Source organism: Cervus elaphus, chromosome 28, assembly GCF_910594005.1.
Source record: "Cervus elaphus chromosome 28, mCerEla1.1, whole genome shotgun sequence".
Taxonomy (NCBI): Eukaryota; Metazoa; Chordata; class Mammalia; order Artiodactyla; family Cervidae; genus Cervus; species Cervus elaphus.
This window is the reverse complement of record NC_057842.1, coordinates 35,472,059-35,760,416: the sequence shown is the minus strand read 5'-3', so window position 1 is coordinate 35,760,416 and position 288,358 is coordinate 35,472,059. Positions and strand designations below refer to the sequence as shown.

Genomic DNA, 288,358 nt, shown 5'->3' with positions numbered 1-288,358 from the left:
TAACCATGTTGAGAAAGGATTACAGTTCTGCCAGAAAGTTTAGGTATATAGAAAGCTAAGCAAATGGGGGGAAAGAGGCATTTATTAAACTACTCAAGAGAAAAATCACAATCATAGTATTTGAGTATCAAATAATAATTAAATAGGCATAGCAAAGTAAACCTGCAAAGGTGATTTATCTGCAAATCGGGGTGACTGTCAAAGAATGGGGAAAATGAAGTTTTTCTGGGTGTAGAGCTGATGGGGCTGGGCTGGTACATGACTAAGGGGTTAAATCTTTGCCTCTCATGGTAGACAGTCAATAGATTTCCCCCAAGGCTGAAAACTCACTGTGTACCATATACACAGAGCACTTAGGAACGCAGAGGTAAACACCAGAAGGAATGAGCAGACACCTATTTTTCACCATAAACCTTGTCATATAGTTCAGTTTTTTATGCATATAATGGGTACTTTGATGGGTTTCCCTAGTGGCTCAGACGGTAAAGAATCTGCCTACAATGCAGGAGACCTGGGTTCAATCCCTGGGTTGAGAAGATCCCCTGGAGAAGGGAATGGCTACCCACTCCAGTATTCTTGCCTGGAGAATCCCATGGACAGAGGAGCCTGGCAGGCTACAGTCCATAGAGTGCCAAGAGTTGGATACAACTGAAGCAACTTAGCACACATGCACGCACATGTACTTTGATAGAAATAAAAAACAGAAATTTTAAAACTACAGATTTAAATTTTAGTTACTTGTTTTGTCTCAAGTGTTTCTCATCTGAGACCTAAAGCAAATTCCATAGAAGCTGAGACATCGACCCCGCCCATGAGCCTGATTCAACACACACAGGCCACTGGATTTCCAACGACCACCTGTGCAGGCCGAGACCACCTGCTCTCGGCCCCAGGGAGATGGGGAGGATGGACTGGGGCTGCATGTTGTAAGAGGAACCCCAGAGCAGACAGGACCTATTAGCATGATGGTAGGAAAAGAGAAAGTAAGGAACTGGATGGGGGGCATGAAGGAGGATGCATGACATCAAGAGATCTGTTTTTGAGATGCCTGTGAAAATCCATACAGAAAATGTCAGCTGGGGAGGGACGTATAACCTAGTACTTGGTAAAGACATGAGGGCTGGAAATGACAATTTGTGACATAAAGGCAGATAAATTAAGTACAGAGAAACTCCACATACTCTCTGTTCTTGAGAGAACACGATTCTGGCAGCGTGGTGGTGGTGGGGAACCTATTTTTCCATTAGATACTAAAAACAGGCTCAATCAGCCAGAAAAGGCCAGACATCAGCCCAGGGTTCTAGTTTGAGTAATCCAATATGAAGGAAATACAAGAATTTTTCTGATGGAAGTCTTCTAAATTTCTACCATCAGGCAAAACTGCAGTCTGTTGAATTTAAAAGAAGTTTAAGAGGAACCTAAAGGTCATCTGTGTTACCAAACCAATAGTGTGGACCCCATTTCCTACCGGCGTCATCCGGGCTTTACGCAAATAGGTAAGAAGGTCTCCTCCTTCCATCAGTTCCAGGATAATGTACTGGGGTTCGTTCAGCAGACAAACTCCAAGCTGCTTCAGAATGTTGGGATGATTAAACTTGCTAAAAGGTGGAAACAGACAGGCAGGATGACATGTCAGCGACAGAAGTCTCCTGAAGGCCTTTGTGAAACAGAGGAAATCTTTATCTCTGGTTTCCTTTCAACCCCTGATTTTTTCCCCCTCCAATAAATGAAAGCCTCCTTTTCATGCCTGCCTTACAGAGGGAATATTGCAACCCCTAGTGGCCAAGGCATGTGGATAGAATAGGGGTAGTTTCAGAAGAAGTGGCATTTATATCAAGTATTTTATGTTTTGGGAAAAGAAAGTAACTTTAACTAATACCTTTCTTCAAAAGACATTTTAAAACACTACATTTTTGGTCATGACAAGTATGAAATAATTCTCTCCCTTTTAGAGAAACAATTCAGACACGCAATTTTTGGCTACAATTGTTTTCTCAAGAGGTCAAAGCAAATAAGCCCCAGTCTAATGGTCAGAACCCGCAACCTGGGACCCTGTCGACCATCGCCTCAGCATTATTAAAATGTACCTGAGTCGTTTTCATTACTGTCAACTAACTCTAACTTGAAGACAAGTTTACCAAGACCAAGAATATTTTCACTGATGTCACTGTGCTTAAGAGAACTCTCCCTTACTTGGTCTACTTGACTTATGATTACACATTTAGAAGAACATAAGCATGTATAAAGCTTATCAGCCTCAGAAATCCCTTGCAAAACATGATTCTTATTGGAGGTAAAAGAAAAGAAGACCTACTGTCAAAGGACTGCCTGTGCCCAGTCTCAGAGAATCTATCATAAAAATCTTTTCTACAGAATACTTGTCACTCCAGGCATACTTCCTTTTAAATTTCAGCCATGGGAAAAAAAAAAATTTTCAGCCACGCTTATTTTGAACATAATCTGCAATGTCAGCTGATTTTGAAAGTTAAAAATCCACTAATCATATGTAAAAGCTTCCTACCCATACCAAGGGAAAATTATTTCAGAACTGCCTAATACCTCATCAGATGTGCCTCCTTCAGGAATTCAATCTTCTCCTGGTCTGTGGAGCCCTTCTTCAAAGTCTGCACAACATAAAACAAGCCAGGAATCAGTCTAGCAGGCATTTCTGTGAGCTAAGTAGTTAATGGAGACAACGTTTGTTTTGTAATAGCCACCTTTATCTTACAAAACTGTTCTCCAGCTCCCCAGCCTTTCTTGCAAGCAAGCGTGGTCATATGACTCAGTCCTGATCAATGAAATGTTAGGGGTAAGTCGTTGAGGAGGTGTGTGGAAATTTTTTACTTTCCTGAACATATACACCTAACACTATCCTTCCCTCTTTCCATATCCTGAATGAAGATGTGACGCTTGATTCTTTGGCAGCCATCTTAGAACCATGAGGCACCACACACGTGCAAAGTCGAGAGAATTTCAGATATACTAGCTCTGGCTTGACACAGTACTACAACAAAGCCAGAAGTCATCTTGTTATGTAAGAAAAAGAAACTCTTGTTTAAACCACTTGAGATTAAAGTATGTTAAAATACTATCAACTGGAAATGGAGAGAATTTTGTAACTTCTCTGACAACTTCTCAAAGCAATAAATTCTTAACAAGCAATAATCAGGATATTACTCAATTACATAAAAGATACGTCATCTGTTGATCAAAAGAAAGTTTTATAAAAATACAAGAGTATATCCAGTGCTTCTTTTTAACTGCATTGGATGCACTATGATGAATAACTTTGTAGTACAGGGGTCAGCAAACTACAATCTGTGGACCAATTCTAACCTATCATCTATTTTTGTACAGTTATAATCTGAAAATAGGTGTTATGTTTTTATTTTTCCAGTTTTACTGAGGTATAATTAACTTGTTACATTTTGAAATGGTTGAAAAAAGTTATAAAAAAATAAGAGAACTGCATAACACATGAAAATTATGTGAAATGAAAATTTCCATTTTCATAAATAAAGTATTACTGGAACACAACCACAGCCATTCATTCACATATTGACTGTGGCTGATTTCACAGTGCAGTGACAGAGCTGCATAGCTAGAACTGACACCGTCTGGCTAGCAAGTCTAAAATATTTACTATCTGCTCCAGCACCAAGCACCGCAGTTCTCTTAGAGCATATTCGAAAGGAAAAACTCTCTGCTGGTCTTAGTGAATTAGTAACCTCAGAGGTAACTATTAATAACAGAACTTACGCAGGAAATGGAAAAAAGGACTGTTGATTTCCGTAGCCATGGATAGGTTTCTACCTTCTCCCAGTCATCTTTTCAGTCAAGATCACTCCTCTTTTCTCAGTGTTATATTTAAATAAGTCCCTGTCAATAACACAGACGTAACAAGCCGAGGAGTTAAAAGATCCACATTACCTTCACAGCTACTTTGGTTTCTCCACTTCCAACTCCTAAGATGTCTACCGCTGTCCCTTCATACACTTCTCCAAAGGCCCCGCTTCCCAGCAAGAGACGCAGAGTCAGTTTTTCCCGAGGGAAGGCAGGAAGACTTTCAATCTCCTCTTGGGTCGGAAGAGTACTGGAAAATAACGCTGTTTTTGATCTCCCAAAATGGTTTATAAGTGGATATGGGTATTAGTGTTTGAGAGTAAAAAAGGAGGAGAAAGGGAAGAGAAATCTCATGGCTTGGCAACGCATTGAAGGTAGTACCTTCAATGTGACATGGTATTGTGTCTGCATCCCTATTCCAGTCCTGTTCCACCTTCTAGAATATTCCTTCTGTCTTCTGAAACCCAGACAGAGTAGGTTACTTCACTTCTAGGCAGCTTCCTTTTGATAACATGCCTGTGAGTGCATTGCCTCAAAATTTTTCACTGTAGTTTGTTTTGTTAAAATTATCAGTTCGTATTTTCTTCAGGTCACCTATTTGTATAAAAAGCTATTGCAAATTAGTAATAAATACAGCTGGGCTTATGAGCTTAAAGCTTTTACTTTACTTCATACACCTAATCTCTCATGTAATACAAAATTTACTATGACTATAACATCATTTCTTGTCCATCAGATTAACTTTTAGAAAGTCAAGTTTCTTACTTGGAATATTATGAGGAGGAGAAAATTCATCAGCATTAAAAATGCTTTGAGTTTTTAAAAGAGAATCTTGAAAATCAGATACACTACATATTTTCTCAAGGAAAAGTCATCTCTGAAAAGCATATTTAGGTCACCTCTGTGTCTACTTCAAGTCCTGTGTTCTTATGTCTTTAAATAAATTTCTAGAAACAAGGCCTATGACTATATATAATCCTTTTTGCATGGAGCATAATATAGTGTCTTTTAAATGAGACATTTAAATATCTTCTTAAATTAAGATGACAATGGAAGTTAAAACCTCATATATTTTAGAGAAGTTTTGTAGACAATCACCATACAATTTCTGAAAACAGAAAAAAATTGACTTAATATCACACACAAGAGAATCTGTCTTTTCTTGTTGAATCAACCATACTACCATCTACTCCCTTCCACGTAGCATTTATCTCTTTGTTTTACTTATTTTTAAATTATGTGCTAAAACACTAGAAAACATTTGATTTTTGTTCATGTTTCTTAGGATAGGATAACAACATAATTTGCCGTCCATCCCAGGTCACATCTGAGAATGAAAGGGGATGTCATTTTTGAATATGCCAGAATAATGGGCATAAACCAGGACAGTCCTGGGCAATGAGTGGCACTCATGGACAGTCTTTTTAGAGTTGCCCACAGTAGGATCACAGAGTCCAACACGCCTGAAGCGACTTAGCACGCCCACACTTTTCATCTAGGTGTCCCGTAATGCCAGCCCAGGTTACATACTGAATCGCATAGCAGGCGTTAGCCAGCCCTACTCCAGTGGCCAGACCTCGAAGTTCAGCCAATTCTTTGTCTTCGTTTATGAGAACCGTCAGCCCTTCCTTGGGAGTGTTTTGATTCTTTAATCTATGCCAGACTATAAAGAAAAAAAAAGCATAATTTACCAAATAAAATATTGCTTTCTCTTTCTTTAGAAAATGCTGCTAACAATACATTTTTAAAGTTTATACTGAACAACACTATTGATAGAACAACCAAAGTTGATTGAAAAAAATAGGCCCGTAATAGAAAAACTAACTAAATCCAGGTAAAAAGCCATATGAAAATGTATAACTTATACCACATCACATTTTACCTCACTTCTCAGGGTAAATCTTAATATGTTTCCAATTGCTGTTATAAATACTTGGAAGTATCTACTATCAGAACTTATTTCACAAAATCACTCATAGACTAGAATCAAAATAAACCAAAACAAATTTGCATTATAATTGTTAGTGAACAAATTCATTTTTGAATCCAGATACATCCAGGTTATTCTCCTCAGCAGACCTGAAGGATGCTTTCTATATAATGGCATGTTTTATTTTAAAATGCAGAGTACAGAGTGTATATTCATTGTTCTTCATAATACACATACTCACATACATGGAAAGATTATTAGAATGAAATCTACAAGTGTCAGCAGTGATCCTCCCTAGTTGTGGAATCATGGGCGATTTGTATTGTTTTCTTCATACAATGGGCAAATATTATTTTTATAACCATAAAACATGTTATATTTTTCAAAGATTAAAATACATTTATGTCATTAAGATTGCCCATCTATACTAGAATATTGGCACAGAAGTTGAAAACAGTAAGGATGCTTTGTGAGATGATGATTAAAATTTGAACTTTATTCCACAGTAGCTTCTGTACCCAACAGATGAGAGTTTTACGCAAGTGAAATTCCATCTGAGGGACCACACAGGAAAAGATCTTAAGTACTTATGCTAATGCAATTTTTCTAAACCTGAAATGCTCTTACCACCCATCTTTCATTTTTAAAGACCCAGCTCAAGACTCCATATCCTCAGGGATGCTATCCAAGACCTCTGCAACCTCTGTTGATATCTCATCTCTGAACTTATAAGACCAATTGCGGCTCTCAGTCAGCATGGCTGTGTCACTGTCTTCTACATTCCATTTACTACTTCTTTTTATTACTGTTTAACACATCTCTCATTATACTTTTTGCACAGGATATGTCTTGAAAGTGAAAGTGAAAGTCACTCTGTCGCGTACGACTCTTTATGACTCCTCTATACAGTCCACACAATTCTCTAGGCCAGAATACTGGAGTGGGTAGCCTTTCTCTTCTCCAGGGGATCTTCCCAACCCAGGGATCGAACCCAGGTCTCCCACATTGCGGGCAGATTCTTTACCAGCTGAGTCACAAGGGAAACCAATATGTCTTACCTCCCCCATTAAACGACAAGCTCCTGAGGTCAGCAATTATATTTTTTAATTTACTTTTAATTGGAGGATACTTGCTTTATAATGTTGTGTTGGTTTCTGCCATACAACAACATGAATCAGCCATAAATATACATATATCCCCTCCCTCTTGAGCTTTCCTCCCACTCCCCATCACACTCCTCTAGGTTGTCACAGAGCGCCATTACAGCCTATTTTCCTTTGCTCCCAGTGTAAGGCTCACATTACACAGTAGATATAACCACTCACCAAAGAGTAGGCTGTTGATGCTTATTCTAAAATCTTTGTTTCAATTTTGTGTTTATAAGTATGACTGATGAAAGCCCTCAGCACAATTCAAATTTTTAAACAATTGGTATTTTCATTATTTGAATAACTCAATCTTTCCTCATGCACTCACACAATCCTACCAGTAAAACCACATGCACTACTACTAAAAGCCAAAGAACCAAATTAGCTTAGCTCCACTCAAAAATGCATGAGTTCCAAGTAGAATAAAGACCTTTAAGTCCTGAGAAAGTCAGATATCCACGAAGTGTCTTGAAAGCACAATAGGTTGTCTGAAATTATCTCATGTTCATCCACTAGAGTCATGAGTTTAGACAACGGTGATGTACAAGTAAGCAGGCAAAGGTCAGATGCAGGATCCTTCACGTAATACTCCTTCCCAGCAGGAAAGCAGACAGTCAAGCGTATATGCCAACTGCCAAATATTTTACAGTCATATGCGTGATTCTGGAGGGGCTGGCTTAGGGGCACAAACATCCGCTGTGCAGTACTTAGACTCCCTGGAACCACAGGTTAAAATCCTAGCAGGCTCAGCTGAAATTTTTAGCTTTCCAAGTTAGCTGAAGGAATCACATATTCCACATACTGTTTGGTGTGGAATGTTTGAAAAAAAATCTCAATTCAAGTTTCAACATGCTAATGGCTATGACTCTAATCAGTTTGGGGAAAGAATACAGATTTAGGACATGGAGTGAAATATTTACTTTCTTTATCCTGAGGGTTCAACTTTATGTTTGTTGAATAAGGAAAAGGTTAACTTTTCCTTAAATTCTTCCCTATTTATTTAAAAAGAAGAAGCTGCAATTTCCTGAATATATGCTTAAGTGTTGGTTTCTGGTAAATATCACGTCTTTTTTGTAATGCTTCAGCATGTCAGAGACTCATATGTTAATGACAGAGTGACTGTGTATCTTATAATCCAAATCAGGCCATTTTAGGAGACTGAAAGCAGTAGGAATGACTATAATGGAATGACGGGAATAAAGCAGGATGTATGATCCACTATGATAACCTGAGAGTGAAAGTCTCTCAGTCATGTCTGACTCTTTGTGATCCCATGGACTATATAGTCCAGAATACTGGATAGCCTTTTCCTTCCACAGGGGATCTTCCCAACCCAGGGATCAAACCCAGGTCTCCTGCATTGCAGGCAGATTCTTTACTGACTGAGCTACCAGGGAAGCCCTGATGTATGATAACCTGAAAGGTCTAATGTTTAATCACCTTTTGGGGGCTTGTCCCTGTATTTTCTCATTATTAAATGTTTAAAGAAAGACTTTTAAGACTAACACATTAGTATAAAATTAGTGATGAGAAATAACTAGCTTTCTATCAATCTAGCCAAATTGCTCTACTTTCCTAGTTATTTACAAATGAGCAGAGATTTGAAACAAATAAATCAGACATCCAAAAGTGAGAGTGAATGCTACAAGCCAGAAATGGATCTTCTGCAAGAGGCCCTGTTCATTTTAAACTAGGCTGTCTGCCTGGAAACCCAGACTATCCCGAACAAGGGTTTCACTGGTCTCCCTTTAATCCTACACTTTTTTTATACCCAGAGTTATTTTTCTTTTACTTTTTTCAAACTATAAGTTACAAACACTTGTTAAATAGCCAGTCTGTAATATGGTTTTAAAAAAGGCTAGAAGTTGGTGCCTTAGCAAGTGGTTTTATCTAAAGAATACTGTGAAGTATAAATATGAATATATTTTTCATGAAATGGTTACCCCAGATTAGAAAAAAAATTCACAGGGTTTAATGGTGATTGAAACATAGCCAAAGGTAACATTGTGAATTTCATGAATCTATTTCATGTAGAAAATTAATCAGATATAAATTAAACTCAGATGAATCAATTAATACTATCAAGTGAGCAGTTTATTACCTATTGATGTATTTTAAAATCTATTATACTTACCAAAGACTAATGGGATTGTAATAACCAGAAATATTCCAATTATAATAGTAAGTATAAAGCTTGTTTCTGGTATCCAAAAACCATCTAATAAAATAAATGAGAAAAAGAACATAATTCAAAGAGTGAAACTCGATTGTCTCAGTATTATGCCAGAATATGCCAAGTTAACTCCTACTGAATTTTTGCAAGCCAATAGTTAAACCATCAGTAGCTTGAAATCATCCATGGAGAGAGTATATTTACACTGTGAGTAATCAAAGTCAAGGGGTTTTTTTCTCTTTTTTCATTTACAGTGATCTGGTTTCCAATATATCTTTGGAATATACCCACACTATCTTCTACTTTAAAATGGTTGATAAAACATGAATAATCTTTTTAATGAATTTGGGACAAAGACGTCTCAACTTTCATTTATCATATAGTTGAGAGCATTATTTCCTCTATAACGTCTTCATATACATTTAATTCCGTGAGTATTTAACTGAGGAATATAAACATGAAAACATGATGTGTGTGTGTGCTTGCTAAGTCACTTTAGTCTCATGTCTGACTCTGCGGGACCCTATGTACTGCAGCCTGCCAGGCTCCTCTGTCCATGGGATTCTTGAGGCAAGAATGCTGGAGTGGGTTGACATGTCCTCCTTCAAGGATCTTCCCGATCTTCCCAAGCCAGGGATCAAACCCACATCTCTGACATCTCCTGCATTGGCAGGCGGGTTCTTTGCCACTAGCGCCACTTGGTGAAAACACAGTACCTGCTCTTAGTTTCACTGAGAAGATGAACTTGTGGACCAGAGCTTGGCAACTATGGCATGCAGGCCACATCTGGCCACAGTAGCCTCATTTTGTACTATTCGTGAACCAAGAATAATTTTTACATTTTAAAAATATTATCAGAAAAAAAAGAAGATGCTACAGAGACTGAATGTAGCCTGAAAAGCCTAAAATATTTACTATTTGGTTCTTTCAGAAAAGGTTTGTGGAGCTCTTCTCCAGGTAACTAACTATAATACAAATAAGAATGACGTCAGTTTTGCACAGAACAATGTGCTGTGTGTGTCTAAGGAGCAGCAGTTACGCATCACAATGGATACTGAGGGATGAGAAGAATTTCAGTTGACAAAGTGAGAGAAAGAAAAGCCCAGTCAAGGGCAAGTGGCAGGTGGTGCAAGCCTGCATCTGAGGCTGAGGGAACATGGTGTCATGGAAGTTTGTTTGTTTGTTTGTTTACCAGTTTGGTATGGCTATAGCCGTAAGGATACATATTGGGAAAGAGGAACCACAGTTGGAGGGCAAATCATGGAAGGCCTTAAATGCCACAGAAAAGTTTGTACTTGATTCTGAAGGCAGTGAATGGAGAACCATTTCAAGATTTTCAGAGAGCGGTGCAGTGATCCAGCTTGTGCTTCAGATGAATTAGCTGTCAGCCGTGGGGTTAAGCCAAGAGCATGGGCTTGTGTGGTAGCTTAAGTTAGGAAAGCCAAAATCGAAACAGGAAGAAGGGAACTTAGTGGACAGAAGTCAAGATAATAAAGTCAACAGAGCTTGGTGACTGAATAAAGGGAAAAATCAAACATGGTACTGAGATTTCTAGCCTATGTGATTAGAAAGACAAAGTATTATAAACAAAAATAGGCTCCCCAGTGGAAGAGGTAGATATTGGGGAAGAGACAAAGGCAAGTTTCAGGTGTGTTGTGTAGCAGATGAGAGATCCAGGAACAGAAAAATGAGGCTGGATAAAAACCAGACCGTGAATAACCTTGGAAGTCCATCTAGGAGCATGGACTTGATGCAGTAGGCATTAAAGATCAGCTGATGGCTACTGAGGAGAAAAAGGACATGTTGATATTGATGTTTCAGGAAGCTCACATAGTATAAAATAAATAGTTCAATAGTTTCTATGGTAGTTTGGTGAAGTTATATGGTCACTCAATTACTGCTAACGCTAAGAACACGCTTAGCTTTATTTCTGAATCCTTGTGTAATAAGTTAGTATGTAGACAGACATGGTAACATACCTCCAACTAATATAATACCATCACTGATTCCACTGTATTCACCAAACCCCAGATTATTTACAGCTACTACTCTGAACTGAAATGTTCCTTTCAGGTTTTTAGACTTCCATGTGCAAATGCTATTGCATGAGCCATTAAATGCCATCTTCCATGTTAAATTCTGGTTCCATGAATCATTTGAAGTGCTCTTTCTGCAAAAAAAAAAAAAAGCAGAATCATAAATATAGGAAATATATAAGACAATATATGTGTTATTTCTAGATGCTCATATATCATTTTAATGACAGAACTCCGGAGCGTCTTCTGTTGCACACTTTGCCCTTGATCTCATTCCTCTCACATGGTTTGGCTACAGAACATAGCAGAGTCTTATAAAGTCATCCCAGCAATGCCTGGAGCCAACCAACTCAGCCCATCTGGAAAATGACGAATAATCAATGGCTGAGAGACAGCTGAAGAGCCTCTTCTTACTATTGGAGTGTGCAAACTTTCTTCAGAATTCCAAACACATAAGTCAGTGATTTCATACTTTTTAACTGGGAATTTTTAAATTTTTCTTAATTTTCAGTCTCTTATGCTATCTGTCCTTTACTGATACCATATCTGGATAAAACACAGAACATAAAATTGAAAAAGAAAATAAAATAGTTCAGCCACCAAAATTATCATTGTATCTGAGATTCCGAGCCTTGTTGCTTCCAATTAGCCTACACTCTACCTCAGTATCAGTCCTCATTACTCTTCCTAATGAAATACGGAAAGAGAACAAGAGCTGGGTTCAAAAGACATACTAAAATGACTTTTAACAGAACCATAGAACGAAGGTAAGCTCAAGGCCTTCCCATTATGTCTTTTCTGACAATGACCTTTTCAAGTCTGCAAAGGTCTGAAACTTTTCAGACCGCAGCAGTTTTAGGGCCTGGTACCAACCCACAGTCAGCTTGAAGATAAATAATGGAAGCCAGTTCTGCTCCCACTGAATGACTGTCCTGAAAGAGCACCAAGGACAGCAAAAGCTGAGCCTCCAAGGGACAGAGGATGAGCTAGGACATCATGAGGAGCAGGACAGCAGCGACGGTCACAACTGTGACCAGCAGCTAAGTGTTCTTGGGACCATCCTAAGTAAAGCTGTGGGACAGTGTTTCTCCTGCATTGTGTGAAGCCTCATGTTGGGAACTGGCAATTTCAATTTTCAACCCAAACAACTCTGATCCAAAAGAAAGAGACCTTTAAACATGTATAAAATGGTAAAACAATTATCCTTCAGTTAAAAATAAATAAATTTTTTAAATGTATAAATTGGTTCTTCACAGACATTGGCCACTAAGGAAGAGAAGGAAGACTTTTTATATTGGTTGAGCACCTTCTATTTACAATACATCATACTGGGGCTTTTCATATGCGGTTTCATCTCACTGAATCTTGACAACAACCTGAAGAGGTAGATATCATCATCTCATTTTACAGACGAGAAAGCTTAAGTTCAAAAAAGAAATAGAGCGAGGATTTTAAGTAGTCTATGTACTGGGTTGGCTAATCCCCCTCAAACTTCATGCCACCCAGACCTTGTGAATGTGACCTTGCTTGGAAACAGAGTCTTTTCAGATGTAATTAAGCCCAGATGGGATGGTCCTAGTTTAGGGTGGGCTCTAAATCCAATAACCAGTGCCCTCTTAAGAAGAGACACACCCAAGGAGAACATCATGGGATAACAGAGCCAGAGACTGAAGAGATGCCTGTACACACCAAGGAAAGCCAAGGATTGTGGTCCATCACCAAAAGCTGAGAAGAGGCAAGGGAGGATGCTTCCCTAAAATCCATCCTGCCAAGACCTTGACTTAAGACTCCCAGTCTCCAGAACTGTGAGAGAATACATATCTGTGGTTTTAAGCCAACCAGTTGGTGGTACTTTGTTCTGACTGCCCTGGGAAACTCATGCAATCTACTCAGCTCCCAAGTGCATGCACTTTGCACTAACACCACCAATACTACACGAGCAAGTACACACAAATGTCCTGACCGAAGAAGTTACTCTGAGATACTATGAGATCCTTTGAGATAGATGACACTTTATATTATCCTACAGTCCCTCTCCTGAGAGTAGAGACTTGGGAGCAAGGAAATGCAGAGTATTTATGGAGCTATGCACTTCACATGTTACTGAGGGGAATACACTACAGTGCTCCTAGCAAGGCCATAGTAAGACTATGGTGTGGCCTGGCTGGTGAACATAACTGCAGTCATAGACCACCAAGACAGTTCTACAGGTCAGAGTGTACTTCAGTCTGCATTTAAAAAAAAAAAAAAGTACCAGAAATTTCAAGAAGTTTTCAGTTAGAAATAAGCAAACATAATTCTCTAGTGTGAGCAGGAAATTTTTTTAAGGTTATGGGAATGCCAGAGCAAGATGAAGCAAAAATAGATCTAAAGCTCAAGTTGCCAGGACTATAATTATGGAAGTGACTTTTGTCCTTGGAGCTTCTTAAAAGATGGCTTCATAGTCCCGTGAGGGGAGTGTCTGTGGAATTTGGAATTCTCTCCTCAAGCTGGCACAAAGTCAGCTCATCTGAGCCAGTTATGATTCACAGAGCTCCCCATACTGGCCGGATCTGAGGTTGCGTATGTTCATCAGATTTTCATCGAAGGCGCAATTTTAGTCCCTGGGAATACACTACAAACTGTAACCTTGAAAATGGCGAGAGAATCCTGGGTTGCCTATACACTACAGACCATTTCAGATCTTGACTTGACTTCACCTTCTGAAATCAATATACCAGGTCATGGTCAGTTCTCACTAGATCTTATTCATCTTTCTAAAACAAATCAGTGTCAGAAATTTACATACATACCATTATCTAACATCAAACATCAATTTAGCTTCTTAAACAGAATCAAGTAAATATTAGGTGCATGCTCAAAAGACCGAGTTGTTTCCACTGACAAGGTGTCGCAGATTTCTGAGAAGAATGACTATCTGCCTTGTAACTGAATGCCAAGGCTGACCACTAGGAATTGTGTAAAGAATGTAATGAGGCATGCAAGACCCTTACACTAAAGATCCCTTATGTTTACTTATAAATACACGTTCATAAATATTGTTAATTTTGATCCAATAATACCTTAAAATCAACTGCTTAGGTCTTTGTAGTTTACAAAGCACTCTTGTAAACAGACATACCTGATCTCAAGGATATAGTACATAAGTCTGCTTCCATTATCATCAGCTTTTTCCCACTGTATTGAATTTTTACTCCCTTCTAATAATTTTGGAATGCCTGGTTTACTTGGGACTCCAGCTTTGGAAACAAAAGAAAATTTGATTGATATGATAGAAATATAAAATATTCTGCGTAACATCCTTCTATAGACAACATTTACTAAGAGAAAAGCCAAATACATTAAAGAAATGTTCAGAAATACATTCATATGAGTGCATATGTTTAAGTGAGTATCTGAAGATTTTTATTAGTGATGGATTAGATAGATTTATGATAGGAGTAACAATAGATCTTAGCCCAACACAAAATAAGTGATGCAAGTAAAAAAGATGATTGTAAGATTTGGAGCATTTTTCACTGATTCTTACAGGGATCAACTTGGAGTTATGGAATAGCTGTTAAAACACTGGTTAATTTAATATACTTGTTAGATTTTTTATTTTTTTTTTTTAATTTTTTTATTAGTTGGAGGCTAATTACTTCACAAGATTTTTTATTTTTAACATCTGGTTGTAGTAGCCTATAAGTAAATATTTGAACACCCAGCGACACTGTTTTCATTTACTTCTTACTATAAAATATCATAGCTAGACAGAAAATCAGAATAATGAAAGGTGAAACAATTTTTTCCAGTTTACGATCCTGCAAAACCAGACAAGTATTATCTCATTACTGCCTGTAAGAAACCCCTACCTCTTTTCAATTTCTTCAGTCAGGCTCTAAAGAGTAAATTACTCTTTTAAGAAAAATCTCAACCTCTAGGATTAGTGAAGCGAGCGATGAGAAAAGAATTGAGAGATGTCTAGAGTTTCCTAAGTGTTGAATATGATAGTACTCACCTTTAGTCTTAAAACTTCCCGGAAGCGACGTGCTGTTTGCGCCTGTCCTATACACCACCACTACTCGGACATTATAGAAAGCACAAGGCTGGAGGTCTGTGATGTTACAGACATAAGCAGGACCTTGGCTGCACGAAGCTTTAACATGGTAAAACTCATTGTGCTTCCACTAGGAAAAGAAGTCTCAATTAACGTTTGTTTCTTTAAGTGAGTTCTTAAACATAGAAATTCAAAAGCCTGTAGCAAGCATTAAAGCTTGAAGTTTATACTAAAACAAGAGCTTCTTTATGAGTGTCAGATCCCAGATAGTATCCCCTTCCACCAACAGCAATTTTATTTTTTATGACAAGCTGTAAGTTACTTGAACGATGGTCCCGAGGATAAGTCCAAGGTGCGACGTGCACCTCTGACTGTTTATCATCGGGAGGATTGTTTGGCTTCTTGGTATCCCTAATCATAGGCCTCTTTATCAAATCAGGATGGCTGAGGATGCAAATTCACAGCTGAGGGGAAATGATCAATTAAAACTGTGATATTTTCAATTCCACACATTTGCCAATTTCAAAGTAGTAATATTTTCACAATATTTCACATATTGAAGAAGTCCACTGTGACTTATAAATGAAAACATTTAGTTTTTCCTCCCCAAACCCTCTTCAGGCATCTAAGCAACATTCCTTATTTTTCTACATAGGAAGCCTAGTTCCCTAAAAGAAGGAAATCTTTGCCTATTGTCACTCAATCACTAAGTAGCAAGGTTAGAAGTTAAATATAGGAAATGTTACTTTCATTTCACTGGGTCTGTAATTATAGCTATATTAAAATTCTTTCTCTGAAACACTGCTTTTTAAAAATCTGTGTATTTTTAAATATCTGTGTATTTTAAATAAGATACAAGACCCTTAATATCTTATATGAAAATGATGACTTTTTTCAATATACAAATAGGAGAAGACAGAGGATACGGCCTTCTGTCAAGGGTTCTTCGTGTATTTTCCCCAGTAAAGTTTCCTAAGAAGATCAGTTTCCATAAATAAACCTTACTTTACATCTCCTTTTTCATTTAGCATTCACAAGGTCATGCCATTTCATTGGATGGGCACTTTATATTAGTTTTCTATTCAGTTAGAAATAATTCACTATAGCACCTTCAGGAAGTAGATCACCTTATTACAGAAAGAAAGAGGAACAGAAGGAACGAAAAGAAAAACCAGAAATGCTGATGTCAGAGACATTGCCTGTTAAACTCATAAATGTCTCAGTCCCACTGATTCATATAGCCTAATGAAATAGATGCAGATGCAAAATAATATTTATTCTGAACCTTCTGAAGTGGGTGAGGGGCAAGGAGGAAGGGAGATGTTGAGTCCTGGCTGAAAATTTTTAGCCCTTTTTGGTCCTGCCTCCTTAATGCCTCTTCAGTGAGTAGTCTAGATGGCCTGACATTCCACACCACCCAGAAATCATAAGAACCCCTTGGAATGTCAGGGAGATATTTGGCCAAGGGTTTTGCTGGAAAACTGTAGAGTATTGACCTCACCACAGCAATGAATGTCCTGGGCAGACCACTAACTTGGAGAGATGCCATGGGTTACCCCAGTAAATCACAAGGGAGTTGGGATCTTCATTCATCAGAGGCCAACAAGTGTAGCTGGGGAAGGCTGCCAGGGAGGATTTCCAAATTTTTGAGCAAGGGTGTGGGGGAAATGGTGCAGACTATGATGTCTCAGAGACAGAAACTTCAGAAATGTCTGGTTCTGGTAGGGATTCCCCTGGATAGCTGAGAAAAAGACCATTTTAGTGAATTCTCATGAAAAAAATTTACCAAAGCAAAATTATTTGTTTCTCCTCAATCTTAAATTGAATGTGTTCTTTTTCTACGCATTATTATAATAAAGAATCTATGGAATCTAAAGACCAAGATAAAAATTTAGCCCTTGTGCTCTAAGACTCTCATTTTTCCATATAAGGAGAAGATGAAGACTGGAAGCTTATCTTTTTCTCCCTTTCCAGAAAGGAGAAGGGTGGAGGTGGAAAGGAACAAAAAAGATTAATTAAAATATGCATATTCACCTTTGTCACTCACCCCTCAGGGTTTCGGTGTGGCGTTACAAGACTGTTCCTAACTTCCTATCACGATGAGGTAGGTTCAACTTGCTCAAAAGAAATAGACCTTTCCGACTAGATGTCATCACCAACCCTCTCAGAACACAGCCTTCTACATTAGTACTTGTAGGTGATCATGCATGTAGAAATTACCATCTTACATTTTCAGCTTCATGATTTCTCAAGTGATCTATCTAAAAATCTGTTCTGAGCAAGGGTAGAGGAGGTCTTGAAACAAAAGCATCATAAGAAAGTCATGGGGACAGAACCAGGTGGCCCCGTCTGCTGCCCCTCTCCTAAACTTTAACAAGTGGGGTGGGTGATGATGACTCATGTTCCTTCTGCAGATGGGCTAAGGGAAAGCCTCTGTAGAGATGAGTCAGCTCTGAGGGTCCTCCCCGTCCAGCCGTGATTCTGACTCATCGGGCCACCTGCCTGAGTCTCCAACCTCTCATCAGTAACAGGAGAAGCTGGAATCACCTCTAAGGTCCTTCCTCAGTTCACATCTTTGATATGGGAAATGAACTTTACATCCCTCCCCTTGACTTCAAGCTGAACCACATTAAGCTTACTTAATAGATGTCCCCCCAAAAAGATGACCCTTCAGTTTCTCCAATTTAAAACTGAATTTTTATGAAATGACTATTTTCTAAATAGGCAACAAATCATCATTAACATGCTCAATGGAAAAAATCCAATTAAACTATGGTCTTTGGTCTTATCAACTTAATACTTAGAGCAACTTATCACTGCTGTTGCTTATTTTTCATAGTTTTTATCTAAAAGTACAAGATTCTAAAAAATATTTTATATAGTAAAATTTTAAAACCTCTGGGGAGCAACTTCATTTTTAAAGAAAAGTGAGGTCATGACCATACTGATTTGTTTTTACAAAACACTCCTAACAAGGCTTTACAAATATGGACACATAAATATATAGTAGTGAAAAATGAAATGTCACAATTATAAAAACTTAATAATCTATTAAGTGTATCAGTATAAAAATCAATGTAGATTTTCCTTAGAAGTGAGTTAATTAGATTAATTGATGCTTAAATTCAGTGGATAGCTTTACATTGGTTAAAGCATGAAGATTTTTGAATGAGGAGCTATTTAAAGTTTACAAGCTAAGATCCAACTACTTTAGAATAAACTAGTTTATCATTTACTTCTTTCCTGTTGCTACACAGTCCTTAAATGGTTGAAAGAACATTTATAAACAGGTTTTAAGTTTATGTTTGTTCATTTCTTTTTTTTCCCCATAGAATAAAACAAATTGCTATGGACTTCAAACCAGAGAACCATGCCGATAACATCTAAAGTAAAACATTATGAAACCAGTTAACCGTAATTTATACCCTTTTATGTGGAGCCTTTTAAGAGCAAATTAATCTCTCTGGGAATTTTTTCCATCAGAAATCAGTCTAGGTAGCTTACCACATCTATCTGGAAAATCTGAATCAATGAATGTTGTCAAATATATCACTCATTTAATACAAGTGAATGCCCTCAAGATATTTTTTGAAAAGGCCTTTTGATTTATTCTATAGCATAAAACAAAGATTTGCATTAAAAGTGTATGCTGAGATGTACCTTTTGGAGTTCACACCAAAATCTGATGAGGTGAACATTTGAAGGAGCATTCCAATGTAACTGCAAACTAGTGTTCCCTGGAAGAAAGCCATAAGGTTTCTCTGGCGAGTCAAATGTTTCCACAGTGACAGGGTGACTCTCTGCACACCACATTTCCTCGGCATGGCAGGCCAGAACCTTTTAGTAAAAAAGAACGATTGCTTAACCTTTCTCGAACCTTGCTCTCGAGCGTGGTAATTAAAGTACCCAATCCACTGGCCGTACCTTTAACACATAGAGTTTTCCACCAGACAGTCTAGTAACGAGGAGAGAGAGACTCCCATCTGGATATTCACTTTGCCTTAGTGGAATCTCTGGAATGGGAGCCAGATGAGAGATTGCCACCTGATAGCGGACGGACTCTCTTGGTCCATTTGGCCTGTGAGATTCCGTCCAGGATATAACGAGGCTGGTGTCTGACTGCACGGTTGCGTTAATGAGCCAAACCGCCTCTGGTACTGAAATAAATAGCAGCGCACAATAAGGGATGTTGCAACAGCACTGAAAGATGGAAAGAAGTCATAGGGTCTTGGTTGAGGAATAAGCATATCATGTGAGCAGAATGAATGACAGATGTTCCAAGGGAAAGCCAGCCTCTTATATAATGGTAAGTTACCAGGCTGCCTGAAAGGCTCTGGCTTATTTTTGACTAATGACTAAATCATTCTCTGACTCCAGTTCGAGGATCTGGCCAATTCTGGTTTTGTGAAAGCCATCGGAGACATGTGAAAGAAATGGCATTTCCTCATAATAATCACCACCTCTTAAAACACATTTTTCAGACTCTAAATCCATTTTCTTTAAGGCAGTGAGGTTACGTGACTTTACATCTCAGTAGCCCTCAGTAAAATTCACGTAGACCTATGGTTGATTCATGTTGAAGTCTGACAGAAAACAACAAAATTCTGTAAAGCAACTAAATTAAAACTTCAATTAAAAAATAAATAATTTTTAAAAAATTCACATAGAGAAAACGTTTGACTTTCCTGGGTCTCACCACGTGTGCAGAGACCTAGAAATATATAGGAAGAGAGTGACACTGTGTGGTGAGACCAAAGAATGTGTTTCCAATAACAGAATTTGTTACAATGTTTTGCTATATAGTTGCTTTTCATTTTGATGGAATATTATCCATCATCTTCTGGTGTTAGAGTAAGGATGTCATCAGAATATTCTTCTACAAACACATTTTTCTATTAAGCTTAAAAAACGCACATAAGAAAGATTTCTTAACATCCAGATAAAAACCGAATACAGGCTCACACATCACATAAATTGCAAAATCCCACTCTAGAAACCCACACCATGCCCATAACTCACCTCCACTTTTAGTTTTTCCCCATATCTCTTTTCCCAGAGGTATTTGTTCCAAAGGATCTGAATAATAATTCTTTACAGCTATCTGTATCATATATGTTGAAAATGGCTGTAAACCTTCAATAAGGGCGATACTCCCCTGAAATTCCTGTAATTAATTTTAAAAAATCAATAACTTATTCTTATTTTTGTACAAATGGGGAGAAATTATTTAATCAAAGAGAGAAAAAGGAAAAGACTCAAAATTTTTAATTTATTTTTAAATCTTGGATCATGACTGACGGTCTTCATTGTCCTAGTCTGCCCAGACCTGAGTTGTTTAATGTTTCCAGGAATGCCAAATGATTGGCAGCCCTCAGTCACTTGTTACTTAACTATTTTATGTAGGATGATAAATTCCCAGAGGACAAAATTGTCTTATTAGCTGTGCATTAGAAATTCAGCAGGAAGGTATTGTGAGGATGTGACACATAAGTGAATACACTAAAAGATTAAGCTATGTTACCTAATCATTCTTAGAAATAAAGCTTAAGAAACTGAAAAGGCTTTCCTTAGACCAATGGTTCTCAATTTTGGTTATACTTTGGAATCATCTGGGGAATTTTAAGAAAACACTGATGCCTGGGTCCCACGCCTGGAGATATGATTGCATTAGTCTTAGGTGAAGCATGTGCTCAGAGACTTTAAAAACTCCAGTGCACTATCAAGGTTGAGAACCACTCACTGCCTTTGATCCATGTTAATCACTGTGAAGCCAAAACGATAGATTAGCTCTAATAAGAGAAATGCCAATGCCAGAAGCCCAATCTTAGTCAGCCAAATGATCTAATCTGTCTCTGAAACAACTTCTTTTAGAAATGTGTAAAGGAAGATTAAAATAGACAAAATTCAAAAATAAATAATATATATATTTTAAATAGACAAATGAAGTAACAAGAATCAGATGTACTTTCTGTCAAAGTGTACAGCACTTGTTACCTCCAATAGATGATGGTCAATTTCACCTTTTCACTTGATCAAAATATAAGTACAAAGAAAAATACGAGAAACACATGATTCCATCACATGGAATTAGAACATCAGTGCCAGTGATGGAATGAATTGTGTCCATTCATTCATTCAAGAAATACCTAGTAAATGCCTATACAATGCCAAGTAGTATGCTAAGTGCTAGGAATACAATGATGGATGAAAAGGTAGTCCCTGCCTAATTGCACATTTATAGAAAATAAAAATATAAAGTACAATTTGTATATTAGCTATATACGATGGAAAAGAGGTACACAATAATGTTCTTTCTGCCCAATTTACTTGTTACCCCTCAATCTGTTGGGATGGCCACAAAAACAGAACTCCATCACTTTCTGGGTATAATTAGATAAAATAACTAGAGAGGCAACAAACCCAGCTGTTTTAGGACACTCAGGGAACAGTTACTATAAGGCAATCTACCATTAGTTAGAGTTAATGTACTTCCTTAAAGCTTAACTTACTCCCAGGCAAGAGACTAGAATCCAGAATGGTTTGATGATTCAGCTGTAAAAAATCAAAGTAATAGCATATTTCAGAACACTATACAGAAAATACTTTGGCTGAGGATTTTATATCAAAATAGGGCATCTTGGGAAAAGACAAGACAACTGGCTTCAGCCTTACCAGCATTTTATCTCTCAGTTCAGAGCTGTTCTTCATGTCAATTACTTCTTTGTAATAAACCAGGTATGTGGGAGTGGGACTGGTGATGCCGTCCCATGTGAGTTTTGTCCGAGTGGGTGGTAATCTGATTGTGAGGCTGGTGTTAGTGGTGTTAAGTATAGTTGGCTCTGCAATATCGGAAGCTAGAGACAGAAATGCTCTATCTAAAATTATAATAAAAATGATTAAATATATACACACATATGGATAAGAGAGAAACAGCAGATTTATCTAACATCAAGGATAATGTCACATTTCATTTTTATTTAACAGATAAGGTATGATATATTGGAGTGTTGGAAATGTTATTCTGGACAGGGAGACACCTTTTTTCATGTATTTTGAAGATGCTAAATGCCTCGGGAAAAGAGAGCAAAGTAACTGGTAATTGCTTACAATCTCCAGCAGATGGAGCGAAAGTACGCTTAATTATGTACCTGCTGCTGCGTTAGTCCCCTCAGTTGTGTCTGACTGTGCGACACTATGGCTTGTAGCTGGCCATACTCCTCTGTCCACGGGATCCTCCAGGCAAGAACACTGGAGTGGGTTGCCATTTCCTTCTCCAATGCATGAAAGTGAAAAGGGAAAGTAAAGTCGCTCAGTCGTGTCCTACTCTTAGCGACCCCATGGACTGCAGCCCACAGGCTCCTCCGTCCATGGGATTCTCCAGGCAAGAGTACTGGAGTGGGGTGCCACCTAGAGAGTAGCAAAATGGACCCTTTTTTATTTCGAAGAAAGTAATGAGATCATTCTATCAGTCCCATTTTTCAATGAACTCCTATGATGAAAACTGATGTCACCTTTAGGACTTTCATTCTACAGATATGCCTGTGTGCTCAATCTCAACTAGATATTGCATGTGCCTTTTGAATCTCTTAACGAATTATTTACCAAAATATACATTCAGCTTATTCATGAATTCTCCCATTTTTCATACTGTATAACTTACATATTTTATAACTGAATACATTCAAGCAAAGAGAGTTTCTTTTCTTCATTTCTGTCCATCTCTAAGAGGGAATTATACTGAATTTAGAATGACTTTGTGACTTTAATGGAAGAGAGAACTTAAGAAAACCACTTTAGGTTTGACTATCAGCCATAAGGCTATGTGATGCTGCTTTTGTTTTTGGTTGGTTGGTTTTTATATTTCAAACATTTTTTATTATGACTCTCAGCAAAAAATATAGTCAGTTCCACCATAATATGATACACACATTCCTTTGAGCCACTTTTTTTTTTGAGGAGGGGTTGGTGGTGGGGGATGGGGGTGGGCAAGACTACCATTCCCTTCTCCAGGAGATGTTCCTGAGCCAGGGATTGAACCCAGATCTCCCGCACTGTAGGTGGAAAGCTTTACCGCCTGAGCTACCAGGGAAGTCTTGATACATACATTCCTAAAAGTCATTGCATTAAACAAAATCCAGAAGGTTTGTGGGGAAAATAGATTTAGGAGCACAACACTAGAAAACTTCATGGATGACACATGAAATAAACAAAATGGAAACAATAAAAATAGTAGTACACGTGCACACACGTTAAATAGTTGACATGTATAATGCTATAATGCATAAGTCACTTCACCTTGAAAAAGATCTGAAATTAAATGCAAAGCTTTTTGACACCACTGGGAAGTCTAAAATACCATCAGGGGAAACACAAGACAAAAAGAAGGGAAGCTATGTGACTGAGAAGAGAGAGAGAACAGACAGATTGACAGGACAAGGATTTCCCACGTCTAAAGTGGCCTGCCACAGCCCAAGCCACGAGTACACATGGAGATAAATTGTGACCCAGGGCAAATAGCAATTGCAGCGTGCACCAAACCCTGAGCATCTGGAGCAATGCTGAGAGCGCAGTGAAGAGTTGGAAGGACCGCCCTGGAGGAGGAGACACTATGAGATTTTCCTGATCCTAAACTGGGAGAACAAGCTTATAAAAAATGTGACTTTCCTACCTGGAAAAGGCTGTAGAACTGAACTGTAAACCAAAATATGCTTACTCCTTGGGGCTTCCACCTGGGAGAGGATGGCCCCATTGCTTTTCTTTGCTTGATAAATCTGTGTGCTGTCCTCTGTTTTGGAGATCCAATAAAGAAATTCTCCATCCACAGTCAAGCTAACAAGCATTTTTCCTGCTGATAAAAATCATAAATGAAAGAAAGAACATAATGAACAAAATACATAGCTGACATTTTCTGCTCTAGGCAATATGTGAAATCTTTTTTTCTGATCAATTTTGAATCTATTATTTCAGTACAGAAGAATAATTTTATTTTGAATTTTTAGCCTAAGTATTTTATAGATATTTTCTCATTTCAGTGCCATATCAAGCCAACTTGCCATATCAAGCCATATCAAAGCAAATACTATTATTATTCATCTAATTTTGTAATTAGGGAACTGAGGCTTAGAGGGGTGAAATAATCCCCTTAAGGCCACAAAGTTGTCCAAGGGCAGAACCAGGATTCAAAACTTAGCTGTGTGATTTCACATGAAACAACACTGAATGAAGGGAGTTAAGAGATGAGGCTCAGGGCTCAGTGCCTCACTCAGTATTTTTATCCATGATTTAGAATGAATGCAGAGCAAACATATTTATCAAATTTGCAGATAATACATATGAATCCTAATGTCACTAGTGCAGTCAGTCTTTGGCTTACCATTCAAAAATATCACAGCAGAATCATGAAATGGATGGAAATTCAATAACATTTAATTTAATAACAAATATAACATCCTAAACTCAAGGTTAAAAGTAAGTCTGTAAATTAGGAAAGAAATCTGGCTTTATAATCATTAACATAAAGAAGACCATGGGTTCTTCAAATGGCAGGCAGCTCAAAGGCCTGATGTCACTTTCAGCTGCAGTAAAAGAAGACCTGAGTAGTCAGAGGTCCTCTGCACTGACCAGAACATATTCAAAGTACAGTGAGTTATTATGGGGCACCATTTAAGAGGATTAAGCAGCTAGAGTTAAATCTCAGGAGAGTGGACAGGGCAAAGAAAGATCTAGAAGCCACATCACCTAAGGAGTACTTATAGATACTTAAATTTTTTCCTCTAAAGGAAGTGCAGCTGTTTCTACAATTAAGTGGCTATCATGTGGAAAGTGACTGATTTATACTTTGTAAATTTAAAGATCAGAATTCAAGCCAATGAATAGAGAAATGGGAGAAAACTTTAAACATAAGAAAAATATATAATATCTAGAATTGTACAAAAATTAAACAGACTTCTTTGTAAGGTAGTAAATGTTTCACAAACAAGAGCTCAAGCAGGGCTGTTTTTGTAAAGAAGATTTCTTCCAATATTACATCAGCTAAATGATCTCTAAAGTTATTCTAATTTTCTACTTTTGGGATTACAGATTTCAATTGTGGCTTCCTGAAAGACTAACTAGTTCTATAAGATAAGGGCCCATTAGATAATCCTTGTGTATCAGATGTTAAGGAAAGTTATTCTGACACTTGTTTAAATGGTCGGGAAGACTTTAATCAAGGCTGTTGGAATATTGCAATGGGGGAGGGAGACGTGGACAACTCAAATACAAGGACAGCAGGGGCTGTAGCCAAGGAGGAGAGGAGACACCAAGGGGCAGGGGGTTCCTGCTAAGCTGGTCCAATCGGATTTTTGCTAATGGCGAGCCAAGAACATCAAGAAAGGGGGATAAAGAACTTGGTCAGATACTGAGCGGCAGGGATTCTCTCTAAACTGATCTGGCAAGATTCTTGATAAAACTGGACTCAGCAAGGATGGACATGCAAAGTCAAATATGAGGCCTAGTTCAGTTACATTCCTCACAGGAGTGTAACTAAAGGTTAATTAGGGACTTCCCTGGCAGTCCAGTGGTTAAGACTCTGGACTCCATGCTTCTACGGCGTGAGGCACTGGTTGGATACAGGAAGTAAGATCCAGCAGGTCACGAGGCACAGACCAAAAATAAGGAATTAAAGTTTGACCAAAGAGTCTTTGTGAGTCTTTGTGAGTGTATTTGTGAGTCTTTTGTCACAGATTCAATAGAGGCAAGTTATTCTCCTAGTAAGAGAAGTTCAAAACATTATCTCTAATCTGAAGCCCACTGAAAGTACATTGGAATTATTTCTAGAATGCTCTGGGTGACATGTCAATAAAACCATACATTCAGTTATACCACACACACACACACACACACATTTGCAGTTTCAAAATGCCCAATAGCACTTTTGATGATGGAAATATTTTATATCTATACTGCCCAGTACAGTAAACTTAGCCACTTAATGGGTTTTGAGCATTTAAAATGTGACTAGTGTGGCTGAGGAATTAAATTAGAATTTAATTTAATTTTAATTAATTTAAACTTAAATCACCACATGTGATGAGTGATTACTATACTGGATGGTGAGGACTAGAGCTTTAAGAATATATGGGGATGTTTAGGGTGTTTTTTAGACTTTACAGGTACTTCTAATTAGGAGACTTCCAAATGATTTTAAAATATTTCCTCTACAAGCTTGTGAATTTCAACAAATAGACCTGTCAAATATTGACCAAGTCACACTAAATGTGGAGGCAATGAGATCAGCATGGGAGTGAAGTACTGGTAGGAAGATCAGGGATGCTGTAATTAGGCCCAATTTCAAAACACCAGCTCCTGTATTAATTGTGGCCTTACAGACATGTGACCTTACCTTTCTCGGCCTCAGTTTCCTTATCTGTAAAACGCATATATTAATATCTACTTCACTGAGGTATTTTGAAGATCAAATACAATGATGCATTTAGTAACCTGTCTAAAATATGTAATTAAGCTCAATAAGTTGTATTAATACTTCTGTTAACTGTAAAATGACAAGAAAAAAGCTCCCTAATAGATCCAGAAAATTATGTGAATGCCTATGTACAATTTGCCTGAATACAGCTTGAATTCTACAAAAATATTTGGCATGGTCTGGAGCAAATACCATATATGTATATTATATGTAGGTATGTATATATATGTATGTACATATATATTCATTTGAGTATATGTTGACTGTAACCCCTTTTTAATGGGACAGGAAGGTCTCCAATCGCCAGTGAAGATCTACATACACACATGTGTCTTACCAAGAAGAGCAGGCAGGATGATAATTTGCCAACACTGACATGCTTCTAGATCTGTTGCCCAGATCTCTTGACCTTTGACAAAGTATATCTGTGGTTTCTTTAGGTCAGAGGTGTCAATAGTCATTGCTCCACTCAACTCAGATTCAGTCACATTGCAAGAACATTGGCTTCCATTTGGATGGTTTATGACTGGGGGTTGCAGAATTCGGTGCACAGTCTTTTTGATAATACTGTAGTAGAACATCTGAGATCCAGAATCAAAAACTTCTGTCCAATATAGGCGACTATTGGGGAAAAAAAAAGATCCTCCAGTTTAATCAGTTAAACCTACCATCACACATATCACTTTCTAATGAAGAGAAATCTTTTCTGATGACTGTGGGAACAAATGCCACCTTTAGAGAGAACATGTCTCAGTGCTCAAAAACCTTCTGATGGAAAAGGTCACATGAAGTCTAGTATGTAGCATTGTACAACAATTTCTCAATAAATGTGTTTACAACAAAAGCCTTGGATTATAATGACCTTGTAAGCGTGTTTAGTCACTCATTTGTGTCCGACTCTTTGTGGCTCCATGGACTGTAGCCGATCAGGCTCCTCTATCCATGGAATTCTCCAGGCAACAATACTGCAGTGAATTCCCTTGTCCAGGGGATCTTTCCAACCCAGGGATCGAACTCGTGTCTCCTGAATTTCAGGCGAATTCTTTACCATCTGAGCACCAGGGAAACCTTAATGATCTTAGGTATTGTATTAAATGGTTCATTAAAGGCTCTAAATATGAAATACATTTGCATACTTTCCATCAACACCATCTCCATTCCTCTCTCCTTAATTTTGTTTCTACTTCTTAATACTAGTTACCAATCTAGTTTCAAGATAGATTATAACCATACTAATGGCACAAACATAAGCAACCTGAAAAACTGCCCTTCAGTTGCTGAATGGAGGTCTTAAAATTCATCTAATGAAGACATTAATTAAGGATGAATGAGCCCAGAATATCATTTACTGTGCAAAACAAACTGCCTATCTCCTGCTCACTCCCTGCCACTGTCTCAATCCCCTTCCTGTCCTTACCAACTGGGGGTGTTTATTAAATTCACTGGATTAAAAATACACTTCAGTTTCCTGCTGGTAATTAACCTAACTTTAGGTTAAAGGAGTTCTCAGTATGGATTAATTTTATATATTGGTGGTTATGGGCTCATTATTCATACATAGAACTACTTACTATAAGTTAACATCAAGAACATTAAGCATCTTAGTGTCCCATCATTGACTCTGATATTAAACCAAAGATGTCACATTAAATACGTTTATGTCTATTTCATCACAATAGAAACAGATACACTTCACATACCTTAAAAAAGGATACACAGAAAAAGAAGTTATTGTTGAATTTCTGTTGCAAGCTTTCAGCTTCCTGGGATATTTCACCTTGTTTTCAAGATCCATATCAAATATTTGCATTCTGTTTTGTGATTCTTTCAGCACAAAGTAGAGATGCCTCGAAATCCAGTCAATTGTAATAATTGTGATATCAAAAACCAGTGCATCTCTGAAAATCTTAACAACAGGTAGAAAGCACAATCAAGAAGATAGTGGTCATTTTCCTCAAATCTGATGACTTTTTTTAAACACTCATATTACTTATTAACTGCACTTCTCTTTTGTAACATCAAACCTTGGTAACTCTGGATTGTGTAACACTGTAACATTGTAACACTGGACCTCTTTTCACACGTGGTTAATTTCAATCACCATGACTTCAACTGTTATCCATAGACCAGTGCTACAAATCTACATCTTCAGGCAAGGTGGCTCATTGAGTTACTGATTCAAATATCAAACTACCTACTGAAAATCTCCAAATGAACGATCCCAGAAAACAGAATGCATCACTCCACCCCCAATTCTCCTTTTGTCCTGCATTTTATATTATTATGGATTTCCAACACTCACCTGAGGAACAATCTTGACAATTGTCATTCACCCTTGACTTCTTCCTCCCATTACTACCCATAGTGAATTATAGGTAGTATCTCCCGAGTTTATCCTCTCTTCTCTCACTCACTGTCTCTCATTTCCTGCTTAAAATTTCCTGTCTGGATTTCTGTGATAGCCTCCTCACTGCCTCCGACTTAACCTTCTCTAAGGGTATTCAGACAGGTAACAGAGAGGTCTTCCTGAAACACTGGTTGATTGCGTTAATGATCCACTAAATGTCTTGAATGGCTTAATGCTGGCTTTAAAATTGACACTCAACTCCTTAGCACAGTAAAGAAGGCCCATTATATTCAGGTCCCTGCCCACCTCTTTGGCTTTAACCCCTGCCTTTCACTGTGCCCTCACCTCCATCTCCATTCCAAATTCCTTCTACTTGTGTAGTCACCAAATCATGTTCAATTCTTCTGCCACCCCATGGACTGTAGACCGGCAGGCTCCTCTGTCTGTGGGATTTCTCAGGCAAGAACACAGGAGTGGGTTGCCATTTCCTTCTCCAGGGGATCTTCCCAACCCAGGGATCAAACCCATGTTTCCTGCATTGCAGGCAGATTCTTTACTGCTGAGCCACCAGGGAAGACCTCCTTCTAGTTACAGCTCCCCAGACAGGCTGTGACTCTCTGGTTTCCCAGACTTTGCTGATCGCTCAGCCATGCCCCACTTTCACCTGGTTCGTCATCTTTGTACGCAAGATGTCTTTCCACTCTACCCCTGCCACCACCATTCCACCCTGGGTTAAGTATCCATTCTCTGCGGTCCCATTGCATCCTGCCCTCAGCACAGCACTTACAGTCTTCTGCCTATCCCCTCCACTAGCTAAATTCAGTGAATGCCTACCACATGCCAGGCATTGTGCTAAGTGCCTGCCAAGGCTTAGCTCATTAATCTTCTAAGATGAGGGACTATGCAACCACAGTGGTTAAAGAAATTGCTGACGATCACAGATCTAGCATGTAACAGAGTCAGAATTAAACTCTAGCTTGTCAGATTTCAAAGCTCACCCTCTTAACCACTAAGCAACACTGTCTTCGTCATCTTAGACTATGTCATCCAGGCTTCATCATCCAGACTAGACTGGATTTGTTCAAAGACAGTGGCTTTTTTTTTTTTCACCTCTATCTCAGGTAACACAGTGCCTTAAAGCCATTGTTTGCTAAATTAAGCCTGAATCACATTTGCCCCAAATCTAACCTGAATTCATTTGTAACTAAATAATTATACAACACCTGTCTTTTTCAGCCATTCTAATCTTAATGTCTCAACCACTGGCCAGTCATTTTAATCACGGGCTTGTGTGATAGGCAAATACTCCACTTTCGTTCAAAGGAATTACATAGCAAAATACCTTAGTGCTGGACCGGCTGTCCATTTTGAGGAGGAAGAGGGAATCTCCCTGAGCGTAGTACCCCACTGCATCATCAGCTGTGTAGCCCACGGCACCAACATCGCCTTCTGCTGGAAATGTCCACGCCACCTGACTTCGATCCATATCTAATAAAGTTATCTTGTTGTCAACAAGAGTTATGAGGTATGGAAATGGGTTAATTTCTAAAAACAAAACAAGTAGATGATATGTATGAGAAAAAGAACTTTAGCAAAATCCCTTGATTCAATATCAGACCATTTTGAAATCAATGAGTCTCTGGGCTCATGAACTACACCTACACCCATCTCAATGGAGACTGCCCAGGCACTCTAAGTCTAGGTTTATATAAGCAGGTTTGGTGATGATAAAAGCTGATTACTTTATTTGACTTTAGTTTCAGCTCAGAGATAGTATTTGGGTATCCCTGAGAATACTAACGGTCAAAATGTTTTTAAATCACTAGAGAGAGAGTGAAGTTAAAGTCGCTCAGCCGTGCCCAACTCTTTGCGACCCCATGGACTGTCCATGGAATTCTCCAGGCCAGAATACTGGAGTGGGTAGCCTTTCCCTTCTCCAGGGGATCTTCCCAACCCAGGGATCGAACCCAGGTCTTCCACATTGCAGGCAGATTTTTACCAGTTGAACCACAAGGGAAGCCCAAGAACACTAGAGTGGGTAGCCTGTCCCTTCTCCAGGGGATCTTCCCGACCTAGGTATTGAACCAGGGTCTCCTGCATTGCATGTGGATTCTTTACCAACTGAGCTATCAGGGAAGCTCCTGATAATGAAATCACTAATTGTTACTAATATTTGATAATTATATCAAATTTATAGTCTATAAAATTAATATATTAATATTATATAGATATATAATTAAATTTAATTATAATTAAATCACTAATTCTTATTAATACTTGCACAGGTTTCAGATAATAAATACCTGATGTTTTGGACTTTACTATGTCAGAAAATGGTCCAGGTCCTTTGGATGTGAAGACTCGAACCTGAAGAAAGAAAAGGATATAAAGAAATGCCTTCAGAAGTGTCCTGAGTGACAATAATTAAGTTCTAAGACTGATAAATTATTGAATGGTTCATTTCAGAGTTATGAGATACATTATGAATAGTTTAGTTAGTCACATCTAAGTATATAGCAATAAATTATGAGGGAAAATATTGTCCTAAACTACTGTTGGTAAGGTTTTTATTGTCCAGAAAAGTACAAAGTAATGGCACAAATCCCTATTGAAAAAGGTCTAAAGTTCTTAAAAAAGGTCTTTAGCTAGTTCCAAAATTAACTTACATGGAATATTTAACAGAAACAAAACTATACAGATTATGGTAAAGTACTTATTGTGAAATCAACATGAAGTTTCAAATAACTAAATTTACTGTACTTTTTAAAAAGGAGATTTCTAAAAAGAAAATAGTAATTAACCCTTATATTTGAAAATTAATTGTGTGTTTCAAACCACTTTTACATATATTATTTCTTTTGATCCTCACAACTACTGAGAGTAGAAACTGGACGAAGATCATCATTAGGGTAGGTAACCCAGCCACAATGACACATGTAGGAACTGGCATAAGAACTAAGTCTTCTGAGGTCTGTATGCTTTTCTTCCCACTGTGCCACGTTGCATTCCAACAGCAACATTTTTTAACAATTTTTATTAAATGTCTTTTATTATATAATAATTATTTCCACTTCAAAACCTTGCCTGTGTACTATAGCCTACAAGAAAATTGTCGTCCATAATGACGACCTTGAAAGATAGATCCTCAAGTGTTCGCTCAATCAACAAAACATTGGTTCATTTTTATTATACTTCTATTAAATCTATTCTACTGTATTCTATTTATTACTATCTGTCTATGGTGTGTGTGTGTATGTGTGTGTGTAACATGGTACATATATATATATATGTATATTTTATGTATATCAAGCAGTCTTTACTTCTGCACTGGACTATTCAAGTAAAACTCATGCCTATGTATGTATGTCACTTTGCAAAGTTCTGTCCTGCCTGAGATTTGAACCACTATAACCATACAGGCTCAGCGGTAAAGAATATGCCTGCCACTGCAGGAGACATGGGAAGAGCCCCTGGAGGAGAAATTGGCAACCTACTCAAATATTCTTGCCTGGGATATCCCATGGACAGAGAAGACTAGTGGGCTACAGTCTTCTGGGTTGCAACAGGGTTGCAAGAGTCAGACACAACTGTGAGACTAAACAACATCAACAAACCATAGAGGCAAACACACTAAACCAGAGTATTTGTTTAACTGGAACACACATAATTCTTAACAAATAGGAATGTGTATTATCTTTCACTTTTATGTATAATTTTTATTAGTATATGTTAACAATACTTTGGCCACCTCATGCGAAGAGTTGACTCATTGGAAAAGACCCTGATGCTGGGAGGGATCGGGGGCAGGAGGAGAAGGGGACGACATGTTAACAATACTTTGGCCACCTCATGCGAAGAGCTGACTCACTGGAAAAGACCCTGATGCTGGGAGGGACCGGGGGCAGGAGGAGAAGGGGACGACAGAGGATGAGATGGCTGGATGGCATCACCGACTCGATGGACATGAGTTTGAGTAAACTCTGGGAGTTGGTGATGGATAGGGAGGCCTGGCGTGCTGTGATTCTTGGGGTTGCAAAGAGTCAGACACGACTGAGCGACCAAACTGAGCTGAACTTAATATATTATAAAAATAATCGTTGAATTACAATTTTGCAAAAATAAAACAGATCTTCTGGAAACCACAAATCTCTAAAACTCTCCCCAAAACCTTACATTTCCCAAAAAGGATGGAAAACAACTCTAGATATGCACAACCTCGTCACTAACCTGATATATAATGAGGATGTAGAAATCATCAAGCCATCTGCCATAAGGGGAAAGCTTTGTCATATTAAATTAAAAATGCCAAAACAGGTGGCAGTAGCTTTTTCCTTTAGATTCATACTGTCTTTCAATTTCTTCTCTCTCAGCAGCCAGGCGAAAAATGTGAGATGTCAACTACCCAGACCCTCAGCGTCTATTTCCTTCCGTAACTGGAAGTAAGGGCATCCCCACTTGTTGGATGCCTCCCAGCAACTGATGCGATATGATGGAAAGGATTCTAGAAGCCAGACCAAACAGCACACTACTTCCCAACCACATAGCTTTGGTACCTCCCTGATGCACCCAGGGACATGGCTTTTTCTTCACAGACAATGCGAAGATCAAATGAGATAGTCAATATAAAAGCACCTACCGTGATACATGGCCTTTGGTGATGGAGCCAAAAATAATGATTTGTTCTGAATCTGGAAGCAGTAAAGTGTCAAGATGTCCTTAATCCTAGCTGTCCCCTCTCCCTGCTATGTATTTGCTGCCCACTCGACCTCTGTGATTACAGCATACATCAAATGATTAACAGAGCAGACTTCTTAACCTAGTCCTTTAATCCACTCTCTGTTTACACTGAGACCCCCGTATCCCCATTTTCACTCCCGTACCTGGAAGGCAACGCTGTACCCGGGATTCATGCCCTCCAGCTGAAAAGACATCACTGAGGGAGTGACATTGACAGCAATCCAGTCTTCAAATGTTTCGTTTGTGTCGTTTTGGTTGGATATTTGGTAGAAAATTTCGAATCTTGTTAACACACCGTTTTCATGCTGAGGCTTATTCCACCTAAATTCCACCACAACTTCATTCTTGTTACGGTGTTTTTCACTTGGTAATATAAATATTCTGGGATTCTCTGGTGCTGATGGAACTGAAAAGCAGAGACACAGGGCAGGAAAGAATATAAGGTCAACTTCTATCACTCACGATGAGGGTACAGAGCAACATAGTAATAAATATTTCTCATTCCAGACAGTTAAGGTGTATCTATCTTGTCCTTAAAGATCTTCTGGAGAGAATACGCCATATATTTCTTCAGGAACCTATCCTGATATTTCTGCTAGTCTTCCTTTTCTCCAACCCAAATCCTGCTTCCTACCACTGAGGCTCATCTTTCTAGTCTGTGTCCGTATACATGGAAGCTGGCTAGTTCTCCTTATAAAATACAGTATTTACTCCCATTCTGGAGATGGAAATGGCAGTCACCAATGGAAGGAAGACACTATCTCTATCTAGATTTTAGTCAGTTCAGGGTGTAAAATAAAGCATATCCAGGGTCCAGGTCATCTCATCTTGAACCCTCTCTGAGAGTATGGCTTGACTGTTGCCATCTATTCTAGAGCCAAACCAAGCAATTCAGCCTCTCACAGTCCTTTAATTAATTTCTCTCTCTGTGTGTACGTCAATCAAGAGGAATTCTTCGGCCTGTTTTCCAAGTTGTGCCATCCAAGACATTCCTCTTCTTTCTCAGGATTCCCCCACAAGGTCTTCTCCCAGTCTCTCATTCCAATCCCATTGCTCCTTAATGTTCAACACTCACATCATTATCCAATCCCCAGGCCTTTTTACATTGTACCTACATGGGATAAACCTCTTCTTGCTTCATCCCTTAGAGCCCAGCTAAAGTTTCCACTACCCGAAGGAAGGCCTTCCCTGGTCACACCAGTCCACAAGCATGGCCCTCTCCTGAGAATGCTTCACTTGATAGAGGTGAAGATTTCATGGCTTGTTTATTCACTCTACGCTATTGCTAGTCAACTGTCACTGTCTCATTTCTATTATTATTAGCAATATCTGTGTTTATCTCTCTGCATTTTTTTAAAATTTTCCCCCAAGCTTTATTAAGATATAATTGATATATGGGCTTCCCTAGTGGCTCAGACGGTAAAGAATCGCCTGCAATGCAGGAGACCCAGATACAGAGATCCTGAGTCAGGAATATTCCCTGGAGAAGGGAATGGCAACCCGCTGCAGTATTCTTGCCTGGAGAACTGCATGGACAGAAGAGCCTGGCAGGCTACAGTCCACGGGGTTGCAAAGAGTTGTATACAACTGAGTGACTAATACTTTCAATAGACATACAACGTTGTTTAGGTTTAAGGTGTACAGTGTGATGGTGTGATACACACATATATATTGCAACATGATTAAGGTCAATTAACACATCAACTTACATAGTTATAATTGTTTGATGTCGTGATAACATTTACTATCTACTCTCTTAGCAACTTTCAGATATATAATACAGTATTGTTGACTACAGTTACCATGATATACATTGATCCCCAGAACTCATAACTGTTTTATGAGTTTAATCAGAGAAAGAGAGAAAGCACCCTTTCTTAATCCTTATTAAATCCCCCCAAATCTAGCAGAGGACTGGCACACAGTAAGTGCTTAGTAAATATTTGTCAATTTGAATAATTTCCAACTATATTATAAATTTCCCAGAGGCAAGTGCCAAATCGTATCATTCTTCCTTATTGCCGAGTACTGATGATCCCTTGTTCCCAGTGCATCCCATGGTGAATGCAGTCAAGTCCATTCCACAGAAGAATTCTACCAAAGCGAACATCCCCAAGGCAATCTCAAAGAGTGCACACCTGAATCCAAATGCTAACTGCTCCGGAACCTGCCCAGGTTCCACTATGTTCCTGTTAAGAGACTCATGAATAAATACTGCTGATAAAATCTTAACAGTTTTAAAAAAAATGCAATGGCAAATGGATTTCTATGTTTATTGTGCTCTTACTACCTGCCAGGTCCCATGCTGGGAAGTTTATATAAATTAAATTAACGTGATATGATCATTTGCCAATGTTTACAAAACTGACTGAATGGAGATTTGAAGAAACCAGAGTGAAAAGTCCAGAGTAAGCCCCAGCCCCGCCACTTAACTATCTTACATGTGGCAACTCCTAGGCTTAACATAACGTAATAACCTGCTAAATGATTGTTATCTCTTAGCATAACGGAGATAATAACACCTGTTCTACCTACTGCAGAGCTGTGTAAGGATCAAATAAAATGATACAATGATGTTTCTGACACATGATAGGGATGTAATAAATGTTTAATAAAGAAATGATACATATAAATGTACTCTGTACACTTTTAAAGTGATATTCACATGTAAAGATGTGGTTAATTTCCTCTTTAAAAATATATTCCAAAGAAAAACACTTTTAAAAAGTTTAGACATCAGTTATTCACCTACAGAAGATTCTGAGTTACCATCTATAAGAACACCAGGGTAAACCTGCCTTCCAGGAAATTTTTATGTTCTTAAATCCCCTTTGTCCTTAGGAAGCATTTCACAAATAACCTGAAACATATTTCTGCATTTGATACATATATCATCACAGTCAAGTGAAACAGTCTTTAAGAAATCTGAAATATTATTTTGAAGTTAATTATGCAGATTTATTTTGCTATTCTAATACCCAAAAAGTCACTGAAAGAGTATTGAATCTAAATACATCTACACAAAACTAAAAATGATTGTCAGAAATGATTAATGATTCATTCTAGATCATGGAAAGCAAGATTTTGCCTTTTTAAAAAAGAGATTTTAACTCTTGTACCTGATTCGGGTGTTCGGAGTGATAGAGATGTTTTGGGACCCTTTCCCCAGTAAGTATAAGGAGTGACAGAAAGATTAAATAAGGCATAGGGCTCCAGCCCTTCCACAATAAATACAGGTTTAGACTGTTGTTCACTAGCCAGGAACTAAAATATAAGCACAAAACATTATTTTCTTAGGGAGAGAATCATAACATTTTTTTCCAAATTACAATCTTTAAACTTTAGTCCACATGAAAGTTAGCCTTGAGATTTTGGAAATGCTAATGTTGCTAAGTTCCATGTTGTTTCACAACACTAGTGTATGTAACACACGAATGGTTAACACTAACCATAAAGCAATCAGAGACTAGCTGTAAAACAGAATTCTCAGGAATAATCTTTATAACCAAATGCTACAGGAACAGTGAGGGAGATGGATTCGGTTAAGTAAAGATTAAGTGCAAATCAGTACAGGCAGGCCTGATGCAGATGGCACAGTCCTCTCAAAAACTAGAAGTTACTAGAACCAATGCCATACCTTAGAATGAGCACTAAATTCCACACTGTAGAAAATGATGCCCCAATCCACTGCTGGGGGAGCATTCCAGAGGATGTGAAATCTCGAAGCACTTCCTTCAATCATAAACGAAGACTCTGGAATGGCATCTGGGATAACCTTAGGGGTAAAGGAGAAGTTCCCTATGGGAGGAAAGAAAGAATAGAGACAGAAAAAAATGGGGATTATCAATTATCATGGACACATGGAATATTAATAGAAACCACTGATAATTAGAACCAAAATAAAATTTTTCTTTCCTTTAATATATCCTGAAAATCATCTTTTTCTGCCTGTTTCAGGCTGTAAATTTGAGTTAAGAGTTAAAAGGATTGCAAGCACAGAAACTACTAAAGCCTTTTTTCCCTCTTAAAACATAATTTTAAAGGAAAAAAAAAAACCCAACCTTAAAATTTATTTAACAGAAAGTATGGAGAAGAGAGGGTAAGCAGGAATATAATATCCTACCTGGCAGAGGCTTGAGGGATGTCTGAACAATCGTGAACTGATTAAATTTGGCTGGTTCCAAAACGGAGACGCTGGTCCTCTGACCGATTTCCTGAGCTGTGATAATCCGGAAGCCGTTGATCCAGAAAAGCCGACCACTGTAGAACATCAGTGCATTCTGAGAAATGTCAGAGGTGCTCCAGGCTGCGAATTCGGTGATGGTGGTGTCCCCGGCACTGCTGAAACAGGACGCCAATTAGCGTGTGCGTGGAGTCGGGTAAGGGTTGGTGTGTTCAAGTAGAGAATTCAAGAGGTGAGAATGTGTGTTTGTTTTGTGTGTGTGTTTGAAAACAAAGAGAACAAACTTTGTGACAATAATTCTCTTTATTCTTAAGTCTCTGTAAAGTTGACTTTTTGCATTTTTTTCAGGAAGTATTCCTCAAGTAGATTTTCCAGGGCTTTTCTTACGAACGTGATATTGCAATAGCAAGTGTTACACAGATGTTAATAAATCCTCGTGATTTTTCATAATAAACTCACATTGTAGGCACAACCCACTGATTGGTTTCTCCTCACTGCCTTCCTCTGCTTCTTGGTTAGTTGTACTATTTACTCACCAATCTTTATTCTAAGCTGTTTGATCCTTCGCTTTATACTATTCCCAACAGTCGGTTGCTTCGTTGATACTTACCAATTTCCACAGTTTAGTCCAAATGCTGTTTCAGACCAGGAAATTCAAGTAAACAGAATGTCATTTAAAATTGCTTTTAAAGTTTTTTCTCAACGACGAGGAATTTTATCATGATTTTTACTTTAAAAATCTGCTTGGTTGTTTCTAAAATTACTTGGATTTTCTAGTGCTTAATAATAACTATCTCAATGATTCTCAGCCTTTTGGAGTAGTCATTTCACTTAAAAAAAATGATCTTTCTATATCTTTTAAAGTGTTGACATTCCCCTTTTTAGAAAAATATGGCACTTAAAATCAAAATAAATAAAAGTTTTGTTTTGAGAGTTTCATTAATACCTCCTTGAGAAAACCGAAATTACCTCAGAGGACCTGGGAGTTGTGAGCCTTATAAAGAAAAACAGCATTCATTTGTACTATTCCCATAGTCCTTTTTCTTGTAAAAGATTCTTTATTCATACCTACTAAGATGTGAAGATAGCCCCTGGCTTGCCTTTTGGATTTTCACCTTTTCTAATTTTACACTTTCTTGTTTCCACTTCTCAGGAGACCTTTCCAGTATATCTCTTGGTGAGATATATAAAACCAAATTCCATATGGAAAGAAGCTCACCAAGCAGGATGCACTTGACCTGAGACGGCCGGCCCTTCTGGACCATGCCCAGGGATGCTGCAGCCTAGATCCCACAGATATATTCCTGTTAGCCTTGTTCACAGGTGGTTTGTTCAGCATTCCCAAAACAGTCTCCAGGACAGAGACTTCCCTGCAGACTGAGACTGGAAATCCCTTAATTGTCATTGGCTGGAACTGCCCCTCTTTCCCAGCTGAAGACTTCTCTTCTGTAAGTATCTCCTGGGCCAATCCAAAAATTCTTGACATCCGGTGTTCATCACAATTTCAGCACAACTTCCTCACTTGCAGCAAGTCAGTACCTCAAACCCTTCAGTCCCCAGCAACCGGTATAGCTGGATTTAAATCACAGCTCAACAACAACAAAAAATCACTAAAAGGTAATCCTTCCATGAAGCATGTGATACCTATAGAGGTCAGCTGAGGTTACTCTACTAGAGGTTTACTCATTTATTAAGTGAATGTTGGTGCCTAGTTCTGTGGTGGCCACTAGGAATACAGTGGTAAATAAGACAAACACAATCCCTGCCCTCCTAGAATATACAGCCTAGTAAAGTAGGCAGGTAGGAAGCAAATGACTACATTATTGAATGACACTGTCAATAGAAAGGTAGAGTGGGCTCCTTAACAAGGAGACCTAATAGGATCTGGTCAGAGAAAGCTTCTCTCAGAGAAAACCATGTTTAAGCTGAGCCTTGCAGTCTGAACACAAAGTAACCAAGAGAACCAGGTTCGGGGACCATTTTATTCAGAGAGAACAGCAGGGTGTGGGTAACTTTAGAGCAATATACTCAGTTCTGACATGACTAAATATGCCTGAACTTTTACGACAAATGCACCCTTTTCAACCTCCAAGACAGATACGGTGTTATAATAGATTCATTATTTAATAAACCAAAGGGAATGGCTGTACATACCAGAGGGAAGGACAGTTTGAAAAGCCACTTACAGTTCTTGTCAAGTTCAGAGTATGCTGAAAGACAGCAAACAGCTAATCTCATCTCTATTGTTGTTTAGTCACTGTGTCCGACTCTTTGCAACTCCATGGACTGCAGCCTACCAGGCTTCTCTGTCCATGGGATTTCTCCAGGCAAGAATACTGGAGTGGGTTGCCATTTCCTTCTAGAGGCAATCTTTCTGGCCCAGAGATCGATCTTGCTTCTCCTGCACTGGTAGGTGGATTCTTTACCACTGAGACACTAGGGAAACCCAGTCTCATCTCTACTGTATGCTAGAACTACGCTGTCCAATAAGGTAGGCTACAGGTGACTGTTGAGCCCTTAGCTACTAAAATTAAGAAACCGAATCTTTATGTTATTTAATCTTAGTTCATTTAGGTTAGAATTTTAAGCTAATATTTTATTTATACATTATAAATCATATATATGATTTACTAGAAAACTTTTCAAGTATTTTAGAAAAACTTGGGTACATAAGTCAACTTTTCAACTGTAAATTTTATAAAATCTAACTGCAGATCAAATATTTCCTATGAAAATTTAGTGTGCAAATTGAGATGTGCTATGTCTGTAAAATACACCCAGGCTATTAATTAGAATTAATATGAAAAAAGAGTGCAAATAGCTCATTAATAATTTACCTATGTTTTTACTTTTTAAAATGAAGCAACGAGGAAATTTACAATTATGTATGTAGCTCACATTATTTGCATTGGGCAGTGATGATTTAGACTAGAGGTAAGGAGCTTGAAATGCCGTAGAAGGAATTTTGGTTTATATATTAGGGAAAATTTTCTGCTTATAAAATGGTTCTGGAGTTCCTATCTTTATCTACCACTCTTTTCTCTGGTATGATAAAAAGGCAAACTTACTTGGAGGGCAAAATGCCTGTCATTTGTATAACCCTGTCAAGATCTGCCGCACTCCATTGGGCATGCATACAAGGAAAATTAACCTTTAAATAAAGAAATGCATTTTTAAAGGAGAAACTTCCTTCTCTTATTTGCTGAATCCAACAGTATTGATTTTCTGGACACTTGAGAGCAGGACTCTCAAACAATTCCAGTTAGACTGTCCTCTGAAATAGGCAGACACGTTCATAGAATCATGATCCTTCAGCACACTGTCACTTTGAGCACTGTCTGTATCACACAGACAGATTCTTTTGACAATCAGATTGCCAGTACTTCACACTTCTAGAAAAAGGAACAGCCAGTTTTCTATGGTTCACAATTGGGAAACTAGCTAGAGCTATATGTTATAGCTGATATAAAATAAATGATTAATCACATTGCTGTGTATATGATTGTATGAATTATAGGTATGCATTATAGGTCTATATATATTATATATATATATACACATATATATATATATATATATATAGGCTTCCCTGGTGGCTCAGACGGCAAAAATCTGCCTGCAATGCAGGAGACTTGGGTTCAATTCCTGGCTTGGGAACATCCCCTGGAGAAGGGAATGGCTACCCACTCCAGTATTCTTGCCTGGAATATTCCAGGACAGAGGAGCCTGGTGGGCTATAGTCCATGGGGTCACAAAGAATTGTACACAACTGAGTGACTGAGGATGCATGCACATACACCTTTATATATACATACATATATACTCCATTATATGTTTATATATGTATGCATATTCCTTTTTCATAGTCTCTATGACTAAGAATTTTTCCATAAACCAAACAAAAGTATTTTTTAATCTAAAAGTAATCTTGAAATTGTATTCATAGAACAGGAATTTTTGGCCTTTGTAAGATTAGACTCTTTTGAAAATTTGATGAAATGATGGATGCTCAGCTTCCAAGCACTCACACACATCCTGAAGCCGGCCATGAACTCCCTAGGGGGTCCAAGAACCCAGCATTAGAAATCTCTGCCCTAGAGCAGGACCTTTTGCTTTACTTTAATGGTTTCCTGACTATCTCTCCAATTTAGTGTGTGACAGTCAGCAAACTTATATACATCTCAATGTGTATAATGTTTCACTGTCCTCATCTGTGAAATAATATGACCTCTAAATTCTCCCTCTGACTGCTGTTCTCTAGTGACTTTTTGTCCTTATTTTAATTTGAGATATGTAACTGTTTCCTTGAAGTTAAAAACTATTGGCTGTTTAAACTAAAAATAGTAATAAACATGGATTTTATAGTATAGGTAAAATAAAATATATGACAATGAGAGGACAAAGAGTGGAGGGCAGTAACTGGAAATATATCATCATAAAGTTTTAAAATCATTTATGAAATAAGAACATTTTGAATATGACGATGGTAACTTGAAGATGTTTACTGTTAAAAGTGCTTAGTTTACTCTCTAAAGCAATCTAAAGAAAATTATAAATACACATAATTTAAATGTCATGAGGGGAGATAAAATGGGATACTAAAATAGTATTTTATTCACTGTCAAAAAGGCATAGAAGTAGAATAGAGGAATAAATGGCTGATGAGACAAATGGAAGTCAAACACCAAGATGGTAGACTTACATCCAAACATATTAATAAATGATTATATTAGATGTAAATGAACCAAACACCCGAATTAAAAGGCAGAAACTGTCAGACTGCATAAAAAAGCAAAAACTTATATGCTGTTTACAAGGAACACACTTTAAAGATAAAGACAAAAATTGAAAGTAAAGAGATAAAGAGCTGTGCCCTACAAACTAAGCATAAGAATGCTGCTATAATATCCTAATATCAAAATAGTCTTTAAGATTAAGAGTATTATCATAGATGAATGAGAATATTTTATAGTGATAAAAGGAAATATAATCAAGTATATAGATAAGAATACTAACACAAAGCATTCAGATACATCAACTAAACAGGACTATAGGCCTATCTATAATCATAGTTGGAGACTGTGTTAAGAAGCATAGAAACCTATCCACTCATTTCCTAGGCTCTTGAGGGGCATTCTCCTCGGTGCCTCTACTGGACTCCCTTCATACCCCATTGCCATATTCACCATGGTGGTGGTTTAGTCAGCTAAGACATGTCCAACTCTTGCAACCCCATAGACTGTAGCCTGCTAGGTTCTTCTGTCCATAGGCTTCTCCAGGCAAGAATACTGGAGTGGGGTGCCATTTCCTTCTCCAGGAGATCTTCCTGACCCAGGAATCGAACCCAGGTCTCCGTCATTGCAGGTAGATTATTTACCAACTGAGCTAAGAGGAAAGCCATAGAATATTCACCATATTCTACAGTAATTAGTTGTTTACAAACATCTTTCCTTGCAAGCACAATGCCTGAAAACACAGTGGATAATTAGTAAATGTTTATTGAAAGAATAAATGAATTTTTAAGCACTATCATTTATAACTAAGGGGCAAGTTACTTTCTTTTTCTCAACCAATTGCCTTCAGTATTACTCACCTCTGACCCCGAAGAACAGCTGTATACAGGTGAATACACTGACTGTCTTGAACCAACCAATATAGGAACCCATCACTAAGGTCTAAAGTTAGAGCAATTACCTAAATAGAAAATAAGGAAAGAAAACAAATCAAATATATGTTTAATCTTTGTGATTATGTCACACTTAAGCTACAGATTTCTCTTAGCATCCTCTTTGGAATAATAAACTTACTGATTTTTACCTTTCACTGAATATAAATATCATGTGAGTATGCTTATTACTATGTAGTTTGGATATAAGCACTGGTTTCCTAAAAATCCTCAAATGGCAGGAATTATCTATTATTCACTTCTATATACTTATCTCTAGTGGTTCTCAAAGTTTGATTTTTGGACTACCAGCATCAGCATCACCTGGGAACTGGTTACAAATACAAAGTTTCAACCACACTCCAGGTCCTTCTGAATGAGAAACTTTGAACCACTGTGCCAAGCCTTGTCTAAAGCTAGCACAACTTTGGACTCTTCAGCCACATAAGTCAATGAATCTGATTGTTGTTTAAATCAGTTATTCTCAAACACTGCTGCAGATTAGAATGACCTGTGATTCTTTAAATATCTCAATTTCCAGTCTGGCATCCTGTTAAATTTTGATCTCTGGAGATGGTACTGTCTCCAGTATGTCTTCAAATTCCCCAGATAATTCCAATGTGTCACCAAGTTTGAGAACCAACCATTCAAGCCATTTTAAATTATATTAATATCTGTTAATTACAAGCAAAAACATTCTGATAATTTTCTAAAATACAATACAGACATGGTTTTCATGTGATATAATTGGATAGAGTCGTGTACATATGGAACTTTAGTCCCATTTCCAGCTGACATCTTACAACCACTTTTTATTACTCTTTCTTTGTCTTCTCGTTACAATTTGTGTCTTAATTTTAAGTCCAGTTGATTAGGTGAGACCTGTGGAAAAGACTGAGTCTTCCTATAAAATAGAGTGCAAGAGACAGAATTTACAATCCAAGAGATCTTTTTTGCTTTCTTTGGCTTTATAGGTATTGAGATTACTAGGAGTCTGACCTCAGAGTAGTAGAGTCTTTCTAGAGCAGACCTGGAGGCTAAGAGGTATCAGATAAAATAAAGTTGATGACTATGTCTTTAGCAAGATATAACAGCATATAAACAAAAGCATCAACCAGTGAAAAATATAAAAAGAATACAATGAAGTATCCAAGAACTAAAAGTACTTGGTTACCTAAGACTTTCTATAAAGAAATAATCTCAAGTTTCGTGGCTGCCAAAACCTTCAGTCATCATATGAATCACAGCCTTCTGTCTTTAAGAAAACTCAACCTGTTCTTTTTCCAAAAGGTAGAAAACTATTGTAGCAATTTCCAGCCTTTGGGGAATTGAATTATGTCCTTGCTTCAGGCTAAAAGAGATTTATTGATAATTTTTCCAGTTAAAGTGAAACCAGGTTAATATTGCTTTTTATCTATAATGAGATGCCCTAGAGTTTTCTAAATTACAGATTAACTCTACTCTGTCTCTTAAAAAAGAAGATTCTACAACTCCCTTTGCTGAAATACGACAAACTATGCCAGCTATAAGTCAAATTCAGGGGATGGGTCATTACCCCATTCCTTTACACCAGCCATTGGAGCCCATGGTTAAACAGTGTCAGAGGGTGTTCCATAAACCTTTGGTAACCATCATTATGTCTAATAAAGCCCATCCCTTGGAAATAATCCCTTTGATCTAAATTAAAACCTTGAAGTTTAATCCTGTGGTAAAATGTACTGTATACTATGAGTCCAACATCTTTTCACTTTAAAGGAATATCTCATTTCATTTTCCCTTTCATCATACAAATGAGTCTTTCCTATAAATGACTATTTTATTATACCTATTGATTGCGAAGTATCTTATGCCTCCATGATAAATTTGTGAGTAACATGTGAAGGAATGACAGTGAGAGGGAAAGCTTTACTCAGTGCAAAACATTACCTTCAAAACACTCACTAGCATTAACAGAGATGGATGAATAAAACATCAAACAGTGGAACCAGAACACATATTGGCACAAGCAGCAGCACCATTAGCCAGCCTGTGAGAGAATTTGGAGTGGATTTTAAATAAAAATGTATTTCCTCAAACATGCTGAGACATCTAAAAATTCACTCATTTATAGAAAAATCCCAAAGTGCCACCCCAGGGCTATCTTGAGTAGATGTATCCCGAAGGACGAGATCAGGACAGCAGGGTGATTACAGACGAAGTCAAGGGGATGAATAGGAAATTACTCTTGAGATACTATTATCTTTAATATGCTTTTACAAAAAAGAGTTTTTCCCCTAACATTTTTTTATTGAAACATAAAAAATATACTTTGTGTTCAATCTCAAGTGGCCCCAAAATACAATTAAGGGATCTTCTCATTATTTGACAGAAATGAATAATCTCTGGATATGGTGTGTAACTTCTATTTCTTTTAAATACCTGTGTTATAATCTGTATATGAAAATCTTAGGAATTATAACCAGCACATCTTTCGGAATTGAGGATCGAATAAGTCAACAATTTGTTTGTTTATAAATGATCTGGTATACCTGTATTATGTATGTTTTATCTCTATTGACAATAAAAAGGGATAAAAAATTTTAAGAAATATTAAATAGAAATAGTATGAATGATTTATTTCTTCCTCACACCTTTCAGTAATTTCTAAAATTTCTACAGTAGAGATATTCTTAAGAGCATCAGAAAAAATAAATTTTCAAAATATAGATGGATAGCTAGAGGGAAGCTAAATAGGGTCATGAAAAACATATTGCTTCTAGAAGTTGAGGAAGTAAAAAAAAATTTGTCTTAGAATCATTTCTCTTAATATATTAGTGCATTTTTAGATTGAGTTATAAAATATAACTTAACTATTGAGTGGTTGTTCTCACTACTTCCCATGAATTATCTCATTTAATCATCACAACAACCCTAAGAGGGAGGACAGTTGTTAATATTCCCATTTTCCAGTTAATGAAACAGTTACAGAAAAGTCAAATAGGAGCTGCATTATTAGAGCAGTCAGTAGCAGAAATTGACTAAAAATAATAAAACACCTAATAATCACCCAAGAAGTTTCAAAATATCCAATAGAAATCCTAAAGGCTATAACAATGCTCTTAAAGTGTGAGATTTCAGATTGATTATATTCTTTGCAGCCAAAGATGGAGAAGCTCTATACAGTCAGCAAAAACAAGACCGGGAGCTGACTGTGGCTCAGATCATGAACTCCTTATTGCCAAATTCAGACTTAAATTGAAGGAAGTAGGGAAAATAACTAGACCATTCAAGTGTGACCTAAATCAAATCCCTTATGACTATATAGTGGAAGTGAGAAGTAGATTTAAGGGACTAGATCTGAGAGAGTGTCTGAAGAACGATGGACGAAGTTTCGTGACATGCAAAAAGGCAAAATGACTGTCTGAGGAGGCCTTACAAACAGCTGTGAAAAGAAGAGAAGCAAAAACCAAAGGAGAAAAATAAAGATATGCCCACTTGAATGCAGAGTTCCAAAGAACAGCAAGGAGAGATAAGAAAGCCTTCCTCAGTGATCAATGCAAAGAAATAGAGGAAAACAATAGAATGGGAAAGACTAGAGATCTCTTCAAGAAAATTAGAGATACCAAGGGAACACTTCGTGCAAAGATGGGATCAATAAAGGACGGAAATGGTATGGACCTAACAGAAGCAGAAGATATTAAGAAGAGGTGGCAAGAATACACAGAAGAACTGTACAAAAAAGATCTTCACAACCCAGATAATCACGATGGTGTGATCACTCACCTAGAGCCAGACATCCTGGAATGTGAAGTCAAGTAGGCCTTAGGAAGCATCACTACGAACAAAGCTAGTGGAGGTGATGGAATTCCAGTTGAGCTATTTCAAATCCTAAAAGACGATGTGGTGAAAGTGCTGCATTCAACATGCCAGCAAGTTTGGAAAACTCAGCAGTGGCCACAGGACTGGAAAAGGTCAGTTTTCATTCCAATCCCAAAGAAAGGCAATCCCAAAGAATTCTCAAACTACTGCACAATTGCACTCATCTCACACGCTAGTAAAGTAATGCTCAAAATTCTCCAAGCCAGGCTTCAGCAATACGTGAACCATGAACTTCCAGATATTCAAGCTGGTTTTAGAAAAGGCAGAGGAACCACACATCAAATTGCCAACATCTGCTGGATCATCGAAAAAGCAGGAGAGTTCCAGAAAAACATCTATTTCTGCTTTATTGACTATGCCAAAGCCTTTGACTACGTGGATCACAATAAACTGTGGAAAATTCTGAAAGAGATGGGCATACCAGACCACCTGACCTGCCTCTTGAGAAACCTGTGTGCAGGTTGGGAAGCAGCAGTTAGAACTGGACATGGAACAACAGACTGGTTCCAAATAGGAAAAGGAGTACGTCAAGGCTGTATATTGTCACCCTGCTTATTTAACTTATATGCAGAGTACATCATGAGAAACGTTGGGCTGGAAGAAGCACAAGCTGGAATCAAGATTGCCAGGAGAAATATCAATAATCTCAAATATGCAGATGACACCACCCTTATGGCAGAAAGTAAAGAACTAAACAGCCTCTCGATGAAAGTGAAAGAGGAGAGTGAAAAAGTTGGCTTAATGCTCAACATTCAGAAAACGAAGATCATGGCATCTGGTCCCATCACTTCATGGCAAATAGATGGGGAAACAGTGGCTGACTTTATTTTTGGGGGGTCGAAAATCACTGCAGATGGTGACTGCAGCCATGAAATTAAAAGACGCTTACTCCTTGGAAGGAAAGTTATGACCAACCTAGACAGCATATTAAAAAGCAGAGACATTACTTTGCCAACAAAGGTCCGTCTAATCAGGGCTATGGTTTTTCCAGTGGTCATGTATGGATGTGAGAGTTGGACTGTGAAGAAAGCTGAGCACCGAAAAATTGATGCTTTTGAACTGTGGTGTTGGAGAAAACTCTTGAGAGTCCCTTGGACTGCAAGGAGATCCAAACAGTCCATCCTAAGGGAAATTGGTCCTGGGTGTTCATTGGAAGGATTGATGCTGAAGCTGAAACTCCAGTACTTTGGCCACCTCGTGTGAAGAGTTGACTCATTGGAAAAGACCCTGCTGCTGGGAGGGATTGGGGGCAGGAGGAGAAGGGGATGACAGAGGATGAGATGGCTGGATGGCATCACCAACTCGACGGACATGGGTTTGAGTAAACTCCGAGAGTTGGTGATGGACAGGGAGGCCTGGCATGCTGCGTTTCATGGGGTCGCAAAGAGTCAGACATGACTGAGTGACTGAACTGAACTGAAAGTGTGAGTTCATTCAAGATAAAGCAAAATATAAAAATCTCCATATTATATTTTATTTAATCAATTATGACAAGCAAATAAGACTTAAAGAAATTTGGTTATACCAAGATCTTATCATAGTAGTATTTCCTTTTGAATTCTACCTGAAGTATTCACAGCAAGTGGAAATAGTATTATTATAATTATACACAGCATTATTTAGTATAATTAAATATCAGATCTTATTTTTTTAACTTTCACCTTTTTCCCAGAAAACCAAGGCTGTGCCTGTAGTACAAGTGGACTTTCTCCATTTAGCCTGGTACTTTCAACTGAATATAATGTGGTCCAATAGAGATATCCACCAACTGAGTCCACCACCATATCATTTACCAGCAACTTCACGTGAGTCACAATGTCTGTGTGTCCTGTCAACACAGACTGCCTTTGAATCTATAAAACAATCATAACTCAGTTAGTGATTTTCAAATGGCATCATTATTTCTGAATAGTTTATTGCAATTGTTAGTAAGTTACTGCATTCATCCACTCATTTCTCCAGCCATAAATATTTACTGGCATTCTATGCTGTGTCCTGTGCCTAGCTTCAGGAATGTAATTACAAGGAAGCTTACTCCTTTCCATGTCTCTGAAGAGAAAGGAGATACACTTATTTTGAGTTAATACTTGTTCTCCCTAATCATATACCTAGACAATCAACACATAATCAAAACATAAGAATGTATTTGATTAGACTCCCAAAGATGTATACTCCAAATAGTGATGTCTCTCCTTGCTCCTCTCTGTCTGTTTAATCTCCCTAATATTAATTACTGTCATTATTGAGTACCTATTATATGCCAGGCACTGTACTTCTTTTTTATCTTTAAAATGTTAGTTATCATAACCCTCACATTAAGCCTGTAAAGAATTTCCATTTCCTACTTTTTCACAAGTAAACCGGGTTCAAAGAGGTGAAGTGATTTTTCGAGAAGTTAAATCATTTTATAAGAAACAGAGCAAATACTTGAAACCAGTTTTTGTACTACTGTTCCACTTCTTCCTCCAAAACTATTTTCAAACTAATCCATTTTCAGAAGCATTCTCTGATTAACCCCACTCAGCTCCATTCTGCCTACAAGTCATTGGCACTTATGGATTCAGACTATACCATATTACTTTGCTTCTAAATACAATGCTCTGTCCTTGGGGAAGGAAATGGCAACCCACTCTAGTATGCTTGCATGGAAAATCCCATGGCCAGAGGAGCCTGGTGGGTTGCAGTCTATGGAGTCACAAAGAGTCAACAAAGTTGTTGCTGTATGCTTCTTCTAATGATTCCTGATGTTTTCTTTCCTTGGCACCGGTCTTGGTTGTGGCATGTGGGATCTAGTTTCCTGACCAGGAATCAAACCCAGGCCCCCCCCCCCCCCCAGGAATTGGGAATGTGGAGTCTTAGCCACTGGACCACCAAGGAAGTCCCATGAATTTATTTTTATGTCATGAAAAGAACAGGGGCAAGTGGTGATGGTTGCATAGCACAAAACATGCTAAAAACCACTGCATTTTATGTAATCAAAGGGTGAGTTCTATGGTACATAAATTATATCTCAACAAAGCTGGTGTTTTTTTTTCAAGGTCAGAGACATGACTACTATTTTCCTCATATTCTCTACTATGCCTATTTTCAAGGCTCTAAACATACTGGTAACAGATAATGAATAAATAAACAAATGGACATGTGCCCTCCTGATTAGAAAATGAGTTTTGTGCCATGAAACCAAAATGACTTTTTCGTGTCATAAAACTGAAACAGTTTTTTTCTGGATCTATTAGACCGTTGATCTCATCATCAACCGTTCTTTTCTTCAGCGTGCACAACGCACAGGATGCCTTCATCTTGCCCCCGAATCTCACGCTGTCCGACCTCCTCAGTGGCCCTGAGCCTGACACGGATGGACTGCATCGACCTAGCTCCCTGCTCCCTGGCTTCCAGGGAGGTTCAGCCAATGGACGCAGTGGCAGAAGATCAGAGGGCAGAAGAAAAGAGGGCTGGAGGTACATGTGTACTATCGTATCACTCCTTGCTGGACTATACCTTTTGACAATGGCTGGTTTTCATGTCGGCAACTCTGCTAAAGCTATAGCCCTCACCATTCCTTCCTGGCTTTCCCTTGTCTTTTATGCCTAGAGGCACTAATACCCTCCCACACTTGCTAGCCCAGAGCATGCTTCATCGTCCTATGCTCATTTTCCTTAGCCCCGACTATACTGTTGAAAATAGTCCCCTCACTTAGTTTCTTTTCATTATGCCTTTGGGGTGTGCCATCTTCCCCAGGACACTACTCCACCGGTGAACATTTTAATATATTTATTTCAAGATATTACTGAAAATATATGACTAATCAAATACTGATATAGAATTTCCTTTCTACATAAATATTTTAATTAAAAGGTGAGTAAGCTTAGAGACAAATATTAAGTAAATAATAACATGGGTGAAACACAAGTATGAAAAAAATCATGAAAATGACATTCCAGTCACTGAAGTGGGTAGGCATTGTTTGAGAGCATGTAGGGTGTCAGGCTTTAACTTACCACATAGGTCTTTCCAGCCCAGTAGAGAAAGTGACCCAGCCACTCAAAAGCTAAAGCCCCTGCTCCTGCAATGTTGGGTATGTGATAATTCTCTGAGATGTCTGTCCCATTCAGCAGCCATACATAAACATCACCTTTCATGTCGCTGTAGTAGAGGCTGTTGTTATACCAATCCATGTCTCAAAACAAAGTGAATTGGTAGCAGTTATTTTTTCATGTATGCCAGTGTAAACATAGCACGTCAGCAAATCACACATGCACCTCAACAATAACAGAGATATTCACTAGAGCTTCAGAGATGTGTCAAGAATGTTTCAATAATATTATTCTAAAATCTTAAGCCCTGGAACTAGACACAGGAACTATTATTCATTGAGCATCTCCTCTTTGCCAACATTGTCCTGGGCACTTTTATATATCTCACTCAACACTTAAAGCTCTAAAGTAGATATCATTTCCATTTTTTGACATGGAAAACCCAAGACTAAGTGAAATTATCTATTTTGCCCGAGGTCTCACAGATGAAAAGAGGAGGAACCCAGACTTGAGCCAACTTCAAAGTATCATTTTTTCCATTAGTACCATACCACCTCCTAAGTCCAACTCATTTTGGTCAGAAGTGCTATGGTAATTTTTAATGACCAAATAAAGAAATCAAATAATTAGGTAATTATGGAAGATGCCATTAAGTAACAAATGGGTAGTTTTGCCTTAGGCATTTATTACATAATCTTCTTTGCCATGAAATTCTTTCTTATGCTTTATTTAGAACTTCACATAGCTGTTCTGTGCTCCCATCTTATAGCAAACTCATAACAAATTACTTAACTATAGCTATCTTCATGGAACAAGATAGTCTGTTACTTTGAGATGACATTGAGAGATTAAAATACACGAGAAGTATATCAAAGCCTTCCTGAAATGGGCATACATCATTAAATAACCTCACATTTGGTGGAGTAATAAATGGCCCTCATCCTTGAGAACAGACATTTTCTTCATCATGTCACTGGCAGTATAATTCAGTCAATATTTTTTCCTTTCATTATTGACCTAATATTAAAACACTCAATTCTTCTGATTGGTCGAATATCTCAGCAAGTCTAACAAGTAGAAACCTGCCATCCAAGTGTACAGGGAACTTGGTGTTTACCTGACACATTTCCTATATCAGAGGATAGGAATTCTCCTGGGCCAAAGCTATTTAATGGCTTACTCCAAAGTCCATCTTCTTTCACAGCCATGATAAATGGTGGTTCTGCAGCTGTTTGGTTTAAAAAAATTGAAAGAAATATCACAGAAAACACGCATTTTTAGGTACACATCTTGTTTGTTAGATTTCTTTTATAAAGTAAATCGGCATTTTGAAAAATACACTGGAAGTATATGAATAATTGTATCTGCTTAAAAGAATATGCTATCATATTAAACACACTTTGATTTTTATGTAAATATTTGTAATTGAATGTGAAGAGAAAAGTGTATTGATGCTGCCAGTATAGCAATGTCACATCATGGCAAATTTTTTTGTTGTTTTGCTTTAGCTATTGGTGATATTCAGAAGCAACAGTAGTATAAATGGGTCAGTTCTTTCCATTTTCTTTCAACCAACAGGACAGAATTAAACATAATTCACAGCCCCTCAACTTCTCTCGTCGAGACTTTCAGCATCCAAGCAGTGCTACAGCTTAATAAGCCATGAGAAAGGAGAAAACCACGAAGAAGAAGAAAATTATATTGTTTGTTCAAAAACATCTTGGACAGTATAAAATAGAACGTTAGAAACATTAATATCACACTATGCTTTACTTGCTTTCCTAATGTCAGAAAATAAACATGCTCAAGGGGTCAATGCATCCTCATTCTCATTTCTTTACCACATCTAAGGTGAGAAATTTTAAAGAAGACAGGGAGAAGCCTTTTTTGTCAGAATCACTCCCTAAATCAAGAGCATTCTCTCACCTGGTACCAGAGTAGTTCCCACTGAGGGCTCTGACCAAGGGCCTGGCCCCTTGGGAGAACTTGCTCTCACAGAAACCTCATATTTTGTAGCACTCTGAAGGTCATGTACGTTAAGGATGGTCCCACTTATATTAGAGAACACGTGAGTGGTTTCAGGAAGGTCTTGAGTTGATACTTTCACCTCATAAGTCCAGTCCTGCCAGGCAGAAGGACCTATGCGGAAGAGTTAAACAATATTACTGACTAGGATGACATCAGCAAGGGCAAACAAAGGATTGTCCGTAAACTTATCTACAGCTTCACCTTGAGTGGAAGGATAATTGGGCCTGTTGCCCCTTAATCACCAGGGTTAACGATGACATGATTAGGACAGTGGCCATTCTGCTCACTTATTTTGTCTCATCAAAGGAGACATCTTGCCAACAAACGGGAGGCCACTGTTCCCCTCTCTGTGTGCTGTGACTGGCTGCAAAGAACTATCAGAGGGGTATACTATACAAGCTCCTAATAAACAAACACTTAATGATGAATCTCTAATATTATTCCAGTGTCAGCAGACTATCACTCTCCGAGAAGTCCAAAAAATAAAAATTAAAAACTTTTGCTAATTCATTTTCAGCCATCTTTGAGATATACAACAAACAGGCATAATTAACTTGGTCTTAAAGTAAAAGTAGCCAATGTTTCCTAGGAGACCAGAGGTTGGCAAAATGCAGCCCATAGGCCAAATCTGGCCCACTGCCTGTTTTTATAAATAAAGTTGTAATGGAACACAGTCACAGTGACTTATTTACATATTATCTATGGCTGCTTACATACCACAAAGACAGAGTTGAGTATCTATCCCAGAAACTGTATGACCCACAAAACTGAAAATATTTATTATCTGGTCCTTCTTTTGTTAAAAGAAAAAGAAATTGCCAACTGCTATGCTAAATACTGTTCTGGGTTCTACCTATGCATCTTAATTCCGTCTATATGACAATCCCTTAGAAGGATATAATTAATATTTTTATTTCCAGTAGTGGAAACATGCATGAAGTGGTTAAGTAACTTGCCCAGGTCATTCTGCTAATAATTGATGAGACTAGCCTTTGAATCCGTGCAGGCTGGCTCTAGAGCCCACCTGCATACCCACCGCACATGCTGCCTCTCCAGAGATAAAAATTCCAGTCCGGAGAGTTTTAGGCTCAAATTCATGCAAGGTCTCCCTGGATACAAAATCTCAACCCAAGTGTTCCATCCTCCTGGCTAATGCATTCCCTCCAATTAGAATGTCAGTGCCTGGCTCCAAGGAGACACTCAATACATGTTCCAACCCTTCTGTTGGGATGTAGATGATGAAATATAGAAATTTTCTTAATTTATCAAAATTGATAAATATAGAACAAATGTTACAACACTGTGTGTATGTGTGTTGGGGGGAGAGAGAGACAGAGAGAGAGCTAAGGAGGGCTTTGGGTTAATGGCTAAATAATCACAGAAGGGCTCTCAAAGTTGAGTTGCCATGCCAAGCCTATTAAGTCTTCCTCTCCTTCTGACAAGGCCAGCCTCCAGGCGGGAGAGGGAACTCACTGGCTCCGATGGCGAGCGTGGGGGGCTTCCACTGAACCAGGGCCTGGTGGGAGCCAAACAGCACGGAGACCTGCTGCGGGCGGCCCGGCAGCGGGTGTGGCTGGGTGTATGAGCCAAAGATGACCAAGTTGCCAAAGCCAAATTCTTCTATGTGACTCAGGTCACATCCCACGATGAATTCATTAAAAGACAGCGAATCCTGTTGGAAAACGGCCTTGCCATCTGTGACCAGGAAGTCGTTGTTTTCACAAGCGAAGCTCTTCACATTAGTAAAGGGGACATGAGGTAGGACGATGTGGGATGCGGAGCCGTCCAGAAAGGTTGACATGAAGACTTGGGCGGTGTCGTTGAAGTAAATGATTCGCTTGGACTGGGGCTTGATTGCAAAGTCCTTTAACGTGCCACTCCGCACAATATGCATTGCTTCTGAGCCCCCACCGGAGGGCACAGGAAGGTCGACTCTATAAATGCCGTCTCTCAGGAGATAAAAGACATACCTGACAGAGGGGCAAAAGAAGCCTGGTGTGAGCCGATGCAAGGGTGACGGCGGAACACCACCATTGTCTCATCCTGTTGGGCAATCAGAACCAAGTACCTCCAGAGTGGATAAGTACTGGGTTTCCCAAGATGCAAACTGATAAAGGCATTTATTAAAAGCATGCTCTATTCATTTAAGTTAGAAGCTGGAATCCTGGAAAATGTCAGCCCCTCTTATAAGGCTTAATCTCCTAATTATTACATGTGACTTTTTAAGGAATCAGAATTTAAGAACAACAGGGGTCTTTAAAGGTTTTCTAATGAAGTCTACTCTTAAAGGAAAGCATACTATATAAAACTTACATGACTGAACCTGTCATTTATTATGAAACATTTTTCTCCAATAGACAGAAATTCTTAGTCAAAATCTGTCAATAAATATTCTATGCATTGTGAATGACAAAATGGGAGAAAACAGAAACATTTAAGCCATTTTTAAAAACTTCATGGTATTATTTTGCAGTTGCTACCCAGCAATACCAATCCTACGTTTGTATTAGACTAAGCTTTTTGCTGACAAAGGTCCGTATGGTCATAGCTATGGTTTATCCAGTAGTATGGATGTGAGAGCTGGACCATAAAGAAGGCTGAGTGCTGAAGAATTGATGCCTTTAAATTGTGGTGTTGGAGAAGACTCTTGAGAGTCCCTTGGACTGTAAGGAGATTAAACAGGCCAATCCTATAGGACATCAACACTAAATATTCATTGGAAGAACTGGTGCTGAAGCTGCAGCTCCAATACTTTGGACACTTGATGCGAAAAGCCAACTCATTGGAAAAGACCCTGCTGCTGGGGAAGATTAAGGGCAGGAGGAGAAGGGGGCAACTGAGGATGAGATGGTTGGATGGCATCACTGATTCAGTGGACTTGAGTTTGAGCAAAGTCCTGGAGACAGTGAGGGACAGGGAAGCCTGGAATGCTGCAGTTCACGGGGTCACAAAGAGTCAGATACGACTTAGTAGCCGAACAACAGTAACAAGTTTTTAAAAATATTCACAATTGAGTGAGGCAATAGTGTTAGCATTTTACAAAATCATGATGAAATACCCCACAATTGAGTAAAAACAGCTGGGAAGGACCACCCAAAATCAGCAAAAAGAAGTCAGTGGAAGAATGCTAAACCCGTCTCCTAACAGACATGATAGCCAGACCAGAAAAACAAACAGGCACTGAACTGCTCAGCAAGAGAAAATGGTGTAATGAAAAGAGGAAAGATAGGCAGGAAGGGCTTCCCATGGGGAGAGCTGAGGGGGAATAAAACTCTGAGTCATGCATAAAATCATGACAAACCCAAGATGAGAAGCCAGGTCCCTGAGTCCCAGAGAAGAGATTTTTCCCATATGCCCATAATCTACTGCAAAGGAGAAAGGAAAACCTGCTTACCTAGAAAAGTTGTGGATGAAGTTTGAAAGAAATTTCCTCTGAGCTCTATAAGAATGAAAACTTTGCCTGGATTTAATTAAATATGAAATCAGATTGGCTCATCTGGCACTAGGATATTATTAGCAAGCAAGCTTCCCCAAGATTCTTGCCAAAGGAAGAGAATTCACATTTACAAGGCTAACACTTACCCATTGTATGAATCAGCCACAATTTTTTGAGGTGCAATGTTTGAGGGAGGTGTAATTGTCTCAATGTTTGAGCAGTTCTCTAAATCACAGACACATACCTAGAGAAAATACATCAGTAGCATTAGTGTCTATAGTCAATTTGGCCAACAAATATTCCTTGAGCAACTGTTCTGTGCTTAGAATTTCACCAGTCACAGAGCACTTTTTGAAAACATAAAAAAGTCCTTAAAAGACAGTTTTATATCCTATATCCTAATGATAACCATATCCTCTTGATATCCATGAAATACAAGTACATATTTTTCATATTTGTGGACACACTCAACTACTTTTATTAATATCTTAGCTATATCTAAGCTTATGGGCCTATCTAAGCACTGAAGAATTGATGCTTTTGAACTGTGGTGTTGGAGAAGACTCTTGAGAGTCCCTTAGACTGCAAGGAGATCCAAACAGTCTATCCTAAAGGAAATCAGTCCTGAATATTCATTGGAAGGACTGATGTTGAACCTGAAACTCCAATACTTGGGCCACCTGAGGCGAACAGCCTCATTTGAAAAGACCTTATTTGAAAAGCCTTATTTGAAAAGACCCCAATGCTGGGAAAGATTGAAGGTGGGAGGAGAAGGGGACAACAGAGGATGAGATGGTTGGATGGCATCACCAACTCAATGGAGATGAGTTTGAGTAAACTCTGGGAGTTGGTGATGGACAAGGAAGCCTGGCGCTCTGCAGTCTATGGGGTGGCAAAGAGTCGGACACAACTGAGCAACTGAACTGAACTGAAGCTTATGGGCTTCCAGCCACAGTGACTGAGACCAGTCTCTCTTTCAAAAAAGGAAACTTGAAACACAGCATACTGTGTCCTCTCAAAGATTTGATAATACCAATATTTCAGAGTCCTACTAAAGTTATCCATGATTATTACATAATTACAAAATGCTCACAGCTGATTTTAATCAAGATTGACAGTTGTTACCCAGTGATAATTCAGGTACCACTGTCTCATGGAAGTCAAATTATCATTAGTGAAAAGTCACAGCTCTGAAAAATCACAAGAAAGGTGATTTAATGGTATATCAGAACTAAGTAAAGTACTTAGTACTAGGTAAAGTCTAGACCCTCCTGTAAGACTCTATGTATGATTCATTGCTAACCCAGTATCTAAAACATAGTAAATACTCAATGATTAATTATTGAATGAAATAATTATATTTCCTTATAAATATTAATATGTCAAGATATGCATTAGATTTTTAACATCTAGTTGTCACTTTAAATTCTCAGACTAACCAGTTCATCCATGATGAAATACATTTTCTGATAAAGCCAGTCTATGGAGATGGAAGAAATTAATCCTGAACCTCGGTAAAAAATTCTCAGGCCAGACACATCAGACACATTGGCAGCGTCCTTCACCCAGATGAGAGTTCCTTCAGAGAAATAAACAACTTGCCGGTGGACATGAACTGATATTCCTGGAAAAGTGATGCACATACATGTGTTACTATGTAGCAACCAGACAAAACACTGACGCTAAAGAGAACTCGTTTATTTAATCTTTAATGAAGGTATTAAAGTTGAAGTCAACCTGGATCTTTCCTTACACATTAAGGAAACATTTTTCTCTATTACACTGACCTGTAATATTATGGTGTGTGGCATCTGACTGAAGGCAATGTGCTTCATCTACCAAATGTTTTAAAGATCTCTTTCTTAGAGAAGTTTTCCTGGATAAAAAGAGCCACTGTTCTTCTTCTTGAACTAAAACAACAACACGACTTTATAGACAGACAGACCAATCATATACATATTGACACAAAAAAGATCAATACCACCCTTAAAAACAAGGGGACTGGCACATGGAAGAGCTTCGCCAGATACTCTCTGAAGATACTGGGGTATTTCAACTGTGGTATAAATCGCATTCTATGATTGGGGTGGGAAGTACTGTGTCAACTAAGTAGGATTTCTGGGTATGTGCCCCTGAATGCCCTCAAAATAACATCACATGCAGTATCACTGTTCTCAACAGCCTTGCCCAAATAGGAGCTCAGCTCATTATCCTCCACCCTGGGAATCTGACTGCTTAGTGGAGGTGGTCCAGCTCAGGCTGGAGGGGCTGGTTGCATAATATACACATATAGACAGACTTTGGTTGCCTCTGTTTTGTCTTCAATTATCTCTCCCTTTGAGGCAGGAGAAAAGCCTGTAGTACTACGTGAAATTCGAGGACTGCAGAACTATGCGTGATGTCCTATTCAACTGGAGACTGATGCATTGTGCCTTGATCAACACTTTGAGGGTAATTAATAAATGTTATGCAGTAATCACAGTAATAATGACCTTAAACCTGCTCTATATTTAACTTGTCCTTTGGATGCTTCTTGCATAACAAAAATACCTCTCCTTTCCTAGAGTCTAGTAACAGCCAAAGAAACTAAAGGTTAGTAATGGATGGCATTCAATAAATACCCACCGGCATATCTGGGGGCAGATTCAGGGAATGGGAGGTCAGGTCAGCAAACAGGGTTGCCATGAAGACAGAAAACACACTCCTAGTAGTTTGAGTTTTCGTGGGTTATTCCAAACTCTTTGAACTAACTTTCCCCCAAACATTTCTGTTGCTTCTTAGAGAGCATTTTCTTATGTTAAAATTTTGCTTACGTGGGAATCATGCAGTAAATATTTAGTCTCCCAAGGCAAACGTTAAAATGCTGAAGCTGAAAAAAAAGTACTTGCCAAATAATAACAAAAGTTAATTTGGTAGTTTGAATATTCAGAATAGTAAAATGTAACTTATTAAGTCCAGATAGATTTGAAAACCTAAAGGAAACTGGAAGAAAAAGATATCTGCTCTTTATTAAATGATGACCCATAAAGCAGAGGTTAGAGTAGGATACATGTATTCCCTAAGTATGTAAATGAAAGTCACAATCACTAGTGACTTTAACTGAAACCAAGAGTTTGCTTGGGACCATTTTTTTAATTCCTTTTTTTTCTTTTTTAATATCAAATTTCAGTGTGAAAACTTTGGTCTAACAACTTACTCCTGTTTGTCAGATGGGACTGATTTCTCATTTAAAATTGAAACTTATCAAGCATTCACAAGACAGTGTTATTTGGGCAGACGAGTAGGGGCTTAAGGAACACTGGATGACTCGGGACCTGTGAGACCTGAATCCACCCTTCCACCCCTCAACTTCCCAGTAACAGGAGGCACACCCCCAGTCTATACCTGCTGGAGATGAAGTGGTAATACTAGATTCTGCTTCCGGCCCCTCACCAACTTCATTTACTGCTGCAATAGAAAACCTATTCCAAAAACAATTTGGAGAGATGTGTTTTACATGGCATGGTGTGAACATAGGATAAAAATAGAAGGAGCAATAACGTTTCTATTTAAAGGACAAGGTGGCAATGCGCGTATCTAGTTACTTGGTGCCCTGCTCAGCTCTAAAATGACCATCAATCAGGTCCTTGTTTACATTCCCCACAGAATAGTTCAGGGTCGCAGAGGTCAAAAACTGAACTCTGCTATCTGCATGACCCTCATTCATGCTCTAATTTATGGAGGGCTTAGTAAATGCTAGAAAAGCTAACAATAATAAAATAATTCCCTTAACAGTTAATGTAAAAATACCATTAACAGAATCCTCTTTACTTTTTTCATGTTGGATTAAATGAAGAAATGATATTGATGGTGCTTATGTTGTCTTTTTTAGCTCATATTTATTAGCCCACATTTGTATTTTTTCTCTGAATATAATAGAAATGCTTGAAAATGCTTTTGCTTAGGATGGTGTAATCTAATAAGCATACAAACTTGAGGGAAACCACAACTTCAAACCAGCAGCACAAAGTCAATGAGACTTCTCAAAATAACATTTTAAATTATTTTGTAGCTATATTTCTTAGGTACTTATCATGAATGCACCTATGCTGGTCACATTCTTCACGCACCACTAAATTCTTACCTGTAGGTGGTATTTGGTAGAGTGGAGTAAAACTGGAAACTGGTTCCCTGTGTCCCTGAATCTAATTTCTGATTTTTGCTGATCAGCCTTAAGTTGTAGCCCAAAATAGGTCCACCTGGGAATCGAGGTGGAGCCCAGCTGACTTCCACCGTGTCGGGGCTTGAGGTTTCAATATTCCTAATGAAAGGAGCAGTTTCAGGAACTAGAAGAGATAATGGTAACACCATGAGCAGAAAATATACAGAGAAAAATGTAATAGGGTAGGGTAATAAAAGTCTTGTTTTTTGGAAACTTGCATAAATGAAATATTTTCTTTAATAGTCACAATAAGTGGTAGGAGGTGGTAATCTATGAACCACAATTCTTGATCCCTAAACAATATCAGTTAGCTACTCTTCTAAGGGACTCTTTAAAGAAAGTGTTACTTCCTCACTTCTAATTTATGCAATAAAATTAAATGTGGAAGTATACAAATAGGATAATGCTGTAGGGGGAACAAAAAAAACTGTTAAAAATCTCCAGATACCTGACTGAGTTGAAACACAGTATGGAAACAGGTTAGGAAGGAGAAGAGGCTCAGTAACCAAACTGAAGTCAATGATTAACATGAGTTGAAAGAAGTAAGGCCTGGGGCCTTTTCCCTCACTAGAGTCCTGTGTCCTGTCCAGTTCTAGCTAAAGATAGGGATTTAGATAAGCCTGAATTAGAACAGTCTGCTTCCCTTTTGCTGGCATCGGCTCTGCTGACCCAGACGGTACTCTCCCCCTACCCCTCCGGCTTTCAAGGTCCCCCAAATCCAGGGGGGGGATTTTCTGTGCCTTAGCAGCATCCCTTCCCTCACGAAGGATGAAAAGGAGCATGCATTTGCTAACCAAGCATTCACCCACAGACTGTAGCATCTACCCCGGTACCAAAGAACAGAAAGGAAAACAAATGATCTAACAGCCTAGCTTCTAGCCCAGTCCCCACCTGCTTTCCATACCTCCTATGCCCTGCAACCACACCCATTTGTTTCCTCTTTTCATAGAAAGACAGACTGGTATCACTTCGCTCTTCAGCAGGCTCTCTCCTTCTAACAACTTTTGGCAGGTGCGCTGCATCACCCCTGTCCGCTTAGAGCGGGGAGAGAGAAGACAGTGCAGCCCTCCCACTGGCTGTGTTTTAAAAAGGCCCTTCAACTGATCTCTGATGCGGTTCCTCCCCAACTCTCAGACTGAGCTTGAGCAAACACAAATATCATTGCCTCACTCCTTGGCTCCACGCACTAAGTGACTCAGATGAACAGGGAAGTAGGAATCATCTCCTAGCGAATTGGAATCAGGATGTCAGAAAACCTAACTCTTTAGCCCACACCCAGACAGGCATGATCTACCCCACTGCAAGTACATTCCATGCCACCTCCGTGGCAAGTTGTGAGTAGTCCAAATCTCCTGACAAAAGTCGTCTCTGAAAAGGCTGGTCAGGTTAGGCAAGGTAATTATTCCACCTGATTAAGAAATTATCTTCATAAGGGCCCCAATTAAAAGGCGATAATAACCGTCTAAAGTCATATGTTTCCCATAGCTGAAAGAGAAAAGGGCCACAAGGTGATGGAACACAAAATGGATAACTCTATAAGTTTTGATGTGGCTAAAAAAGTGAGACAGAATTGAAGCATGAGATGTTATCCATGGAAAGGATACCCAGTATAAGAACTGAAACATGTGGAGGGTATGGGGGCTTGCATATCCAGAGAAAGACTCAGTAATGGAAACCAAAATTTGCCTTCTTCACTACTTTGACTTAACTAACCATCTGCCCTGGACCACAGTATGTCTCCAGTACTGGAAAATATTCCCATACTGTTGGAGTCCATGAGGCACTTCTCTGAACAAAAAGGATCTTTGTATTCTACTCTGATCTGAAATATTTCAAATATTGCCCCAGACCCGTGTCTAATCTGAGGTCCTGAGGATGGTCAGGGAATAATCAGCAGAGGGACCCCATGTACCCTAAAATCTGATAAGCACTAATCAGGGGAGAGGGAAAATGCCCCAACCAGCCTCATCAGCTGTCCTCCTGAGGTTTGGTCCAAGGCCTAGTTCAGTGTGAGGGTCTCTGCACGCAGCTGATTCTCCAGAACTGAGAGGTAAGGACATCCAATATCTGGCTTGGAATAAGCCCTCCCAAGTCCCCTCGGCTAACTCAGTTGTTGAGAACAGCAGCAACTCTCCCTTAAGGTCTTTCCCTGGCGTTTATCTCTCTGAAAGGCTCTAGGCTTGAATCCTTTTCCCAGTATAAAAATCAAATCTTTGAAAGAAGAAATCAGAAAATGTTCCAACATATCGACTATTTTTTAAAATCATCTCTAACCAAAAGTTGAAGTACAATAATAACCTCCCAGCTGGTCTTGCTTCCTCTGTACTTCCCAGTCTCTATCACTCAATATCATTCAATGCATTCTATGTGTATTTGCCAATTATCTTTTTAAGGAGCATTCGAAGCAATTACTGCTTTAAAACCTTCCATAACTCCTAATCACATAACGAGGCTTATTCTGACCAACTTCTTTAATGTACTCCCCATTTTTCACGGACAGACCCTGCTCAAAGCATTTTTCTTACCATAGCAACCCACTGTCTTCCTACTCACAGTATACTTTCCTTATTTATTAGATTTACTGTTGAGGGAATTTCCTTTCCACCAAAATAAGAACTTCACTAGGGCAGAGATTTTTGTTTTGATCAGAGCACCTGGGCTTCCCTAGTGGCTCAGAGGGTAAAGAATCTGCCTGCAATGTGGGAGACCTGGGTTCAATCCCCAGGTCAAGAAGATCCCTTGGAGAAGGAAATGGCAGCCCACTCCCGTGTTCTTGCCTGGGAAATCCCAGGGAGAGAGGAGCCTGGTAGGCTACAGTCCACGGGGTCACAAGAAGCCGGACAGGACTGAGCAACTAGCACTTTCACTTTTCATGGTGAGCGCCTAGAGGACGACTTGACACCCAGGTACGTACCCCATTGTTAGATGGATTGATTAACAAAGGAATAAATCTATTTCACTATTTAAAATAAAAGTGAACTAAACCAAAGCTTTGGAATGACTCCTGATTTCTCGAGCAAGGTACGCATGCCATACCTCCATAAGGATGAGTCCTGTAACTGGGACTTGGAGGGGAATACAGGTGCAGCTGGGCTGTGAAGATCCAAACCACTCGAAAAACATATTCAGTGAAGGGATGCAGGGGCTCTACCACGTAGGAGAGCTTGGACACGGCCTAATCAATGAGAGATCAAACATCAGTATTTATGGAATCACTTCTGTATATTGTAACTAAGAGCATAGATTCACTTGTAAATGATGCATGGACTTCCGGATATGAAGTGATCCAGGACTTCCCTGGGCTCCAACAGTAAAGAATCCACCTGCAATGCAAGAGACCTGGGTTCAATCCCTAGGTTGGGAAGATCCCCTGGAGAAGGGAATGGCTACCCACTCCAGTATTCTTGCCTGGAGAATTCCATGGACAGAGGAGCCTGGAGGGCTACAGTCCACGGGGTCACAAAGAGTGGGACACGACTGAGTGACTTAGCCCACACAGCACAGGGCCTGCCAGACCAGCTGAAAAGGAGGCCTGGAGCTCAGAGCTGAGACATCCCGATTTCAGTCCACACAGTTCACACCGAAACTCCTTCCTTCTTCAAACCCGCAAAATTATGGATTCAATTATTTGGCATTTACCTCAAGGCTTTCCTTTCATTTTCTGTGTTAAAATACTTGGTGTCTTGGGACTGTTCTCTGAACCTGCTTTTGCTGTCTTAATAGGGACCTGCCAGGGTGACCTCCCTGACCTCCACCCTAGTTGGCCTCATTTTCAATGGGATGGACAGATAATGGCCAATGATATGAGTAGTTGGTTATGTGATGCTGAGCTGAAGGAATAATATCTATATCCAATAATATATTTTCCTCAAAAATAAAAGGTTTAGCATGAAGAGAAGCAAAGATTGAAGTTCAGCGGTAGTAAAGCATCCACCTGTCAATGCAGGAGACACAAGAGGCACAGGTTAGATCCATGGATTGGGATCCCCTGGAGTAGGAAGTGGCAACCCACTCCAGTGTTCTTGCCTGGAGAATCCCATGGGCAGAGGAGCCAGGTGGGCTACAATCCATGGCGTCGCAAAGAGCTGGACATGACTGAATGGGCACGCAGGTACATAGGCAGTGGTTCTTACCTCAGTGTAAGTCCAGCTTCCAGGAAGTTGTGTGTATTTCCACTGAATGATGTATTTTACTCCAGAGATGTTGGCCGATTTCCATCGTAATGTCATACCATGGCTTCCAATGGAAGAAGCAAAGGGTGCAGTAGGGAGGTCTGCATTTTCTGGGGAGAAAACAAGATTTCATTCACCACATCCCATGTCTGCCGACACAGGACAGCGTGTCCCTGCTTCATCTCAGCACACTCCTGCTACATCTTGCCACAATTACTCATCTGAACAGTAACTGATGCCTATAATTCAGTTGGTTTATTTCTTTAAATCAGCCAGTTGGTCTGGCAGCTTTTTTCCCCTCATCCTGCCTGCATGCTTAGTCGTATTCAACTCTTTGTGACCCTTTGGATGTAGCCCACCAGGCTCCTATGTCCGTGGGGTTTTCCAAGCAAAAATGTTGGAGTGGGTTGCCATTTCCTTCTCCAGGGGGTCTTTCTGATCCAGGGATTGAACCTGCATATCCTGTGTCTCCAGCATTGCAGGCAGATTCTTTACCCACTGAGCCATCTAATCTTTGAAGATAGTTTTTCTTACAGGCAAGCAAAATGGAGTGTTCTGAGACCATCTGGTTTTCTCTTGTCATACTACTTCTATATAGGTTAGAGGGGTGGGTGCCAAGGGTATGTGTAGGGCAATAGAACCATCCACTGACCCAGAGCACATATCTCAAGATATTTAAAAATTTTACACTATATATCTATAGCCCATTGTGTCAAACACATTATTTTTATATGTGCAAGTAACTGTCTGAACTCCAAAGGATCCTATATTCTGCTCTTTTTTATTGTGACTTTTTTTTCATGACTTTTAAGCATTAGCAACATTACAATTGGTACATGCAGTTATTGGTACTACTTCCCAGACACTGTATAAGTGTTAGAATTCTGAATGCCAGAACCATACTCTTTTGATTATTATAGGTTTGCAATAAATTTGAAATTAGAGAGTATGAATCCTCCAACTTTGTTCTTTTCAGAATTTGTGGTCACTTGAGATTCCATATAAATTGCAGAACCTGTCTTTCTATCCCATGTAAAACATCTGTAAAAAATGTATTTGGAATTTTGATAGGAATTGCATTAAATCTGTAGATTGCTCTGATAATATTGACATCTTGACAATATACCAAGTGTTTTAATTCATGAATGTGGGATGTCTTTCCATTTACTTGCCTTCTTTAATTTGTTTCAGAAATGTTTTGTGAGCATTCCACTTTACAAATCATTCACCTCCTTGGTTAATTTCTAAGTATTTTATTGATGCTATTTTAAATGAAATTTTCACCATAATTTCCTTTTCAGATTTGTGCATAGTAATGCAATTGATTTTCTAGTTTTAACTTTGTTTCCTGCTACTTTGCCAAATTTGTTTATTAGTTCTAACAGGGTATTTTGTGGTATCTTTGGGGTTTTCCGCATATAAGATCATATCATCTGCAAACGAAGATAATTTTACTTCCACCTTTCAAATTTGGATGCCTTTTTCTTGCCTAGTTGCTTTGGCTAGGACATCCACTATTATAGAAATGGCAAAAGCAGGCATCTTTTCCTGAACTTAGAGGATAAGGTTTCTTCACCACTCTAATTCAGAAGCAAATCAGGATAGCAAGGCGAGATCCACCTGCCAATTTTCATCAACCATTGAAACAAGGACTGTAGCTTATGGAAAAGCCAATCATCTCTTGTTCCAGAAGGAACTGTTTATCTTCCAGTGGGAGGGAAAACTGGGGAATTCTGGAAAAGCTAGCTGCTAACATAGGCTATAGTTTATCAAAGTGTTGATCCTTCAGAAACGACTAGAGAATTAAAACTCTCAGGCAAAGTCTCTTAAAGACACCCAACCTGCTCTGAAATAAGTCAGAGGGAACTGGAGACATATATAGTCAAGCTCCTTACTTACTCCAAATCTAACACTGAGAAGCATAACTTCTACACATTCTGCAAATTTCCCAACATGTTGTAGGGAGCCATAACTATAGAAGGTACTCAATTGAATAACTGTGAGCTGAGTAATGAAATTCACATTAAATAAAATATTTCTACACTTTCAGTTCATTAAAACAGTGGCATTTCCTGATATCAAGTTGCTCAGGATTCACATTTGTTCCTCTCATTAAGAGAGAAGTGATTGCATCCACTGAACCGAGGGCAAAATCTCAAATTCTAAACATGTCATGTGCTGTTTCCCCTAATTTTCTCTGAAAGAAGACTTTTGCTGAGTCTCTAAATATGGATTCCACATTTGAAGTTAATAAAAAATATATATTCAATTATATATAGATATATATAGATAGATATAGATCATACTGAGACATAGAAGTCTAGATATTTTAAGAGATGGCTCATTACCCCTACATTAGGACGGGCACCTGGAGTGGTGTAGATTGTTTGCAATAACAGTTGTGTGAATCTGCTTACCTAGCACTTCCTCTTCATACGCGCCTTCCCCACTGCTGCAGCCGACTTCACAGGACTCTCTCTATGGAAGACAGGTAGCAAGCCCGTCGGTGCAGCCCTTGTACTGCTTTTGCTCATAAGCTTCAACCAAATTTTGAAATATGAATGCCTGATATATAAGTATACCTCTATATCAAGAATTTGAGCTGTAATACTCAAGTTCCCACTTGCTAGTGGGATTAGAATACCTTTCAGGTTTTTTTGACCATGTCCCAAATTCCAAAATACATTTAACAAAACAACTTTTTACACACATACAAGTTGGTGAAAAAGATTGCTGAAACGGTAGTTTTTTCCCTTTTTTAAACAGTTTCATTGAAATATATTTTACATACCATAAAATCTACCCCTTTAAAGCGCATAATTCAGAGGTTTTTAGAACATTCAAAGAATTGTAAAATCATCATTACAATCTGAATTTAGAACATTTTCGTCTCCAAAAGGAATCCTGAGCTGTGATGCAATCTTATATGTTCTATTCTATGTCATTTTATTTATCCTGACTCTTTATTCAGTAAGTTAATTTCATGACCTTCTAATGGGTGACACCCCACAGGTGACAAAATACTGAGTTCAACAATGCAATTATATGTTTGCTATCTTAGTCAAACGTTTAGTGAGTTACTTAAAACTCTAGCCTAAAATGAGGCCTATTTATTTTATGTATCCACGCCTTCCTTGAAAAAGTAAAAGTGAACTGTAAACTTTAGAGCAACTGAACATTTCAATGAATGTCTTAGGGCCAAAGTTAAATTTTAAGGTCTACAAAAACCTAATGGTGATTAACATCTCATCTCATTAACTGAAAACAGAGTAAACATTTTGGTGGCTGAGACACAAATTTCCTGCAACTTTTAACGTTAACAATTGTTAGGAGGAGGAAAAAAAAGGAGAAAATGCACACATCATAAAACTACAACACAATCATAATCAATCTTCCCACTCTCATTCAGTTTATAATTATAACACCTAGGACAACATTCTATTGTTTCTCGTGATAATAGGGGAAACCATGACTCAATGCACTTACTCTGAATGTCCAGGTAGAGAAGGGCTGTTTAATTTGCAAATACTCAACTGTCCCATATTTGATCTGTGCTCTCTGAGGAAGTGAAGACTGATAAGCCCAGGTTTGCTTAGTTAAGGATTAACTAAGGATTAAATACCTCAGTCTGGGCTCAGGATTATTTAACTGAAGGGTCTAGTATACTTTTCACATCTTCTTTGAGGTTTCAGTAAAATACACTCAACACATTCATTAACTGCAGAGAATAAATGTATCAAGTGGCAGCAAAATTATCACTAACATGGTTCACTAACATGGGATTTTCTTTTCAAGAAAGACAACTGAGGAAAAAGAAAGGAAATGGAATAATGAGTATTTGGTAATACAGCTAGTTCTGACCTATCCAGGAGCTTAAATGTTCTGTTTACTTAGATGAAGCTTGCCTTTTTTTCCCAGCTTTATTAAGATAAATGATTACCACCATAGCATTAGTTAGCACCTTCATTCCATCATATAATTACCATTTCTGCTTCATGATGAGAATATTTAAGATCAACTCTTTAGCAGCATTCAAGAACATAATACAGTGTTATAAAGCTATAATCACCATGTTGTACGTTAGATTCCCAGAACTTGTTAATCTCATAACTAGAAGTTTGTACTCCAGAGAGTTTAAATGTTATCTCAAGTGGAGGCAAAGCTATTGAATAGGATTTCCTTCTTTTGTCTCTCCCTCTCTCTCTTTCTGTGCCTTCTGCCCTCTATCTTGCTTTCTCTCTCTCTCTCTAATCTAACATTAGACTTCAAATGAAGTTATCCAGTGTTTCTCAAATTCAAGTTGCCCTGGAGAGAACTTAAAGGAATTTGGATTTAAGAAGTTCACAGAATCCGAGCTGAAAGCCCTGGATGGGGCATTTATACAACATATTCCAGGCTACTGAGCTGCCATTCCCACTGCGAAAGCCAAAGTTCATCCTTCCCAGGGGCTATACCCATCTGCTCTCTCTGTTCTCGCAGCAGTGAGATCACTTTTGCCATCATCCCTCTGGCTCCACTCCTGTGTTTCCCTGACTGTCACACCTGCTGTCGGTGACTTTTGTTATTCCTGCAGCTCAAGGAGGACAGGCCCCACCACCCTCCCTGGATGCCTCCATTGCAGAGTCTCAAAATGAATTGTGGCTTCATCTCCTAAAAAGTCATTCATTCAAAAAATATTTACTGATAACTTTTACATGTCAAACACTGTTTTAGATTTTAAGGCTATGGCAATGTATAAAACCAGTAAGTTCCCTGACTTCATAATTTATATCCTCTTAGAAGAAAATACACAATAACAAAGTAACTAACTTAAAAAATAATACACTTGGATAATGTATTCTTGCCTGGGGAATCCCATGGACAGAGGAGCCTGGTAGGCTATGGTCCAAAAGGTCACAAAGAGTTGGACATGAATGAGGAGACTTAGCACGCACCCATGAGGAAGATAAAAGTCAGACATAAGGCATGACTAGACAGGAAGGGGACTAACTTTAGTTAGGGTGGTCAGGAAGAACCGTGCAGAGGTGACCATCAAGACAAGACCTGAGTGATTAGAAGGAGCTGGCCTTGCAAAAATCTGGACAAGGGCAAATGCTTTGAGGTAGGAATATGGTGCATAGACTTGGAGACGAGAGAAAGGCCAGTATGGCTGGTTCAGAGAACAAGGAATAGGAGGCAAGAGGAGGTGGATGAGCCAGCAAACACTGGTAGTTTGTACTTTTTCTCAAATGGCAATGAGAAGTCATAGAAATGATTTTAGAACCTTCTAGATTAGGATAATCTAATTTGTGTTCTAAATTATCAGGGATAAGCCATCTCACTTACTCACATCATTTTCTGAGTTACACCTTGCAAGCTACCACTTCTAAAACTATTCCCTCCAAGAAACACGTGGGCAAATCCCAAGCTTTCTAGGTGGAAGCACTGATGGTCAAGGAGTTCAAATTTCCTAAAGGTATGAGCAGCTGAGTTAAAAATATCTATCTCTATATCTCTCTCTTTACCTCCACCTCTATCGAGCATGTATGACTGTTCAGGTCTACATTATTTAACGTATAAAATAGAAAAATATAATAGAAAAGAATGGAATAATTACATGTTACAATAGAGAGCAAAGGTACATGTTACATAAGCGCAAGTGGGCAGCATACTGATGAACAGTGAACTATCGCACTAGAAACCCAGTCCTCGAGGAACAGAGATGCCGATGCAGAGAATGGATATGTGGACACAGGGCGGGAAGGGGGTGGGACGAATTGAGAAAAGAGCATTGATCAGTATACACTGCCATGTGTAAAACAGATAGCTAGTGGGAAGCTGCTGCATAACGCAGGGAGCTCAGCTCTGTGTCCTGTGATGATGTAGACGGGCGGTCGGGATGCAGGGAGTGGGAGGAGGCTTGAGAGGGAGGGGAGATATGTATACATACAGCAGATTCACGTTGTTGTAAAGCAGAAATTAACACAACATTGTAAGGCAATTATCCTCCAATTTAAAAAAAAAAAATGCTTTAAATTAACAAAGTTTGAAAAAAGAGAAAGAAACCCAGCCCTGAACTGCTTGGCTTCTAATCGCAGTCCTCAAAGGGACTGTTATTTTGGCTGCTGCTTTTGTTTTGGTCACATAAAAGAGTTCTCAGGCAGTTGTTGTTGTTTTTTTTTTAATCTCATCCAGGAACAAGCTTTAATTGTCTATTTATATAAGGAGCAATTTTTCCTCTTTGTTTTATTTCTTCTTAGCTAACTCAATCACCATTCACTCCCAAGGAAAAATCACTCAGATACAAGGTCACCACAGACTATTGAGAGAATATTCCCATTTAATTTTTTGCTTTTATATTCTATTCGAAGGAATTTTTTCTATTTTACTAATGAATGATCATCTGTATCTCTTCCTCAGGTAAGATAGGATAGTTCTGTTCTCTGGTTTCAAGGATGTTTTAAATAGAATACAGCATAGATGTGAAACAGAAATAATTCAGTTTCATCATAAGTACCTATTGTCAAATAAACTAAAATAAATTCTGCAGGGTACAGAATCTTGGCCAGGAAATTTTAATTGAAGAAGACTGAAGGAGAAGAAGGTCAGGTGCAGGGGAGAGACCTCCCTCGGGGCTAGAGGAGAGGGTAATTGGAAGACACCTGGGCAGCCAGAGTCGGTATGAGGTCCCTCAATATCACAGCAAGAAGTAAATTAATTAACTGAAATTTAAATTTTAAAAAGCTGTGTTGTCAAAGGAGTTTGCTGAATAAAGAAGAAGATTACAACCTAAGAGTGCTCTTCTGCGAATTTCTTGGTAGTTCAGTGTTTAAGATCCTGCATTTCCTATGCAAGGAGCTTGGGTTCAATCCCTGCTGTGGAGTGTGGCCAAAAGAGAAAATAAATAAGCAAATAAATGAAGGGTTCTCTTCGAATGCCCTGTATTTAATGATAACCCACAGGCTTTAGGGGGAGGAGGTGAAATCAGCAGAGATGAGGGTATCCCCGCTATGCCTTTCCCTCTCTTCCCACCACCCAGGCTTCAGGAATCAGAAGAACCTTTCCAACCAGATTAGAGTAAAACATATGTACACGTGTGAATGCGTATGAGTGCATACATACATCTATGTACGTTCATAAATTCATTTTATATATGCACATAGGTACGTAGAGCACAGCAAATACCTGAGTCAAAGATGGAAATACAGTCATCTTTACACCCGGAGTTAGAGCACTCCTAGGAAGAACATTTCTGTGCACCAAGAATGACTCGGCTTTCTTTATCCTTATTTTAACAGCATTTTAAGGATAAGAGAGAAAGACGTGGGGTTTAATGACACCTTTTTTGCAAGTGACTGGCACTCACCTCACAAACTGCAGCGTAGGTTTCATTCTGCATAGAGGAAAAAGGAAAGAAAAATTACTTAGAATCTTTAAAGTTGTAAATAATTTTATTGACACTTAGCTAGGCATTTCTACCAAATTAATTCATGCCCCACCATCAACAAAATGCCTCCCCAGTGGTTCATCCACCTTCAGTACAGGAGACACAGGAGACTCAGCTTCAATCCCTGAGTCAGGAAGACCCCCTGGAGGAGGATATGGCAACCCCCTCCAGTACTCTTGCCTGAAAAATCCCATGGACAGAGGAGCCTGGGGGGCTATGGTCCAAAGGGTCACAAAGAGTTGGATAAAACCGAGCAATGGAACATGAGCACACGACAAAATAATCAATAAAGAATAATCAAAAGCAAAAGATTCCAGAGCTGGGCCTTCCGTCCAGGAAGGCCACTCACTGTGCAAGCTGCTGTAAAAATTATGTTCTTTGCATCCCTGGAAAAACAAGGACACATGATGTCTACTAGAAAGTCTCAACTAAGCAGTAATCCGTGACGGACCGACCAGGTTAGAGAATGAAGGGATGTTGGTAGGTGCCCAGGGAGACAGAATCGAAAATGAAAAGCCACCAATAGGTCTGATTAGGAAAGGCCAGGAGATTCTTCTGCCCAAACTGGCCACTCCAGCATCCACTCTGCTTCCTGGACTGATTCCCCCAACAAATGGTACTTCTCATTCCTTCACTTGCTCAGTGCAGTCTGAGCACTAGCTCCATGCCCCTCACTGTGTTTGGTGCAGAGGACAGTGTGATCAAGACAGAAAACATCCTCCCCTGATGGCCCTACATGTCAGCAAAGGGTATTAAACACATGACTAGGCAAATAATGATTCAAACTACCATCTGGACAATGTGCTACCAAGGAGTAGGAAAAGTGTTTTTATTTTTTGGCTTATTTATTTACTTGACTGCCTTGGGTCTTAGTTGCAGCATGTGGGATCTAGATTCCCAACCAGGGGTCAAACTACAGCCCTCTGCCTTGGGAGTGTGGAGTCTTAGCCACCAGGCCACCCAGGAAGTCCCTGGAAAAGTGTATTTAGAGTGTGTGATTGTTCACAAGTCCAAACAGCATCTGCTCCATCTTTTGGTAACTTCCAGTCTATGAAGCACAGTGTCACAAGCAGGAGAGTGGGTGTAAGTGACTCCTGTGGCTGAGATCTGTGAGGACACAGTACAAGAACAGCTGTGAGGACTGACTATACAGAAGAAGACGTTAATACCCTTATTTAAATCTCAATGCTGTAATTTGAGGCATTCATAGAAAATGATATTCTGTGTGCTTAGCTGCTCAGTCGTGTCCAGCTCTTTGAGACCCCATGGACTCTACCCCGCCAAGCTCCACTGTCCATGGGGATTCTCCAGCAAGAATACTGGAGTGGGCTGCCATGCCACCCCTCCGGGGGATCTTCCCAAGTCAAGGACTGAACCCAGGTCTCCCACATTGCAAGCGGATTCTTTACCATCTCAGCCACCAAGGAAGTTCAAGAAAATGATATTACCTAAAGTTATCACGATCCTAACTAATTTAATCTCTGAACTGAACAAAGTAATCCATTTTTAAATTACAAAACTGTTATCCATGAGATTGAAGTAATTAATTATAGTGTAACAAGCACTATCCTTGGCAGGGATTCGCTTACTATCTTAATTCACCTATTAGGAAAGTAAAGTACCAAGTACCTTAACGAAGTCACACACTAATAGGCAAAGCCAGGATAAATGAAAAATGAAAAAGTATTAGGGAATGTATTTCCTACACGAAGTGAAGTAAACCTAGGTGTGTGTGTCCTCTGGATTAGACTGCTTCCACATTCCCCACAGAGAAACCTTGAACGTGATCTAGGTCCCTTCAAAGTGTGGTCTGGCAACACTCAGCATTGCATCACCTGGGAGCATGTTACAAGCACAGAATTTCTAGTTCCCCCCACAAAACCCAGTGAATCAGAATCTGTATTTCAGCAAGATCCCAGATATTTGTATATTAAAATTTGAGAAGTACAGGACTAGGAAATTTAACAAATACTTAACATTCTACTAAAAGGTCACTATAGTTTGGAGCAATTGGTCATTTCTGGCTTCCATGGTTTGCATTAACTTCTCTTGGTTGCCAGTTCACCAGTTGCGTTAATAATGTTGATTTGGGGACTTCCCCGGTGGCCCAGGGGTTAAGAATCCACTTTGCAATGCAGAGGATGCATGTTCAATCCCTGGTTGAGGAATTAAGATCTCACATGCCACAGGGCAACTAAGCCCTCACACTGGAACTCCTGAGTTCACTCCACAACCAAAGAGTCTATTCACCACAGTGAAAAATCTCCCGTGATGCAAACCAAGATTCCGTGTGCCACAAATAAGACCCCACAAAGCCAAATTAATTAATTAAAAAAAAAAAACTGATCTCATTTTCTGCATTACTCCATTTCCATTGTGTACTACTCATACTTTTGCTTTCGAGTCAAGCAAGCTAATTAAAAGCCAATGGAAACTCAAATGGGAATCCTCATGGAGAATGATTCTCTTGAGGGAAACATTCATATCAAAACAGAAACATAATTAATACTTACACACTTTAAGGCACAGTTTTCCTGATCTGCTGAATTCCAGAAATGACATCCTTGGATGCACTATAAGAGAGAGTAAGAGATAATGATGACTGAAGAAGTGTGATTTTTCTAGTCACCTGAAGTGCAAATAGCAACAAAGTGTCCCTGGAGTAAAAATCTGTCTACCAAGGAATCTGTGGCCTTGTAGCGATCAGGACTTCCGAGACTCTAAGCAGAGCTGTCGTATTCACAGACAGAGGAGGGTTTGGTGTGGCTCGGGGTTGCTGAGTGGAGTCTAGCCTGGGACGGGCAGGCCTAGATCCCAGGGAGCGATGGACTGTCTGGGAACACACTGACCCCTGGGTGCTTGGGGCAGGGGAAGTCCAGGACCACATGGCGTCAAGCACATCATTTAAGTCCTTGGGGTGTGTCACGCAACAAGCAAAACCTAAAGCTGGAGACTCAAGCAGAGGCAGCACATCAAAACCGAGGTAGGTGGATAGTTTGGGAAGTCGGCCGCCCTGACCTCCCACTGGACAGATTCAGCTGGGGCCTCCTTACCTGGTTTGTCTATGCCTGTGATTGTGTAGACCATTCAGTCCAAGGCCACAATAACACCTAAATCGCCTTCCTCTTTTCCTCAGTTCCTTCTGCTCTGCCGTCTCTTTTTTTCTCTCCTTTTTCCTTTTGTGTCTATGTTCTATCCTCAACTTTTTCTCTTTTTATTCTTCAGATTCTCCAAGACTGAGCTCATCTCCCTTCTCAGCATCAACCATCCGAACTTGAACTTCAGCGGAGACCCCTTCCTGAGCTCCAGACCCAGATTTCAATTATTTGTTAAATAGCTCCATTTGAGTCCGGACAAGCACCTCAAATACCAGAGTGAGTTGCTATTTCCTCCTCCAGGGGATCTTCTCTACCCAGGGATTGAACTCATGTCTCTTACATCTCCTGCATTGGCAAGCAGGTTCTTTCCCACTAGGGCCACCTGGGAAGCCCCCCATTCAGCATATGAAACATCAAATTCCTCCCTTTGTACCCTCGAATTTGCTCTCTCTCCTGTGTTTTCCGTTAATATGCTTCCATCTTCTGAGCTGTCTGAGCCAGGAATCAGGCAGCTTCTCCTTCTTTCACTGCCTTCCCACCCCATCCTCATGGACAATCCATCACCAAGTTCTACGGATTCACTCCTTTGTTTCCTGGACTCTGTCTCCATTCCTTGCTTGCTCACTGTTCTTGCTTTTCTGGGCCCACCACCGCTTACTAACAGCTTCATGGGGGACAACAAAACCTAATCATATCCTTATCCTGTCTAAAACCCTGTGTGTCATTGAAACCAAATATTCCCAACATGGTATGCCGAGCTCTCCGCCATCTGGCCCCACCTAGCTTGTCAGCCCAGTCTTCTCCATCCTGTCTCTGCACATGCACACTCCCCCAAGCAAGCTGAAGTACCCCTCCTTTTCTGCACAACTCAGCTGTCTCAAACTTTTGGGTTTGGACACAAAGGGCTCCCTCTGACTAGTGTACTTTTCCCCTCTAGTCCTTCTAGAAAACTCTTCATTTTTCTAGTTTTAGCCATGCAAGACCTGCAGGCAAGCAAACTGCTTTTCCTCCTGCATATTATTCTTTCTCCTCCCACCCACCGCTGTTCTGACTCTCGCAATGCTGTCTGGCTATGATTTTATGTACATGTCTGTCTCTCCTACAAGACTGTGAGTCCTTTGAAACAGAGCCTCTATTTTACTCATTCTTACGTCTCTACTACCCAGCACAGTGCCTAGTTCATACCTATACTTGGAGTCACCAAACACGTATTGTGTAAATGGATACAGGCGCAGGAAAGAAATTAAGACCATAAATGTAATTGATAGAGGAAAGAGCAGACACTGTCTAATCCAACCCTCTCAGAATACCCATATTTTAGTAGTTTTAACTACATCTCAGAAATTTTAAGTAATTTGGCCAAAGCCACATTCATTGGAAGGACTGATACTAACTAAAGCTGAAGCGCCAATATTTTGGCCACTTCATGCAAAGAACTGACTCATTAGAAAAGACCCTGATGCTGGGAAAGATTGAAGGCAAGAGGAGAAGGGGACAACAGAGGATGAGATGATTGGATGACATCACTGACTCGAAGGACATGAATTTGAGCAAGTTCTGGGAGTTGGTGATAGACAGGGAAGCCTGGCGTTCTGCAGTCCATGGGGTTGCAAAGAGTCGGACACGACTGAGCAACTGAACTGAACTGAACACAGCTAGGTATAATCAAAATCATGGTCTTGTCTTAGTCCTATGTTCTTTTCACTTCAACGCACTGTCCCTGAACTCATGTTTGAATAATCTGTGATGCAGACTTCTTGCTATTTTCCATCCAGCTTCCTCCATCGGGCACAATTAAATGAGCTTTTACTTAGGATTTATTATTACGGTAATCAAACCTGACTTTTGTCCCTTTTTTTATCAATGCAAACACTGTAAAGTCCCAGGCAGTGGAAGCAATTACTTACCGGTTCACTCAGATTGTGAGGTGTGCCGACGTCAAGCTGTCTGCCCTGAAATGAAGGAGGAGGGAATGAATACCTTATCAATCTTGTGTTCGGTATAACTACCACAACATTAAAAAAAGAGCTTCCTTTTTTTGCCTCTCCAGTGTTTTCTAACTGTAAATTAAGGAGCCAAATGTTTTAAAGTCATTAAATCAGTCATAAAACCAGACAAGATGCCTCTGCAAATTTACAGGAATACCTTGGAGATTCCACAAGTTTGGTTCCAGACTACAGAAACAAAGGAAATCAACAAATCTGGGGGATTCCCAGTGCATGTAGAAGTATGTTCACACTACACTATAATCTATTAAGTGTACAATAGCACTGTTTCTAAAAAAGTACATGCTTTAATTTAAAATGTTTTATTGCTAACAAATGCTAACCATCGTGAAACAACACAAGGTTATCACAAATCTTCAATTTGTAAAAAACCACAATATATGCAGAGTGCAATAAAACAAAGTGTGCCTGGATAAGATGAAATGCCTAAAGATTCTGTAGAAATGATAAAAGTGGGAGTCAGGATGTAGCTGAAAGAAGTGGTTAAGAACAATGGGAGATATAATATTAAATAAGCCTGTGACATTAGTCAATCAAGGTCTCCTGGATTAGAGATGAATTACGTTTGCATTTCTCTTTTTTTTAAAGAGACTAAAATAATTGACTGCATTTAATTAACATTATATAACAAACCATACCAAAAAATGCATTCATGTTCTAACCTAAATCTGTATACATTTGTGTTAATGACACATAAGATAAAAGTGTGAATAACAGCTGCCCTAGGCAAGATTTTTTCAAGCTGTATCTCTTCCTCGTGTTTCTATGCCTATTATCTTGGATTTGTTTTTATAATGTGAAAAGCTATTTTCCTCCATCCAAGAAAGTACTTCTTGTATAAATATCATTAGTGCCCTTGGATCCAGAATTAAGAAATGGAAAAATAAACTCATAAGCTAAACAGACTATTTGACCATGAGGTTAATAACCTGAAGCCCAGAAACAACTTGATTTTGTTCCTTATAAAGTCTCATGTACTAATATGAACAGTGTTTCTTAATTCTCATGGCTAGGCAATGTGTGTGTGTGTGCATGCATGCTCAGCCATGTCTGACTCTTTGTGACCCCATGGACTGTGGCCTGCTGGGCTACTCTGTCCATGGGATTCTCCAAGCAAGAATACTGGAGTGGGTTGCCACTTCCTTCTCCAGGGCATCTTCTGAACCCAGGGATCAGATCTCCTGCGTTAGCAGGCAGGTGCTTTACAGCTGAGCCATTGGGCTATGAAATATTTGAGGTTTATATGACCAGTCACTCTCCAACTCTTTAGCAAAGAGATTTTCAGAAGTTCTGCAAACAGAGGAGTTAATGGAATGGCATTACCACTAAAAGATTTATGCTAACCAGGTGTTTGGGTTGCTTGAAAAGTACACCATTTAACATACAACATTTCTGTTGTAAATACTATACACCAGAAGACAGATGAAACAGTTTTGTAGAAAGTTATGGTATAAAAAATTAGTGTTTGTGTGCAAAGTCAACTCAGCCATGCGGGGCTGTTTGCGACCCTATGGACCATATCCTATCAAGCTCCTCTGTCCATGGGATTTTCCAGGCAAAAATACTGGAGGGGCCATTTCCTTCTCCAGGGTATCTTCCTGACCCAGGGATCGAACCCACATCTCTTAAGTCTCCTGTATTGCCAGGTGGGTTCTCTATCGCCAGGGCCACCTGCGAAGCCCTGGAAGCCCCCCAAAACAGGAATAATGAAAAAACATTGTACTCAACTTTACTTGAGTAAATTTCCAAGCACATGATTTGGAGAATGCCACAATGCCCTTATTACAAAGGTCACTTAAATTGTCTCATACAGAGATGAAGGTGATATCGGGAGCTTGAAAACATAAACGTAGAATATGCATACCAGAAATGGATTAATGACTATGCTAATCAGACATACAATTATATGTGTCATGCAAAAACTCAAAGTACCCCAAGGTTATGGTGGCCTATACCATCATCACCTTGGGGTCCTTTGAATGATTTTTTCCACATGACACATATAATCATAGTTCTAAATTGGGAAAGGAGTACATCAAGGCTGTATATTGTCACCCGGTTTATTTAACTTATATGCAGAGTATATCATGCAAAATGCCAGGCTGGATGAAGCACAAACTGGAATCAAGATTGCTGGGAGAAATATCAATAACCTCAGCTATGCAGATGACACCACCCTTAAGGCAGAAAATGAAGAGGACCTAAAGAGCCTCTTGAAGAAGGTGAAAGAGGAGAGTGAAAAAGCTGGCTTAAAACTCAACATTCAAAAAATGAAGATCATGGCATCCAGTCCCACCACTTCATGGCAAATAGATGGGGAAACAATGGAAACAGTGACAAACTTTATTTTCTTGGGCTCCAAAATCAGTGCAGATGGTAACTGCAGCCATGAAATTAAAACACACTTGCTCCTTGGAAGAAAAGCTATGACCAACCTAGATAACTTATTAAAAAGCAGAGACATTATTTTGCCAAAAAAAGTCCATATAGTCAAAGTTATGGTTTTTCTAGTAGTCATGTATGGATGTGAGAGTTCGACCCTAAAGAAAGCTGAATTAAACTGTGGTGTTGGAGAAGACTTTTGAGAGTCCCTTGGACTGCAAAGAGATCAATTCAGTCCATCCTAAAGGAAATCAGTCCTGAATATTCATTGGAAGGACTGATGCTGAAGCTGAAACTCCAATACTTTGGCCACCTGAGGCGAAGAGCTGACTCATTTGAAAAGACCCTGATGCTGGGAAAGATTGAAGGCAGGAGGAGAAAGGGATGACAGAGGATGAGATGGTTGGATGGCATCACCAACTCAAGGGACTTGAGTTTGAGCAGGCTCCTGGAGTTGGCAAAGGACAGGGAAGCCTGGAGTGCTACAGTCCATGGGGTCACAAAGAATCAGACATGACTGAGCAACTGACAACAACAACATATAATCACATGCGTGATTAGCATAGTGATTAGCATAGTCGTTAATCTGTGGCTTATACCATCATGGGGCTTCCCAGGTGGCTCAGTGGTAAAGATTCTGCCTGCCAATGCAGGAGACGCAAGAGACGTGGATTCGATCCCTGGGTCAGGAAGATCCTCTGTAGTAGGAACTGGCAACTTACTCCGGTATACTTGCCTGGAAAATTCCATGGACAGAGGAGCCTGGCCAGCTACAGTGCATGGGGCCTCAAAGAGTCAGACAAGACTAAGGGACTAAGCAGGCATGCACACACATACAATCATACTCAGAGACTTTTACTTTGTCTGAATAATGAGCTTAACCTGTTAATTGCCAAAAATCCTGCCTGTTTGGGAAAATTATGGTTTTTCAGATTTATAGTCTTGAGCATTTTTTTATACAAACTAACCACTAAAAATGGGGGCTGGGGGAAGTTTTTCATGAAATAAGCATTATAGGAACTAACCTCTGGGTCAAAAACTACAATGATTCACAGGAGCGATTTCCTGGGGTTTCATAACTTTTCCATGAAGGGATTTACATATGTCCAAAAGAAGTCACTGCTAAAACTTTTCTTCCCCTCCTTGGGGCAGAAGGGCAGGGAGTAGTGGTTAAGGGGTTAGGGTGTGCTGTTTTCAATAAGCAGTGAAGTAACTGTATCTGTTCATGGTTACAGAGCCATCGTTCTTTTTGTTTACTGGGTCAATATGTTGTTGTCATGTTAACTTGCATCTCAGCCGATCACGAAAGTTGCCTCACAGAAGGTTTTAATCAAAGCAGCCAAACCAACAAAATAGGACATCCTGTTTCAAATTACACCCTCAACCTCATTTTGAACTGCTGCTTTTTCAAGAGATTTGGAAAATTTCATAAGCCACTTTGCAAAGTGTTCACATTTGATGAAGCAATTTTTATATAAAAATAATTTTCTGCCACCCAGTCTTCTAAAATGTCAACTATCCATAGTTAAATGAAGAGTAGCGCTACATTTTCAATCAGTCTGCAATGAAGACTTAAGGCACAGAGTCTAAAATTGCGCTCCTATTTAAAAGATGTCCTGACTCATATCTCTATAACTTGGACGCAAATCTTCAAAAAAATTAAACATTTTTTCCATTTTTTTTCAGCTTCTCATAAACATAAGGGCCATCAACCTTGTTTAGTATTTAAGTTTTTGAGTATCTATATCCATCTTCCTTTCACATTGCTTGAATCTCACAGACAAAACAACTTGTACGTGACTATTAGAGCCTGTTACTGTAAAAATGAAACAGTCAAGAGTTACTAGATCCCCACCAGACTCCCCTGGGACTCCACCCTTCTGCTGTAGGGGGCACGGGTTCAATCCCTGGTGTGGGAAATAAGATCCCGCATGCCGAGCAAAAAGAACTATTAGATTCCCATCTGGATTTCCCATGAATTACCAAGTTAGCATACAATCACAACCCAGAAATTTCTAGATTGTTCACAAATAGTACAATAGGTCAAGCTTGGTGCAGGTTTAACAGCATTTTCATTGAAGACCATCCTATTTTCATTCATATAGTCATGGCCTCAACATTTTTTACTGATGGGTCATTGAAGCCCAGGGTTTTTTTCTTAAAACAAACAAATACTAAAGTCTCATTTTTCTCATAGATATATATGAGATTGATATTAATTCTTAAAAGCCCAGTGTGCAAACATTTGAGACTTTACACAGAGGCAGTGTGTCTGCATACATGTGTGCAAGCAAGTGCAACTGCTGCCATATGACAAATTAGGGATCGGGTCTTCTAACCCTACCTCATGGAGCATGGCATTTTTCTTTTTTTAAAAGCAGTCTTATTAAGAGCAAAGGGAAATATACAAATTCAGAATTTTGCATATAGTGAAACAACAGATTCCTCTTTTTATTTCTCACATTTTCACAAATTTTAAGAACTTTTTTATGCTGCAGGAAAGCAAATGGAAACTAAGAAGGAAGAGTCTATAAATTGTTCATCCTCTATCCAGTCATTTTTGAGTGGAGTCCTTCATGAGCAGAAAGGCTTACAAAAGATGGCAATGCTGAGTCTATGATAACCTGGTATGCACCCAAATAACGTTACCTGGCTATAATATAGTTATCAACCTGCCCTACTCATTGACTTAGAATTATAGGCAGAGGAAAACTAAGTGAATATTTTTAGTAACTCTAACCGGTACTAACCAGCATCTGCCTGAGCGCAGTCGTGTTCGACTCTTTCGGACTCTGTGGATGGTAGCCCGCCAGACTCCTCTGTTCGTGGGCTTTTCCAGGCAAGGATTCTGGAGTGGATTGCCATTTCCTCCTTCAGGGGATCTTTCTGACCCAGGGATGGAACCGGTGCCTCCTGTGACTCCTGCCTTGGCAGGCAAATTCTTTTCCCATGGAGTCACTTAGAAAGTCCAGTACTGACCAGAACCTCTCCTTAAAACTTGCTAAATTTGAGCCATTGAATTAGAGAGGTGATTAATTTAGCAAGGAGGCACACCATCTGTCCTGGGCTGACCCAGCGATGCGAGCAAGATACGTTTCAAGAGACAATAAAAAATCTAAAAGGGCTCGGAAGGTGGCTTAAACATCTGTTGTGGCCTTCTGAACAGCCGGTGCTTTTCAGAAGGAAGCAAAAAAATGACCATCACTGAGTTCATGGAGCCCTCTCTTTCCATTCTGTGTAAGCACCATCCACTTTGCTGTTCACTCTCTCCAGCCTCTAGAACAATGCCAAAAGGATAATGGTGTTCCATAACTATACGCTGAAGGAATAAATCCAAGAATTCAAGATGGCCTACTATTCAGGAAGGGGTCCAGAAGTGCCTTGGAAGCATCACCCAGTGGCCTAGGATCATGAAGGATTACTCTCAGTACTTGAGAAGTAATCAGACACAGGAATCAAAGGACAATTTTTGACTTCTTTTCCTCTCATTTGGTGTGTGAAGAAAGAGTCCTCTGATCGCCCTAATCATTTATATTTGTAGAGAAAGGAGAAGAAAGCTTAATATTTTTTTGTTTTTAGATAATTAAGTACATAGAGAGTAAGAACTGTATCTTTTAGGTGAATTGTGCAACCACATGCTTCATAGTTCTTTGTCTTCATAATTTTGTTCAAAATGAAGCTTTTGATTCCCCCTTATGTGATTGAAATACAACCAAATACAATGACAGGTAAGACAGTGAATTTGCAATTGAATTTTTTCCTATCCCTTCAAAAATCAGTGTTAGATCATGAAAGCAAAAGGGTGGATGCCTGGGTAGTTTTTAAACAATGAGACAACAGAGATGTTTCTTGGTGACCTTTAAGTCACACTGTAATAGTATTGAGTCTTTCTGTTGGCAGCTCTCAAAATTAAGTTTAACAAACTGAATGGCATGCCCATCAAATGGTCTTGGGCAAGGTAGCCTCATGAGTCAGGTCTAGGGGTTTCAGATGAAGATGATTTTGTCAACACTCTTCCCTAATTTCCAACTCCCTCTCTATCCCCCTCCTCCCCATAATCATAGCTAACATTAGTGAGTGAGTCTCGAGTTCCAAGCACTCTTCTTGGTGTTCTACACTGAATCTCAGTCAACATCCCAACAACCCTATTTGGGAGATACTTTTATTAACTTCATTTTGCGGCTGAGAGACAGAGAGGTCTAGTAAGTTGTCCAAGAGTCAGGATTTGAATGGGGTGCTAATTGCCTCCAGAGCCCATGTCCTTAACCAAAGCACGGATGCCTCCTATAAACCGTACCAAAATTCCTCACTTTGGAGTGAGAGTTCTCATCGTTTACCTGAGCTCACCTCTTCCAATTACCTGCCTGAAAGATACTATCCCAGTCCCAGATCTTAAATCCTTAACCCAACTCCTACTTCTTGGCACAAGCGTCCCTATATTGCCCACCTCAGCCAAAACTAACTTCCCTCTTTACTTCCTGCCTTAGTAATGAAACAGAGCAGAATGATCTGCATTTTAATCCCACATATATTTGCTCCTGATGTGATCATTTTAAAAGTTAGCTGTGTTGTTTAAACTTAGTATTCTCATCTGAAACATAAGTAGGATAATAAATAGTGCTTAAAGTTTTGTGACGGTTAAATTAAATTATATATTCATTATTATAGTACAGTGCCAGGCGCTTAGAAATCTATTATTAATATTATGCACAAATTTGCTGTAAACAGCCTTTTGCAGACATATCATTATTGACGCAATAATCTCTTCAGATAAATTTCTTGATGTTCAGGGTTAGAGGTATGCTTTCTCTTTTATCTCTTTTGATATTTATTTACCCACTATTTTCTAGAATGCTATCAACTTACATCCTAATGAAAAGCACATGGAAGTTCCAGCTTATCCAAACTTGGCCAATTATAAGATGTCTTTATCTCTGCCAATCTGATAGAATAAAAATTGATCATTCATTTTTCCTATGCAATTCTATGTTGCTGTGAGGTTGAACATCTATCACATTTTTTAGTCATTAATGTTTCTTAGCCATTAATGTTTCTTTTTTAAAAAAAAGCAGGCCTTCTTGTTCTGAACAATATTTAAATACTCTCCTTTATAAGAGCTGGTAAAATTGTGTTTATCATGTGTAAAACTTTTTTCCATTCTTTGGATTTGTTTTTATTGTCTTCTGTTTATTGTCATATAGTTAATTTCTAAGCAGTTGAATTTATTAATAATTTCTTTTAGTGAGTCTAGGGTTTGAAACGGACTTCTTTCCCACTCCAAGATTATACAAATAGTCTTTCCTAACTTATCAAAATATTTTATAGGATGAAGTCTTGTTCTGTTTTTTTGTCTGTTTGTATTTAAATTATATCTTTTTAAAATACCTCGTGGAATTTATTTGAATCTGGTAGTAATATGTTAATAGGAGTTGAAATTCTTTGAATTTTTTTTCACCTTTGTTTTCAAAGAAAGGAGTACTTCATTTTTTACTTTATTTGGTTTAGATTAGCTCAAGGTGTACAACAGAATTGAGTTTAAGGTACAGAGATTTCCCATCAACTCTCTGCTCCCACATATGCATAGCTTCTCCCATTATCAACACCACTCATCAGAATAGCACATTTTTTAGTAAGCATGAGCCTACAGTGGAATAATCACAATCATCCAAAGTCCACAGTTTACCTTAGGGTTCAGTCTTGGTATTTGGACAAAAGTATAATGATTACCATACAGAGTACTTTCACTGCTCTGACAATCCTCTGTGCTCTGCCCATTTATCTCCCCAGAGCCCAGTGCCATCGCTCTCAACCATCAGTGTTTCCAGTATCTCCGTAGCTTTGCCCTCTCCAGACCATCATACAGTTGGAGCCACACAGCTTTTTCAGATTGGCTTCTTTCACTTAGTAATAGGCATTTTGGTGTCCTCCATGTCTTTCATGACTTGATAGCTCATTTCTTTTTATAGTAGCTTTGAATAATATCTCCTTACCTGAATTGTCAGTTTACTTATTCTTTCACCTACTGAAGGAAGGAGTTATTTTTCATTCTAAATGGATAGCCTCACTTTGGCTTGAATTATCATCTTTATCATATTCCACACTCCCTTATGTACATAGTATAATTTCTGGAGCATATTCTGTTTTACTGGCTTGCCTATTCCTGTATCAGTGCATGGTGTACTAATTTCTGGATACGTTATGGAATTTTGGAGTTATGGTTTGGTGGCGCTAGTGGTAAAGAACCCAATTGTCAATACAGGAGACATAAGAGACGCAGGTTGGATCCCTGGGTTGGGAAGATCCCCTGGAGGAGGACATGGCAAACCACTCCAGTATTCTTGCCTGGAGAATCCCATGGACAGAGGAGCCTGGAGGGTTACAGTCCATAGGGTTGCAAAGAGTTAGACACAACTGAAGCAACTTAGCACGCATGTTATAAAGTTGTATATTGATATACAAGAGAAGTATTGTACACACACACACACACACACACATGTATATATATACTTTTTTAAACAGGACAACCTTCTGAATCTTATTATTTCTGACAATCTTATTGAATTGACTTGAGGCTTCTAAAAGAGCACTTCTGAGCACTAGGTCCTCATGGTTGGGATTTGTTACTCAAAAAAAAAAAAAAAAAGAGAGTTTTATTGCCAAAGAAGATCACAAAATTGTTATAAACAAAGTCACCAATATGAGATTGTATCCTGTTGAATCTACAAAAAGAGGGTATGGCAAAAAGCATTTCCATAAATTATTTGGCCATGAATCTCTTTTGTTTCTTTTTCATAAAGGATCTCACAATGCTAGTGTTCTGAAAAACAATAATTATTTTTTTGTTCTCTGCAGCACATGGCATATGCAATCTTAAAATATCAGGTCAGTTAATACACTCAACTAATACATACAGATTCCTCCATTAGTGTAAAACCCATGCTCAAACATAGAACTATGATTTATGCATTTTGGGACAGCAGTTTTAACATTCCTTTCTATAAGACACTTTCATTTCTTTTTAAAAGGCAAAGATGCCTCAATATCAAGAATAACCCAGTGGGAATGATAATATAATATACATCTAATTTGAGTCTCAGGGTTTCCCAGGTGGTTCAGTGGTGAAGAATCTGCCTGCCAGTGTAAGAGATGCAGGGGACGCAGTTTTGATCCCTGGGTAGGAAAGATCGCTGGAGGAGGAAATGGCAACCCACTCCAGTATCCTTGCCTGGGAAATTCCAGAGGAGCCTGGCAGGTTACAATCCATGGGCGCAAAGAGACAGATATGACTGAGTGACTGAACATGCACAGAGTATCAGTAGGCAAGAAAAGGATATAGTAGAGGCAACCTTTTGAGAAATAATGACTAATAATTTTCTAAAAATGTTGAGATACATGAATTGGCAGTTATAGGGGGTATGCTGTATGTTATTTACCAAGCATGATAATAAAAAAATTAATTAACAGAAAGAACCACCCAATGAAATCAAGGATGACCTTCATAGCAAAGTCCAAGCTAAAAACGATAGCACAGAAAAAAAAAAAAATCAAACAGTGCAATAAAATCCAGCACTTTTCATATCGTTCCTCTGATCCGTGGCGCTATTCACTGGTCTTTCACCTAGCTTTTGTCTCCCCTGCCCTGATGTGGGAGGAACAGATGGAGAACATGATTACAATCACTAGTCAAATTGGCAGACCGTGTCTTCTGCAGTTCCACCATATCAGCTGTGCCTTTCTCTGTAGGAGGTGAACGGAAGGCAACTCAGCAAAGGAACAGACTGTCTACTCCTTCTGCCAAACCCTGAAATCAAGGAGCCCACACACAGAAATAAGATAAAACTAAGTTTAGCTAAAAAATAAAGTGGAGACTCCAATAATAGAAACAGCCAACATCAGTTTTGGTAGTCGGGAAATTAATAAACAAATTATAGTGGCACATTCATATGATGGAATATTTAAAATATATTAAGGACCTTATTTCCATAAAAACATCAAGGTATACAGGAAAATCCACAAAGTAATGTTCAATGAAAGAGCTGGGTGCACAGTGTGTGAAAAATTATATACATACTTGAGGAAAAATCATTGAAAGAAAATATAATTATAGGTCGATAGTTGTGGAATTACAGGATTTTTTTCTTTTGTTCTTCTCTATCTTATAAACATTTTAAAATGAATATGTATTGTTTTTATAATCAGAGAAAAACATTTAATAAAAAAAGAAAACATTTAATAGTCCCAGTTTTCCATTTTTAAGTTTGGATATTTAGGTTTATAAAAACTCTAAAGCACATATTTCTACATCCGCGGTAGTGAAGTCTTCAGCAAAGAATTCTATAAAATACCAACCATATTTTTAAAAAGTGCCGAAACAATAGTAAGCTTAAGTAGTATTTAAAATGATGGTTTAAATTAAACCAAGAGTATAACACACAAATACCTTTCCTTTTTTACTCTACCACAGACTTCTATCTTTAATACTTTAGCCTAATAATGAATACTGTATTTGGTATTTTTTTGTTTTAAAACTATAAGTATTGTCACATTGTCTTTAGATAAGAAGAGTACATCTTTCCCTGACTAGAATGTATTTGGCTTTTAAATTTGATTCAGTGACTGTTTTAAGCACAAATAAGTCACAATATAACTGTAAAGATATGAAACACTATTTAGGAGGAATAATACCCAAAATGAGAAGAAAATCATAGATTTTCAGAAAAACTCACCAAAAAAATTATAAATGCACAGATAGACAGGAATTTACAAACAATTCTGTCATTTAATAATGATAATCATATATAAGTATATAACACATAAAATAACATGTAAATATATAGTGATCAATAATAAGATAAAGTGTTCTACATGGCATCCACATCTGCTTCCCTCATCATCCCCCTCCCGATACAATCGTCTATCCACAATATAAATAGTACTTTTGCTTGCAATGACAAGGCATTGCCCTGTGGCTGAACCTATTTCATGCTTTAAGATGAATATAAATGATTTTGTAATAAATGAGTTTAACTGGTATTTTTTAAGGTGTGCAAATTGATTTCATTTATGCCTCCTTTGCCAGAACCCCATGCCCCCAGTTGCAAAAATAATAATAATAACAATCTATGAAGAGACAACTTGAAAGAAATAAAGCAGATCTGCCCTCCTTACTATAATCACTAACGCTCCTAATTTATTTTGGAAAAAAGACTCTTGCCTTGCCATCATTTCTCATGAGAAAACTTCTCATAAAGAGAAAGTAATTCAACCACTATAACAAGCTAAATTCTATCTGTTCTACTTCCTACAAAGACAAATATTAGACCAGGAAAACTTACCAGGTTAGTTACACATGACTTTAAACAGCTGTTTAAAACTGTACACTGGACCACAGAAATCCATAGGCAGCCAAGAGTTGCAAACTTGACAAGTTTCAGACTAAGCCAGTAAACGTTCTTCATCACTTCACTAATGGCGGATTTTCAGATGAACTTTCTTCTCATTTTCTCCATTTCACTATCTGAATTCTTTGGGTTTCATCACTTCAGTTGAAAGAGTGGCTGGTGGACTTTTTGGTCTTGTTTTGATGTGTTGGGGTATCTTTGCCTTTTAAATAATGTTTAGAACTTTGAATACTAGATAGCTTGTATCATTCCCATAACAGCGATTTCATAAGGAGGCTTCCTTTTACTCCCATAAAGAAAGTCACCCACCGAGTAAAGGTTAGGTCTTAGGAGAGCGCTTCACAGGGAAAGTAAACAAAGCAGAGAAGGCAAATTGCATTTCAGCCAGCACGTGACACGTGCAGTCTGAGACGGGATCAGGCTCAGCGGACCCTCCACCACTTCACTTCTTTGAGGTTTGTTCAGCTATGCAGGAAACTGGGTTTTAACCATGTTTAGCAAACAGTAACACTATTCTAATAAAGAATTATCCAAAAAAAAAAAAATTCAAAGCGCCCAAATCAAATGATGCAGCAAAGAGGAAAAACATAACCCTTTGAAACCAAACACACATACTTTAAAATGAAAAAGCAAACTAACCTGAAATTAATAGACAAATGCTCTGAGGGTCAGATAAAGACAAGGAAGTCTGTTAGGCACTTTCAGAACTTCACTACATATTAACTATAACACTGCCTTATCAAGTCTATTGAGATAGAGAACTGAAACTAGCCACCAAAGAGACCTAAGGTATGTGTGAGGGTAACTGTCTTGAAAAGGATACATTGTACAAATTTCAATCACTCAGCATGGAGATAAAGTTCAAGCCAGAAACAAAGAATTTGAAAAGTTTGCAACTTACAGAAGTGAGTCATTCTGGATAGCTACTTTTTAGATTGCGGAGGGTTAACTCTTTAAGACCAAATATTGTCATGTTGGTATTTTTTCTTATGACGATCTATAGTATCAAATCAACTTCCTTGTCTTCTTAGATAAATTATACTGATGTAACTTACCCTTGTGTTAATGATGTGAAGTTCTCATTGTGAGGAACACCCACATCAGGGTTTGTTTCCAGCTGAGCATCCTTTAGTAAATGCTAACCAAACTGATGAACAACATAAAGAAGGATGGTACTGACTCTAGATTGATCCCTAAAACCTGTTCTCTTGAAAAAATTCCCCACCCTCTGTCTGTTTTTTGTTCATTGTCTGCATTTGAAAGAACATAGATCAAAGAATAAGCAACTCTCCAATTTCTTGGTCAGAGGATATGGCCATTTTTCTACAAAAGCATGTTTAAGTCAGAGAATAAACTTTCTTGCCTATGGAATTTTCTCTTCCCAAAGAAATGTGTCTTTTCCTGGTGCCACTAGCAGCTTCTGTCTTATTAGCACAAGTAATATTTGTAACTGTTACTTCACCAAGTGGACCACTAAATACTTCCTTGAAAACCTAAATATAATCTTTACTCTCACTTAATCTAATTCTTTGGTGTATCCTTTCAATATCAAGATTTGTGCTTATTCTGATTTGAGGAATCTAACTGGCACATAGATTCGCACTTGTGAAAAATGAAGTATGTTCCAAGATGTTTGTTATAAAATTAATTATATTAGCAAAAGACTGAACCTAAAATTTCGATAATCTAATAGTGGATCAAGCAATTCACACAACTTGTCCAGGTGATTTCTCCAAATAGACTTCTTTGGACTTCTTCACAGCCCAGTAGTCACCCAGCAGTTGGTGGGTGACTTAGAGCTTTGATAAAAGTGTGCCAGTGTTACGTGTATTGACTTTCGTGATTCATCTTTAGAAATCGTTCAGCTATTTTTTTTTTTTAATGAGGCTATTTCCCCCTGTTTTATTGGTTACCAGAAAGGCACAAAACTGCCCTGACTCAAGAAAAGGGGAATTAGACCCTACCTTTTGAGATGGAAACGGCAAAGTCCTAGAAAAACGTGTAGGATGGGAGAGACTATTGCACCATCTTTGGAATAAAATCTGCCACTGGGTAGGCAGTCATGACTGGAATGTAGACGTTTCAGTTACCGCAGTTTAGTTAACTAATAACACAATTCAAACTTCAGTTAGCACAATATATTACCTGTGAGTATTATGCATTAAATACAAACTTCTCTTCTATCTCTGCAGTCCACAAATCAGATGTATATAACAGATGCCCATGAAGATCAGATGTCAATCATGTCACTTCTTTCAGAGTTTATCAGTGGTTGACCACTCACTGCATATCTGTTATTCGGTTCTTACACAGACAGCAAAGCAAGGGATCGTGTTGCCTCCTTGTCTCCCAGTGATAAATCCACATGACATTTTGCAAAATGATGTTTAGGAAAATGGATAATTAAAAAAAGGAATTGACTGACAAAAATAAAATTGCAGCAGAGAAATAAAAACTGAAAAAACTGGAAGTGGTATTTGAATCAAATGTAAATGGAGGATTTGATACCAAAAACAAAGGCAACATAAGCAAAAATAAACAAAGAGAACTATAGAAAACTAAGAAGTTTCTGCATAGCTAAGGGACTCATCAACAAAATGAAAACACAACCTACAGAATGAGATAAAATATTTGCAAATCACATATCTGACAAGAGGTTAATATTTATTTGTAATGTCTGAGTTTTGTACCTTGTGTACATACTACAGCTTCAAAAAATTGATGTTTAAATAATAACTTTTTAATATATTCTGAATGAGAATTTGAAAGCATAGGACTTACTTGCAAGCCTCCAAATTCATCTCAAGTTAGAATAGGATACTTGAAACATGTGACTAGAGTTCACACCAAACAAGTTCCTCCAAGATGGCTTTGAACAAAATTTTTGTACATGCATTAACAATGTTATCCTAACAAGTAAGACTTAAACTCCTGCAAATCCCTTAGAATAAATTGACTTTCCCATGGGATCAATTCTGTAATGAACAGATCACATTCTGAAACAATGGCCTGATTCATAGTTGAATCAGTGAGGTGTCACTATGAAAGGAGAAATTGTTAAAATGTTCCTTTATTCTAATCCTATTTTGTTAGAATAAGCTTTACAGATGGTTAACAACAGATTTGATGTGATCAAATACATCTGAGTTTTGGAATTATATATATTGAAAATATACAATGTACATTCTCAAACTCAGTTGCAGTCTATCAGTACCACATGGGGAATGAAATTTAATAGGGAAATAAAATTTTATAATCATCAAAAGGAGCCCCAGAGAAGGACCTTGGCTGGAAAGGGCCACGTCAACATTCATGGCCTAAGAATTTGCCATGCAAGCAAATTCTTACTCCAGCACATGGCCTTGCCATCCTGCGTTTCTACTTTATCAGACCCACTAGAAGCCTGATCATGGTGTGCCACAGCACATATGCTGAACCTTGAAACTGGCTAAAAAGACAGATACACTAGCCATCACCAAGGCAATAATTATTCCTATGGTGGGTATCAATCGAGGGGGTATGGTCCCCCACTGACATTCATCAGAGCCAGAGCATCTCCTCTCTATGCCTCAAGGAAGGGGTGATGCTACAGCATGCCAAGGAGGAAAATATTAAATTATTAACTTTTAAGGTTCAACAGCCAATGTCCTCGCCAGGAGGAACAGAGGCCAGAAACACACATTTCAGTTTCTGGTCTGCAATTTGGCTTTGCTACATTATTATCAAATTTAAGCTCTCTTTTAGCCTGGGACCTCAGTGGCTGAAATGCACAAGTGAGGAGTTAGACACGCGTGTCCTCCATTCTCCTTCCCTGAGACTTGAAGGTGGAAATAATATCAATCACAACACACTTTTTGCACAGAACAACAAAAGATAAAAATCACAATATAAAGGCATCATTTGGTTTGTTTTTTTTTTCCGGCTCTTCTCGTATATTTATTTATCTCTGAGTGCTCAGGGGATTTTATTATTGTTGTTGTTCAGAGCCTGTTTTCCTGCTGCTTCCAAGTTTGGAGCTTTCTCAGAATCATAAAGTTCTAGGAAGCTGGTTTTTAAGTGGTTGCTCTTTGTATGAGGTACTTAACAGTTCTTAAAAATCTGCCTCAGGGGGAGTTTTTTAATGGCTTGAGGAAATTAATGCTGTAATATTAGGTAGAAAGGAGTGTATAAAATTATATATGTGTTCTGAGACTGGTCTCAAGTATGTAAAGTAACACCAGCTCCCTCTCTCCCTCCCTCTCCCATCTTCCCTTTCCTCCCTCCCTCCTTTCTCCTTTCTTTCTTTCTTCACCCCTCAGAGAAAAAAATATTCTGATATATTTCTACCAATTTTTTTTTGGTTTTATTTTGAAAGTATTTGCACTTTTCGAGCCTTTTCAATCTAATTGAGACTAGGAGGCCTTGTGTGTCATGGAAAATACTTTCAGAGATTGAATCCAGACACCGGATGACCACTTGACATTTTACCTACAGCCAGCCCTGAAGTGAAAACTGCCTTTGTAATAAAGTTGAGAGGTTTTCAAACGTCAAATCAGGCCCTCTTCTCCCAGCCTCCCGATCAGAGGAGTCAGAATCTACAGCAGGGTTCTCATGGTTCCTCTCCGACAAGAGTGCTCCCCACTTTTGGTTTCTTTTTTTCTGCTTTTTGACCACACCCCACAGCATGCAGGATCCCAGTTCCCCTACCAGGGATAGAACCTGTGCTTTCTGCAGCGGAGGTGCAGCGTCTTAACCACTGGACGCCAGGGAAGTCCCAGCCTTTGTTCTTAAAAGGCTTCTCCAACCAGTGTGGCTCTGGGCCCAGGCACCCCGCACTGTCACCCACCACCTTGCAGACCGCCATGCACCCCACCAGCACCCCGCAAGGACAGAACTGCTGCCATTTCAAACCCTGATCCAGGCATGAAATACATGAGCGGAGCAAAGAGAGCAGCTGCCAGAGGACAGAAGGTGGGCCGAGGGCCAGAAAGCGCGGGTGCAGCTCACCGAGCCAGGGCACCTCGATGGGACACGGGAGCAGGCAAGGGAGGCAGCGACCCTGACGCGTGAGAACCAAGTCCCAGGACTTTTATCTGGTAGTGAAGTCGCGCACTCTAAGAAATGTGGGATTATAATTGCAATTATTAAGCTGTGAGTGATGTGGGGAAAACGCCAACATTGCCCTTACTACAGATATTGAGAAACAAACAAAAGAGGGGGTGAAAACAGGAAAACTTACCCAATAACTAATCAAGTTGCAGGAAAATGGGGATCAAGAGGATGGTCCTGTCCCAGGTCTTGGGCGAATTCCTGGGATGGGCCACCAGGTGAGGGCTCCTGGCTTCACACAGGAAAGAATTCAAGAGCAATCCATAGTAAAGTGAAAGCAAGTTTATTTAGAGAGATACACATTCCTGGATCAGAATAAGGTCCATCTCAGAAGGTGACAGCAGCCCCAGGGTCCAGGAGTGGCTGTTAGTAGTTTTTAAGGGCTGGGTAATTTCATAGGCTACCGAGCTGGAGGAATATTCTATCTCTGAGAATGGGTAGAGATTTCCAGGAACAGGGGCACTGCCCATTTTTTGGCCTCTGCTGATCAGCCTGAGAACCGTCATGGTGCCTGTGGGCATGTCATTTAGCATGCTAATTCATTACAATGACTGTATAATGAGGCTCAAGGTCTACGGCAAGTCCAATCTTCCACCATCTTGCGCCTGGTAGATTCTAACCAGTTTTCCTTATGTCCTCAACAGCTGTGTCATTCTTTTAATGGTTGTGCCCTGGCCCCTTCCTTCTTATTTCTATTACATCATTTATTGTTGTTTACCATTTATGACTTAGTCTGAGCACAAAAACAATTGGCTTTAAATACCAATGTCTTTCCAAGAATACACTAAAATTCACCTAGAAAAGAGAAGAAAAGGAGTCTTCCAGGTTTTTCTTTGCTTCAGAAATTACTGCAGTGGTAAAGAAAGGCTCTTGGTATGTCAGAAAACAGTTCTTCGCCCTTAGTGTGTATGGAAAGATCAGTTACTACCATCATGGTAGACATGGTATTAGATTTCAAAGCACTTTATTTCTCTTATGTCCCCCACCTTCAACATGTCTCTGACGTCAGAGCCCTCACCTTTCCTGTCTTCTGGAAATAATACAGTAGTTAGAACACGGACTCCTATATTAGCCTGTGTCCAATCCTGGCTCCACCAATGAGCTTTGGAGTTACTTCAGTTCTGTCTGACTTGATTTCCTCATCTGTAGGTGGGGATTATAACAGATTCAATCACTGTGTATTAGTACTTGCTACGTAGTATGTTCTTGGTCAATTTCTTCACGTTTAAGAATTTTGTCACTCTAGGTACCCAGGTTGCTCCAGTTGAGGTTAAATTAGCTCTAATGACTGGTTCATTGATTCTTTGACAGTTATTGAATTGACTGTTTGAACAGTTATTTGGCACTGTGTGCCAAGGACCATGCAAAGAACTATGAAGACACCAGTGGACCAAACAGATCAAAATCCCTGTCGTCACTTGGGCAGCGACCAGAAGACGCACTAGACATAAACAGGTAAAACTCATACTAAGTTATTATATGCTAATAAGTTCTGAAGAGGAAAAAGGACAGATTTGGGGGGATAGAAGGCTGAGTTTGCAGGTTGCTATATGCAATATTATAGCACTCAGTAAACTCTTTATAATTTTGTTTATTATTTAAATATATATAAGATTGTGATTTTAACTGGAACAGCAAACTAGTTCCATTATATGAACTAATTCCATATAACAAGGTTATCTGTTCACAAATTAAAAACATTTGCACAAACATTATTTTATTTAGCTCTTTGTGTTTAGTAAAAAGATGTCTCCATCTCTCTCACATATTTTCAACAAGAATTCTTCGACCACTTACAAGCAAAGATTAGAGCCGAGAGCAAAGTGCTTTCTTTCAAAACCTTATTGCTATTGTGGATGATAGACACACTATTTAAACTCAGAGATGATGAACTAGGAAACCATGACTTCGGACTTAGCAAGGTTGTTTGTTTATCAAATCATCAGATCTGCATTTGAAAATATTGCAACATATACCTCAGACAAACATTCCAATTAAATCTTTTGCTAGAAATTTTACAACACAAAATGATTGCAAAGCCCCTCTAAAATAGTTTATAATAATATAATTTTGTATTTGAAATAATTAATATTTATTTTTATTAATTATTTAAGTCTTATTAACAGATTTATACCATTAAATATTTTAAATTTTAAAATTTAATCAAATATTTTAAATATAAGTAATAATATGATATACTATTAGCTATAATAGAATATGATTAAATATCATTAAACAATGTAGTTTAATATTACTAAAAATATATTTAACAATGTAACTTAAAATACTATAATATTTACTTTTTTATTTCAAAGACTGGGCTTGGAGAAGGAGGTTAGTTCAAACCACAGGTATCTAGACATTAATAGCCAACAGCCTAAGGCGGCAATCAGTGCCGAGCTTTCATATCATCAAGGAGGCATGAGTGTCCATTTTCTGCCTGGCAAGAGCATAGTAAATTGCTTTGCAGGCCTCAATCAGGGTTCCCCTTTAAAAGGCAATCACTGAGGAAAAAAGTCTGCAATTGGAGTTTGGAAAATATGCTATTCGAATGTTTTTGTTTACGTGTCAGAGTTTAATTTCCCTGTTTGGATATACACACATAATTCAGGATGGTTCTTGTGGTTTTCTTCTATCATGAGTTTTGTATCAACACACAATATAGCTGTTGTGATTAATTCACACAGAATGAGCAACGTCTGTGCACTACACCGAGTAATGGTTTATGTGGGCTATCTTGTTATACTCTAAGACTCAAAAAAACAACTATTAGCATATCCACTTTGCAGTTAAGAAAACTGAGGTCTGAAAGTTTAAAAAAGTTTCTTAGGTTCAGACAGATGAAAGGTAGCAGAATTTGGGAATGAAACCCATATTTATCTAACGCTAAAGTCCGTAACCTTAATCTTAACATTAACCTCGACATTAAACTGTCTTTAGCCAGGTGATGTTTTCAGTGGCTCATCAGCAATCTTTTCATCTTTCTGAAGTGGACTATCTAATTTATTGAATGGTCCTTTTAAGGTAGAAATGCATTTTATTTAGCACTATCAATTTAAAGTTTAGAGTAGTTCCCACTTCCCACCTTCACCCCCAAATTTAAAACAATGATAATAATAATAACAGGAGAAAAGCAATCCCTGAATTATAATATATTACATTCTGATTGTTGCTATAACTAATCATTTCTCAAGTTTTAGATTTGAATAAAGCTCTTGGAGGAATGGCAACATTTTAAGTATATTATTATCATTTGTAATAGTAACATTCTTTATATAAGACTTACATTATGCTAGATATTTCTCAGAATATATGAAATATACCACCTATTTCTCAAAGGAGTTACCAAGACAAAGATCTAAGACTAAACAGGGTTTGGACAAGAGACTAAATTTTGGCTTAAGTAAGTAAGTATTAGTCGCTCAGTCGTGTCTGCCTCTTTGTGACCCCATGAACTGTAACAGTTTACCAGGCTCCTCTGTCTGTGGAATTCTCCAGGCAAGAATACTGGAGAGGGTAGCCATACCCTTCTCAAAGGGATCTGCCTGACCCAGGGATCAAACCCAGGTCTCCCGCATTGCAGGCAAACTCTTTACTGCCTAAACCACCACAGAAGCCAAAATTCTGGCTTACTGGGAACTAAGACTGTCCTTATGAATATGTCATTAGGTCAATCAGATTGTTCCCTGATCTCTAGAACTGTGAAAAGTTGATCCAACTAAATCCCTCTGACATGTGTGAGGTAACTAAACTTCATTGGCCTGTTCTAACCACCAACACCACTATGTTCACAAGATCACAATGTTCTGTGCTTTTGAGTCCCCTCCCTGGGACAACTCTGACAGCAAAGGAGAATTTATGAGTTAAGTGGGGATGATGGCCATCTCCGGACTTGGGTTTGCGTTTTGGTCTTTGAGCCATTCACGAGCTCAAATTTTCTTTCTATCTCTAGTTTTGACTTTAAAATTTGCACAAATTTAGCAGTTTATTGAATTAACACTGGGCCCACCTACTTTCAGACTTCTTTAAATGAGATCACGTTTGTGTTGTTTAAGACATTTTCAATTTGTTACTGTGATTCTTAGTCAAGAGCTTCTAAAGTGATACACTATAATAAAAACAAAAGTATATGAAACGATAACAGATAAAAATGAAGCCTAACATCTTGCAGGTCATACAAAAGTGTTTGTGGGTGATAATATTGGTACCAAACATGAAAATATTTACTGTCAAAAATTCACAATAACTATTTTTCTTTTTCTGGTAGCTTATCCTAATTACATGGAAAGGATGGATCCTAATTAAGCTTTAGGAGCACAGAGCTGTTATTTACTAGTAAGGTATGTTTCAGGTATTAAACAGTCTTACAGCCACCAAATTAAAAGATGCTTGCTCCTTGGAAGAAAAGCTATAACAAACTCAGACATCATATTAAAAAGCAGAGACATTACTTTGCTGACAAAAGTCCCTATAGTCAGAGCTATGTTTTTCCAGCATATAGTTTTTCTGACATTTCATGTACAGATGTGAGAGTTGGACCATAAAGACGACTGAGCGTCAAAGAATTGATCCTTCTTAATTGTGCCAGAGAAGACTCGAGAGTCCCTTGGACTGTAAGGAGATTAAACTAGTCTATCTTAAAGGAAATCAATCCTGAATATTCATTGGACGGACTGATGCTGAAGTTATAGCTCCAATACTTTGGCCACCGGATGTGACAAGTCAAACACCCTGATACTGGGAAAGATTGAAGGCAGGAGGAGAAGAGGGTGACAGAGGATGAGATGATTGGATGGCATCATTGATTCAATGGACATGAGTTTGAGCAAACTCTGGAAGACAGTGAAGGACAAGGAAGCCTGGCATGCTGCAGTCCGTGGGGTTACAAAGAGCCGGACGTGACTTAGTGACGGAACAACAACCAAACTTGGTGCCCTATCTACAGTCAACATGGCTGTGTGTTTCAATATTATGTGTAGTGTGATTATATAAAGCAGATCAACTACTGTAATCAATATTGTACTCTTTCAGTTGCTTTTATACCTACCTTGAATTCTCACTGAAATAGTCACTTTAAAACCCTGGCTCAGTTGTTTCGAAGGGACTTCTCAGCAGCGAATCCACCCCAAGCCATTTATTTCAAGTGTAAAAGAGAAGTATGATGTCTTCCATATGCCACCTCCTTTCTGAATCTCAGCTTCCATCTGTTCCACTGGAAACTGAATAGTCACAGTTTCTCAGAGGAACAAGAGAGCCTGTGAATGAATCTCAGGGGACCCAGCTGTGAGGGCTGTGGTGTGATCACTGCCTCCCTGCCCGCCAGGACGAGCACTGCCCTCATCACGAATGGACACTCCTTCTAGAGGCACAGGCGCACAGCCCTCACTGCTAAGACTGGACACCAATTCAGACTTCGGATGCTTCATTCTGTTCAGACTTGGAAATGCCAACTAGACGGTCTCAGAGACTAATTCTATACCAATACACAATGTATTAATAAAAATCAGCTGCTCCCCTACCTAAAACACTTTGTGGCTTCCCCTTTCCCTTTAGACTGTTTAATTAATTAAACAGGGAGGCCATTAGTCTGAGTTGGCTCTAATGCTCTGGTGGTCGAGGTAAGCAAACCAAAACTTAAGTCTGTAAATGCCTCGAGGTTGAGAAATTGAAACCTGAAAACAATCCATCATGAACAGCCAACTGGGCTTTTCCCAAATGAGGCAACTGCTTAATCAAATACTTTCCTTGGGACTTCCCTGGAGGTCCAGTGGTTGAGACTCCACGCTGCCAATGCACGGGGCCCAGGTCGGGGTTCGATCCCTGGTCGGGGAAATAAGATCACACAGGTCAAGCGGCATGGCCAAATAAAATAGATAAATAATTTCCTTGCTTTGCCTCTTCACTTAGCTGTGTGTCTCTCCCCTAGCTCCTGTCCGCAGAGCACTTCTACCCACTTCCCTCCTAACGAGTTCCGATGTGGCGTTGCCGCATTAGAATCTGTATTTGCTCACATAAACTCTTAAAATTATTAATGTACTGCAGTTTACCCTTTAGCTGCTCAACATCTATCCTAAAATGAATACGGTTTACAAGGGCCTGCTCAGCCTCCCTGCTCAGCTCCTCTTCCTCTGATCACCTCCTGACATCAGCCTCCAGCTGGCCAGAGCTCTTTCTGGTTCTCTTCTCCAGCGGCCTTCCCTCTCAGTCTGCACCACCTAGGAGACCCACCCCTTTCTCCATCTGACTCCTCTTGCCCATCCCTCCCATCACGTCCCCAGTGACCCTCCCAAGACTAGGTTGGTGCCCTCATTCCATGGTCCCCTGGGTCCCTCTTTCGGCTCACAGTTGGCACACCTGTAATTATTTGCTGATTAATTACTCTGCCAGTATTTGTATGAAGGCTGTATTCCTTACTACATTATCAATCACTTGAGAGTAGAAGAGTTCTCACTGCTGACTCCTTGAACTAAAATTTAGCCAATAGGTTCAAGCATGTGAAATGGGCTGATATCTGAACATCACTTTCACATGAGTCAACCTAACACCTGTTCAACAAATACTTATTAAGCAAACACATTAAAAAACATTCACTGTGGTTTTAGGATTTCTGGGGGTGTGTGTGTTCAGCAATTGTTAACTGTTATTAAACGAATCTCAAATCACGCTAATTTTAACTGTTATTAGAAGTGTTAAATGTTATTTTAAAAATCTCAAGTTATGCTAATTTTAAAAATGTACTTGGGTTTCACACACATCTTTTTCAAAGTTAAATACAATAATGAATTCTGAAGAACGGGTCCTACTTGAAATACATCAGTAGTTTCCCTCTACTGCTTTGATCTTAGGCCAGTTTTCTGTTCATGAGAGTTTTCTTCATTCTTCTGTAGATTTAGCCAAAACAGTCATACCTGGAGCTCCTGGGAGCCCCTACAGGTGAATTCCACAGGATCACCCTCCTACCTGTGGAAGGAGGAACCGGGACCCAATCTAGATTTTGCACTGCCACACACCTGCTTCAGACACCCTTCTTCACTTTCCCTTCCTGAATTGAAATGTTTAAAACCGCAACTTGTCCTCTCAGTTAGGAGCGCCTCTCCAGGGATGCCTTGCCAAAACTCCCCTAACTTTTATACTGAATATACTGAACAGTTTACCCAGAGTGACAGTTCACCCAGTCCAGCACTTGGTCAGTATCTGGGGTCACAACAACAGGAAAATAGGATGTGCATGAACAACAGTCACGACAGTTGTGTCTCAGGAGGCCAACGAGATGGCTCAAGACCCACCTGCCTTCAGTCCTTACAGTGACTCAACTCAGTGAACATGTTACCAAGCCCATTCTACAGGTGAGGAAACCGAGACTTGAGCAGTGAGGTGCTGGAGTCAGGAGTCAAACCCAGATGGATATATCTCTGACTCTCTCAGGCAAAGTTGCATCTGAAATTGAGGGCTTCCTTACTCTCTCAAGTCATTTGCAAGTTAATTGATTCCATAGCTTATAGACCTGAAAGGGGTTAATCATGGAAACTTTTACACATACGTTAATTTTTCACGTTTTTCCATATTATTCATCATTCTGCTTCCTGACAGTCTGCTACAGTGGAAGCATGACACTGAGGATCTATTCTCTTTTGTAAACAACTTTATTGAAATATAATTCACATACCGGACAATTCACCCATTTAAAGTGTGATATTCCATGGCTTTTAGTCTATTTACAGAGTTGTGAAATCATTACCACTATCTAATCTAAGAACATTTCATCATTCAAAAAAGAAACCCATACCTATTAACATTCCTCATCCCCCCTCCCTTCAGCCCGTGGCAACCACTAATCTACTTTCTGTCTCTATGGATTTGCCTACTCTGGACATTTCGTATAAATGGAATCACAACTATGGCCTTTTAGGTCCACTTCTTTTACTTAGCGTGGTGTCTTCAAGAGTTATCCAGGGTTGTAGCCTGTATCAGTATTTAATTCATTTTTATTGCTCAATAATATTCCATTGTATGAATATACCACATTTTATTTGTCCATTCAACAGATGACAAACTTTTGGACTGCTTCCACTTTGGGATGATTATGAATAATGCTGTTCATAACACTAGCTCCATTTGCTTCAAGCTCACCATACTCTCCTTTTATTCTCTAGTGATTACAATGAGCTTCCCTATGTCTGTGACAGATTACTAGAAAGAAAGAAGGCTAAAATCCCTGGGCAAGAGAGCAATATGTGGGTCACACTTTGGGTGATCAAGTCTTCCTGGTTTATCGTGAAAGTGTTAGTCACTCAGTCGTGTCCAACTCTTTGCAACTCCATGGTCTACCCTTGGAATTCTCCAGGCAAGAATACTAAAGTGGGTTGCCATTCCCTTCTCCAGGGGATCTTCCCGACCCAGGGATCGAACCCAGGTCTCCTGCATTGCAGGCAGATTCTTTACTGTCTGCATTACCAGGGAATTCTGGTTTGCCCAGAACTTCTCCAGTTTTAACATGGAAATTCCTACATCCTAGGAAAACTTTTCGTTCCGACAAACCAGGATGGTTGGCCAATCTCAACTGGGACTTAGCTAAAAAAAGAAACTCACTTTCCCGAAATGAGTTTTGTGGTTTCTGGTGGTGGTATAGTTAATTTTTTTAAACTGGCTTTTGTGATACCTACTATCATTTTACATATTTCTGGTGATGGTATAGTTATATTTTTTAAACTTGCTTATGGAGTAACTATTGTTTTACATAGTTTCATTCGAGTAGAAAACCATTATTCTTTTAATTCCTGCATGGTGAACAATGCCTAAAATTTTACAATTTCACATATACTATTTTAAAGTTATATATATTTATCTACTAGATGGTGAGTAGATAGATACTATTTGCCCTGCATTTTTATTTTCCTTGTTTGATATTTTTTAAGACTTTATCTTTGGGAGCAGGTTCACAGTAAAATAAAGTGGAAGGTACAGAGATTTCCCATATACCCCCGGCTCCTACACATACATTGCCTCCTCCATAATCAAAGTCTCCCAGTAAAGTGGTATGTTTGTTACAATTGCTTGCCCTGAATATTTTTAGGTGGAGTACTAGTTAGTAATTAAAGACCTCCCTAAAAGCTGAAGCAGGCTTCCCAGGAGACACAGTGGTAAAGAATCCACCACCTGCCAATGCATGAGATGCAAGAGATATGAGTTCAATCCCTAAGTGGGGAAGATCCCCTGGAGTAGGAAATGGCAACCCGTTCCAGTACTATTGCCTGGAAAATGCCCAGAGACAGGAGCCTGGCCAGTTACAGTCCACAGGGTCACTGAGAGTCAGACATGACTGAGCCCCACTACCCCAAAAGCTGAAAAGCCTCATGTCCACAGGGTGGCAGTGTAACACTCCATGAAACCAAACGGAATTTAAGTAACACCTGTGTTAATAAAACCTGATCTTTATCTTTATAGGGAAATGGCAAAGGCCAATCAACTCCTCCTGAGATCAGTGGCTTTGTTTTGTGGGTGGTAAATGGACCCAGATGGTTAAGGATTGATATTTCCAAACCACCCTGGAGCCTTAACAAAAATACAAACTTTAAAAAATTTTTATTTTAATTGGAGGCTAATTACTTTATAATATTGTGGTGGTTTTTGCCATACATTGACATGAATCAGCCATGGGTGTACATGTGTTCCCCATCCTGACCCTCCCTCTCACCTCCCTCCCCATCCCATCCCTCAGGGTCATCCCAGTGCACCAGCCCTGAGCGCCCTGTCTCATGCATCAAACCTAGACTGGAGATCTGTTTCACATATGGTAATATACATGTTTCAATGCTATTTTCTCAAATCATCCCACCCTCACCTTCTGCCACAGAGTCCAAAATTCTGTTCATTACATCTGTGTCTCTTTTGCTGTCTTGCAGATAGGGTCATCGTTACCATCTTTCTAAATTCAATATATATGAGTTAATATACTGTATTGGTGTTTTTCTTTGATTTATTTCACTCTGTATAGTAGGCCCCAGTTTCATTCACCTCATTAGAACTAATTCAAATGCATTCTTTTTAATAGCTGAGTGATATTCCATTGTATATATGTACCACAGCTTTCTTATCCATTTGTCTGCCAATGGGCATCGAGCTTGCTTCCGTGTCCTGGCTATTGTAAACAGTGCTGTGATGAACACTGGGGTACATGTGTCTCTTTTAATTCTGGTTTCCTCGGTGTGTATGCCCAGCAGTGGGATTGCTGGGTTGTATGGCAGAAGAAATACAAACTTAATCAAACAGTTCAAAGGCTAACATTGCATGCCCTTGTTAAAGCTTTCTTAAACATTTCTTTTGACAAAATCTTAGAATCTTAGGGCCTTAAAAATCACAAAATTCAGTGTTTTCTGCCTTTTTTCCACAAAAAAACACAAAACACATTTTCAGACACTACACATGCCCCTGACATTTCATGAATTATAACTTCACTCCTTTCCCTCAATTTAAGGAAGAATTTGGAAATTCAGGTGAATGACAGGGATATAAGGATAATCTTGAATCTTGTCTAGTTTTTAATTTATTCATTCACTAGCTTCAGTACTTGCTTCATAGAAATAAATTACTTTTACATGCTTAACACCAAATCTCGACACATGGGTGTGTTAAAATTCTTAAACTGAGAAAACATAATTCTAGTCCAACCTTTCTTGAACATTCTTGAACCCCTTCCTTGAACATTCTCAAAGTTATCTGGAAAATGAGCACAAAAACAATTACCTTTAGTTTGAATTGGCTCTATTAGCATAAATCCAATGCTGCAGACATGATATTCACAAATTTTTATATTTACTTTTGAAAAAGGAGTCTAGACGGAAATTATACATTTTACTGCAAATGACAGCAGACTTGGAGTTTGGAAACTTTGTTCACATCATTAAAGGTAGGGGTAAAGGGAGGTCTTTGCAAGACAAAAAGACAACACTGAAATTACTGAGAGAAACCATTTCCCTGTCGTAGTTTCTAAGTCACGCACCAGGCCAGCGTTCGCCTCTTGTTAATAAAGCAGCACTACAGATTCAACAAATGAGTAAAATTAAAGGAGAAAAAAAGAAACACAGACTAAACATGAATCTAGAGACATATTCTGTCTCACTTTTTAATGTCAGGTCCCAACGTTCATGGCATAGAAAGCAATCTGATCTCTAAGGGTGCCTTGTGCTGCGATCTGTTTTCTTCTAGGAGTCTTTAGTCCTAATTTTACTTGTCTCTTGTTTGCCCATGTTTGACTCAGGTATTTATCATGACATTGCTGAAATCTGAACAGGTAGACAGTGACTATCTAATTTTTTCTAACTCTATCAAATTCTCTAAGAGAGAAGGTAGCATATGTTTAAATTCTTGTCCTACTCTGTCTATGAACTTCTGTTTGGAAATTCTAAATGCCTACCTTTCTAACTCTTGTAAAAATGGACACTGAATAGCTATAATTAGATTGAATAGTGTCATTTTTTTGTTTTCAATATTGTTTTTATTATTGTATTAACAAGTGCCCTCCAGGACGGCAATTCACGGTGGCAGAGGATCTTTGAGGCCTAAAGTACATATCTAGGCCGTGAAAGCTACTTTCCTCAAAAATGGAATATATTGCTTGAGTTAGTCCTTTCTCTAAATTGCATTGCCTGATACATGTAGCGGGGCTCAGTCACTAATTAGTTAATTCCATCACTCTCTTCCACAGGAAGCCAGGCCCTTCCCACTTACAGTTTCTCAATGATCCCGAAGTTTACATAACAACTTCCTGTTTGATAAAATAGGCAGTATAAGCACTGTTTTGCTATGAATGATGCTTTTGAGAGCTGTGTCTTTGATGTTTCTTTTAGGGATGGTTGCTCACCTTTATAACAGATTTCAAGACCTATTCAGATAACTTGCCTATTGTTGGTTGCTCTGGAAAGCAATGCCCCCCTTCTGAGCTCATTAAGGTTTGTCCCCAAGAACTTCCCCTGGAATTGCCTGCTTGGATCACTGAGAATCTGAGTTGCTAACAGAGGGGCCCTGAAAATCAAACTAGAACAGCCTGGGGGTGGCAATCAAAATAGCTACAATGCTTTGCTAACAAGTTGTTGCTGTTCAGTCACTAAGTCCTGTTCAACTCTTGAGAGCCCACAGGCTGCAGCCCACCAGGCTTCTCTGTCCATGGGATTTCCCAGACAAGAATAGTGGCGTGGGTTGCCATTTCTTCCTCCAGGGGTATCTTCTAGACCCAGGGATAGAACCCTCATCTCCTGCATTGGCAGGCAGGCTCTTTTCCACTGAGCCAGTTGGGAAGGCTCAAGGTCTAATCCTCACAACAGAGCATAGTAGCTTTATCCACAGGTACAGACAAGGAAACTGAGGCTGAGAGACGCAGAGATGTACCCAGTGCAGAGTGCTCTGGAGCTGGGGCTGATTCTCCAGCAGCACTCTGCGGTCCGGGGGCTCCTTCCCCAAGGACGACGGGGCTTCCCTGGGAAACATCTGTGTCTCTAGCCTAAGGGACAGCAGAGCAGAGGGTCACACGTCCCAACTCACAAGTTAGAAAGCTGGAGAGCTCCAGCTCCAGCCCCAGAACTGCTGAGACAGAACATTTGCCCTCCATCAAAATATAATCACTGGGGTTTGTTTGTTTGAAGAACATGTGGGTTCTATTTTTTTATTGTGCTTAAAAAAAAAAAACAAACATAAAATTTACCATCTTAACCATTTCTTAGTGCTAACTATATGCACACTGCTGTGCAACAGAGCTCACAATTTTTTCATCTTACAAAAAACACCATAAAACAACTCTCCTTTTTCACTTCCCCGCAGCCCCTTCTACAAGCCTTGAACTTTGTGCGTCTCAGAGTCTGACTATTTTAGATCCCTCATTTAAGTGAAATCATGCAGTATTTGTCTTTTTGTGACTGGCTTCCTCTCCTAAGAACAATGTACACAAGCTTCATCCATTTTGTAGCATATGACAGAATCTCCTTCTTTTTAAGGGCTAAATAATGTTTTGTTATACGTATAGACCACATTTCCCCTTTTTTAAAAGAGATATAATTGACACATACCATTGTGTAAGTTTAAGGTATACAATGTGTTGGCTTGATTGATACATTTAGATGTTGCAGTATGGTTTTCACTGTAGCCTTAACACCTGTATCATGTCACAGTTTATTTATCTGTGGATGGACACAGGTTGCTTTCATCTCTTGGCTAGTGTGAATAATGCCTTAATGAACATGGATGTGCAAATATCTCTTCAAGATCCTATTTTCAGCACTTTTGGATATATACCCAGAAGTGGGATTGCCAGAACATATGGTAATTCTGGGTTTTCTTTTATTTTTTTTTTTAAGAAACTCTATACTGCTTTTCATAGCAGCTGCACCATTTTGCATTCCTACTAACAATGCAAAAGGGTTCTAATTTTTCCACATCCTCACCAAAACTTGTTATTTGCTGTTTTTTTTTCCCCAATAGTGGCAACATTATTTTTTATTATGTATGTCTCTGACTCTTATCATTCCCTAACCTTGCCCCATTTCAAGGTTCTTTCCACTTCATTTATCTGTTTGTCTGAATTTTTTTATACATCTGTTACTTCTATAATCTTTAAGGCAGTGAAGATACATTTTTTAAAAATCTGTTGCAGAAAGGTTGGCCAAAACCAACATTATTTAGGCATTTGATAACTTTGAGTATAGCATATGTGTTACTGAGTACTGAGAGAAGTGATAAAATTGAATTGTAGATTTTTCGGAACAGTGTGGAACTGAGACTAGGAGATCATACTATGATCCAAATATCTCTCTATCATCACCTGTCTTCTCTATACCCACTCAAGTAAGGTTAGCGTTGTTAGAAAAACTATCATCAGCTAAGGCATGTCCTAGACTGTCAAGTGAAAATCCATTTCCTTTGTTATGCAGACAAATATATTTATTAATTTAAGGTAAATAAAAATAAACATTGTGCTCTTCTGCCAACTTACACTTCTACATAAATCTATAACCAAGTTGCTTAGAAAGGTAGAATTCAAATCTACTAGAACCTTATCTCATAAAATTAAAGACCATTTGCTGAGACAAAGTGATAAAATGATAAAATTCCATAAAGAAAATGGTCTGCACTGAGGACCTATTATTTATGACAGACTATTTCCCATACATTTTTCTCCTTCAGTACTCACTATAGCCCTCTATATAAATATTACTACTTTTATTATGTAAAATTTTTTCTAGTAAGGAAACCAATACTGAGAAAGGCCAGTTATTTGCCAAAATTCATCCAGCTAGTAAGAGGCAGAGTTGAAATGTACATATTTGGGGTGCTTTCCACTTACTTAGTGACATTTCCATAAATGGAGAACTTAAAGCAAGTAAATACATATAGCTTTGGATTCAATATCAATATTTTGGTTTTTTGCATCACCAACAAAAAAGCACACATTTAAATATAAAAAATAAAAAATATTGTAATTTCACAAGTGAAATCATAGAAGGTAAGACGTAACCCGATGGAGAGATAAGAGCGTTCTCATAGAATGGGGGCCAAAATCTGGGAAGAGCTAGTGTGGTCGGCAGGCTAGCGCTAGTAACATGTGCTCTAGTAGCATGCTGCTGAGCCGCACCCATCCCAGCCCCTCACTAATTCTGACACCAATGTGATATGGGCATAAGATGCACCCCATGTCTGTTGTAGACATTATTTAAAAATAAGAACAAATAGAAGTTCGATACTTTATGTTGTAGAGCTTCCCTGGTGGCTCAGTCAGTAAAGAATCTGCCTGCAATGCGGGAGACTGCCTGAAATGCACGAGACCTGGATTCGATCCCTGGGTCAGGAAGATTCCCTGGAGCAGGAAATGGTAACCCACACCAGTGTTCTTGCCTGGGAAATCCCTTGGGTTCACAAGAGTTGGACATGACTCAGCAACTAAACCACTTTATGTCTTAGAATTCTGAAACGGCCCAGTGTCAAATCCACTCATGCTGACTGTCACATGTCCCTGCCGCTAACTAGCTGTGTGACTTTGACTAAGTCGCTTAACCTCTCTGGTACTATTTCCTGTTTCCAAACTGGGAACACTGGAATGGACAATTGTGCATTCTTTTCTAGAGCTAACACTCTAGGGTTTCAAAGTGTACTTTCAAAATTTCCAAGGGCTCTCAGGATGATTGAGATCCCCAGAAGGATCACCAGCACAAGACCATCCATGGTCAGCCGTGGTCTGCAGAGCCACCACCCCATACACCAACTCTTCCTGCCCAATTCCATCTTCTTACCCAGCGTTCCACACCCCCTCTCTCCTCTGCCCATCCTTCTTCTCTCTAGTCCTCCCCACACCCCACACTGGAATCAATCAGAAAAAAATTTTAGATAAGTATTTTTCTTAACTCACAAACATTGACTGATTACTTAGAACGGAACACATCATTAGCCATTAACAGTGTTTGTCAAAACTAAGAAAAAGGCTCTATACACCTGAAAACATGTTTGTGCTTCATTGAGGCACCTTATATATGACTTACCTTAGAACTGTATAACACTTTGGAGTTGCAAAGGTTCTTATGTATAGTATCACATTCCTGATGAGCTTGAAAGGTAGGTTTTATTATCTCTCTGTTATAGATGAGGAATCCAGCAAAGAAAAATAAAACTATTTGAACAAGAGCTCACAGTTAGTAAATGACAGATCCAGACCTCCTAAATCAAGATCTTCTAGGGTGGGACTTTGAAAGTATACATTTTTACCTCTAATTTTAGTTTCGTAGAAAATCCCCTTCAGATGCATATACATCAATATTATGATTTTTTAAAAGAGAAACACTACCCCCAAAAAATCCACTTCAAGAATTATATCCAGAGCATTGTTGTTTAGCCTCAGGATACCTTTAATGTTTTATGGGATTTTTTTTTTTTTTTTTTTTGCTTTTTTATTCTCCCAATGCCACCTCCAGATAAGGTGTTCCACAAAGTACTTTTTGAGAAGATGGATGGATAAAAAGAAAGATAGATGCATAGATGACTGGATATGTTAACCAAACAACAAATGAGTGAATGAATTAACGAATGGACTCAGACTATTTAGCTTTTCAATTATTGATGAGAAAATATTACCACATCTTTGTTAAAGCCATGTATTTAATCATTAATTTTAAAGCACATTTATCCACTTATTTAGTAAGCATTTGTCACTTTAATTAAGCATTATTAATTGGAAACATAAGATTGAGAATTACTCTCCTGCTTTTATTCATCCATTTAATGTGCCAAGAATTTCTGTTGCAAATCAACAGAGATCAATTATCTACCTCTTTAATGGACTGGAAAGTGTAAAATGACAAATTGCTAAGCTTTTTTATCCATCTAGGATACAAAGAGGGCTTCCCTGGCGACTCAGACAGTAAAGAATCCACCTGCAATGCGGGAGACCTGGGTCCAGTCCTTGGGTTGGGAAGACCACCCTGGAGGAGGGCATGGCAACCCACTCCAGTATTCTTGCCTGGAGAATCCCATGGACAGAGGAGCCTGGCAGGCTAGAGTCCATAGGATTGCAAAGAGTCAGACACGACTGAGCGAATAAGCACAGCACAGCACAGGATACAAAGAACGTGGTATTAATTGCCCCAAAAGCTTTTCTTGTTTGACAGAGGCTTTCATCAAAGTTTAAGCTGCTAGTACTTACACCAGCTGACTTCTTCCCTACAAAGAAAAGAAGCAAAAAAAGCAATTTATCCAAGAACTATTAAAAGTAAAGATATATCAATAATGTGAAAGCAAGTTTTACTGGGTGTGTAACAATTTGAGGTAAAGTTGGATTGGGTCATGAAAAGATTGTGGGAACCAAGAGAAACAGGCCTAACCAGCTCTTCTTGTTCCAAAGAATGGAATCTAAAATGAGTCACGTCTAACACTGGGAAGTGATTCCTTAAAGTCCCTATGATAACTTTACAGATAGTGAACCAAATTTCACCTGCTTTTAAAAATTTTGTCTATGTGATGGGCAATATACAAAATATTAATAACATGTAAATAGTGATGTTCTTGAGGCAAAATCAAAACTCAATTTTGCAAATTCTTGAGGAATTCACACAAAAATCTAACAGTGTTTTTCTGGTGTGGGTGAGGAAAAGGAATGAAGAAGACAAAAAATCCTAATTCTGTCCTACACTTCTGGAATGTTTTACCTTTTTACAATAATCACATACTGTATTTTAAGCAGAAAAATAATTCAAAACTTTATGTTCAGCTTCTGGAGTTTGCATGATCAATAGATAATTCCCAGCAAATTTCTACTGTCTATTATAAAGATGTTTTCTCATTCATAGTGATTCCTTCTAATTCAGGGCACACATTTAAACAACTGAGTGAATACGAGGGCTGCAGAGATCAGAGTTCAGACACTGCAAAATGTGTGTTTCTAGTCCTATGAGAGGGGCTTCCCAGGTGGCACAGTGGTAAAGAATCTGCCTGCTGATGCAGGAGACATGAGTTCGATTCCTGGTCAGGGAGATCCCCTGGAGTAGCATATGGCAACCCACTCCGGTATTCCTGCCTGGAAAATTCCATGGACAGAGAAGCCAGTTGGGCTACAGTTCACTGCAAAGAATTGGACATGACTAAGTGACCAAGCACAGGCACACAGTCCTGCTAGAAACATTACTGCTGGCCCAGGTTTTCAAACACAGTCACAGTTTCCTCAGACTTGGACTGAAGAAATTAAAAGTTATTACCATTCTAAGTTGGAAAGAGAATTTGCAAACCTAGCTACATATGTAATATAAATGTATTACAGGTTACTATTTAACTGTGTGTTTCTGATCAAAGTGTACAATTACATAACACAAAATATATATGTTGCAAAATCACAACATTCCCTAAAGCAATAGAGAACTTGAAATAAATAATGACAGACTACAGATACCTCTTTTGTTTAAAACTCTTACACGTTTCACTGGCTTTAGGAAAGGACTTGGAACTCTTAATAATGAACTTGGATTTATTACTTCGACAACTGTGGAGAAGAATAAGATATACATTTTTAGAAAAGTACCAAGAGTAGACTCTGTAAATACAGTAATTATTTTTAAATAGTACAATCAAGTCATAAGTCTTTATCAAACAAGATTGGGAAATTAGGTGTGGTACATGAGCAATTTTTAAGATAGCTGAAGTTAGCTGTATTAAATAGCCTCTTAGTTTTAATGGCAATCTATTAAAGCTGTAACAGACATTTTCTTGCCTAACTGAACAGAATATATGGAGGAACACTTCACCTTTGTGCCACGGTTCAGGGACATCAGGGACTCTGCTGCGGGAGGCACGCCGCGATGACTAAGGGTTTTACACGCTGTCTGGCTCCCTTGTTACCTCCTTCGCTGCCTGTTTTTTCCAGAATGTCACAGCCCCCGTCTCACGTTCCCTCCTGGTATACCACACCCTAAGAACACAGTAATAACTGAAAGTAGCCAGCAAAAAGACTGATAAGCAAGCTCATGTAACTTTACTCACAAACTTGAGTCAACAAGCTCTGACATTGAAGTAGGAGACATCCAGGCCCCAGTCTGAGCGGCTGCCCTGGTCTCCTGCCAACACTTTGCGATGGCTTAGCAGCAATGGGCCCTGACTGGGTGCATTCCTGCGGATTCCCTAACACACGCACAGAGAAGGCCCTCAGTCCAGGGGAAGGACAAAAGGAGGGAGAAGCCGGAGTCCATCTGGACTGAGAGATCCACGCCCACCTGCCTGCCTGCTAAGTCTCACCTGTGCAGCCCCATGGACTGTAGCCCGCCAGGCTCCTCTGTCCATGGAGATTCTCCAGGCTGGAGTGGGTTGCCATGCCCTTCTCCAGCGGATCTTCGAGACCCAGGGATCAAACCCACGTCTCACGTCTCCTGCATTGGCAAACGGGCTCTTTATCCCACCTGGGAAGCCCCTCCATGCCCACACCAGGACCAATTATAGAGGTGACTGGCCAGAGACAACCCAGAAGATGCCCCTATATAAGCAACCTAAGCCGCCCTTATGGTGGGTAACTCACTCTGGGCTCACCTGCCTGCTCTTCCACGCACTTTGTTTCTTCAGACATACTTTGCTTCTAATAAATGCTTTCGTCTTTTTCACAGTCTCGGCCAAATTCTTTCTTCAAAGAAGACAAGAACTGAGGTCCGTCTTTTAGCGCGTCACCCCTGGAATCAATGTCAAGCTCTGTTAATGGCTTCATTCCACTCTGGTGGTGAGATCATGACCTTTACGACTCAACTCTGTACTCCACAGCTTTTTGCCAAGTCCAGGCTGTATCTTGATCCAGGCTGGTAAAATGGTAGAAAAAATTAGTTGCCAAATAATAAAAGCAACGCAGTTCAGGTTAGGGAGTGCCTGTGACAGTCACAGTCTCTGGGTCAGCTCCCAATAAATAGTAGCCCTCTCCCCTGTCCCATTTTAAACAATTTAAGTAATAAAGTAAAAACAGAAGCCATTACCAATAGTCCTTGGTTGCAAATGTGAGATCCAACTAGGCCTGCTGACTAAACTACAAAATTAGGAAAATGTTCCCACCCAATCCTAGACAGCCCTGGACGGAAGCAGGCTTACACGATGGAGGCCTCCCTCCCAAGAAAACAGGAAACAGCTGAGTTGTGCATGCCTATTCTTTCTGATTTATCAACTCCACTTAGATGACGTTACATGAAATCATCTCAGCTTTCACCCTTCTATACAACCAGCCTTCCGTTACTCCATCTTTTCTTCATTAATTGCCTTAGATTCAGAGGATTGAGCTAAGATACTCATTGCAAGTCACAGCGTCATCAATGTCAAGAGTCTATACAAAGCTCCTTTATGCTTGATTATTTATACACCACCCCTGTTTTCTTCTCCACTACAGGCAACAAAACTAATGTAGTTTATATGTTTTCTTGAGTTTACATGCAACTTGATAAAAAGCATTGTTGTTTGAGTGTGTGTTTTAAAACTTTATATAAATTTGCACACACAAAGTCCTATTCTGGGTCTTTTCTGTTTTTAATATCTGTCTATGTTGTTATATGCATATCAAGTTTATTTATCCTAAATGTTGCACGGTGCTCCAAGGTGTACAAACACCACACTTCACTTTGCTCAGTCCCTCAAGTGATGGACGTCCTGATTCCTCCACATCCTCATGCGTGTCCCATTACGTTCCCAGCTGGGTCACAGAGCTGTGGATACCTAATCTGATTGAGTACTGCCAAATTACTGTCCAGAATGGTTGCACCCATCTACACTCCTTCCAGCAGTGCAGGAGGGTCCCTATTATCCAACGTCCCCACCAAATTTTATATAACTTTCTATTTTTGCCATTCTCACAGAGTATAAGATGGTGTTCCACAGCATTTAAAATTCATTATTGAGGCAGACGTAGATAACAGACTTATGGACACAAGGAGATGGGGATAGATAGGAGAGGGTAAGACTAATGGAGAGAGTAGCATGGAAACATATACACTAATATATGCAAAATAGATAGCCAGTGGGAATTTTCTGTATGACTCGAGGAACTCCACCTGGGGCTCTGTGACGACCTAGAGGGGTGGAACAGGGTGGGAGGTGGGAGGGAGGCTTCAGAGGGAGGGAACATGTGTATACCTATCACTGGTTCATGTTGATGTATGGCAGAAACCAGTACAACATTGTAAAACCAATATCTTGCAATAAAAACTTTTAAAAAATTCATTATTAAGTTTGGACAGCTGTTGATACACATGTTAGTCATTTAAGTTTCTGTAAATGATATGTTATACAATTTGCCTGTTTTCTGAAACAAGTCCTAGATTTTTCAGGGTGATTTATATATACATATATATGACTGTATTCCAAATGTTGGTTCCTTGTCTGTGTAGGAGTCACAAATATCTTCCCCCAGTCTTTCATCTACCAGTATGTCCAGAATGTCCATCTACCAGATTTTGTTCAGTATGTCCTTTGCAAAACAGACATCCTTATTTTTTCTTCAAACTCCTAAATTATTTTTGCTTTATGGCTATTCTTTAGTTCTTTCTGAAACCTAAATGAGTTCATATTTCTTCTTATGACAGTTTAGTCTAGGCTACCTATATGTGCTATTCCCTACACAATCAAGGTGAAAAGATTTATATGACCTGTTTTAGCTATATAAAAATAGTAGCTTTCTGCTTTCAATAAAAAAGCTGTTTTGTTTTAGTATTGGGGTAGTGTAGGCAGACAGACTTGATAAGTACAAAATATGAGTTGAATGAAAATATCCCCCAAATCCTACAGTGAATACAAACCGAATTGCTCCCGCCAATAAATTAATAAGTGGGAAGAGAGAAAGGGAACTGTCTGGACCTGCCCAAAAACTTACAAATCAAGTGATTCCTTGCTAAACTCACCTTTGTGTTCTAGGAAGTTTTGGTAGATTCCTGGGTCTTCCCTATGTGGACAATCATGTTTTCAGCAAACCACTACAATATCGTAAAATAATTAGGCTGCAATTAAAATAAATTAATTAATTTTAAAAAGGAATAGTTTTATTTTCTTTTTTTGTGATCTTATGCCCTTTCTTTTGTTTTTTTGGGGGGGTCTTACTGAACTGACTAGAGCGTCTAATGGTGAGAGCAGACATCCTTACCTTGTTCCCAATCTTAGTGGGAAGGCATAAGACTTTCACATTAAATATGATGTTAGCTGTAGGCGTTCTGATAGATTTTCTTTATGAAGTTGAGGGATTTCCTTTCTATTTCTATTTTTCTGAATTTTTTGGTGAGTGAGTGAATACCGAATTACCAAATATTTTCCCAGCTTCAATTGATATGAGCATGTACATTTTCTTTTTTAGCCTTCTAATATGGTGATGACAGTGATTTATTTTCAAATATTAAACCAGCCTTGTAAATCTGGAATAAGCCCCACTTGGTTATGGAATATAATTCTTTTTATACATTGCTAATTCTACATTGTTAGGGATTTAGAATATGTACTGTTGAGGAATATTGGTCTGCATGTTTCTGGGATGTTTTTTCTTTGTTTGCTGTGCATTTTGGAGTCAGGGTAAAGTTAGCTTTATAAGATGAATTGAAATTATTCCCTCCTTTTCTGTTTTCTGGGAAGTTTGTATATAATTGATATTGGTTTCTTTTAATGTTTGGTAGATTTCTCCAGTGAAAGCATCTGGGCCTGCAGATTTGTTTTTTGGAGGATTTTTACTTATGAAATGAATTTCCTTAATAGTTACAGGGATCTACAAAGTATTTCATATGGAGTGAATTACAGTAGTCCACATCTTTCAAAAAAAAAAAAGAGGTTTATTTCATCTAAGTTATCAAATATATGTGTGTAGAGTTGTTTGTACTGTAAATGTTCCCTTGTGATGCTTTTGATGTCTGCAGAATCTGTGCTGCTATCTCCATTTTCATTCCTAATATTGGTAATTTGTATATTCTTTCTGTTTTATCAGTTTTGCTAGAGATTTGTCAAATTTTGTTTTTTTTCCCCAAAGATCCAACTCTCTATTTTATTGATTTTCTGTAATTAAAAAAAAATTGCTATCATTTATTTCTGTTTTCACCTTTATTATTTCCTGGCTTCTTCTTGAGATGGGTTTAGTTTGTATTTACCTGTATTTTTGGTTTCTGTCTTCTTCCTTCCCTTCTTATATGCCAGGGTTTCTTCCATTAAAGTTCCCTTTCTATTTAAGGAATTTCTTCAGCCATTCTTTAAGATTTACTGGAGATAAGTTCTTATTTTTCCTTCCTTTGAGAATGTGTTCATTTCGTTTTCATTCTTAAAAGACATTTTCTCTGGATGCAAGATTCTGGTTGACTTCTTTCAGTACTTGAAAATAGTGTTCAACTTCCTTCCAGTCTCCATGATTTCTGATGAGAAATCTGCTGTCATTCTGATATTGTCCCCCACCATAGTAAGGTGTTATTTTCTCTTTCTATTTTCTAAATTTTTTGTATTTGTCTTTAGTTTTTAGAAGTTTAATTATGACTTGCCATTCTGTGGATTTCTTTGGATTTATAGTGTTTGAGATTCATTCACCTTCTTGAATCCTTTTTTTGTTTTTAAAGATTTATTTATTTATTTTATGGCTGCTCTGGGTCTTCATTGCTGTGCACGGGCTTTCTCCAGTTGTGGAGAGTGGGAGCTACTCTCTAGCTGCGGTGAACAGGGGTCTCTCATTGCAGTGATCTCCATTGTTTCGGAGCATGGGCTCCAGGGTGCCTGGGCTTCAGTAGTGCAGCTCCCTGGCCCAGCTGTCCCGAGGCATGTGGAATCTTCCCAGACCAGGGATCGAAGCTGCTTCTTTTTAAATGACACATTTTGATAACACACCACACAGTACATTCTAGAGCAGATTTTCTTCAGAGTAAACTAAGAGGCTTATAGAACTTCTATAATATCTGAACATGCAGAAGAATAGGAAGAAATAAGCCTTACTGTCATCAAAGCCAGGCAGGTGGAAAAGAGACAGTTTTCTCCAGGGTAATAATCTGATCAAGCTTGTACACCAATAGAAGTGAGCCACTGACCCAGTACACTGTGCAGAAGCAAGCAGCTGAAACCTTAACAAAATCTGCAATTCCTCAGCTGGTCACTTCCACTGTTGTACTTCTATTCTTTGAGCATCCAAGCCGTTTTTCACACCTTAGTCAGCTGGGCATGATCAGCATGATGAGAACTTGCTATCCTTCATAAGCAGACCTTGTCCTCAAATCAGGTTGGTTTGTTGACTTGGCTCTGAGACCCTCATCCTGATAGTACTTCTGGCTGGTAGTCTTGACTTTTTACTTGGTCTCAGTGAACCTAACATTGCTCTCTTTTGTCTTTGATACTTCCCTGTCATATCTGCAGCTGGAAATCAGGTGTATTTGCTTCCTTCCAATGAAAAGTAAGACCAATCTCACTTCCCATGGAAAATTTGGTGACTGCAAGCTGGTGCATTGAATCTCAAATACATTCAACAGAGGAGAAAACTTAAGAATATGGGTGTCAAGATGTGATCGGTCACCAGTCCCTAAATTTGATAAATAGTACATAATATCAAGTCCCACTGTTGAGTGTGTCCTAGTCCTCAAGAGATGCCTTAGGAATAAAGCCAATTGGATTCACCTTCAAGTAGGCCCAGAAAACATTGGCCCAGGAAGTTGAATTTAATATCTTTGTTTTTAGTAGCTCCTCTGCTATAGACTGAATTGCTGTGTCTTCCCCAGAATTCATTTGTTGAAGCTCTAATCCCCAGTGCGATTGTATTCAAAGGTGGAGCCTTTAGGAGGTAATCAGGTCATGAGGGTGCTGCTGCTGCTGGTAAGTCACTTCAGTCATGTCAGACTCTGTGCAACCCCATAGACGGCAGCCCACCAGGCTCCCCCATCCCTGGGATTCTCCAGGTAAGAATACTGGAGTGGGTTGCCATTTCCTTCTCCGATACATGAAAATGAAAAGTCAAAGTGAAGTCGCTCAATTGTGTCCGACTCCTTGTGACCCCATGGACTGCAGCCTACAAGGCTCCTCTGTCCATGGGGTTTTCCAGGCAAGAGTACTGGAGTGGGGTGCCATTGCCTTTCTCCGGTCATGAGGGTGGAGCCCTAATGATCTTAGCCCCATAAACTAAGCCTGACAATCAGTGCCCAGGACAAATTTCAACACTTAAGTTGAGGGTTTGTGGCTGTTATGAGTGGGGTGTCTGTATAACATCTGTTAAAGACATGTAGTTCCAGGAGAAGTAAAAGGACCCTGGCTCAGCCTGTTTGCAGAAATGAGCCAGCCTCAAAATTCCCCTCCCTGCCTCTCAGCCAAACAACTCAGGTCTTTGGACTGCAGGTGGCAACTGTGATGACAGCAGAAGCTAGAACTCTCCTCCAAAATCCACACTGATCTTCCCCTCCATCTCAGTCTCCCACAAGAGAGTGGAAACAGGCCACTGCTAGTCATGGTCTCTTTTAAGCCTGGAGGGGGACGCTGCCCACCTGTGCCTCTTCTGAAGGTGTTTGGAAAAAGAACAAAATAGAAACTATGAAGTTACCCTAAATCTCACCCAACACACCACAGGAAACAGAAATAAAATTTCAAATCCATTTGGGAAACAATAGTTTCAATAAATCACTTTCTTGGCTTCACAACTTGTCCAGCCTCAGGGGCTCTCTGAGTGTCCCCCAATTAGGTAAACTAAGAACCCATTCAGATCAAGTATACAAATGTTCTTCCAAAACTATTTTTTTAAACTACACAAATGTATTGCAGGCAGCTAGAACTTGAAAGCAGGGATATTCCTTGAAAGTTAACACTGTAAATCAACAGAAAATGAATTGGAAACAGGATGAGGGAACATGGGAAAAAGTCTCGGCAGGAGAAAGCCTGACTCTCTCATTAACATCCAAAGAAGAAATGGAAATTAGAGAAAGGCCAGCTTAGGAGGCAAGCTAGACAGTGCTCTGTTAAGCTCTGTGCTGGGAGAGGATTTGGTCAGTTTATTCTAGCTGTGTGGCATTGGTGGCTTCCCTTGTGGTTCAGCTGATAAAGAATCCGCCTGCAATGTGGGAGACCTGGGTTCAATCCCTGAGTTGGGAAGATCCCCTGGAGGAGGAAAAGGCTACCCACTTCAGTATTCTGGCCTGGAGAATTCTGTGGACTGTATAGTCCATGGGGTTGCAAAGAGTCGGACACAACGGAGTGACTTTTACTCACTTCCTCACTCAGAGCTGGTGGCAGAACTGCACAGATGGGGATGACAAAGACTCTCTTCTTGATCAAACTAACACCAAACTCCTCCAAGCCTCTTTCTGATTAAGCCTCATCCTTGAGTCCTCTCTGGCCTGCTTAGTCCAGTTTTAGCAAGATTTCTGCTAAGTCAGTTTAGGGAGGATCCCCCATCCTTAATGTCTGATTACCCCTGATATCTGATTGAGTTCCTCATTCTCCACCTTTGAGGTATAAATCCTTGACCTGCCTTCAGCAGGAATCCTGTTAAGTGGGTTCAACAAGAATCCCCCTCGCATTGTCTCTTCCTAGTATTGTCCCATGGACTCCTTGTCATTCTGCTCCTTGCCTGGAAATCCCCGGCTGTCTTTGCCATATTCAGAGGTGAACCTTGATCTCTCTCCACTATTGCCATAGTCTTGACCCCTATTGCAATAGTCCTGAACAAAGTCTTCCTTACAGTTTTAAAAAGAGTCAGAACAAGATTGTACTTTAATAGGATTGAGAGGTGAGAAGGACAAACATCCTTATTTTGTTGCTTCTAACATTAGAATCCCTCAAGCAGTCAACTTTGCTTTTCTTTATGTTTACCTAACAACCTCTGATGGAGTCTAGCTCCCAAAGTTGTTTTCAGGCTAAAGAGACTGTACCTCACCATCTTATAGTTCTCACTGATATTTAATATACTGGCATTGGTGCTGGTTTCTATGCTTCTGTGACTAACTTAATCATGGAGCAGTATACCCACGGCAAGCACATTGACAGAAAAGAAGTTTCTGGGCCCGCAAAAGAGAGGCCCAGAAGGTGAGACCTGGCCACGGTGAGCTACAGCATTTAAGAATTACTGCTGGAGCTTAGATGACGGAGTGACTAGTGAACAACAGCAACCAGTTTTTGAAAAGTCAATAGGGAGTTAGAGATGAGGAAATAGTGTGGATAATACAAATTATTTTGGCCATTGCATTCAAAATTTAATCTTTCTTTTTTTGCACTGTTTACATTCTAAGACTCAATATACATCTTGTATTGTCACCCTTTATTGCTCAGATTTGCCCATGGCTCTATCCTGACTTGGAAATATAATTATAATGCAGAATCTGGTTCAGAGGTCCTGGTGGGGTGGAGACAGGAGTCTGTGTTTCTGGAAAGCTCCTACGTGTTGCAGATGCTGCTGGTTCGGGGCACTTAGAGTATAAAAGGTGAGGTGTCATCGTCTCTAGTCTAGAGTATTGGTATAAACTCCTAAATGGTCTCCCTGCCTCTTTTTCCAATCCATTCCCCATGCTGCAGCCGGTGTGGTCTTTCAAAAATGCAAATCTAACGAGTTCTACCAGTTTTTCTGCTTCCCATAACCCTCAGAGCCTCAGATCCTGCTGCTGTCTCCTTCCTCGCCTTCAGGCACCCACTCCTGTCTCAGGCTCACTGTTCCAGCTCCCAAGAATTAGACTCCATTCCTGTAAGCACCCGTCAAGTCTAGTTCTCTGCTTTCTCACAAGTTCTTCTCATCTGACAAACATTATTTCTATTTCCCATCTTTACCTCTCCCATGTCCTCCCAAGTTATGAACCTTTCTCTCCTCTCTGATCTCTTCCATTCATTGTATTTATCAACCTATATAATTACTTGTCTCAAATTTCTATCAATAGATCATGAATGAAGGAGAGAGGTACCTGTATTTGTTTTAATTGAATCTCTGTCACATTGTTTCACATATAGAAAATATTCAAAATATATTTATTGAGTTGAATCAGAAAAGGAAGAGTGTTAAGGAAGCCGTAGCCTGTAAAGGTTTCAAACTGATACCTCATTTGGTCTACTCCAGACAGTCACAAACAGGGTTACTAAATATTAAGGACAATATTGATTAGGTCATCAAATTGACAATCTGAAGAACTGTAACTACTTTAAAATAAAACTAGGCTTGCAGTTCTGTTTAAATTCTGTCTTATCTAAACAATAGAGAATACATTTTTTATACATAAAACAAAGGAGCCCTGACCAGCTGTTCTCAATTTTCACAGAAGGGCTAGCAAATATAAGCATAAATTATAGTTAGATATGCAAAATACAGAAAGATTAGATAGTAAGTAGGAGTAGGGGTTAGATAGCCTGTGAGAGACCCTTCTGAAAAATGTTTCACATGGTAAGTAATTTTTAGATCTTAGTTTGTGAGATGTTGTAGATGGATTCTAACAACTATAATCTTTAATAGCATCTTGGAACTTTACATGAACTTCAGAGATGCATTATAAAAGAAAAATCAAAATGGTACAAACTCAAGAATAAAACATGCACACAGGCCTAACATAAAAGTCTGTGTGGCTAAAGTATATCAATTCAATGAGGCTTATTTATTGTACTATATACAAAAGTATAATTGATAATCTGTTGCATTTTCATGTTTTTCTTTCACTATGCTTTTTTTTTTTTTTACTAGAGACTGTCTTTTTTAAGGAAAGAATGGCATCTGAAAGTACTAGGATCCACCTGGCCTGTTAGTTTTCTCATTACCTGATCCCAAAATTCCTGATCTGGCTCAGGATTCTGGTGTAAAATAAACTACTGGATTCCCATCAAGGTACTGTCTTAGAAATGATCCCCAAGGGAGCCCACCTGCCCCACCCTAGGAATTCCTCCAGGTGAACAATGCTCCCATTGTTTATCTTCATTCATTACGCTCAGAGCCACACCTGGTAGAAGCCAGAAGCTGCCCATACCCACCTTCCTAGAAAGAATGAAAGAAAAAAAAACCAGGAAAAATGGAGTTAGGAAATGATTCAATGTATCAAAGTATCTTTTTGTGTTTTGTGTGCAAGAATATATAATATTTTCATGGGTGTGAATTTGCTTTCAATACAAATATACTAAACCTATTATTTACTGATTACTCACATGCTAGAATTAAAAAAAAAAAAATCTCCCTTTTTATTTCTTTATTTGTGGCTGCCCAAGGCCTTCTGTGGGGCTTCCCTGGTAGCTCAGCTGGTAGAGAACCCGCCTGACATGCAGGAGATCCCAGTTCGATTCCTGGGTCCCGCAAGATCTCCTGGAGAAGGGGTAGGCTACCCACTTAGGTATTCTTGAGCTTTCCTGGTGGGCTCAGATGGTAAAGAATCCGCCTGCAATGCGGAAGACCTGGGTTTGATCACTGGGTTGGGAAGATCCCCTGGAGGAGAGCATGGCAACCCACTCCAGTATTCTTGCCTGGAGAATCCCAGTGGACAGAGGAGACTGGCGGGCCACAGTCGACGGGGTCGCAAAGAGTTGGACACGACTGAGCGACTAAGCATAGTACATCACTAGGGCTTCTGTAGTTGTGACCCCTGGGCTTAGTTGCCCCATGGCATGTGGAATCTTCCCGGACCAGGGATCCAACTCAAATCCCCTGCATTGGCAGGTGGATTCTTAACCACTGGACCACCAGGGAAGTATGCTAAAACTTCTTATACATATTTTATCTTGTCTTTGTGACAACCAGGAAAGTTAGGTATCATACTCCCCAGTGAAGAGAAATCCAGAGAGAATCAGTCCCAGCCAGTGGCTGATCTGAGATCCAGACTTGTATCAACCTCATTTCTAAGCCTAAATTCTTTCCTCTAAGTTCTGCTGCCTTCCAGAAAGCAAAGCCCCAAAGATAATCTCATTGGAAGTTTCGACTAACTTTATTTAGTCAAAAAATAGAGGGAAAAAGGAAGGCATGTGTGAACAGACTCTTATCGGGGGGTATCCAAAAAGCTCGTGACGGACTGATTACTGGACCTTAGAGAGGCTACTGGTACCCCCCCCCCCACCCCCCCGCCCCTCGTCCCAATACTTCCGCCTCTCGGCTTCCGCAGGTGTTAATTGTTACCCAGGAAAACCGCAGCGCGCGGAGCAGTAGCGAGAAGGCTATGGTAGAGAGCCGAGGTCTAGCGATCTGGAGACGTCGGTCTTTAAAATGTGTATTCAATCCGTCCTCGTTCACGTCCACTACCTCTTTCCCACCCAGCTATTCGCTAATAGCCTTGTAATTCTCCCCTCTTCCAAACTGTCCTCCCCCAAACCCTCCTTCACCCGCCAGATAATCGGGATATGACATTTCCTCTCGTCTGAACCCTCTGCGGCTACTCCTCGCTCCGAGGATGAAGTTTAAACACCCTTCCAGGCCCTCCGCGTTGGGCCCCTGCTCAGTACTCTGGCTTCCCACTCCCGGCCATGAACTCACCTGTCCGCCTTGCTCCCCCCACGCAGGCCCTTTTCTCCCTCAGCTCTTCTGCGCAGCAGGCAAGTTCTCCTGTCCCCCGCCTTCAGCTTTCCCGAGCCCCATTCGCTCTCTGAGCCTCAGCTTAGATGCCTCTTTTTAAGTGAAGCCTTTCGTGTGTAATTCCTATCTGCAGTCTCGACTCCTGCCGTCTAATTAGACCTTCCTGGGTGTACACTGGAGCTCTTCGTCTACGATTGCAATTTTCATTGCATACTTGCCTGATTATTTTTAATGTCTGCCAAGGGTCACAAAGTTTTACCGCCGTGCCTGGAAGGCACACTTCTGAAACCTAGTAACTTTTCAATGAATGAATGAATGAGGGAACTTGAACTGGATGTTTTCACCACCATCATCCTACCGTGACAATATTTCGAGTCCCCCATTGCTACTGTCAATGGCATGCTCACCCCGTGGGCTTAGCAACGCCCTGGAGGAGAGCAGGCGGCGCGCCCACCCCTGGCTCCGGCACTCCCGGGACGCCCCAGGCACAGTGCGGCTCGGGGCGGGTCTCACCGCCGGGAGTCCTCGGGGCTCCCAGGTTCACGTGCACCGGGGAGGAGGGGCGGAGGAAAAAGAGAGCGTGTGCTGGGAGCTCCCGGGGCGCCTCCACCCCGGCGGCCCGCCGCCACCCGGGAGCCACTTCCTCCTTGGGGGCCGGCGTGTGGGGCGGGGCAGGAGACGCCCCCGCCGGGCTGGGCCCCGGGCCGCCCCAATGAGATTCGGTGCCCGGCCGCGGCTGCGCCCAGTCCAGGCGCTGCGCTCGGCCGCGGAGGAGGCGGCCGGCCGGGGCGGCGGCGGCGCTGCGCGCGCCAAGGGGAAACCGAGCCTGCCAAGCTGGCGCCCGGCGGGGCCATGGTGGCCGGCGCCCGCGGCGGCTGCGCGCAGGCGGGGGCTGTCCGGCGCGGCCTCCTGGCCCTGCTGCTCGCGGTCTCCGCGCCGCTCTGGCTGCAGGCGGAGGAGCTGGGTGAGTGGAGCGCGTCCGGCGGGCGGCGGGCTGGGCCTGGAGGGACAGCGCGCGGGGGGAAGTCGGAGTTGCAGCCTGTGTCTGGAGTCCCGCTCTCTCCGGCCGATGGCGGCTCGGGTCAAAAATAAGTTACTGCGTTCCGATCGCTCCCCACCAAACTCCTTCCTTCTCCCGCAGACACTTCGCGCCTCCCAACTTTCTCTCTCTCCCCTCTCGGTTGGTTTCCAGACTTCCTGCCTCTGCGGGCCCCGTGAGAAGTGACATGGCCCGGGGGGGTCGCGAGATGAAGACCCCAGCCTTAGCGGGAGGATGTTAGTGGGGGAGGCGCCTCTCAAACTTTTTGACAGAGCTACCCACAGCCGGCCGCCTCTCGTCCCTGCGCGGCGTGTGAGTTTCTGGCTGGCACGGATGGTTGGGAAATGATTCCCCGAGGTCCGCCCTGGGAAGCCGGCAGCCCCAAACAGGCCGCCCCTCTAGAGTGTGCTGCTGCGCCCCGACTTGGAACCGTGTGGCTCGGCTCCTTCTTGGGTGTTTGAGCGAGTCTCCCGACCTGGCTGATCGTTCTCTGGACCCGGTGCTTGCCTTCAAGTTGGATCTAATTAGCCCACCGGCGAGTTTACTGCTGCTTATCCAGCAGATGAAAGCAGTAAGCCGTTTTACCAGCTGTAGGCAAATCCTTGAAATTTAGTTCTTTATTGATCGCGAGGGGCAGCTTTCTGCGGAGTTTTCCTGTGGTTTCCCTCCTGCCTTACTTTTGCCCCTCTGCAACCCAGATGATTTAATGGCAGTGCATCTATCCAGACTATTCTGACGGCTCCCCACCCCGTGTTTTCTAATGGGACAAGAACCAATACTAAACCAAAGGCAGGCATTTTGGTCACTGAACCCTGTATTCTCAGTCTGAAACTTTGATAGTCAAGATGTTGGTTTTGGTTCCTAAATTAGCTTACATACCTATTTGTTAGGAAAGAAAGAAAGAAAGAAAAACCCTGAAGTTCAGGCAAACTGTGTCTTGGCACTGTAGCAGAATGCTAGGAATGTTGTAAAATATTGATAAATGTGTGTGTTTTTATTAAATATGTAGGATTTTGATCATGGGTGTTTTAAGCCGGTAGAAAATGTTTCCCAGGTCATTGTTGGAAGACGCACCTTCAGTATTGTACATCTATGAATAGACCCAGCAACGTGTTCCTATACTAGTCTGGCCAGAGCTGCCACCATCTTTCCAAATGCAGTTTTTTTAGACGTTATATCCATCCAGACTGTTAACTGGTTGCTTTATAGAGCAGTCTCTGGGAAGCAGTGTGACTGCTTAGATTCTTAGAGCTTCACATTTGATACTTCATTGCACAAAATTGTTGGAAGAAGATGTCATGTTTCCATGAAGAATCCTGTATATTTAGGACGTTAAAAGAACCAGTGAAGGCATAGGTATTCAGTCACGAAAGAAGTAAAACTTAGATTTGGCATATTTACTGAAAAAAATCCAGGAACTCGAGTTCTGATATCTTTTGAGTGAAGAGGCATAATCAATGATTTTTTAGTATCTCTCACGTCTGTGGTATTTTGGATTAGCCCTTGCTCACTTGTTCTTCAAGTTTTTGTAAATTTAAGCATGCAAAACCATTTTAGGTTTTGAAATATGCTACTGGGTATATAGCTGTTTGATGATCTTCAGTGATATTAGTGTTCTTAATGTTTAAAAAGTAAGACTCGTGCCTTAGCGTGAGTCTGGTTTTGTTGAGAAGACACGGTTTGTTGCATTTTACTATCATTGTTTTTGAAGGCAGCTTAGTCTGCCTTCTTGGCATTCTTGGGAGTCTTCTTGGCTCCCCAACCTGCTTGATCACCACTGTCTCCAGAAGCTTTGTAAAGCCCCAAACCCAAAGTCTGAATCAGAACATCCAATGGGTGGGGCCTGGGAAGATGCGATTCTAAAAAGTTCCCACAGGTAATTCTGATTCAAATCAGCTTTGAGATGGTGGAAACATCTGATATTGTATAATGTTAATTATATATATCATTATAACATATATCATATAATACTGTATAATGATAATATGATAAAGTGATACTACCATCTGTGTCATAGACCATTTCTTTAATATTAGACTTTTATTCATTGTATTGTTTCAGAAAATAAATGTGATAAATTAATCTGAATATTTATAGGCCTAGTCAATGAAATTATTCATTTTTTTAAAAAAGTCAGAATCTGGTGACCCCTGAAGCTATACTGGTTCCTTGTAAGACTGCTGCTTGCCTATGTGCTGTTTTTGCTATATATATATATATATTTTTTTTAAGTCCATTCTTCTATATTCACTGCCAGGCAGGCCCCAGGCATTAGGGCTTGATGAGCAGAACATGGGCTGATTTTTGCTCCTTCTTATGCCCTGCTCCTCTGGACCCACTTAACTAATGTTAAGCATTTCCACAGATTGTTTCACATCATTTTGACTTTACATAATATCACATTTGGGGCTTCCCAGGTGGTCTAGCTGTAAAGAATCTCGGTGCAATGCAGGAGATGTGGGTTCCATCCCTGGGTTGGGAAGATCCCCTAGAGAAGGAAATGACAACCCATTCCAGTATTCTCGCCTGGAAAATCCCATGGACAGAGGAGCCTGGCAAAAGAATGACTTAGTGACTAAAACAACAGTAATGTCACATGTATGTTGATGATTAGCATTGTTTCAGTTTGTATAAATCCACAGGCTTGGGCTTAGGTCTTATTACCTTGATTATCAGTTATGTGAAATAAAATACCTTTTATTCATGTGAGGAATTGGTGCTAACTAAAAATCTCTGAGTCTCTCTTAACCAAAATATTTGGAAATGGATATTAAAGATTTCCTTCTTGTGGTTTAAGTATTAGGAGAATAAAAATAAGCAGTTAATCTCTGTGGAAACTTGTGAGCATACAATTAGATACAGAAAATTTGATTATAAGATTCTGCCCAACTCTTAACTTTTTACTTTCAGAAGTTCTGCTTTTAAGCCATCCATCCTTTACATTTGGTTCAACAGGGGACAGCTGATGTCTGATGTTTTGGGTGAGTGGCTTTTTAAAAAGTACTCCCAATTTCTTCTGGCACCTTCTGCATCAGTGCATGCAGTTATCCCAGATTTTCCTTCATCTTGAAGGTCTGCCATTTGGTCAATGTGATGAACTTTAAGTTCTGGTGGGCAGTGACTGGGACTGTCTTTGTCTTCATAGCACCTGACCAATAAATGTTTCTCAAGTTGAACTGAACAGTGTCTTTTTATTTAGAAGATATTTTCAAATTGTCCTCCTTAGAGGAAACTAAGTAATGAAGGGTCTACCCAAGTTCTTATGAAGGCACATCTGATGCTTCCACTAATTAACTGTGTTTTGCAAGCCCAGGTCTCTTGGCATGCTTATTTTTATACACCAGGATGCCTTCTAAATGCAAGTGCAGCAGAAAGAAGGGAGGGGGCCACCAGAACAATATGTCTTTTGGCACTAGTAGGTGCAATCTATAACTGGCACCCTGAAACATTAAGTTATACCATATATTTCAGAGGAGAAAAAGTTGTGCTGAAGGATTAATTAAACACATCAAAGGATGTTATTAAAAGGATTTGAACTCTGAAGTGTCTCAAACTGTACTTACCAACTTTTCATAAGTTGAACCCTTTTACCTTAGGGTACTGGAGCAGACTAGAAAATCATATTAAAAACCACAACTTGGAAGTAAGCAAGACATTTGACATTTATAAGAAACTAGATTTTTATTTTTCAGGTGCAAGGGAAAATTAACTGCAGCATGTAGCAAAGATTTTAGTCATGTTAAGGCAGTGGGGTTATGGGACAGGGGAGAGGGACTTGTGAAGGGAAATATTTCCTAGAGAGTTTTGGACTTATTGCTGTGCTTGTCCTGAATCAGGAAGTCAAATCTCTGCATATTGGAGCAACCAGTTGTTTTGAAATTTTAAGGAGGTGATGTCCTGTGCTTAGTCATGTCAGACTCTTTGCAACCCCATGGACTGTTGCCCGCCAGGCTCCTCTGTCTGTGGGATTTTCCTGGCAAGAATATTGGAGTGGGTTGCCATGCCCTCCTCCAGGTGAGGAGATAATACACAATACCTATTTGGACTTGCTGGTAGCACAGAGAACTCAGTAAATGGCAGCTACCTTACTAATCATTATTGTTTGTTACTGTTAATTTGACACATACAGGGACCCTTTGTTCTGCCTCCCCCACTGCCTCCTGGACCTCATTCTCTACCACACTGCATGTTCCCAGCATACTGACTTTCTCTCTATTTCTCGGTCGTATCAGTCTCCCTTCTAGCTCAGAGCCTTTGCATGTGCTATTCCCTCTGCCTGGAACAGGCTTGTCCCCAAATGTCCACACTTCCTTCCCCGTTGGTCTTTCTTTGGACCTTGCCTTTGGAAGGAGACCAGCCCTAACCACCTGGAGCCCTCTCGTCCTCCCCAGAACTCCACATGCCCTGCTCCCTGCTTGCAGTTTTCTCCAGAGCACTCCGTATCTTCTAACAGAGTAATTTATACTTTTCTTTCTTGTCTGTCTCCCCTCCATGAGAATGTGAGGTCCATGAGAAGCCTGGTGTGGTGAATAGTGGCCAGCACATGGAGGGTGCTCGGTAGGAAATGGGTGCTCAGTGAGGACAGGCTGAGAAGACAGTGAAGAACCAGTTCCTGCCCTGTGGCTGAAGACTCCGAGCTGACTCTAGCTGAGAATCACAACCTGAACAAGACAGAGTATGAAGTTGTATGTCTAGTCCAACTGCTATTTGTAAACAGAAAATCTGAAAATATGGACTTAAAATAGAGGAACTCATACAAAAGCAGAAGATATTAAGAAGAGGTGGCAAGAATACACAGAAGAACTATACAAAAAAGATCTTCATGACTCAGATAACCACGGCAGTATGATCACTCACCTAGAGCCAGATATCCTGGAATGCGAAGTCAAGTGGGCCTTAGGAAGCATCACTACGAACACAGCTAGTGGAGGTGATGGAATTCCAGTTGAGCTATTTCCAATCCTAAAAGATGATGCGGTGAAAGTGCTGCACTCAATATGCCAGCAAATTTGGAAAACTCAGCAGTGGCCACAGGACTGGAAAAAGGTCAGTTTTCATTCCAATCCCAAAGAAAGGCAATGCCAAAGAATGTTCAAACTACCGCACAATTGCACTCATCTCACACGCTAGTAAAGTAATGCTCAAAATTCTCCAAGCCAGGCTTCAACAGTATGTGAACCATGAACTTCCAGATGTTCAAGCTGGATTTAGAAAAGGCAGAGAAACCAGAGATCAAATTGCCAATATCTATTGGATCATTGAAAAAGCAAGAGAGTTCCAGAAAAACACTTACTTCTGCTTTATTGACTATGCCAAAGCCTTTGACTATGTGGATCACGACAAACTATGAAAATTCTTCAAGAAAAGGGAATGCCAGACCACCTGACCTGCCTCCTGAGAAATCTGTATGCAGGCCAAGAAGGAACAGTTAGAACTAGACATGGAACAACAGACTGGTTCCAAACTGGGAAAGGAGTACATCAAGGCTGTATATTATCACCCTGCTTATTTAACTTATATGCAGAGTACATCATGTGAAATGCCAGGCTGGATGAAGCTCAAGCTTGAATCAAGATTGCCAGGAGAAATATCAATAACCTCAGATATGCAGGTGACACCACCCTTATGGCAGAAAGGGAAGAAGAACTAAAGAGCCTCTTGATGAAAGTGAAAGAGGAGAGTGAAAAAGTTGGGTTAAAACTCAACATTCAGAAAACTAAGATCATGGCATCCAGTCCCATCACTTCATGGCAAATAGATGGGGAAACAATGGACTTTATAATAAAGTGACAGACTTTATTTATTGGGGCTCCAAAATCAGTGCAGATGGTGACTGCAGCCATGACATTAAAAGACACTTGCTCCTTGGAAGAAAAGCTATGACCAGCCTAGACAGCATATTATAAAGCAGAGACATTACTTTGCCAGCAAAGGTCCATCTAGTCAAAGCTCTGGTTTTTCCAGTAGTCATGTATGGATGTGAGAGTTGGACTATAAAGAAAGCTGAATGCTGAAGAATAGATGCTTTTGAACTGTGGTGTTGGAGAAGACTCTTGAGAGTCCCTTGGACTGCAAGGAGATCCACCCAGTCCATCCTAAAGGAAATCAGTCCTGAATATTCATTGGAAGGACTGACACTGAAGCTGAAACTCCAATCCTTTGGCCACCCAATGAGAAGAACTGACTCATTGGAAAAGATCCTGATACTGGGAAAGATTGAAGGCAGGAGGAGAAGGGGATGACTAGAGGAAGAGATGGTTGGATGACATCATTAATCTGATGGACTCGAGTTTGAGTAAGCTCCGGGAGCTGGTGACGGACAGGGAAGCCTAGCGTGCTGCAGTCCATGGGGTTGCAAAGAGTCGGACATGACTGAGTGTCTGGACTGAACTGAACTGAACTTCTGGTGTATTCAAAGGCATTGAAGATGAAAGGAAAACTATTGCCAGACTTTCAGGTCTGGAGTAAGATAGACTAAGGAGTAATTTTGCCTTTCTGTAACTGAAGAGTCACATTGATATCATCTTCCAGATGTTCATTCTCTGTATATAAAATTTTTAAAAATAGTTTTTCGCCTTAGGGAGTTCAAGAATGGAAGAGACTTAATTGATGAGGAGAAAAAGCCACATGGTGATTTTTAACCCAATGTGGAAATAAATTCAAACTGAGTCCTAGTTGTGGGATGGCGGTGGTGGGGAGGGAGGGAATGGGAGAAAAAGAGGAGGAAAGTCTAAGATTCATGAAGGCAGGAATGAAACAGAGCCTTTTAATTCACCACCAGCACCAAGTTCAGTGTCTGGCTGATAACTGTTTCCAGATAACTGTTTCCTGAGTCAGGGCATGAACGCTGTGGCTGAGGTCTGAGAGAAGGAGGTGAAGGGTAATAGTCACTTAAGTGTTTTTAGAGGAAATTGCACACATGACTATTGTGATGTCCTTAGAGATACCGTACATGTGTTCCAGAAAATAACTAAATTCAACCCTGAAAAGGGCTGGGAATCTGAGACTCCTTTCCAAACAACACTCCAAAGCTGCCGTGTTAGGCGCTGGCCGTCTTGAGAACAGGGGAGCAGGTGGTATACCGGTTTGGGCCAGGTGAGCCAGTGGTCCCCTAAGGTCTGCAGGTGCTTATACCTTGAGGGCAGCAGGGCCTGCTTTGCCTTGAAGATCATTTGGGGACAGTTAGTTTAGGTATTTGTGACATGAGCACTGTGTCAAGCCGTAGAGTCCTCTATGCCTTGACTGTGTAATGCCACTTCTGTTTAATCTATTTATCTAGTTTTCATGGACTATCTCCAGGGAAGACGTAATTCCCCATATTTGCAGAAATGTCTTTGTCTTGTATACGCTTGTATATGGTCATTTTAATTTTATATGGCTCCATTTCATAACTGAGAGTGTTTCATGAATATACCTAGAGGTTGTGTATAAATGATTTTTATGGAGCACTCTATTCTTGAGGAAAGGAAAAGGAAAAAACAACTATTTCATTTTTCTTTCTGAGGAACATCAAGACCAGTGAATATTAAAGGTTATGAGTTATGAAGTCCAGTTCAGTTTCGAGTGCCAGTATATAAAATTTCCTACGGGGAAAATGGTAGACATTTCTGTGGGTCTCACTTAAATTGTAAGTGGCTGAGTAGGTTTAATGCAGCTTTCTTATTGCTTTTCATGAAAGCAGGTTCACTTCGGATTGAAATGTGGTTTATTTCAGTCCCAAGGAGGAAACTGTTGAGACATAATAGCTCATGAGACATAATAGCTCATGGGCCCACTGGAACGTGAGATCTGTTTATTGGATTGCTCCTGCTCTTGAGTTTAGAATGGAGGCTGCTTACTGTGAGAATTACATGGACCACGATTTGCCTTTTTTTCCACTTGTTGCTGGAAAGCCGCTGCTTTGCCAAGAGTCTAGAATAGAAGGTAACTCAACTCAGCAAAGAAATGGCCCTGTACCTTCTGTCAGTGCTAGCTCAGAAGGGTCGAAAAATCTTTGAGACCCTCTTGCCTTTTGGGTAGGAAATTCCTCTTTCTTCCACCTAACCCATCTTTCTTGTTTTCCTTTTTCATCCTCTTTGCTACAGTTACTGTGCTATATTATTAAGATCTTAACAGACACACTGCTTTTCCCCTGAGGTATTTAAAGTATATTAAAGACTTCATAGCATTTCTCCCCTAAAGATTTCATTTGCATTTATTAACATTTTCTGACATGGCCACAATGGCTTGAGCACACCTAAAAATACTAATGTTAATATCTTAATATCGTCTAATACTCAAGTCATATTTCCCCTGTTAACCTAGACATGTCTTTGGGCTATTGGTTTGTTTAAACAAGGATCCAAACAAGGTTCACACTTTGCAGTTAGTTATTACATCTGTTAAGTCACTTTTAGTCTACAGCTGATCCCCACCCGCATACATTTTATTTTCCTGAAAGAAAGTCAGATTCAGTTATCTGGTGACACGGCTCACATTTTAAGTTGACTTACTGCTTCTGAGTGGTGTGTCTTATACTTGCACCAGCGCCTAAAGTATAAAGCTGAATTAGACCTACAACTGTGATTAGACTCAGGCTGAATGTTTTGATAAAGGTACATCAAAATGCCGTGTACTGCTAATTGTATCACAACAAGATGCATTTATTATTACTGTTATTGCCCCATGCTTGAATGATGCCAAGAATGATCAGTGACTTCTGGAAATTATAACTTGATCCCTCCATTATAAAGTTGCCTTTTCCCATATGACCTGGAAGTAGTCTGCAGGATAGTAATTTCTTGCTCACTCACAGGATTCTTCCCATCAACATTTCAGCCAGTGGTTTAAGCGTCTGTTGGTCATTATTACCCAATCAGATTTTTTTAATGTAAATAATATTTTAAAACCTTACCTTTGTATTTTTTTAATCAATTTTTTTTTTTTTTTTTTTTTGCCTCTAACTTAATTTAGTCTTGACAATTTTGAGAGGTATTGAAGGAACTGAGATTCAGAGAGACTGGATCATTTACCATAGGCACATTCACTTTCTGTGCCTAAAAGTGGACTCAGGGAACATGTCCTACAATTCTAAGTGCCTTAGGATGGTCTCCTGACTCATCTTCAAGAGATGTTCTTTCAGATGGGATCAAGTTCAAGAAAAGAAGCCTTGGAGGAACACAGTTTCAGGGGGTTATTTATGCAATAAAGTTTTAAATTAATAGCCTTTGGCTTTCTCTTAGAGGTGATTACATTTGCTACAGAAATATTAAGACCTTTAAGTGAAAAGTATCAGTCACTCTGTTGTGTCCAACTCTGCAACCCCATGAACTGTAGCCCACTAGGCTCCTCTGTCCATGGAATTTTCTAGGCAAGAATACTGGAGTGAGTTGCCATTCCCTTCTCCAGAGGATCTTCCCCACCCAGGGATCAAAGCCAGGTCTGCTGCATTGCACGCAGATTCTTTGCCATCTGAACCACCAAAAACTTCCAATTAGTAGCTAACCATGTGCTTTTATCCACTGTGATAGATTCAGCAGTTCAGAATACAGAATGTGCAATGACTATACAATTTTTAGGACCATGCAATGTGACATGAATTTTATAAGGTTTATTTTTTTGTCATAAATCTTATGTTTCATACCTCATTAGATGTCTGATAAAATGCCATCTCTTTTCCAACTGAAATTTGCTGTTCTTTGGTGGGTAAACATTGATTGCTTTTTTCTTATATGTGGTGCATACATGTGTGTTCCCACAAACTTTCTCATCCTATTTCTTCATATATTTTCCATTGTATGTTCAAATAATTCCTAAATTGACACTCTTGTCCATGTGTCAGAAATATCATTCTGGCTTAAGTATAGATCCTGAAATTTATTACTTTCTGTCCTAGGTGTATAAATGAAATCTAGAGTAAAATTGTGTCAGAAATAGATGTGTTCCAATTTTAGAAATTGATATTAAAGTAAAACCATACAGAACTTACATGTTAAATATTTTTCATTTTTAAAAAAATTCACTGCAAGATCCCTGTTAATAATGAAGGCCGTTTAAGTCTCTTAGGCTTTCCTGGTGGCTCAGATGGTAAAGAATCTGCCTGCAATTCAGGAGACCCAGGTTCAATCCCTGGGTTGGGAAGACCCACTGGAGAAGGGAATGGCAACCCACTCCAGTATTCTTACCTGGAGAATTCCATAGACAGAGAAACCTGGTGTGCTACAGTTCATGGGGTTGCAACACGTCAGACACGACTGAGCAACTAACACTTTTCCTTCCCAAGTCTCTTGCTACTCAGAGTACATCTTAAAAGTACCAGCAGAATAGTCATTGTCAAGAGATTTTTGGACATGTAGAAATTTCAGGCCCCGCGTATTAGTAAGATTTTCAGGTGGTTGCTGTGCCCACTGAAGTTTGAGAAGCAGCACTTTTATTCTACTGAAACCTTCCTATTACAGAGCAGCTTTTGGGAGCTACACTGATGCAATCAAATAGAACAACCTTTGCTGAAAGTGAAATAATCACCTCTCAGGCTATTCCTTTAATAGTCTAGTAAAAAGCACTTAACTTAAATAATTTAAAAGAGAGAGTGGTGAAATTTCTCATAAGTTTTATGAGAAACCCTGACTTATATATGGCTCTCTTCCTCATGTTAATTTCGAGACTAAAAGAGAAGGACTATAAATAAATAATTGTAATGTGGGTTTTAATGTCAGTTGGGCTGCTTAGCAGTGGCAGTGTGATCCTGGGCAGTGTCTTAAATCTCTGTTTCCTCACCCCCGAAATGTATAACTTCAGCAATTGCAGCCTAAATGCTTGAGCTTCATGGTCTTCGGAATCAGACAGGTGAGGTTCACATGCCAGCTCCTCCATGGGGCTGACAACTCAGCTTCTCAGAGCCTCTGCTTCTTCACACATAGAACCAGGGATGATAGGAAGGACATGTGATGAAGAAAGGATGCTGTTTGCTTTCTTGGGTTGCGTTGGAATTGTCCTGTCTTAAAAGATACGGGGTATGTACTTGGATGTTTGAGATTTTACTATTTATACACAGCTATTTGTATGTATGCCTGTATGTATGAAATGTTTTATAATTTTTAAAAAGGGAATTAATAACATATTAACCAAATATGATGACCCTGAAAATTAAATAAAATTAATATAAAGTTCCTTAGAACACTCAGTATGTCACTTTTTACAGTAGATGTTTGATAAATGCTACCTGTTAGTAAGAGCCTTTTCACAATTAATTTTATGGTTTTTTTCCCCTGTTCTAGTAACTTTTTGGTTCTTAATAATTTTTTAAAAATCTGTCAAAGTGAAAATACCTGTGTGTATGAGGGAGCAAGAGAGAAACATTTATCATTTTACATTTTAAAAAAATTTATTGAAGTTTAGTTGATTTACAATTTTGTGTTAATTCTGCTGTAGAGCAAAGTGATTCAGTTATGTATACAAACACACATACACACACTCTTTTTCATATTCTTTTCCATTATGGTTTATCACAGGATATTGAATATAGTTCCCTGTGCTATACAGCAGGACCTTGTTTATCCACAGTTTTAACTTCTAAAACTCAGGCGAACTTTGTACTTGGTAATATTGGAATTTTGGGACATTGAGTAAAAAGTCAATATCTAGTTCCACTTTATGTGAATATCAGTAGTATGCATATTTAACATGGAACCAAGTTTAGAAAATATAGCACGTTGAGGTGGGAAGGATAGCTCTTTTATCCTCAGCTTGAGCAACTGCAGCATGGACATGACATCAACATCCTGACATTATTAGTAAAGGTCAGCAGCCACTTTTCTCTGACTTCCTTATCCTGAGCATCTATTCAACAGTTATAAAGCAGTCATCTTAGGTTTATTTTGCTTTACAAACAAGGGTTTTGTTTAATTTTTTATATTTGCATCTGTGAAACTGAGACACTTCTTTCATACAATGTATCTAATTTGTTACCAATTTCTCTTGTAACTTAAGCACTTGTAACTTAATAACAACTTTGGGAAGTCTGACTTTAGAATATCAGTCAGGTATTACAATTTCAGCGTCTGGTTTTAGACCTCTAAAGTCTCAGATCCATCTCTCCACAACTGATCTTTGATCCCAGAAGCACTGTTTTGGGATCTCTGTGTGCCTAGGAGTTGGCCCATGGGTCCCACAGAACACCACTCCCAGGAGACGCCCAATGAGCAAGGAGGATCGTAATACTCCTTCCTTGGGAGTATTATAGCCTGCGTCCTCTGTTAGAGCAAGGGCTTTGAGATGTCCTGAGGTGAAGAAAAGGATTCTGGGAGCTTATTTGCCTTGTAACTCTATTTTGGTGACATGGGTGTGACCTCTGTAAACCTAGGACCAGGGGATCCACAGTGCCTACTCTGACAGATGCTGAGCTAGCAGCTAGTGGCCCTAGATACATCTTGAGGAATGCATTCCAGTTAGACTTTCCAGTAATTTCAAGCACTTAACACACACAGCCTTATTCATCTTTACCATGCTTAGTTTGGGTTGGTCATTTTGAAGGAAGATTGATACAAACTTCTTAGAATCATAGAGCCAATGAGTGTTCCAGTTTGGAAGAAGCCAGCTAATTCAAAACAATATTCTTGACACTTTGTGTATAGTATTTTAAAAGAAAAATATAGTAATTATAACATATTGAATTCTCGCCATATGCTTGCCTCTATGCTCAGTGCTTTACTAGCATTGGATCATCTGATGCTCATGTTGCCCCTGAGTTGGGCACTGTCACTGTCTCTGTGTTGCAGATGGTGAATTGACGCTTGGCGAGATAAAGGGACTCACTCAAAGCCTCACAGCTTCCAAGGACAGAGGAACCCAGTGCATTGTGCTCTGCTACTTCCCAAATATATGGAAATAGTTTATGAAATTAGAAAAAGAATATGTGTCTTTCCCTCACATCCACAACCCTTACAGTGATCTTTTTTCCTTTTTGTAGGAGTCACAAGACTGGAGGATGACCAAAGAACTATGGAGTTGTCACTGATTTTAACTTATACCACATTAAAGAATAGCATTAAACTAGGTTTTGAGATTTTTATATCCATTGGGCATAAATGATGCTTTTTAATGTGCTACTATTAAAATTATTGATGTCTGCACACTGATGGATAGAATCTCCCATTATGTAGGGACTCTTGGATAGGACCTCTTGAAATGATTTAATTTTCATGCATTCATATTGATTTGTTTTAAGTGGTTTTTTTCTTTAGCTGTTAGGAAACATTGTGTTGAGAGTTCACATGGAGAGACTTTTGACAAGTCCCTTCTGTTCCCCTCCTTTTTTTTTACTTTCATCTGCTGAGACAAAAGTGTCATCTTCATTAAATTAATAGTTATACCTTTAGTACCTGTTTTATACATAGTGAGAATAAAGTTTAAGGAGATTCTAGTTTGCAGAACTGTTTTGCAGAATTAGTCATGTGTTTCTAGTCTATAGCCATGACTCTCATCCATTATTTTTTCAGGAAAACTAAAGATTTAGAATAATTGAAGTTTTACCATCATAACTTCTGTTTACTCTATTTATTCTCACAAAGAATAAAAAAAACTCTCCTCCTCTTGCTCTTCCATTCTTTTCCAGGCAACACATAAAGTAAAAAAGTTGAGCACAATTGGAGGGTAACAAAGTTTACAAGAGAGGATGGCTGACAGTGAAATTAGTAATAGCTTGGGAAAGCTGTTGGCCTTACCATCAGACAAAGAGCTCTGTAATAATTGCAAACTCCTTTTTGTGGTTGAAAAGATTGTAGTCATCAAGAGCTCACTTGGTCTCAGACATAGGAAGAAATTTTCTCACACCCACACAGGGGTGATAGTGTATGCATTGAGACCTGTTGTAACTTGAATATTACAAAGAGCAAAGATACAACTGTAATGAAATCATGTTCCTAGAAATGGTTTTACTTGTGATATTTTAGAGCATTCTTTCCCAAATGGCAACTTGGGACCCATTTGTAGGCGGTACATTTAGTTCACTTGGCACAACCAGTATGCTTTTAATTTAAAAAAAGGAAGAAATGGAATAGAGTAGGAAATATCACAGTTCATTACATATAATAAAAAGAACTATAACATTAGGCTTTTATTATTTATGCAGATGTATACATGTGCGCTTGCTTAGGTTGTGATGAAAAAAATCTTTATTCTAACTATGGGTCATAATAAAACAAGTTTGAAGACTGCTGTCTTGTTCTGTGGTCGAGTTAGTAATTAATCTTAAAGGTATTTTTGTACTAGTTGTTTAACTTCATCTAGATAATTTTCCAACAAGTGCAATTCAGTTTTAAAAAAAAAGTTTTTAAAGCCTGAATCATTCTTTGTAGTATTGCAGAACTTAGTCCATATCAGATATGTCTTAACTTCACTTTGCTGTTAGTGGAACGTGACTTCTTATCAAAGGGAAATAGTCTTTTAAGGAAGTTATTGTTTTCCTTTCTTAGTGGCTGGAATTACAGTAGACTAAATAAATGGTGGACTCGTGTAGACAAGCATCTGGGATTTGTCTTAAGCTTATTTAGAAAATACCTTGTATAGCCATACTTCCTAAGCAGCTGATGTTAAAGTCTGAAAGAGGCGTATCCGTTCATTTCAGGCATTAGGAGAGCAGATATTGGGTCCGTTGGATCTGTCATTTGACACTCAGGAATTATTGTTAACTCACCCCTCACCCCCTCTGACTGTGAGCTCCTTCAAGTGGGAACTACAGTATACTAAGTTCTGAGCTGTTTGTTGAGTAAGTTTTTAATGCCAGTTTAGGTATGTTGGTTTACATAGACTTATACCTTAAGACTAATGCTGAACACAGCCTTTAATTTTGCAAAGAACATTCGGTAGATTTGGTAGTTTTAATTATGCTATTTTTCTGGTTTATATATAATGTACTCATAGTTTAGAAGATAATGGAAATCAATTCTAATCCCACACCATAAAAATAAACACTTTAAACCTTTTTTTTCCTTCATACTTACGTATGTGGTCAATATTGTTTTAAAATTAGTTTTCTAAAACATGGTCTTAACTTTTCCTTAATATCAATTTGCTCAAAGACATCATAGTTTGACTCTTCTTATTTATATTGTTTCCAAATGCTTAGAGTTAAAATGTTTAATGTTGGGGTTGAGATTGCTTGGGGATTTATAAAGCATTGATGAGTACTTGCAGCTTTCTCCAAAATCTAAGCTTCAGACATCCAGTTTTATTTCTGTGAGTTGTTTTGAGAAGGTAGAGGGTTGATGGCCCCAGGCGAACCCTGGGATTTAGGCCCCTCATGAACCCTTCACATATTCTTCAGCAGGGAGAAGTTTTCAGCCTAAAGAGAGGAGGAAATGATACAAAGTTTAGTCATCATGTGCTTTGGCAATTAAATTACAGTTCAAAGGAAGAAGAAGATAAACCTGGTGTGGTAGAACTTTGAAGAGTAGACAAATTCCCTGTCGCCAAACTTCCTCCTTCCCCCTTCTTGCCCTGTTCGCCCCTTGATGGTGGGTAGGTGGCAGGTCAGTGTCCCTGTCCCCTCCCACCAATGCATCACCACAGCTCACTGTCCTGGAGTCCCCCTAACACCATGTGTAGCTTCATCCTAAAGCTGATTGTATTGTTTTCTGCTTCAGGATTGACCTTTATTTCTCTTCATTTTAATTAAAAACAAAAACACCTATGAATACCTCATCACCCAGCTATCAGTTCAGTTCAGTCGCTCAGTCGTGTCCGACTGTTTGTGACCCCATGAATCGCAGCACGCCAGGCCTCCCTGTCCATCACCAACTCCTGGAGTCCACTGAAACTCATGCCCATCGAGTCGGTGATGCCATCCAGCCGTCTCATCCTCTGTCATCCCCTTCTCCTCCTGCCCCCAATCCCTCCCAGAATCAGGGTCTTTTCCAATGAGTCAACTCTTCGCATGAGGTGGCCAAAGTATTGGAGTTTCAGCTTCAGCATCAGTGCTTCCAATGAACACCCAGGACTTATCTCCTTCAGGATGGACTGGTTGGATCTCCTTGCAGTCCAAGGGACTCTCAAGAGTCTTCTCCAACACCACAGTTCAAAAGCATCAATTTTTCGGCACTCAGCTTTCTTCATAGTCCAACTCTCACATCCATACATGACCACTGGAAAAACCGTAGCCTTGACCAGACGGACCTTTGTTGGCAAAGTCATGTCTCTGCTTTTTAATATGCTATCTAGGTTGGTCATAAATTTCCTTCCAAGGAGTAAGCGTCTTTTAATTTCATGGCTGCAGTCACCATCTGCAGTGATTTTGGAGCCCAAAAAAATGAAGTCTGACACTGTTTCCACTGTCTCCCCATCTATTTCCCATGAGGTGATGGGACCAGATGCCATGATCTTCGTTTTCTGAATGTTGAGCTTTAAGCCAACTTTTTCACTCTCCTCTTTCACTTTCATCAAGAGGCTTTTTAGTTCCTCTTCACTTTCTGCCATAAAGGTGGTGTCATCTGCATATCTGAGATTATTGGTATTTCTCCCGGCAATCTTGATTCAAGCTTGTGCTCCTTCCAGCCCAGCGTTTCTCATGATGTACTCTGCGTATAATTTAAATAAGCAGGGTGACAATATACAGTCTTGACATACTCCTTTTCCTATTTGGAACCAGTCTGTTGTTCCATGTCCAGTTCTAACTGTTGTTTCCTGACCTGCATACAGGTTTCTCAAGAGGCAGGTCAGGTGGTTTGGTATTCCCATCTCTTTCAGAATTTTCCACAGTTTATTGTGATCCACGCAGTCGAAGGCTTTGGCGTAGTCAATAAAGCAGAAATAGATGTTTTTCTGGAACTCTTTTGCTTTTTCGATGATCCAGCAGATGTTGGCAATTTGATGTGTGGTTCCTCTGCCTTTTCTAAAACCAGCTTGAACATCTGGAAGTTCTCGGTTCATGTATTGCTGAAGCCTGACTTGGGGAATTTTGAGCATTACTTTACTAGCGTGTGAGATGAGTGCAATTGTGCGGTAGTTTGAGCATTCTTTGGCATTGCCTTTCTTAGGGATTGGAATGAAAATGAACCTTTTCCAGTCCTGTGGCCACTGCTGAGTTTTCCAAATTTGTTGGCATATTGAGTGCAGCACTTTCACAGCATCATCTTTCAGGATTTGAAATAGCTCAACTGGAATTCCATCACATCCACTAGCTTTGTTCGTAGTGATGCTTTCTAAGGTGCACTTGACTTCATATTCCAGGATGTCTGGCTCTAGGTGAGTGATCACACCATTGTGATTGTCTGGGTCATGAAGATCTTTTTTGTATAGTTCTTCTGTGTATTCTTGCCACCTCTTCTTAATATCTTCTGCTTCTGTTAGGTCCATACCATTTCTCTCCTTTATTGAGCACATTTTTGCATGAAATGTTCCCTTGGTATCTCTAATTTTCTTGAAGAGATCTCTAGTCTTTCCCATTCTATTGTTTTCCTCTATTTCTTTGCATTGATCGCTGAGGAAGGCTTTCTTATCTCTCCTGGCTATTCTTTGGAACTCTGCATTCAAATGGGAATATCTTTCCTTTTCTCCTTTGCTTTTTGCTTCTCTTCATTTTACAGCTATTTGTAAGGCCTCCTCAGACAACCATTTTGCCTTTTTGCATTTCTTTTCCATGGGGATGGTCTTGATCCCTGTCTCCTGTACAATGTCACGAACCTCCATCCATAGTTCATCAGCTATATAGTAACCATCAATATTTCCCCCATTGTTTTCACTTATTTTCCTCTCCTCCCTCCCCTTTTTGCTGAAGTTCTTTATGGCAAATCCCATACTTCATGTCATCATGTCTTTTCAGCCTTTATATGTGTCAGTAGGCATCCCTTAATAAAAAGGCATTTTCTCACATAACTTCAATGCCATTATCACACCCAAAAAAGTGAATAGTACTCCCCTGATAGTGTTTAATATCCCAGTATCTTTTTTAAAATTAGCATCAGTATTTATTAAGAAGGATGAGATGTTTGGATGCCATCATTGACTCAATGGACACAAGTCTGAGCAAACTCCGGGAGATAGTGAAGGACAGGAAAGCCTGGAGTGCTGCAGCCCATGGGGTCACAAAGAGCTGGACACACTTGAGCAACTGAACAACAACAACATTTATTAATGGGCTTCCCCTGTAAGTCAGTGGTAAAGAATCCGCCTGCAAGGTAGGAGATGCGGGTTCGATCCCTGGGTTGGGAGGATCCCCTGGAGGAGGGAATGGCAACCCCCTCCAGGATTCTTGCCTGGAAAATCCCATGGGTAGAGGAGCCTGGCAGGCTACAGTCCATAGAGTTGCAAAGAATTGAACACAGCTGAGGCAACGACTGACCACAAAAGCACACATTTATTAATAGAAATACATTGCATTTGCAAGTCCAACTTTTTAAGCTTACAGTTGATTTACAGTGTTTCAGGCGTACAACAAAATGCAATGGCTCACTCAAGGACATGTTACATGTGAGAGTCGGGATTAGAACCCAGGCCCCTAACGTCTAAGGCCGAGTTTCAGTTTCTAGAGCAGCTCTCTGGGATCAGGATGAAAAGAAAGATTTCACAGTCAGTCCTCTTCTCATCCCAGTCAAAGATTAGGAGCAGGTGGTGAGGAACGACTCTTGACTCTCTTAAGGAAGACTTGGGAGGTGAAAGTGAAAGTTGCTCAGCCTTTCAGAGCCAAGTGCGTCCTCTGCGACCCCATGGGCTCTGCAGTCCATGAAATTCTCCAGGCCGGAATACTGGAGGAGGTAGCCATTCCCTTCTGCAGGGGATCTTCCCAACCCAGGGATCGAACCCAGGCATTGCAGGTGGATTCTTTACCATCCGGGCCACTAGGGAAGCTCCAGAATACTGGAGTGGGTAGCCTATCCCCTCTCCAGCAGATCTTCCCGACCCAGGAATCGAACCACCCTTTGCTGAACACCTGAAATATTGTAAATCAGCTACATATATACTTTTTCAGATTCTTTTCCATTGTAGTTTATTACAATACAATATTGTAATAGGGAATATAGTTCCCTATGCTATACAGTAGGTCCTTGTTATTTTATATATAGTAGTATGTATCTGTTAATCTCAAATCCCTAATTTAATCCCACAACACCCCTTCCCCTTTGGTAACCATAGGCTTGTTTTCTATGTTTGTGAGTTTACTTGTTTCGTAAATAAGTTTATTTGTATCATTTGTTTCCACATATAAGTGATATCATATGGTATTTGTCTTTGACTTACTTCACTTAGTATGATAATATCTAGGTCCATCCAGTTGTTGCAAAGGGCATTATTTCCTTATTTTTTTATAACTAGAGATATTCATATATATATACAAACAACATGTGTACACACATACACATACCATATCTTTATCCATTCATCTGTTAGTGGGGATTTAGGTTGCTTCCATGTCTTGGTTATTGTAAATAGTGCTGCTATGAACATTGGGATGCATTTATCTTTTTAATTTAGCATTTTTATCTTTTCAGGTTAATATGCCCAGGACTGGGATTACTGGATCATGTGGTAACTTTGTTTTTTTAAGGAACCTCTATACTCTTCTCCATAGTGACTGTACCAATTTACATTTCCACCAACAGTGTAGAAGGGTTCCCTTTTCTCCACACTCTCTCCAGCATTTATTATTTGTGGACTTTTTAATGATGGCCGTTCTAAACAGTCTAAGTGGTACCTCATTGTAGTTTTGATTTGCATTTCTCTAGGAATTAGTGATGTTGAGCATCTTTTCATGTGCTTGTTGGATATCCATATGTCTTCTTTGGAGCAATGTCTATTTAGGTCTTCTGCCCATTTTTTGATTGGGTCACTGTTTCTTTATATTGAGCTATATAAGCTATTTTTTATTTTGGAAATTAAACCTCTGTGGGTTGCATTATTTGCAAATATTTTCTCCCATTCCGTAGGTTGTTTTTTTTTCATTTTGTTGATGGTCTCCTTTGCTGTACAAAAGCTTTTAAGTTTAATTAAGTACCCTTTATTTTTGCTTTTGTTTCCATTACACTAGAAGATGGATGAAAAGAAATATTGCTGTGATTTATGTCAAAGAATGTTCTGCCTGTGTTTTCCTCTAGGAGTGGTCTTACATTTAGATCTTTAATCCATTTTGAGTTTATTTTTGTGTATGGTGTTAGACAGTGTTCTAAGTTCATAGTTTCACGTGTTGCTGCCCAGTTTTCCCAGAACGACTTATTGAAGAGACTGTCTTTTCTCCATTGTATATTCATGCCTATTTCATCAGAGATTATCTGACCATAGTGTGTGGGTTTGTTTCTGGGCTTTCTCTCCTGTCCCATTAATCCATGTGTCTGTTTTTGTGCCAGCACCTTACTGTTCTGATTACTATAGCTTTGTAGTATAGTCAAGTCAGACTGTGATTCTTCCAGCTCTCTTCTTCTTTCTCAAGATCATTTTGGCTATTTGGAGTCTTTTGTGTTTCCATATAAATTAAACAAAAAAAAATTTTTTTGTTCCAGTTCTGTGAAAAATGCCATTGGTAATTTGATAGGAATTGCATTGAGTCTATAGATCACCCCCAGTTATCTTTTAAAAATGGTTTGGCAAGATTGGATTTTTTAAATTATGGTCCAAATAAGATTCACATGGTTGTTGTGGTGCTTAAGTTTCCTTTAATCTAAAACACTTTTTAAAACATTTCTTTGTAAAATTCACTGTTGAAGAAACTGGGTCAATTGCGCCTAGAATATTGCAGCCTGGATTCAGCTAATGACTTCCTCATGGTGTCAGTACATTTGTGTTTCTACTGTCTGTGTTTCCTGTAGACTGAAATTAGATGTAAAGGCTTGATGAGATTCAGTTATTGATTCGCATGTTTTGCTTTTTGGTGAGAGTACACTCATAGGTGAAGGTGTGTAGAGCACCTTTTGTCCTGTCAGGAGACTTGTAACATCTCATGGTCTCATGTAGTCATGCTGAGATCCATCAGTGAGTTTAGATGGTGCCCTGCCTGATCCTTTCATTTTGAAGTTCTTCCTCCACCTTCTACCCATCTGTTTGTTCCATCTATTTGTTACCATTGCCAGATAATCTTATCAGCAAGTTGTTCATTTTAATAGACAGATGTTGTGAAAGACTCTAAAGAGAGCTCTGATAAGATAGCAGTGCAGCTAGTTTTCCAAAATTAAACACAAATACACTTATGTTACAAAATAAAGAGGTGAGACAAGTGTTTTCAAAATTCTAGAATTAGATCATCTTGGAATTGTCATCTGGCATCCACCATTGCTTAAATAGCTTTAAGGCAAGTCCATATACATCTTGTGTTCTCATCTGTGAACTGGGTCATACATTATGACCCTCTCAAACTCAACACTCCATGCTCCTTAGACAAATATGAGAACTTGGTTAGTGGATTTAGTACAAAAAGATTTTAGAACAAAAACTCTCTTTTATTGGTTATCATTCCATAGTGATTTTTTTAAGGCAAGCATCTATAAATTCTTTAATTAAAGATAAGTAGAAGAACATACAGGATCACAAAATCTAAATAGTATAAAAAAGTATAAAATAGGAAATAAAAGCACCTTTGTTTTCACCCACTGCCAAATTTAACCAGACTGATAGGTTTGGTTTATTTTTTTTTTCCAATTTTTAATTGAAATTTTTATTCTGAGATGATCACAGACCACATGCAGTGGTAAGAAATAATACAAAGAGATGTTGTGTACCTTTACCTAGTTTCCCTGTGATAGTATCTTGTAAAACTGTAGTATAATATCATGACCACAATATTGAAGTTAATACATTATATATGGAACATGAATTGGTAGACTTTTAAATAACTCTTGTCATCTTCCTTGTTTGTGATTCTTAATTAGAGCTGGGTTCTGAGTTAAGTGACAGAGTGTTAGGATGAGGTCATGGGAATAGTGTTTATCTGTTGTTCTCATTTACTTTATTCAATATATGATACCATATGCTTTATTTATGCTCTGCTTTATTCAATATATAATACCATAGGCATTTTCTCTCCCTAGGCACTTCCTAGTTCCTCTTTGACATATTTCTAGTTCTTTTTTTTCCTCAACTTTATTGAGATATAATTGACATATGACATTGTGCAAGTTTAAGCCTACAATGAGTTGGTTTTGTTGGTTTTATATGTTTATATATTTCAAAGTTATTTAACACCATAGCATTCATTAACAACTGCTGTCACCTCACATAATTACTGTTTCCTTTTTGTGGTGAAAACATCTAAGATCTACTCTCTTAGCAACTTCCAATTATATACTATAGTACTCTTAACTCTACCTAGTCCTTTGAAGTAATCAAAACTATGGAAAGACGGTCGGTTGAAAATTCCTGATGTCATCAATATCCATGAAATACGTTTATTATATTAGCGCTTGCCCCAGAAAACTCCATAAATAGTCTTCCATAGGTAAGAGTGAAATTGCAACTTCTGATGACAGTTGTTTGCTTTTCTAAGGAATTAGGACTTAGCAGTTCTTTTCAGGTTTTTTGGGAGAATAGAGACCTAGTTTCATTCTGCTACATTGTGAAAAGGGAAAACTCCCAAGAAAACACAGATCTCCTATGTAAAGTAATGATGGGAGTGTTGAAAACTTAAACTTGCTCCTATTCTGCCAGTGTCCCTGGGAGGAGTTTCCTCTTGGGCTTTAGAGTAGAAGGCATTGAAAAGAAGCATAATTACAGCCTTGAATAGAAGTGACCCCCTGGGATTTTCCTTTGTCATGACTTGTCACTTAAAACTTAGAATACAATAATCATGTACAGGCTGACTCACCTGTCATTGATCCTCATTTTATATGTAGCTATGTTGTCTAGGAGAAGTTTTCACTTTCTCTTTTCTTATTTATTTATTTTATGGCTATGCCACGCAGCATGCGTGATCTTATTTCCCTGACCAGGGATCCAGCTCAAGCCTCCTGCAGTGGAAGCACAGAGCCCCAACCATTAGACTGCCAGGAAATTCTCTCTTTTCTCTTATAAAAGCAGAGTTTCATAGTACTAAGAAAAGGGACATTTTAATGTTTGACCAGTGATATCTTGGTGGCTTAGAGAGCGTTATTTATATGTACATTTATATGCAGAATTGTACACTAAGTAGTTTACAAGAAAAAAAAATCAGAAGACTCCAATTTTGACTAATCAGAATGGGAAAGACAGGAGGAAGAGAAAAAACAACATTGGGATTTTGAGTCCAGAAATGATTGGAAGACTGAGGCTGATATGACAGAAAGGGAAACCCGGAGGGCAAGAAGATTTGGGCACAAAGGCTGTAAGTTTTGTTCTTACATTTGAGGTGATAGCCATATTTCTGGACTCAGGTTCAATCCCTGGGTTTGAAAGGTCCCCTGGAGAAGGAAATGGCAGCCCACTCCAGTATTCTTGCCTGGGAAATTCCTTGGACGGAGGAACCTGGAGGGCGATAGTCCCTAGGGTCACAAAAGAGTAGGACAGGATGGAGCAACTAACAACAACACTAGTTACCTTAGAGTTGTTTTATCAGAGTGCTCAAAACCAGTGCCTTCTGAGGTGAGGCAAGTCATAGAAATGAGTGACCAGGACTTGGTGGGGAGTGAGGGCATCTATCTCTATTAAAAGGACAGCTAGAATGCCTGCTGGTGTGATTGCCATGTCTTCTGGTTTCCAAGAGAAATTATGCATTAGATTTTTTTTTTTTACTAAAGCCTTTAAGAGCAGATAAATAATTCAAGTTTTAAATCAAAACTTTGTTCCCTATGTGCTTCTGCAGCATATGCATTACTCTAGTATAATTTTCGTTTAATTCTCAACAATTTTGTACTTACTGCCAGAGAGCTCCAGAAATATGTTTTTGTTTAGTTGCTAAGTCATGTCCAATTCTTTACAACCCTTTGGACAGTAGCCCACCAGGCTCCTCTGTCCATGGGATTTCCCAGCAAGAAGACTTGAGTGGGTTGCCATTCTCTTCTCCAGGAGATCTCCCCAAAGCAGGGATCGAACCTGCATCCAGAAATATATTTTACAGCTATCACCTCAAGCATTAAGAACCAAATTTACAGCCTTTGTCCCCAAACCTGCTTGCCCTCTGGGCTTCTCTTTTTGTCTTATCAGCCTCAGTGTTCCAATCATCTCTGGACTCAAAATCTCAATGTTTTTTTTTTCTCTTCCTGTCTTTCCCGTTATAATAGGTTGAAACCCAAGTCCATTGATTTTTTTTCTTGTGAATTTCCTCCTGTTTTTCATTCCCTTTCCATCCCAGCTACCATATTTCTAACCCTTCTCCTGCTCTAGGAGGCACGTTCTCCTGCATTCTAGTTCCTATCTCGAGTCTTTTTCAAATACCTCTTTCATTATCTCTCTTCTCAAAATCCTCTGTGGGCCTCTATTACATAGTCATATAAATTCCACAACTTCTGCCTAGACCTCTAGTTTTCAGAGTAGTTTTATCTTAGCTGTCTATCTTCATTTCCCCTTGGAACTAACTTCCTGCTTCTTTAGGTCAACTCTCCCCTAATCCAAGGCTTCCTTGGTGGCTAAGATGATAACAAATCTTCCTGCAATTCAGGAGACCTGGGTTAAATCCCTGGATAGGGAAGATCCCCTGGAGGAGGAAATGGCAACCCACTCCAGTATTCTTGCCTGGAGAATCCCATGAACAGAGGAGCCTGGTGGGTTTCAATCCATAGGGTCGCAAAGAGTCAGACACGACTGAGTAACTAACACTTACACTTTTCCCCCAGTCCAGCCTCCCAACTTGGAATCTTGAGAGTTCAGTTCAGTTCAGTCGCTTGCTCCTGTTAATTTCATGGCTGCAGTCACCATCTGCAGATTTTGGAGCTCCAAAAAATAAAGTCTGTCACCGTTTGTATTGTTTCCCCATCTATTTGCCATGAAGTGATGGGAGCAGATGCCATGATCTTTGTTTTCTGAATGTTGAGCTTTAAACCAACTTTTTCACTCTCCTCTTTCACTTTCATCAAGAGGCTCTTGAGTTCTTCTTCGCTTGGGCAGGGCTGTCCCTCGACCTTGACTGCTGGTTTGGCACAGATTCTCCCACCCTTATTTTAATGAGGCTTCCAATACCATTTTGGGCTTCCCTGGTGGCTCAGTGGTAAAAGAATCCGCCTGCCAATGCAGGAGACCCGAGTTCTTTCCCTGTGTCAGGAAGATCCCCTGGAGAAGGAAATGGCACTCCACTCCAGTATTCTTGCCTGGAGAATCTCATGGACAGAGGAGCCTGGTGGGCTATAGTCGACGGTGTCGCAGAGTCAGACATGACTGAGCTACTAAACGGCAACCATCACTGTTTGGGTTGCAAGCCTCAGGGCAAGAAGGAGGTGGGATAAAAGAAGACCCCAGGTGAATCCTGTAGCAGGGGCTAGACTGGAGAAGGAAGAAGGCTGCCTAGGGCTTCAGATTCCCATGATGACCTAGCTAGGGCTTCTGCTATAGGAGGCTTTGGTCTGCCTTCTGTTACCACCAGAGAGGTTCTTCTCCAACAGACTTCTGCTTTCTCTCCCTCTGGCTAAGGGCAAAAATTCTGGCTTTGTTTCTCTGAAACTGTACTAATCATAGGCATTTTGTGCTTTGAATTCAACGTATGCTCCTTTATCTTGCAGCCCACCCAGTTTTACATGCTGTCAGATAATTTGGTTGCTTTAATTTACTGGAGCAACTTGGTGGTCAGTTGATTAAACTTCCCTATTCAGAAAGCCTTAAGAGAATTCCTTATTTTAGTGAAGTAGTGAGAATTCACTGAAATAGATTCTCTCTTGCCCTCTTTGGCACTTTGTTTAAGCTCCTGCAATGGCAGGGGCGCCTAGAATTATAGTTATCTGAGCATGTGACTGTCTCCCATTTCACTTTGAGTGGTGAACAGCCATTGCTACTTGTATGTGTCTCCAACAACGCCATGTCCAGCAGGTGGCAAGCACAAAATTCATGATACGTCTTGAGTCTATTGTGTGTGCTCAGTTGTGTCCAGCTCTGCGATCCTTTGGACTATAGCCCGCCAGGCTCCTCTATCCATAGGGATTCTCCAGGCAAGAATACTGAACTGGGTTGCCGTTTCCTGCTCCAGGGAATCTTCCCAACCCCGAGGTTGAACCTGCATCTCCTGCATTAGCAGGCGAATTCTTTACCGCTGAGTCACCTGGGAAGCCTCCAAGTCTCCAAATCTGTGGCTGTAATTAACTGAGATATGAATGTGGGATGATTGTTAATCCCCAGTTGAATGACAGGCTCTTACACATAGTCCACTCAGCATGAGTCTCAGATTCTCCAGAAGCGTTTTTGCATACCTGATCCCATTTAATCAGGACAATTACCCCCAAAATGAGTGGTATTTTTTTTTCCTCAGTTGCAAATTGTTTCATACCATTGGCTTGCTAATAGACAAAACCACTAATGGCAGTTCTGTGAATGCCAAGGGCCCACTGTGCAAGTGTGGATGGGTAGATGAATAGATAATTAGGAAAATAATTTGATTAAATTATGTGTTTGCAAAGGGCTTACCATACTAATACATGAAACATTTTGATCAACAATGTTCAGAAGATTAAGCTGAGAAATAAGAGATGAAATAACCTGGAATAATAGATATTGTGTAATAATTAAAACAATTTTTATTTTTAGCTTTTCTGTCTCCATAGAAGAAATAAAATGCATAAGGTGAAGATTATAATGAACTTTCTCAGCTCTCAGTAAGAATTCATTTCACTTACTTCTTGTGTCCTTTTTTTCTTTACCAGGTGATGGCTGTGGGCACATAGTGACCTATAAGGACAGTGGCACCATGACATCTAAGAATTATCCAGGGACGTACCCCAATCACACTGCTTGTGAAAGGACTCTCACAGTACCTAAGGGGAAGAGATTGATTCTGAGGTTGGGAGATTTGGATATTGAATCCCAGACCTGTGCCTCTGACTACCTTCTCTTCACTAGCTCTTCTGATCAATATGGTAAGAAAAGAGCTCTCACTTTCTGCAAGTGGGGGAAATTTTGAGATGTGGAGAGGAGGCAAGTGGTGTGCTCATGAGCGTCACAGCCTGGGGAGATCTGAAGAGAAACTTGCCCTTTGTAGACTCAGGGTTGTTCACGTGGATACACTTGCTTCATAAGCCGCAACAAAGACAACTGAGGAAGTATTAGCATTTTGTGTGGATCTTGGAGCTTAGTTTGAGTTTATGTCTTGCTGGGAAGAGAACTGGAGATGTGTATGTAGCATTTGGCTAAAATATCTACAGTTCATTCATTCATGTGACGAATACACATTGAACAGTGGTCACGTGTTCAAGTACTCTGTGAAGGACTAAGTGGGATATAGCAGTGAAAAGACAGAGTTCCTCTTTTCGTGACGCTTGTATTGTTGGAGGGACAAGTGGAAAACAACAAGCAAATGCATCTACAATGTGAGAGGTAGTGAGGAAGAAAAATAAGGAATAAGAAAAGTAAGTCATCCTAAGGTGATGTCAAGTCTGGTTCTGAGTGTGTTTGTGTTCAGATGGGATGGTCAAGAAGCCTTCTCCAACAAGAGGGCATTTGAGCAGAGACCCAAGTGGACTGAACGAAGGCACACCACACCTATGTCTATGGGCAGGTTTCTGGGTAGGGGAATGGCAAGTGCAGAGGACAGTTTTCAGAGTAACCTTTTGAAATTAAGCTCTTTGTGGTTTCAATATGCTGTTAGCACACTGGTATCTGAACTCACATTAACAGTGACCCTACAGTCCTTAGCCCAAGGAAACAACTTGGATTTAGATGACCAGAAAACAAGAACAGAGTCTTATATACAGGTTCTTCCGAGGTTAGAGTTTTTCTGAAATTCACTGTGCATACAGCTCTGAAAATGATACAGGTTTTAAGCAAAACCCTGTCCACCTGCTAGTTTCGTAGGTAATTTCTCTCAAGCACACAGCTTTCTGGGCTGTCTTTACCTTTGTACCCAGAGAGTCTGCACTCCTCCCAGTGTGCTGCCTCCTCCCAGCGTGAAAGCCCAGACCAGCCCGGAGACTCTTCAGGGGTCTAAAGTTACCTAGCCTTCATGGAGGAAATGGAGAAGGCAATGGCACCCCACTCCAGTACTCTTGCCTGGAGAATCCCATGGACGGAGGAGCCTGGCAGGCTGCAGTCCATGGGGTCGCTAAGAGTCAGACACGACTGAGTGACTTCACTTTCACTTTTCACCTTCATGCATTGGAGAAGGAAATGGCAACCCACTCCAGTGTTCTTGTCTGGAGAATCCCAGGGACGGGGGAGCCTGGTGGGCTGCCGTCTATGGGGTTGCACAGAGTCGGACACGACTGAAGCGACTTAGCAGCAGCAGTAGCATGGAGGGAGAAAACCTAAGTTTTGTTTTGTTTTTTAATGCCTGGGAATATTATCTGTTGTAATGATGGCTCAGTTACTCTGACAGTAAAGATGGTTGATTTCATAAAATTTGTTGTTGTTCAGTCACTAAGTCATGTTGGACTCTTTGCTATCCCATGAACTGCAGCAGGTCAGGCTGCCCTGGCCTTCACAATCTCTCTAAGTTTGCTCAAACTCATGTCCATTGAGTCGGTGATGCCAGCCAATCATCTCATCCTCTGTTGCCTCCTTCTCCTGCCTTCAATCTTTCCCAGCATCAGGGAAAGATTTCCTATGAGTCGGCTTTTCATATCAGGTGGCCAAAGTATTGGACCTTCAGCTTCAGCATCAGTCCTTCCAGTGAATATTCAAGGTTGATTTCCTTTAGGATTGACTGGTTTGATCTCCTTGCTGTCCAAGGGACTCTCAAGAGTCTTCTCCAGCACCACAGTTTGTGGAGAAGGGAATGGCAACCTACTTCAGTATTCTTGCCTTGAGAAGCCCATGAACAGTGTGAAAAGACTTTCATAAAATTAAATTGCAATTAACAAGTTGCAAGTTTTTAATTCCAGTTTGACTCAAAGGGGAAAAATGCAAATTCCAGGGGTGCTGGGAGCACTTACTGTTCAGGTAGCTCTGGTAATGGCAGGTGTATTAATTTACGGAGGCACTCTTTAGGGAATCCCTCACTAGCCGGGACATTCCCTCCAGATTCAGAAGGGGGCCCTGAGTGTCAGAGCTCCCGTGTAGAATGCGAGGGAAGGTGCTCCAGGGCCAGGACGGCTTCCTCATGGCTCGTCTCTCTGGAGAAGCATCTGCTTTCCCTGAAGATGAACAGTTAACTCTACCAACTGACAGAGCAGCAGTCTGATTGTCTCTGTTGCTTTAGGTCTCAGCTTAGGGGCTGAGGTGAGAACTAGAAAGGGGGGCAGATTGTTCTGAAGCACGATTGGGGAATGGGTGTGGCTTTCCCATGCATTTTTGATGTGTGTTCACAAACAGAAAAGAGGAAAAGCCTGGGATTTAACTGTATTTTGAGAACTTCCCTGGTGGCTCAGATGGTAAAGAATCTGCCTGCAATGCAGGAGACCCGGGCTTGATCCCTGGGACGGGAAGATCCCCTGGAGAAGGGAATGGCAATCCACTCCCAGTATTCTTGCCTGGAGAATCCCACGGACAGAGGAGCCTGGCAGGCTATAGTCCTTGGGTCTCAAAGAGTCGGACATGACTGAGTGACTAGCATTTAACTGCATTTTAGGAGCTGGGTTACAAGGTGATCATGGTTGGCATCAGAGCACTCTATTCCATGTTTCTAGCTTCTTGAATTTTCAAGAGTTAGACACTTCACTTGGAAGTGAGTAATGAATTGCCATTCATTTCAATAAAGCCTAGTAAATTCATTTTTCTCTTCAGATTTTTTTCCTACATAGTTATGCTTGTTTTTTAAAAACAAAATATATGCTCATTATAGAAGTAAGCATATTCATTGTATGCCAGGCATAGGTTTGGCCTTAGGTAGATTTTCTGGAATCCTCATATTCCCCCCTGCAAGGCTGTTACTATTAACTTTTTTTTGCAAATAGAGAAACTGAGGCATGATGAGTTTTGCTGTTTCATTCTTTTTTTTTTTTTTTTACTGTACTGTGTAGCTTGTGGAATCTTAGTTCCCCAACCAGAGACTGAACCTGGGTCCTGGCAGTGAAATCATTGTGTCCTAACTAACCACTGGACTGTCAGGGAGTTCCCAAGATTTTTTTTTTTTTTCAACTAACATGCTGAAGATCACACAGCTAGTTAAGGGCTGAAAGGAAAATTTATGTCTATGTCTCTGTGGTTTCAAGACATCTGTTTCCAGATGTCTCTTTCTCCTCAAGTCCCAACACCCAAAGAAAGCCTCATGCTCAACTGCCTTCCCATGGGGCTCCGCCCAGTACTACATCAGACAGCAATTTTGCCTAAAACACAAGTGTAGTTAAAATTTTGGGTTGGGGATGTTCTTAAGATAAAATACTTATTGATGCTTAGAATTAGTTTATTTTGAGACTACTTTAAAGATTTCTTGATCAGTCACATTAAGGCAAATCTAGTAGACAGGAATAATAGAAATTAGTAATGAAAGGACTACACGGAAAGGAAATTAGAATATTTCAATCCTAGAAGCATATTTTAGAAGAATTAAATGGCTCAGCCACATAGAGCGGGTATTTATTTGTGTCTTTGTATAATAATTCTGAAGAGCATTCTTGGAGAAGCTGCTTATTCATATATTTGTACTTATATTTCATCCAGTGATTTGAATATAGTAGATACTCTGTGAATAAATGATTTAAAAAGTAAATGGGCAAGTTCAGTGGCAAGGAACCAGTTAAGTAAAGCATATAATACTTATTTGCAATATTAAACAGCTATCTGTTAAAAAGACAGTTAAATGGAAAGCTTCTTATGGTGATGTTGTTGTTGAGTTGCTAAGTGTGTCCGACTCTTCTGCGACACCACATACTGTAGCCCACCAGGCTCCTTTATCCGTGGGATTTCCCAGGAAAAAAATACTGGAGTGGGTTGCCAGTTTCTTCTCCAGGGCATCTTCCTGATCCAGGGATTGAATCCAGGTCTCCTGCATTGGCAGGTAGATCCTTTACCACTGAGCCATGATGTAGTGTTAGGTGAAATATGAATACATAGTAATGTTATAATAATAGAAAAAAGCCTCTAACCAGAGTGAGAACATGACTGCAGCAAATTGTTAGGAGGAGGATTTTAGAAGGTTCAACTTGGTGTATTGTTTTTGTCTTCCCTTGACTTTGTTTTCTTTAATAAACATTTGTTTCTTAATAAAAACAAGTAGATTTTCTTTGACTAAGATTACTGACTTTAGACCTATATTTAATTTAGTTAAAACAGTCCCCTGGTCAGTTTGAACTTCCTGGCATCTGCCAAGAAGGAAGAGGAGGCTGGAGTGCTTTGTTGGCCTGGGCGAGCTGAGGGAGTGGGCTTTCCTGTGGGGCTCTTGTCCCGCTCCCTGGAGGAGGTGAGGCCCCTCTGCAGCCAGTGTGGCCCCAAGACTGTGGAGGGGGTGGTCCCAGGGACCCACAGAACCTGGAGGAGAGTGTGCACTGCAGTCCCCCTGTGGGAGAGTGGGGGTAGAAATACACGATCAGGAATACTGCCTGCAATTCCAGTATACTGGGCTCTAACAGTTACATGTGTGGCTGAAACAGCTAAATAGTTTTGGTTTATCCAGCTGAGATTTTTTTCAGTTAATTGCTAAGACCCATTGCCAAGAGATTTTAAGACTCAACACTGTCAGACTTTTAAATGTGGAGTTAATTTTTTGAAAAAGAATTATGTCTTCTGGCATTCATGTTTGGAAGCTCTGCCAAGAGTGGACATAGTTGGAATGTGATTCATTAACCACTGTGAATAAGCTGAGGTTGTACAGTTTTTAATCATTGTGCATGTAATTTATAATGGTTCCCCCTGCCCACCTCACACCGATTTTGTTTTAAGGGTTTGGTGCATATACTTTGAGTGCTTTCATTCATGGTAGTAAAATGTACTATAAACAGGTGTGACCCACATCAGCCTTCCCAGTGATCAAGCAAAATATACACCTGATCTCACTGATTGTTAAGAGACCTGATACAAACAATGTGGGGTTATTCTTCTTCTGTTTGTCATGTATTATAATTATGGCTGATATTTCAGATTCTAACAGCAATTTGAAGAGTGCACTTATATACCTGTGGCTGAATTAAGACACTGATCCTCCTTTTTAAAATACTCTTTAAACAGCCATGAATCAACAACCTTATCAGGCTTACTCTAGAACATATGTTAAGAGCGAGGCATGAATCTTCAGTTCAGTTCAGTTCAGCTGCTCAGTCGTGTCCGAGTCTTTGCAACCTCATGGGCTGCAGCATGCCAGGCTTCCCTGTCCATCACCATCTCCCGGAGCTTACTCAAACTCATGTCCGTCGAGTCAGTGATGATTTTCAGCCATCTCATCCTCTGTCGTCCCCTTCTCCTCCTGCCCTCAATTTTCCCAACAACGGGGTCTTTTCCGATGAGTTAGTTCTTCCCATCAGGTGGCCAAAATATTGGAGTTTCAGCTTCAGCATCCGTCCTTCCAATGAACATTCAGGACTGATCTCCTTTAGGATGGACTGGTTGGATCTCCTTGCAGTCCAAAGGACTCTCAAGAGTCTTCTCCAACACCACAGTTCAAAAGCATAAATTCTTTGACACTCAGCTTTCTTTATAGTCCAACTCTCATATCCGTAAATGAGAGTATGATTCTCAAGATGTTTTTAAACATAAACTTTTAAACTTATATACATTTTTGGATATAAAACATATATACTGACTTTTAAGATCATGTGTACTAATATCCTGGCCAAAAAAAAATTTAAGAAGTATCATACTTTTCTTAGAGATTTTTTTTCACTGTTACTAAGGGCATTTTGCATTTCAGTTTGAGGCCAAAGTAACAGAGACTTCCTTCAAAAGAGACAGCCATGTCCCTTCCTGGTCTAGAATCCAGTCAGGATCATGAAGCATTTAGTTGTATAGTTCAGTTCAGGTTGCTGCTTCAGGATTCATTCTCAATCTCCTCCCTTTTATATTTGTGATATAAAATAATAAGAAATTAGTTGTATAAAACGTTAAGATATCTTGAACTTGTGGGGAGAGTAGGTGCTGATTCAGGCATTGTGTCGTGCCAATATACCTACATTTAAAATATGAAATGTCTCATGTTGTTTTATTCATGAGACTGAAGAGGGAAGACTGTGGATTCATACTAAAGATCATTATTCTCAACTTTAAAACTTGTTAGGCACCCTGTAACCTTAAGTTAAGGTTAAGTTAATGTTAAGGTAATGTAATGGAACTTAATGTTAAGTTCCATTTCCAGTCTTGCTGACCACAAAGAAGTCACCCAGAGGTTTGTTTCTGCTACCACTGTTTGTGGGGACCCCAGTGAAACTGTCATTTCTGCTTCCTGATATTTCAAGATTTACTAGGTCCCAGTTTTCCATGAAAGCTGATCTTCCCCCAGTGGGTAGAGTTTAGGGCTGTTCCTCAACCCCCTGAAGGACCTGCTGGAAGAATCTTGGTGGGAATATTGGTCCCTTGGGATCTCAAAGGACCTTGTTCTGATGGAGTTTCATAGACTCCCACACCCAGGTCACTGTGGACCAGTAAAACCAGGCCTTCAGCATGGACTGAGATGAACGCTTCTGTTTCTGTGTAGAGTTTTCACTTGGGCTTAAGAGGGCAGACTCCGGAATTAGACTGCCTAACTCCAAATTCCTGCTTTATTGCTTATTTTTAAATTACTTTGACCTTGAGCAAATGCCTTAGTTTTCTGTGTCTCCATATTCCCTTCTTCAAAATGGGCAAAATAACAATATCTGCCACATATGGGTGAGTGAAGCACTTGTATATATAACTTTAAAGTAAAATGTGTGGCCCATAATAAGCACTCAGTCAACGTTAGCTACCATCATCATTCCCTCCCTCCTTCCCCTCCTCTTCCTGCCTCTCCCCTGCCTTTCCAGCCGCTCCTCCTCCTCAGTGGGCTAGAATACAGTCTACTGTTTGTCTAACATGTCTAAGTGCAGAGAACACATCAGTCCCTCTTGCTACCCCACGCACTCTCCTTTCACCCAGAAGAGGCTAAGCTGCAGCAGGACACGCCATCTACACCTCCTGGTGCGTCCCTGGTAACCCAAGTTTATCCAGATCAGTCCCAGCCTGTGGCAGGGGTTCCCTGAGTCAGAAGTAGCTTCATGGACAGATTTTCTCCATACAGCTTCATGAGATGAGCAGAGAACCCATGTTCCCTAAGCCCATAGTTCATTCAGTTTGGCTTATTTTGGTTTTTTTTTTTTTTCCCCCACTGCCACCACCAGTTCACATTTTGTGTCTATTTCTTATAGAAAAAACTTCCTGATTTTTTCCTCTTTTCTTTCACCAGTCTCCATTCCCTCCAGGCCACCTAAGATTATCTTGTTAAATATTGTTGTGATGATTTCTTTATTTCAAAAATGGTTAATTGTGCCCCACTGTCTACAGACAATCACTAGCTTGGTGTTCAAGGCTGGCTCACTCACTCTCTTCCCCACCCACATTTCCAGCCACATCTCTGAGTCTCTGCATCCCAATGCCTTTTCCAAATAAACACATCAAACAGTTTCATGTTCAGTACTTTTGATGATGTCATTTCTTCTGCATGTCCCTCTCCTGTTCCCCCTACTTTTCTGCCCCTTCTAAAACACACACACACACACACACACACACACACACATATACACAGTGTGAAGACAAGCAAATCCAATGCTAGTTACCCTAGAACCTCCTCTGATGTTCAGCAGCTCCAGATATTCCTTCTCTTGGGCTCACGTTGTTTTTCTATGCCTTCAGTGGAGCCCCAGTCTCAAGTGGAGATCATTATTTTAGCCTCTCAACTGATTCGGGGTTTCCTGAGGAAGGAATTGCATTTGATTCATCCTTTGAACATCCCCTGTTGCTTGTCATAATCTTACACTTGCAGACCCACAATCAACATTTAATGAATCAAATTGCATGCAGCTTGATTTTGGCAAACATACATTTAAAAGTCTATAATCTTATAAATTTGAGTATCTTTACTCACGCTGTAGGAAGATTTATAGTAAGATTCCTCTATCAATAAATATCTGCTCTGCATTTAAAGAAAGACTTGATTTACGTACAGTTTTAGGACTCTACTTATTATATACAAAAGACCGTGAAACTGTATAGAAGGTTCCTGCAATAGAGCGTTCAGCTGTGCTCTGCGCTGGGCTTTGGGGCTCTAGAGTTACTCACTTAACCCTCATAATGGCCCTGTAAGAGGGGGCCTATTATTAGCATCCACACATAAGGAAACTGAAGCTCAAAGAGGTCAAGTCACTTGCTTGTAATCACTTAACTAGATCTGGGATTCAAGTCTGGACATTTGGCTCTAGGGACCCCATTCTTAAGCACCGTGCCATTCCCATTCAGGGTGATAAAAGCCATCTGATCTCGTGGTTTGTGCAGAAGTGAACTGTAGTTCTTGTTCATTATTTGCTGGAAGAAATGGAGACCTCTGCAGGCCTTCCCCTAGGGGTGGGTATCCTGAGAACCAAATGGAATTTTGAGAAATCACTCACATGCAGAGTGCTAGTATAAATTTAAGGCTTAAAAAAGTGCTTCTTAGTCAAGAAATTAAGGGAGACATCATAGTCAGTGAACCTAATTATAGTCAGTTAAATTAGCTGTGTTGCTAAATGACTTGGACTATGGAAAACCCAGGAAGTTCCAGAATTGTTCTCTTACATTTCCTGTACTCCCACCTCCACCCCCAGTATTTTTTTAACCATTGTCAGTGACTTAGAAATACAACGATGTGAAGTCAGCCATTAATATTTATATTACACCAGGAACAAGAGAAATGGGAAAAGTCGGAAATAATACTGAGTGTTTTGACTCATAACTACAACAAGATTTCTGTGATAATAGTTTAGAATGATATGTATCTGGCATATTGCAATAAGATCTAATCATTATGACTTCTCTGTTAAGAGAATTCCAGATAGAGAAAAACGCAAGATTGGCAGCCTCTATTTTATAGATGGTTTATGTCTCAAAGCCATATTATGGAGAATGCAAAATTCTTATGACTTCTGAAGATAAAACAAAAGCCTATGGAGAAGCTTTTGGAAAATTGTTTTGGGGTTTCCGACACCCCAGAAATGCATTTTCCTCTATCCCTGGGGCAGCTTTGGTGGACATGCTTAAGAAGGACTGCTTTTTCTTTTGCTTTGTTTTGCCTTTTATACCAAGATAGAATTCAGAAAGAATTGTAAGCATATGAAAAAGTTAGGTGACTTCCCTGGCAGTCCAGTGGTTAAGACTCTGCACTTCCACTGCTGCAGGGGGCGCTGGTTCCATCCCTGGTTGGGGACCTAAGATCCCACATGCTGCATGGCACGGCCAAAATTTTTTTTAAAATACAAATAAAATGTATCTCTTAAAAAAGTTGTATCAGCCAGAATGTTCCATGCTAGATGTCTCATTAACATAACCATAAGCCTCAAGGAAAAAAAATATTGGCCTCTTCCTTCTCCTTTTCCTCAAGCACTTCCCCAGAGATACACTGTGGTTCATTTCAGCAAATTGCCATCTTTTGTTGGGCAAAAAGTAATCGCCTAGGTAGATTCTGGAGTGAAGGCACTTCTTGACCCAAGTCCCATAGTCCCAAGGAAAGCTGCACCTTTGTCTAGGAATCTGCCTGGTTCATTTATCATCTGTCACTGATTTTTGTCTGGGAACCAGAGACCAAAACTCTCCAGGGATACCACTTACATTCTTACGTGACTATGGTTTTAATGGCACAGTCCAGGAATATCCCTTTTTTATGCAAATGTCCCTCCTTTTCAAAGAAAATGGCCCTGAAAATTCTGTAATTTTGTACAGTGGCCTATTGCAATTAGCTAGCAGGACAAACCCTGCCATTTGACTGCACAGGAAAAAAAGAAAATGGACAGAAGTCCAATGGCGTTTGCAGCTTCAGCATTTCTGGAGATTGTTTTATCAGTGTACCTCTACACCCAGATCTGGGCCACATCAGGTACCACTTTCATGGCAGCTGGCCGATGGCACATCGTGTGGCTGGCTCTGCCAATGGCTTGCCCAGGGAGCATCACTTCATCTCATCGGCATGTTCTTATCTGCCATGAAAAATTAAATGTGTGAGTAAGATGGTGCTCATAAGGCTAATGAAGGCTTTTAGGAGATTTTTGGTGCTCGTTGTTCAATTTGATTTATGACAAATCTCTGGCGAGTTAGTGTTTCATTTGGTCTCTGTTTTCACCACTGCATCTGAAGAGGGAGAGATCTCCTCTTTGGTTTCTTTTAATGGCATGCATAGCATCTTTTAAACACATCTTTTCACAGATGAAACAATAATTTAGTGCCATCAGTTTCAAGATCAAAAGCATAGACCCATCTGAAGTGACTTGGAACCGTTATTAAACAGAATACTGCCTTGTATCCGGAGACTCAGGCAGACAGGCCATGGAGAATGCAGCGTGAGGGTGAATTGCTGCATGGATTGTCAGATTGCCAGAGATTCCAGAGGGCTGGCTCCAGGCAGACAGTTCATTCTTCCTGGCAGGACAGTTGGCTTTTATTCACACGTGGGAAGATAAAGGGTTTCCTCTCTCAGCTGCTTATGGAACAGGGGATGTGCTGAGAGGAACTGGCCTACTGTGCTCAAAGCAGGCAGCTCCTAGGACTGCTAGCCCTTATTCCTTTTGTCCAAGGAGTCAGTCCATTGTCTGCCAGCTCCTGGTCTGATGTCTGGTGCCAAACGCCACATGCTACTCCATTTGGTATCACTGATGGCTTTTCCCACAATCCAGGGTGACTCACGACAAACCACAAAAGGTAGAAGGATTTATTTTTCATGATTTTCTTACTACTTGATGAACTTCCTTTCTGCTGTCTCCCAGTCGGATGGGAATTTGGGACTACAAAGACGGAACCTGCTTCCCAGACAAGGATAGAGGTAGGGAGGAGGGCAGAGTTAAACAGCAAGTCCAAGTCCTATGAAACACACAGCACTTCCAGTTGTAAAGCAGACATCCATGCAGACTGTGAGTCTTGCTTTTGGGTCTGCTAGAGTTCTTAAGAACCACTCAAAAGGGTTAGGGTTCAGCCTTGACTGTGAATTGTGGTAGTTTTACCAGCCTAGGAACATTGCGCCGGAAGAGAATGTAACCACAGTCAAAGCTAGAAGTCACCTCTGAACCCTTAATGGGTTTCCAATGACACTGGCATTGTGTATTGCTCAAATACAGGTGTAGATCCTTTTTAAAAATTGAGACAGAGAGTACCTAAGAGTAAATACATCTTTCGGGCAGGTGGGGTGGAGAAAGTCTTTCATAGAAAAAGATACCATCCTCAAGGGAGTCTGGCTGAAAACTGAGAACACAGGACTTTCCTGGTGGCTCTGTTGTCAAGAATTCACTTGCCAATGCAGGGGACCTGGGTTCGATCCCTGGTTCGAGAAGATGCCACGCGCCGCCAAACAACTAAGCCCGTGTGCCACAGCAGCTGAAGCCCACACTCGAGGGCCCGCGGGCTACAGCCCATGAAGTCCATGAGCCTAGAGCTTGTGCTCTGCAATGAGAAGCCAGTTCAGTGAGACGCCCCTGCACCACAGGTAGAGAGTAGCCCCCACTCTCTGCAACTGGAAGGAGTCCACACGTGGCAACAAAGGCCCAATGCAGCCAAAAAGTTCATTAATTAAAATAAATTAATAATTAGTTTTAAAAAAAACTGAAAGAGAGAACTTAGGATAGGCTTGTAGGATCCTTCTGTGGTTTCTAATTATTTTTCCTTCTCACTGCCAGTCACACGTCTCTGTTTTCATCACTTTTCCCTTTTAACTCCAGGAATGCAGTTATTAACCTGGAGTCTGTGAAAAGGAATCTTTATCTGTCAGACCTTCAGACAAGCAATGATTTGAATGTTTTGCCAAAGGCAATAGAGCAACCAGTCCCCAGCTTCAGTTCCCTGCTCTGGACTAAAGCTGCCTCTGCTGTGTGGCCGCTGTGCCTTGATGAACCTATCAAATAACTTTGAATGATGGCATTTGTATAGACAGGGCATATCCTATCCCTGCTAAGGTTTAGTTATGTCTTTGCAGCATATCAATGAGAATGTGGGAAGGATGGTATCAGTGGGTTAAGGGTGATTAAAGGATGTGTGTGTTTGCATTTTCTTTCTTTGAACTTCTTTCAGAAATGTTTACTGGGACTTTGGGGGGGATGCAGCCAAATTAGAGTTTTACTGTGTGTTTTTGATTTAGGAAATTATACGTATTGCACAGCAAGTTAGCATGATGGCATGCACTCTTATCTATACATGTAAAGTATTTAAAATTTTGCAGCCTTTCCTTTCAATTGTTCCATAAAAATCTAAAAAAAACACAAAACCCTCCAATTATTCAACCGTGAGAAAGTAGGACATCCTGTCATTTGCAACAGCAAATGCTACGTGAGATGAGTCAGATAGAAAAAGACAAATAGTGTATGATCTCCATTTACATATGGAATCTAAAAAAAGACCAGTTCATAAAAACAGAAAGCAAAATGGTAGCTACCAGGGGATGGAGGGTGGGAAAATAGGATTGATGTTGTTTAAGGGTACAAACTTGCAGTGAGTAACAAATAAACCCTAGAGATTTAATGCACAGTTTAGTGAATACAGACAACAGTACTTTATTGTAATCATCAACTTGCTGAGAGACTACTACTTAATTATTGCAACCACTCAGAAGAAATGATAAGTAATAGGATAGATATGCTAATTTGGGAGAAGGAAATGGCCACCCACCCCAGTATTCTTGCTTAGAGAATTCCATGGACAGAGGACCCTGGCAGGCTACAGAGGACCCCCATGGGGTCACAAAGAGTCAGACACGACTGAGCGACCAACACAACACCACACATGCTTAGTATCCCTACAGTGACTATCATACTAAAATACATAAAGATATCAAACTAGCATGTTGTCTACCTTAAATTAGTGTTATATGTCAAATATATTTCAACTAGAAAAATGTCAAGTTCCCACTGATAATCAATTTAGACTTGCTTTTCCTCACTGTTTTTGTTAGAACCCATTGGAATGCAATAGAAGTTTAAGGAGAAATTGGTATGGTGTCATCATCACTGTTTGGAGAAGTCTTCATGCTGTTATTTCTTCTTGGAAAAAGTAAATATGGGTTAGGAAAATATTCTGACTTATTAATAGCAACAAGTAACTGGTTATTTCATCTTTGTTGTTAGGTTTGCAAAGCAAGTATCTCACTTAACCTGTGCAAAGAACAAATGAATTTGAAACGTATTTAAAACTGAGAATCAGTTGCAAAAGTCAAGTGCAGTAATGACTCACTTTAATTTTGAAAAAACTCTTCTCATTCTACTTTATTATACAAAAATGGATTTAGTATTAATTGCCTATCTTCTGTGCTTATGAGCACTCTTAAAGATAAAAAAATCCATATAGCTACCACACTAATGATTTTCTTCCTTTCTTTTCTACAATTTTCTTGCTTACTTCTTCATGATATTCTGTAATGACAAGATTAAATATTTTGTGTATCTTTATAATCATGTTTTGTTTTTAAAAACCAACTGTTGCAAGTAGAAAAACATTTAACTTCGTTTAAATTCAGACAATATTTGGAAGGCTGCCACATGTACAAGCTGTCTGAGAGAAAGTGATGATAGGAAAGTCCCTAACCCCAGGGAATATAGCCTAAAAGGAAGACAGGCATTATTTGTTTGTTTTCGTATATTCATTTAACAGGTACTTCATGCATGAGTAACTCTTTATATCCTAGGTTCCATTCTAAATTATTTGCGAGTATTAACTCACATAAGTAAGTATATACAAGTATTTCTAAAGAGAGAAACACTCTTTTTTGTTTGGAATTCATTATCATTTAATAATAGGGAGCAACAGGGATGTGTGGCATGTAAACACACAGCCTCTCTCTCATTTTGTCACATTTTCAGAATATGACATCTGGACCGGACAAAGAGAAATCCGATCCCTTATATCAGGAGAGGAAGGCTGAGCTGGGTTCACAGTCTTCTTCTGCCTGTTTAAGCCGTCTGGGCCCTGTTTTGGCTTTGGCTGGTGTGACCAGTCGTACTGGTGCTGACTTGGAGTGGTCTTCCCTTAACCTGATGCAGTCATTGTTATTGCAATTAGCTCTTTCTATGCTATTTTTTCTATTTTGGGAGAAGTTGATGCAGAGTACCTGCCTTCAAAATTTGTTTGCTGATCCCTGTTTTCAGAGAAATTATCATGTCTTGCATACTTGACTTTCAAGATGACAATTTACAAACTAAACTTCTACTTGAGTAGTTTTAGGAAGTTCTTTTTTTTTAAGCTCCAAATCTCATTTTGTCTCTTAAAAGTTTGTAGAACTTCTTATTGCTTTTCAAGCAACATAGTCTAGAAACAATATGTTATACTCTTAATTGTATAATATATACTGTGGTATTTCAAAAGCCTTTAGAAATTACTCTGCTTTCTTATAAACTTCATTTTACAAATCAAAGTAAATTACATATGTTAATCAGAAGTTACTGTTAAGAGTGGTAGAGAAGAGAAAGAGAAATGAGTGAACTGCATGAACATAGATTTTTCCCATGTATGGGACAGTCCTTAAATTGTGGAACTTTCTTTTCTTTATGTACATTTTTGTAAAAAAATTGAAGTATAGTTGATTTACAATGCTGTGTTAGTTTCATATGTACAGCAAAGTTATTTAGTTATGCACACATTTTTTATTCAGATGCTTTTCCCTTATAGTTAATACAAAATATTGAATGTAGTTCCCTGTGCTATACAGTGGTGGAAAAAGGGTAATGGAAAGATTCCCTTTCTTGGAAAAAGGGAATCTGTGAGTTTCTGTGAACAAATTTAGGAGGCCTCTGTGCTTAGTCGCTCAGTCGTGTCTGACTCTTTGCGACCCCATGACTGCAGCCCGCCAGGCTCCTCTGTCCATGGGGATTCCTCAGGCAAGAATACTGGAGTGGGTTGCCATGCCCTCCTCCAGGGGATCTTCCCAACCCAGAGATAGAACCCAGGTCTCCCGCATTGCAGGAGGATTTCTTTACCAGCTGAGCCACCAGGGAAGCCCTAGGAAGCCCCTAGAATATATTTTTGTGATAACATTTTCTTTGCTATCTCTCTTAGTCTCTCTAGGCTGCTATAACAAAATATCATAGACCAGGTAGCTTATGCACAACAGACATTCATTTCTCACCGTCTGGAGGCTGGGAAGTTCAAGATCATAGTGCTGGTAGATATAGTGTAGTGGCTGGTGAGAACCCAGTTCTTGGTTCATAGCCATCTTGCTGTCTTCACCTGCTGGAAGGGGCAAGCCAACTCACTGGGGCCTTCTTTATAAAGGCTCTAATCCCATTCATGAGGGCTTTGCCCTTGTTAAACTAAGCACCTCCCCAAGGCCTCCTAATACTATCACATCAGACATTAGGATTTCAACATGAATTCGATTGGGACACAATTATTTGGACTGTACTTTAGGCAAATTTGGGCTTCCCTGGTGGCTCAGATGCTAAAGAATCTGTCTGCACTGCAGGAGACCTGGGTTCGATCTCTGAGTCAGGAAGATTCCCCTGGAGAAGGGAATGGTAACCCATCCCAGTATTGTTGCCTGGAGAATTCCATGGACAGAGGAGAGGAGTCTGGCGGGCTACAGTCCATGGGGTCGCAAAGATTCAGACACAACTGAGTGACTAACACTTTCATTTCACTTTTTTTCTTTTAAGCAAATTTAGAAGTTCCTAGAATATCACCTTTGTAATAACATTTTCTTTACTATCTAACATATTTGTGTGTGTGCATGCAGTCATGCTCAGTCTTGTCTGACTCTTTGTGACCCCATGGACTGTAGTTGCCAAGCTCCTCTGTCAATGGAGTTTTCCAGGCAAGAATACTGGAGTGTGTTGCCATTTACTTCTGCAGGGAATCTTCCCAGGGATCAAACCTGCATCCCTTGCATCTCCTGAGTTGGAGTAGATTTTTTTTTTAACCACTGGCATCACCCCCAATATATTTTATTTTATTAAACAATTTATTTATTTAATTTTGGCCATACTGCACAGCATGGGTGATCTTAGTTCCCGCATGAGGGATTGAACTCATGCCCCCTGCATTGGAAGGACAGAGTCTTAACCACTGGGCTGCCAGGGAAGTCCCCTAATATATTTGATTTTTGTTAGTAGTGTGCTTACAAAAATAAAAACCTATATCTTTAGGTTGTTCATAATTAACTAGTTCCAGCCTGTTGCCTATCTAGAGTTGGCCACTGTCCCTACCTTGGTTTGTCTGTATAATTAAGTTTACCATCAGTTTCTACCTCTCAGTCTCAGGACAAAGCAAAATTTCAGTCGGTAAAGATGATGATTCCTATGTGTGTGTTGTTTGGTAAATTTGACCTTTAAGGAAGAAAAATACATAAACAAATTCTTTGTCCTGGTCTAAATTTTGAAATGAGCCACCAGCATGCTTTGTTTTCAGGTCCATATTGTGGAAGCATGACTATGCCCAAAGAACTTCTGCTGAACACCAATGAAGTAACTGTGCGCTTTGAGAGTGGATCCCACATTTCTGGGCGGGGTTTTTTGCTAACCTATGCCAGCAGCGACCATCCAGGTATGGCGGAATAACCAGCATGAATCGGTAAACCTTTATCTGTCTTAGAATTCCCCTTGCTAGTCACCATCTTTGGACAGAATTGGGACCTCAGAATCAGAATTGAGATGTCAGGGAAGAGAGGAACACAGTGTCTTCATAGGTATTTAGTTAGGTCTGAACTGAATGCTTTCATAGCACATGTTAGATTGATCACTGACTTATATGGGAGAGGGTTGACTTAATTTTCCAAGAAACCTTGGATTGTGTATCTTTAGGGATATGCGTCTGACCCTTCTGAGGTCTGGCTGTTCTCTGGAGCTCTCCCCCAACCCCTTTCTTAGTCCAGGAGACAAGCCTTTTAACCAGTGATACCCCCTGCCCCAGCCCTCATACACACCAGCACACCAGCCTGGGAGCACGCAATGTGAGAAGGATGAGGTCACTGTCACCGAGTGCCCCATTCATCAAGCTGGCACATCAGCAGGAGAGAAGAGGAGCATGAACACAGATGGGGAAGGAAAACATAGCCTCTCGTCTAGGGTCAACTCCAGGGTCTCGTCCGGGTCAACTCCAGAGTCATTTCCGTGCAGCCCAGGGTCTCTCCAGGGCCTCAGAAGTGTCCAGAGTTTCTGCTCAGTTCCCTCCAGCAGAAATAACTCTGGGAACAGGGTACTCCATTTATTTCCTGCTCAGTCAATCAGATCTGAGCAATCCTAGCAGGCCGCTGCATGGCCAGTGATTAGCATAGATTGCTCCCTAAGAACCACTGAAAAGATTAAGGAAAGAACAGCAGCAAGTGTGGAATATTGGAAACTATCCTAGGTGCATCTAAAAGCACCCAAATCCACAGCATCTTCGAGCTTCCATTCTTAGTATAAGTTCAGTTCTATAAGTTGCTTCAGAGAGCACCTTTCTTTTAAGTCTTTGGACCTCATTGATCAAAGCTGATAAGCACTTTGTGTTCCAGCTAAACACCTGGCCCTGTGGTCGCTTGGATGCCACTAGATAAACTGTCAAATTAAAATGTTCCTGACCCTTCTCTGTAAACCACATGGGCTCTTGAAATTGTTTTCTACCTGCCAGTAGAAGTTACATGATCTTTGTAGGTGTGTAGTCAATAGTAATGAACCAATGTTGTTCTTTGGTTGAAAAAAGATTCTGTTACCATCCACTGGATAAATGGTGAAGAACCATCATTGATGGTAGAAAAGAAAGATGAACTAATGAAATCCTGAGGATAGTGTATCAGTTTTTATTTACTTTTAAGCAGAAAAGTTCAGATAACTAGAGAATAAATAAATGCTTCTCAGAAACTGTTTCATTTTAAAAGAAATCTTTAGAGCATGAGCGTCCTAACTTCTATTCAGTCTGCTAATTGCAGTTGTCTTTATTTATGACAGATTTAATAACATGTTTGGAACGAGCTAACCATTATTTGAAGACAGAATACAGGTAAATACACTGTCCTAGTTGTGCTGCAGTCATTTGTTGCTGAATATTTTGTTTTCCTTGACGTTAAGCCAGATAAAGTACCTTTATTTGTATTTAATTTAAAAAATCATCTGTGTTGTAATGAATCAGGAATATTTGAAATGGTTTCTTATACAGCAGAGATCAGCAAACTTTCTGTCAAAGGCCAGGTAGTAAAGATTTTAGGTTTTGCAGGCCATGCAGTCTTTTTTTTATCTGTTCACGCAGTTCTGTTCCCTTTGTAGTGCAAAAGCAGCCATAGACAGTATGTGTGTGAATGAATGTGCATGGCTGTGTTCTGATAAAACTTTATTTAAAAAAAAAAAGTGCAGGTTGGATTTGGCCCATGGGTCATAGTTTACTGACCCCTGACTTCTACTCTAGTACCTGTGTGCCAAAATGGAGTCTAGAGTGCATTTATTACCTGGCCAGCATTTGGGAGTGACTTTTGTGATTCTGGAGGGGGTTCATTTTCTCTTTCCCACAGGAAAGAGACCTACAGAGAATAAGAGATGAAAGGTTTCACTCCAGCCTTACTTTAGCTGGAAAAATTACTTGATCTCTTTGATGTACATTTTCTCATTTCTAAAACAAGAGCCCAGAGGGGATTTCTCAACCTTGGCACTACTGATATTGTGGACGATTTGTTCTTATGAAGAGCTGGTCTGTGCCTTGTGGATATTTAGCAGCATCCCTGGCCTGTGTGTGCCAGTTGTGGTAAAAACATCTCCAGACATTTCCAAATGTTTCTGGGTGTGCAGAAATCACCCCTAGTTGAGAACCACTGGTCTAGAAGTCATTGTCAACAAAAACACTAACAACAACTCTTAACTTCTTAGAGTGTTTCCTTAGTGCCAGGTACAACTCTCCGGATTTCGTTTATCAATAGCTACACAATAAATAAGTGTACTCCAAAAGTTAAGCTCAAGGGTCCATGGTCCTATCCATCTAACATTCTAACAAAGGAGATTATTTTATATGCAGAATCAACTCCACTGTTTACTAATATGAAGTCTAGTTCAGAAAAGACAAAAGCAAAAATGACCAATAATTAGATGTTGCCCTTAAAGTTGCTGTTCATCCAATGTGGACATTCACCAGCATTTTCTTTCCAGCCATCTGTGTATAGCCCCAGTGGTGCCAAGGCCTTCGGGCATAAGTAGTCATTTCGTGTCCTCTTAGAGAAAGGAATGTGCTCAGCCCCACAGTGTGATATTCTGGTGCTGGATCATCTAAGCTGTGGCCCAGCCGATTTGTGATGTTTAGTTAAAGATGACGTATGATGACTAGTACAGAGCCATAATCCTTCATCTATCATGAAATGCAGAAAATGTAGAAAGCTGGAAAAGTCAAATAATTTTTGTAATTCATTTGGTGGCAGCACCTGATTAATGTGACCATAGATTCATCTGACAGCAAAACTGGACTAGATTAAACATGAGGCTGTTTTATCTTTATCCTTTTGGCCCAATACAACTAGCCATGTATTTGGTAGAGGTATTGAAGTTCTGATTAATATTTGCAGACCTCAGTAGGGTTTTACATCATATACACTGTGAGCACTGTTTTGCTTTTCCAAAATCCTTCAAATTCCAAATTCTCAAATATATTTGGCTCTAAGGGCTAGGATAAGGAACTGTAAGCCTGTAATAGGATTTCCGTTATTTCTGTTTCTTAATTCCTTGATTATTGCTGCAGTGCTGGATTCCATTAGGTCAACGGGGAAGAATTATAAACCATGTACTTGGGTAGTTTTGATAATTAGGTGTTGTCACACATCTAACTTGCTAAGTCAGCAGGAGGAAATTGAGAGGAAATGAAATAAAAGCAACTGCTATTTTGGAATCTGTTTGGGCTGGTACATTCTTCTTGAGCAAACCAAACAAACATTATTGTAATATGGTATATATAGAAACAAGGGCTTATGGCATTCATCTTCAAATCTGTCAATGTTTATCCCAACCCAGGGATCAAACCCATGTCTCCTGCATTGCAGGCAGATTCTTTACCACCTGACTCACCAGGGAAGCCTTTAGATTAATCTGTGTTTTCACAAATCAAGTTTCTGATTTGCCATTAGAGGAAGATGTTCCTGCATGTTGCATGGAGAGAAAATACTTTTAAGTATAATTTAATACTTTTTAATTTAAGCAAGCCTTAATAAAATATATACTCTACTTTTTTTTTCCAGCAAGTTCTGCCCAGCTGGTTGTAGAGACATACCAGGAGATATTTCTGGGAATGTGGTGCATGGCTATAGAGATGTAAGTAATTGAGGGTAATTTTATGGCAGGGAAGACATTAAAAAGTTAGTGCTTGTTGCTCTGCCTAAAGTCTTTACAAACTAAAGTCAAATAAGATGTAAAACTTTGTAGATAGATGCACAGTTCTCTTTTCTGAGAATAAATGAAATAAGTATAAAAACCAAGGTTTTTCATGCATTCATTCCTATTTTTAGCATTTCCAATTAAGGATACTATAAATGAAACAAAACCCTTTATTATAACTTAAGAGTATAATTCCATCCAATTTTTATAAGAGGTCATCCTTTTGTTATAATTTATTTATTGATTTTACTACTCCAATTGCTTCAGGTAATACAGCCAAAGACATGAACATTTTACAGCACAGAACAGTGACATTGTATCTGGGACCAATGAAGCCATTTGTCCTGTCTTTTATATTATTTCCCTCCCTCCTTACACCCCAATTTCTTAGGCCTATTGAAACTGGGTGATATACATTGCTCCCAGAAAAAAATAAACTCACCAGAAATCCTTTTTAAGTATATGTCTTACATTCAGATTCACAATTCTTCATTTCTTACTATTCACAGATTTCTATCCTGGAAATCTGATACCTGATTTAAAAAAATTTACATTACTATTTCAAATGGTTGGGTTTATAGCTTATGGGAAGGGGCTTGAGTTATTAGAAATATGAAAATCTGTATAGTGATGGAACTTTCCTACAATTTATTAACATGTCTTTATGCACAGGGAAGACATACATGTTCTAGGAGCTTGATCATTTATCTCCTACAGGAGGAGGAAAAATTGGCTTTAATTTTGCTTTCAGTACCTCCTGATTCTGGAAGCAGCAGGTCTGATTTTGCTCGTCGTTTCCTTTTTCATGTGTTTTCTTTATTTACAAGATTGACATAGAATGTTCACTTAGCCTAGAAACTGAATCTGAAAATGATTTATACTACCTCAGTTTGAAAATTACTTGGCACAGGCTGAAGTACTCAATGACTTTAGCAAGTAAACCAAAAGACATAAAAAAGTTGAGGTATAGTTTTCACCTCCTAGCAATGTATACTTTTAATTTATTATTTTCCTGGCCTGTGTAAGAAACTTAAGAATTCCATGCAGCAAGAGAAATAGCGTTGTTTCTTTCTTACTTTAGCTGTTTACCCTGCCTCCTCTGGACAGAGCTCTCCTTTTCAGAGTAACAGGTAAATGGTTTCCTGGGTGGTACGTGACCTGCAAATGCTGACAAACAGGTTTCCTGTTTGACGCACTAGCTGGTTTTATACCATTTGCTCTCAGTATGATTTTATCTGGAGGGAAAATTTGTATTTTGAAAACGCATCTCTTCAAAGAAGTTGGACTAGTGTCTCTCTTTTGTATATGTTGATATTGTGGGTATATTAGATAACTATTGCCACATAACTATTACCAAAAACTTGGAAGCCTGAAGCACATGTATTACCTCTCATGTTCTGTGGTCAGGAGTTTGAGCACGCACTGCTGAGCTCTCTGCTTCGGGGACACCCACTCAGCAGGTTCTATCCAAGGCGACACGAGGGTGTCACTGGGGCTGCAGTTTCATCTGAGGCTCCACTAGGAAAACATGTGCTTCTAAGCTCACATGGTGTTGGCAGCATGCAGTTACTGATGGACTGTTGGATAGAGGACCTCAATTTCTTCTTGGTTGGAAGCTGTCCTCAGCTCCTTACCATGTGGACTGTTTCAACATGGCTACTTGCTTTTTTTCCCCTCCTGATAATTTTCTTTCCATTTCCTGTATACCATCTTTATTTTTTTTTTAATTTTATTGATGTATAGTTAATATACAATTATATGGGCTTCACTGGTGGCTCAGACATACTTCACTCAGTATGGCAGTCTCTAGGTCCATCCATATGGAAAAAAATTGGTATAGACGATCTTATATACAAAGCCTCAATAGAGACACAGACATAGAGAACAAACATAGGGACACCAAGGGGGAAAGCGGTGGTGATGGGAGGAACTGGGAAGTTAGGATCGATATATATACTGCTGATACTGTGTATAAAATAGATAGGGCTCCCTAGTGGCTCAGACGGTAAAGAATCTGCCTGCAGTGCAGGAGACCTGGGTTCGATCCCTGCATTGGGAAGATCCCTTGGAGAAAGAAATGGTAACCCACTCCAGTGTTCTAGCCTGCAGAATTCCATGGACAGAGGAGCCTGGCGGGCTAATAGTCCATGGAGTCGCAAAGATTTGGACATGAATGAGTGACTAACACAACACAACACATAAAATAGATAACTAGCGAGGACCTACTGTATACAGCACAGGGAACTCTACTCAGAGCTCTGCGGTGACCTAAGTGGAAAGGAAATCCAAAAAAGAGGGAGGTGTAAGTGCAGCTGATTCACTTTGGTGTACAGGAGAAACTAATTGAATATTGTAAAGCAACTGACTCCAATAATAATAATAAGAGAATTGGTTCATTCTGTGTTGTTTCAAAAGGCAGAACGAAGATCCAGGAGGCCACTTTCTGTAGCATATAAGGAATAACTGAACAGTGCAAGATGGGATAGGGTGTCTCCAGAAACAGTGGGGCCCTAATCACTGAAAGTGTCAAGTGTGGAGATTATAGCCTTTGTCACGGTGCCCTGGATGTGTGGGGAGGAGAAAGGGACAGTGTCAGGAGGTGTCACAGAAAACTTTCACGATCATTTAGAATTCTGAAGATTCTGTGATTCTGTCTCCTTGGCTGGTGAATGAAGGCATCGTACAGTGTAGGCTTAACATGCCAGTTAAGAAATACAGACTTTAAGCTCTGCCTTACCTGGAAACCAGAAATAAAAAGCGCTCAGAACAGTTTTTCTCTTGGCAGCTTCTCCCAAGCCTGCTGACTGTACCGTCTGCTTTTAAGCAGAACACATCCCTTAACTAACTTGTTTCAGTAATTCTCCATTCCCCCCAAATATTCAAGAAGTACTGTAAGTTAAAGGGAGACAGTGCAAAAAGTGTGTTCCTGATTTAGCAGAGAAAGGGAGAAACCCAGTTGCATACACCCAGAAAAAACCAGAGGCAAATAAATACATCATATTGGTGAGTGGTTGTCTCTGAGTGATGACAATATAATGATTTTATTTTTTCATATTTTCTAAAATTTCCATGGTAAATGTATATTACTTTTCTAAGGAAAATGTTATCATGGTCATTATGAAGATTGTAGCGACACTAAAACAATTCATTGAATAGACTGAGGAATACATTTTTATAATTTTGAACATGTGCTTTCTTCATTTTTTTTTTTAAATCAATTATTGATTTATTTTTGGCTCTGCTGGGTCTTTGTTGAAGTGCCAGGGCTTTCTCTAGTAGCAGTGAGTGGGGGGCTCCTCTCTCTAGGCGTGGTGCCCGGGCTTCTCATCACGGTGGCTTCTCGTTGCAGAGCACGGGTTCTGGAGCACAGACAAGCTCAGCGGCTGTGGCCCACGGGCTTAATTGCCACATGGCATGTGGGACCTTCCTGGACCAGGGATCAAACCTGTGTCTCCTACATTGGCAGGTGGATTCTTTACCACTGAGCCACCAGGGAAGCCGTCTTTATATTATATTAAAGTGAATCTAAAACATTTACTCTTATTAAATTTTATTTTAATACTTTGTCAACACTTTTTAGTACACGTTGTTTTTTCTTAGAGGAAGACTTAAAGAAAATGCTCCTGTTCTGGGATGATTTGATAATTTCTTTGAGTCTTCTCATGCTGATCTGCTTGGTCATCTTTTGTGGCTCGGGGAACTTCAGAGATGTTTAATTCCACCAACTTCCAAGTTCATGAGCCTTGCAGGTGTTCTCCTCAGCTGTCCATTGCATTCCCTTCCCTGAAGAAATACATTTAAATTTTTTTTGTTTAAGGCAATCACTGATTAATATAGGCTTTCCCGTATTTATATTTCAGTGATGTGTAGATCCCCAAATAGCTAGAAGACAAAGTATAAATCTATTGTTCAAAAGAAAAATTTTTAAAAATCCAGTTCAGTGAGTGTGAATTTTTAAAGGTCAAGACACAACAGTTAGAACCCAACATGGAACAATGGACTGGTTCAGAATTGGGAAAGGAGTATGACAAGGCTGTTCATCTAACAGCTTATTTAACTTATTTATGCAGAGTGCATGCTAAGTTGCTTCAGTTGTGTCCAACTCTTAGTGACCCCATGGACTGTAACCCATCAGGCTCCTCCGTCCATGCAATTTTCCAGGCAAGAACACTGGAGTGGGTTGCCATGTCCTTCTCCAGAGGATCTTTCCAACCCAGGGATCAAACCCACGTGTCCTGCAGATCCTGCACTGCAGGCAGATTCTTTACTGCTGAACCACTGGGAAAGCCCGATATGCAGAGTACATTATGGGAAATGCTGGGCTGGATGAATCAGAAACTGGAATCAAGATTGCCTGGAAAAATATCAACAACCTCAGATATGCAGATGATACCACTCTAATGGCAGAAAGTGAAAGGAACTAAAGTGCCTCTTGATAAGGGTGAAAGAGGAGAGTGAAAAAGCTGAGTTAAAACTCAACATTCAAAAAACTAAGATCATAGCATCTTGTCCCATCCCTTCAGTGACAGATTTTATTTTCTTGGGCTCCAAATCACTATGGATGATAACTACAGCCTTGAAATTAGAAGACACTTACTCCTTGGAGGGAAAGCTATGACAAACCTAGACAGCATATTAAAAAAACAGAGACATCACTTTGCCAGCAAAAATCCATACAGTCAAAGCTATGGTTTTTCCAGTAGTCAGGTTCAGGTGTGACAGTTCAACCATGAAGAAGGCTGAGCGCTGAAAAATGGATGCTTTCCAGTCGTGGTGCTGGAGAATACTCTTGAGAGTCCCTTGGACTGCAAGGAGATCAAACCAGTCAATCTTAAAGGAAATCAACCCTGTATATTCATTGGAAGGTTTGATGCTGAAGTTGAAGTTCCAATACTTTGGTCACCTGATGCATAGAGCCAACTCATTGGAAAAGAACTTGATGCTGGGAAAGACTGAAGGCAAAAGGAGAAGGGAGGGAGTGGCAAAGGATGAGATGGTTAGATAGCATAACCAACTCAATGGACATGAATTTGCGCAAACTCCAGGAGACAGTGAAAGACAGGAGGGCCTAGCATGCTGCAGTCCATGGGGTCACAGAGTCGAACATGACTTAGCGACTGAACAACAAGACCAAAAAGCCCCAGCTTTAGAAAACATCAATTTTATTTAAGTTGGTGGAGTGATTTTTTTTTTTTTTAAGGAAATAACTTTCCTTCCTGGAAATAACCCAGGAAAGGGCTTACAATTTTATCATGATATTATGGTAGCCAGATCCGGTGGTTATTCTCTTGGGGATGTATCTTATGTTCTGCCTTTAATATAATGAAAAACTATTAAACAAATACATGGAATTTAATATGCAATAATATAATGAAATGAATTCCATAAAAGGGGCACCTAGCACTGGGTACGTCAATGCTAGGGACCGTGGGAAATGAGAATATTTGTTGTCAATGAAGCTGATAGGTCCCATTGCTTGTTGGCCTGTAAACCTGTCCTCTTGTTACCAAGGAGGCCCTTGAACATGCCAAGTCCACTGAGAGCTCTACGCAGGGCAGGGATCCTGGAATGAAGACCATCCCATCCCCAGACTGAATTCAGAGGAAGCCAGGTGATCCCAGAGACAGTGGGAATAGGTGCCCAGCTGACCCCTGGATCAATCTGCCTTTTATTTGGGGCTGAGAAAGGGAAGCAGCCCTGCATCAACCCTATAATAGTACACAGGGTGCCCTTTAGAATAACAGAGCGATTCTGGACATCACCCAGTCCAGTCTTTTCATTGTCCAAGAGAACTGGGAAGCTGGGTCCAGAACAGTGAGATGACTTCACATCTGGTAGAGCTGGAGACAGAGACAGGGTGATGCGCTAAATTGCTGAATTTACATTCAGGATGTCTCCATTAAAGCTAGCTCCTCTATTTTGTGCCCTAAGAGATAAAAACCATAATAAAACACCTTTAAAAAAAAAAAGAAAGAAAATTCATAAAAGATGAAAAGGCAAGCTGCCTTTTTAAAGATTACTATCTTCTAATTCTTTTTTTTCCCTCCAAATCAAGAAGGGGGTAGTATCTACATCTGTTTCAGCATTGTCTTCTCTTATTTCTTCTTTGTCATGAGATCCTCCCCTTTTTTCACGATGATAGAAACCATTGGAAAACTGACTCACTTGCCAAATCTAATCTAGTTCAGGAGATACGAGCTCTCTAAATTAAAGATCACAAAAGTTCTCAATTTTATTGCAACCGCATTGTTGCTGTTGTTCAGTCACTAAGTCCTGTCCGACTCTCTGATCCCATGGACTGCAGCACGCCGGGCTTCCCTGTCCTTCACTGTCTCCTGGAGTTCGCTCAAACCCATGTCCACCGAGTCGGTGATGCCATCCAACCATCTCATCTTCTGTCATCCCTTTCTCCTCCTGCCTTCAGCCTTTCCCAGCATCAGGGTCTTTTCCAGTGAGTCAGCTCTTCTCATCAGGTGGCTAAAGTATTGGAGCTTCAGCTTTAGCATCAATCCTTCCAGTGAATATTCAGGATTGATTTACTTTAGGATTGACTGGTTTGATCTCCTTGCAGTCCAAGGACTCTCAAGAGTCTTCTGCACAATTCAAAAGCAGCAATTCTTCAGTGTTCAGCCTTCTTTATGTTCCAACTCTCACATCCTTACATGACTACTGGAAAAACCATAGCTTTGACTATATGGACCTTTGTTGGCAAAGTGATGTCTCTGCTATTTAATATGCTGTCTAGGTTTGTCATAGCTTTCTTTCCAAGGTGTGTCTATTAATTTTATGGCTGCAGCCACCCTCTGCAGTGATTCTGGAGCCCAAGAAAATAAAATCTGTCACTGTTTCCACTTTTTCCTCCTCTATTTATTGTGAAGTGATGGGACCAGGTGCCATGATCTTCACTTTTTAAATGTTGAGTTCTAAGCCAGGTTTTTCACTCTCCTCTTTCACCGTCACAGGAGGCTCCACATTAGTCACAAAAATATGGTTGGTTTCATTGGTCCTCCTAGTATTATAACCTAAACCTAAGAAAAACTGTCCACTGCAGTAAGGTAAACAGTGCTGGCATTAACACAAAGAGAAGCTCCCAAGTTCAGTTATGAAACACATTTTCATGAGCTGCTTTTATCTTTTTGGCACTAGCCATCACAGAGAAGTGAGGCGTTGCTAAAATTTATTTGGGAAAAGATCCTTCTGGACTGCTCAGTCCTGGGCTAATAGCCAGATCACCCTCCCACACCGATCTGGGCTTGTGGGGGCCTCTGGGCCTGGGTACCCTGTGAAAAAGTTCCATTTCTTTCTCCCCAGCCCCACTTCCAATCACAGGGCCACCTGCTAATCAGAGGCAGCCAGGTACCTGCTCTCGGTTCATCACCCCAGCCAACAGCCATGGAGGGCTGAGCCAGCTGTTAGACCCACTCAGAGGAGATTCAGGAAATGAGAAGGGGGCTGTGGGCCCTGAGTTGCTCTTCATTCGCTCTGAGACCTTCATCCCATTTTCTTGTCCACTGAGTGTTTTGTGGCTGATACTACCATTTTGGTTTTGAAAGTGAAAGTCGCCCAGTCATGTCCGACTCTTTGTGACGCCAAGGACTATACAGTCCATGGAATTCTCCAGGAATCTCTGGGTTGGGAAGATCCCCTGGAGAAGGGAGTTTTGGTTTTGATGCCTTGTTAAATATCTAATTTTAAAATGAAACTGTGGCATGGAAGTTTCACCTTCTCAAATAATCCTCAGAATGTGTATTTAGCAAAGCAAATGTAAGAAACTGTTGTTGCTGTTATTCAGTTGCTCAGTTGTATCCGACTCTTTGTGACTCCATGGACTGCAGCACGCCAGCCTTCCCGGTCCTTCACCATTTCCCAGAGCTTGCTCAAAGTCATATCCATTGAGTTGGTGATGCCATCCAACCATCTCATCCTCTGTCATCCCCTTCTCCTCCTGCCCTTAATTTTCCCCAGCATTAGGGTCTTTTGTAATGAGTTGACTCTTCACATCAGGTGGCCAAAGTATTGGAACTTCAGCATCAATCCTTCCTATGAATATTCAGGATTGATTTCCTTTAGGATTGACTGGTTTGATCTCCTTGCAGTCCAAGGGACTCACCAGAGTCTTCTCTAACACCACAGTTCAAAAGCATCAATTCTTTGGTGCTCAGCCTTCTTTATGGTCCAATTCTCACATCCATACATGACTACTGGAAAAACCATAGCTTTGACTAGATGGACCTTTGTCAACAAAGTAATGTCTCTGCTTTTTAACACACTCTAGGTTTGTCATAGCTTTTCTTCCAAGGAGCAAGCGTCTTTTAATTTCATGGCTGCAGTCACCATCTGCAGTGATTTTGGAGCCCAAGAAAATAAAGTCTGTCACTGTTTCCATTGTTTCCCCATCTATTTGCCATGAAGTGATAAGAATGGATGCCATGATCTTAGTTTTCTGAATGTTTGAAAAAGCCAGCTTTTTCACTCTCCTCTTTCACTTTCATCAAGAGACTCTAGTTCCCCTTCAGTTTCTGTCATGAGGGTGGTGTCATCTGCATATCTGAGGTTATTGATATTTCTCCCAGCAATCTTGATTCCAATTTGTGCTTCATGCAGCCTGGCATTTCGCATGATATACTCTGATATAAGTTAAATAAGCAAGGTGACAATATACAGCTTTGACGTACTCCTTTCCCGATTTGGAACCAGTCTGTTGTTCCATGTCCAGTTCTAACTGTTGCTTCTTGACTTGCATACAGGTTTTGCAGGAGGCAGGTAAGGTGGTCATGTATTCCCATCTCTTGAAGAATTTTCATAGTTTGTTGTGATCCACAGTCAAAGGCTTTAGCATAGTCAATGAAGCAGAAGTAAATGTTTCTTCTGGAATTCTCTTGCTTTTTCGATGATCCAACAGATGTTGGCAATTTGATCTCTTGTTCGTCTTTTTCTAAATCCAGCTTGAACATCTGGGAGTTCTCAGTTCATGTAGTGTTGAAGCCTAGCTTGGAGAATTTTGAGCATTACTTAGCTAGCATGTGAAATGAGTGCAATTGTGCGGTAGTTTGAACATTCTTTGGCATTGCCCTTCTTTGGGATTGGAATGAAAACTGACCTTTTCCAGTTCTGTGGCCAGTGCTAAGTTTTCCAAATTTGCTGGCATATTGAGTGCAGCATTTTAACAGCATCATCTTTTAGGATTTGTAAGAAACTGAGCAGCTATCTATTCTTGCTGAACAAGTCACCCCAGAACTTAAAATGATGGTTTAAAATGATAGCTGTTTTCTTTGCTGACCAGTTTGTGGGTTAACAATGTGGGTTGGTTGGTTCTTAAGCTCCCTTTGCCTAGAATTGCAGCTGCATTTGTGAGACAGGTCATCTGGGGTGGGAGTCTCAGGAGGCCTCACTGACAGTTGGCAGGGCCACGTTACCTGCAGCAGAACAGAACAAGTGCTGTGGCCCAGTTCAGCCTCGGTGTGGGAGGTGACCACACATGGGCATGGCCCCCGGGAGGCATTATTCACTGGAGAGCCATGGATACTGTAGATCACCTCCCTCCCTTCCTACCTAGTGGAAAGTTTCCCAAGTTAGTCAGCATAAATATATGACTCTGATGTCATTCTGAGATGGTTATCTAATACTTTTTTCCATTCCCTTACACTTTTTATTTAAATGAATTATAATTTAGCCATATCATGGGTCATGTAGGCATCCTGACCACAAGTTGCAACAAAATGGAAAGCTCCCACCGAATGTGAAATGCATTGTTGAGTCACTTATAAGTGATGACGTTGCTGTGTTTCAGACCTCTTTATTGTGCAAAGCCGCCATCCATGCAGGAGTGATTGCAGATGAAGTGGGTGGTCAGATCAGCGTGTTACTGCGCAAAGGGATAAGTCGATATGAAGGAATCCTGGCCAATGGTGTTCTCTCAAGGGAGTAAGTACTTAGCTTTTTGTTCTGAATGCAAGGTAACCCTGCAGGCGTATGTAATCAGCTCACAATTTTTTAAAGACAGCTGGCTTGTGATACCAAGGGCCTGTCAACTGGGAAAAATAAGTGTGAGTGCTTAGAGTAGTATTTATAGTGTCCATTTGGGCTTCCCAGGTGGCGCTAATGGTAAAGAACCCACCTGCCAATGCAGCCGACTTAAGAGATGCAGGTTCTCTCCCTAGGTCAGGAAGATGCCCTGGAGGAGGGCATGGCAACCCACTCCAGGATTCTTGCCTGGAGAATCCCATGGGCAGAGGAGCCTGATGGGCTACAGTCCATAGGGTCGCAAAGAGTCCAACACAACTGAAGTGACTTAGCTTGTAGCAATAAAATAGCTGTTTATGCTGATAAGTTAGTTAAAATGGCACATTTCTAAAGTCCCAGGGCAGCAGAACATTCTACTCTCAAGTGCTTCAGTGGGAGGGAATAAAGGCTTATTCCTCTCTAGTTTCTCCTGTTTATGTAAATTACTTATTATCACCAATATTACCAAAGATGCTGAAGAAGACACAGGACTGAAATAAACCCAGGCAGAACCACAGAAATCCCCTAGAGGATCCCTAGAGACAGTCTCTTAAGGATGAATAATAGTTGAGAAGTGAAAAAAAAGATGGCTTTTGTTAACATTGTTAACTTCTGTTTGTGTTATCCTCTGATCCTTTAGCTTTTTATGAAAAAAGTATGTCAGTTGCTTTAAACACTTCAACCTCAGTTTTTAATGCTTTCAGGTTTCCTCAGCTTCCAGAGAGGAAAACTAGAACTGTTATAACTAAAATAGGCTAGCCTTGTGATCCAGATGTCCATCCGTGTAAACAGGCAGCTAAGACTGGTCCAGAAGGACACTCGCTTTGGAATGGGTGGCCACCTAGTGAGGGAACAGTGCTCCCCAAGCCCCTTACAGTTCGTGTCCTCAGGGATTGGCTCCAGGACTCCCGTGGATACCCAAATCCAGGGATGCTCAAGTCCCTTATAGAAAATGGTGTAACATTTACATATAACTATGCACATCCTGCCATGGACTTTAAATCATCTCTAGATTACTTATAATAACTAATACAATGTAAATGCTATGTAAATAGTTGTAAATACTATTGTAAATGTTGTGTAAAGAGTTGCATGTAGCAAATTCAAATTTTGCTTTTTGGAATTTTTTTCCCTGAATATTTTTACTCTGGTTGGTTGACTCTGGGGATGCAGAATCTGCAGATATGGCTGACTATATATACACATGGTATGTGCTTATACATATGTACCATAAACATAAATTTTATATTATGTACACATGTATTATATATGCTCACATATATGCACACACATAAGTATATACTTTTTTTTTTCACTTACATATTTACCTCAAACTCTTTGGGACATTAAAATTTATATCCTGATTTATAAATGTATACCCTGATTTATGGGGAGTTTCCCAGGTGGCACTAGTGGAAAACAACCTGCCTGCTAATGCAGGAGACATAAGAGACGTGGGTTCAATCCCTGGGTCAGGAAGATCACCTGGAGGAGGGCACAGCGGCCCACTCCAGTATTCTTGTCAGGAGAACAGAAGGATCCCATAGACAGAGGAGCCTGGCGAGCTGCAGTCCACGGGGTGGCAAAGAGTCAGACATGGCTGAGCACGCAGGCTCCCTGATTTACAGTATTTATAGCTTAGCGTATTGCTTCAGCACAGTAAGCTTTCAGTGTCTGCTCAACTTTGACTTTTGCAGATCTATTTCTTTTTATGTTTTTTATGGTTTGCTCTACTGATACTACGGTACTATTTATCAGGAAGGTATCCAGCTGTGACCTAGATCTGCTGGGGTGCTATTTCTCAAATAGGAACAAAGAACCGGCCTTTGGCCTTAAGTTTGTTGTTTTTGGGTCTCTTGCCTATGTTTGAATACATTTGCATGCTTCTTTTTTAGAAAAAAAAAAGGATAGGAAAAAGTTAAACTTGTATTACTTGGATTTTATTTTACTTTTGAAGAAAAGTTATTTAAGCTATTGAATGACAGTAGACATAATGTCCTCAATTACTGCTGCTACATCAACTGGACTTATATTAGAAGTCACTTTATATAATTTGATATTAAACTTTAGGACAAAAACAAGAGTCCAGAAATCTAAATCATAAATGAATTAGCAAAGTTTTGCTCCAAATTCCATATAGTTATTTGAACTAATTGAGTGATTTTTGCTTTGGTATGCATAGACAGAAAGTCTAGAACTATATCAAGGTCCCTCCTCCCTTCTGGCTCTGTGGTCTTTTTGTGCCCAGCAGAAGAGAGTAAACTGTGTGCTCATACCGTCCCTTCCACTGGTTTCCATTCCCAGGTCTTCAGGGAGCATTTGTTTTGATCGGTGCTGTTTTGCTGTTGGGGAAGCACTGTACATGCGGTCATTGAACTTCTGTTCCCACGCATGATTGTTTGGTGTTCAGGAAGACACACAGAAGGAAGCATTGCCGCTGAGGAAGAAGGGGTCCCTAAAGTAAATATCTATGGTTCTTCTGGGATTCATCCCGGGTCAGGTCACTTCCCTGATCTGAGGAGACCAGAATGGAATCAGGAAGAGCCACTGACCTCACACAGAGGATGACGGCTCAGACCATCTGCTGGGAGGGCTTTGTGTTTACATCAGACAGTTCGTGATGGCTTCTACAGCCCTCTGGGAAGGCTGGCAATTCCTGGAATCTGATTCATTCACCCTAGTGTGCAAATGCCTCAATCCCATCCTCCCTAGGGGGTTTTCATTTTTAAAAGCAGCAGCTTATTTACCTACAGAATTCCCTAGGTGGTTGTATTTAATTAGTTTAATTGGGTGAAATGAAAAAATATATTCCAGCTGATAATAGAGGAAAGACAGGCAGAGAGATCTTAGAAGCACAGCCTTCCCCAGCATCATCATCTTCTCAGGGTTAACTCCAAAGCTAACCTTCTTGCCTTAACTTCTCTTTTTGAGTCACAGAATACATCTTTTAATGATTCATGGCAGTGAGAGCCATCAGGGAAGAGGCAGTATTATTTGGGCTTATCCAGCCAAACTTCAAGTCTAATACTTAGTGCAGGAATGTTAGAGAAAATGGAAAAATCAAGAAGAGGTTCTAAATACATGTTAATTTAAACATGAATCACAAAAATGTGAACTGCAACAGTGTGACCCTTTCTTTAAAGGTTAGGAAAACTGGGTCCTCACCCCCACTCAGCCACTAACTATGAACTGAAGGAGGTTCAGTGATCCACGTGGGCCTGCATTTTCTCATGTATGAAATGGTTGGTCCCTGCGTTATGCTCGGCACGGATCATAATAGAACCTGAATTTCCATGGAAAACCAAGGCTTACAGAGTCTCTTCCTGAGAGTGGACAAAGAATATGAAAGAAAAATCTGTTACTTAAGAAAAAACCAAAAAACAAAACCTTTGATATGAATGTGCTAATACTCTTGTCCAGACTATTTTGGGATTCTCTGTGGATTTCACATTTCAGTACTCTTTGTCCATTATTGCCATAGTAATTGAGTCAAAACATTTAAAACTGTAAGCAGTACTGAGATTGTAAAATAATTGAACATGACAGTGATGTCTACCTTTTTTGTTTACCTCTAGTATCCAATACATAAAGTATGATGCATATAAGATGAATCTTGAAAATTTCAAGTTTTCTATTCATTCTCTGTACTGTCACAGCATTGAGTTGATGAGGGGTTTACAAAAAGATAAATGTGATGCCTTAGGAACCTCTTCTCTGCAGGAGACAACTGCAGAGCAAGGCTGATTTGATAAGTTCGCCAGGAGAGTGATACAAGTTGTAGCACTGGGGGGCCCCGAGGGTCCAGGCCAGCCGGGCAGGACTGTCCAGCAGCCATGGGGGCCCGGGTCAGGACCTGTCAGTGAGGCGCTCTGAGTTTTCTCCAGCTGCACCTTGTTATCCAGAGGCCGGAACTGCTTCACGGCTGGGAGTCTTTGCTGCAGGAGGCCGGAGTGTGACTGGAGAGACAGACCAGGCCGAGGAGGCCCTCAGGCTGACACAGGGCCACTCAGGGCAGGAGTGAAGTCTGTAGTGAAGGCAGCATAACATGCCCATCCGCAAAGTGAGCGGGCGTCTTCATGCCTCAGTGGTCCTTGACGGTTGATCGTGAGTGGGGCGCTGTGGGGTGCCTGCCGAAGCAAAGAGCATGTTTAGGGCAGGCATCCTTTCTGCCTCCGTCACCACAGACTCATTAACTGGGGTTTCAGGGTGTTCTGGAGACCGTATATGTGTACATTCCGTCCCAGTACAGCGTGGCGTGATGGAAGAGCACAGAATTTTGATTCACAAGCAGTGCCTCCAGAGTCCTGGCCACTTGTCACCTGAGTGAGTTCAGGGAAGTTGCTTACCTTCAAAGGGCCTGAGTTTCTTGGTCTGTGAAATACCAGTGACCGAGGGAAGAGTGGCCTTGCCAGGTGCTCTGAGGACCACGTGAGGTGGGGGAAGGCTCTGAGCCCCATGCGGTAGCGCTGTACCAGTCATTAAGATCCAGTGAAGCAACTCACCTCCTCATCTTTGTGTTTATTATTTCAGCGGTTCCCTGTCAGACAAGCGATTTCTGTTTACCTCCAATGGTAAGGATCATGCTTTCCTTAAGGATTTGATAATTTAAAAATCTTCAGGGGTAGTCTATTCTTCCATACCCCTCAGATGAAATAGTTTTAAAGGATTATTTTTCTTTCCCCTCAGGCTATGTAGCACCAATATGCTGTGACTTAAAAATACATCCGCGAATAAACCCAGTTAGCACTAGGAAGAAAATATTTTTCTTTATAATCTCTCAAACTTTTGCCAAAAGGAATGAAAATTTTAAATGACATTTAAGATAAATTCCTTTGTCAATTTTTAACAGGAAAAGCTTTTGAGTAAGTATAATTTGTATTTGTGATCAAGTTATTGAAAAGGAATATATAGTATAAAGGCTTTTTTGGCCCCTCCATCATGAAATTTATTCTGAGGAAATAGTCTCCCTCATACAAAATATTTGGGGAGAACACTGTAAACTTCTCTGCCCAGGAAGAGGACTGGCCTTTATCTGCTACCTTTGCATTATCTTGGACATTGCTATAGTTAAGCGCCCAGGGGTGACGTTGGGTATGATGAACTGATCTTTGAGCACCTGGTGTACCTGCTTTTCAAGGGTACAGAGCATGAAGTCCCCCTTCTAATCAACCGAGAAGAACCTCAGCATTAAGCTTTTAAGACACCTTGCACATCACTGAAATTAGGGTGAATTTAGAAGGATAGAAAGGAAAATCTACAGTGGGGACAAAGAGATATCACTTTTAGGGGATATAAATTCTGTTAAAAAAAAACAGCAACAATTTCAAGACGCCACAGTACCAACAAGTCAAATGGAACTCTGGATCATTAAAAACTAGTAATTAAACAGTTGATTCAGTATCAGAATGGAAGTAAATCAACTGAATCATTCTAGGTGAAATGGGGTGTTTGGTTTTTTTTGCTTTTTTGTTTTCATTTTGTGTCCATATCTGAAATCTTTTCCTGCCCTTTATCCTAGGCTGCAGCAGATCCTTGAGTTTGGAACCTGACAGGCAAATCAGAGCTTCTTCTTCTTGGGAGTGGATCAATGAGACTGGAGATCAGGTCCGCTGGTCTCCTGGCCAAGCTCGCCTTCAGGACCAAGGCCCGTCGTGGGCTTCAGGGGACAGGAGCAAGAACCACAAACAGCGAGAGTGGCTAAGGATAGATTTGGGAGAGAAAAAGAAAATAACAGGTATGGACACAAGTGCAATTTCATGAAACAAGATGACTTGCCATTGAAATTGTTTTGAATTTGCATGGGTGTCTCCATCTCAAAGTACCATGTCTTGTTTAAAAGTAACAAATCTTCACCTTGTCTCTGTGAGAAGAACCTGTGTGGAGGGTATACAGATGGATGTGTGGATAAGAGATAGGTATCTCTTCGCGGAAACCTTTTTAGGGCATATTGTCAGTGTGAAAACTCATCTGTCATCACGTTTCTAAATGCAGATGAGAAAAGCAGGCCTGAAAAATGATTTGAAATTTCAGATGGGGGAGGGGAGGAAAGGAAAAGAAACCTGAAAATAATAATGCAAGTTATATATAACATATTTTTAAAACTAACCCATAAGTATTATTTTCTTACAAGGAATTAGGACCACAGGATCCACACAGTCAAATTTCAACTTCTATGTAAAGAGTTTTATAATGAGTTTCAGAAACAACAACTCCAAGTGGAAGACCTATAAAGGAATTGTGAATAATGAAGAAAAGGTAAGAGACACTCTGGAGGGAGGAACTGAGTCGGAGAGCAGGCCTCCGGATATTTTCATTAGTGTGTTTCCAGAAAACAGATGCAAAGCACCACGTCCAGTTACTTAGCCTTTATGTGCAAAGCCTTGCATCTTCAATATCAGGCATGTCTATACAAATGCAACGGACATAGAATCCTGGCTTTGATTTCATATCACCAGGTGTGAGTGGGTTGATCAAGACCTAGAAACTAACAGAATCTTCAGGTAAAAGTTACTTTGTTCCTACAGGTGTTTCAGGGCAACTCTAATTTTCGGGACCCTGTGCGGAACAATTTCATCCCTCCCATTGTGGCCAGATATGTGCGCGTCATCCCCCAGACGTGGCACCAGAGGATAGCTTTGAAAGTGGAGCTCCTTGGCTGCCAGATTGCACCAAGCAGGACTCAGGGTGAGTGAAGGAGTTACTGAATTCAGGTCCCCTCCTTTCACAAACTGCTGTTACCAGTGTGGTTTCTGCAACATCTCTTCTCACTCAGATAATGACTCACTGGTGTGGCACAAAACAAGTGTGGATACTGTTGGTTCAACGAAAGGAGAAGATGAGACAATCTCAAAACCCATCCCCGCTGAAGAGATGCCCAAAGGTATGGCAGGGATTGTTCTGTGGTTTCTTAAGGAACATAGCTGGTATTCCAGCCCATAGTACAGTAGCTTCAACAACATTCTTTTTTCCTCTGTCATATAAGTGTCTAGAAGCAGATGGTTCAGAAGTATCTGCATATGCATAAGATAGTATGTATCCACACTTTTCATTGGGATGTTTTGAGTAGAAACAGTAGAAACAAAAGCATGTGCCCTTCAAACACTACGTAAATCTTCTGTAGGAAAAAAAAAAAAAACCAATAGCACATACACACCATGGAATACTCTAACAACCATAAAAAAGTATATTAGAGAAAGTTCTCTGAGACACACTGACAACTAATAATAAACATTAAAAATAATTTTTTTCAGAATGTAAAATCATTTGCATATTAATTTTATGTGTGGAAGATTTGAGATAGATATATATATATATATAAGAAAATAAAAATCATCCATAAATCAGAATCCATGGTCACCATATTCCACTGTGTATCCAATTATATTTATTTTTGTAACTTCAAAACAAAATGGCAGCATACCACATATTTTGTTCTGTAGCATGTATTTTTCATCTGACATTGTATTATGAGCATTTCCCAGTGCAATTAAATAGTTGAAAAACACAGTTACTGATATCTTTATAGTATTTCTTCATATGGACATACCATCTAGTTAACCATTCCCCTGTTACTGGATGTTTGAACTGTTAGATTTTCCCCAAATTCCCACTCCTATAAATAATACCACTGTTATTTACATAAATATTGTTCCCTTCTAACTTCCTTGTCCTCCGTTTCATGAACTACACATTTCCACTCCTGATCATCCCTTTATTTTCTTCCCAGGGGACAAAGAAAAAGAAGGGTTAAGAAAAACATTTCTCTTTTAGTTTTCATAGTTTCTACAAGCCTGGGGTCTTCCGTGGCTGTTAAAGCGACCTTCTTCCTTAAAACAGACAATTGTGGGAAGACATGGTCTGATGTTGGCCTGCATGTCCTTTCAGTCCACAGTTCCAAGGGTCTGGTTCCCCGGGCTTCTGTTCCCTACAGGTCCAAACCTGCCCCCCTGTCGGGGAAATGCTTACCTGAGCCACACTGAGAGTTCTGCACGGTGCTTACATCATCTACCTGCCTGAATAAGGCCAGCTATAAACCTCCCCAACCATTTTGATTTTTAATCTAATATGATCCAGGCAACAAACTCAGAGTAAATGTTAATCCCAAGGAACATTGGAAAGTGCCTTTGGGGGGAAAAAAAAAGATCAATTTTATTTTCCTAAACTTTAGCTGGGATTCTGAGTCCTCTCTTTTTGCTTTCCAGTATCATTACATGTCTAGCGTGTGTTCTTTTTCCCCACATGTTAAACCAGTGAGGACTTTTCAAATCAGTGTTCAGTTTTAGATCATGGAATTTGGTCCCTCTTCATTTCTGTTGTAATGTGGTGGCTTTTCCCCTTTTCAGGATTAAACATCACAGCTATTGTTATTCCACTGGTGCTCTTCTTCGTGCTGGCTGCTGGAGTGGGAATCTTTGCAGTCCTTAGAAAGTATGTGACTTCACATTTAAAAACATTTTAATTCTACTTATGTCAACAATCACAAAAGTTTACTGCTCTTCATATGTTCATGTGTAGAAAGCAGCATCACTTCTTCGAAGATAAAATGTTAACTTATATTTTTAAAACAAGTTGGAGAGAGGGAGAAAGTATCAAGTATTATTTCATGAGCAGTACTTATCATTTAGAAGTCTTTTCAGTGGGATTTTTTTGTTTTAATAGGAAGAAGAAGAAAGGAAATCCTTATGGGTCATCTAAGGCTCAGAAAACAGGTTGGTTGAAAAAACTATTACAGTTTTATTCTGTCTTTGAGGACATGAAAACCCACACTTATATGGTTAAAGAAATAAGATTTAATAGCTTTAAGTTAGCAAATCTAACAGGAAAGAATATATTGTATCCTATCTCTTAATTCAGAATCTTCATAGCCAGTTTACTTTTACCTTTGTTCAACATCATCCCATCACTTGTCAAAATTATTTTTTTGGCAACTGGAGTTTGGGTCACCACACTGCCTGTCACCAAGAAGATAGCACCCCTTGAGCCTTGTGTTTCTCATTCCGGGAAATCAGGGGAAGGACTGGCAGGTTTCAGAGACTCCTTAGGACTTGGGATGCCCTGCAGTGAGTCAGCTGTGGTCCAGAGAGGGGCCAGCAGGCAGGACCCCTGAGAATCTCAAGGCCACCGTAGGGTGCCACCCTCAGAGGCTCTGAGCCGCCCGCTGTGTGGACTCCTCAAGGTCACAAGTACCCTGTCAGCTCATATTAGGGAAGTTCATGCCTAGGTGGTCTAAACGGGATAATTTGGGGGCTGCTGGGTACACAAGTGCGCCTTACAGGCACAGCGGGAAGCGTGGTTTGGGTGGTGTGTGCGGCTGTTGTAACGACCTCAGCAGGCTGTTCCCACCACACACCTGGAGAGTGTGGCTGTGCATGTGTCACAGGCAGCTGGCCAAAGGCAGCCTGACGGCTGACCTCAGGAGAAACCTGTTGTGGAGTAGCTGTGTTATACTCCCGAGATAGTTGTTTCGTGTTATCTTTATTCCAGACTGTTGGAAGCAGATCAAGTATCCCTTTGCCAGGCATCAGTCAGCCGAGTTTACCATCAGCTACGATAATGAAAAGGAGATGACACAAAAGTTGGATCTCATCACCAGTGACCTAGCAGGTAGGTACCAAGTCTGTGACCGTGCTATGAGGTGCTGCTTATGGGGGAGGGGAGGCCAGGAAGAGAAGTGCGACTAAAATCTTCTGTAACAGGATCTAGTAAATCACTAATGTGTGACATTTTCTCTCTGTGCTCTGTAGAGTCACAAACTAACACTGAACTATTTTCCCAAAGCCCCATTTAGCCTAGACTCTTACACCTGCAGGGCCTCTAATGACACCCAGAGCGATGGTCCTGAAGTACCACTGAAATCTGGAAGCCCTTACTTAATCTGTTTTTGTTACTAAGGTTTTGATTAAGGCACTAGGAAAGAGGGACTAGAAAGATGAATTCAGCATAGCTCCTGCCCTGAAGAAAGAGGAAGAAGGAGATGAAGCAGTCTGTTAGAATGGCCTTAGGGTTTTGACAAGCCATTGTGGAGTCACTGGATTTATGAAGAAGGATCTATTGTTTGGTTTTTCAAAATGTCTAGTCCATCAAGGACCAATAGTTTTGTAAAATACAGTATAAATATAAATGAAGTTTTAAAAAGAAATTGAAAAAATTGTTTTAATTTTTTAAAGTTTTTGGCCATGCCCTGTGGCATGTTGGATCTTATCTCTTACCAGGGATTGAACCCCTGCATTGGAAATGCAGAGTCTTAACCTCTGGACCATCAGGGAAGTCCCACAACAGTCATTTTCTAACCCATATGCTCCAGGAACTACTTTTCTAGGTGGCTTCCATCTGTGCACCCCATTTTTCAGGGCTTAACAGCTGGGAAGCATCCTCTTTCCTCTTACCTTACTTACACTGTTGGTGACCAGTTCTTCTGATGGTGGTGGTTTAGTCGCTAAGTCATGTCTGACTCTTGTGACCCTATGGACTGTAGCCTGCCAGGCTCCTCTGTCCATGGGATTCTTCAGGCGAGGATATAGGAGCAGGCTTTCATTTCCTTCTCCAGAGGATCTTCCTGACCCAGGAATTGAACCCAGCTTTGCTGCATTGCAGGCAGATTCTTTACCAACTGAGCTATAAGGGAAGCCCTATTCTTCTGAAACCTGTCCCCAAAGTGTGGTCTTTCCAAAGCTGCTGCTAGTCCCCTAATTTATGACATTTTTGTTTCATTTCTCTGCTTTTTAGTTTTATCTTTCCCTCTTCTGTCTCCTTCCAGGGTTACCTCTCTGCCAGTCACTTAGGTTTCTACACAATTAAACCAAACTTCCTGGCAGGGCACTCACTGCCCTCCATGATCTAGGGTATAGGTAACAACTCGCACTTGGGACATGTGTTTGCATTTTGGCCCCACTGGTTGCTACCCATGTGATCCTGGAAAAATTATTTAAATTTCTCTCTGCTTCAGTTTTCCATTTGTAAAAGTACTATGAGGAAATTACCTCATAACACGTTTTTCCAGAGGATTTAGCTAGTTGATATCTTAATGTTATAGAATAGCGCCTGGCGCCAAGAAAGGACTCCGTAAACGTGAGCTTTATGATTATCACTATTGCTGTTTGGTCGCCCAGTTGTGTGCTCCTTCTCACCTCACAGACTGTAGCCAGGCTCCTCTGTCCATGGGATTCTCCAGGCAATACTGGAGTGTGTAGCCACTCCCTTCTCCAGGGGATCTTCCTGACCCAGGGATCGAACCCGCGTCTCTTTGGTCTCCTGTATTGGCAGGCAGGTTCTTTACCACCAGCGCCACCTGGGAAGCCCATGATCACCATTACCGTTGTCATTAACTCCCAACCTATTACTCTGGTCTTGGCTTTCTATTAAATTTCTCCACATCTCCCCTACTCTGGTCACACCACCCTGTTCATGGTTGTTTAACAGGTTGTTCACTCACTTTCCCCTTTCCTGACAGTATTATCTTCAACTCCAAAATCTGGCCTTTCAAGAGCCAGTTTAAGAGCTCCATGATGTTCCCTCGTACCTCTAGGTGTGGTTAGAGGTAATCTCCACCTCTCGAGGCGGGGTATCTGTGCTGTTTACATCCCTGCCTTTCTCTTCCGCCTGGTACACGTCAGGCACCGGGCTGAGCACCCCCTCTGCAGACAGCCGGTACCAAGAGTCTGCTCTTTGGGTTTCAGATTACCAGCAGCCTCTCATGATTGGCACCGGGACGGTCACCAGGAAGGGCTCCACCTTCCGGCCGATGGACACCGAGGCGGACGCGGCGGGGCCGGGTACCGAGGCCGGCGGCCACTACGACTGCCCCCTGCCGGCCGGCCGCCACGAGTACGCACTGCCCTTGACCCACGCCGAGCCCGAGTACGCCACGCCCATCGTGGAGCGGCACCTGGCCCGCGCGCACACCTTCTCGGCGCGGAGCGGCTACCGCGTGCCGGGGCCCCGGCCGGCGCACAAGCACTCCCTCTCCTCCGGTGCCTTCTCCCCAGCCGCCGGCTACCAGCGGCCGCCGAGCCCCGCGCCCGCGGAGCCGGGCTACGACCAGCCCAAGGGCTCAGCCGCAGGGCGCGCCCCTCCCGACTCTCAGAGGCCCCAGGTCAGCCCCGCGAGCAGCGCGGCCTACTTGGCCCCCAGAGACTGCCTCAGACCCCTCAACCCGACGGCCATGACCGCTCTTCTGTGAACACCCACACTGTGAACGACACTGCTGCTGCGGTACTGAGCGCCGGGCCGCGCGCCGCCCTGGAAGCCGATGCGCTTGGGAGAGTGTGCGTGCGAGTGTGGTGTGTGCGCGTGCGTGTGTGCGCAGTGGACCAGGATCCTACGGGGGAGTCGGAGAGAGCCCCCCGTCCACACTGTTTACAGAATTGTGCAGCTGGTTTTGTTCTGACCCTGAGGGCCAGCGTCTGTTGGGTTTTGTGGGCTAGAAAAATGAACATTTTTCAGATGGCGTTTTCATTTCTCTAACTGTGATACTGAGCTGCTTCGGTGTAAAATGTGCAATCTGTACAGAGTTGTATTTAACAAGAATTAAAGTAACTTAAGTTTGCTTTAGCAGATTTTCGTTCTGCAGGGAGGTTAAGTGGGAGAATGCAGCTGTTGCAAAAACATATAATAGTATGCTCACTTTTTAAATATATTTTATCTGATACTGTGTTAGCAGCAGGTCTGTTTAAACTTAATCTTGTTGTTATTATGGCTCATTTCCTTTCCTTTGATATGGAAAACTAAAAGCATTGTTAACATTCTTCTCCTGGAAGGAATGAAATTACTTGAAGCCTGCAAGCACACCGGGGTGGTTGTTTGCAATTACCACTGCAGATTAACAAGAACAAACAAAATACTGGCACCTCAGCAGCTGCCCATTCCTGAGACCCCACTTCAGGTGGGGATGTGCAGTGGCCTGTCAAGGTGTGCAAGGACCAGGTCTCTGGCCTGCTGGGGACCTCACTTCCCTCAGCCTGCGGAACCTGGCCCTCTGAGCAGCTGGCCTTCCTGACACTTTGCTTCCTGCTCACCTCAGACCTGGCAGATAACTCACTTTCACATGCAAATCTGCCTTTTCAAACTGTCTGCAAAGCCAACTGCTGAGACTTAGAGCAACCAAAACTGCTCTCTCAACAGAGTGAAGGGGGCACAGCAATTACGCTCTAAATTACTGTGTCAGATGCCTTTGTACCTCAGATGAAAAATACTGCTGAGGTCAGACGCCCACACTTTTCATGACTTTCATCGGAAACAGCACATTGTACTATTTGAAACACAAAAAAGTTATTTGAAGTGTGTTATTAAAAGTGACTGAAGCCAAATCTACATAGAGCTTTTTCTACTGAGATGGCTGGAAACAGCTAATTTTGTAAGAAAAAAATTTTCTCTCAAGTAGGTGTCTATAATTCCAAATTGGCCCTGACTTCAGCTGTACCTCATTGTCCAGTGGTTTTATCTGAGTTTGCTTTGTAAGTTCACTGTGGGCGGGAAGGTGGGGGGCGGTGTGCGAATTTAACCTCTTTTGTCAAAGAGGAAAGTGTGTGTTTTTGTTTTAATAGAAAATGTGGACCAAAAAATTCTTTCCCTAAAAATGTGTAATGCTAGTTGTACGACACTTTCTGTGATACTGAGGTGCTGGAGGTCACAGCAGATTATCTGTGGTTACTGTGGAGGACAAACCATTTACCTTGTGAGTTTACATGGTTTTCTATGCAGACTAATTGTAATAAACTATGCCAAACCAATTACATACCCGTCTCTCATAGGTGTCCTGCTTGCCTACTGAAGGCACGGGAGGCTCAGCTCCCATAAAAGGGCACGTGGTACAATGGGAAGAGCATTCGTGGCTTCCGCTGGTTGGTCCTAAGCTGGAAATAGGGACAGAAATTAGGGAAGCTGTCAGTTGTTAATAAAGTCCTAGTGATCTGGGGTCAGTTGTTTCAGGCATTTTAATTTGGCTTCCTGCATTGCTTCCAGAAGTAGTGGTCCAACTTCCTACAAGCCTGACTTAGAGCAGGCTGGCCTCTCTACCTGCTACTATGGATAATGAGTTGGTTTCCTATGCTTATTGCTGTAGGCTGCCAGCCAGAGTTCTGGTTTTATTTATGGTCTGCCCATGATCCATCTGTATATCCAATTTGTCATTACCTAACCCTGAGCCTCAGTTTCCTCATGCATAAAAACGATGTGAGTATGCCTTCCTCCAAGGCTTAGAGATAAGAACTGTGACATTTGGGCTGTATGTATTTTTAACATTAAAATACTAGTCCAAAAAACCAGACTTCTCTACAGTGGAGCAGTGTCCATCTATCCCATTTCTTTCCCGTATACATGATCCAATCATGACAGAAAGAGCGAGGACAGGACTTTGTTTTGGAACACCACTTCCTCAGGATGGCCTCACTGTGTAGCCCAGGATGGTGAGTGGAAAAGTCTGTCTGATACACCCAACACAGCCAAGCCTAAGCTACAGGATAACAGCAGGAAAATACTAGGCTTTTTCTTTTCCGTTTTGCAACATTAGCACCTGTGATAAGGCAACTGTCTTTTTTTTTCTATGTTATCAAATCCTACTGGAAGGCAAAGATTGCAGTCTGTCACTTCTTACAATTGTGGCAGAAAGATCTCTGCTCAGACAGACAAGACTATGCCATCCACAGAGGTTGCTGACGCTACTCTGGCTTCTATTACTATGATTTACATGTGCACTAACTCATATTTATAATCAGCCTAGAAAACATCTAGAAAGGATGCTAGAGATGTCTCTTGTTTATTTTGCACTGCTTTAGGTTCTTAGCAGAAACTGAAATCATATTTATCACCATGAATAACCTTTCACAGAAACATCACCACAAGGCCTTTCATAAATACATCAGTTTAGCAATCCAAGTGTAGCCACCAGCTTGGCCTCATTATTCTCAAAATGCTTCTTGCATCTGTTTATGCACCAGCTATTTATTAAGGTTCTGAGAGCCATGCTCACCCTGTACTTCCTTGAGAGAAAGCACAAGCTTGGGCACTTACCAGGACCTGGGAGAGGCTGAGTCCCACTAATGAGGAGCCAGGGCTGAATAAGTCCTCCCAGCGGTCTCTGCCCCATACCCAGCCCATCCAGTCACCTAGAAGTGCCCTTCTCAAAGCCACACTGCTGTGTTCATGGCCCGCCACCGATCTTTCACCTCCAACTATGGGTCTGTCACCCAGCCTCTCCCTGTTCTGGGAATAAATTCCCCTAGAGGTTTTAAGGATTTCCACTCTGCTTTTGGTATTCTGCAATTTTACCACTTGGACTGAGTAAGTGAAGTCACTCAGTCATGTCTGACTCTTTGTGACCCCATGGACTATAGCCCACCAGGCTCCTCTGTCCATGGGATTCTCCAGGCAAGAGTACTGGAGTGGGTTGCCATTTCCTTCTCCAGGGGATCTTCCCGACCCAGGGATCGAACCCGGGTCTCCTGTGTTGCAGGCAGACGCTTTAACCTCTGAGCCACCCGGCCCTATTACCACTTGGGGTTGCTATAAATTCATTTGTATTTACTTGGGACTTGTGCTTCCAGAATCTTAGGATTCATCTTTATGAACTATGAAAAAGTCTCAGCCTCCCTTTTCCAATACTACTTGCCTCTGCTGTTTTCTTTATTCACTCTTGGGATTCGTGTGGATGCTCACTGGGCCTTCTCATTCCATCATGTGTCTTTTTCCCTCTTATTTTCTCTTTATTGTTCTTGCTGCATTCCAAGTAAATTCCTGAAAGACAATATAGCATAGTGGTTGAATGCATCGTGGGCAAGGAACCAGAACTTCTCTGCGCCTGTTTCCTTGCTTGTTACCTGGGGAAAAAATATACTCTCCCCCTACCTATAGCTATTGTATTAAATGAAGCTTTCAGAGCACTGTCTGACCCACATGAAGCACTGTATAAGATAACATATTATACTCCAGTCTACTAATTTCCAGTTTTGCTATCTGCTATTTAATCATTGAGGTTTTAATGTCAAAAAAAATTTCTGGAGGGTCTACTGATTCTTTTTCAAGTCTTCCCTTTTCTACACTGTCTTGGTATTTTCTATGGCTTTGATTCCTTCTTTTATTAATCATGTGAAACCTACTCATTTTACATTCTTTTTTTCTGTCATCTTCATCTCATTGAGAATAAGAGCCACAAAGTCTGTGTAATGATTTGTAAGCCTCCATCAACACTGCCCAGTAAAACTTTTGCAAGAACGGAAATATTCTGTGAGTTGCTCCGTAGGGTAACCACCAGTCACATGTGGCTGGAGTGACTGAAGAAAAATTGTTTTAATCTTGTTGACTTTTCACTTATTTAAATGTAGACAGCCAGATGTGACTACTGCGTTGGACAGGACACCCCCCACCGGGCTGTCACCTGTCTGACTTCATCCCCCACCTTGCTCACCCCACGCCAACCACACGGAGCCCCTGGCTGTCACCTACCCATGCCAGGGACATATTCTGCACTTGCTCTTCTCTTCCTGGAAACCTCTTCCCCTGGACCGCTGCAGTTTGTTCTCTCAGCCCCATCGAGTCTTGTACTCCAGCAAAAGCCCCTTAACATCTCCCTCTCCCTGTCAGAAAATTGCACATGGCTCCGCTAACACGTTTTCTATCTCCGTTCCTGCTTCACTTTTCTCCTTGATGTGTGTCACTGTCTAATCCAGCACAGGTTTATTTTCTTGCTTATTATCTGACTCTCCCACTAGATCACATCCCAGGAAGGAAATGACTTTTGCCTCTTGTTCCCCACATATATTCCCAGCACTCAGGACAGTTTTCAAGAAGGATCTCCTCAGTGACCGAAGAACTTCCGGAGGCTCTGTCCGGTCTTCATTTCTACCGACTCTTGTTTGTGATGCTTCGTGTCTGTGTGGTTCCAGACTTCTGTCTGCGGGTCATCCTCAGCAGGGCTTTTTCCTCCTGCTGAAAACTCTGTGATAATGTCTTTCTGAGGGGTTTGGGAATTTGTCAGGTACACCAGGTAGGACTGCCAGATAAAATAAAGGATACCCCGTTAAGTCTGAATTTCAGATAAACAAGTAATTTTTTAGTTTAAGTATGTTCTGTGCAATGGGACAGATTTATACTAAAAAGTTATTCGTGTCCTATAATTTGTGTTTGTTAAATCTAGCAACTCTAATGCCAGGAGTACCAGCCACCTTGCACCGGTTTTTAACTTTTGGATTGAACTTTTCAAAAATCGTGCAATACACACCTTCCTCCTGATTCCCACTTCCCCATCCACTCTCTCCTTTAGCCCCATGCAACTCTCTTCCCTTATGACTCAGCCGGTTAGTCTTCTCCATGTGTCACCTAATATCTTCCAAGCCATTTCCCCCATTCACTGAGGACATCACCTAGCTCAGTTCCTCTCCAATTTTTCTCTATAATCATGTGGAAAAGTTCAGTGTCAACACGGTAACTTTTATGATTTTTTTGACATCTACTCTAGAAACCTAGATGTTTCCCTGGTGGCTCAGAGGTTAAAGCATCTGGCTGCAATGTGGGAGACCTGGGTTTGATCCCTGGGTCGGGCAGATCCCCTGGAGAAGGAAATGGCAACCCACTCCAGTATTCTTGCCTGGAGAATCCCATGGATGGAGGAGCCTGGCGGGCTACAGTCCACGGGGCCGCAAAGAGTCGGACACGACTGAGTGACTTAACAACTAACAACAACTAGAAACCTGCAGTTCATTCAAACCACCTCCCTATATGTCCAGACTTGTTATCAGCAAGAACTCCAGCTCTGAGATCTTAATAATTCTATCTCTGCACAAAATCTGTTCTCTGATTCCTTAGCTTTCATCCTTAGCTTCCATATGGATTCACTGATCTCAAGAAGAGATTTAAAATTTATTTAATGCCTGAGGCTAAGTCACTTCAGTCATGTCCAACTCTGTGCGACCCCACAGACAGCAGCCCACCAGGCTCCCCTGTCCCTGGGATTCTCCAGGCAAGAACACTGGAGTGGGTTGCCATTTCCTTCTCCAATGCAGGAAAGTGAAAAGTGAGAGTGAAGTCGCTCAGTCATGTCCGACTCTTCGTGACCCCACGGATGGCAGCCCAGCAGACTCCTCCAAGTCCATGGGATTTTCCAGGCGAGAGTACTGGAGTGGGGTGCCATTGCCTTCTCCAATTTAATGCCTAGATCCCACCATTTTCCTCTGGTTGTTAAACTTTTTCGGTTTTCTTTTCTTCCCCATCCATCACTTAAACTATTTTGTCTGAGCATCTGCACTCCATGGTCTTTCCAGGACTGACGACCTTAAGGCCCCAACGACAGAAGTCCCCTTCAGGATGCCACCTTCCCTATCTCCATCAGAGCAGCAGCAGAACAAGGCATAACTGCCCACATGGAGCCTCTCAAGAAAACCCCAACCACCTCAGGCTCATTACTCCTTACCCCTTTACACATCTTGGATCACTTCTTTCCTCATCTCTTTCTGCCACTCTGCACAATCTCCCTCTAGAGATCTTGCCACATCTTTCATCTAGGCAAGTCATTAAAATCAGATCCGACAACTCCCTGTCCATCCTCTCCCCGCAAAAAGCTGCATCTACTCCAGTCCTTCCCTCCTGTGTTGGTTGAAAAAATGTTTGAAACCTTCACGCACCAATTTCTCCCTCATTTCAGATTTTGCTTCAAGTATTTCCATTTCCTTCATCTTTAATTTCTGTTTCTGAACTGATATCTTCCTCTTGACCTATAAATGTGTTCAAATCTCTCACAAGTGTAAAAGGATTCTTCCTTAATATCCCAAGTCCTTCTAGTAAACAATGACCTAAGCCTAGAATTTTCATGTGCCTTATCTCCCATTGATTCTTTTTTCCAGTGAAATTTTTATTTTCTATAATAGCCCTTTCCACTGTTTCAAGTCTTCTTTTACATTCTTTAAGGGCATTTTAAAAAGATTTTAATGACCCAGATAACCATGATGTGATCACTCACCTAGAGCCAGACATCCTGGAATGCAAAGTCAAGTGGGCCTTAGGAAGCATCACTATGAACAAAGCTAGTGGAGGTGATGAATTCCAGTTGATCAATTTTAAATCCTAAAAGATGATGCTATTAAAGTGCTGCACTCAATATGCCAGCAAACATGAGAAAGCCAGCAATGGCCACAGGACTGGAAAAGGTCAGTTTTCATTCCAATCCCAAAGAAAGGCAATGCCAAAAAAATGTTCCAATTACCACACAATTGCACTCATCTCACACACTAGCAAAGTAATGCTCAAAATTCTCCAAGCGAGGCTTCAACAGTACATGAACAAAGAACTGCCAAATGTTTAAGCAGGATTTAGAAAAGGCAGAGGAACCAGAGATAAAAATGCCAACATTGGATGGATCACTGAAAAAGCAAGAGAGTTCCAGAAAAACATCTACTTCTGCTTTATTGACTATGTCAAAGCCTATGACTGTGTGGATCACAACAAACCGTGGAAAATCCTTCCCCTGACCACCTTACATGCCTCCTGAGAAATCTGTATGCAGGTCAAGAAGCAACAGTTAGAACTGGACATGGAACAATGGACTAGTTCCAAATTGGGAAAGGAGTACATCAAGGCTGTATATTGTCACCCCACTTTATTTAACTTATATGCAGAGAACATCATGAAAAATGCGAGGATGGATGAAGCACAAACTGGAATCAAGACTGCTAGGAGAAATATCAACAACCTCAGATATGCAGATACCACCATCCTTATGGCAGAAAGCAAAGAGGAACTAAAGAGCCTCTTAATGAAGGTGAAAGAGGACAGTGAAAAAGCTGGCTTAAAACTCAACATTCAAAAAACAAAGATCATAGCATCCGTACTATCACTTGATGGCAAATAGATGGGGAAACAATGGAAACAGTGGCAGACTATTTTTTTGGGCTCCAAGATCACTGCAGATGGTGACTGCAGCCATGAAATTAAAAGACACTTGCTCCTTGCAAGAAAAGCTATGATCAACCCAGATAGCATATTAAAAAGCAGACATTACTTTGCCATCAAAGGTCCATCTAATCAAAGCTATGGTTTTTCCAGTAGTCATGTATGGATGTGAGAGTTGGACTATAAAGAAAGCTGAGTGCCAAAGAACTGATGCTTTTGAACTGTGGTATAGGAGAAGATGCTTCAGAGTCCATTGGACAGCAAGGAGATCCAACCAGTTTATCCTAAAGGGAATCAGTCCTGAATATTCACTGGAAGGACTGATGATGTAGCCGACTTTGGCCACCTGATTTGAAGAACTGACTCACTGGAAAAGACCCTGATGCTGGGAAAGATTGAAGGCAGCAGAAGGGGACAACAGAGGATGAGATGGTTGGATGGCATCACTGACTCAATGGACATGCGTTTGAGCAAGCTCTAGGAGTTGGTGATGAACAGGGAAGCCTGGCGTGCTGCAGTCTATGAGGTCGCAAAAAGTCAGGCACAACTGAGCGACTGAACTGATGTAAGGGCATTTTAAATAGTTTTCATATAAGTTCTTCACATTTTTGGTTTCAATTTACGCTTAGGTATTTTTTGTTGTCACTGTAAATGGTCCCAAATCCCTCCTTTTACATATCAAGAATCAATATGGCCCTTGTGGAAAAAAGCATAATTCTGTTCTAGTTGTATGACCAAAAAAAAAAAATTATTCTACATCTCTCTGATTCCATTTCCTTATTTCTAAATGGAAATCCTAACAGCGTATACCTCATGGAGTGCAGTGAATATTATGAGTTAATACATGTAAAACCTTTAGAACTGTGCCTTGCCCCATGACAAGCACTACGTTGGTATTAGCAGTTACAGACATATATTTTAATATGGAATTAATTTTTTTGTCCAGATCTATTTGTTTATAAATCACTCCTTTACTAAATTCCTTATTTCTAGTAGTTTTTGTTGACTTAGTTTTTTGGAAATGTGATCATAATGCATGCAGATAGTGCTGGTGCAACCTCCTTTATTTATGGTCCTTCCCAGGTGGCTCAGTGGTAAAGAATCCGCTTGCCAATGCACGAGACATGGGTCTGATCCCTGGGTGGGGAAGATCCCCTGAAGAAGGAAATGGCAACCTGCTCCGGTATTCTTGACCGGAAAATCCCATGGACAGACGAGCCTGGAGGGCTATAGTCCATGGGGTCACAAAAGAATCGGACATGACTAAGCGACTAAAATAATAACAGTAACAAGAAGACGTATCTCCCTACTAAGCATGACGCATAGTTTTTGCATTTTGGGGCATAGATTATGTTGGGCTGTATGTTGTTATGCTATGTTCCATTTTCCCCCGCACCAAGAATGGTTGTTGAATTTTGACCAGTGCCTTTTCAGCATCTATGGAATTAGAAGCAAATGATTTTCTTCCCTAGGATCCCTCTCTAGACTCAGCCAAATGATTTATTTGATGCCCTAACACATGTGGTCATGGTGTATGAGTCTATCAAAGTGCTGCTGAGATCACAGTGATAATATTTTACTCAGAATTTTTGCATTAATACTTTTTTCAAGATAGCCCTTTCATTTTTTGTGTGTGTCAATCTTTCTCCTGTTTTTTTTTAGCTAGACAAAAGTAATTTAGAAGTTTTCTTTTCTTTATAGGTTCTTCTCTTGCTAGGCATTAGAATTATCTGCCCTTTAAAGGTTTAGTAGTATTGCCCCTTCAAACCATATATTGGGGTAATTTGTTGGGGTTGGTAGCAATCTGATGATTTTTTTTCTATTTCTTCTCCTATGGATATCTGTTTAGATTTTAAAACTTCAGTTTTGGTAAATTATATTCCTTTAGAAAAGTTGCCAAATGTATTCATATGGAATTGACCAAACAGTCTTTCATTATCCTTCTAGTTCCCTCTGTTTTTATGGCTATTTCTCCCTTATTTCTTACATTGTACATTTGCCTTTAGCACTCTCTTTTTCATGGTTAGTATGCCCAGCACATTGTCTTTTGCCCCTGAAAAACCAGGTTGTTTTTTTTAGTTATTGTTGTTCAATTTGTTTTCTGCTTTCAGAAGCTGATAATCTACTTTTTACAGCTGTAGGCAAAGGTAAAAATCCCCTCAACTATGGTGAGGATGAGAACAGAAAGGCACCTGGTGACAAAGCCTCCTTCCTTGAATGTCACAAACACTACTTACTGAAGAATACGGGGACCGTAAGCACACGCAGAGATTATTTCTGTGTCAGGGGAGGGAGAATGCTACAGTCTTAAGGATTTAGAAATCTACTTATAACTTTAGCGGGTTCCTGCATTCAACAGTCATTCAAATACAAAAAAAGTATTTCTATTGAAACTCAAATCCAGCTCAATCATTTTTTTCCAACCATCATTTTAAAAAATCAACATAGAATCAATCACAGGTTCCATTAATCCTTGCACCATTTAATAAAAATAACTGTCGGGAGAGCAAGACTGAAAAATTGGTAATTTCATCTGTATTTCTTTTTATGGCCTATTAAAGATGAATCAAGACAGGGATTTGAGTCCTGCTTTTGACACTTATACTATCTGGATGACTTCAGAAAGTAATATCTTTCCGAGTGCTCAGTATGTTCATTCTCATAATAAACAGTATTTTATTTGATAATCCTCATAAAGCCTTCCAGCTCTAACACTAGGTGGAAGTAGAATATTCCCATTTGGAATCTTCTGCCCCCTGCTGGCATTTTATCAAACTTCAGATTTTACCTTTCCAACGCACAGAATCTAAGTTTTAGCTGTCTGTTTCACATACTGTGAATCTAATTTTCCTTCTTACAATCTATTCATCTATCATCCTACCTAAAGGCCAGAGGTCATTCTTTTAGAACCAAATACCCTCTTGAACTTTAAAACAATCTTGTTATTTTTGCTGTTTAAATCTTCCTTCTCCCCTGATTTCTTTTAAAGTTTTGTTGCAATCTGCACTATTGGGATGGATTTATGTCATTTTTTATGGTTCTATTTTTATTTTATAAAATTTGAGGCTATTTTAAATTGGTATATACGGATCAGAATTACTTTAACATTGGAATTGAAGGATACAAAAAAGAGGAACAAATTTAACCAAGGAGGTAAAAGACATAAAAGCAGAAAACCATAAAACAGTGATAAAGGAAACTGAAGATGATTCAAAGAAATGGGAGATACCCCATGCTCTTGGATTAGAAGAATTAATACTGTTAAAATAGCTATACTATACTATACAAATTTAACGCAATCCTTATCAAAACACCCATGACATTGCTCACAGAACTAGAATAAATAATAGTAAAATTTATACAGAACCACAAATGACCCCAAAATGTCAAAATGATTGTGTGGAAAAAGAACAAAAGTGTAGGCATAATCTTTCCAGACTTCAGACAGTAATACAAAGCTACAGTAATGAAAACAGCATGGTACTGGTACAAAAATATACATATAGATCAATGGAAAAGAACAGCCCAGAAGTAATTACACATCTGTGGTCAATTAATCTACAACAAAGGAAACAAGAAAATACAATGAGTAAAAGACAGTCTCTTCAACAAGTGGTTGTTGGAAAAGTTGGACAGCCATATGTAAATCAATGAAATTAGAACACTTCCTCACACCACATGCAAAAATAAACTCAAAATGGTTTGCCATGACACCATAAAACTCCAAGGAGATAACAAAACATTCTCAGACATAAATTGTAGCAGTATTTTCTTAGATCAGTTTTCCAAGGCAAAAGAAATAAAAGCAAAAATAAAACAAATTAAAGGCTTTTGCATAGCAAAGGAAATCATTAACAAAAGACAACATACAGAATAGGGAAAAATATCTGCAAACAATTCAACTGACATCAGTATCCAAAATAGATACAAACAATAACTCAATATCAAAAAAAAATCAAACCCAATTTAAAAATGCACAGAAACGCTAAACAGACATTTCTCCAAAAAAGATACATAGACGGTTCTCCAAAGAAGACATACACATGGCCAAAAGGCACATGGAAAGATGCTAAACCTTGCTAATTATTAGAGATATACAAATTAAAACCATAATGTGGTATCACTTCACACCAGTCAGGATGGCCATCATCAGAAAGTATACAAATAATAAATACTGGAGGGAATATAGAGAAAAGGAAACCCTCCTACACTGTTGGTGGAAATGTAAATTGGTATAGCCACTATGCAAAACTGTATGAAGGTTTCTTAAACAAATAAAAATAGAGCTACCATATGATCCAGCAACCCCTCTTCTGGGCGTATATACAGAAACTATGAAAACTAATTTGAAAAGATACTTGCACTCCCATATTCATAGCACCACTCTTTGTAACAGCCAAGACACGGGAACAACCCAAGTGTTCATCAACAACTGAATGGTTTAAGAAGACGTGGTACACGTCTACAGTGGGATACCATTCCACTACAGCAAAGGATGCAATATTGCTCCTTGCAGCAACACGAATCAAACTAGAGAGTATCACACTAAGTGAAGTCACACAAAGACAAATATTATATCATGTAAATGTGAAATCTAAGAAATAATACAAACGAATCTACACACAAAACAGAAACAGATTCAAGGACACAGAAAACAAACTTACAGTTATTACCAAAGAGGAAAGGGAAGGGGGACGGATAAATTAAGAGTACGGAATTAACAAATACAAATTACTATATATAAAATAGATAATAAGGATTTACTGTATAGCAGAGGGAACTATACTCAGTATCTTATAGTAACTTACAATAGAAAATTATCTGAAGAAAAAATATATATTTAACTAAATCACTCAGTTGTACACCTGAAACTAAAACAATATTGTAAACCAACTATACTTAAACTAAAAATTAAGAATATAGTTTCTCCATGCCTGATAATGCTTTTGTTCCTTTAAGTCTATTCTAAGATGAATATAACTATCTCATCTTGCCTTTGGAGACTATATATTCAGTTTATCTTTATCTTTTCACTTTTAAACTTTCTGTATCCTTATGTGTGTTCCTTATAAACAACTTTTTGTTGCATTTTTCTAATTTGAATTCTTTCTCTTAATGGACAGTTTTAGTCCTTGATCAAGCACATTCAAAATCTAATCCCAGTAGCACTCTCTTGGTTTCTGCCAGGATATGCTAGCTAATCTTACATTTTTGATATCTAGTCTTCTTTCCCGCTTACCAAGCCCAGCACATTTGCAGCCAGGAATTAACCGTAGTTACAGACCTGGCAGCAAAGAGAGGAGATGGGCAGTTACTCTCTGAGGGGTGGGGGAGGGGAGGAGGGTGGGAAGAAGAGGAAGGGTGGGTAGCAGCCTCCGCAGCATCTTCTAGCATAAGCTGAGGTGGCTTAGTAGGAAGGGTGGGCTACTTCCACAAGGCTACAGGATGCAGTAGGGAGTGCAGAGCCAGCAGCCTCAGGGGCATCCATCCAGGTGCCCCCATGGCATGTTTTAAGGTTCTAGGCTTTCCCTACCAGCACCCTGAATTTTCACAAAAGAAAATTTGGCTGAACATTCAAGTCCCTGAAGCTCTGTGACTGTAACAATTAGATGTTTGACCTGAATCTCGACTGTTTCAACCCTTCCATCGCAGAAGAAAAGGCCTCCTTGTGAGTTCCCCTTGTGAGCTCATTTTGATCATTCCCTTGTGAGAATGATCTCTGTTCGTTCTGAAGGCAAGCCATTCAATATTACAGTAATCCAAATCTATGCCCCGACCAGTAATGCTGAAGAAGCTGAAGTTGAACGGTTCTATGAAGACCTACAAGACCTTCTAGAACTAACACACAAAAAAGATGTCCTTTTCATTATAGGGGACTGGAATGCAAAAGTAGAAAGTCAAGAAATACCTGGAGTAATGGGAAAATTTGGCCTTGGAGTACAGAATGAAGCAGGGCAAACGCTAACAGAGTTTTGCCAAGAGAACATACTGATCATAGCAAAGACCCTCTTCCAACAACACAAGAGAAGACTCTACATGTGGACATCACCAGATGGTCAACACCGAAATCAGATTGATTATATTCTTTGCAGCCAAAGAGAGAGAAGCTCTATACAGTCAGCAAAAACAAGACTGTGAGCTGACTGTGGCTCAGATCATGAACTGCTTATTGCCAAATTCAGACTTAAATTGAAGCAAGTAGGGAAAACCACTAGACCATTCAGGTATGACCTAAATCAAATACCTTACAACTACACAGCGGAAATGACACATAGAGTGAAGGGATTAGATCTGATAGACAGAGTGCCTGGAGAATGATGGACCAAGGTTCATGACATTTTACAGGAGGCAGGGATCAAGACTATCCCCAAGAAAAAGAAATGCAAAAAGGCAAAATGGTTGTCTGAGGAGGCCTTACAAATAGCTATGAAAAGAAGAGAACTCAAAGGCAAAGGAGAAAAGGAAAGATATACCCATTTAAATGCAGAGTTCCAAAGAATAGCAAGGAGACATAAGAAAGCTTTCCTCACTATTCAACACAAAGAAATAGAGGAGAACAATAGAATGGGAAAGACTAAAGATCTCTTCAAGAAAATTAGAGATACCAAAGGAACTTTTCATGCAAAGATGGGCACAATAAAGGACAGAAATGGTATGGACCTGACAGAAGCAGAAGATATTAAGAAGAGGTGGCAAGAATACACAGAAGAACTATGCAAAAAAGATCTTCATGACCCAGATAATCATGATTGTGTGATCACTCACCTAGAGCCAGACATCCTGGAATGCAAAGTCAAGTGGGCCTTAGGAAGCATCACTACAAACAAAGCTAGTGGAGGTGATGGAATTCCAGCTGAGCTATTTCAAATCCTGAAAGGTGATGCTGTGAAAGTGCTGCACTCAATATGCCAGCAAATCTGAAAAACTCAGCAGTGGCCACAGGACTGGAAAAGGTCAGTTTTCATTCCAATCCCAAAGAAAGGCAATGCCAAAGAATGTTCAAATTACTGCACAATTGCACTCATCTCACACGTTAGGTAAAGTAATGCTCAAAATTTTCCAAGCCAGGCTTCAACAGTATGTGAACTGTGAACTTCCAGATGTCCAAGCTGGATTTAGAAAAGGCAGAGGAACCAGAGGTCAAATTGCCAACATCCACTGGATCATCAAAAAAGCAAGAGAGTTCCAGAAAAACATCTATTTCTGCTTTTTGACTATGCCAAAGCCTTTGACTGTGTGATCACAACAAACTGTGGAAAATTCAAGTGATGGGAATACCAGACCACCTGACCTGCCTCCTAACAAATCTGTATGCAGGTCAAGAAGCAATAGTTAGAACTGGACATGGAACAACAGACTGGTTCCAAATTGGGAAAGGAGTCCGTCAAGCTGTATACTGTCACCCTGCTTATTGCAGAGTACATCATGAGAAATGCTGGACTGGAGGAAGCACAAGCTGGAATCAAGATTGCTGGGAGAAACATCAATAACCTCAGATATGCAGATGACACCACCTTTATGGCAGAAAGGGAAGAACTAAAGATTCTCTTGATGAAAGTGAAAGAGAGTGAAAAAGTTGGCCTAAAACTTCCCGTCACTTCATGGCAAATAGATGGGGAAACAGTGGAAACAGTGACAGTTATTTTTTTGTGTTCCAAGATCAATGCAGATGGTGACTGCAGCCATGAAATTAAAAGATGCTTGCTCCTTGCAAGAAAAGTTATGACCAACTTAGACAGCTTATTAAAAAGCAGAAACATTACTTTGTCAACAAAGGTCTGTGTAGTCAAAGCTATGGTTTTTCCAGCAGTCATCTATGGATGTGAGAGCTGGACTATAAAGAAAGCTGAGCGCCAAAGAATTGATGCTTTTGAACTGTGGAGTTGGAGAAGTCCCTTGGACAGCAAGGTGATCCAACCAGTTCATCCTAAAGGGAATCAATCCTGAATATTCATTGGAAGGACTGATGTTGTAGCCAACTTTGGCCACCTGATTCAAAGAACTGACTCACTGGAAAAGACTCTGATGCTGGGAAAGATTGAAGGCAGAAGAAGGGGACGACAGAGGACGAGATGGTTGGATGGCATCACCGACTCAATGGACATGAGTTTGAGTAAACTCTGGGAGTTGGTGACGGACAGGGAAACCTTGTCTGCTATAGTCCATTGGGTCACAAACAATCAGAGACGAATAAGCGACTGAACAGAACTGTGAGCTCCCCAGGGGTCCTCTGGCTGTCATTTCCGTATTAACAGCTTGATAACAGCCTGGGGTCTCTCATTATCCTTCTGTAGGTCATCAACATAACCTAGCAGTAACCAGCCAATTCTGCTGTTCTCGGAGACACTGTTCTTTCCACATTTATCAAATGCCTGCCTCATTGAACTTCCACAGAATTCTTCTCCATGGAGATATTTGCCTAAGTTACCACCTGTGTCTGGGGTTCTAAGAACACCCTCAGGTTAAGCAACTTGCTAGAAGGACCCACAGGACTAAGCACAAATCTGTGCTCACAACTATGATTTATTACAGAGAAAGAGCACCAAGCAAAATCAGCAAAGGGAAAAGGTACATGAACAAAGTCTAGAGGAAGCCATGGATTCACACATGAACTTAATTCCTCCAGCAAAGATGTATAATATGTATAAAATAGCGTCCACCAAGGAAACTGGCCTGAGCCTGGGCAGAGGAGTCCAGGGTTTTTATTGCGCCCAGTTAAGCAGGCACTCTTTGTCTAACATGTACGAAAATGCATGAGTCCCAGAAGGAAAGCAGGTGTTCGACATAAATCCCACTGTCTGTACAAACACTTCAGGCAGAGTAAACCATCCTATCAATTGAGAGAATGGGGGAACACCCATGAAATCCAAACTGCTGGACATATGTGAACCTGCAAGCAGGCCTCTCTAAGGGTAACAGATCCAGGCCTGCTTTGACAACTCTTCTGCACACCATCTGTGACATATTTAGTAACTGACCATAACCTTGTACCTGGGCCTGTATGGATGCCGCTTACCAGCCAGGCTGGCATCCTCTGCATTCTTTGGAACAGAGATGAATCAGCTCCTATTCTCCTATTAACCGGTTTTCTTGGCTCTCACTCCTGGGCTACTTGTCTTAGTCTGGATCTTCCAGGAAGCAGGCGCCTAGACCAAGAAGGGATCGGCTATGGAACAGAGTTACCAGGGGCAACACTGGTGAGCGCAAGAGTGGGGGTGCTGGGGTTGGCGGGAGGCAGCCAGGCCCTGACGCAGGTAAACAAAAGAAGGAAGGTTGAGTGAAAGTGACTTAGCGACTATGACACAATCTTAAGGGAGTCTGGGAAGACCGTCAGGTAGTCTTAATACCAAAGTGAAGGAGTCATCTCCCTGCCAGGCTCAGTCCCTGGCTGGCAAGAGGCAGAGACTGTGCGTTAAGGCGGGGATGACCAAGTGCGGCGGCTACAGGGCCTTCAGGCCCTTACGTCCCCTCCTGCTGGAGGGCTGAGAGATGCACTCTACTGGCTGCTAGAACCGTGACTGTAGCTCTCAAAATACACCTGAAAAAGGTTTATCAGACAAATATTTAGCACCAACAGCATGTCTCAGCTAAAAGAAAAAAGTTAATTATAAAATCCCCTAATCTAGGACACTAATTAATAATGAAAATGCAAATAATATTCTCTATTTCATAAACTGAACAATATCCTATGTAGATGAATTTTGGGGAAAAGACTTTCAAACTGCTTGGTGAATTGGGAGCTGACACATAGCATACAGTATTAGGACTGAATCAAAGTTACTCAATGACAAAAAAAATAAATATGTTTATATGTTCATAAAGTGAAAGCGTTAGTGGCTCAGTCATGTCCGACTCTGAGACCCCATGGACGACAGCCCTCCAGGCTCCTCTGACCATGGAATTCTCCAGGCGAGAATACTGGAGTGGGTAGCCGTTCCCTTCTCTAGGGGATATTTCCAACACAGGAATCGAAGCCGCGTCTCCTGCACTGCAGGCAGATTCTTCACTGTCTGACCCACCAGGGGAGCCCCAAATGTTCATCATGCAAGTAAGTTTCTGAAATATGATTTACATTCATTAATACTTAAGAATAAAATACCATTTTTGAGTTTTTCCTCCTGACTGACCTCAAATACCCTTGACAAAGAAATAGCATTCCTACATATTTTACAATATTTTACACCTAGTTCTTAGGTTGACTATAAATGACCACATGTAAACCTTGTGAGGAGCAAACTGAACAAAGTTTATAGATATGTCTAAAAATTATTAGATACAATTTGAGAACTTCAAAATTATATATGCTTAGATGATAAAATGGATGAACATCCTCTTACACAGTATCTAATAACAAACAATTTTATTATTATTATTTTTTGGTCACACTGAATGGCACGTGGGCTCTTAGATCGCCAAGCAGGGATTGAACCCTCATGCCCTGCATGGGAAGTGTGGAGACTTAACACCTGGACCGCAAGGGAAATCCTTCACTGTCTAATTTTTATCAATGTTATCCTCAAAGACAACATTGGCTATCAATTTGCTTTTTCTTTTTGCTGCACTGTGCAGCATGAGAGACCCTATATCCCAGGCCAGGGATCTAACCGAGCCCCGTGCATTGGGAGCGTGGAAGTCTCAACCATGGACTTCACGACTCACTGATACAAATGACAGAAGCTGCTGGAAATAAAGAAAAGCTTTAACATGAAAGACTTGTAAAATGTTTATTTTTAAATGAGATTAATACCATTTTATTATAGGAGAGATGCCATCGTTATTTACAGGCTAATAAAAAAATACTAAAACTCAACGCAACTAGATATGATACATTTGTCAAAAATCCTATAGATTTGAGGCCAACCCTACATGGAAAACTGGGTAGCTGGGATAGCGCATTACATAATAAGGACATCAGAAATATGCAACTTACACATGAATCAATATATTTTGTTTCTAAACATGAAAACAACGTCTACAGTGGGGGGAGGGGGGGATGGAACCAGCACCAAAGAAACGCTGAGCTAACTTTTGACAACTGTTAAGTCAGCAAAAACCATTTGTTTATATTACCAAGGATCTCAAAATTTTCATCTCTTTTCAATCTATTTTAAAGTCTCACAACCCAAACGCTCTTTGCCATCAAAGTCACAGACACTTAGAACTGCAGAAGTTAATATATACACACATACATACAACCCTCATACTCTTGAAATTTTTTCTCAGCTATTCTGTTTGTGTGTGCACCTGTATACTTTCCTTTTTTCCTTTTTAATTGTAATGGCTTTGCAACAGTTCTCTCCTTATCTGGTTTTGTCCTGGAAATAAGTTCCTTTCCTACAAATCTGAAAACATAAAAACTGCTTCTCATTTAGACCTTTGGAAAGAGTCTGTAATTCTCAGTTCATCTCCCAAAGACCATATATTCTAAAAGGAACTTTTAACCAAGTACTTTCTAAACACCAGATGGGAATCTCATAGTAATCCCTGAGCAACAGTGCTCTCACATGGGCTGCAAACCAAGGTGAAGCAGGAATGAAATGGGAACTGACCTCTGTAATTTTAAACTAACTGGAACACTTTTCATTTTGCTTATCAGCCCAAGAAGGGAGTTTCTATCATAACCATCTCATACAATCCTTTACATTACACAGCGTCCTCATAGAAATGCCAACTCAAGGCTCTTAAAGAAACTCTTTATAGACATATTAGTTCTTGAAAATCAAAAGGCTTTGGTTAATATTTCCTAAGGATTCAGCCTTAGTAGATAAAAGATACTCTCTGAAAAACTGCCAAGGCCATCCCATCCTAGATGGTGTTTTAAAAAGATAAGAATAACATAGTTTCAAGTCACAACAAAAAAGCTTTCAGATATGTGGCAATGGAAATTTTTTTTTGACTGAATGAATACACTGGTTAAAATCCAGTTTATAGATCTCATATCATGCATGGGGGTATGTGCTAGATAGAGTAGGGGGAACGCATAAGGAGGAAACATTTTTCTTTTAAGAGTCCTAGCCTGTCAGGAGCAAACAATAACATGTGGCTTCCTTATTCAGTTGTACAACTAAATACTAGTTTTTGCTCAGAGGCAATATTATGCTAAAAGGTATCTTAGTATCAGTAACCACATATACTACGAAGTGCATTTCCTATTACAAATTAACATGGTGATATACAGATCAACAAAACTACCAAAACAAACCATAAAAGAGTAACAGTTGAAACATAAAATTTATAAATAGCAAAACCACCAAATAAAGTATATACATTTTATAGATTTACCTATGAACAAACATATAGTGCATCTAGGAAAGACAAGAGAATGTGTTTTGTATCACATAACATCTGAATATTAGAAATGAGATACTGGTAATACTCTAAAAGCCTTCTCCCAACTTATATTCCCCTAAACGTGTATTCTTTAAAACAATGATATTGGCAAAACTATCATCTCTTCAAATGCAATGTTTTTCACTTTTCCTTGCAGGGTACAGTGGCCTGCGGAACAGCACGTAAGAGAGCAGGCACTCCGAGCTCATTCCTGGGATAAGAGAAGTAGCAAATTGAGTTTGCATATGAAAAGCACTTTAGTCAAACTTAACACTGAAAAGCCAACCAAAAAAATTATCATATCAAAACATGTTCACTTTATCCTGCCCACCACCAGTGCCTCAGATTTATAGATTATTGGCAAATCAGTTAGTTATCAATGCTTTGGGAGAAAACTGCTGTTTGAATTAAATGTATCTCATTGACATAGTAATAAATTTGAGCTTTTACTGCCAGAAAAAAAATGTACCTTTAAGTGCTAGGACTATCACAATACAAACATTATGAACAACTCAAAATGTATAAAACTGTCTTTTGTGGATTCCAGAAAAAAAGCATTTGTGACTAAACAATAACGTAATGCTCCAATACCACGCAGACAAATCAACATAATTGAGAACAGATATTTCACACTCATCGGCATTTCTTTTAAAAAACCTGAAAAGTACAATAACTGAAACTATTTCTAGTGCAGCATTGATTGATACAGGATTGCTTAAAGAAAACTATTCTGTACTGCATGAATAACATTGAAAAGCAAACTCATTATAATAAATGATCATTAAGAACTGATTTAGACATCAGGAAGCACATTAAATTTTTAAAAAACACTAAAACCATTCAGTTAAAAAACAAATTTAAGTCAAGCCTATATTTCTGCAATTCACTGAGTCAAGTTCTGTCCTTTGAAACATCACACTTAACATTCTGGAACATACAATATGAATTCATTTATTCTCTTATATTTAAAGGCTATTCCTTAAAAAAAAAACAAATCCAGTTAGCACTTCCTTCTACTAAATGGAAAAGGAATCAAATAAAACAGTAGTGCTTCATTTGGTACTTAAGAGCCTAACACTATCCTTTTGGGAAACACATGCTTTGGTACTTTATAATTTGAAGAAAATCAAAATTGCTTTTCATGCAATAGCTAATTATGGTATACCACAGAAAACAGGGAGTTTTATGCATTTAGAATTGTTCACATGAAGCCCTGAGGTACCCGCCTTTCATTTAGGCAATAAACAGCCTCCTTAAATCTTGTATAGGCTTTGTCACCATCTTCCCTAGTGCCCCAAATTCAGAATAGTCTGATTAACAATCTTGTCTGAAGATACAGTCAATTTAATAAGACTTTTTATGATACAGACTGTGTAGATCATCTAATTTAGAAGCACTGTCTTCTAGAGGAGTTTCACTTGAAGCTCCTAGGTCTCCATTTTCGTGTCCATCAGTAACTGCCTTCTTATTAAATCCTGAAAGAGAAAATAAGTAGATACTTCCTAATTAAAAAAAATCATACTTCTATTGAGCAATAACAAAGGAAAGTCCACTGTAACTAATAATAGTAATAAGAAGCAAATAATGGGGCCCTAGATTAATCAAGACAGCAATTTCTGACAAAGGAATGCTTTCTTATAGCAGATCTCAAACACTGTACAGATGTTTTTAATATTATCTATTGGACCTACCTAAAAATTATATAAAATTTCCTACCAAATTATTCATGAAATTCAGAATTGATACACACAACTGCAAAATTCAATCAGTTCTACTTAACACAAATACCTACGGAACTGTATATTTTTCTTTCACATTTTGCTTTCAAATTATTTAACTTCAGCTCACTGAGGCACATACTAGTTTATTTACTAAATCTAACCTGTTGGTAAGACAACGTCCAGATAAAATTTAAAACTAATTCTGGTTAATCTACAAAACAGATAATAGGCTTGCAAATAAATGAAAGTTGACTATGAAATCTGCTTAGTGAGCTATGAAACATGGATACATGCTAAAAAGATAAGCAATGGATACATTTCTTGTGATTTGTGATCAGTTAATAGTAATGTATCCTAAGAGTATACATGTTTGGTTATTTGGGTCACATTTTAAATGGTTTGCAATTTATCTAGGTGACAGGGAAACCTTTTAAAAAAGCCTCAGCTGCAAAAAGGAAGGGATAAGCCTTCGAATCCTGACAAAAAAAAAAAAAAACAGAAGAAAAGGTAAAAGACAACAAAATCAAAAGAAAAGAAGCTCAGTAGTGCAAGGTTTTGACATACTGACACAATGGTTTTGTTCAAGATGCACAGGGAGACCAAATGCGACTGCTGTCTTTGTAGATACTTTACAACACACAGGCTTACCAAAGGACAAGAGCTCATCAGTCTACTGTAACTCTCTATGCCACAAGTTCTCACATTTTTTGATTTCAGGATGCCTTTACACTCTTAAGAACTGAGAACTGCAAAGAGCCTCTTTTCATGTGGGTTATTAACAGTAAGTGACGTACTGATGTTTACCATATTAGTGATTAAAACTGAGAAATCTAAAAAAAAAATTACCTTGTTAAAAATGGTAATAAACTCCATAAACATTAACATAAATATCTGTTTAGTGAAAATAATTCTAATTTCCAAAAAACTTAGAGAGTGTCACAGTTTTACAATTTTGCAAGTATCTTTAATGTCTGGCTTTACAGATGACTGCTAGATTCTCATATCTGCTTTCACTCAATCAGAAGCATGTGAAGAAAGTTCATTTCACATAGACGTATAACTATGAAGAAGGAAGAGTAACTTAGCCTTTTCAAATAACTGTCAATATTCTTCTTTGATATTATACCAAATTTTACAATATAGAATCTAAAACCATATCAATGAACTTTCACACTCTGATGCATTAAAATCATTTGTCTATCTTGCACTTTTGAATGGCTCTTTCACCCACGCAGGATTCAGTAATATCACACGCTGGTCATTTAGAAAGTCTTAGATCCCTGAGTTATGTAATAATTGCAAAAGCTGACACATTTCATTTTACTATATCAAAAAAATCATACTCATGAATATCCACTATTCATGTGGATATTAGAAAAGCTCTTTAAAGGTTAGGAAGCTGTCAAGCTCATGGTAGTTGATATGTGTTTTACAAAATTCTGATTTCCACTTGAAAGCTCACATTTTATCACTGGCAATAAATACTGTCAATTGTTCTTGAAGGGATGGATCCACCTTGTTCATTTTAAGGAAAACGGCTGCCAGATAGTCTGAACAACCATAATTTGTCATTCTTTCAAGTAAAAATTGTCATCCATGAAAAGAATGGCTAATTCAACTAGCAAATTAATCACTTAAGTACTTTTCCTCAAGACGAGCATCTTAGTTCAGCATATAAACTCAATGCCATGCATACTTCCCATTTCATCACAAAGAATAATTAAAAAGTCATGTACTCAACTTTTAATAAAATGAGTAACTTTTACTATTTTATAGAGGATATTCTTAAGAAACTGGCATTTTCTTCTTTTTTATTCTGAGCAGATGACGAAGAACACAGTGATCACTAGTAAAGCAGTGCTATTTGCCTTGACTCATACTAAGGCACCAATAGTTTTACCACCATTGATTTTGTACCATCAATAAGTATCAACACAAGACAAACAATGCCTTAGTATTAATTAGTATGAAAAGTTTGGATCTCAGAACTCCCTGAAAGGTCTCAGGGTCCCCTACAGATCTATGGATCACAATTTAAGCACCAGTGCTCCATATAAAAGTGCTAGAATTGTTCTTTAAAATATGTATAGATGACAGCAAAGGAACTAAACCCCAAATCCTCAAGACTACATATCCTGATTCCAATAAAAATGAGGAGATAACAGTCTAATTACTTATTCAAATTCAGCCTGTAAAATCACTCCATTATGAAAGAACAATGTGCATTAAAACAGCAAGATGTTAAGCTGTATCTACTTTAAAAGGCATGTTGGCCTTTGTTTCTGTCTAGAAAACTTGAATTCTATTTATATTTCGAGGATTAGCTGTAGTTTAGTAACTGCTCATATATTTGTCCAAGGTGAATCTAGAAGAACTGACATGTAAATAAAATATTGGCATAATTACTGGTGTATAATAAAACTATAATTTAGCAAGGGAAAGCTATCCACTCTGTTAATGCTGGTTTCCCCATCATTAAAACAGTGTTACAAAGAACATCTAAGTCTTGTATATTTTTTAAGTTTATTGATAGTAAATACATTAATTATAACTTTCATGGTGATTTTTACCTTGTAACATTTTGACTTCCCCACTTGTGTCTTTACAACTAGCACCAGGATTACTACTTCCCTCTAACTCATCAAGGTATAATCGGTAACGATGTCCACTCTCATCTTCATACTCTACATTTTCATCATCAGAATCCACTTCAGGAGCCACATAAACTACTTCAAATTCAATCTCTCCTCTCTAAAATGGGGAAAAGAAAATGCAAAAACCAAGTTACTGTAACTTTAAAAGATTTCCAAATTTTTTGAGGTGACAAGCAACAGTTGGGCCTCAGATGTAGCTCCTTTCAAGACAATAAACAGTGAAATTTTAGACTCTCAAGAGGTACACGTAATTTCCTTTCAGTATTACAGATCTTTCTCCTGATCAAAATATTTTCCCCAAAAGACCTAAAACAAAAAAGGATGATTATTCAATTTACAGAATTTTGGAACAAAGTGTTCAGTTTAAAAGTCATTTTGTCATTTTATACTTTACATAGCAGCAATTCAGAAAATCTATCTAATAGTCAGATATTAAAGTTGCACCTAAGGGCACCACACAAACTTTTCTTTGACTAATTCAAGAAACCTCTACACAATGATTTCTTGTTTCTTACTCAATAGGTCTTGAGCGTTTCCTTAACTGTCACTGAGAGCAGACACAGTTGTTGGTCAACGTACTCTGTTGAGTAATAATAGCAATTACTGTGTTTATTGTTCAAAATTATATCCTTTAATTCTCAGAACAACTCTATTGTAGTCCCCATACATGAATGAGAAACCTGAGTCAGTCCTGGAGAGGGCTGATAACTCTCAATAAGACAAACAAGTAAAATAGAAAAACAGAAATTGACTCCAAAGCCCTTGCTCTTTCTCCTATACTAGACTAAATGTGTAATATTTATATTTTATTCTTTAATAATAACTTCATGTTCAAGTAAAAAGTTATAGATTATTTTATGTTAAAAAAAATTCCGAGCTATAATTGTCACTTAATAAGAGACTACAATCACTACACACAAAACCAGTGTTTGCAATTCTCTGAAAATTATGGCCTGCCTTTGCTCAAAAGAAAGCATGCCGTTTTGTTTTGTTTTGAATTGCTACTCACTAAGTCTCTTTGGTGCTCCTCTTTCCCAGCAGTTTAAGGTTATCCTTCAGAACTTTACATGTGTTCAGCATTTCTATAAAATTTTGTAGCTCATGAACTGCAGCTCATGAACTGCCTCTTTATGTCCCCTTTACCTCAGCAGTCATTCATCCCACTCTTATGCTACAGGATGACAGCCAAGTTGGACTGAGAAAACACCAACTTAAAGAAACGAGTGCTGCATTCTTAAGTCTCCCTCATCAGATACTGCTTTAAAAATAACACTTTGGGGAGTCGGTAAATGCAGTGTGTTAGTCGCTCAGTCATGTCCAACTCTATACGACCCCATGGACTGTACTGTCCATGGAATTCTCCAGGCAAGAATCCTGGAGTGGGTAGCCATTTCCTTCTCCAGGGGATCTTTCCAACCCAAGGATCGAACCTGGGTCTCCCACATTGTAGTGGTCTTCAGTAAAGTTCTTTAGATGACAGAATCAGGTCTGTGGGTAGCTGTCATGAAGAAACAGATTTTAGGTTTAATATGAGGAAAAGCTTTCTGAAAATCAGCAGTCTAAAACAGTGAAATGGACTGCATTATCACCAACAAGTCCTCCCTTTAATACAGAATACAATTATTTCCCAGATGGCACAGTAGTAATGAATCCCCCTGCCAATGCAGGAGATGCAAGAGATGTGGGTTCAATCCCTGGGTCGGGAAGATACCCTGGCATAGGAACTGGCAACCCACTCCAGTATTCTTGCCTGGAAAATTCCATGGTCAGAGGAGTCTGGTGGGTCCATGGGGTCGCAAAGAGTCAAACACAACTGAACACACAACACACACACATTCATTTAGTGATACTGTAGTTATTTATGCATCAAGTAGAATTGAACTAAATGAGCTATAAATTCATTTTCAACTCTGAAATTCAAGTCTGCTCTGGCATACTCTGCTGATGATCCAATGAACATCTCAATGTACTAACCAACACCTCTCTAATGCCCTCAAATCTATTCTTGAAAGAAAAAACAAAACATTTTTTACATCTTAATTTTTATGGATAACAAATATGACTCCTGGATATGAATCTCAATTCTTTAATCTATTTGTTCTGCAACCCTGAGCAATCTAATTTCTAAGAACTTTATTTTACTCATTTTAAATAAGAGGGTTGGTTAAAAGATTTCTAATGATCCTTGACTTCTAACATTTACGACTGTAAAATCAATCCACTTCTAGCATTGTTTTTTCTATAATACTTCATATCTATATAGTGTTTTAGTCATTAATGATGTTTTGCTTTCCAAGAACCAAGTCCTGTTCTGAACACTTTGTATGTATTAACAAACTTAATCCTTCCAGCTCTCAGATGAGGACATTGCAGCACTAAGGACTTAAGTAACTTGCTCAAAGCTATACAGCTGTGAAGAAGAGCAATCAAAATCTTTTTCAGTAAATCTGGCTGAATGTCTTCTACAAAAGGGCCAAGTCAAAGGAAACTAGTATCTATAGATAAACACTTTACTACCTGAGAACCCTCCTAGGGAAGTATCATCTATTCAATAGGCTCAAAAAGAAACAACTGAGAGATCCAATTTTAACTATATAAAGGGAACTGACCTGCTGGGAAAGAATGGTTACAGCTTCTTTATGCTTTGTGTCCCGTAGGTTAACTCCATTAACAGCCAGAATAGCATCTCCAACGTGCAGCCCTCCACATCTATCAGCAGGTTGCCCCGGATGGATTTCAGAAATGAGGATTGGAACACCATGTTCCTTTCCACCCTAGTCAAAAAAAAAAAGCAGCAAACTAGTTTACCTCTACATAGTTGCACACTATTCTGATAAAATATTTTTCTAAAAACATTTCAATAAGCACCTATACTGTCTCTATAAATGCTGAGTGATATCCTATTTGCTACTTAGGTAATGGTAAATCAAACTATCATAAATATCAAAGAGTTACCTCTAAGTAAAATGATTAATAACATATATGTGCTTTTTAAAATGCATTACAGAAAAAAAAAAAAGAACCCTGAAAAACCAAAAGAACAATTGGCTTAACTCTCTTAAACATAAATATTTTATGTATTAGTAGCCCATAGTACTATCAGATTTTATCAAACCTAAGTCCCAATGAACCATAAGAAAAAACCCATTATTTTATGTTCCACAAAAATAACTGTAAGATGAATCTGAATTTCACAGATGTTAAAATGTGAAAAAATATGCAATGCAGAAATTAATGAAATACAGCATTTGGTACCTTTCACTTTCTAGCCTGTAATCATAATTCTATGTGTGTCTTATTTCTCTTACTAAACTTGTGCTCTTTGAGGGAAGTATACTCAAAAAGGTAGGAATAGTCAATAGATATCTATTAGATAAACTTTTTATTACAAGAAACATTTCTACAGTAAATAATACCAGAAAGTAAATAAACTTCTGCAGTGCCTAAGTATAAAAAGCCAGCTTATTCACTGATTTGGAACAAACCACTGAACAAAATGCTCTAGTTGTACGTATTTTAAAACAGATTGCTCTCAAGAAGGTTGTCCAAGACAACCGTTTGTAAAGGAATCAACATTAAAAAAGAAGAATACTTGGACCCAAGAGCCAGTGAAATCTCAGAGCCAAGAAATGAGACAAGAGAAAGACAGCAAATACTCTAGGGAAAAGAACAATACAATCAGGTCATTTAACACAGAAGAAAACAGTTGTATCCAATCCCAAAGGCCCCTATAGGCATCACAGGATGTGGTGCAGAACTATGATCTGAGTCATAGTGAAAATGATAAACAATGATTACTTAAAAAGTACTTTAAAGTAATACTTAACAGTTACTAGGAAGATTTACATACCAAAAAAAAAAAAAAGTTTACACAAATGTGCTATTACCCATGGGGATAAGTTTAGTTATTTAGAAAATATATTCAGAATACTTTATTTCCCAATGATGTTCAACAAAGGAGTGTGATTATACTAGAGAAGTGTAGCGAAGAGGAGACTGGAAGCACTACTTCTTACTGTAATTGAAATGCCAAGGCCTTCATGATCTTCCTTGAGGAGGAGAACTTTTCTAATTGGACCAACACCTTGGCTTTTCTTTAAAGAGTCTTGATCCTTGTTAGAGAAAAAAAAAGAAGAAAAATTAGTAGTACTTAAACTATATACCATATAGAATAACTTGCTTTTAGAAATGTTTATTGGTTTCCTGTAATGGATACACAGTATAATGTTAAGAACATAATTAACAGATAACATGGGAAAGCAGAAATAGTGGTTCTATTAATATAGTGAATGTACATGATTTTCTCACCCTCTTGTTAATTTCTTTAATACTTCTATATGACATTACAAAAGAAACTACTGCCATGAACTGATAAACAATACCTTTAAGAAATACAAGGAGGTAACTTTATCTTCACTGGAAAATAGCTTTAAGATCTATATCCATTTCAACTGAATTATAGAACTGAAAAACAAAATGTCAACTGGTCATTAACTACTTTTTCATTTCTTTGAGCTGTGGAATCTACCTCTTAACTAAAGGACCTTGCTCCATTAATAATTCTTTCTCTGGTACCTTTACTTTTTCCCTATCTCTACAAGCTCCTTCGCTAAAATGAAAAAATGTCAAGCCTCACCAAGCTATAAAACACAGACCATGTACAAACACAAAACATATAAAAACCCTTAAACCATCCACAATCTTGGTTACCTTCTGTCCACGCTCCATCTTTCCTGAACCTTTACACAAAGTTAATCCTCACTGTAGTTACTTCCTTGCTTCCCATATCCAGGACTCCAACCTGTAACTGGGGTTCTACTCCACCTGCTCCACCGAAGCTGTCTTCTCTGCAGTCACTGGTAACCAATGTGGCTGCTTCCAATGTATACTTTTTAGTCACTGCCCTTTCGAACCCTGCAGAAGTTGACACTGTTCACAATCCCCTTCTTGAAACCTCTTTTCTTTGGCGTCCATCACACTACTTTCCTAGGAGGCCCATATCTGACAGCTCTATCTCAGGCTTCTGTCTTTGGTGATTAATTTCCTTCCCTCACTCCTTAATGGTTTCCGTCCAGCTTTTTACTTTCTACATACTTTTCCTGGGTGACTTAATCAATTCCATGGTTTCAAAAGACAATTTACCTAGTAATCCTGAACTCAAGAGTTCTCTCTAGAATTCTAGAGTCATATATATAATTGGATATAACCTGGCTGTCCCACTGGCACCTCAATCGCTATATGTCTAAAACTGATATCATCTTTCTATCAAAACCTTCCTTTTCCTATATTTGGTTTATCAATACATGCCATCATCTCACTCGATTGCCCAAACCAAAACCCAGACTTTCCTTCTTACTCACCTACTTAACCAAAAGCAGTTAGTCACTCACTCCTTTTGATTCTAATTCTCTCAAACCTGTTCTTCCTCTGATCCCTTTCTCCTTATTATCTTTCTAAATGTAATTTCCCTGATTTCAATTAGTCCCTCTTCTAATATATCCTCCTCACTATCCAAAGCAACTGTCAAACAAATGCTAAATCTTATTAAGTCCACCATTTTATTTGAAAATCCCGACCATGAGGTTAAGATTCAAGTGACTTTACTTAGTATAAGGTAACATTTATCATCTGGCCACTGCCTAGAAGTTAATGGGAACCAAGAGAACCCAAAGAAGACAATGACGTGAGTGCTTACTGCACTCACCACTCCTCTCCCATGGTCGCCACACACATGCCAATTCTTCTTACAATAATCTTCTCAAAGGCAACAAATAATTTTACTATTCGACACCAGGATTTACCTGATACTAAAATATGCGATCCATTGGACAGGAGTTAGATATGATTTTATTATATTAAGGCTTGTACCATCAGGCTGCTGTTGCAGTGAAATTTAATAAATTTTTATATAGGTAGAAAGAAAAGCTCCTGTATAGTGGTGGCTACAGAAGCAGACAACTGGACACAGAGCTCAAATTCCATCCTAATCCAAAAGCAAACAGGTATAAATGTCAGCTTGGAAACAATATATAAAGCTAGTTACCAAGAGTCTCCTTATAAAGAACTACCCCCAGATATTTGCCAACTTATCAATAGGATCACACACACTCTGCTAAGCTTAGAACTTCTGTAAACAGGCCTAATCGCGATCCAGGAAAATTCTGAAATATGAGCTGAAGCAACATTCGTCTGCTATCAATAGTTCAGTGTCTTCAGAAATACCATTTTTGGGGTATTGGCGTAGGAGCTATATGGGCTGCTGAAACCTTAAATATGTATCTATTTTAAAATAAGTTTAATCCCACTTTCACTTTTAAAGAAAGGTTTGAAATTCTACTAGAATTCTTAAAAATGCAAAGGACTTGTGATTAAAGAAAGGCAAGACTGAAAGAGAAACAGCAGCAAACACACGTGGCCCGGGGGAGCATGCATCGGTCGCTTCAGGTCATTGCGTCCTCGGCAGGCTCTGATAACGGTTTTGTGACGATGCAAATGTATTTCAGCTTCCAGCTGGTTCCAAAGCTTATCATGAGCAGGTCCCTTCATATCTCGTCCAAGTAGCTGTATTTGTTGGACTCTTCATTTGGGAAAAGAATTAATTCAGTTAGTTTTTCATTTTATACACACACACACACACACACATATATATAAAGAATTCAGAAGAATTACTGGACACAAGTAGCTTTCACATCAATTTAATTTAGTAATGAAACTAATACTCAGGAATTTCCCGATGTCTCTCAGATTTATAAAGACACGAAAATTCTGAAAAAGACAGGTGTCTTCAAGGGAAAACTAGTTTAAAAAAAAGAATGACTATGACCTTCTTTAGTCACATACCTAATTCATATACATCTTAGAAACAATTTAGGAGACTAATGTCAACATGTTTCATGTCTTACATGCAATCATACTAGTTTTCAGATGAGGCTAACCGTACAAAACAGTTTTTCCAATGACAGTTTCTTTTTACAAAATGATTACTTTTTTAAATGTGGTAAAATTTAAAAAAAATGTGGTAAGATTATTAGGAATGTGCACTTTGAGATAATGTAAATTATTTTTATTTGCTCCACATCAGGTCTTAATACATTAAACCAACAAGCAGAAAATTATTTAGTAATAGTGAATCACCAGAGTTTGTGAATAATTTACCATAAAAGTTAATGAAAGCAGAACTCTATATTATGATAAAATCACTGTCATTCCAATATGTTTTTGAGGGACAAGAAAGACTGGGTTTCAATGGTTACAGAAAGAATTCCTATGAAAGTCCTGCTGTACATGGGAACATCATCCGTTATGGTGTGAAGACAGGAAATGGTGAAAGTATAGCTCTAAGAGTTGTAAGCATTTCACAGTAATTTACTAGCAGTGTGTATGTCAACCGGAAACACTTATTTAGTATGGAAGTGAGAAACAGATTTAAGGGACTAGATCTGATAGACAGAGTGCCTGATGAACTATGGACGGAGGTTCATGACACTGTACAGGAGACAGGGATTTCGACCATCCCCATGGAAAAGAAATGCAAAAAAGCAAAACGGCTGTCTGAGGAGGGCTTGCAAATAGCTGTGAAAAGAAGAGAAGCAAAAAGCAAAGGAGAAAAGGAAAGATATTCCCATTTGAATGCAGAGTTCCAAAGGATAGCACGGAGAGATGAGAAAGCCTTCCTCAGTGATCAATACAAAGAAGTAGAGGAAAACAGTAGAATGGGAAAGACTGGAGATCTCTTCAAGAAAATCAGAGATACCAAGGGAACATTTCATGCAAAGATGGGCTCAATAAAGGACAAAAATGGTATGGACCTAACAGAAGCAGGAGATATTAAGAAGAGGTGGCAAGAATACACAGAAGAACTATACAAAAAAGATTTTCATGACCCAGATAATCACAATGGTGTGATCACTCACCTAGAGCCAGACATCCTGGAATGTGAAGTCAAGTGGGCATTAGGAAACATCACTACAAACAAAGCTAGTGGAGGTGACGGAATTCCAGTTGAGCTATTTCAAATCCTGAAAGATGATGCTGTGAAAGTGCTGCACTCAATATGCCAGCAAATTTGGAAAACTCAGCAGTGGCCACAGGACTGGAAAAGGTCAGTTTTCATTCCAATCCCAAAGAAAGGCAAGGCCAAAGACTGCTCAAACTACTGCACAATTGCATTCATCTCACACGCTAGGTAAAGTAATGCTTAAAATTCTCCTAGCCAGGCTTCAGCAATACGTGAACCATGAACTTTCGGATGTTCAAGCTGGTTTTAGAAAAGGCAGACGAATCAGAGATCAAATTGCCAACATCCACTGGATCATCAAAAAAGCAAGAGTTCCAGAAAAACATCTATTTCTGCTTTATTGACTATGCCAAAGCCTTTGACTGTGTGGATCATTATAAACTGTGTAAAATTCTGAAAGAGATGGGCATACCAGACCACCTGACCTGCCTCTTGAGAAACCTGTATGCAGGTCAGGAAGCAACAGTTAGAACTGGACATGGAAAAACAGACTGGTTCCAAATAGGAAAAGGAGTCTGTCAAGTCTGTATAGTGTCACCCTGCTTATTTAACTTCTATACAGAGTACATCATGTAAAATGTCGGGCTGGATGAAGCACAAGCTGGAATCAAGATTGCCAGGAGAAATATCAATAACCTCAGACATGCAGACACCACCACCCTTATGGCAGAAAGTGAAGAGGAACTAAAGTGAAAGAGGTGAGTGAAAAAGTTGGCTTAAAGCTCAACATTCAGAAAACTAAGATCATGGCATCTGGTCCCATCACTTCATGGCAAATAGATGGGGAAACAGTGTCAGACTTTACTTTTTTGGGCTCCAAAATCACTGCAGATGGTGTTTGCAGCCATGAAATTAAAAGACGCTTACTCCTTGGAAGTAAAGTTATGACCAACCTAGACAGCATATTAAAAAGCAGAGGCATTACTTTGCCAACAAAGGTCTGTTTAGTCAAGGCTATGGTTTTTTCAGTAGTCATGTATGGATGTGAGAGTTGGACTCTGAAGAAAGCTGAGTGCCGAAGAATTGATGCTTTTGAACTGTGGTGTCGGTGAAGACTCTTGAGAGTCCCTTGGACTGCAAGGAGATCCAACCAGTCCATCCTAAAGGAGATCAGTCCTGGGTGTTCATTGGAAGGTCTGATGCCGAAGCTGAAATTTCAATACATTGGCCACCTCATGTGAAGAGCTGACTCACTGGGAAAGACCCTGATGCTGGGAAGGATTGGGGCAGGGGGAGAAGGGGACGACAGAGAATGAGATGGCTGGATGGCATCACCGACTCAATGGACATGAGTTTCGGTAAATTCCGGGAGTTGGTGACGGACGGGAGGCCTGGCGTGCTGCGATTCATGGGGTCGCAAAGAGTCGGACATGACTGAGCGACTGAACTGAACTGAACTGAACTGAATTAAATCTGTAATATGTAATGCTATGAAGTTAACAACAGTAAGCTATAATCAACCATAAAATCACTCTTATATAAAGATTAATATATTGTTTACCGAAAGAGATAAGATACTCTTTAACTATGTACTTGGTCACCTAAGAGCACAAGGGTAAGATGGTACCCATTTTCCACACACCTTCCTGCTAGTTCCTTATCCAAATACTTGGCAGCCAGTCTTGCCCCATAAACTTCAGCCTGGAGAACAGCTATATGTCTGCGAAGGGCTTCATTCTCTTTCCTCAATAACTTCACTTCAGCTTCAAGTTGAGCTTCTTTCATTTTCTCTTTTTTGTTTGCTTCAAGCTCTCTCTCCTGTTGCAATTTTTAAAAAATGCAATGAAAATACTTTCAAGACTCTTTAGCAATAGACCATGCGCCTTAAAAGACACAAAAGCACACAATCTATGATACCAACAATGAAAGCATATGATAAAAATTACCACTTTATTTCTATAAAATGGAGCACAATGATTTGGATCTAGTTTTTTTCAAAACTAGTACCAGAGGTGTTAGAACCACTTCGAGGTAAGGTAACATAGCTTGAGGCACCCTGATCCTGAGGATACTAAGATTAGTAGCCTTCTCTAAGCACATGTTATCACATACTAATAGTAATGGCTTCAATGGATAATTGAATCTACTCTCTACTTTCTAAAATGACTGTAAAACTAGACTAAAATAATCACTCTGGTGACTGTGCCCAAACATTTCATTAACTTTAATGCAGCAATTCTATAAACTATAAATTCGGCTACAAAGAGAAACATTTTATAGCCAATTTATCTTAGAGCACTGTAAGAAACTTACAATGCTTAAATTAGAACAGATACTCCAATTTTTAAAAAACATTTTGTGGTAATGGAGAAATGCTGGTAATAACTGCATTAAAAATATTTACACATTAAAAAATATCTATACAGAGAACAGACTTGTGGTTGCCAAGAGGAAGGGGAGAAGGAGAGGGAGGGATGGGGACTCTGGCGTTAGTAGATGCAAGCTGTTACATTTAGAATGAATAAACAACAAGGTCCTGCTGTGCAGCACAGGGGTCTCTATCTAATCTCCTGGGATAAACCACAGTGGAAAAAAGCATAAAAGAGTAAATATACACATGTGTGTAACTGAGTCATTTTGTGGTATAGCAGAAATTAGCACGACACTGTAAATCAACTATACTTCAATAAAAAATACAGCTTATGGAAAAACTAACTATAGGTAACTATATCCATGATGCAGACTACCACTGAACTTTGGGATCTGGAATGGATCATCCATTTGTCCAAATGTTAAAGTGACTGAAGAACTGTTTTCTGAGAAAAAATACTGGCCTGGCTTGCCTACTATGAGGTTGGATAGATATCCATTTTTATCTCTCAAAAAAGGATGTTATCCTTTGCTTCACTTGGTAGATAATTCATATATATGAATTTATAGGTGTCAACCAGAGAATATAACCTTAAGATTTTTGCCACCAAGCTTTTATCAGCAACTCACATGTGAGAGAAATAATTTTCAATATACTTTCAAAGTATAAAGTACAGTGTACCTACTCCTATACATCAAGGGTTACAAATGTAAATACCTTTGGGATCCAAGCACAGAATAGGCAGGTAGGTACAAAGGAAAGCGGAGGGGAAAACAGAAGGTAAAAATCCTGCCAAAAGACAGTCAAATTCAAATTTGAACTCTCTCTCTCTCACTCACACACACACACACACATACACACACACACACACACACACACACACACACACACACACACACACACACACACACACACACACACACAGTATGACTAAATAAACCCTTCTGAGAGTTGGATAAGGGCCCTGAAAGATCATTTAAATGTTATTTTTGAAAAAAAAAAAAAATAAATAAATGTTATTTTTGGATCAAGAGAACTATCCCAAATTTGGGTGGAAGTGTTTACTGACTTAGAGCACTACTTTCACAGATTTGTTAATTTACAGAATCTATAAATCCTGTGAAAATATAGTTATATTTACTGATGACATGCAGAAGACACTGTTCACCACACCATGTCCCCTTTAGGAGATTTAAATAAAGCTCCACCTCAGCACCAGGAAGAATGCTTCTCTTGAGTGAATGGCACAGGATATTGTTTCTAATGTTCGAGTAGTGAATACTGTAATTATTTCCCTTTTACTATAAATAATAAACTGAGAAACAAATGTAAGCAAACTTTTAACAATTAATGGAATATGTTTTGATACTAATTTCGATGTCTGCTTTGATCTACCGTTTTAACAATAGCATATCAATATACAATATATTTAAACATCAATATATGATATATTCAAATACAAGGCAGTGAGTACCATCATCTTAAAAACAATAAAAAAAAAATAGCCTAAAATGAATGACAATTACCAAATGTTGAATATACTTATCACTTCCTTGATTAAACTTTTATCATTATATATGTGATAAGAAGGAAGATTAGTATGTTTTTTCCACTTCTGTAAAAAGACAAATATAACAACTAGAACACAGTTGTTTAGATTTTTTTTAATTTAATTTGAAGAACTAATAATCTAGAATCCTCCTTTTACAACAACTTTGGAACTCTTAAAATCTCAATTTATTTCAGAATCTCTTTCCTAAAAGGGCAGGTTATCAGTTCCAAAAGAAACCATGGTTTGGACAACATGAACAAAGTCTTTTTTAATGACATTATGGAGTTTAATGCTTTTGTTTCAGAAAAAAAGAGTTCCTAGAAGACATGGGCTAAGTAAATTTTATGTTGAGGATTCTCTATTTACAATCACTTTAATGAGCTATTTATACAATATTTATGAAATATGAGAAACATATTAAGTCACCACTTTGCTTTAAAGATTTAAACTCCTAGTAAATTGGACAAACTCTCTAGCCTGAAATGAACAGATGCAAGCAAAAACAGGACTAAGAACACTGAAGTTAATCACTTTTAGATTTAAAGGAAAGAATCTTGTTTCAGTTAACCTGTTCATCATTGGGTAACAATAAAGAAGTTAATTTTATATTCGGATATCCGCATGCTATATTTCCAAAAGAAGAAAAGTCATATGACAACTTAGAACCTGATTAGGCTTAGGTAGTGGGAAAAATATTAAGAATTTATCTATACTGTTATTTTCTAAGGTAAATTTTAATAAAGGGTTTCAAAATTCAATTGTTTCAAAGGCCACACAATTATTCTCAAGACTGCTAAAAAGTTATAACACATGCAGTGGATGAATAAGAAACGAACATGCACATTCCTTCTCTGGGAATAAATTCAAATAGAAAGGAGGAAAGAGCTAGGCCTGCATAAGGAAAACCAATTGTTCTTTTGAAGCAGCGGTATGAGCAAATTACAAAGCTCAGAAGTTGTCAAAAATTGATGGGTTCTACAAATAATGGCAATAAATCACAAAAGAAAAATCGTTTAACAACATGAGGTGAGAAAAGAGCAATGGGCTACTGACTGAATTTTTCGGGTACTGGCACATTAAAAAATTACCATCATTAACATCACTTTCAGATACGTACAAGGTGACAACATGTACTATGCAAAAAACGCACTAAGAACACTTCAGCATAACATATTAAAGCAAAACAGAAATGGTATACTTACCAGCTCCTCCACAGAGGGGACAGACTTAAGATATAAGAAAAAAGTTTTATAATTAGAAAAACATCAAACAAATAAACTTATTTAGTGGTACAATCATTACAAGGAAAATTCCTATATGTTGAGTATCACTTGGGTCAAGTTCATTAAAATAAATATATTTGCAAATCCATAAGCAATGGTAACCGTACAGGATTGATTTTTTTTGTTTTATCCAAACTGGTTAACACATTTGGTTCAATGTCTTTCCACTAAAGCACCATGTTTCAAAACTAATGTTAACATGTCACACGAATTCTATTCTAGTGAAAATGTACATTGTTTCTCAATGTTAGTATCAAATATTCCAAAGAAGCAGTTATGAATCTGATTCATCTCAATTAAATAAAACACTAATAATTTATAGTTAGAGAATTTCAAAACTGAAAAGTACTTTAAGAGAATGTAAATATTCATTTAAATAAATTCTAACATACCAGTATCAGAAACTAATCAACCAATTAAACAGAAATAACTGAAAATGAATAAAACTTTAAACTGCATTGCTGTCCTCACCAACATCATCTTATCTCATCCCTCTCCCAAGCTGTATGTCTTCTTTATTGCTGTGTTCCCTATAGTACACTTAATACATATGAGGTTAAATCAAAATGAGACTTAAAAAAAATTCTCTTTAAACAACCTACACTGATTAAGAGGGCAATAGTTAATTACGCAACACTTATAAAAACAAACATTATGCAAACACGAGAAAGCACTCAGTGGCGGGGAAAAAACTTATATTAAGAGCAAAAGGAAAAACGTGCCCCTGGCTGACACCCAACTCCGTTTTCCTTCATTTTCTTCCTTATTAAAAGAACTCAGATTTTACTGGAGGCGGTCATGTGACCAATGAAGGGACTGACATGCAGCTAGGGAAGGCCAACGAGACAGCTAAACGATTGGCAAAAAGCTGAGGATTTCATGAAAAGGTCGTTAAAGAAAATGGACGCAGCTAGGAAGCATCATTTTGCCCTTAGATCTTGGAATGCAAGATCCTGGAATGCAGGAAGGAAGAAATCCTGAAGGCAGAAACCATGAGCTGAAGATGACAGAGCAGAACAACAAAAGGAAGCTGGATCCCTGGTATCTGTGGAGCTGCCCTACCAGCTCTGGACTGCCTGTCTCAAAGCTTCTTCAACTGAGAGAAAAGACTGATAACATGTACTATTTAAGAACAATTCTCATGTTACTTGGGATCTGTTTTATATGTAGCTAAACTAAATCTTAACTGATACAGTAGACAGGCAAAAAAAAACTGTTTACATGTTACAATCACAAATATCTTTTAAATATATTTATATAGATCTTTTTAAATAGGAGTAAGATTCTATTCTAAGTACCAATTGGTTATTGATATTGTGACTGACCAGTACAGTCTCCATGTAATGAGATCAAAGATGATTAGGACGATCTTCACATTTCCTGTATTTTCCAAATTTCCCAGGAGCACACACTAATTTTTATAATTAAAAAGGCTCATTAAAGACTGTTCTTTTCACCCTCTAAAATACATATAAGTATGTGTTATTCTCTAAACTACTTACCAATTTTGCCTTAATGGTACCAGAGTCAACACTTTGGCCAGTTTTAGCATGAAGCTGAAGCTGAATAGAGTGCAACTGTAAAAGTTGATCATGTACTTCTTTCTCCAATACAACTTTCTCTGCTTGGGTCTCTGTCAGTTCAGATTTCAGATCCACCAACTGTGCCTTAAAAACCAGCAACAATAGCAGAAATTAACACAGCACTGTAAATCAACTATATCTGAATATAAAAAATAAAACAGCAACAATAAAAAACATTAAGTATGTTTAGTTTTCTTTATATTTGATTATATTATTCAAGAATGACAGAGAGAGACTATTTGCAATGAATAGAGAACACTAGAAGACCACTATTTGACCAAGCTATAGGATATCCACCTAAACTGACATAAAATCAACAGTACAAGTAAGATAGTTGAGTGGAAAGAGAACTCTACCATAAACAGTATCTCTTAATAACACAAAATGCTAGTTCCATTTTACTTTGCTCACTTTAAGAAGGCTTTTCACTGTTTCTGTTATCTGTAAAGTTTATGAAAATACACAGGTATGGGATGATTCATCATTCTATTGAGATAATATGTGCTATAGTGGTTTACTAACATTAATAGTACCTTACAGGAGATGCTGAAGCTCCAACACTTTGACCACCTGATGCTAACAGTCAACTCACTAGAAGAGACCCTGATGCTGGGAAAGATTGAAGGCAAAAGGAGAAAAGGGCGGAAGAGGATGAGATGGTTGGATAGCATCACTGACTCAATAGACAGATTGAGGAAACTCTGTGAGATAGTGAAGGACAGGGAAGCCAGGCATGCGGCAGTCAATGGGGTTGCAATGAGCTGGACACAACTTCAGTGACTGAACAACAGGAGAGGCCAATCAGTGGTGCTGCCTTCACCTCAGTGAATATTAGTCCAAATCAGCCTAATCACCACCTCGCTTTAGGTGCTTCTGTACAAACTACTGAGGCTACAGTGGGTCCAAAGACCAGAGTTAACTGTAAGCTATAGTTAACTGTTACAGCGTAGCAGAACAACCCATTAGAACCACTTAGCTATTCAATCTGAAGTTTTTCATTTTTCACAACTGATACATTGTTTTACAATAGCACACAGGATATATCCCTTGTGTGTGTTTGATATTTCCAGCTCACAAGTAGATTCAAGACCAAGGCAAGGCCTTAGTTTTCTATTTAACATAAATTTTACCACTAAGTATCTCAAAAGCCAAGCAGCATGCTGGCCCAATGAGGTAAAACGGTGGAGAATATTTTCTAAATTATAGGTGATATTTATTTATGCCCTTGAGAAGCTTTCTTATCAACTGAGGTAATAAACATGCATTTGAACCAACCAAAAAAAATGTGGCAAGTTACAGATATATTTAGAATTGGTCAGGTCCTCAGGAATTCAAAGTAAAGGAAGGTTTAAAGAAGGTTAGTGAGGAAAAGAAAGCTTAGAAGGGCTTTGAAGTTAGTCAAGAACAAAATAGAGGCAGTAAAGCAGACAAGAGATGAGAAGACCAGCGAGGACAGACCAAGACTAGAAGCAACACAGGTGAATCCCCTGAGTACAGAGACCAGAGGAGAGGAGCCGATCTCAGTCTCCCAACTGCACCGACTAGTGCCTGGTATATAAAAGACGCTCACTAAGTATCTTGAAGTTGAAGCATATTCTAATATGAGCCTTGTGAGTTCAGATAAATCATTCTGTCTCAAGTTTCCTTGGTTTTAAAATAGTATAGTATCCACTAGGTATAAAATAAATAAGATACAAGGATGTAATATACAACAACAAGGAATATACACAATATTCTAACTTTAAATGGAGTATATAATCTATAAAAATGTCAAATTGCTATGCTGTAATCTGAAATTGATATAAATCAACTATACTTCAATAAAATTTTTAAGTAAATAAAATAGGAATAATATCCATGCTTTGATTATTTTCATATTATTAAGCATATATAGGAAAGCACTTACTGGAATATGAAGGTGTTATCAGCAAGATTAAGACTACTGAGTGGACTGTACACGAAAGACTGGACAAGACTGGAGAGGAAAGTGAGGCTAGATACAACAAATGGCTTTGTTTGATAGACCAAAACTGAGACTGAATCTGACAGGAAATCACTACATGTTCCCAATGACATTTTGTTTTTGTTTTCAATAGCAGCTTTATTGAGATGTAATTCACATAAAATTCACTTTTTAAAAATGTACAATTCAGTGATTTTTAGTATAATCACAGAATTACGCAACCATCAATGCCATATAACCACAGAACATTTACTCTCAATGACATTTCAGTCACATGATATTTGCAGGTAAGGAGGTTAAAGACAGGGACACTAGCAACACCCTACACAGATTTATATGGAATACAGTTCTAATGAGTATACACCTAGGAAGGAAACTTCTGGGTTACAGAGTATGACTATGTTAAACCTCAGTGGAAAAGGCCAAACAGTTTTCCAAATGACTGCAGCAACTGACATGCCTACCACGTATGATAACTCTGATAGCTTCACAACCTTGTCTTCATTTGGTATTGTCAGTCCTCTTAATTTTAGCCATTCTGGGAGGAATCTAGTGGCATTTCATTGTGGTTTTAATGAAAACTTCTTGATTACTGCCACAGAAGCTGGACCACTTTACATTCCTACGAGCAATAAATGAGGGTTTGTTGACAGAAGTTTTAAATATTTGTTTTTGTCCCATGCTTCTTCAGGGCTTCCCTTGCAACAGTTGGTAAAGAATCCGCCTACAGTACAGGCGACCTGGGTCCGATCCCTGGGTTGGGGAGATCCCCTGGAGAAAGAAACAGCTATCCACTCCAGTACTCTGGCCTGGAGAATTCCAGGGACTGTATAGTCCATGGGGTCACAAAGAGTTGGACATGAGTGAGCAACTTTCACACGCTTCTTCAGGGTCTCTAATTATACTAACATGAATTACTCTTTCCCTATCTTTTATATCTGCAATTTCCTCTTAAATTCTTTTTGTTTTCCTCTTGCTGTACTTACTATATTGCCTATTTTTATGTTCCTTCCAAATTAGGCTCCATTCTAAAATAATTTTCCCCTATTTTTCCCCAAAGTTCTGCAAGTATTCTTTTTATTAATTTCTGAGTTTTCCTATCTCTGAATCATTCTGGTTTATTCATAGAGGAATTAACATTATTAATTTCCTTTAGTTTATATTTTACAGTTTCCAATTGGTTTGTAGCCTTATTTTTCTAACATGCTTTCATTGTCTCTTGTCACATTATTCTATTCATTTCTACCTTTTTTTGCATATAGTACATTTATATGGGGTTTACAGAAAATCCTTTTCTGTTACTCATGTTGAAATGAAATGGGTTTTCATGTAGCACCTGTCAGGGAGGAGGAGACTTGCATGTGGGAGTTTAAGGCAAGCATGGGTAGCTTTCCTAGCTACCTCCCCTGGTCTTAAAGTGAACTGTTTAAAACCATGGCCTCTGTGGCCAGAACCACTGTTTTGAAATCAGACTCCTATGTATGCATTCCATCCCTAACTTGAATATAAACTCTCTTCCCTTCAGACTTCATGTTTCTGCCCTGCACAAACAGGATTCTATTTTTTAGCAATGTTTCTTTACAACTGGACCTTCTTTCTCAAAAGCGGTTTTTGTTAGAAATTTCTGAGATTCTTCAAGTCCAGCCCAGTACTTTCTAAGCTTCTTCCTGCAGCTTCTTCGTGTGTCCCCGTGGTTGTTTTGCACTCCTCTGCAACCTGGAGGTAGTTCTGCCAGTTGTTCTCAGGCCCGGTGCTCAAGTTTCCCATCCAAAGGGACGTCTTCTCCTTTTGAGCTCTGTTAGTGACTTCTGTGTCTGGGTCCCCTTGCTATTCATTCCTTCTGCCACGCAGGTGCTCAGTCACATGATTTGTGTGGGTCCTGCTGCCCCAACCCACCCATGCTCTGGGGCTTATGAGGACACCCTCTCCTCATCTAGTTTTGCTTAAGAGGCTATGACTGGATTTCTTTTTTCGTAATTCTAGTTCTTCTGTTTTTACAAAAGATGTTTTAAAATTTAAAACTTGATCCATTGTGATCTTTCCCAGAAATCTTTATCTCACGTTTTCACTGCAATAGAAAAGCTGTGATAGGCTAGATCAGTACTTCCTAAGATAAATTTAATATGAACCACATGTGTAATTTAAATTTTTCCAGTAGCCACATTTAAAAAGTAAAATTAAACAAGTGAAATAAATTTTTATAATATAAACCTAAAGGTTTAATCAGATTTACAGTCAGCTCTCTGTATCTACACATTCTGCATCTACAGATTCAACCAACTGTGGATCAAAAATATTGGGGGGGCGGGGGGTGGCGGGAAGCTTCAGAAAGTTCCAAAAAGTAAAACTTAGTTTGCTTCATGCTGGCAACTATTTATATAGCATTCACATTGTATTAGGTATTATAGGTTAACTTAGAAATGATTTAAAATACACAGGAAGATGTGCACTGCTTATGTGCAAATACTGCACCATTTTATATAGGATACTTTAGCATCCATAGATTCTGGCATCTGCAGGGGTGGGGCTGGGAAGGCCTGGAACCATCCCCTACAAATACTGAAGAATAACGGTACTTAAATGTTTATGGCAAGAAGTACACGATGTGTTTCAACAGGTATATACTGTCTGGTTTTCCCATTATGATTTATGTTTCAAATAAAAAACCTCATTATTTATTAATAGCTGAGCAAAACTTCTGGCATTAAGAAAGATACAAAGAGGCATAAGTGGTATTCATGAACTAACTTAGCAGGATATCTTGGGATATCTGTGCGTGCATGCTAAGTCACTTCAGTCGTGTCCAACTCTTAGCGACCCCATGGACTGCAGCCCGCCAGGATCCTCTCTCCATGCGGATGCTCCAGGCAAGAATACTGGAGTGGGTTGCCATGCCCTCCTCCAGGGGATCTTACCGACCCAGGGAAAGAACCTGCGTCTCCTGCGTCTCTTGCGTCTCTAACCTAGGAAGCCCTAGGTTAGCAGATTAATATTCAGAAGACCTCCATACTACCCTGTGGTCCCTTGCCTTGGAAGGAAGGAGGTCAAAGAGATCTTAGAGAACATAAAGACTACGATTATGATGATTACTATTTAGATAACAAAACCAACGCCCATCAAAGCTGCTTTTCTTTCTATGGCTATCCGAACAGCCAGTGGCAGAACAGCCCTTTGAACCCAATCCTCACTCCTGGGGCAAGGAAGCAGATGTGTTATTAAGCAGTTAGCTGTAAGGAAAAAATGTTTCTGCTGCTACAATACCTGTTTAACTTACTAACAATATTCACAGTTACCGCAAAGCAAGCATTTACCTACCACATGGCAGGTGTACACGTACCATGCATCATTGTAATTCTTATCATCATTCTCTCTCTCTCTCTCCTTTTTTAATAGTTAAGGAAACTAGAAATCAGAGTTTAAGCAATTTGCCCAAGATCACACAGCTGGTAAACAAGACTCAAATCTAGCTTGACCGTAAAAAACACCTAAGCATCTTTCACATCACTAACCTTGGCCACGCAATAACCAGGAAAGAATGAAAATAAGAAAATAAATAGTTGATTTCAACCTTCAACTCTTACATTTCTACATTGGTATCTAAAAAAATCTTTTAAAAAGCAAAATCAAAACCAGTTAAAGACCACCTTACATATAGATTTTATTTGGGATTCATTCTTTTCACTTTCCTACATTTGATTTTTCTATCCCGAAAGAATCAGGATATTCTTTTCCTAGAACTCATAAAGAACAAAAAGACTTCACCCTAGGAGGATCTCTGAGCCTTAGGACCTTGACTTTCACTTAAAGGTCCTTAAATCAACCAATGGTGAGATTTTCGAAGGCAGTGACTCTCAAATATAGTCCCTGGATCTCCACTATCAGCTAGAACCGAGTGGGGAGATGTATGAGAATTCTGGGCATATTCTGCAACATAGGAATGCAGTATTCTCAGGAATGAAAAAGAAAGACAGTGTATCTAAATAACTTTTTAGGATTTTTTTAGGATTATCATTACCATTCATTTGTATATGTAGTCATTACTATTCTATTTCTTACCTCAAATTCTTTTCCATGAAGTTAATTCCTTTCTAGTTCTTAAGTACTGGATTCCATTCTGTGGCACCAAAAATCAAAGCAATTTTTTATTCAGAGTTTCCTATTATTCCACACTGTCTAGACTTTAATCCTCTGTCCATACAATTTTGTAAAAATGTACAACAGCTGTACTTTTTCTTTCTAGATTTAGGCTAGTTTTTATTTAACTGTCTTATGGATAAAAAAGGCAATTACTTTACTGTAAGCATCCCCCCAAATCTCCTGTTCTGGGGAGAATTAAACTAAGACAAGAAATTAGCAAATATCCAACAGCAGGGAATTTGGGTCCAGGTCATTCATTACTTTGGGCATTTTGTACAGCTCTTTTGATAAAATTTTAATAAATCTAAGCTAAGAATCTAAGTTAAAAATCTGATAAAACATTTTTATTTTGCACATGAAGAATTGAGGTCCAAAGAGATTAGGTGAGTTGTCCTAAATTACAAACTGTATGGGATTAGAACTCAAGACCTCCTGACATCCTTTATAATTCTGGCAGTTAATAGGAAAAATGGAAAGGAAGGAGTCTATGAGTTCCAAATGAGATCACATCTCAAATCCCAGAATTAGAACTCTAAGCAAGAGACTACTCTGAACATACACCATGTAGCCAGCCTCACCCCCCAAACATCCAAATGCATGTGGATGTGCACACATACACAAACACACATGTAGGCAAGGACAGGCTTGCACACAAAAGCACACACACTCAAGAGTGGGTCTTTGCTGGAATTACAAAGAAACCTGTTGACTTCAAATAGCAATTTAACCGTTATGAACCATAGCATACAAAGTTGCTGATAAAGACCACATTTCCCTGCAAACGCTTCTATACTTTAAAATATGTGTATAAAATGTAATCACATCATTAAAAAGAAACAATTATGCTTTTAAATGTATGTTTTTACTATTTGCAAATGCAATTTAGGATGAAAGTACAGATTGGAATTTAAATCTCCAGCAATAACACCATTTGATGTCAATGTCTAAAATTTATCATCTATACCCACCTACTTTCCTCAAAGGTTTTAAAGCTCATAAGACCAATCAAACAAATGTAAAAAAATAAAAATCATACAATGATGGTGGGATATGACTTGGTAAAGATAAAAGCCTTACTACAGTTTATTGAGTATTAAATATTGAGCTTCCTATTAACAGGAGAAACATGTAACATGTAAGAATCATGTAAACAAACAATGCTATTTTATCCAGTAAGACTGTCTTTTTTTTCCCCAGGGTCTAAACTGTTAAAAGAATCTATCATTCTTATACAAAAGGTTGTAAGCTACCTGACAGACAAGAGCATCATTGCTTTACATGGCCTTTTCCCCTCTGTGACAAGAATCAAGGAGATAATGTTACTAATGAAAGCATTTTGATCCATTCTTTTTCTTTTCTTCTACTTTTTCAAAATAGCCGAACAAAGTCTTACAGCTCGTTTAATTTAACCCACACCTTTATAAAGACTTTCTCTATTTTCTCTTTTCTTCCTGTGACCAGGATACTTGGCGTTGCTCTAATATCCAAGATTATAAAAAGCCAGTGAGTCCTGTTCTAAAGCAAAGACTGTGACCAAACAGAAAATACATTCAAAGGTTAAACATCAAGATGTTAACTCAAGATAGGAAATAATATTCTCTTTCTTAATTACGTATCAGCTCTCGAAATAGTATGTTCATTTGGCTTATGAAAGTTCTGTGAGAAAACTACCTCTCTGCTCCAATTTCCAATCCAAGCATAAAGACCACTAACTTCATCTGTCATCATTTCTCCCCAAAGTATTCTACAGCTATTTTTAGTCTTCCACATCATCACACATTTATTCAACAAGTTATTTATTAAGCACCAATATACATCAAGCAGTGGGCTGGGCCCAAGGGATACACTGCTGGCTGAAACAAATGTGGATCCTGCCATTCAAGGCTTAGCGTGGCCTTGCACAGGAGGCGGCTCATACAGAAAATGAACGGCATATATAATAATGGCATCAACCATGTGCCAGGCACTGTTGTGAACAAACCCATGTTTTAATTGCCCTAATCCTCACAATAATCCTCAAAGATACTTTTTTGTACAAAGGGAAGTGAAGCAGAGAGATTAGGTAACTTGTCCAAGGTCATTACAAAGTCAGTAGTAATATACATAATTAAAAGCCATAATAAGCTGTCTGAAAGGAGCTAAACAAAGACAATTAGTGGGATGGGAGTGTATGGCTATCCTCTGGGAACACTTCTGGGAACAGTTGCAGTTATTATAAGGGCAGCAGTTCTCACTGGTCTGTGTGACCATTTCAGAGCATATGCAAAGCCAAAATTATTTTCATAATAATAAAGTATTATTTGCCTTTTTTATTGTGCTGACATTCGTTCCAAAGATGTTAAAGCAATAATGACTAGAAGGCTGACAACACATCAAGGCAGTGGCACCAAACTACCAGTAGTCAATGTATGTTTCACTAACATGCACTCCCAGTACAAAACAAAAAACACTTCAAAATGTCCCAATAAAGCAGCAAAATTATCACTTTCTAAAAATCTCAACCCTTGAATAAGTTTTTAATGTTCTGTGGGATGAAATGGGAAGCATGCATAAAGCATCCCTAATGCTTCCCTGATGGCTCAAACGGTAAAGAATCAGACTGTAATACAGGAGACTTGGGTTCAATCCCTGGGTCAGGAAGATCCCCTGGAGAAGCAAATGGCAACCCACTCAAGCACTCTTGCCTGGAAAGTTTTGACAGAGGAGCCTGGCGGGATACAGTCCATGGGGTTACACAGAGTCAGACACGACTGAGTGACTAAAACTTGCCTTTTCATTTTCACTTTGCTGCATATCAAACTATGTTGTCTCAAGAAAAAGCACTTATGCAACTGCTTGAGTTGCAAAGCTGAACATTTTTTTCTTAGAACACCATTTTTATTTGAAAGAAGAACAAACTGTGGTTATTAAGATTGATATATCTGGCAGACATGTTCTTAAAGATAAAGTGAATCTGCTATTCCAAGGAAAACAACTGACAGCATTTGTTGCCAATGGTAAAAATTTACACTTTCAAGTGAAAACGAGAATTTTGGAAAATCTGAATCCATCACTATAAACCTGACAGCTTCCCAATATTTAAATATTTCTCATGTGATTGGAGATATTAACAAATGTGATTTTTTGCTACTGTATTATGAGGTGTGTCCACATTTGGAAGATCTGGATAACTCAGCAAACCAATGTTTTCAAAATGACCACACACAATGTTAAAGTCATGCCTTGGTAAAAGATTCATTCAAAGGCTACAAAGATAGACCAATGTATTTTAATATGATGGTATATAAATGGTTCACTGATAGTTTCATACTCCACATTGTAACTAACCTTTAAGTAACTACCTTTTACTATCAAAGAATATCCACAATTATCTGAAATGGCTATTAAAATACTGCTCCCTTATCGAAGTACTTATCTCTGTGAGGTCAAATTTTCTTTCTATAACCAAAACCACATATCACAACTGTTTGAATGTAAAAGCAGATACAAGAGTCCAGCTATCTATTGAGACAGATTTTTTTTTTATTTTAATGTAAAACAATGCTACTCATAATTTTTGGGGAAGTGTAGCTATTTTAATTAATAATTATATTAACACACAATGGGTTTACTGTTGCTATTTTTTTAATATATACATTTTATTGAAGTATAGTTGACTTACAATGTTTCATATGCACAGCAAGATTATACATATACATATATATACATAGCTATACACATACACATAATCTTTGAAATTATTTCCATTATAGGTTATTACAAGATGTTGACTAGTTCCCTGTGCTATAAACTGTTGCTACTTTTAACTAATACTGGGTTGGCCAAAAGGTTCGTTCGGGAAACACTGAATGAGTCTTTTCAGTTCTGTTCAGTTCAGTTGCTCAGTCATGTCTGGCTCTTTATGACCCCATGGACTGCAGCATGCCAGGCTTCCCTGTCCATCACCAACTCCTGGAGCTTGCTCAAACTCATGTCCATAGAGTCGGTGATGCCATCCAGCCATCTCATTCTCTGTTCTCCCCTTCTCCTCCTGCCTTCAATCTGTCCCAGCATCACGGTCTTTTCAAATGAGTCAGTTCTTCCCATCAGGTGGCCAAAGTACTGGAGTTTCAGCTTTAGCATCAGTCCCTCCAATGAATATTCAGGACTGATTTCCTTTAGGATTGACTGGTTTGATCTCTTTGCAGTCCAAGGGACTCTCAAGAGTCTTCACCGACACCACAGTTCAAAAGCATCAATTCTTCAGCGCTCAGCTTTCTTTATGGTCCAACTCTCACATCCATACAAGACTACTGGAAAAACCATAGCCTTGACTAAACAGACTTTTGTTGGCAAAGTAATGTCTCTGCTTTTTAATATGCTGTCTAGGTTGGTCATAACTTTTCTTCCAAGGAGCAAGCGTCTTTTAATTTCATGGCTGCACTCACCATCTGCAGTGATTTTGGAGCCCCCAAAATAGTCTCTGTTTCCATTGTTTTCCCATCTATTTGCCATGAAGTGATGGGAACAGATGCCATGATCTTAGTTTTCTGAATGTTGAGTTTTAAGCCAGCTTTTTCACTCTCCTCTTTCACTTTCATCAAGAGACTCTTTAGTTCTTCGCTTTCTGCCATAAGGGTGGTGTCATCTGCATATCTGAGGTTACTGATATTTTTCCCGGCAATCTTGATTCCAGCTTGATGAATCTTTTGGCCAACTCAATAAATATTTAGTTTTCTCAGTTTTAATTTTTAATACAGTAAATACCAGTAGATATAACCTGTATTTCTTTTTTTCATAAAAAGCTCTCTGAGGACCTTATAACTGTAGAATGTAAAGGAGTCTTGAGACCAAAATGTTTAAGAATTATTGTTTTGGTTTCTGAAAGGAGACCCATGTGGACTGGGCCATACAAAAAAAATGGGAAGAATGATAAGATGTGACACTGGAGAGCTATCCAGAGGTGAGATCACAGAAAGTTCATCAGTGATAAAGAGTCTGAATTAACTCAAAGTATAATTGAGGAATTTAAAACAGAATGACATGATCATATTTATGTTTTTTAAAAGGAAGCTGTGTGTAATATGGGATACAATGTGACTGAACTACAGTTAGGGGATCTGAAATGGAAGAAAGTAGATAAATCTGTGGTGTATTTTTAAAAGTTAAAGTATTTTAAACCTCAAAATGAAGTCCCAAACAATATAAAATGCTTTCAGTTTTCATTTTAATGTAAAGAATTCAGTTGCTCTATGACCAAACTGGAGGTGGAGTGAAGAGAATGAACTTACCCAATATATTAGAAACATTACAAGTACACTAAATCCATACTCAGTACTCTAAAACAGTGATGTTTAAAGTTACACTCAGTCAGTTTCAACTTGTTCTTAAAATGGAATACCATGAAATAGTAACTCAGAAATCGTATCTTTGTGACTGATTCAGTCACTCAAAAATGTGGTGGGGACCATCTTAGACACAATGGACAGCAGAGTCGTCCAGAGAGACACCATTCCAGCTCTCATGAAGCCTGTATTACAGAATGATTACTGGTAATCTTTGAGGATTCATGGCAGAACAAAATAACTAAAGTTGTTTCAAATGATTTACTCATTCAAATAAACATCTGTAGAGTATATACAATGTGCCAGGACCTGGAGAAAAAAATGATAAATAAGACATGGATTCTGCCCTTGAGGATTTTACGTCTAATAGAATGAGATTAAAAATACATTTCAATTATGATGTAAAGTGTTGTAAACACCTATACAGAGGCATGCGTGATGTACCCATTCAAGAAGAAACAAAGGGAGTCAGAAAGAAGGGAATGCTGAATGGAGATCCGCTAATACACAGAGAAGGGAAAGGTCTGAGATATGAAAACCCCTAGCAGGTGAGATATGGAGGCAAGCAGGTTAGAAAGGTTGGTATTTAATGTGTGAGTTCCAAATTTCCAAAAATTGGCCCCTTTAAAGGGCCAATTCTGTAATCCACATATATAAGTCAACTTGATAACCACACTGAAAGGAATTATTTCCTTCTCAATATGGTATGGGAAGAACCATGGAGAGAAAAAACTACCAACCAATTTTCAGAAACCAAAATGGGTTCATAAAGGGATACTGATACCCTCAAAAGTCAGCTGTCACAAGCATTTGATAGTTCAGATAACTCCACCTACAACAAAATCTTGACCTTCAAGGAGCTTACTTTACAGAAGCAGAGAAATGTGGTAACCACTAGTTACAGCCCAATGTAACAAATCTTACAACAGCTTGAGTTTCAAGGTGTTAGGACTAAGGTTTGTTGGGTGAGGAAAGCCTTCAAAACAAATGGTGATGTAAGCAGTGTCTTGAAAGATGAGGGTGTTTGATCCTGTAGACAAAGGGGACAGAGAAGTTACTATACACAAAAGTCTATGCCAAAGTAGAGACGCCAAGAAAGAGCAGGCCTATTTACAGAAAAGAAATTAGAGCAGTTTTACTGAGGGACAAGCAGCTAACAAGGGGTGAGGAGAGAAAAGGACAGACAGACTGGGCACTGATCAATGTACCAGAGTATGAATTTTAGCCAGTAAGTGATAATATGCATGCTCAGTCACTTCAGTCATGTCCAACTCTGTGTAACCCTATGGACAGTAGCCTGCCAGCTTCCTCTGTCCATGGGATTCTCTAGGCAAGAATACTGGAGTGGGTTGCCATTTCCTGCTCCAGGGGATCCTCCCAACCCAGGGATCAAACTCACGTCTCTTATGTCTCCTGCATTTACAGGTGGGTTCTTTACCCCTTCTGCCACGTGGGAAGCCCAGTAAGTGATAAGGAAGTACACAAAGAGAGTGACAGGGTCAGAGCTGTCTTTTTTCATATGAGCCTTAATATGAATCACTTTAGAATGAGTTTTGGCAACAAAAGGATGATTTGGAGGGGTTAAGAAGTCATTAGGAAACCACGTGGCTGCGTTGTGCTTAGTTGCTCAGTCGTGTCCGATTCTGCGACCTCATGCACTGTAGCTCACCAGGCTCCTCTGTCCATGGCGTTCTCCAGGCAAGAATAGTGGAGTGGGTTGCCATGCCCTCCTTCACGGGATCTTCCCAACCCAGGGATCAAACCCAGGTCTTCCGCATTGCAGGCGGATTCTCTACTGTCAGAGCCACCAGGGAAGCCCAGGAAACTATGTTAGGAATATGCAAAAAAGGATAAAGACCTTAACAATGCACAGTCTCCTAAAGGCAACCCATTCTCTTTCCTGCCAGTCCTGCTCCGTCTTCTGGATTCCTCACTTCAGTGAATGGTATCAGTCTCCTATGGTTGTCATAACAAATTACCACAAAAGAGGTGGCTTCAAAGAACAAAACTTTATTTTCTCACAGCTCAGGATGCAGGAGCCTGGAATCCAGGTACTGGCAGGGCTCATGACTTCTGGAAATCCTGAAAGAGAAACTATCCCATGCCAGTCTCCTAATGCCGTGGCTGTTTGACTTGTAGACCTGTCCCTCTCTAATCTCCGACTCCATCCTCACACAGCCTTCTTCTCTGAGTCTCTGTGCATCCTCTGAGGATACTCTGTCACAATCTGCTATGACCTTATCTCCATCCTTACATTAATTACATTTGCAAAGACCCTATTTCCAAATAAGGTCACATTCTGAGGTTCTGTGTAGACATGAATTTGGGGGGAAGCACCATTCAAGCCACTGCAGGTATCAACCAATACATTTCCCAAACAGAAATGGGATGTCACCCATAACCCTTCCTCTTGCTTTACAGCTACATGATTATCAAAGACGGGTTATACTCCTTTAAAGATTATCTCCTTTTCTTCATCCCCAATACCATTTTCATTTCAATAACACTCTTGCGTGTACAGCAAACTTCCTGCTATGGCGCTGGATGAATGCAATTACTACTCTCATCACTATGTTTGTATTACTAGAGCAAGTCATACAACGGGGCAGACTGGTTGGACCATGAATTTATGGTAACTCTAAATTACCTCAGCACTGCCTGGCAGTCCTTCTATTTGACTGGCCAACTTGCTATCACACTCTTTCATTACTATTTCAGATTTTGCTCCCTCTCCTTGAGCTTTTACTTTCAACCACTTCCAGTTGTCCCAGGCTGCTGTTCTATAGAGTAAAGACGCCATCACACAAAACACTCCCTCCTTTCCCCTTAAGTGTAACAGCTGTCTTTTCAATATGAAGTCAGTCTCTTTACCTATATTCTGACCTTCATCTTCATTCAGAAACCTTACTGCTACTGATAATCCCCTTCTTTTCCTTAGAATATTCAGATTTTCAGTCAACTAGATGCTGCTTATTGGTTTGCAAACATGTTTAACTTTATTTTTACCATTAAAAAAAAAATGAAAACAATACGTCCCCTGAACTCCTCCTTCCCAGCTATCCAGCCACACTCAACTCTTTCTGGTTGCTTTTCTCTCTACCTCCTTTTCCAACCAGAGATAAATGTGTTTTTGGAGAGACTGGTTTTTCGTATTCTGTAGTCTTGGGCCCCTTACTTAATCCCTGTAAAATGGGAATAATAAACCTACCCCACACAACTTGTGAGAAATAGGTGAATCAATATACATAAAAGACGTAGGACAGAGCTGGGCCCTTGGTAACTGACCGACAGTTAGCAATATAGTCATTGCTGATAATATATCATATCCTTCCATTTATCCAGTCAATTGACATCAGAGAATCATCCTGAATTCCCTCATCCCTCTGTTCCAACCCATCCCTAGAATCTGTTTATTTTCACTTCTCATATCTCTCTTGTTCTGAACACTTTCCTCTGTCTCTGCTATCCTACTCCCATCATCTCACATGGATCAGAGCCCCCAATGGTTTTCTGCATTTATTCATTTTATTTCCACAAACTCTCTCTTTATCACAGCCAGAGTGAACTATTCTAATTTCCTATCTGAGATTACCACCTAATTTAAAATATTTCACATTGTTATGATAAAGCCCTCATCAAGTCTACTACATGATCTAGAAAATCATAAAGATGTGGTCCCTACATACTTGTTCAAACTTCTCTTGCCCTCTGCTCTTATAATGCATATCAACTCTCAGTTCTTCAAATGCATTAGCACTCGCCTATCACTGGTGCTTTCCATTTCCTGTTCTCTCTACTGGAATGTTGAATGATACTCCTATTTCTCTTGGCCTAATTAATTCTTACTCATCCTTTATGTTTTAACTAAATGGTCACTTCCTCAAAAGAAGCCTTCCTTGATCTCCCAGAAGAGGTTCTCATTACTCTATGTTCCTCAAAGTTGGAATTTCACATTTATATGATAATTATTTCAACAAATCCCCCCAATAGAATTTAAGTTTCATAACAGTGATGACTATACCTGTTTTTGCTCTCCATTGTATACCAAGTGCCCAACACAGCACACGGCACATAGCACTCAATAAATATACACTGGATCAATATTAAACTTCAAGTTCAAGGCTGCAAAGAGTCCCACTGCTTGTTTAAAAACAAAATACTTCTGCACTAGTCTAGAATGCTGCCCAGCTTATTCAAGTATGGAACATGGCACTAGAAACTAAATATGAATGGCCTTGGGCAAAGGGAAATCACTATAGTAATACCGAAAAGAGCAAGGATGGGGAATTCCCTGGTGGTCCAGTGGTTAGGATCTGGTGTTCTCACTGCCAGGGCCCTGGGTTTGATCCTTGGTCAGGGAACTAATATCCCTTGCGGACAAACAGCCTTGTAGACAAAAAAAAAAAGAGCAAGGATGGACAAGTGAGACTCGGGGAAGATTTTTTTTTTGGGGGGGGGGGGAGTTGGTTACTGTTTTTGAAACCTACCATTTTATGGCACTACAATTGTTCATGAGCAGTTAACAGCCAATGTTAAACAAACTACAATAAAACTGATGCACTTAAAAACAAAAGAACAAAAAGAGAAGAGCTTTAAAGCAGTAAAAGGACAGTATATCAGTTCATTTTCAATGAAGCTCTCGATGGCTCTGAACAGTAAATCACTTTAAAAACGATACTGACTCAGCAATTGCTGAGGGAAAGGAGGATGTGACAGAAGATGTGCTGTGTAGCTGTTATTTTTAAAGAAGGGGTGAACAGGCAGAAAACCATGTTTCAAGGCAGAGAGGTGAGTTTTCATAAAGCACTGGTTCTTGACGTTTGTTCTACTCCAACACCTACTCCTGCTACTACTATTACCACTACGACTGTCCCAACCAGTACCTGTGATTCCAGCACAGCTGTTCCCAAGTGGCTCACCACGGCAGGGATTCTCAAGCAGGTGGGAAGTATAAGAGAGACATGAGTAATTAAAAATGGCACTGCCTCAAAATATTATGACTTCTCTGCCCTCCCCCTCCCCTCTCTCCAAATACAACTTATGGAAAAAAGCAGTCATATAGATGCAATTTATATATTTTTTTTAATAGCAAATTTTTTTTTTGTAGCAAAACTGTTTTCCTAACTACTATACTAATATTAAATTAACTACCTAAAGACAATAACTTAGCAGAAGAAGGGCAATCTGGAAGGATGCTCAATTTAAATCTAAGTTACTCTTGGAGGTATCTGTTTCTTGATTATAAAAATATTCTATTATGGTAATATGGTTTAAGTATTAATCTCTATAACCAGCAAATTTTGGTGCACATCAGATCATCAGATCAGTTCAGTCGCTCAGTTGTGTCCAACTCTTTGCGACCCCATGAATCGCAGCACACCGTAAGTGACCTCAAATATTATGTCTTAATGTCCATATCCTTAAAGCAATAAAATCAATTAATTCACTTACTAAAAAATAAAACAGGGCAAGAAAGTATGAAATCTTTGCTAAAATTTCAAGATCTCAAAAGATTGCTAAAGGAACACAGGGCAACCTCTGAAATTCTGCAGATAATACAATGGCAGATCTACTTTGAAAGGCACTACTGACAATGACTCTCTCTCCTCAGCAATACACAACTGATTCCATGAAAACTGTGGAAATTGTTATATAGAGAAACAATAACCTTACAAAGAAGTCAACTGTAACTGAAAAAACACACAAACAACCCTTATTTTCTAAAATCTTTAAATCAAAAGCTTCAAGGATGTTGAAAAAAACATGCTCACATTGTGATGGGCTAGCATTTCTTGTTTTGAGAAATAAAGCCACCTTCTAAGCCAGGACATGGAATCAGAACACATAATTATGATTTCTGGAAAAGAAATTGCATAATTTAATATAACTCTAAATACTCATTTAAAATATTTAAAGATGAAAAAACTGAGTATCACCTGCTCACAGAACAATCATTTCTCCAAAATTGGATTTTTTAAATCTGACACCAAAATATCAAAGTTTCCTTAAGTCATTTAAAAAATGAATTAGATATTGTTTCATTTTTTAAAATCTGCTTATCCTCAGTGTGTATGTGTGTATACTCACTCAGTTGTGTCCAACTTTTTGCGACTTTATGGACTGTACCCTGCCAGGCTCTTCTGTCCTCAGTGAAAACTCTCAGTTGTATAGGATGAATAGCAAAAGCTACTAAAGACCATCAAATGCAATGTCACTACCTGAATAAAGAACCGTCTTCTAGAAGCTACAGCTGAATCGAGAAATCAAGATATATTTTCACAGATGTAGATTAATAAATGATTAGCTTTATGTCAACACTTCCAACCTTTTCAAAAGGGACAAAAGAAATAAACAGTTCTTTCAGTGAAGAAGAGTCGCAAAATCTCCCATATACAATTCTATGCTAATCAAAGATAAATTATACTACCTTTTTCAAGACGGACAGGAAGAAGAAAGAACACTAACTAACTACTAACCAAGGAGAGAATGCTGCTGCTGCTGCTGCTAAGTCACTTCAGTCGTGTCCAACTCTGTGCAACCCCATAGATGGCAGCCCCCCAGGCTCCTCCCTCCCTGGCATTCTCCAGGCAAGAATACTGGAATGGGTTGCCATTTCCTTCTCCAAAGCATGAAAGTGAAAAGTGAAAGTGAAGTCGCTCAGTCCTGTCTGACTCTTACCAACCCCATGCACTGTAGCCTACCAGGCTCCTCCCGTCCATGAGATTCTCCAGGCAAGAATGCATTTCTGATATTCATATTGATCTGGATCCAATGGGCACTCTCAATCATCACAACTGATAGTAATGATTTCTTAGAAAATCTAATGTCAAAGAGCTTTGCATATCATTTATTATCCTATTTTTATCCACTTTAAAATGAAAGACGCATTCTCTTATTTACAATTAAAAAATGCTCTTTATATAATGTTAATCTATCATGATTTCTAAATATTGTAAAAATACGTTAATTTAATTTTCTGCAAAACATGGTCAGTTTTTTGGGAACTATTACTACTGCACTCACACCCACAACCAAGATGAGAGACTTAAGCAAATGATCGGTCTTCACACTTTCAAAAATAAATCCAGACTTTGGGAAATTAGTAAAGTACAGACACAACCTCAATATTAGAAGTCATCTGAATAACCGTAGGGCGCTCTGGAGGTATCTGCCTGTAATTTAAGGACTAACTGTAAACTGAGATGGACATTGATACTATCTTGTTTATCCCATTTTCCTAAGAGCTTTGATCAAATTCCCCTAAACAGTTCATGCAGGCAAGGAATAGCGTTGCCTGTGTGCAACAATGAAAACTGACCTGAAATAGTTCAAAACGATCAGGACTGGTGATATACAAACCTGCAATGTGAAAGTAGATCTAAAAACTCAAATGTTAAAAGGTGAGCTAAAATATTCTTATGACAGAGCATCTTTGAGCTTCAGTTAAGTCTTAGGCTTCTTAACGAAAAGGCACAAGTAGACAGGTGTAATTAGTTCTGTTTCCTCCTCATAAAGATACCAGGAAGGTGGCTTTCAGGATCCCAGGTGACCTACATGTCAACCTACACACCTTTGCCTGCTCTCACCTCACCTCACCTCACTCTTTTCCTTCACACACAGACACGCACTCTCCCGTCACATAGGAAGCCCAGGTGCCCCAGTTGGCAGTTTTCACCGGTACGTTAAATGAAGTCTGATGGCTGGAGCTGAATGCCACCCGCTCCAGGGCTCAAGGCTCACCTCTAGCTTGTGGTTGATTTGGGACACAGTTTGGGCTTTGTGGCAAAGCTGCGCAAAGCAGGAGCTCAGGCTGGTCATCTTCTGTCTCCCCTCATAAGTGATGTCCGCCTGGTCCGGATCAATCTCGCCCAAGAGCAGATCCACATCCACGAAGGCCTTGTCGAACTCCTTCTCCAGTACCTCCAGCCACCGGAACATAGATACCCCGCCAGGGGAGACCCCCACGGCGCAAGAGGCTCCCCCTGAGACCCCTCCGGCCCCTGCCGGGCATGGACCGCCCGCCGACATGGCGCCGTCTAGGGCCTCCCCCGACTGCTGCTGACCCCGTCGTCCACCCCGCGAGAGGAACTGCTGGGACTGCGGGAAGCCCCGCGCACGCACGCTCCGTCTGTCCCCTCTCTTCCCCTCGCGTGGCTAACGCCGGCTACGCAGCCCCGGAGGGGCAAGAGCAGCAGAGCAGAGGCGACGGCGGTGGCACACGGAAGACGCGGGCCGTCCCACCTCTCGGCCCGCCCCCGCCGCGCATGCGTAGAAAAGACCTAGGCAGACGCAGCCCTGAGGGACGAAATGGGCGGGGCTAGGGTGCGACCTTGGCCTATGAAAAGCCTCCGTTTGGGACCGGCCTGTCAACGGCCATGTTGAGAACTGGCAAACTCCAGCTTGAATCCCCGAGACATAGAGACGCATGGTGTCGGCTTCCAAGTTGGGAAGGCCCGGAGAAGAGAAGGGTGTCCACGTCGCAGAGAGGAACAGCTTCCACCCCTTTGACTTCATAGTGGGCGGGAACCGTTCTAAAGTCGTCCGACAAAGTTGCCGCGGTGACATTCTGTGGTAGGGAAGGAAGAGTGAGAGAGGGCCGTGTGAGCATGCGCAGTGGCCACGTTTTCCCTTTTCCAGTCCAGTTCCTGTTACGGGTGAGGTGGGTGGGGTGGGTGGACACACTTGCTCCTCTCGGTAAACCAGGCCTTAAATTCTGGATGGAAACTGCCTAGAACTGCAAATTGAAGGACAGCGGCTCACCAGGTGTTGCTTAATTAAGAGGAGTCCTTTCCTCTTGGGATTAAAGTCAGGCAGCCTTGAGTTCAAGTTTTAAGTCCTATCCCCTATTAGCTGTGCTATCTTAGTTGTATTTTTTAACCTCAAAGCCTCAGTTTCCAAATTTTATTTCGCTCAGGAATAAGGTAAAATGCTTGGCTTCAGTGCTTGGCAATTGATATTCCTTATTATCACAACAGAGGTTATACATTTCCAAAGCAACTACCTAAAAAGATGTTCTTATTAAAAAAAAAAAAAACTTGCATAGTGTTCCTACACGTGACATTTCAGTGAAACAAAATTATGAAGATTTACATATTCATAGGCAGATTGAATGCAGAGCCCTGTTGAGGCATCGGGGACACAAAAATGAATGAGACGTGACCCTCCGATAAGCAGAGCTCATAGCTACAACTTTAATGTGAATTTTGGGAGTGTTGAGCAGCTGTTCTTTACCATTCCACTTACTCACTCTCAACCCGCTTCCAGCCGAGTCTTGAAAAGGAAGGAGAAAGTAGACTGATACAGTAGGCTGGTGAGAACTGTATCTCATAGGAGATATTGCCTAAGGGAATATTTCACTGGTTAACTACAGACTCTCCCAGTTAATCTCCATCAAAGTCTGCACTGTGGGTCCCTCACTAATGCCAGTGAGTAATAAAAAATCATAGTTTTAGTTTGCCCTCTGGGTCAGGGCAGACTGTTCAACATATCAGTCAATAAAGTTCTTTGGCTTCAACAAACTTGGCTAAGCAAAACTACTCAGAGATCCTTGAGCTTAAGTAGGCACATTCACACAGGTTTTACCCAGAAATAATATAAGACTAAGATTTGCATTTCCCACCCCCCAACCTCTGTTCCCAAATTAACTTAATTTTTATCTGCAAAATTTGGATAAACATCATTACTACAGCCACCAAGTTCCCAGCCACTTTCCCTATTCATAGTACAGTTAGCAATCCCATTTCCAGTAATTTAAAGTAGAAAAATAATGTTAAGTTGGGTTGGGGGGTCACATACACATGAAATCACAATAATAGCTTTTAGTTATTGAATACATACTATGTGTTAAGCATTTTGCTATTTGCTTTGCTTCTTTGACTCTCACAAAATCCTGTGAGTTAGCTGTTGTCAGTTTTTTATAAATGAGTCACAGAAAATTTAAGTATCTTGGTATATACCTAAAAATCCACTGGGGTGAGATTTCAATCTAGATGTCTTTTTCTCCAAAGTCTTAGCTGTTAAAACAGGGTATAGAAGGATGCAGAAATCCATCTCTTCATGTATAAGTTAATAAGTTAGCAAATCAACCCAAAGCTTTTTTTTTTAAAATAATTCCTTCCCAGTTATAAGCCATATACAAACAGATTAATATATAAGAACTATTTATCCCAAAAATTAAGTGTAATACTCATTTTCTATTGCTTTTTGTTGTTGTTGTTTAGTCAGTAAGTCATGTCTGACTCTCATGACCCCATGGACTGTAGCCCATCAGGCTCCTCTGTCCCTGGGATTTCCCAGGCAAGAATATGGAGTAGGTTGCCATTTCCTTCTCCAGGGGATCTTCCTGACCCAGGAATTGAACCCGTGTCTCCTGTGTTGTCATGCAGATTCTTTACCACTGCATCACCAGGGAAGCCCATTCTATTGCTTACCACTTTCTTTAGTTTATATAAACTACACCTGAAAATAAATTTAAATTTTTTTTAAAAATTCAGCTTCATATTGTATAGGTACAACCACAATGAATCTTAAGTATTTATAGGTATCCAGTGCTCTGATCCTTGGTGAATACCTCCATTTTCAGGACTGAAGAACCCGACTCCACTTCTGAGTACAATTTTTACAACACTCCAACAAGTCACACCGTCTGTGACTCAGAACACTGTCATCTCATATTATTCCTTCTCATTACCATGCTATATAGCAGCTTCCTCATCCCTATGTGCCGCTCCTTGGTGCTACGTGACTATTTACAGTGCTCATGTGCTTTGGTAGATGTTATCTTTTGCCCACCTTGATTGGGGTTCTGCATGTTTGCAAGTCAAAGCCTCCCAGGGACGTGAAAGGCCTGGTTTGATGCTCTAGTGCTGCCATCTGCTGTCTACATGTGTTGCTTTGTGTTGGTCTTTGGAATTGTGTATCATCTCAATATTTGTGGGACTTAATTTCCTGGGATAATAAAATCTTCATACTTCTATTTGCAATTGCATTGGCAGAAAGTTCTAAAAACTGTTTCATGAATGTTTATGTGATAAATTTCTTATATAACTTAAATGTGACAGTCTTGTTTTAAGAACTTATCCCTACAGAGTTTTACCATAAGGTATTAATAAGAATACAGTGGGGGACCAAGGAAACTGGGAAAAAAGGGAAGATGCTAAAGATTTCTTTGGTGGGTAGTGGTAATTAGCTGTGAGGTTACTGTAGATTTCAACAGGCAGATTCTTTAGCATCTGAGCCACCAGGGAAGCCCAAACGTTAATTAGCACATCATTAATTGCAAAGGCACTTTAGTTGAATGGACTTAGAAACCTACCTTGAACTGTAGAGGGAGATTACCGTTTATTAATTGCTACTGTGTGCCAGACCCTGTACTAAGCTTCACATGTTTCATTTATTCTCCAGTAATCCTACCAGGAAAAGAAAATGGTATTAAGTACCATTGGTCACTGGAAACAGTTGTATAATGAATAAGGGGGAAAATCCACTAGCATTTTACTTGAGCAGTGCGAGGAAAGTACATACATACTCATATGTATTATTTATATTTATTCATATTTGCTAATAATCTGAAACTCTTTGATACACATGCTGAAGGAGTTTGGGCATTCCAAAGTGACTTGTTAACCTCATTCTCCTGGTTATTTCTCTTTCATACACAAATGGAACAACTGTTTGCCCTCTTGTTTTTAAAACTTGAGAGTTTTGGTGCAGTGATGTAGGATTAGCTCAGAAACCTCTTCCAAGAAGAACCTTCTTTTCTTTTTCTTGTGGGGCTGTGGACGTGTTCCCTGTCTAGTTTTCTGCAAATACCTGTTACAGCATTTACCATACATTTTTTGGCAACAATAATGGTATCTTGCTTATTTTTGAATCCCAGATCCTAACACAGGGCCTTGAATCTAGTAGGAATGCTGAAAATATGTGTGATCAGTTCAAAAATTAAGACATTACAATAGTCTATTTAGAAAATTGTAAAGACGGTTACTTTTTAACACATACCTTTGACACCTGCTAGAGAGTAAACCTAAATATATTTTCATATTAGCTCAACAGTTAGGAATATCTATAAAATATATGTTCCTTTAAAATCCAAGGAATATTTTTCCCAGCCTAAAGAGAAAAGTTCATTTAACAGTGGTGGATGATTTCACTAATAAACCCAGCATAATTTAGGCTTCAAAAATTATTTTACTTACTCTATAGTTTAAATTTATAAGATACTAATTTTGCATGGTGTACCTAAATCTAAAACAAAACATAGCAAAAAGTAATTTTAAAAATTCCCATTATTTTTAATGTTATCATACTACCCAAAACAACCTAAAGATTTAATGTGATCCCTATCAAATTACCCATGACATTTTTCACATAACTAGAACAAATAATTTGATAATTTACATGGAACCATGAAAGACCCATTATTGCCAAAGCAATCCTGAGGAAAAAGAACAAAGCAGGAAGCACAATCCTCCCAGATGTCAGACAATACTACAAAGCCACAGTAATCAAAACAGCATGGTATATGCACAAAAACAGAAATATGGATCAGTGGAACAGAATAGAGAACCCAGAAATAAACCCACATACCTATGTTAAATTAATCTTCAACAAAGGAGGAAAGAATACACAAGGGAGAAAAGACAGTCTCTTCAGCAAGTGGTGTTGGGAAAGTTGCACAGCCAGATGCAAATCAATGAAATGAGAACATACCTTCACACCACACACAAAAATAAACTCAAAATGGCTTAAATACTTAAATATAAGACATGACCCCATAAAACTCCTAGAATAGAACATAAGCAAAACATTCTCTGACATAAATTTTAGCAATGTTTTCTTAGGTCAGTCTCCTAAGGCACTAGAAATAAAAGAAAATATTTTTTTAAAAAATGGGACTGAATCAAACTTAGAAGCTTTTGCACAGCAAAAGAAACTTAAGTGAGACAAAACAACAACTGACGGACTGGGAGAAACTACTTGCAAATGATGCAAATGACAAGGGATTAATTTCCAAAATTTGCAAATAGCTCATACAATTCAATAAGAAAAAAACAATTCAATCAAAAAATGACTCAGTTCAGTTCAGTCACTCAGTCGTGTCCGACACTTTCTGACCCCATGGACTGCAGCACACCAGGCTTCCCTGTCCATCACCACCTCCCAAAGCTTGCTCAAACTCATGTCCACCAAGTTGGTGATGCCATTCAACCTAAATAGATGCCATCTATTTAGACTGGAAGATCTAAATAGACATTTCTTCAAAGAAGACATACAGATACCAATAGGCACATGAAAAGCTGCTCATCATTGCTAGTTAATAGAGTAATGTAAATCAAAGCTACAATCAGGTACCACCTCACGTGAATCAGAATGGCCATCATTAAAAAGTCTATAATAATAAATGATGGAGAGGGTGTGGAAAAAAGGGAACCCACTTACACTGTTGGTGGAAATGTAAATTGGTGCAGCCACTATGCAAAACAGTATGGAGGCTTCTTAAAAAACTAAAAATAGAGTTGCCATATGACCAGCAACCCCACTTCTGGGCATATAGCCAGACAAAACTACTACTTGAAAAGATACATGTACCTTTATTTTCATAGCAGCACTATTTATAATACAATAGCCAAGGCATGGAAATAACCTAAATGTCCATCTACAGATAAATGAATAAAGAAGATGTGATACATATATCAAATACACACACACACACACACACACACACACACACACACACACACACACACACACACACACACACACACACACACACACACGGCTTCCCAGGTGGCACTAGTGGTAAAGACCTTGCTGCAAATGCCAATGCAGGAGATGTAAAAGACACAGTTTCAATCACTGGGTCAGGAAGATCCCCTGGAGAAGGAAATGGCAACCCACTCCAGCATTCTTGCCTGGAAAATCCCATGGACAGAGGAGCCTGGTGGGCTACAGTCCATAGAGTTGCAAAGAGTCAGACATGACTGAATCGACTCAGCACACACACACATATACATACATACAATGGAATACTACTTCTCCATAAAAAGAGTGAAGTAGTGCCATTTACAGCAACATGGATGGACCTAGAGATTATCATATTAAGTGAAGCAAGTCAGAGGAAGACACATGTCATATACCACTTACATGTGGTATCTAAAAATAAATGATACAAATGAACAGACATATGAAAGAGAAGGAGACCTACAGATCTGGAGTTGTGGCTGCCAAGGGCGAAGGGAAATGAAGGATGGAAGGATGGGGAGTTCGGGATTAGCAGATGCAAACTATTATTTACAGGATGAATAAATAACAAGCTCTTACTGTAGAGCACAGGGAATTATATTTAATATCCTAGGCTAAGCCATAATGGAAAAGGATATGAAAAAGAATGTATGTAGTATAACTGAATCACTTTGTTGTACAGCAGAAATTAACACAACTTTGTAAATAAACTATATTTCAATAAAGTTTACAAAAATCCATATTACTATATTTCTATTCCCTTACATGCTCAAAGACTTACTATAATTGCTTTCCCACTGTTACCTGATCTACATTCTTCATTTACCCTCTCCCACAGTTCCAGGTTTGGGTGAGCACTATCTAAAACCACCATTTATCAACAACGCTATCAGAGTTTACTAATCATTGATTCTTCCTCATTCATCCACTGTCAGGTTACTGTTTACATCTCAGATTATCAGACTTTACAGATCAAACAGACTACCCCCTCATCAGCCTGTCATTTATATTTCTTTCGGATTAGTTCTAAAAGGGACCCAAAACAACTCAATTCTGAACACCATTTAATGTTAATTATCTTTTCTTTGTATGTATATTTAAAAAACAAACTTTTTTTTAAATGATCTCATTAGAATTTTTATAGCCTTCTAAATGAACAAATCAAAAATGTATAGCAAACAATGACACAAAAAGCCATGTCACAACCATTGTTAGAAGTATAATTTGACCCTCAGGTGGTTGCAACTCACTCAAAACTCATTTGACTTTTGTGGTCATGATGAGCAAGAGTGAGGGTGAAAAGATTTCTAGTGTGGACATTTGTCACTAAAAATGGTGGGCTGTCCATATTTGAACCCCAGGACTTGCCTCGTGGCTCAGATGGTAAAGAACCTGCTTACAATGCAGATCAAACCCAGGTTTGATGCCTGGGTTGGGAAGATCCCCTGCAGAAAGGAATGGCAACCCACTCCAGTATTCTTGCCTTGGAGAATTCTATGGCTGGAGGAGCCTGGTGGGCTACAATCCATGCGGTCACGAAGAGTCAGACACGACTGAATGACTAAAACTTTCCTTTGGTTAGGGAATTGTCTACTTATGTGACTGGAATACTGGAAATTTATTCCTCCTTCCATAATGAACTGAAAACATCAGATAACACTTTCCCAGCTCTGTGACAGCTACAGCATAGGCATATGACCCAGGTTCCCCTAACCAAAAAATTATCCACCTGAAATTTTTAACATGGAGATTGTGAGGCAGGGATTGAGAGAATTCTTGCTGATAGGGAGTAGAGAGAAGGTGAGGGTAGCAGCATCCTTTTTCAGTAGCCACAGGGTCAGCAAGCATATCCAATTTCCAGTTCAGTGGTAGAAGCAAGGGCATCTATGTTGTGTCGACACTATACTGAAGTGTGTGATTCTGGCTGAATACATGCGTGCATGCGAAGTTGCTTCAGTTGTATCTGACTTTTGCGACCCAGTGCCATGCCCTCCTCCAAGGGATCTTCCCGACCCAGGGATCCAGGGATCGAATTTGGGTCTCTTGCATCTCCTGCTTTGGCAGGCGGGTTCTTTACCACTAGTGCTACCTGGGAAGCCCTCTGGGTAGGTAGCCTTCCTTTATTCTTGTCCACTTTAAAATCTGGTTCTCCAGATTTTCCTACAATTCTGTGTGCTACACAACTTCCTTTCAGTAATTCCTTTTCTTCTTAAATTGGTCAGAATTTGTTTCCACTGCTTGCAACTAATAACCTAAACAGAGACAACTATTTCTTTCTTTTCTTTAGCCACAAGCAGCTTTTGGAATTTTAGTTTCCCAACCAGCAGTGGAACCCGTGCCCCCTACAGTGGAATCACAGAGTTCTAACCATTGGACTGCCAAGGAATTCCCACAACTGTCATTTATTGAGACCCTCTTTTTGCCATTTCAAAGCCTAGGCAGAGAAAAAAGAATGGAAAAAAAGGTTTGTTTTGGAGATAGGACTAAAGTTTTTTTTCCCCTTCCTTGCTCCTTTTTCCAAATTTTCTTTTACTGAGCATTGCTTTCTTATTTGAAAATTCTAAAAATTAAAAAAAAAATTCTATTACTGGACAAAAGAAATAAATAATAAAGCTTCTTGAAAATCAGAATATTGACAGAAATCTCTTATCACTTCCTGTCTCTGATAGTAAAAGAAAACAGAGGACAAACATCAGAAAAGGGGAGTAGGAAAAGTCTCTTGGGAAAAGCACACAAAATCCTTACTCTGGAAATAGAATGAATTGATTATTAGAGCCAAGAAACTTTTGCCTTCGAAATGACAACTGTAGCAAAGTAAGGTTGAAGAGGAGATCAGAGAAGATTTTCAATATTAGAAGGGGTTTCTAGGAGCCATCTGCTGAAGCCATATGGGAAATTTAGGTCTTCCATTTGGGAGGAAAGAGTTTCTCTAGATAATCTTTTTGCTTAAAATGCTTTCAAATTCCTTCAGCAGGGATGAACACAGCAAGACAGGAAGTCACAATTATGGGGCCCCCAGGACATAGGAAGCTTTCCCTCACTGGAAGGAATTCACGACCAAGTTCCTCTGAAGAAACTAAAGGACTTTCCTTCCATTATTACAAACAAACAAAGATAAAGTTTGTTTGTAAAGATAAACAAGCAAAGACCTAGTGTGATGTTTGATTTTCATCTGAGTCAGTAATATTTTTGAACAACAAAAGTTATTTTCTATATGTGATATGAGGGTGATCAAGTGACAGATGAATCAAACAAGTTACCTGTGGCTGTAAACATCTCTCCATTGTACCCCCATTGTTTCACTAGCAATAAAATACTGAAACAACAATCATAAATAAAAAACCTGTCTATTTTCCCACACTGGTTAACGTGAGGAGAAAACACCTGCCCATTGCAGTCCCACAAAAATGGTTTTAATACAGGGTCACAGAAAACGCAATGGTTTTATAGCCCACTATAAAACAACTCTTTGTCTTCTGCCCCTAATTCCCGAGTGTCACATTTAACAAAACAAGGAAACTACAGATAATAGAGGTGTTTGCAGATTAGCCTTTCAAGCCATAAATAACATAGGGTGTTGCTCACCTACAAATATTAAGGCAGCTTATCAATGTTTAAGTGCCTTCCTCTTTGTAATAGTTGCTAACATTTTAACCCAGGCAAATTGGGAATTTTTTCTCTCCTGTCTTCTTACATTGACAGAGTACACATTCATAAGGTTCTATGATCAGATTTCACGGTATAAAAAGTGAGCCGTCGCCCGAACACTCGCCGGCTACGTGAGAGGCCCTGCTGGGGAGATGTGTCTGCTTTACGCCTTCCTCGCTCTGCTCGCTCTCTGCTATGGCCTCGATCCTCGCTGTCCTGGGCGATGCAGCTGTGACTCAGAGCACCTGGTGCAATGCTACAGGCTAACGGAGGTACCATCGGGCATTCCTGCCACCACCAAGAAGCTCTACATCAGCCATAGCAAAATCCAGCACCTTCAGGTAATCACTCATTCTCCTGCAACTTTATTTGTGAGACAGGGTGAAGGGGTGACCGTGGGGGTGTTAAACTTAATGTAAAGAATCGAAACTTAAAAGCGATGGTTATGAAATTGTGTCGCTGCCCTAGCTACCTGTTTGCTCTGTGTACTGAGATGGGTATATGCCTCTGGATATTTCATTTTAGGGAAGGAGCCCTCCCCCCCCTCCCCCGCCATAATAAAATAATATTTTGTTTTAGTTTTTTAAAATTTTAATTATGTTGTTGCAGAGTAAAAGCAGAGTAATGATTCTTAACAAAAAAGAGTTTGAGAGCATATGGCTCCTTCAGGTCCCCATTTTAAAAAGAATTTGTTTTGGGGGAAAAAACATACTTTTGTTTATGCCATAGAAGGCAGATGATAAGGCTATCAAGATAAACATAGCATGTGAGAATTATTCATACAAACCCTACAAACCAGCTGGGCATTAATGTCTTTATGGAAACTTATACAAAAGAAATACACATTTTTGTTTTGCCACATTACTGAAATTCTCATTCTGTGTGCTTTAATTTTTTAATTTATTTATTTTTAGTTGATCTATATGCTTTTAATTATGGCTTTTATTTTCATGCTTTCCTATTCAGAGGGCACTTGAAAAGAGTGCTATAGATCTGTCTGACTTGTATAACATGAAGAAACTTGTTTTTGACCTTTGGTATTTTGAAAGGTACCAAGAGACTAGAGTTCTCATTTTAGTTTTCTCACTAGAGATAGAATTACCTTAGACAAGCAGTTAAAAAAAAAATCTCTGGACCTTATTTGTTACTTTTATGACATGAGAAGGCTGGATTAGATTGGGGATCCCAGGAATTTTCTAGATGGAAAATCCTATGACTCTCTGGTCACCACTTCTCCCTCATCAATCCAAACCTTAAGATAAGGAAATACCTGTCTATGATCCAGGTGCAGAGAGTCAGCAGATGAATGTACTTTTCTTTCAGAGACACCTCCCTGTCCCCCTGTTTTATTTGGACAAGAAATTTTAATGTAGGTGCCACAAACACTGGGAGTTTGAAATTTGTGGCATGGTATTTATGTCAAGGTTCAATAAGCACCATTGCCTAGTCATCATCTGTTTACTTTCCTCTTCTAATCCAGTAGTGCCTAATGCCTGTCAGGTCTCAGCATTCAAGCAAGACACCCGGTTAAAGGGCAAAATGCTTAAATATTTGTCCTGAGGACTTGAGATACTGAGAGGTGGAGTGTCAACTAACCCTGGTAATGATCCCCCACTGTTGCTCTGCAGTCAATAAGATGAAATTATGTCTCTCCTCAAATTCACTTACTGATTGAGTTCATTTGTCATTGGTTTAGTTTCATTGAACAGCAGTATTGATTGGTTTAGGTTCATTGAATAGCAATATTGCCACTTTCCTGACTTTAACCTAGTTAATTATCTCTAGGAAGGACTGTTTTCAGCAGAAAAGTTGAAGAAAGAGAGGACTGTTTGGTGAAGGAAGTAGAAAGTTCTAAACAATAATACTTCTCTTTTCCCTTTTAAAAATCCTTAGGCTTTAAATGACCATAGGTTACTTGCATCTAGTGAATGCAGTGTTATTCTGTTTATCTGGTTTGATAAACATTGGGTGCGTGTATTTTAAAGAAAAAGCCTTAAAATGGATCTACAGATTAATAACAATAGAAACTATATATATATACACACACACACATACATATGCATACATATATACACATACATAACATATATATGTATGCATGCAGAGCATATTTATATATATATATAATATATGTGTATGTGTATATATACCACAATTTTAAATGTTTCTGTTACTTGTTCATATGATTCAACTGTCTTTGGGTCCATGAATGCTGTGGTTGAGACTGTAGACAAAAGATGAAAAATTCAGTTCCAGGAGTTTCTTGGTGGCCCAGTGGTTAGGATTCTAGGCTCTCAACTGATGTGGCCCAGGTTTACTCCCTGGTCGGGGAACAAAGATGCTACAAGCCACACAGCACAGTCAAAAAAGAAAAAGTATTAAAAATTCACAGTTCCTGCCCTCAAGAAAAGGGGGACTTTATTCATCCACTTATCTGTAAAAATCCCTACTTCTTTGAGGTGCTCACCAGCTGACAATAACACTCCGTTTGTTCCTCTGTGAGTCTTGGACTCTGCCCCTGTCTCTCATCCTAAGTCTCCTTCCTCTCCATCCTAAGTTCTGCATCTTTTGGGGTGCCTTTAGCGTTCGATATCCCAGTCCCACACTTCCTTGAACTCAAAAAAATTATCTCTCTACATTTCCAGTTCTCCACAGCTGTCTACTCTTGCTTATATCATAATCCTTGTTATACCTGAAATTTCTCTAATCAAAAATCTTGAATTCCCATATGCACTCTCTTGTCCTTATCTTCTTTCCATTCAGCTGCCATATTCTGCACTTATCATTCTACCTCATGGAGACTTCTAATCCTAGATCTACCCACATTCTCTCAGATAATTAGTTCATTTCTTATTTATCTTCTTTCCCTACCCCTTCCCCTTTTGCGTCCCACAATTAAGTATCTCAACACTTATTCAGCAAAGCCTCAGTCTCTATTTAGCATGATCACTTTCCTTTGTTTCTCCTATACCTGGACAGCTGGTGCTGCTGGAGAGGCTCATTATCTGGTGTCATACCCAAGATAACTTTTACCAAACCCAAGGTCATGACAATGCATGCCTGTGTTTTCTTCTAAGAGTTTTACAGGTTTAGCTCTAACATATAAAGGACAAATAGAAATGTCTTTGGGATTCCCCGGTGACTCAGTGGTAAAGAACCTGCCTGCAATGCAGGAGCCACAGGAGATGCAGGTTCAATTCCTGGGATGGAAAGATCCCTGGAGGAGGGCATGGCAACCCACTCCAGTATTCTTGCCTGGAGAATTCCGTGGACAGAGGAACCTGGCGGGTTACAGTCCGTACGGTCGCAAAGAGTTGGATACAACTGAAGCAACTTAGCATGCACACAGAAATGTCTTTCTGGCGGCAGTCAGTGAAACTAATTTTACTTCACATCTTTTGTGGAAGAGAAGAAGGTACTTCAAATTCTTCTTGCGTAAGAAATATATAGGGACTTCCCTGATGGCCCAGTGGGTAAGACTCTGTGCTCCCAACGCAGGGAGCCTGGGTTTGATCCCTGGTGAGGGAACTAGATACCAGTGCCACAACTGCAGTCTCAGTGCTGCCCCTCAGTTGTGTCTGGCTATTTGCGACCCCGTGGACTGTAGCCCGCCAGGCTCCTCTGTCCATGGAATTTTCCAGGCAAGAATATTGGAGTGAGTTGCCATTGCCTCCTCCAGGGGATCTTCCCCACCCAGGGAATGAACCTGCATCTCTTGGGTCTCCTGCATTGGCAGGAAGATTCTTTACCACTACCCCACCTGGGAAGCCCCCAATTAAGACCGACTGCAGCCAAATAAATAAATACATATTTTTTTAAAGAGAAATATACAGTTTATCAACAAGGGAGAGATTATGAATCCTTTTTATATTCTCTCCATACTTTCCAGAATTTTTAAATTTTTTACAGAGAACAAATGCTGCTTTGATGATCAGGAAAAATTCCGACATAGTTTAGAAAACTCCTTGCCGGCTTGGTTCACATGTGTCTGAGGCAGTCACTGTGAACATGTGTCAGCTTCCTATGTGCATTTGACCTAAACAGAGCCTAAGGAAGTTCTGTGATCCTCTAGTGCTTGGAGAGGGGGCTTCCCAGAACTGAAAACTGAAACAAAGTCTTCTCACGGAGAGACCAGCAGAATTGGCCGCCCAGCCTTTTTTTTTTTTCTTTAACTTTTCATATTATAAGGCAACTTTTATCTCCATAAAGTATTAGGTTCACCAAACTGTAAAAATGTGATGGCAGGCATTTTACTTAGCTAAGCTTTCTAAGCCTGTTTTTCTTTTCTTTTTTTTTCCCTAAGCCTAATTGTTAATACCAAGCCACACTTGCCTTGCTTTTTAACCAATGTTGACAAATGGCCAACAGTCCCAAGGTTAGCTCCAGGGCAAAAGCATCTCTTTCCATATCTCTTGAGCACAACCCTGCTCAGGCCACGGAAATGGAAAAAACAAGTCTGGCAGATTTTTTTCCTTTTGTCAGCTTTGCAAACTCAACTGATAAGTTGAAAATCAATGAGTGTCTTCTTCATTGTGGCACCAGAACTCTATACACTTCACAAACAGGAAAGTTAAAAACATATGTGTTAACATTTCTCCAAAGAAGACATACAGAGGGCTAACAAACACATGAAAAGATGCTCAACATCACTCATTATCAGAGAAATGCAAATCAAAACCACAATGAGGTACCATCTCACACCGGTCAGAATGGCTGCCATCAAAAAGCCCACAAGCAATAAATGCTGGAGAGGGTGTGGAGAAAAGGGAACCCTCTTACACTGTTGGTGGGAATGCAAACTAGCACAGCTCCTATGGAGAACTGTGTGGAGATTCCTTAAAAAACTGGAACTAGAACTGCCATATGACCCAGCAATCCCACTGCTGGGCATACACACCAAGGAAACCAGATCTGAAAGAGACACGTGCACCCCAATGTTCATTGCAGCACTGTTTATAATAGCCAGGACATGGAAGCAACCTAGATGCCCATCAGCAGACGAATGGATAAGGAAGCTATGGTACATATACACCATGGAATATTACTCAGCTATAAAAAAAGAACACATTTGACTCAGTTCTAATGAGATGGATGAAACTGGAGCCTGTTATACACAGTGAAATAAGTCAGAAAGAGAAAGACAAATACTGTATATTGACCCATATTATGGAATTTAGAAAGAAGATGGTAACTATGACCCTATATGCAAGACAGCAAAAGAGACCCAGATGTAAAGAACAGACTTTTGAACTCTGTGGGAGAAGGCAAGGGTAGGATGATTTGAGAGAATAGTATTGAAACATGTATATTACCATATGTAAAATAGATGGCCAGTGCAAGTTCAATTTATGAAGCAGGGCACTCAAAGCCAGTGCTCTGGGACAACCCAGAGGGATGGGGTGGGAAGGGAGGTGGGAGGGGGGTTCAGGATGGGGGACACATGTACACCTGTGGCTGAATCATGTCAATATATGGCGAAAACCACCACAGTACTGTAAAGTAATTAGCCTCCAATAAAAATAAATAGATTAAGTTTTTTTTAAATGTATGTGTTAGGGTAAGATAAACCTGGATTGGAAGCCCAGCCTTTCCACTTCCTAGCATGAAATACTTGGACAGATTGTTTTGCCTTCTTGAGCTTTAGTTTCTCTCATTGAAAAGGGAACAATCATGTTTACACACAGAACTTTGTAAATGTAAGCATTGTATGTGTCAGTTCTAGCGACATGGGTGAACCCAGAGGCTGTTATGCAGAGTGAAGTAAGTCAGAAAGAAAAAACAAGTGTTGTGTATTAACACATATATATGGAACCTAGAAAAATGGTACTGATGAGCTTATTTGCAGGGTAGGAACAGAGACGCAGACATAGAAAGCAGACGTGTGGACACAGCAGGGGAAGGAGAAGGTGGGACAAGGGTGAGAGAGTAACATTGACACATACACTAGCAGATGTAAGACAGGTAGTTAGTGGGACGCTGCTGAACAACACAGGGAGCTCAACCCGGTGCTCTGTGACGACCTAGATGGCTGGGATGGGAGGGAGGTTCAAGAAGGAGGAGATATAAGTATACTTAAGGCTGTTTCAAGTTGTTGTATGGCAGAAACGAATACAACACTGTAAAGTAAGTATCCTTCAATTAAAAGATAAAAGATAAGCATAGTAAATATTTAGAAAATGGTAGGCCATTTTCACCAACAATCACTTCAGTTCAGTCGCTCAGTCCTGTCCCTCTCTTTGCGACCACATGGATTGCAGCACCGCAGGCCTCCCTGTCCACCACCAACCCCTGGAGCCTACTGAGACTCATGTCCATCAGATCAGTGATGCCATCCAGCCATCTCATCCTCTGTCATCCCCTTCTCCTCCTGCCTTCAATCTTTCCCAGCATTGGGGTCTTTTCAAATGAGTCAGTTCTTTGCATCAGGTGGCCAAAGTATTGGAGTTTCAGGTTCAGCATCAGAATATTCAAGACGGATTTCCTTTAGGATTGATTGGTTGGATCTCCATGCTGTCCAAGGGACTCTCAAGAGTCTTCTCCAACACCACAGGTCAAAAGCATCAATTCTTCAGCGTTCAGTTTTTTTTACAGTCCAACTCTCACATCCATACATGACTACTGGAAAAACCATAGCTTTGACTAGATGGACCTTTGTTGGTAAAGTCAAGTCTCCGTTTTTTAATATGCTGTCTAGTTTGGTCATAGCTTTTCTTCCAAGGAGCAAGCATCTTTTAATTTCATAGCTGCAGTCACTTTCTGCAGTGATTGTGGAACCCTCCAAAATGAAGTATCTCACTATTTCCATTATTTCCCCATCTATTTGCCATGAAATGATGGGACCAGATGCCATGATCTTAGTTTTCTGAATGTTGAGCTTTAAGTCAACTTTTTCACTCTCCTCTTTCACTTTCACGAAGAGGCTTTTTAGTTCTTCTTCACTTTCTGCCATAAGGGTGGTGTCATCTGCATATCTGAGGTTATTGATATTTCTCCTGACAATCTTGATTCCAGCTTGTGCTTCATCCAGCCCAACATTTTACATGATGTACTCTGTATAGAAGTTAAATAAGCAGGGTGACAATATACAGCCTTGACGGACTCCTTTTCCCGATTTGGAACCAGTCTGTTGTTCCATGTTCAGTTCTACCTGTTGCTTCTTGACCTGCATACAGATCTCTTAGGAGGCAGGTCAGGTGGTCTGGTATTCCCATCACTTGGAGAATTTTCCACCAGTTTGTTGTGATCCACACCATCAAAGGCTTTGGCATAGTCAAAAAGCAGAAGTAGAGTTTTTCTGGAACTCTCTTGCTTTTTCAATGATCCAATGGATGTTGGCAATTTGATCTCTGGTTCCTCTGCCTTTTCTAAATCCAGCTTGAACATCTGGAAGTTCATGGTTCACATACCGTGGAAGCCTGGCTTGGAGAATTTTGAGCATTACTTTGCTAGCATGTGAGATGAGTGCAATTGTGTGGTAGTTTGAGCATCCTTTGGCATTGCCTTTCTGTGGGATTAGAATGAAAACTGACCTTTTCCAGTTCTGTGGCCACTGCTAAGTTTTCCAAATTTGCTGGCATATTGAATGCAGCACTTTCACAGCATCATCTTTTAGGATTTGAAATAGCTCAACTGGAATTCCATCACCTCCACTATCTTTGTTCACAGTGATGCTTCCTAAGGCCCACTTCACTTCACATTCCGGGATGTCTGACTCTAGTGAGTGATCACACCATCGTGGTTATCTGGGTCATGAAGATCTTTTTTGTTTAGTTCTTTTGTGTATTCTTGCCCCCTCCTCTTAATATATTCTGCTTCTGTTAGGTCCATACCATTTCTGTCCTTTATTGTGCTCAGCTTTGCATGAAATGTTCCCTTGGTGTCTCTAATTTTCTTGAAGCCATCTCTACTCTTTCCCATTCTATTGTTTTCCTCTATTTCTTTGCATCGATCACTGAGAAAGGCTTTCTTATCTCTCCTTGCTATTCTTTAGAACTCTGCATTCAAATGGGTATATATTTCCTTTTCTCCTTTTCCTTTTGCTTCTCTTCTTTTCTCAGCTACTTGTAAGGCCTCCTCAGACAGCCATTTTGCCTTTTTGCATTTCTTTTTCCTGGGGATGGTCTTGATCACTGCCTCCTGTACAGTGTCACAAACCTCCGTCCATAGTTCTTCAGGCACTTTGTCTATCAGATCTAATCCCTTGAATCTATTTGTCACTTACACTGTATAATTGTAAGGGATTTGATTTAGGTCATACCTGAATGCTCTAGTGTCTTTCTCTACTTTCTTCAGTTTAAGTCTGAATTTGGCAATAAGAAGTTCATGATCTGAGCCACAGTCAGCTCTCTGTCTTGATTTTGCTGACTGTATAGAGCTTCTCCATCTTTGGCTGCAAAGAATATAACCAATCTGATTTTGGTATTGACCATCTGGTGATGTCCATGTGTAGAGTCTTCTCTTGTGTTGTTGGAAGAGGGTGTTTGCTATGACCAGCGCGTTCTCTTGGCAAAACTCTTTTAGCCTTTGACCTGCTTCGTTTTGTACTGCAAGGCCAAATTTGCCTGTAGCTCCAGGTAGCTCTTGACTTCTTACTTTTGCATTCCAGTTCCCTATAATGAAGAGGACATGTTTCTTGTGTGTTAGTTCTAGAAGGTCTTATAGGTCTTCATAGAACTGTTTACTTTAGCTTCTTCAGCATTACTGGTCAGGGCATAGACTTGGATTACTGTGATTTTGAATGGTTTGCCTTGGAAACGAACAGAGATCATTCTGTCATTTTTGAGATTGTATCCAAGTACTGCATTTTGGACCCTTTGTTGACTATGATGGCTACTCCATTTCTTCTAAGGGATTCTTGCCCACAGTAGTAGATATAATGGTCATCTGAGTTAAATTCACCCATTCCAGTCTATTTCAGTTCGCTGATTCCTAAAATGTTAATGCTCATTCTTGCCATCTCCAGTTTGACCACTTCCAATTTGCCTTGATTCATGAACCTAATATTCCAGGTTCTTACGCAATATTGCTCTTTACAACATTGGACCTTATTTCCATCACCAGTCACATCCACAACTGGGTGTTGTTTTGGCTATGGCAAAAGTAATCTGCATTCACCTAATAAAGAGAAAAGGTTCTCTATGCTTAATAACAGAAAACAACTATTCCCTGGATTCAGTTAAGAATATGACTGGTATTTACTATGTAGGCTAGTCGATATACTTTGTAAATAAAAATGGAGACAAATTGAACCTCCCACACCACACTTTGTCCTCAAAGAAACTGTCCATTCAGATCCATGTCATCTCTGAGACTGGCTGCATAGTCAGCAGTCTTTTAGGGTTTGTCGTCACGCAGATAGAAGCAACACCAAGGTCTTTTTGGGGGAGATCAACAGTCCCAGAGGTGCAAATCTATGTGGAGAGTCACTTGTGACTCTATATGAAAGAAAGCCTAGAAAAAGGCACTTTAGAATGAAGAATAGATTAAACACCCTGAGTCTTGGACAGCGCATTTATTTTAATTTTTTATCCCTTCAGTTCAGTTAAGTTCAGTCGCTCAGTCATGTCTGAATCTTTGTGACCCCATGAACTGCAGCACGCCAAGCTTCCCTGTCCATCGCCAACTCCCAGAGCTTGCTCAAACTCATGTCCATCGAGTCAGTGATGCCATCCAACCATCTCATCCTCTGTCATCCCCTCCTTCTCTCACCTTCAATCTTTCTCAGCATCAGGGTCTTTTCCAATGAGCCAGTTCTTAGCATCAGGTGGCCAAAGTATTGGAGTTTCAGCTTCAGCATCAGTCTTTCCAATGAATATATAGGACTGATTTCTTTTAGGATTGACTGGTTTGATCCTCTTGCAGTTCCAAGGGACTCTCAAGAGTCTTCTCCAACACCACAGGTCAAAAACATCAATTCTTCGGCACTCAGCTTTCTTTATAGTCAAACTCTCATGTCCATACATGACCACTGGAAAAACCATAGCTTTGACTAGACAGACCTTTGTTGGTAAAGTAATGTCTCTGCTTTTTAATATGCTGACTACGTTGGCCATAACTTTTCTTCCAAGGAGCAAGTGTCTTAATTTCATGGCTGCACTCATCATCTGCAGTGATTCTGGAGCCCCCCAAAATAAAGTCTCTCTCTGTTTCCATTGTTTCCCCATCTATTTGCCATGAAGTGATGGGACTGGATGCCATGATCTTAGTTTTATGAATGTTAAGTTTTAAGCCAACTTTTTCACTCTCCTCTTTCACTTTCATCAAGAGGCTCTTTAGTTCTTCTTCACTTTCTGCCTTAAGGGTGGTGTCATCTGCATATCTGAAGTTATTGATATTTCTCCTGGCAATATTGATTCCAGCTTAAATCATCCCTTATATGGAAGATTTGTACTATATAATTTCTAAAATTTCTGCTTTTCTAAAAATATGATCTGTGTCCAGATCTTGAGACGTGTTTGAAAAACATTAAATATAGACCACAGGCAGCAGAAAATGTATTAGAAAATGATGAGTTGAGGAAGAAAGGGCTTTGGAGTTCTGTAGACCTTGTTGAAATTCAAATTTGCGGGGTTATAAGGAGAACTAATGATAACATATAGAAAAGCACATGGAACTTGTAGATGCTCAACAAATTTTTAAAAAAAGGTATTATTCTTGAGACTATGACTAATTAATGCATCCTGTTAATCATTAAGAAAATATTAAATGTTAGCAGTAATATATAAGCCAAGGCAGCTGCCAAAAATTTATGATTAAAAATATTTGTTTATTGAATTTTTAACATGAGATTCTTCAACTAGTGTACCATTTTAGGAGATGCTTTAAAATATACCATAATTCACATCACAGGTTCTCCTATAGTATAAAAACATATAACAAATATGTGCTGCAGAATTAACCCACTTTGAAGGTATTAACCATATACTGGTATTACAAAAGGATTCAACTGCACAATTAAATCAAACATTTAGAAGCTGTAGACAGTAAGACATAAAATTGTCATTGAAAATTCCAGCTTAACTGAATTCTAAATCAGGTTGACGATTTTGTGAAGATTTATCAAGCTGAGGAAAATCTGGAACAATTCTTCTTTTACCTAACCATGATTTTACTCTGAGAAACAAATACCAAACATTACATCATCCTAAAAAAGCGGTAGATGTCAAGCTAGGAGTTTGGAGGATATGTGGAAAGATAGGGGTGCTTGAACTTGCAAACCATGGAGAAAGTGTATCAGATTTGGGTAATTCCTAAAATAGAGGAGAGGAATAGCATTAGGTCTGGGGTATATGCATGAAAGGACTCCTTGCTCTATAGACATAGAGACACTGTATCCTGTTTGTTTCTTCATGGATCTTTTTCATCAATGAAACAAAAATTGGGGAGTGGGAACAAGGAGACCAATTTTCCAAACTATAATATACTTGAAAATGTCTCTCTGATAGGCCCATCCAACTGATAGCAGTATATAGGACACTAATTTTTTTTTTTTTACTTTTAATGCTTAAAATTGTTTAAATGTAATTTAAAATTTTAAAACATCTAAACAATGCGAAATGTAGATAGATAATGAAAATTCCCTATAACCTTACCCCCTAAGAGTTAGCAACTCTAGTTAACAGTTTGGTGAAATTTCCAGATTGTTTCCTTTTTGGCTGTTACAAGATGATGCAACAAAGAACATCCTGTCCCACACATCATTGTGCAATTTGTAAGCACTTCTACCTAGAAGTAAATTTGCTGGATCAAAGAATACATAGCAAAAGTTGGCCAGTTTTATGTCTACAAATAGTGTATGAAAATGCTTAAAATATTTTAGACCCCTTATACTGCTAGCAGTTGTGAATAAAAATGGTCAGGACCTGAGTTTCTATTCTTTTCCAAGAGATAATTTAAAACCACATGGAGCCCAGCCTGTGCTCTGTGATGACCTTGAGGAAGGGAATAGGGTGGGGAGGGAGGTTCAAGAGGGAAGGGGTATGTAAACATATATGTATATAATTATGACTGATTCGTGTTGTTCTACAGCAAAACCAATACAATATTGTAAAGCAACTTTCCTCCAATTAAAAGAACTTTTAAGTAATTCTAGTAAAAAAAATAAAATAAGATAAAATAGATCCTGAAGGAAAAAGCTGAAGCATCATTAGTATTGAATGATAACATATATGCCTTTTTTAAAATAATAATCCTAATTTACTGCTTTTCTCCTCTCTTCCCCATCCCTGCTTTTTTTTTTTTTTTCTTTCTTTCTTTTTTTTAAAATAGCTATCTAACTTTACCCAAATGTTAGCTCTAGAAGATTTTCTTCTGTTGGCCAGTGGCACAGAGTCAGTAGAAAACGACACTTTCAAAACTCTGAGTACTTTGAAGACCTTGGAACTCTGGAAAAATAAGTTAAGACGGGTCCCCCGTGCTCTCCCGGCCAGCCTTGAAGTGTTAAAACTAAATGATAATTCAATATATGTGCTTCACGGATCTGATTTTGAAGGACTGAAGAGATTAAAAATCCTTGAACTGAAGAACAACCTGCTATCTTCCGTCTCTCCCAGCATGCTCTCCTCCCTTGTCAGTCTGCAAAGCTTGACGTTAGACGCCAACAACATCGAGAATGTGCAGGGACCGCTGGCCCTTCCCCATCTGAAACATCTGAGCATGGAGAACAACAAGCTGCATCTCATACCAGCTAGCTTCTTCACTTCCCTTCCGTCTCTGCAATTTCTCAGTTTCAGTAGTAACTTTCTGATTAAAATTCCTATTAACCTGCCCAAATCTTTGCTCTCTTTAAAAATGGAGAGAAACCGGCTCAAAGCGGTGAGGTTTCGAGATATGAAACACTTGGAGAATCTTTCCCACCTTTACCTGTCAGAAAACTCACTCTCTTCCATCGAGGGGGCCCAACTTCTTGCCAATTTAACCACTCTCGAGGTGTCCCAAAACCAGCTCCAGACGTTGCCCCTCCGACTGCCAGCCCGGCTACAAAAGCTGGATATCAGCAATAATCTGATTCGGAAGGTTACGGCGCAGGATTTCCGGGACCTCCGAGATTTGAAGCACTTGTTTCTGGACAACAACATTGTCAGCTTGTTTGAAGCTGGAGCCCTGCAGAAGTGTTCCCAGCTCTCCAATCTGGCCTTGGAGCAGAACCTCCTCCTGTCTATACCTCTGCGGTAAGTGAGCCTTATCATCTGTGTAACTCACCAGAGTAGTCTTCCAAAGATGGGGGCAACTAAGTACATTATAGAAGAAAGAAAAGTAGGCCAAGTAAACGTAATTTATCTGATTAAAGCTATCCAAGGGTTCAGAGGCAGACATTTTAAACAAGGGTTTGGGATCTCCAGCCCTCAAGCTGACTCCTACACTAACTTACCTTGCCTGTGGGACAAGATACCAAAAGGAGATCTATATTAGAGATCTGTATTAGAAGCAACTCAGCTTCAGGGAAGTATGCTAAGGAACATCACAGGGGGCTATTACTTGTAGAAATATGTTCTGGTTTTCTAAACTATGGCCTGGATCCAGCAACAGGCCCCCTAGGCATGTGCTTAAGGGGGTGCATGCTTCGTCCTATCTGACTCTTTACAACTCCATGGACTGTAGCCCGCCAGGTTCCTCTGTCCATGGAATTTTCCAGGCAAGAATATTGGAGTGGGTTGCCATTTCCTACTGCAGGGGATCTTCCTGACCCAAGGATGGAACTCGTGTCTCTTGCATCTTCTGCACTGGCAGGCAGATTCCACTGCACCATTTGGGAAGCAAGACGTGTGCTTAACCACTAGCAAAGCAAGGACCCCAGGAAAAACTGAGGGGGGACATGTAGTAAGACATTTATATTTTTAAAAGCATTGAAATAGTATCTAAGGGAAACATCAAAACCTTGACATCTAACATTGTATTTGTTTTGAGTTATGTATTTAGGAGCCTTGCGTTTCTCAGTGCTGTGGGGTGCTGTGTGGTTTGCTGTGGGCCCGTCTGTGAGTGTGAGTCAGTTTGTGTTGGTCTTACTTGTGTTTTCAGCTGCTGCTTCTATTTTCTTTCTCTCACACACAAACACACATATATCCTCATACTCTGGCACTTAATAATTTTTTTTCCAAATATCCCTACTTCTATCCCCAACCCACTGTACTTGCTCCCCTCTAACCAAGTTATAATCTGTAACTAATATGTTTATGTTAATTGACTCTATTTATTTAACTTTTATCCCATGTTTCACATTTTAAAGTAGAATAAAAATAGAAGAGTAAGTACTGTTATTCTCCTAAAAAAGATACTATGTTGTTTATTAAATGTGCCTATCGGCAGATTCTTTTTCTTTTCAGCACTTTATAGAAAAAAGGCTTCCTCTTCTATTATCGTTATCAAATTTCTCACAATTAATATATCAACTTAGGGCTTCTGTAGGATCCTGTGGCACTAGATTTACTTATTGTCATTGTTCATTATGATAAATTTTCTTATCAATGAGAAAGGAATAAAATTATCTTTTATATAGATAGATGTTCATTTTTTTTCTAGTTCAAAAAGAGATTTTAAAAGTATATGGTATGTTAACTATCCCCAGTGCAAAAGAGCAAAAGGTGATTTTTCAAACTGAAATCTGTATTTAAAATTCTATATTGAGAATGATTTTAAAATAATCAATTTCTCTTAATGAATAAGCATGCATATACACTCAATTTAATTCAACAAGTATGTTTTGGCATTCACCATGTGCCAGGTACTTTACCAGGCACTTGGGATACATCAGTCTAATAAAGAGATAAAACTTCTTGCTTTTAAATTCTAGGAATGAAAGAATGACAACATAATATATAAGTAAACTATATAACATTTAGATATTGTTAGGTGTTCTAATTAACAACAAAATACAAGCAGGGTTACCAGGTTCAAGACTGTAAAGAGTGGGGGTAGCTGGTTGTAATTTCTAATAAGGTAAGAATAGTACTCCCCTTGTAAAGGTAAGCTTTAAGCAAAGACTGGAAGAAGCTGACAGATTTAGCTGTAATGCTATTTGCCGGGCAGTGGGCAGGATGGGGGGAGTGGGAGTGTTCTAGAAACAACAGCCAGTACAAAGGCCCTAAGGCTAGAGCATGTGGGCAGTATTTCAAGACTCTCATTCTTAAGACCAAGATCATGGCTTCCGGTCCCATGGCTTCCGGTCCCATCACTTCATGGCAAATAGATGGGGAAACAATGGAAATGGTAATGGTTTTATTTTCTTGGGCTCCCAAATCACTGCAGATGGTGACTGCAGCCATGAAAGTAGAAGATGCTTGCTCCTTGGAAGAAAAACTCTGAAAAACCTAGAGAGTGTATTAAAAAGCAGAGATATCACTTTGCTGACAAAGGTCTGTATAGTCAAAGCTATGGTTTTTCCAGTAGTCATGTACAGATGTGAGAGTTGGACCATAAAGAAGGCAGAATGCTAAAGAATTGATGCTTTTGAACTGTGGTGTTGGAGAAGACTCTTGAGAGTCCCTTGGACAGCAAGGAGATCAAATAAGTCAATCCTAAAGGAAATCAGTCCTGAATATTCATTGGAAGGACTGATGCTGAAGCTGATGTGAACTGACTCATTGGAAAAGACCCTGATTGCTGGGAAAAATTGAAGGCAGGAGGAGAAGGGGATGACAGAGCATGAGATGGTTGGATGGCATCACCGATTCAATGGACATGAGTTTGAGCAAACTCTGGAAGACAGTGAAGGACAGGGAGGCCTGGAGTGCTGCAGTTCATGGGGTTGCAAAGAGGCAGACATGACTGAGTGACTGAACAACAACATTCTTGTTATTTAAATAATTTCTCTGCTATATTTTTGATTACTACATGCTCCTCCAAAAAATATGAATCAAGTAAAAAAGTCAAAACAGGTTAGGGAGTGACTATATCACCTAAGGATTCTCAGTGGGCTATGACAGCCATGGACAAAACTGTGAACTTAGTGAATTTTTCTATTCAGGTGACTTTTAGAAAGCATTTGGGGAAGTAATCCTGCTAAGTTTAATGAGTGAAAAGTAGCATAATTATTCTTCATTACTTCTGACAGAGTATCTGTGTTTTCATAAGTGACTACAAAAAGCACAGTGCTTTTACCCAACAGAGTGTATAATGGGTTTGTAAGCCTACTGCTTAAAACTCAACATTCGAAAAACTAAGATCATGGCATCTGGTCCCATCACTTCATGGCAAATAGATGGGGAAACAATGGAAATAGTGAGAGACTTTATATTTTTGGGCTCCAAAATCACTGCAGATGGTGACTGCAGCCATGAAATTAAAAGACACTTGCTCCTTGGAAGAAAAGCTATGACCAACCTAGACACTATATTAAAAAGCAGAGACATTACTTTATCAACAAAGGTCTGTCTAGTCAAAGCTATGGTTTTTCCAGTGGTCATGTATGGATATGAGAGTTGGACTATGAAGAAAGCTGAGTCCCGAAGAATTGATGCTTTTGAACTGTGATGTTGGAGAAGACTCTTGAAAGAGTCCCTTGGACTGCAGGAGGACCAAACCAGTCAATCCTAAAGGAAAGCAGTCCTGAATATTCATTGGAAGGACTGATGCTGAAGCTGAAACTCTAATACTTTGGCCACCTGATGCGAAGAACTGACTCATTGGAAAAGACCCTGATTCTGGGAAAGATTGAAGGCGGGAGGAGAAGGGGACGACAGAGGATGAGATGGTTGGATGGCATCACTGACTCAATGGACATGAGTTTGAGCAAACTCCGGGAGCTGATGATGGACAGGGAAGCCTGGCGTGCTGCAGTCATGGGGTTGGAAAGAGTGGGACACGACTGAGTGACTGAACTGAACTGAAGCCTGCTGCTGCTGCTGCTGCTTGGTCGCTTCAGTCCTGTCAGACTCTTTGTGACCGCATGGACTGTAGCCCGCCAGGATCCTCTGTCCGTGGAATTCTCCAGGCAAGAATACTGGAGTGGGTTGCCATGCCCTCCTCCAGGGGATCTTCCCAATCTAGGAATTGAACCCAGGTCTCCTGCATTGCAGGCAGATTTTTTACCACTGATCCACCAGGGAAGCCCTTGCAAGCCTGAGCTAACCCTAATTTTCAAATCTGATTTCACAATTGAATTATCTGGATAACTTTTAAAAAGCCCATTCATGCCTAGACCTCACTTCAAACCAATTACATCATCACCCCAGGCATCAGTATTTTTTAAAAACTCCCCAGATGAATTTAAGGCGTAGCCCAGGTTGAGGACACTGGGAAAGGACAATGGGGCAAGTAATGAGCTACCAGAGGGTATATGCCCATGAGGCATAAATGAAGCCACACAACTCTCTACTCTGTCAGAGAACTTGGCCTGTGTTCTTGTAGAAAGTGATCTTTAAATTCCCCATCATGACCACCAAACCCCTACTCTGCAACTTTTCTTTGAACCTGAAATTTGGAAGGACCCAAAAAAGTTTTTCCATGGTTTCCCTCCTATAAAGAATTAAAACACAATACTATTTATTCCTTGGGCTTCCCTGGTGACTCAGCTGTAAAGAGTCTGCCTGCTAATGCAGGAGACAAGGTTCTATCCCTGGGTCGGGAAGATCCCCTTAAGGAGGAAATGGCAACCCACTCCAGTATTCTTGCCTGAAAAATTCCATGGACAGAGGAGCCTGGCGGCCTACAGTCCATGGGGTCGCAAGAGAATCGGACACGACTGAGCGACTCAACAACAACTTAGAACTTAGACTACCCAGAACCTGGGTCTCACTTTTTGCTGCTTCTCATTTCACCAGTCTGCAGCTCAGGGAACAAAGATAAGTTACACCGTTCCTTCATTATTCACAATTTAGATAATTCAAATCCAGAATAGCTTTCTACAACCTAATGAAGCTAGTTAGCATTTTCTCTTACACTCAAGTGCCATCTACTGACAAAATGGGGGTGTTTCTCTTTTTACTCTAAAAAGGGATACTGCCCAAAGAACAAACAGCATTTCTAGACACTTGTTTGTCTTAAAATCAGGGCTACATTTTTATAAAAATCAGACTTATAAAGACAAATTATATCAAAGAACTAAATGATTGCCAAAAGATCACAAAAGCAGAAGATTCTTCTTATAATACCATTTTGATTCTCCATAGTAACATGAAAGAAAAATAAGATACTCCTAAGAACAGGTACAGTTTTTGGCTACCCAGCTGATAACTGAATAACTGTGTTTGTTTAAAAGAAAAGCTTGGCTTGCTCATTGTCTTTAGTTAACATTTTTATGTGACTTCTGTGCAGTGAACACTTGGAAAATCAGAAGCTTTAAAAAGCTAAATAACTGGGACTTCCCCAGTGGCCCAGTGGTTAAGACTCCACCTCCAATGCAAGCGGCGTGGGTTCAATCCCTAGTTGGGGAACAAAGATCCCACATGCTGTGGATGTGGCCAAAAAAAAAAAAAGAACTAAATTATTTACCTGAAGTCACATACTAGTAGATAGAATAGCCAGAGTTAGAACTCAAAGTCTTAATAAGTAGACTCGACTCTTGAGTTTACCGTATCTTTCCTCAGCTGTGCCCCTTGTACCCTCAATAGTTACAGAACCTTGGTTGCCGCATCATCACCAATTAACAGTCTATTTTTTCTTGGGGAAAAAAAAAGCTACACACTGATTTTCTGTATAACTTTTAGAGATGTAAGCTGGATAAGCTGGTGTGTGCAGAAAGTTACATTCTCTCAGGGATTAATTTCAAACTGAATTTAACTGTGGATATCAATTTGAAAATTGTTAATTGTGTTAACAACAAACTTATTAAGAGAAAATGTCTTTGCAGAAGCTTATACCACACTGTTAAAATGTATGAAGTGATTTTCCCTGGTAAATTAACCTATTTTGTCAGGTAAATTTAATTCCAAATTTTAAAAAAGTCACTTTAAACAAGCATGACTTTAAAATATTCAGAAGCACAAATACTTATGTGTGTATATGTATTATATGGTTTAGGAGATGAATACAAATATAAAATACATAAACATAAATATAAAATGTAAATATCAAAGAAAAAAACCAAGGGCAAAATTTAGGCTAAGTGCCAGTAACTGTGGGCTTCCTGGTGGCTCAGATGGTAAAGAATCTGCCAGCAATGCGGGAGACTAGGGTTCGATCCCTGGGTTGGGAAGATTCCCCTGAAGAAGAAAATGGCTACCCATTCCAGTAACCTAAAAGATTAACCTTTTAGAATTAAATTCACCTGAAAATAACACTATAACAAGCAAAAGGTAATATTGTGGTAAAATACGGTTAAATTAATTTGTTTCTTTCTCTTTGGCATAGCAGTCATATGACCGAGACCACCATAAAAAATTCCAGTGAATACTAAAAAGCATGAAATAGAATACGTTCACACGGCATGAAGATAGCATTTGGATGGTATTTTGCGGGACTTTTTTTCCCATAAAACTTTTTCACTTATTGCACTTCATAAAGAGAATAGCACTTAATGGAAAGTTGTTGACTCACAGAAAGATTTTCAGTTCACAACTGTGATCCTTTTTTATTTTTATCAACAGTCGTTAGCATGAAATTTTTCAAATTGGTATCCGCAGTTAAAATTTTTTTTCCTGATTATACAGCAATACCTGTTCAAGGTTGAAAACTTTGTGTGCTGAGAAATGAAGGAGTCATCCATAACTGCTCAATCAGAACCCATGTCTAGCCATAAGTTGTTTTTATTTATTTCAAATCAGTTCATTTTGTCTTCTATTGTCCCCATTTAACATTATTGTGTAGCTTTTCTCGCTCTCTTTTTTTTTTTTTTAATAAATATCACTATGGACTCAGAGATCTTAATTCATTCAGTGAGTTATGGTTATTTATAGTTGCTAGTCTCTTTTGATGCTCAAATTTCATTAGTAGGAGCCTCTCCAAGCTGGCTCCTGTGTTCATGGGACACAATACCATTATCTCTATTTTTTTTTTTAATTGTGGTAAAGCACACATAACATAAAATTTACCATGTTAACCATTTTAAAATGTAGAATTCAATGTTAACTATATTTGCATTGTTGTGCAACCAGTGTCCAGAACTTTTTCGTCTTGTGAAACTGAAACTCTGTACCCATTAAACAGCTCCTCATTTCCTCTCTCCCCTAAATCCCTGACAACCGCTATTCTAACTTCTGTTTCTATGAATTTGACTACTCTAGACATCTTATATAAGTAGAATCATACAGCGGTTATCTTTTGAAGTATTTGGAGGTCAGTCATGTCAGACTCTTTGTGATTCCATGGACTGCAGCCCACCAGGCTTCTCTGTCCGTGGAATTATCCAGGCAAGAATACTGGAGGGGGTTGTCATTCCCTTCTCCAGGGAATCTTCCTGACCCAGGGGTTGAATCCAGGTCTCCTACATTGGGGCAGATTCTTTAACATCTGAGTCACCAGGGAAGTTATCTTTTTATGACTAGCTTTTTTTCCCACTTAGCATAGTATCCTTATTCATGTTGTAACATGAGTCAGAATTTCCTCCGTTTTAAGGCTGGATAATATTCCATTGTAGGTACTTATATTTTGTATTTTGCTTATTCATTCATCAATCAGTGGACATTTGGATTGCTTCCACATTTTAACTACTGTGAATTTGACATGGGAGTATAACATGGGTACATAAGTATCTCTTTGAGACCTTCCTTTCAATTCTTTTGAGTATATACACAAAAGTGGAATTTCTGGATCACATGGCAATTGTATTTTTAATTTGGGGAGGACCACCATACTGTTTTCCATATCATCTGTACCATTTATACTCCCATCCACAGTGCACAAAGGTTCCAATTTCTCCACTCTTGTTAACACTTGCTATTTTCTGTATTTTTGATAGCAGCCACCCTGATGGGTGTTCCACTAATCTCTGAACACTTCATTGCATTCTGGTTCAGATGTTCTAGCCTACTTTGCCCTAGACATGGAATTAGCCGTTTTTTCAAGATTTTCACTGGAAGAGAAAAATGTATGAATATAAAATAGAAGAAATCAGAGGCTTAGGAAATAAGTTCTGTGAGAAAGGGTTAAAGACCAATAGGTAAGCCTGAGGTTTGTACTTTTAATTAACTTTTCAAAATAAAGCTTGTTTTCTAGCTTCAGAGGGAACAGAACGGTACAGCAAAGGTGGATGTTGCTCAGTCCGAGTTGCCTCGGCAGTTTGGAATGCCGGTCACAGCCTCCTCTCATCCTGTTTCCATGCTTTGCAGGCTCCCGGGAACCTTAGCCAGGCTGGACCTAAAAGGCAATGCCATCCAGGACATTGCTGAGAGGGAGGTCAAGGATCTGAAGCAGCTTCAGGTTCTAAACCTCAGGAACAACAAGCTTTCCGCTTTAGACCTCAAAGCCCTGGAGGTGCTGCCTCGCCTCCGGCACCTGTATCTGGATGGAAATCCGTGGAATTGCACCTGCAGTCTCCTGAGGGCCAGGGAGGTCCTGAAGGCCAAGGGCACAGATGTGAGGGGAGGACTGTGCGCAGCACCAGCTGAGCGACAAGGGGAGAGCTGGATGTCTTCCAAGAAGATCATGAAGCAATGTGAGCATCACTTACGTCTGACCGAGAAAAGCAAAGAGACCAAAAAGAAACCAAAGCTGGAGGAGCACGCCAGCATCAGAATCAATGTGGATGATGATTATTATGATTATGAGATAGATTAAGGATGAGCTTTGTTTGCAGTTTAGAAAAAGGTTTTGTTTCTTTCTTTCTTAAATGTAGACCTCATTTTTAGAGCAGTTTTAGGTTCATAGCAGAATCGAGAGCAAAGTACAGAGATTTCCTGTATACCCCCTACCCCTACACAAACATAGCCTCCCCCATTACAACATGTCCCACCAGATGTGGAACATTTATTACAGTTGATGAACCTGTATCAATGCATCATAATCACCTAAAGCCCACAGTTTATGTTGGGGTTCACTTTTGGAGTTGTACATACTATCAGTCAGTTCAGTCGCTCAGTTGTGTCTGACTCTTTGCGACCCCATGGACTGCAGCACGCCAGGCCTCCCTGTCCATCACCAACTCCCAGAGTTTACTCAAACTCATGTCCATTGAGTCAGTGATGCCATCCAACTATCTCATCCTCTGTCATCCCCTTCTTCTCCCACCTTCAGTCTTTCCCAGCATCAGGGTCTTTTCCAATGAGTCAGTTCTTCGCATCAGGTGGCCGAAGTATTGGAGTTTCAGCTTCAGCATCAATCCTTCCAATGAATATTCAGGACTGATTTCTTTTAGGATTGACTGGTTTGATCTCCTTGCTGTGCAAGTGACTCTCAAGAGTCTTCTCCAACACCACAGTTCAAAAGCATCAATTCTTCTGTACATACTATGGGTTTGGACAAATATATAATGACATGTATTCACCATTATAGTATCACACAAAGTAGTTTCACTGCCCTAAATGTCCTCTTTGCTCCACCAAAAATGCTTTTTAATGTTCAATCTCTTAAGCAGAAATAGATAATACATATAGATATGCAAAATTTTTAAATAAGTTTTTCTTTTTTGTTTAATGAATGAAATGACAGTTAAGTTGAAATGACAGTTAAGATAAGTTGAGGTGGGAGGAGTAACGTAGAAAAGATCAATGGTCAGAAGAAGATGTAAATTCCTACCATGTTAAAAGTAATTTGTGTTTTATACTGAAACCTAGACAAACAGTAATGCCTAATAAAACCGCAATCTAACTTCCTGCAAATTGAGCAGATCATTTTATTAAATAAAAAGTGATGATTTCATATATGAAGCTGGTACCTAAAGGCCTACACTATACACTTTGCTTACAAGAAATAAAAACTGACTCTAACTTCAAGCAGGAAAGAATTTATTGGAAAGATTGGGACTAGCTCACAGAATCAAAGGAAAAACTGGAACATATGGTAAGGATGGAGATCAGGTCTACCCCAGGGCCCCAGGGAAAAGAACGTAATGGAGAGTCCCTGCGCTTTTTCAGGGTTCTCTCTGCAGAACGCAGTGTTCCACTATTATCAGTGTTATTAATAGCTCCCCTCTTCTCAAGAGTCACATCCTCAGAGGGAGAGACTAATTGTTCTACCTTGAGTCACATGTTTGCCTTTAACTAAGGGACGGAAGCCAAGGGTACTCTGACAGTCTCCCCACAGCCAAAGGGAAATCAGAAAGGGAAATGTAAACTGGCACTGTAATTACCGCAGATCTCCCTATACCAGGCTTCCTGAAAAGATCACGCTTTAGTTACATTCAGTTTTCTCCAGGGACCATAGTCTCCGCTGTGCCTCCCTTTTGATTAACTGCATGCATTTGAGAGCTGCCTGACAGAGGATACAGGCGTGACTGTGGGATAATCTTCTACCACCTACCTGTGAAAATGTGCTGTGTGCTTAGTCGGTCAGTCACGGACTCTGCGACCCCATAGACTGTAGCCTGCCAGGCTCTTTTGTCCAAGGGATTTTTCAGGCAAGAACAATAGAGTGGGCTGCCATTTCCTCCTCTGGGGACTTGTGAAATGATCTACTTGCAAATAAATTTAAAACCCATCAAAATCAGCTGCTGTTCTAAGCAATAAAATTTATCCGCTATAGTAGTCTACAAATATTTTCATCAAAATGACAAAGAAAGAAACTGTAGTGATTGAGTGGATGAGCAAAGATGCCCATAAGAAGCTAAAACTTTCTCCAGAATGCTATGTTTTAAGTTAATCTTTTGGCAAATTTTGCATTACTTGCTTTATATCCGTATTTTCTTCTCCCCAGATCTTTATAACATTGATATTCCTTGGAGAAGAGCCTACTAATATTGTCATTTCTAGTACTCCTTGGCACATTGACAGGTATCCCAAATACGTGTGCACAGATGTGCAGAAATCAGGAAAGTCATATGGTTTTCCTTGCTATTGTGTGGCGCTTCAATTCTTCTAATGAGTTAGACCACAGTTCTTTCTAACAAAGATGAATGGTGCTTGATGTGTAATGATTTATACTCACTGATTGCATGGATATTGATAATCAGAAGTCTCACGCAATGAGGACCTTGAGAAAGAATCTAGTCTTGTACAGGTGAGGGAATTCAGGCTCATAGGGGTGAAGTGACTATTCAGTTCAGTCGCTCAGTCATGTCCAACTCTTTGCGACCCCATGGACTGCAGCATGCCAGGCCTCCCTGTCCATCACCAACTCCCAGAGTTTACTCAAACTCATGTCCACTGAGTCGGTGATGCCATCCAACCATCTCATCCTCTATTGTCCCCTTCTCCTCCTGCCTTCAATCTTTCCCAGCATCAGGGTCTTTTCCAATGAGTTAGCTCTTCACATCAGATGGACATTGTGACTACTGGGTCCACACATATAGGAAGTGGCAGAACCAGAACTTGATTGCATCCAGCCTTTTGACTTCAGTCCAGTACTGTTTCTACTATAGCATTCAAAACTACGTTAAGATTCCCTTAGCACATTCTACTCACAATGTCTTGAGTGGGATAGGTTCTGTATTCATCTGCGTGGGCAGCCATAACAAAATACCACAGGCTGGGTGACTTAAGTAACAGAAAATTTGTTCTGGAGGCTAGAAGCCCAAGGTCAACATGTTGTGAGGGTTGGGTTTTGGTGAGGTGTCTCTTCCTGATTTGAAGAGGACTGTCTTCTCACTGTGTCCTCACATGGCTTCTTGTCTGTGTGCACACACAGGGGAAGAGAGACATCTCTGACATCCCTTCTTCTTATAAGGACACCAGTCCTATTAAATTAGGCCCCACCTTTGTGACCTCAACTAACAGTAATTAAGGGCTTCCCTCATAGCTCAGTTGACAAAAGAATCTGCCTGCAATACAGGAGACCTGGGTTTGATTCCAGGGTCGCGAAGATCCCCTGGAGAAGGAAATAGCAACCCATTCCAGTTTTCTTGCCTGGAGAATCCCATGGACAGAGGATCCTGGCAGCCTACAGTCCATGGAGTTGCAAGAGTCGGACATGACTTAGCGACTAAACCACCACCACCTCCCTAGAGGTCCTGTCTCCAAATACAATCTCATTGGAGGTTAAGGCTTAACATATGAAGGAAACTTGGGGACACAATTCAGTCCATGACAGTATTTATCTAACTTTCTATCTACCTATCTACCTGTCAATTTATCTCAATTTCTGACTCTTGATTAAGTTTGTTGATGAATTTACATAAAAAAGAAAAGGTTGAAAGGGCAAGAAAGGGAAATTATAAGGCCCAATT

The 288,358-nt window shown here is 39.6% G+C and overlaps 4 protein-coding genes and 2 long non-coding RNA genes across 19 annotated transcripts in view; 3 read left to right on the top strand and 3 right to left on the bottom strand.

Moving 5' to 3' along the window:
• LOC122685545 overlaps positions 1 to 53,356 on the top strand; it is an 89,874-nt gene extending 36,518 nt beyond the window's left edge. For all 3 annotated transcript variants that reach the window (XR_006338434.1, XR_006338436.1, XR_006338435.1), the window contains 5 exons: positions 1,375 to 1,496; positions 39,054 to 39,348; positions 49,096 to 49,228; positions 50,696 to 50,881; positions 53,036 to 53,356. This is a non-coding gene — a long non-coding RNA (uncharacterized LOC122685545). The remainder of the gene's footprint in view (positions 1 to 1,374; positions 1,497 to 39,053; positions 39,349 to 49,095; positions 49,229 to 50,695; positions 50,882 to 53,035) is intronic.
• Positions 1 to 90,161, bottom strand: part of ROS1 (ROS proto-oncogene 1, receptor tyrosine kinase) — a 110,862-nt gene extending 20,701 nt beyond the window's left edge. For 3 of the 8 annotated variants that reach the window (XM_043890429.1, XM_043890435.1, XM_043890436.1), the window contains exons 1-39: positions 89,542 to 90,161; positions 77,726 to 77,770; positions 75,234 to 75,293; positions 72,640 to 72,666; positions 67,712 to 67,772; positions 65,256 to 65,404; positions 64,159 to 64,297; positions 61,045 to 61,246; positions 60,306 to 60,382; positions 58,709 to 58,831; positions 58,361 to 58,545; positions 57,068 to 57,165; positions 54,959 to 55,455; positions 53,384 to 53,596; positions 52,575 to 52,685; positions 51,422 to 51,600; positions 49,085 to 49,276; positions 43,494 to 43,594; positions 37,841 to 38,058; positions 37,355 to 37,515; positions 36,837 to 36,981; positions 33,861 to 34,123; positions 31,284 to 31,347; positions 30,323 to 30,525; positions 28,334 to 28,539; positions 26,971 to 27,254; positions 23,838 to 24,017; positions 21,842 to 22,044; positions 20,189 to 20,333; positions 19,094 to 19,326; positions 18,830 to 19,006; positions 15,131 to 15,299; positions 14,252 to 14,369; positions 11,074 to 11,264; positions 9,056 to 9,139; positions 5,374 to 5,506; positions 3,931 to 4,093; positions 2,560 to 2,624; positions 1,469 to 1,598 (exon numbers count right to left, since the gene is read on the bottom strand). In XM_043890429.1, coding sequence (XP_043746364.1) covers positions 1,469 to 1,598; positions 2,560 to 2,624; positions 3,931 to 4,093; positions 5,374 to 5,506; positions 9,056 to 9,139; positions 11,074 to 11,264; positions 14,252 to 14,369; positions 15,131 to 15,299; positions 18,830 to 19,006; positions 19,094 to 19,326; positions 20,189 to 20,333; positions 21,842 to 22,044; positions 23,838 to 24,017; positions 26,971 to 27,254; positions 28,334 to 28,539; positions 30,323 to 30,525; positions 31,284 to 31,347; positions 33,861 to 34,123; positions 36,837 to 36,981; positions 37,355 to 37,515; positions 37,841 to 38,058; positions 43,494 to 43,594; positions 49,085 to 49,276; positions 51,422 to 51,600; positions 52,575 to 52,685; positions 53,384 to 53,596; positions 54,959 to 55,455; positions 57,068 to 57,165; positions 58,361 to 58,545; positions 58,709 to 58,831; positions 60,306 to 60,382; positions 61,045 to 61,246; positions 64,159 to 64,297; positions 65,256 to 65,404; positions 67,712 to 67,772; positions 72,640 to 72,666; positions 75,234 to 75,293; positions 77,726 to 77,770; positions 89,542 to 89,664 — 6,117 coding nt within the window. In that variant the 5' untranslated portion in view covers positions 89,665 to 90,161. The remainder of the gene's footprint in view (positions 1 to 1,468; positions 1,599 to 2,559; positions 2,625 to 3,930; positions 4,094 to 5,373; positions 5,507 to 9,055; positions 9,140 to 11,073; positions 11,265 to 14,251; positions 14,370 to 15,130; positions 15,300 to 18,829; positions 19,007 to 19,093; positions 19,327 to 20,188; positions 20,334 to 21,841; positions 22,045 to 23,837; positions 24,018 to 26,970; positions 27,255 to 28,333; positions 28,540 to 30,322; positions 30,526 to 31,283; positions 31,348 to 33,860; positions 34,124 to 36,836; positions 36,982 to 37,354; positions 37,516 to 37,840; positions 38,059 to 43,493; positions 43,595 to 49,084; positions 49,277 to 51,421; positions 51,601 to 52,574; positions 52,686 to 53,383; positions 53,597 to 54,958; positions 55,456 to 57,067; positions 57,166 to 58,360; positions 58,546 to 58,708; positions 58,832 to 60,305; positions 60,383 to 61,044; positions 61,247 to 64,158; positions 64,298 to 65,255; positions 65,405 to 67,711; positions 67,773 to 72,639; positions 72,667 to 75,233; positions 75,294 to 77,725; positions 77,771 to 89,541) is intronic. The other 5 variants (XM_043890433.1, XM_043890431.1, XM_043890430.1 and 2 more) reach the window with 5 other exon arrangements.
• A 21,131-nt stretch (positions 90,162 to 111,292) lies between these two features.
• On the bottom strand, positions 111,293 to 124,687 carry LOC122685280. The gene is made up of 3 exons (XR_006338324.1): positions 124,592 to 124,687; positions 113,740 to 113,999; positions 111,293 to 111,390 (listed from the first exon to the last, which is right to left on the bottom strand). It is a non-coding gene; the product is annotated as an uncharacterized LOC122685280 (long non-coding RNA).
• Positions 124,688 to 125,355: 668 nt separating this feature from the next.
• Positions 125,356 to 196,760, top strand: DCBLD1 (discoidin, CUB and LCCL domain containing 1). 2 transcript variants are annotated; one of them, XM_043889978.1, is made up of 15 exons: positions 125,362 to 125,594; positions 152,381 to 152,593; positions 169,113 to 169,247; positions 170,630 to 170,681; positions 172,891 to 172,963; positions 182,817 to 182,950; positions 187,559 to 187,599; positions 188,547 to 188,762; positions 189,159 to 189,283; positions 189,553 to 189,712; positions 189,801 to 189,908; positions 191,371 to 191,455; positions 191,687 to 191,736; positions 192,512 to 192,631; positions 194,704 to 196,760. In XM_043889978.1, exons 1-15 carry the CDS (start codon positions 125,483 to 125,485, stop codon positions 195,204 to 195,206), a joined length of 2,127 nt encoding a protein of 708 aa, XP_043745913.1. In that variant the 5' UTR covers positions 125,362 to 125,482; the 3' UTR covers positions 195,207 to 196,760. The 2 variants fall into 2 exon arrangements, with proteins under 2 accessions (XP_043745914.1, XP_043745913.1); XM_043889979.1 differs by lacking the exon at positions 194,704 to 196,760 and having other exon boundaries at positions 125,356 to 125,594; positions 191,691 to 191,736; positions 192,512 to 192,595.
• A 16,853-nt stretch (positions 196,761 to 213,613) lies between these two features.
• On the bottom strand, positions 213,614 to 254,046 carry GOPC (golgi associated PDZ and coiled-coil motif containing). 2 transcript variants are annotated; one of them, XM_043889924.1, is made up of 9 exons: positions 253,519 to 254,046; positions 234,274 to 234,438; positions 232,691 to 232,714; positions 229,208 to 229,383; positions 226,020 to 226,185; positions 223,625 to 223,720; positions 222,218 to 222,382; positions 219,525 to 219,705; positions 213,614 to 216,708 (listed from the first exon to the last, which is right to left on the bottom strand). In XM_043889924.1, the coding sequence occupies exons 1-9, from the start codon at positions 253,804 to 253,806 to the stop codon at positions 216,578 to 216,580; spliced, it is 1,392 nt and encodes a 463-aa protein (XP_043745859.1). In that variant the 5' UTR covers positions 253,807 to 254,046; the 3' UTR covers positions 213,614 to 216,577. The 2 variants fall into 2 exon arrangements, with proteins under 2 accessions (XP_043745859.1, XP_043745860.1); XM_043889925.1 differs by lacking the exon at positions 232,691 to 232,714.
• Positions 254,047 to 254,222: 176 nt separating this feature from the next.
• On the top strand, positions 254,223 to 285,172 carry LOC122685299 (nephrocan-like). 3 transcript variants are annotated; one of them, XM_043889922.1, is made up of 5 exons: positions 254,245 to 254,349; positions 261,809 to 261,985; positions 263,224 to 263,510; positions 275,437 to 276,338; positions 284,370 to 285,172. In XM_043889922.1, exons 3-5 carry the CDS (start codon positions 263,322 to 263,324, stop codon positions 284,815 to 284,817), a joined length of 1,539 nt encoding a protein of 512 aa, XP_043745857.1. In that variant the 5' UTR covers positions 254,245 to 254,349; positions 261,809 to 261,985; positions 263,224 to 263,321; the 3' UTR covers positions 284,818 to 285,172. The 3 variants fall into 3 exon arrangements, with proteins under 3 accessions (XP_043745856.1, XP_043745857.1, XP_043745858.1); XM_043889921.1 differs by lacking the exon at positions 261,809 to 261,985 and having other exon boundaries at positions 254,223 to 254,349; XM_043889923.1 differs by lacking the exons at positions 254,245 to 254,349; positions 261,809 to 261,985 and adding an exon at positions 255,038 to 255,203.
• The last annotated feature ends 3,186 nt before the right edge of the window (positions 285,173 to 288,358 follow it).

What these genes read in the sequence shown, in the direction of transcription:
- DCBLD1 (XM_043889978.1), top strand. Translation starts at nt 125,483, where the DNA reads ATGGTGGCCGGCGCCCGCGGCGGCTGCGCGCAGGCGGGGGCTGTCCGG. An exon ending in CGCTGAAGAGATGCCCAAAG is followed by an intron (nt 189,909 to 191,370) that starts GTATGGCAGGGA and finishes TCCCCTTTTCAG; the next exon opens with GATTAAACATCACAGCTATT. An exon ending in CATCACCAGTGACCTAGCAG is followed by an intron (nt 192,632 to 194,703) that starts GTAGGTACCAAG and finishes TTTGGGTTTCAG; the next exon opens with ATTACCAGCAGCCTCTCATG.
- GOPC (XM_043889924.1), bottom strand. Translation starts at nt 253,806, where the DNA reads ATGTCGGCGGGCGGTCCATGCCCGGCAGGGGCCGGAGGGGTCTCAGGG. An exon ending in GTACCATTAAGGCAAAATTG is followed by an intron (nt 232,715 to 234,273) that starts GTAAGTAGTTTA and finishes TTATATCTTAAG; the next exon opens with TCTGTCCCCTCTGTGGAGGA. An exon ending in GATAAGGAACTAGCAGGAAG is followed by an intron (nt 226,186 to 229,207) that starts GTGTGTGGAAAA and finishes TCCCAAATGAAG; the next exon opens with AGTCCAACAAATACAGCTAC.
- LOC122685299 (XM_043889921.1), top strand. Translation starts at nt 263,322, where the DNA reads ATGTGTCTGCTTTACGCCTTCCTCGCTCTGCTCGCTCTCTGCTATGGC. An exon ending in GCAAAATCCAGCACCTTCAG is followed by an intron (nt 263,511 to 275,436) that starts GTAATCACTCAT and finishes TTTTTAAAATAG; the next exon opens with CTATCTAACTTTACCCAAAT. An exon ending in CTCCTGTCTATACCTCTGCG is followed by an intron (nt 276,339 to 284,369) that starts GTAAGTGAGCCT and finishes CATGCTTTGCAG; the next exon opens with GCTCCCGGGAACCTTAGCCA.